Raw genomic sequence first — 260,553 nt, 5'->3', positions numbered from 1 at the left:
TATTCCCACTAGTTACCACCAAGTTGTTACCAGTGGTAACTACTGGGAATTTTTTTCCCACCTTTTACCACTGGTAACTACTGGGAAAAATAATTCCCAGTAGTTACCACCAACTCGGTTTGGTGGTAACTACTGGGAATTTTTATTCCCAGTAGTTACCACCAAAATTTTGTTAAGAGTTAAATACTAATAAAAACAGTATAAATAGTATAGTATAAATATAGAGTGATTTTGAATTACCTAATACAATCACTTGAAAAATAATCTAAATGGATAATTAAATTTTTCCTTACATATATTATAGTTTTTGTACTAGTACTGGTTAAACTGTTTCAATAGGTTAGGTCACTTTTAAGCCAGTTTACTAAAACTCGACTTATAATTATATATTAAATCACTCTTTATTTATACTATACTGTTTTTATTAGTATTTAACTCTAAAAAAATTTTGGTGGTAACTACTGGGAATAAAAATTCCCAGTAGTTACCACCAAGCCGAGTTGGTGGTAACTACTGGGAATTATTTTTCCCAGTAGTTACCAGTGGTAAAAGGTGGGAAAAAAATTCCCAGTAGTTACCACTGGTAACAACTTGGTGGTAACTAGTGGGAATAACCCGATTTAAGTGGGGCTCCCATACAACAAACGTGATTTTTGACCGAAGTTAAGCAACGTCGGGCGGGGTCAGTACTTGGATGGGTGACCGTTTTTTTGTCTTGTTTCGTTTTTTTGATGGTGCGGAACCCTCCGTGCGCGAGTCCGACTCGCACTTGGCCGATTTTTTTAATCGACTAACGGCAAAGAGAGAATATAAAGTGTGTCAAAGGACTGTCTTATTTCAAATATAGACAGAGAGAGTCATACTATCTTTGTCTTACACTAGTACTAGCACCAAACAAGCACCCAAAAGAAAAGGATGAGTATAGTTTTTTTTGTTCCTATTTACTGACAAATTGGTTTGACCATCTATAATTACTACGCGCCGGCAAATCCTTTTTTGTGATCCAGTTACAAGCCTTTAATAAAACGCGACTCTGGTAGCTAAAAGCCTATCTTAAATACCGGCAATGCACTTACAACCCTGGTGTTGCGGGTGTGCATAAACTACGGTAATCGCTTACCATCAGAAAGCCATCAGGTGATTCGTCTGCTGGTTTGCCTCTTATATTATGTAAAAGAAAGATGATGGATTGATGGATGAAGATGAACTTAAAGTAGCCTTGTGCGCTATATTACGGACCTTGATTTTCTAGCGGATCTTTAGCCAATCTCCTGTTGAGACATTCTACCAGAATCCATGTGCTTAGATGAAAACACCGTCTGTGTTTGCAATTTGCAATAAGCGGGATAAACTGTGGATGCAAAATGAAGATCTTTCTCTCTCTCTTTCGCCTTTCAACTCATTGAATCGGATGAGACGACTTCAAGAGAATCGTTATTTTCTCTATTTCCATTTTAATAGGTACGTAAAAAAAGTTAAATTACACTCTAAAATAAAATCCAATTCACATAAAATAAAATATACATGTAGTTACACGTACAGCTTAGCCTTTTTTTAACACAAACAGTTACGTTCTTTACAAAACTGTTCACTGGTAGAGAATGCTTTTGGCATTAAGTCCGCCTTTTGTACGATAAGCTTTTCTTTTGTGCAATAAAGATGAAATAAAAAACAAATAACAATTAATAATGGAAACAAGATTTATTGTCCAGCTGATTGGTTTGATATTCTGGAAAAGAGATTATCAGAGGATATTCTTTCAAGTGCATACCTTTGACTGTTGACTACCAATACGAAAAACATTAACACACTTGAGTAGGATAGCCACAATATCATATTTGTAACAGCAAAGTAGAGATAATATGAAATAGCGGCCATCGCACTGATCACTATAGCAAGACACAGGCTTGAAGCTAAATAAAGAATCATTAGGGAAACACAAATATAAAACAAGTTTTCACTCTCTTTCCATAACATGTACCACAAATATAAAAGCGCGTGACAAAAAAGGGCCAGCATCGCTAGCACAACATAGCATGAGCTCAGGAATTCAGAATCAGCCGCAGAAAAGCCATGCTTACTGAATAACGTCCTTCCAAGAGGTGATCCGAGACAAGCACATGCAAATGTTGGTAATATCCCAAGTAGTGCAATGATTCTTATATCTAGTCTTTCAGCTGGAATTTCGAGACATGATTCCAAAGCATTGCAATAATCTTTTTTTGCTGAGGTTCTTGTTTCCATTTTTTGTTTTTTATATTATTATTATTGCATCAAATTTCATATTATGCAGTATTTTTTTACTACCAATTTACGACACTGACGTTGTCATTGTATTACAGCAATCAAAGTCAAGTGGCTTAGGTCCATACATCTATGGTAGGATCCAAATTCCTAATCCTAAAATACTAGATTCATGCTTAGGTCCAAAGAATATCTACCCGCGGAAGCACTTATTAATTAGCCCACCGACCCTAGACTACCGCTCCTTCAGATTCTTGCACCGTGTGCAAGACTTATAAGCTATAGGTTAAAAAAATACAATTCAGAACGCGTCAAAACGAAATAAATGTAAAACTGGCAACTTTCAATGGAAGCGCTGTCATGAGTGTCATGTCACCTTGTCATCGAATATGTCCAGGGGCCTACCGCGAACCACATTCTACGTGTTACCTCCCTGTCACACTTACGTACGAATTTACAAGTGCGACAGAGAGACAACACGTAGAACGTGGTTCGCGGTAGGCGCTCGAATGATGTCAAGCGACAAGCGATCGAACAAGATTGAAAAATAATTTAATTTTTACTGAGTAACTTTATATTATTGTAAAAACAGATTAATTGCGTGATTTATTGTATATGTTATAAGTTACTGCTTTCGTCTAGACATTCCTTAAACCTTTTAGAAGTAACGTAAAGACAAACTAAGTAAGATGGTACGTATCCTTGTGTGACTGAGAATTTTAATTATTTTAAACATTTTCTGTACGTGTCCAACTATAAAATAGTTAACAGGATCTATGACTTGTTTATGAATGTTTTCAGATGCAATTTATGCTCTTATTTAGTCGGCAAGGTAAGTTACGTCTACAGAAATGGTACGTGGCCCACCCCGATAAACTGAAGAAGAAAATTACCCGTGAACTTATCACCACAGTGCTGGCGCGAAAGCCGAAAATGTGCTCCTTTCTCGAGTGGAAAGATGTCAAAGTAGTATATAAGAGGTAAGTGGATGCATGAGTGAAGAAAACTGGTATATTACTAAGTACTTGTATATTGTAATAGCTATTTACAAATGATTCTCGGCTTCGGGAAGATGAATAAAGACCGGTAAATTTATCCCAAGCCTAGTAACAACTTCCACCAAAGCTAGCACCTTGTATGTTATTTTGAATATTTCCGATGTAGAACATTAATAAACAATGAGATCCTTATCCTCAGATACGCATCCCTGTACTTCTGCTGCGCCATGGAGCAGGACGACAATGAACTGCTGACCCTGGAGCTCATCCACCGCTACGTCGAGCTTCTTGATAAATACTTTGGCAGTGTAAGCATTTTTTACATCAATTAACTTCATCCACATCCATTCTTTTTGTGACTGGACTTTTAATAGACTCTCTCTCTCTCTCTCTTTAGCCCTTTTCTACCCTTCAGGTGTAGGCCTCCTTCATTTTATGCCACTCGTCACGGTTCTGTGCAACCTGGAGCCACTTCATCCCTGCAGTTCTTTTGATGTCGTTGTTCCAACGCATATTAGGTCTAATTTGAGGATGTTCTTCCCCCCATGGTTGCCACTGAGTAGTCATTTACTTCGGTCTTTCGTACCATATGACCAGCCCATTCCCACTTCAAACTGGCTATGCGATTTACAACATTCGTGACCTTGCTCTGCTGTCTCAGCCGCTCATTCGTTTTACGGTCTCTCAATAGACTACAAAATATTAATAATCTCAACTGCTCGCTTCAGGTGTGCGAGCTGGACATAATCTTCAACTTCGAGAAAGCCTACTTCATCCTTGATGAGCTGGTGCTCGGCGGTGAGCTGCAGGAGACCAGCAAGAAGAACGTGCTGAAGGCCATCGCTGCGCAGGACCTGCTGCAGGAGGTTAGTAGCCAGGACAATGAGCTTGTGTGAAGGGATTCATTACAAATGATCGTATTTTAATAAGTTTAATAACAAAACTTAAGTGAGACACAGACATGTTACATATATTAAAACTGGTCACTCACATATTTTATTTCGGAATCGATTTTCGACTTAAAATGTGTGTGACCCGTTTTAATATATTTGGTGTAAATGATAGTATGTTGGAATAATACTTCCATTTTGAGCTACATCTCTCAAGTGGGTCAAAATTCTTATCGTTGTCCTGTTTTTGTCCACAAAATATGTGACGGAGTGGAGCTTTTTGTACGGGGTGAAATTTAGTTTTGAATTTTTCTCAAGAGAATTATAATCTACAGCTAGAAAGACATGCAATAGCACTCAACTTTTTTATTTATTTGATAAAAGACAAAAATAGAAATCTGACAGGGTCAGAAACAAGACCAAGAAAGAATTTTGGCCCAAGTGTCTTTGACAAGAGCCAATAGGCCAGGGGGGCAAGTTATTGCCAAAGGTCTAGCAGAGGAAAAGAGGGGCATATAACTTAGGTAATATTTGGTCTCCTCCCCCCTGGCAACTCCCTTGGTCTTTGATTATGTTTTTTCTAATCACTAGATAATTTTCAAATGATGAGAGTGATTTCAATGCTTTAGTGGGTTTGGGGCTTGATTTTTAAATGATATCACAATGGTGATATTTTAGAGAATATGGAAGCTCCAACAAACCAAAAGTACTTCTTGATTCGGAATGTGTTATTTTTGTGCCTACTATCATTTATTATTGCTATGACAAAGAAATTACTTCACTGCTCATATTGAATGGTAATAGCAGTATTTTTTCGTGATATTCTTAAGATATTTTCATTTGGAAATTACATAAAATAAAAATAGAATATCAGAAAAAATACTGACATTATTAACCACAAAACTCTATTAAGTTTGCTCATTTTTATTGCGATATTTAATTAAGGTTGATAATTAACTATTGACATATCTTTATATGACAAATTAAGTCATTGAATACACATCAATAGTGTTAAGTTTTGTAGGTTGCGGGACTAAAAATCTTAAGCAGACTATACATTGTATATCTTGCTGTATGTCCAAAAGGGATACATGTTAGAGTGAAACGAAACATATTTATATCAAGCTCTAACATATTATCATATTACAGTGTACCACTTTTAGACTAGGTTCGGTTTTTTTGCAATATTTGTATGGTTTATACACTAGTCCTAAATGATATTCCTATTAAACTATCATAACTAATCCACAAGAGTTGTATGACAGTTTATTTCATTTATTTGCAGCATTTTAATTCCCGTGTTTCAAGCTACGAGTTCCTAAATAACACTAAAATAAAATAAAACTACCAACATTCAAGACATACATGTTGTATCTGTTCAAAAGGATACCAATAATAATATTGTCTTATGGGAAAATGTTAATATGCCAAAGAAATAGTCGTTTTAACGTGACATTCGTATAAAACATTTAAAATTCTAGTGCATGTGGTTCAGGCAGCGGCCTGGACTGTCTTTATTAAATTAAATCAAATCTAAAACAATTAACTTTAAAAAAACTTTAAAAAGAGCCTTGCTGCTTTAAAGTTAGTAATATTTAACTGTCAAACAACTCTTGATATAGGTAGTCTCAATTTGCATCTAGTCTGTCTTGCTGAATAATGAATAGGTTTAAAGTTAAATGTTAAAGTTAGAATATAAAATGGACCAGTAATAGGACAGTGGCCTCAGTAGTGCCTTTCGTAGTTGTTAACTGTCACTTATATTTAGGTAGGAGCACTGCCTTTTCCTAGTACATATACTTATACAACACTCATTTAGTTCTTATACTAAAGTAAAGGACTTTTTCACCCCCACTCTCTTACTCTAATTGACAGAGAGAAATAGAGACAGGAAGACATTCCAATTTTGACTCAATTATTGCACACATATCAAATTACTACTAATACTGCTACATATCGAATATTCAAAATATAAAATTACATAAATTTTACTCAGCTCTAATCTAATATATTAAATATTGTCCAATAATAATAATCAACTTACAAAACGAATTGTCCTAAAACCAACACAATATTATATACAAATATATATAACAAAATCTTTGTAAAAGCTTATAGGAGCTACTTCCAAATTTTTAGACGATTCGTTAGTACTCCTCCTATACCGTTATGGCTATATATTTATTAAGATAATGCTTCTATAGTGCCTAATACATAAATTAATTAAATCGAACTTTTAAATAAAATAAGTTCTCAATATACACAAATAAATAGAGAAATACTAATGTGCTAATTATACAATTTTATTAAACTTTAAATAATTATGTAATATGCAGATAATTTATACATTTTTCTTTCTTTCTATACCTGTGAATAGGTACTATATATATTATTTGTAATGCTATAAAATCTTTTGTAGCCCGCGCAAGTCACTCACGCCAGAAATCTAATCCGTTCGGTACTAGTAATAAAGTTACCTACTTGGTAATTAAGAATAATTTTTAAATTTATTCTTATACACCAAGTGACTTATAAATTATTTCATTACCAAAACAGTGTGTCATGGCGGATTGACTTTCTGTTCCTCTTTGTCGGACCGACTAAAAACTAACTTAATTTTGTGAATCGATTTTTTTTTCGAAACGGAGGATGAAATTAGAATGCCTTTTTAACGATGTTTTACAAGTCCCGCAAAGAGGCAACCACGCGGCATTATCCACCACACATAACGTATGTTACGTCAGAAAACTAGTTCAATCATGTACCTTGCTGCACGTCAACAAGGTCTAAAGTTAAACGCCAAGCACGAAGAATATCGCACGGTCACGCTCCGTGATTGTTAAAGCCATTTGGGGTCCTAACTAAATTGGTTGATCAATACTTACGCTATGGAATCTCCAATTTAGCTAGAACCCTATGGCTCAATAATCACGGAGCGTGACGTACATTAACTCGCCTATTCCTATATCTATCGCAACCGCATGATCATATTGCTGTCCCGCTCGCACAGTGTCATTGAACGCCGCCATCATGGGCGGGACAGCAATATAATCACGCGCGTACGATATACAGGGTGATTCATGAGACGTGAGCAGGATTAAGCCTACACAATCAGTAAATGTATGATATAATTACGGCGGTGGCAGAATAACAGCGTCCGTTGCTGGAAGTCTTTAGGGCCGCTGTGCCCCGTAGTCTTTTGGCACAGACATTAGCTGAGCCACCTTCCCTTTCAATTAGTTTGTAAGCATTATTGTGTACTTTTATTATGTACCTATGTTCAAACTCTTTGAATAAACGTCTTTTATTATTATTATTTAAATGTAAAAGAATCGTTCGCCACAATATTTAAATAAAACAATCACGCTTTTTTGTGTTGTTATACTTTTTGGTAAGGACAAATTTCATTATCTATCATGGATACCCTACAACATTTAATTAACAAAGATAAAACTTTTTTAACAGTTATGACAGCACTTTGAGTATGAAGAATATAAAATGTCACACTTGAGTGAGATACGATTTTTCAAAAGTAACCAGACTCCCATGACATTCAATTTGGCACTTGTTATGGATAAAACGAAGAGGGTGATCATAAATGTCGTAAATAAATTTAAACTTTTTTTTAACAGAATAAAATAAATTAATCTCACAAATACTGGTACGAAACAGTTGTTTATAACTTACTGTATGCGTAGGCTTGATCCTGCTCACGTCTCCTGAATCACCCTTATAGGCTATTCCTATAAGGGTGATTCAGGAGACCCCTATGGGTGTAAATGTACGAAATTCTTCATGCCTCGCGTCCCTACTTCACAATGTAATGAATTTCTAATGTAACATACGGGTATGCCTGGTATTATACCCTGCACTCAACCCTGTTTGGTGTACGTACGCATGTCAGGACCTGAACGATGGACTGTTGCACTGACCCGCTGGACGCAAACCCCTCAGTCTGTATTCCGTAGACCCACCACGCTTGCATCGCTTCATTACGGTTATTTCCAGTTTTCTGACAGTCGAGATTGTTTGATATCATGGGTGGTTTCCACTTGTGTTACTAATTTTTTTTTTGAGTTTTTTACATAGAGCTTCATTGAGGTAACATTCTTTGAAAAGATGATATGTTTGTCTTATGACTGTTATCAGTATCGTATACGGACTCTTAAAGAAAATGCAATCTCTATTGTGATTTGTGCCATCATATATAGGGTAATTCGCCAGGAACTGGCCACCTGTTAGTAACTGGTAACTGGTAACTGGTGGTAAAAATGAACTCTATTCACCTATAAACAGAATTCATTTTAGTATAAGGTGGCTAGTTATTGAAGGCTGGCCAGTTACTGAAACCTTATACTAAAATGAATTCTGTTTATAAGTGAATATAATTCATTTTTAGTTTAGGGTGGCCAGTTATTGGCCGGTGGCTGTTACTGGCGAATTACTCTATATGTCTCATGACTCATTAGTGACAAGAATGTTTGACTGTCAGAAGAATTTATTTTTTGCATGCACATATTATTTATTTCAACTCTATAACATGTTGATTATTAATTATTAGGTATTTATTATATTTATTTCCTTTTTATTATTTATACGTTTACATTGAGTGGCATCATACACATACAAATATATTAGCGATACATATATCATACACAATATAGGTACCTACATAACTAAGTAGATGAATATGGAATTTAGATATTATTTATAGTGTAATAAATATTTATTTGTGAGTCCCAGAATACATGGAAAATGTGGTCTTATGATAGTTATGATCTAACATCGAATAGATATTAGAAACCAGTCTCATCTAATCTCATGTGTGATCTCACCTAAGACACATTTTTTCCAATTACCTAGTTACGTGCAACTTTTTAGAGAAATCTAATGATACTAATTAGTACTTTGTGCCATTTGCTCACATTAAAGCATTTTTTTAATCCAAAATGTTAAAATTTATACAATACGGGGAATCTTAAAGTGAGTTACGTGTTCCCTGTTGTCTTCTGGGCTTGTATTTTTAATAAATGTAACGAATTATTACATGTCAGTATGCTTTATATTTTTGTGTAGTATTGTTTAACTTATTATTAATGTATTCTAGTACACTGTTTTACTGGGATAAAATAACAATACGGGGTGGCCAAAAAGTAGCTATGTACCTAAGCTATATATATTTCAAATACATACTTTCATTTGTTGGGTTTGGTAGAAAAAGAGTAGGATTTTGTTTTAACGAAAAATAAAGTATAAAAAAGACGGCGTCTAAGATACGTGTTTAAATCTACAAATACATTTACATATATTTTTAAAGCATCTCAGTCATCTGTAATTTGAGTGTGATTTATCATTATCATTGCTTGTTCGTCTGTCTGTAAGTATCTCTCAGTAAAACAGTGTCATATATTCTCGCTGTTCATGCATTTGCTGTATTGGGATGTCGAAATACATTGGATTCAACTAAAACTCTGTTTTCTTGCATGCACCTAACCTCTGCCGTAGCATGAGTTGGTTACAATTGTTAGAAACAGGGAAAGCCAGACGTAACTTAAGTTTGCATTTTTCTCTAGTAAGTACCGTAAAACCGCGGAACTATAGTCCAGGGGCCCGTTTCTCAAAAGCTTGTAACTTGTAATACAAGCGGATGTCACTTTTTGACAGCTTTTGTTCCAAAGGGACTTCCACTTGTATTACAAGTTACAAGTTTTTGAGAAACGGGCCCCAGGGGCTACACATTCATAACGTAATTAAGTATCTTTTCCAATTCTTTTTCTGGTGTTGTCTGAGTTTTTTGTTCTATTCATGGAATTTTTTTACCCTAGAACTGCGACGCGACGTTTAAAAGAAATAATAGTCAAGTCATACCTGAACGCAGATATTCAAGTTAGTTTAGGATCATACTTGGGGCTTTGTAATATAGTTGGACCGTTTTACGGTAGGTGTAAATAAAGACTTACTGAATGGGGAGATATCTTCGTCTTTATCTCTTTTTTACTTGATTATACCTTCAAAACAATATGCAACTGATTTTGAATATTGTTTTGAAGGTTGTGTACTTAAGGAAATCTGCTCTAACACCAGTTACTCACCAGTTGCCCGATATTAGGTAGACTGAGTGACTTTGCTGCATAAACTAAACTCATGCTACGGACATTCCTGTCCTTAGGGGTTTACCACGAACATCGAAATTCGAATGACAGAGCTTGAAATATATGATTTTCCGTGTTCGGGGTGGACCCCCAGACCTGGTGGTGGTTAACAAGCGATCTGAACAGCTGCTTATATTAAAAGATCATTAGATGTCGTTAGATGTTTGTAACCCATTACTTAATATGTACGCGTATCCTCAAGCACAGCGGTGTCTTCATCGCATATACATACATCTCATTTGCACTTGTACAAGTATGCACATGTTAGAAAACGATGAACTTATAAAAAGTGTAAGGGAATAATCTAGTGACATCTACTCTTTTAATTTGCAGAAATTGTTATGTATTAAACAAGCATGTTCGTTGGTGAATGATATGATATAGGTAATATAAGTACCTTTGCATTCAAAAGTGGCTAAAACTTTGCATTTTCTAATTATGTATTTTACGTATTTAAGTATTACGTATTTTGTAATATTTATCCGTTTTCAATTGCTATTAAATACTCGATTTAAATGATGGTGGTGGTGTACAGTCACATGTTTTAATTTATGACCCATTTTCGTACCTTGACACAGTGATAATCAATATGAAAGTCGCTAGACACCTCATGCTATTGTCACTGTGACAAGGTACAAAAATGGGTCATAAATTAAAACATGTGACTGTTAGTGTCCGACCGAAACATGTTTTTTTGCCGAAACCGAAACCGAAACCGAATGTTCGGCTTTGGCTCTAGTTTCGGCCGAAACCGAAACCGAAACCGAAACTTTTGAAGACTTGTTAAAATCGTTGAAAAAATGTCATAAAACCGCTTTTAAACTCATATTAAGGAGCTGTCAACACCCAATGTCCTTGAAATTGATGTTACTTAAGGGGATCCGCCACGCTAATAACCTTCGTTCTGAATCCCTTAGTTTTCTTATGTTTTTTGTAGTTTATCATATTAACAGCAACGGCTTTAAGCAATATAGTATTCCATGTTTACTTCAAAGTTCATTGTCTTCGAGATATTTGGCATCAAAGTTGAACAATTTAAGGCCAAAAAACTGGTTTTCTGGCCATAACTTTTGTGTTAATTCGTTTAAAATTAAAACCCTAGTTTTACGTTTTACGACACGTCAAAGACGAACCCAAATATGTAGATTTCGTATAAGTAATATCCTTCACAGCAATCTAGATACGAAAAAGTTTTCTTTTAGACAATGTTTAAAAATATCATAAAATAGTATCAATTTCTTTCAAAATCCGGTAGACAATAATGGAGATAAATATTGAAGAAGCGATAGCCGTATGTCTTATAAAAGTTATAAAAATCTATCTGTAGTGCAAAAGTAGGAGATACGATTCAAAATTTGTCAAAAATCGTTGAAAACCGCAGGTAGCCCCTTTTAAGAAAAACTATTTGATTTAGTAAAGCAAAAAATATATTTATACCTATGTTAATATTTATTATATTTTAAGACCGTGGCCGCACTCGATACATGATTGAACGACATCGGCTCGATAAAAAATAATTGCAAAGATTGTTTTGAAATCACCATTAAACGGTTCTAATGTCTTTATTTCTTGACTTATGTGTCTGAAATTAAAATCAATCTGTTAAAACATTTACGTAAGTATACCTAAACCGCTAACGAGTAATATTACACAAATAATCCACATTTATTTTTATTTCAATAGTTTTCTTATTATTCCCTTGAGCGCTGGTACCCTAGCGGTAAGAGCGTGCGACTTTCAATCCAAAGGTCGCAGGTACAAACACTACAAACCCCGGCTTGTACCAATGAGTTTTTCGGAACTTATGTACGAAATATTATTTAGCCGGACTAGCCCGATAAAGTCTAGTTTACCCTCTGGATTGGAAAGTCAGTCTGATGGCAGTCGCTTTCGTAAAAACTAGTGCCGACGCCAATTCTTGGGATTAGTTGTCAAGTGGACCCCATGCTCCCATGAGCCGTGGCCAAAATGCTGGGATAACGCGAGGACGATGATGAGTTTTCTTATTATTCCCTTGCCCAGGCCCAGTAACATGCGACAGTGCTATCTCATTTACTACGTTACAATTAGACAGTGTGCGCGTTTTAGGTATTGACAGCCTCTTAAGACTGCGTCGACGGTTCAGTGGGCCCATTATTAGTGGAATTGTGTTTAATAATAAACCGATTAATTTCTGTATACATAAATCAGTATATGTATTAATATTGTTGTCCTACTTGTTCCACAACTTTTGGTCTTTGTCACATTAGTTTAGTTTCATAGAACGAATTAAGTACCATTGCGTATGTTTCGGCCCGGCCGAAAGGTTCGGCCGTTTTTTGGCCGAAACCGAAACTACGGCCGAAACATGATTTTTTGGCCGAAACTGGCCGAAACCGAAACCGAAACCGAACCTTCGGTCGGACACTAGTGACTGTACCATAAGTTTACCGACCGCATTTAATATTCTGTAACTTAATGCCATAATTTTTTCTATAATTACTTAAATTACTCGTATTTATTTTTCTACAAAAAATCGTGATGTCTGAATCTGAAAAAAGGAATAGAAGGCCAATGCACACAGTTACGACTTATTAGTAATTATTAAGCAAAGGCAAACTGTAGAAGACGTTCAGTCCGCAGTTAAAATCTAAGCATTCGAAAATATCTAGAAAACGAATATTTTATGGGCATTGGGTATTTTTGACAGCGCCTATTTATATTGTATTTGATTTCGTGGTCCGTTGGATTCGCTGCTTTATTCAGCTTGTGTTAGGACGAGACGGTGGACGCGGCGCTGCGCGAGGTGGGGCTGCTCTGAGGGCCTCCAGAAACTTCCAGATTCTTCCGTCACCATTGGATTGCCAAAGACTAAACTGTTTGCTGCACGCGACTTTCTTATTGGAAGGCGAAACGAGCAGTGGCGTAAACATACCAACTTAAGTTCGGGGTAAATTCATCGAATTCGGGCGTGGAGCTATGGTCGAAGTCTCCAGGGTTAAATTAGGGCCCCTGTAAGGCCAAGGCCCCGTGGCATTTACGAGTAGCTTACTTTGCCGTAGGTGTAATTACGCCACTGCTACGAGAATCTAATAAGGGTTATCAATTACTTTATTTAGAAAATTTTAATCGATCATTCTGTAACGTTATTTTTCATCTTTTTTATTCAGAGCTAAAACGATCGTTCAAGCGGATTGTGTTTTGCAACAAGTAATTACTAAAGCATTTGATGGCCCTTGCCTAACCAAAAGCTTTCTGCACATAATTGGCAAGATAATTGGGTTGTAATTTATGTTTCTTTCTAAATTGTGTCTGCTACAGAAAAACGGTTGTAATAATAGGTACTTGTAATGTATCTTGCCATATATGTAGAAATAATTTAATTTAGGCGTACGGCGGCGGAAAGCCAACTAATCGTCGAAGTTACCCTTTTCACCGCCGTGTCAATGTAGTAGGTAAATAAAGTGTCATCAACGTCAAGCCACACATCGCAGTTAACCACAACTTGATAACATATCAAGGTATATGTTATGCAGTTGTGGCGTGTGGCGCACGAAGTGTACTGTTTAAATTGTTGAATTTTTATATATTTTTGTTACTATTTTTTTATCTCCATACAATTTTCGATATTATTCTCCCAGTAATTGTATAAAAGCTTTTTGGAAGGTAATCAAAGCTATGTAATTTATATTTTGACATGCAACCACTTGACATGTGGTACAATTGAAAATATAAATGACTAATATTATTCAGATGTGGTTTTCTCTGCTGAAAAGCCCGTGTCACTAGTGAGATCGATAATCTCACTTATGATTGGTTGATCTCATTTGTGACATGGGTAACCTTGGCTGTCAGATTGACCAATCACGATTAAGTAGTTAAAGAAGAGTGAACATTGAGCGGCGGTGAGACTGATGAAAAGAGTTGAATATGTAATGAATGACTAAATGATCGGAATAAATATTAATTTTATTTCAAATTCGAGTATTTTCCCAGTGTATTTGCATATCAATCAATATCTTATTCGTTTCCTCGGGTTCGTGATTGATATACATAGTTATAATTGCATTAGTTAACTTTAAATATGAAAAAATAATTTTGTTTGGTATAGTATAATCAATAAAATTCAGATTTACCTAATTGGATTGGTTGACATCAAATATTACATAAGTAAGTAATTGATTGTAAAGCCTGAACAGTAGTATTATATGATCACGCGTCATGTTTTCGGTATTTCACTGGAACAATTTTTTTTTTATATTATACTGAACTGTCACCGCATAAATGAGAATAACAGCGCCCTCTTGACAATGCTCATATATTACTGGTCCGGCTTTAAAATAAAATTGAAATATGTAGTTAAAAGTAAAGTAATGGACCAATAGATTTAATTAATAATTTAAATTCTCGTTATTTCAATTTCATAATTATGTAGTAACGACTTTTAGTCACTTACCAAACCTGGTTTTTATATCATGTTATTTTTACGTTTTGTGTTTATATTTTTATTTAGACTAGGTATTAAAGATAATTATTTTTTGTTGTCATTATAGGTATACTTTTTGTGTACAAGTTTTTTGATTACTAGTTGTGCCACAAAGAAGAGTTAGGTAATAAAAGGTGTCTACTACTGTCTAGTGTCTACATAGATTTTAGAAAGCTAGGTTAGGTTTTGTTTAAAAAAACCCAGTGCTGAATTTCAAAACAATTATATAAATGTGACTGTCCAAATCAAAAACTAAAATCGAAGTACCTTGTTTCCTGTGAAATTTTCTTGAAATTTCCTAGAACTTTTCCATCCGTTTGGAAACTTACCGCAACTTGCACATCTGTACAGTCGAGTTCATAAATATATATACATTTTTTTCACCTTATTGCATTGAATTAAGGCTACGAAATGTATACATATTTATGAACTTGACTGTACACGCGCTTGGACAATGTTACGTCCTTAATCTTAAGTTCAATGTATCCATGAGATAAATATCTAAAATTCTAAACCCTAATGGTTTTTCCATTTACTTTTGATTTAGGTACACTCGAGACATCATGAAAACGCACAAACGTTTGTTATTTTTGTATTTTTATTCCCTTCCAATAAATATTTTACCTACACTAGGACTTTTATTGTTAATATTAAAAATGGTTACGCATAAAGGTAAGTTAATAATTGAGTAAGTAAGAAACGGGTAAAAAGTGTTTGATTCACCGAGTTCCTTGTCGTAAAGTTTGCAATATTGCGTAAAATTGCCACGTGCAAGATTTCTGGAACTTGTCACAGTTTCCTAAGGGGTATTTTTTTATTCTTTTCAAAATGGAAACTTCCTTTATTTCTTGTAACATTTTCTTAAATAGAACTTTAGCAACTTTTTGAAAACTTTCCGTACGTATATTTCTATAGCTTCTTTGCATTCAGAGTAATCCCAATTCCACACATTCGATATTTTGATATATCTAAATATTGTGTAAAGGTAATACTTGTTTACCAAATTTCAAAATAATCATCGGTTCGACGAAGGCAAGTCTATAATTAATTTATCGTGCACTCTCTTACTCCGTAGCCAATGGCTGGTATGTGGCAAAACAGGGAACCCTTTTTTCATCACGATCATCAGTGTCTGTCTGTCAGCCTTCATTACGCATGACCCGACACGCACCTGATCGATTTTCACTCACTTTCATAGTTTTAACGGACTTCAAAAGACTTTTCAGTAACTTAAACATGATTTCACTATTAGCGTAACTAGGGTTGTCCCAAACTTTTGAAGTCTGTAAATTGTGTACGCCGAAAAGCGATGGCTCGGTATAACACGGCCACGAGCGACCCTGGCTCAGTGATGACCCTTGTTGCAGGAGGAGACTCCTCAGGGCTTCTTCGAGGACCACGGGCTGGGCTAGAACTGCGTGAGCAGGACGGATGCTGCGTAGAACATCGCCGGGTAGTCAGTAATGGATTGGTTAGGTATCTATTGTTAATGGCATGTTAAACTTAAATACATAATCTGAAAGACCACAACTGTAAAAATGTATTGTGAAGATAGCTCGCTCCTGTTGTAATGCTCGATCTCTATTTCCAAGCGTTTTGGGACGACATCTATTGGTTCAGCTACTTTTTTTAGTTTCCAATAATATTAACACAATTTTAATGTTAAAAGAAAAATTCACCGCTTCGGGCAAGACACTCAAGCCTTCGGAACACCGGACCGATCGCTCTTAACAAACTGAGCTACCGCTACCGAAGCTTTAAACACACGCTCCAGAGCGTGTGAATCTTTCCATTCCTTTCTTTAATTTTACACGCCTTAGGGACGCATATCATCACTGCGAGTATCCTAAATACTATCAAACTATATTAGCCAAAAACAGAGTTACAAAATAATCTTGACATTTCTCGTCTACAAATATTAGTATTTTGCCTTGTCCTAAAACACAGATCATTCACTAATCTTATTAATCTTTGTCATAGGCCGGTGTCCTGTGCCCTGTTTATCAAAAGCTTGTAACTTGTAATACAAGCGGAAGTCCCTTTTTGACGGCTTTTGTTAGAAAGGGACTTCCACTTGTATTACAAGTTACAAGCTTTTGATAAACGGGGCACTGTTTTAACATCCAGTATGTTCTACGTGTATCCCCACCAGCAATTCAGGTGCCCTCTGTATTTGTAAAACTAATAACTTAATAATGATCAATGTTAATTGTCCATTAACCTTTCCGCCGCCATTGACTTGATATAAAGTCAGTACATTTCATGCCCCGCACGCCACGACTTGATATGTTATTGATTGTTAACGTGCAATTTTGTGGCTTGGCGTTGATGTCACTTTATTACTTCATTGACGTGGCGGCGAAAAGGTTAAAAAAATCTAGTTGGGATTCAGAGGTCACCTCAAATGCCTATTTTATTTAGTTTTAGCTATATTTGGCTTATACGTATTTAAGTTATGCGAGTTTGCATTTAAAGCACCTAGTTTAGTAATCAAGCAGCAATGTACTTAATTTTATTTTAAGATAGATATTTTAATTATGAAATGGCTATACGAGTATGCCTTAAAAATCAAGGCTTCATTAGTTTTATTTTATTTAACCTTTTGAATGCCGTGAAACTCAAGAACGTTATGCACACGCCAATATCTCTGGCATAAGCTAGCAAATATAAACCGTACTGGAAACGTTGAAGGCTACTTAGCTTTGTTACATACGCCATAGCACATACGCGTTGTTGGCGCCACAGGCACGACTTCTGGTTCTTGGCGTTCAAAGGGTAAATTCGGAAGGATATAGAGTTGACTGTTAGAATTTGTTGATATCGACTTTATATTTACCTAATTATTGTTTTAAGAAGCCTTCACACTTTACGACATATACCATAATATATATTGCAGCTATGTTGAATGCTTTAAGGGGCCCATTGATTAACAGTCCGCCGGACGATATCGGCCTGTCAGTTAAAGGTTAAAGGCGACAGTTTCGAACAACTGACAGGCCGATATTGTCCGGCGGACTGGTAATCAGTGGCTCCCTTTACGTAATATTGCGTTCAATATTATGACGATTGGTTTATTTTGATGCTGATGTTTTTAGATTTATAATTATATATTTTCCAGTTTATTTGAAGAAATAGTATTATTGGCTTACACATTTCCGCAGTTTCGTTTTAAATTGTTTAGCCGGGGTTCGTGCCAAAACAAATAGGTATTATATTTTCATAACGTTACTCTAATTGTGAATGCCCCAAAATGGATCTTTTGATGTTTACTGACGGCTCTAAGCATTTAGAATGAGGCTGACTAAATTATAGGTACTTTTCTGGCATTTTAACACACGATCTTAAATAAGGAACTTCTGAAGGGTAAATAAGTTAATTTTTCTTTACGAAATAGTGGTAAGTACCCCAAAAAACTGTTTATATTCAAAAGTTTCTCATTGATCGGACCACATTCCATATCAAGTCTCATATCTCTTTAACCCATGTAATCGAATCTTGGGCCTAAACCAATATAAGGACTGTATCCTAGATCCCTAGACTACAAATCTAGTGCTAACCAAGTATACTACAAAATAAAAAAGTTTATAAAATACAAATTGTTTTATTGTAAATACATTTTTCCAAATATTAAAAAGCATTACAATCCAATATCATTATCGAAACGCTAGGCGGTGTATAATTATAGCAATTTTAAATACAATTAAAATTATAAAATAGTGCTTTCCTTACAGCTAGAACAATGTGGATAAAGCCAGTATACCGACATTGTAGCATGTTAATAGTAATAAAAAGTTTAGTTGGACTTATTTTTGGAATGGTTTGTGGATTTGCCTTCAGGGGTGGACTTGACCTTGTTGGCGGTGGTGGGGGCAGTTTGGTGGGTCTCCGGGGGGGCTGCCGAGGTCTTGGGCTCTGCGGGGCTGCTCGGTTGTTCCTTGGCTACCTCTTTTTGGTGCAGCAGGTTGGTGACTGAAGCTAGATGGAGAGCGGCCAGCAAAGCTTTAAGGTAGCGAGTCACATCGAAGTCTATACCTGTAAACAATGAAATATTGTTATTGCCTATTGTTACAATGATAAGATTTCTTTTGAGAGAGACACCACGTTGATAGATTATTTATGACGAGCCTAACATTTAAACTCGTGGTAGCAGATATTAAGTGGGGAATTTTTATTATCAGTAGTTAATACCACTAAAATATCTTAATGTTCAATACTGAAAAAAATACCTACGTAAATATATTTATTTTTTCCGACAGCCAAAGCAGTTACTGCTCTAACATTTTTAAATAAATTTATCGGTACAAGTATGAAATAATTCTACACATAGCCACGAACAGCAAATGAAAGAGCTATTTTTAAACATATAGTTTACTAGATCACATGTCGATGTAAAAAATGAATACTTCATATATCTAGATTTTGTATCAGTTGTTAGATAAGGCACTGTGACACTGTGAGTTCAGCTCGCTAAGCAATGCGACGTGCGTGCCCGGAATCGGGATTTTCTAATGTTTAGTTATTGTGTAAAAAATATTAAAAAAAATTTATGGTGCGTTTTAGATAGGGTTCGTGATTTTTTTCTATCGAGCAACAGTTGTTTATTGAGGCTTCGAATCCTTGTAGTTACTAGAGAAAGGCCACAAGATTGCTATGAAATTTCTTGGAAACTTATTTATTGGGAACCTAAAAAAGCGTTACAATTCAAATACTGCTGGCTGAACCCACGGCCCCTTACTCGTAACTGGGCGTTTTTTTTTCTTGTCCCAAACACTTTTTTTTCAAATTTGGAATTTTTTATGTTATTTCTACTCAGAATCACGAGCTCTTTCTATCCTAATAGGAGAAAAAAAAGTGTCCCAAAATTTCCATACATTTTTCGATCTTTCCATTACGCGACCACCATACAAAGTCTATGAAAAATGGTGACGGAATGGAAATAAAAACCTTAGGACACTTTTTTTCTCCTATTAGGACAGAAAGAGCTCGTGATTCTGAGTAGAAATAATATAAAAAAAACCCAAATTTGAAAAAAAAAGTGTTTGGGACAACAAAAAAAAAGCGGCCAAGTGCGAGTCGGACAAGTGCGAGTCGGACTCGCCCATGAAGGGTTCCGTATTTAGGCGATTTATGACGTATAAAAAAAAAACTACTTACTAGATCTCGTTCAAACCAATTTTCGGTGGAAGTTTACATGGTAATGTACATCATATATTTTTTTTAGTATTATCATTCTCTTATTTTAGAAGTTACAGGGGGGGGGGGGGACACACATTTTACCACTTTGGAAGTGTCTCTCGCGCAAACTATTCAGTTTAGAAAACAATGATATTAGAAACCTCAATATCATTTTTGAAGACCTATCCCACACGTGTGGGTTTGATGAAAAAAAAATTTTTGAGTTTCAGTTCGAAGTATGGGGAACCCCAAAAATTTATTGTTTTTTTTCTATTTTTGTGTGAAAATTCTACAGGTAGGGTTCACAGAATACATCTACTTACCAAGTTTCAACAGTATAGTTCTTATAGTTTCGGAGAAAAGTGGCTGTGACATACGGACGGACAGACAGACAGACATGACGAATCTATAAGGGTTCCGTTTTTTGCCATTTGGCTACGGAACCCTAAAAACGCCCAACTCCGCTGACGATACGTCTAAGAACTGCAGGTACGTACCAGATTGCCTGAGCTCGTTGACCTTGTAGGCCAGGTTGGCCCACACCCGGCGCGCCGCGACGGCGCTGAGCCGGCCCACCGTCTGAACAGTGTGGAGCGCTGGGTCGTTCGTTGCTGCCACTATTTCAACTGAAACGAAAATACATCATCAATAAATAATAATAAATAATAAAATAAATATTATAGGACATTATTACACAAATTGACTAAGCCCCACGGTAAGCTCAAGAAAGCTTGTGTTGTGGGTACTCAGACAACGATATATATAATATACAAATACTTAAATACATAGAAAACAACCATGACTCAGGAACAAATATCTGTGCTCATCGCACAAATAAATGCCCTTACTGGGATTCGAACCCAGGACCGCGGCTTCACATGGTCCACGAGCCAGGCGCAAATTTCGTCAGTCATCGCCTCCCGGGTGAAAACTCGTATACTGGTTAACGGCCATATATGATGAACCCTCGTGGACGTCAGCTGCCGCTACGTTGGTGGGTTGAGGAATGGCAGCCACCGAAACACGTAAAAAAAAATTTTTTTTTCAGTCATCGCCTCCCGTTTGATACTTAGTCAGATGAAAGTTTAGGTGCTATTGTTAATAAAAACAATCGTCAGCCGGTTGTATCGCGGTGGAATCACCGTCAGCTGTACACATGAACATGTAAAAAAAATATTTTTTTTCAGTCATCGCCTCCCGCTTGATACTTTGTCAGATGATAGTTTAGGTGCTATTGTTAATAAAAAAACTCGTCAGCCGGTTGTATCGCGGTGAAATCACCGTCAGCTGATCACATGAACATGTAAAAAAAAATTTTTTTTTCAGTCATCGCCTCCCGGTTGATATTTTGTCAGATGATAGTTTAGGTGCTATTGTTAATAAAACAAATCGTCAGCCGGTTGTATCGCGGTGGAATCACCGTCAGCTGGTCACATGAACATGTAAAAAAAAAATATTTTTTCAGTCATCGCCTCCCGCTTGATACTTTGTCAGATGATAGTTTAGGTGATATTGTTAATAAAAAAAATCGTCAGCCGGTTGTATCGCGGTGGAATCACCGTCAGCTGGTCACATGAATTTATAAAGCAAATAAATAAATACAATCTAAAATTTAAATAATTGGTTTCAGTCATCGCCTCCCGTTTGATACTTTGCCAGATGATAGTTTAGGTGCTATTATTAATAAAAAGAATCGTCAGCCGGTTGTATCGCGGTGGAATCACCGTCAGCTGGTCACATGAACATGTAAAAAAAAATTTTTTTTTCAGTCATCGCCTCCCGCTTGATACTTTGTCAGATGATAGTTTAGGTGCTATTGTTAATAAAACAAATCGTCAGCCGGTTGTATCGCGGTGGAATCACCGTCAGCTGGTCACATGAACATGTAAAAAAAAAATATTTTTTCAGTCATCGCCTCCCGCTTGATACTTTGTCAGATGATAGTTTAGGTGCTATTATTAATAAAAAGAATCGTCAGCCGGTTGTATCGCGGTGGAATCACCGTCAGCTGGTCACATGAACATGTAAAAAAAATATATTTTTTCAGTCATCGCCTCCCGCTTGATACTTTGTCGGATGATAGTTTAGGTGCTATTGTTAATAAAAGAGATCGTCAGCCGGTTGTATCGCGGTGGAATCACCGTCAGCTGGTCACATGAACATGTAAAAAAAAAATATTTTTTCAGTCATCGCCTCCCGCTTGATACTTTGTCAGATGATAGTTTAGGTGCTATTGTTAATAAAAAACATCGTCAGCCGGTTGTATCGCGGTGGAATCACCGTCAGCTGGTCACATGAAGATATCAAGCAAATAAATAAATAAAATCTAATATATGTTCATATGACCAGCTGACGGTGATTCCACCGCGATACAACCGGCTGACGATGTTTTTTATTAACAATAGCACCTAAACTATCATCTGACAAAGTATCAAGCGGGAGGCGATGACTGAAAAAAAAATTTTTTTTTACATGTTCATGTGACCAGCTGACGGTGATTCCACCGCGATACAACCGGCTGACGATTATTTTTATTAACAATAGCACCTAAACTATCATCTGACAAAGTATCAAGCGGGAGGCGATGACTGAAAAAAAAAATTTTTTTTACATGTTCATGTGACCAGCTGACGGTGATTCCACCGCGATACAACCGGCTGACGATTTTTTTTATTAACAATAGCACCTAAACTATCATCTGACAAAGTATCAAGCGGGAGGCGATGACTGAAAAAAAAATTTTTTTTTACATGTTCATGTGACCAGCTGACGGTGATTCCACCGCGATACAACCGGCTGACGATGTTTTTTATTAACAATAGCACCTAAACTATCATCTGACAAAGTATCAAGCGGGAGGCGATGACTGAAAAAAAATTTTTTTTTTACATGATCATGTGACCAGCTGACGGTGTTTCCACCGCGATACAACCGGCTGACGATTTTTTTTATTAACAATAGCACCTAAACTATCATCTGGCAAAGTATCAAACGGGAGGCGATGACTGAAAATATTTTTTTTTTTTACGTGTTTCGGTGGCTGCCATTCCTCAACCCACCAACGGAGCGGCAGCTGACGTCCACGAGGATTCATCATACGTAGCCGTTAACCACTATAGGAGTTATCGCCTGGGAGGCGATTGGTCATGGAAACCGGTTCGTGGCTCGCGGTCTAACAGGCAGGGTCACTACCCACTAGGCCAGACCGGTCGTCTAAATCAATCAATCAATACATACATATTATGAAACAAAGTCTGCCCCTGCCGCGTCTGTCTGTCTGTCTGTATGTTCGCGATAAACTCAAAAACTACTGGACGGATTTTCATGCGGTTTTCACCTATCAATAGAGTGATCCTTGAGGAAGGTTTATGTGTATAATTTGTAAAGGTTTTGTGTAAATTGGTTGAACTACCCGTGCGAATCCGGGGCGGGTCGCTAGTTATTCATAAGCGTTTCCCAAATTAAACCTGTTTTGACGTTATCCATAAACTCGTTAACCCTCAATCAGCTTTTAAACGTGTCTTAAGCGGCCCACTGATTACCAGTCCGCCGGACGATGTCAGCCTGTCAGTTGGTCGGAGCTGTCACCTTTTGCGTTTAACTGACAGGCTGATATCGTCCGGCGAACCGGTAATCTGTCATTTGACTTATTTGTAAGAAAGGGAGGAATTATTTTAAGGGAGTTAGAACGTTTTAGTTATTGGATGGAAGATTCGTTATGTATCATTTGGCGACCAATATATTATTTAGGTACATATTTGGATACATTAAGCCAAAGCTTGCAAACGTGTTTTTTTTATATTTTATTTCCTGGTTACGAGACTATTAAGCCAAGTCTTTATTTTTATTACACTGCAGTCACTGCACTACTATTAATTGTTATTACGGTGATGCCAACCAATCGTACACCTAATTGAAACGAGATAAAGTACCATCCACTCTGTTAATTGATCATTCAAAAACCATATTTCAAAGACAAGTTCTACTATTAGTTAGTTTCTGTTCGCAGTGTGCTGTTACTATTGATCACTTAACGTCTTCCGGTTAGGTAATAAGTTATAAATGAACGTAACATTATCTTAATCGAGCCTGGTGAAGTCTCGGCCGATATTATCATTGATTGTGTATTTATGGCAGTTTTCTGTTATCAGGGCACTAACAGCAACAAAAGTAGAACTTATGGCCTTACAATAAGGTTTATTTTCAGTTAACAGAGTGCACGATGGTACTCTGGACGTCATGATATTGCTGCGTTGCTATCATGCCGTCGGATAACGGCTTTCAGATTGTGCAAATATTGATTAAAACTGTTTCTTGCCTAGTGTCTAACAACTAACAACTGCTTAGCGTAGGTGGCGCCACTGTCTACGCTTATGATCGTCTTCTGGCCGTTAGCTGTGTTGAGAAGAACGTTGGCTTTTGCCCAGGACTAAGGACAGTTTGAGTGACATAGAGTAGATCCTTGCAGTACTCACCAGATTCCTCCTGAGGTCCTACAGGGGGTAAGTAGTGGTCCAAGAGTTGCATAGCGTAGGTGGCGCCACTGTCTACGCTAATGAGCGCCTTCTGGCCGTAAGCTGTGTTGAGAAGGGCGTTGGCTTTGGCCCAGGAGAGCTCCTTGAGTGACTTCACGCGTTGCTCGGCGGCCACGCGGCAGCCTACAACCTGGTGACAAAAATAAACAAAAGTTAGACATAAAAAAGAGAAAATTGGTCTATATGTCTAACGCTATATTATCAATTCTTTATTTCGATTTTTTTTCCGGGGAGAATAAGAGAAACATAGTTTGTTTTGCTTGGAGTAAGTGAAACAGTATGAGGAAAGCCCTGCTTCGTAAATATTTTTAAATCAATTTTTTATCTTGCCCCTATTACATAACCATAGTGATTGGTTAAGTGGGCCAAGACTAGTCGATCTGTTTCTTTTCACAGTAAAATTTCCAAAACTAAAATGGCATAAGCCTTCCATGCGAAAAAATATTGCATTGTGAATTGTAAATAAAATACATATTAGGTAAAAACACTACCTACGTAAGCATTTCTCGAATAAAAGCGTGCCATGACGTCATTTAGAAAGGTATCGTCTGATGACGTCCACAGATAGAGTGTAGCTGTAGGCAACTAGGCACTTATGAAAGTTACGAACACTGAATTAAGTACCTAATCAAATGTATTTGTCCATGTTCAGCATTTGCCTAGTTTTTCGTGCTTACGCAGGTACGAGTATGTAGGTATTGAGGAAACATAATAAACAATTAATTATTGAAACACGCTGTTTGGCCTCTATTGTATGATAATTTATCACATTGCTAGAAAAAGTGATTAGTTAAAAATTTAGTCGCTAAATAATAGGTGTAGGTATACCTACTGGGGCTAACTGGCAGCGTCCAGAGTAGGGTTACCAGATGACAGGAATTTTCCTGACTTGTCAGGAATTTTGGCCTTTTGTCAGGAATGGGGACGGAACACGAAAATGTCAGGAATTTTTTGAATTGATAGACTTTTTTATAAAGTACCTTTTTATTTTTATTTACTTTAGATGTTTTTAGAAATCGAAATCATGTCTAAAGATAACAATACAATAAGAAGTATCCTCTGCCTCTGTGATTAAAATTAATGTAGGTAAAACTATAGTACATTACTGCAGACGCCGGGAAAGAAGGGCTTGCCGGGTGAGTAGGTATAGACGGCCGACCGTAGGGAGGCCGGATAGTGATACGAAGTCGGCAAGACCTTTTCACGGCTAGGCATGTATAGTGCTTTTCTCAAACATATGCAATGAAATAAAAAAAATCACCACTCAAAAAAACAAATTATAAATATCAACCACAAATAGCTACACGACAAAAGTTTTTTAATTTTCCTTCCAATCCTGCCATAATGACTTTTTTTTTTACGGAAGTCGTCCGTATTTCGCGTGTGTAGTGTTCGAATAGACCCTATTAGGGCCATTCTACACAACCTGATAATAAGAATCTCAATTTCAATAAATAAAATAAATGCAGAGGATTTTAAATATTGTCTATGGTCTCTGGTGATTTACGTATAGACAAGATTTTAAATTTATTCATCAACACATTGAATCATACAGATTCGTATTCTTAATATCAGTACGTTCGTGTATAACAGGCGTTAACACGGATATTTTGGTCCGATAACCATTCATTAACTAAAAATATAAAAAAAAAATATAATTCGGCTGTTTAGCCTGTTCATGGACACAGACCCCATGTTTACATTAGAATTTAAAAAAAATTACTTCCCGGCCTAGGCCTTCAATTTCGTATGAAATTCCTTTACAGTTCTCTGGAGTTGCTCCGCCCTAAACGTGATACTTCGAAGCCTGATATAACGCCCGGAGCGACGACATTTCATTGCATGTTTGAGAAAACTAAATTTAACTACTAACTCACCAAAATAATATAATTGCACTTTTACAATTAGGGCCGTGTACTGCGTTGATGCGGCTATCGGCTCAATCGGGTAGCCATCGCTAACGGCTAGACCCCCCCCCCCCCGTCGTGTCGTCAAAAAAAGGAATGTCAGGAAAAATATTCGGAAATCAGGAATTTTGTCAGGAAATTCTAAATTTGTATCTGGTAACCCTAGTCCAGAGTAACCCATTCCTAACGCCATGCCAAAATTATCAGATAACTGAGGGACACCATCATAGGTCATGAACTCATGTTAGGTTACCAAAAATATAAATAGCAGTCTTGTGGTATTTCTCTAGTAACTACAGTGACTCGAAACCTCAATAAACAACTGTTGTTCGATAGAAAAAAAATCACGAAAATAGGTCTAAAACCCCTCTGTATGCTGCCTGTCAAATTTGATCATTGAAAAAGTGACCTTGACATTTACAACAATAGATCAAAATTCCCACGCACGGATCCGTGTCTAAACATACGAGGGGTTACATTTTTTTAATAATTTTTGCACAACGTGCTAAGCAATGAGCGCCCGTATGTCCACTCATTGCTTAGCGAGCTGCCGAACTCCTGACATTTCAAAAATGACAATCGAATGTCAGTCTTAAGGGGCCCACTGATTAACAGTGCGCCGGACGATATCGGCCTGTCAGTTAGAACAAAGTTGACAATTCCGAACAACTGACAGGCTGATATCGTCCGGCGGACTGTTAATCAGTGGGCCCCCTTAGGCGCATCGGGCGTTAGGCGCAAAAAGATACCCTAGTAATAATTCTCACGCCTAGGTACATAAATTTTGTCAGCTTTTCTATTTAATATCTCTCTTTATTCTTTAAGGCAAACTAGTGAACCGATTTTGACAAAATCCATCCAATGGGACGGTGGGAGGGCAAATGCACAGCATTGACAGCCCGAATCCCTCGCGGGCATACGAGTAGCTAATAGGTAGGTAGGTATATGGTATATGGATAATCGTCTCGACTGTTCTACGTACTGTAATTTAACGGTAATACAGTAACCGACCGGTTATGTGCCTACTATGGAATAGTAATTTATTATTCCACATTTATCAAGGTAATCGAGGGCCGGGTGCATATCTATACCCGTAGGTTGGGGCGTACCCCAACTGGCAAGTCCAGTCCGCACTTCGATGACAGTTAATTAAAAACATAGTACGCACGACACGATCTTGCAAGAGCGAGAGGTAGCTATATGGTAGAGTGAGATGGTACTTAGGTAGTATGAAAGCTCCTGTTCGTATAGGTTTGCAAGGACCGTGCAGAGGTACTCGCGTAGGTATAGTCATAGAGAAATATAGTAAGACAAGAGTGCTCACTCCATACATCAGTTCAGACTATTAATTTCAGTGTCTACATCTAGCATCGAGTAGCGGAACTATCAGTACTGCTACTTGACAATAGATGTAGCACCAACCGGAAAGTCTTATCTCAACAGCATAAGACTTTCCGGTCGATGCTACATCTATTGTCAAGTTGCAGTACTGATAGTTCCGCTACTCGACGCTAGATGCTAATAGTCTTTTTGGTACTAAAACTGATGTATGAAGTGAGCACTCTATGTATTTTTTTCTCTATGGTATAGTATAACAACTGACAATTCAGTTCTTCTGCTTATTTTCGTGTGTACTTTGGAATTTATCATTCTTATACCGGTTTATACATCAAGTACATAATTTTATTACTCGTGGTCTGATGAGGTCATTTTAAAAGGCAAAGTTCAGTGCGTAGTGAAACTTCCTTCAAATAACCTTCGATACCTTTGCTCCTATTAACTACCTAGGGGCTATTCATAAATTACGTCATTTCAAATTAGGGGGGGTCTGGACATCGGATGATGGTAGCATGACGTAGGAGGAAACGGGGTCATTCGAAGCATGTTTTTTGGATGATTTTAGGGGGAGTGGGGGGGTCAAAAATCGTCAAAAATAGATGACGTAATTTATGAACAGCCCCCTACTACAGAAGCGACATTTAATTTGTGTGCCCTATCACTACATAATATAAAACAAAGTCGCTTCCCGCTGTCTGTCTATCTGTCTGTATGTATGCTTAGATCTTTAAAACTACGCAACGGATTTTGATGCGGTTTTTAGGGTTCCGTAGCCAAATGGCAAAAAACGGAACCCTTATAGATTCGTCATGTCTGTCTGTCTGTCCGTCTGTCCGTCTGTCCGTCCGTATGTCACAGCCACTTTTCTCCGAAACTATAAGAACTATACTGTTGAAACTTGGTAAGTAGATGTATTCTGTGAACCGCATTAAGATTTTCACACAAAAATAGAAAAAAACAATAAATTTTTGGGGTTCCCCATACTTAAACGGGAACGGGAACTGAAACTAAAAAAAAATTTTTTCATCAAACCCATACGTGTGGGGTATCTATGGATAGGTCTTCAAAAATGATATTGAGGTTTCTAATATCATTTTTTTCTAAACTGAATAGTTTGCGCGAGAGACACTTCCAAAGTGATAAAATGTGTGTCCCCCCCCCCTGTAACTTCTAAAATAAGAGAATGATAAAACTAAAAAAAATATATGATGTAAACTTCCACCGAAAATTGGTTTGAACGAGATCTAGTAAGTAGTTTTTTTTTTATACGTCATAAATCGCCTAAATACGGAACCCTTCATGGGCGAGTCCGACTCGCACTTGGCCGCTTTTTAATAGATAGAGTGATTCAAGAGGAAGGTTTATGTATAATTTGTTAACCTGTGCGAAGCCGGGGCGGGTCGCTAGTTGTGTAACAAAATTTTAATTAATTATAGACTATATTTTCTACTTAAAATAGCACACATCAAAATATTTTAATAAATTAGTATGATTTATTTCCTTCTTATCTTATAACGAGATATTCACCGGCTGAACTTTGGTAGCTCAGTTGTTACATTGGTATTACAGTTACAGAAATATTGTATTTATTCACTTATATTGGCAAAATGGTTACTATAAGCTGGTTTTCCCTTTCGTTTTATTTAATTACGCCGCAATAAAGGAATTGTTTTCGAGACTCATTAAATTATCTTGAAGATTATGATAGCAAATGACGTTCATTAGCCGTTGTAGGTACAGATAAATATTATCGAAATGTTGTTGCTAATCCGGTTTCAGTTCAATCTTATCGAGCATCATGCATGCATATCATTTTAAATACAATAATATGAAGATTATGAACTCCCTTTTGAAGCAGGCGTGGCTCACTCCGCGATTTCGCCGCGTCGCAACAAGTACCTACAAGTACATCCGTCCCGCACCAATTTTGGTGTCTAGCCATAGGCCGCGCAGCGCCACCTAGCGGTCATATCTGTCGTAATCGTAACAGACGCGTTTTGTTAGAGAGTGAATCTTCTGTACCTAGTACTATTATCTATTCTGCGGCTGAAGGTTGTTATTAAGGTTGTAGTCTGGCAACCACAACCGGTTGTTATGGTTAACAGGGCAGTTCGTACAGAGCGAGTTCTATATCCATATACTTGTATCCAGAAATTGAAACAGTAACAAAATTGTGAACGTGTATTTTAATTTAAGATATTACTGCGTTATATTGTATTGTATAAATCTTGGGTTTATGTCTTAGCAGTCGTCCTAAAGTATAGGTAGTATTGGTAGTAAAGTTTTTAAAGGGTCGGCGAGACCTTGGGAGTTGCAGGCCTCCATAGGCTACGGTGACCGCTTACTATCAGGCGGACCGCGTGCTTTGTTTACCACCAAAGGGTATAAAAAAAAAGAATGATCTTTACAATGAAGTACAGTCAGCAGCAGAAGTTTCTAAGCGGGCCAGGTGTTCAACATGATCTTGACGCGACTTTATTGTTAACCCTTAAATGCATGATTTTTTCTTTTTGCCCGAAATTAATATATGTATCAGTGTATGTATCATATAATTCATTGCTGGTTCTAGGAAAAATAGTAAAAAAAATATAACATCGATTTTCGCTGCGAAATCAGTGTTAGAAGTTGTATAGGCTAAATCATATTTATGTAAATATATAATTATTAGTAAGATATATAGGAAAAATCTTACTGCCATCAGAAAGGTACACTATTTGTGATATTCCTATGATAAAGTTTTTAAATATAAAATAATTACAAACCCCGGAAACTCGGCCCTAAATCACACACTAAAAATCATCAACTTCCGGTTTTTCCAAAGTTTTCCCACATTTCGTCTTTAAAACAAATGTAATTTTTATAAATTAAAATATTGCGTAAATTTAAGTAAAAATTCAGAAAATTGATTATAGATTAACTAATGAAATAATATACAGGAACAAATAGAATTTGTCTAATTATGCATAAATTTGATTTTTATGTTGTGCACGCTGCATCGTACACCATGCATTTAAGGGTTAAGAGAATAAGAGCGTGTCAAGGTAATTTTGAACACCTCGCCCGCTTATTCACTTCTGCTGCGGTCTGTACCAACACTATACTTCGTTTTTTTTAGCATTAGAAATTTGGTAAACAATCTTGATGTGTCTTTTAATTGAAAAACACATTTTAAAAATAAGTTACGGTAAATATGTAACAATTATGAATCTAATACGATCTTTTATAGTCTTCTGCTTTCATAAGTAATAGTTATTGATTTAAAAAAGTATTTTTCAATTAAAAGACATGTCAAAATCGCTTACCTTCTTTCAAGTTCTTTCTAATCTTAAAAAAAAACGAACTATACCAACTAGAAAAATATCCAATTTTAAATTGAAGTTGCCAAGTTATATCCAGTAGGCATATTGATGAGCCATTCAAATAACAACTCTAGAGTCTCAATTAGAAGGTTCAAATTCCAACATCAATTGTAACGTTAAATAATTATTGAACTATTACGCCACCTTGAATATAGGTTTGAATGTTATCTGTTATGAATGTGCCTCGGTTTCTGTCGGATCCGGATGTTGATATCAGTGGCCGTGGTCATTGTCCTCTAGACAATCAATGTAACCAGAGATATTGATTAAGGCTCATTTAGACGGTGCGAGAACTCGCATGCGAGTTTCATTACATTGCGTCATTTGAACTGATGTACCCTCAATGGTCCGCAATGTAACTGAAATCGTATACGAGTTCGCGCGCCGTCTAAATGAGCCCTTATTGTGTATGAAAGAAAATTGTATAGGTATCGGCGCCCGAGTTGAGGTCATGTACAGTATTGTACAGTCGACGTCAAAGATTATTTTAATATAAGGATAAAACGTACCTCGGAAATCAAGAAAGTCATTCTCGGATAGATGGCGCACACACCTTTGGCCTATGGTCGGCTAGGTGGCGTTGACGACACCGTTTGATATTTAACAATTTTAACATATAGGTATCAGTGAAAGAACATGAGTCAAAATGATATAAAAATAATAAAATCATTTATCCATATATATAGGTTGTTCTATTTTCATTTTTCCATGACAGCTCTCGTCATATACATATGCTCTTTTAAAGACTCATTTACGAAATGTGGTTTATGCTAAATTAAGAACTGATCTCAGATCTGCTATAAATATTACAAACATCTTGAGTACCTAAGTTGACTCACTCAAAAATGTATAGCAATGTCAGTACCTATACCATACAGTAGTGTTTACCTTATGTATAAGTACCCTAGACTAGCTTTTGGCCGCGACTTTGCTTGCGTAGAATTCGTAATTTGTGTGTAGCTTATTTTTTATTCAATCTGCTTTTTATTGATTCCCCATAACAATTTCCTTATTAGAGAGCCACTAAACATAAAGCCTAGATAAAAACGTTTTCACCCTTTTAAGGGATGATTTCCGGGATATCTTTATCCCGGAAATCTTATGCCTATCCTATCCTAATATCCTATGCCTATGTTCCTCCCTGGGAGTCAAACTATCTCTATCACATTTTAACTAAATCGGTTCAGCGGGTAAAGCGTGAAGAGGTATAAACAGACAGACAGACAGACACACTTTTGCATTTATAATATTAGTATGAATTACAGACGTGCCGTTGGACAGTTTCCAAAATTGCGAAATTTGTACAAGAGAATATGTCGGTCTTTTTAGTATTTGTAATACATAAAAAGCGGCCAAGTGCGAGTCGGACTCGCCCATGAAGGGTTCCGTATTTAGGCGATTTATGACGTATAAAAAAAAACTACTTACTAGATCTCGTTCAAACCAATTTTCGGTGGAAGTTTACATGGTAATTTACATCATATATTTTTTTTAGTTTTATCATTCTCTTATTTTAGAAGTTACAGGGGGGGGACACACATTTTACCACTTTGGAAGTGTCTCTCGCGCAAACTATTCAGTTTAGAAAAAAATGATATTAGAAACCTCAATATCATTTTTGAAGACCTATCCATAGATACCCCACACGTATGGGTTTGATGAAAAAAAAATTTTTGAGTTTCAGTTCGAAGTATGGGGAACCCCAAAAATTTATTGTTTTTTTTCTATTTTTGTGTGAAAATCTTAATGCGGTTCACAGAATACATCTACTTACCAAGTTTCAATAGTATAGTTCTTATAGTTTCGGAGAAAAGTGGCTGTGACATACGGACGGACAGACAGACGGACAGACGGACAGACGGACAGACAGACAGACAGACAGACAGACAGACATGACGAATCTATAAGGGTTCCGTTTTTTGCCATTTGGCTACGGAACCCTAAAAACCGGCCAAGTGCGAGTCGGACTCACGTTCCAAGGGTTCCGTACATTAAGTCCGACTCACGCTTGACTGCACATTTCTAATAGGTTTTCCTGTCATCTATAGGTAAAGAACTATTTTGTGTATATTTTTCAAAATGTTAGACCCAGTAGTTTCGGAGATAAAGGGGGGAGTGATCCTATAAGGGTTCCGTTTTTTCTTTTGAGGTACGGAACCCTTAAAAACACAAACATTAAATAAACGGGCCACAGTTTAGTTGTACAGTCAGCAGCAGAAGTTGCTAAGCGGGCGAGGTGTTCAAAATGATCTTGACGCGACTTTTTTGTTAAGATAATAAGAGCGTGTCAAGGTAATTTTGAACAGCTCGCCCGCTTAGCAACTTCTGCTGCTGACTGTACCAGGTAAGGTATTTTTTCACATTGACATGTCCTGTTCGGAAAAGGGCTTTTTCTTCCCTGCTGTGAGGGATCAAAGTGGCACTTTTTTTCCCTGCTAGGGGGACTGGTGACACTTTTTTTTTTCTAAAAACACTATTTTTTTATTATTTTGCATACTATTTTTTAGCCTGAATATTAGGTACTATTTTGAAACAATAATTTCCTATGTGATGTGAAAAGTAGCATGTTAGCAATATTATTTCCACCTTGGGCGTTAACACTTTTCCAGGCTCACTATGCTCAGGATTCTATTTTAGGGATTCAGTTCAGGATTCAATTTACACCTACACTCTAAATATGTAATTCTGTTCCCTTGTGACATAGTCTACTACTAAGTCACTGAGTCAAAGTAAATAAGTAATTACAAACCTTATTGACATGTGGTGAGATTTTTGTCAGCACAGCCTTCTTTGTAGTCTCCACAATGACCTGTGGCTGTTCATTGACTAGGGGTACTTTCTTCTCGAGGGCGTCAATGTATCCGGCAACTTTGGCGTCTCCAACGGCGAGGGGTGCTGACACGTATGGGGCTGCTGTGTGGGCCGCGAGGGTGACACCTGCCTCTGCTGTCGAGAGCGCCCATTCTAACAGGCTGTGTGCGTCTGGGGACAAAATAAACATTTTATTAATGTACAGTCAAGTGTCAAAATATGGGTGCATACAACTTACTCAATAATATGTCCCATAGTTCTTAATTTGCTGGAATTAGAGCTATGGGGCATATTTTTGAGTATGATGTGTGCACCCATATTTTTACACTAAGACAAGCAAAACAAAGATAATGAAATAGACTGTTCTTCTGCCTTATCTTGTTGGTGAGAATGAACTATGATTTTTTGCATCATACTGAATCAAACACATTAGAAAGGAGTTTTCAAAAATGTGTCATTAAATGATGGTGTCCAACTTCAATTTTGTATACCTACGAGTAGGTATACTAAGCCAAATAGCGCTCTCTCAAAAGAAAATACATTGCTAACTTATACTTTAAGTTTGTATAGCAGATAGTTCCGTTTTAAAAATCATTTGTTATTGAGATAGCGCTTAGGAGGGCAGTATATAAAGCAACACGCAAAACAAGATCTTTTGCATAAGTCTAGAATAGTCTAGATTAAAAAAATACATGTTTCAATTCAAGCCTCAGCGCCCCTAAGTCCTAAAAATTTTACATAAGAATAAAAAACCAAAAAAGATGATGCTATAGGTTGATAATTTTTGCCATAATTATGATATCAAAGTGTGCCCTATAAAGGGTTAAAGCTGGTTTATTTATTACAATATTATTTATGTGTGCTCTTACCCTTAACTCTGGTGTATAGCGCTCCAACCTGCCCAACGGCTGCCCCCACCGTGGGGATGGCCATGGCCTTCTGTACACTCTGTAGCTGCGGCAACGCCATCGGAGCTGTGCTCACTTCTGTAGCCATCTGAATGTGTACATCAAAAGGTATCAGTAAACAACATTCATTACATTTAAAGCCAGGTAACCTGAACATGAACATGTACCCCAATGTCTGGACATTTTTAATTGAACAGAACAGTTTTAAAGAATTAATATGTATAATATACTTAGAATACCTATCTAATGTAAAACTCTAACAAGGATTTTCCCTGAAAGTATACCTTGTTAGTTTTTGCATAAAGAAGGTAGATCTATTTCGTCTTCTAAAATTGAAAAATTGTTTCTCTAGTCTAGTTGTAACAATAAAAATCAAACATCTTATATGTTCTAAGTGTGGTAGAAAGGATGGAAGGGTCACATGAATTGATTTCACAACGCTACGTTCTAAATTGACCGTGTCGAGCGAGTAATTTGTAAACTAAAGTTGAGGGTAAACAGTACCTTAAAATTCCTTATTTTCCTCTTCTATAAAATTCACAATAAGAATAATGCGTAAACTTTTAAAAATACACGTTGTCTTCTGGTAAAAATCACTTGAAATATTTAAAATTACTACGAATAATATTAGCACAACTGTCTCTTCTCTTAGCACTTCACGGAATGAATGACGCTCTGCAGCCGGCGGTATTATAACCGAAGTACCTAATCCTCATTGGCCGATACCCCGCGATGGACTTTGGTCGACGGATGACTGTGTGCTACAAGCCACGTAGTTGGTCCGAACAAAACACGTAATAGACGTGAAATTAACAAAATTATTGGCCCAAGCCAACCCAAGCTTATTCAGATAATGGTGCAGACTTTACCGTTAGGTTAGGTACCTAACCTAAACATATTCATTGCATTTTGCAAGTTGCACAACAAAATGAACAAAAAACTACTCGGCCGTCGGCCTCTTTTGAAACCAAGCGAAGCGACGCATTTCTTAAATATTCCAATAAGAATTTATTTACAACCTCAAACATCTGCGATCAAATTGTCAACAAAATGAAAATAACTAATTACCTATCCAAAAAGTTTCCTCTGCCACTCTGCCTACAAATATTTTGGTTGGCCGCCAAACGTCACCTGCCAATGACGAACATCGATCGTATAATTTGTGGAACGAGGCCAACACAAACAAACATTGGATAAGCGAGTACGTGTGATTGGCTGCCGCCCCAGTCTTTCTCTTGGCGAGGGTTGGCGTGGACGCGTTTCATAGCACATTTTTTGTGACTTTTCATAGAATGTCGTGGTCAAACGATGTAGTTTTGGAATTTCTGGACCTTTATCGCAGAGAACAACTTCTTTGGGACCCAAAACACCCACATCATAGAAACAGAAGCGAAGTTTCCGATGCTTGGCTTCGAATACAGACGTCTTTGAGCATAAATTGTTCGGTCACTGACCTCAAGAAGAAGAAAGAATCGCTAATGACATCTTTCAGAATGCATTGGAACAAAAAAAAGAAGTCGCAAGATTCATACCATACGACATGGTTCGCATATCCTATGATGGAAAGTTTTCTCGGCGGGAAATATGAATGTGATAGTACTCAAATGGAACATGAGGTGAGAATTGAACATAATTTGTATTAAAATACATTCAGACACATTTTTATTACGTTTATGTAGTATTTTTTACATCCGTGCCCAAACCGATAGGATACTTCTCAAAACTTGGCATTGTATTGGCCAAATATGTGTCATCATTGGTTAATTTGGTCGCGTTGGGCACAAGTCTCGCACGACTTGGAATGACGGGCAAACATTTGACGAAGTTTCTGAATTCAAATGAGTTTCCGACAATAAAATGACTGAATCATTGGATACGGTTTATATACACACATTACTTACGCAATTGTAAATTTAATTGGATAGGACGGATAAGTAATACATACCTACTGTAGGCATTTGTCATTAGTTACAATATGATCTAGGTAGGTATCCACGTAGGTTATCAGCTTGGCCATGATGTCGCATCGGAAACGTTGGATTTATTTTCATCATCATCATCATCATATCAGCCTTTTATCGCCCAGTGCTGAGCATTGGCCTCTCTTCGAGTAGGTACCTACGCCACTTATCCCAGTCCTCCACCACTTATCCGGTCGGATTTATTTTATGCGCGATTAAGCCCCGAAGAGCCGGGGTCAAGTACATAATTGAAAGTTCCACTCAATAGGTCCCAGAAGGATATGTACTTATTCAATATTAAATCAATCTTTCTATAATAGTGCATAATAATATGTCGAAGGTTTTAGGCGCTTATCGTTATCAATCGGCCCGATATATCCGGTTCCTTCTCGATATCGCATGTACCTACTCGTTGTACGGATGTCAATGCTATGATTTATGATGTTAGATGAACTTTGAGACCGACCTGTACTGTGTACTATTGCGCCATCTGATTCATCCGTTTACGGAAAAAGTCGGTCTTGGGTATCAAAGTTATTGACATAGTTTACGATTTAGATAAATTTAAAAGTGACAACAACAGATAGAGGTATCTCAATTTAAATTTATTAATAGTATGTAGGAAGTTCGTCGACTGACAAATTTCCATTTTATTTTACAGTTCTTCGTAAATACGGCATACACGACCCCTCCGGCAATACCAGACCACACCGCTCCTCGCAACCATGGTCCAGTGGAAAGGACTCCCACCAACAGACCGACGAGACAGTCAGCTCCCAACCCCACAGACAAAACAACAGGATTTGACACAGCCACAGATATGTTCTACGCTAAAAAGCAAATGGACGAAGCCGTTACGTACTTAAAGAAAGCTACTACAGAGAAAAGAGACATGGATGAATACGATCTGTACGGTCAGCTATTAGCTAAAAAGCTGAGAAAACTAGATGAGCATCAGAGAGACGTGGCTATGCATGAAATAGACAATATAATGTTCCGCGCGAAGATGCAAAGCGGGCCTTCGCAGTCCAGAAGTTACTCCTCTTCCCCGTCTCCTGTGCCAAGGAAGATGAAGTCTCCAGTCTTTATCGTAACTCAGCAGAATCATGCGCAGTATGAAGACGAGAATATACAGTACCAGGACCATTTGTCAGGACAACCGCCGCCTTAAAATGTTGTCAATATTATGTGGGATTGTTTTAAGCTTTTTAAAAGCTGGAATTGGCTGAAGAAACGAACGGCCAACCTGACCAAACGATTGGTGATATTTTAAATTGGTGATTAAATACTTAATAGGGTTGGTCTGTTCTGGGTCGACCAAGTTATGAAATCCTTCCTAGGCAGAAAGTGATTTCCGCAATTAATATTTAATATGTATCTATTTTACATACCGATGCTTTTTTAATTACACCTTGATTACTCACTTGAATGATGTTTGTTTTATTTTTACTTAATCCATATTAAGCCCTTATTATGCCGCGTTTAGGTATGTGATGCTCGAGTCCTGAGGAAAAATGGATTTCTCTTCATTCGATTCGCGACACGCAAGCATGTGCGACTCTTGAGTGCTCTTGGTGGTCTACCGTAAACGTCTTTATCATTCTCTATATCGCACTTGCAGCATTTGGGGGAAAGAGATTTAGGCTGCGTTTATATCACGGCCCCAGTATGTTTGCCGTAAACACTCCATAAAATAAATATTTTTGCCAGTAGATTTATAGCAGAACAGAGGCAGAACATTTTCAGAGCTGGGCAATAAAGGTTTTAAGCAAACAATAATACTGTCTCCTCGATATAACTGGTCAAGCAAATCTTGGACGTAAAAACAGGCGCGAAATTCAAATTTTCTATGGGACGATATGCCTTCGCGCCTACATTTTTAAAATTTGCCGCCTTTTTCTACTGACAAGATCTGCTTGACCAGCTATAATATATATTGTTTACGTCGAAATAAATGTATTCATAACAATAATTAAATCACCTGGCAACAATTTAGGCTTAAAAGTCTCGTAACCAGGCCATAAAAAAAAAGAATTTGACGTTCCGTTTGACATTAGACAGCTTTGACAGCTAGTTAGTGACAGTACTGACAGATCTCAGCTGACGCTTCCGTTCCATCCATGGTGTGTTGTTGTGTTATTTGTAAATATTTAAGTAATGTGTTTTAGAAACAAAGAAGTGTTGTTTGTAATAAGATCCTGAGGAATTCCAATATAAAAAATGGCGACCATGATGAAGGAGAAGCCTCGTGCGGTATGTTTTAAACTCTTATCTTCTTTGTTGTCATTTCTTGCATTAAAAATTATATGCGTAGTTGTTTATTTGTGTAACATAACATGAACTTGCGTTTTCAGAAGAAGAAAAGCAAAGAGAAACGCGTTACAAGTACTGAGATGCCTGAAGCTGTGCCTTCTACAAGTAATGTGCCATTAGTTGAAAAGAGTATCGCTTCCGCTCAAGCCAATATTGTACAAGATAAAGTCGATATCCCTTTTCCTCTAGCTGTTACTGAACAAGATAACGTCGAAAATACAGATTTACCTAGTACATCTACTCATGAACAGACTGTGTTAAGTGTAAATGAATCCGCTCAAAAAGAATCTTTAATAGAAACAGATCAAAGCTCAATTCCAATTGCAGAAACCTCGAAAATTCAGAGTCAAATATCATCACAAGGTCAGTCTTTAGATCCAACACAAAGTGCCTATAAAGATGTGTGCCATAGTCTAGATATAGTCACTCTTAAAGATGTTCCAGTGTCCGATCTACCTATAGAAGAACTGGAAACGAAATTAAAAGAATCAGCATTAGCTGATATAAGTCAAGGTACTGACCATATCCAACCAGTTGAAGAAACAACTGAAAATGTATCAACTGGTGTGATAGAAAATGTAGCACCATCAGCTCCTATATTCGAAGAATCAATGATCTCGGAAACACCCCATGAACTTCAAACGCCAAATGAAGTTAGACTGGAAAAATTACAATGTATACCCCTAGAAGTGGCGATGCACATATTTGGTGGGAAAGAGATGGCGGAAGTGAGGGAGATGAGTGAGAGAGAGGAAGCTTTGGCAGAAGGTGGGAAGCAATTGAGGCCAGAACATCCTTTGGTGGACTTATTGTCTACATACAGGTACTTTTTTGAATAACAATAATATTTTAGCACCTGCCACAGTATTTTTGATACCAATGTCTGTCTGTCTGTGTGTCTCACTGCTCTCCAATGGATAGACCGATTTCAATGCGATTTTTTTGTGTGAAAGCGAGCTCCCTAAAGTCCTATGACTTTGTATTAAAACAAACACAAATTCTAGTGTCTATAGACTACCCTGCCTGCAGGTAACATATACACTCTTCTTATTGTAAGTTTTATGAAAAAAAAAACCGTATGTATGTTACTTTAATTGGTTTTACTCACTAGCACTACCTTACTATTTGTCATGGAAATCAGTTAAGAATAAATATCTGGCTGACCGAGCTTCGCTCGGAAAACATATAAAAACTCGAATATGCGCGTTTTCTCAAAGATAAGACCTAGCTAGATCGATTTTTCGCCCCCGAAAACCCCCGTATAGCAAATTTCATCGAAATCGTTAGAGCCGTTTCCGAGATCCCCGAAATATATATATATATATATATATATAAATAAATAAATAAACAAGAATTGCTCGTTTAAAGGTATTAGATAGATAAAATAAGCTAAATTTTCAGATGTTCAGCCATAGCATTAGAACAAGAAATGGAAAAGGTTGTCAAAGGATACCAGGATGAGGAAAAGAGTAGAGCAGCTCTATGGAAAGTTGAGAAGAAGACTGTGTCGGTCACACAGAAGTGTGGCCAGTGTGAGCGCAGCATCTCTTACACAGGTACTAATAGGATATGTACTGTTAGCTAATTGTGGAACTTCGAATGGCGACTCCGGGATACCAGTGCCGCCGCTCAACCAAGTAGCCATTAAACGTTTTTACGGATAAGTTTATAAGAAACCCTTTATTCAAGCCTTGCTGGCATTGAGAGAGATATAGTCCTGTATTATGTTTACATTATAGGTTGGTAATTTTGTCCATATATATTATTGTGCCCTAAGAAGTGTAATACTCCTATGGTAGATGTCGCTAGGCTCTCCCAAAATACAGAAGAAAACAACTTAAAAACTATAGAATGGTAGACGACAGGCTGTCTTATCTCTAAGACTCTCTCCCGATAACCTTCCACGCTTTTTGCATTTTTAAGGGACTTACGAGCACGCTACACTGCTAAAGGAAAAGCTCCCGGCCGCTCAACTTCGCTTGGAAGGCTTGCTGAAAGACGTTAACGAGTCCTATTGCACGTACCAACATCAAGCATTGTTGGCTTACTATCAGGTTAGTAGCTTAGCCCAAAATCCAACGGATTTTAGCAATAAATTCATTTCCCTATTGCCTATGTATCAAAGTATAAAGTACGAGTACGTATAGGCCGTGTACCTGTGTATTCAGTATCTGCCCGCGCGGGCGCCTACGGGATTCTTTAGTTATTTGCCAGTCTCTGTCAAATTGTTTGAAAAGTAAATCCAAAAGTTTTGTTAGCAGCCACGCCGAGTACGATTATCGCTTTTAACCCTTTGAACGCCACGCCTATCGTGCGTCATCTTGAACCTTATCGGAATGCACGAAGGTTGATATTGGCTGTAGTCGCGCGCGTTGATGTGTTTGGCGGTCAAAAGGTTAATTACCCCAACCCGCACTTCGCATGTAGCTGTAGCCATCTAGCTGCTCACAACTGCGGCTGCGTAGATTGATGATTTTCGTGATACAAACTATACTATGTCCTGATGTAACTCAGACTATCTGCGTTCTAAGTTTTATCTAAATCTGTTCAGCGGTTTAACACATTCAGTGCCGAAAACCCGGCTATCGGGTATTTTATGGTTTCGTTCCCAAGCCGGACGACCCAATAGTCGGGATCGTGGTACCTACTACACCTTTATATGAAGAAGATTTGAGGTCTGGCGCGGATGTCTTGTTTGGCTGGGTGGCAATAAATTTGTTAAACGTAAAGAGATATTAGTTAGAAAGACAGACTATACTTTGCTGCTTACTTTGTTCTGGGTATTTTATTTCACAGACTGTGCCTAAGGGTGGTATCCCACCTGTAGGTATTTGCGTCTCACATTTTGCTTAATGAGAGAGTGAGACGCAATGCACATTGAAGAAATTGGACAGGTGGAATACCATCCTAAGTTACAAAATATTTTTTTAGATAGAAGAATTCATCTCAGAAACCGTCCGAGGCAACGTAGGAGACATCAGAGAAGCCCTAACTCTAGTACTTCAGGAGTTGCGCGCGAGCAGCTCCATTACCTGTCTGAAGATGGACTACTTCACGGACTCCTTGAAACGCTGGGCTCGAGCTTTATGTGGAGCCTTACTTTCTAAGAGTGATGTGAGACAGCTACTATTCCTGCTTCACCAGCTATTTAGGTAATTTTTGACTATGTTTTACTTATTTAATCACAAAAAAATTACATAATATATGTATATCTATTACAGTTCATGCTATAAGACATTCTCTACCAGTCAACATTTGAGCAAAGCAGAAGTTCAACTTTTCTAGACTGTAAATTTCAAAATGTTATGACGATGATAATAATAAAATGCTTAAAATTCCAGACAAACTCATTCAGTACGATGGGCGGCACCTCTGATTAGACTCCCCATGTGCGATACCAGCGACGCGGCGCGGGCTCTGGCCATATTGGACCTTATGTTGTCTGCACCGGTCTTGGAAACGGCTAAGGAGTGTACTGAAGGTATGATGGTGTTGGCATGCATGTGGGTGGGTATATACCTAATAAAAACATATCATTAACCTCACAATGTATGGATAAAATAAAAAACGTTGAAAAATCACCCAATACAATAATGTTCTATGTATTTTATTTTATTTATTTATTTAGAAATTTAAATCAGGCAACGAGGCCCATATTACAAATACCTTGCAGACTAACATTATATTATTAATATCTGGAAGAAAGCTCGGAAAATATATAAAAACTCAAAAATGCGTGTTTTCCCAGAGATAAGACTAGCTGGATCGATTTTTCGCCCCCGAAAACCCCCATATAGTAAATTTCATCGAAATCGTTAGCACTGTATTTGCGGAAATGTACTGTGTTTGCGGCCAGCAATCTGCATTAGCTCTTCAATCGTCAACAGTCTCTGTCAACACACACAAACACACACACACACACACACACACACACACACAGCGACATCACATACAGGGCTGTGCATCATTTATCAACTAACGAGAACCGCCCCGATACGCCCTCCACCGTCAAAAATATTGCCGACACACACCACAAAGGTAAGGCTCCCATTCCAATAAATTTTTCCCGCTTTTTATGTTTGTGCCGTCCCCAATCTAGCTAAATGTATGGATCCTACCGTTTCCAGCAGAGAACGAGGAGATGTGGGAGGAGGTGGACCGGCACGGAGGCGCCGGGGCCGTCAGCGAGGGCGCCCTGAGGGAGCAGGACCTGCTCGCGCTGCTGAAGGCGCTCCCGCTGCGGGCGCTCGCGGCGCGGCTCGCGCTGCTGCAGCGGACTGTGAGTGGCTTTTGTTTCTAGAGTGAGGGAGGTGACAGGGAGAGCGAGATGTGGGAGGAGGTGGACCGGCACGGAGGCGCCGGGGCCGTCAGCGAGGGCGCCCTGAGGGAGCAGGACCTGCTCGCGCTGCTGAAGGCGTTCCCGCTGCGGGCGCTCGCGGCGCGGCTCGCGCTGCTGCAGCGGACTGTGAGTGGCTTTTGTTTCTAGAGTGAGGGAGGTGACAGGGAGAGCGAGATGTGGGAGGAGGTGGACCGGCACGGAGGCGCCGGGGCCGTCAGCGAGGGCGCCCTGAGGGAGCAGGACCTGCTCGCGCTGCTGAAGGCGTTCCCGCTGCGGGCGCTCGCGGCGCGGCTCGCGCTGCTGCAGCGGACTGTGAGTGGCTTTTGTTTCTAGAGTGAGGGAGGTGACAGGGAGAGCGAGATGTGGGAGGAGGTGGACCGGCACGGAGGCGCCGGGGCCGTCAGCGAGGGCGCCCTGAGGGAGCAGGACCTGCTCGCGCTGCTGAAGGCGCTCCCGCTGCGGGCGCTCGCGGCGCGGCTCGCGCTGCTGCAGCGGACTGTGAGTGGCTTTTGTTTCTAGAGTGAGGGAGGTGACAGGGAGAGCGAGATGTGGGAGGAGGTGGACCGGCACGGAGGCGCCGGGGCCGTCAGCGAGGGCGCCCTGAGGGAGCAGGACCTGCTCGCGCTGCTGAAGGCGTTCCCGCTGCGGGCGCTCGCGGCGCGGCTCGCGCTGCTGCAGCGGACTGTGAGTGGCTTTTGTTTCTAGAGTGAGGGAGGTGACAGGGAGAGCGAGATGTGGGAGGAGGTGGACCGGCACGGAGGCGCCGGGGCCGTCAGCGAGGGCGCCCTGAGGGAGCAGGACCTGCTCGCGCTGCTGAAGGCGTTCCCGCTGCGGGCGCTCGCGGCGCGGCTCGCGCTGCTGCAGCGGACTGTGAGTGGCTTTTGTTTCTAGAGTGAGGGAGGTGACAGGGAGAGCGAGATGTGGGAGGAGGTGGACCGGCACGGAGGCGCCGGGGCCGTCAGCGAGGGCGCCCTGAGGGAGCAGGACCTGCTCGCGCTGCTGAAGGCGCTCCCGCTGCGGGCGCTCGCGGCGCGGCTCGCGCTGCTGCAGCGGACTGTGAGTGGCTTTTGTTTCTAGAGTGAGGGAGGTGACAGGGAGAGCGAGATGTGGGAGGAGGTGGACCGGCACGGAGGCGCCGGGGCCGTCAGCGAGGGCGCCCTGAGGGAGCAGGACCTGCTCGCGCTGCTGAAGGCGTTCCCGCTGCGGGCGCTCGCGGCGCGGCTCGCGCTGCTGCAGCGGACTGTGAGTGGCTTTTGTTTCTAGAGTGAGGGAGGTGACAGGGAGAGCGAGATGTGGGAGGAGGTGGACCGGCACGGCGGCGCCGGGGCCGTCAGCGAGGGCGCCCTGAGGGAGCAGGACCTGCTCGCGCTGCTGAAGGCGTTCCCGCTGCGGGCGCTCGCGGCGCGGCTCGCGCTGCTGCAGCGGACTGTGAGTGGCTTTTGTTTCTAGAGTGAGGGAGGTGACAGGGAGAGCGAGATGTGGGAGGAGGTGGACCGGCACGGAGGCGCCGGGGCCGTCAGCGAGGGCGCCCTGAGGGAGCAGGACCTGCTCGCGCTGCTGAAGGCGTTCCCGCTGCGGGCGCTCGCGGCGCGGCTCGCGCTGCTGCAGCGGACTGTGAGTGGCTTTTGTTTCTAGAGTGAGGGAGGTGACAGGGAGAGCGAGATGTGGGAGGAGGTGGACCGGCACGGAGGCGCCGGGGCCGTCAGCGAGGGCGCCCTGAGGGAGCAGGACCTGCTCGCGCTGCTGAAGGCGTTCCCGCTGCGGGCGCTCGCGGCGCGGCTCGCGCTGCTGCAGCGGACTGTGAGTGGCTTTTGTTTCTAGAGTGAGGGAGGTGACAGGGAGAGCGAGATGTGGGAGGAGGTGGACCGGCACGGAGGCGCCGGGGCCGTCAGCGAGGGCGCCCTGAGGGAGCAGGACCTGCTCGCGCTGCTGAAGGCGTTCCCGCTGCGGGCGCTCGCGGCGCGGCTCGCGCTGCTGCAGCGGACTGTGAGTGGCTTTTGTTTCTAGAGTGAGGGAGGTGACAGGGAGAGCGAGATGTGGGAGGAGGTGGACCGACACGGAGGCGCCGGGGCCGTCAGCGAGGGCGCCCTGAGGGAGCAGGACCTGCTCGCGCTGCTGAAGGCGCTCCCGCTGCGGGCGCTCGCGGCGCGGCTCGCGCTGCTGCAGCGGACTGTGAGTGGCTTTTGTGAAAGAGTGAGGGAGGTGACAGGGAGAGCGAGATGTGGGAGGAGGTGGACCGGCACGGAGGCGCCGGGGCCGTCAGCGAGGGCGCCCTGAGGGAGCAGGACCTGCTCGCGCTGCTGAAGGCGCTCCCGCTGCGGGCGCTCGCGGCGCGGCTCGCGCTGCTGCAGCGGACTGTGAGTGGCTTTTGTGAAAGAGTGAAAGAGGCGACAGGGAGAACGAGATGGCGGTGTCGTTCTTTGATAGTAAGAAATTGTAGTGTACTGTCAGCAGCTAACCGGGCGAGGTGTTCAAAATTACCTTCACACGCTCTTATTTTCTGAACAATAAAGTTGCGTCAAGATCATTTTGAACACCTGACCCGCTTAGCAACTTCTGCTGCTGACTATACTAACAGAGGACCGTGAGTGGCTTTTATTTAAGTAGAGTAGGTTCCTACTATATTAGTAGTAAGTTCTTTGGTAGCGAGAATTCTTATTCATGCTGAAGGTGTTCATGTACCATCACCATCACGCTCCGCGATTGTTGCGCCATTTAGAGGCCGAGCTAAATTAGTTCTCCAATACTTACGCTATAGAATTTCCAATTTAGCTAGAACCCTAAATGGCATAACAATCCCGTGTGGTGACTGTACGCACAGCTATTTATCTTACAGAGGATCCTACCTCAACCTATCTTTCTAAGTAAGGTAAGGGTCGTTCCACCTAATTTCTTTGTCCAATGTTTATTTACGTCTCACATTTTGCTTAGTGAGAGAGTGAGACGCAATGCACATTGGCCCAAGAAATTGGACATGTTGAATACCAACCGTAGGTACATAGCTCTTTTGATATTGGCTAAACTTTCTAGGACAGCGGTTCTCAATCTTTTTTTTTGACGGAACCCTTTTGGAAAGCGAAATACTTGATGGAACCCTACAATAAAACAATAGTTTTTAGAAGTGTATTTTTTTATTAATAAGCATAATAATTATGCTTATTTTATTATTCTAAATTATTCTAAATTCTTGCGGAACCCCTGCAGGGGTGTCGCGGAACCCTAGGGTTTAGTTTAGGTAGGGTTTTTGAGAATGGCTGTTCTAGGACATAACCCAAACCCGTCCATACGAATGGGACCACGTAGCGCGGGACGTGGTCCGTGCGTGCTGCGGCGTGCGCACGCTGCTCGCCGTGATCACGCGCGCCGCGCGCACGCACGCTCCGTACCCGCGCCTGCGCGCGGAGTTGCGCGCGCTGGGACACCACGCTATGTGGGCCGTGGCTGACCTGCATAAACATAACAGGTAACTGACATCAGCTGGGGTTTATATACAAATTACATTTTGGGATATAAAAACAACAAATTTACTGAATGGGATTGGCCGGTCAAAGTATTTAGCAGATGGCGCCATCATTTGTTTATTTGTTTGTTTATTAATCAAATAAGTAACACAGCATTACAGTATAAAACCAAGGCACTGTGAAACTACAAAATATAAAGATACAAAGAAAAACAATATACATAAAAATGAAATTAACTAAATATTAGATTTGGGCGACGACGTAACAGCGTGGCTCCGTAGCGTCGTCTGACTCGGCGTCTGACTCGGATCATAGCTTGTCAATCATTAGAATTGTGTCAATTTTTTGTTTTTTTAATGTCCTGGATGCCAGGCCTTTAAGCCAAATCTCATAGAAAAAGGGGCAAGCTTTGATGGCGCCATTTATGCAAACCTTTGACAGTTGCCAACCCCATTGATTACAAATAAAGGACTTGAATTTTAATTCCACAATTTGACAATACATAATCTACTTTATAATGAATTATTTTTTTTCAAAGCTTTTCAAAATTTTATGATCAGCATACCTTAATTCAACAGAGAAACGTACCCCAAAGAGCTATCAATCCAAATCGAAGCCGAGCTGGAAGCCATATTCATCGCCGGCTGGTTACTCGAGACGACGGAGCCCTCGGGCTGCGAGGCTCCGCCCGCGGCGTTACTGCGGTCTGCTGTCCGCCAGGCCTATTGCGTGGCCCTGATGACCCACTTACACGGTTAGTAGCAAATCGAAGCCGAGCTGGAAGCCATATTCATTGCCGGCTGGCTACTCGAGAGCACGGAGCCCTCGGGCTGCGAGGCTCCGCCCGCGGCGTTACTACGGTCTGCTGTCCGCCAGGCCTATTGCGTGGCCCTGATGACCCACTTACACGGTTAGTAGCAAATAGAAGCCGAGCTGGAAGCCATATTGATCGCCGGCTGGCTACTCGAGAGCACGGAGCCCTCGGGCTGCGAGGCTCCGCCCGCGGCGTTACTGCGGTCTGCTGTCCGCCAGGCCTATTGCGTGGCCCTGATGACCCACTTACACGGTTAGTAGCAAATCGAAGCCGGGCTGGAAGCCATATTCATCGCCGGCTGGCTACTCGAGAGCACGGAGCCCTCGGGCTGCGGGTAGACATGCGCAAAACCGTTCACTGAGTTGAAAAGAGTGATTCATATCTATCGCTCGCGGTGATATATATCACTCATTTCGCTCAGTGGATCTGTAGACTATATTGTTCCCGAGTGAGTAGAGAGAGAAGTCAATCAATCAGATACATACAACCATAAGTGCGACCAAGATGGCGAATCACGCGATACGATCCCGCCATGTTTTTCCGTAACCCTCCGAATTCTTCCGAACCGCTCCGAAACCTATTCGCAATCTCACTCGCTCACTCGCTCGGCCTGCTCATTCGAATCATTAGTGGGAAAGAGCGAGCAAGGAACACTGAGATAGATGAGCGACTGAGCGAGTTAAACTTAAATCATCAGTGAGTTGAAGAGTGAGTGAGTTCAATCAAAAGATATAGCTGATTTAAATCACTCACTCGCGAACGACACATGTCTACTGACCAACGCCATAACCTCTATCTAGCCACTAAGCCACGTCGGCTTTCGTCCCAGTTTCTTGAGTATATGATACTCTAAGGGCCAGTAGTTTCTATCCGAATTAGGGGTTCTGGTATAGAGAAAGAAATGGCGCTGGTGCTGCTATCTATACGGTTCGATTCCGGCCTCGGCCACCGTAGGGCTTGGTCACTTTTTCTTTTGCATATGACATCTATTTCAGTTTGTAATTGAACTGATTGATATTATACCTACATAGTTATTTTTATATTATAGAGAAACAACCACTGGCGATAGACTGTCTATCGCTATCGCTCTCTCTTTCCTGCGGGCAGTGCGTACACGTCGCTTCACAAGTCGCAAGTTGCGAGGATAGCGCCGACATCCCAGCGATGGTTATCGATTTCCTTGTCCAGGTATACTATATAAATATAAGATTATATGTACAAACAAACAGCCACCAGTTATAGCGGTCATATCTGTCGTAATAGACGCGTTTTGTTAGAGAGTGGACCTTCTGTACCTAGTACTATTATTTATTCTGTGCCAATATAAAGCTTGAATTATTTTAATCTACAAAATTTCGCTTTTGGCAGGTGGCACTAAAACCCAAGAGACACTGCAACGGCGCGTGCTTGGACGCGGCCCGAGAATGCCTCCCCGAACTGCTGTCGCGACACGACTATCTATACACCAGGGCGGTGCATAGCATAGCTTACGTGCATCAGTGTAAGTGACTATAGCCGGTCAAACAAGTTTGTCAGTAGAAAAAGGCGCGAAATTCAAGTTTTTTATGGGACCATAACCCTTCGCGCCTACATTTTTTTAAATTTGCCGCTCTTTTCTACTGACGGAAATGGCGTGACAGAGTATATTTGTCCTTATTCTACCGAATAGACTTTATTAGCTTTTGCCTTTCGACGTAAATTTGACAGGTTGAGGAGGTACACAGGCACAGCCAACAGATAGATTAGTGGATGGTAGATGGTTTAGTGATAACTTATCACTGATAAGAGTTCCGTCTTGTGGCAGTGGTGGCACTCTATGGGCATGAGATGTATAAAGACGGTATAAAATCTATATAGTCTTCGACGAATCCTATTCGTAATTTACATTAATGATTTGTCTAAAATCTTAAGTACAAAGGCCGTGCTATACGCCGACGACATCTCCTTAATATTTGAATGCAACGATAGTGAGGACCTAAACAATAAACTACATTGTACTTTTAAATTAATATTAGATTGGCTGAATGATCATAATCTCCAATTGAATATTTCTAAAACTAAAATCATGCAGATAAAACCTTATCAGAAGCCAGCAATTGATATGAACCCTTGCTATAATAATGAATCATTGGCGGTTGTTGAGTCATGTTCTTTGCTAGGTGTCGAAATAGACTCCTGCATACATTGGAAGGCACATGTTGATAAAATCTCGATAAAATTATCCAAATTTACATATGCCCTCTCCATGTTGAAGAAATGTACAGACTTAAAAGCTGCAACTAATGCCTATTATGCCTATGCCCATTCTTGGTTATCGTATGGTATCATTTTATGGGGGAATAGCACGAACGTAGAGTCGTTGTTCTTGCTACAAAAAAGTGTATAAGAATACTAGCAAATATAAATGACATGGAGAGTTGCCTCCCTTATTTCAAAAAAATGAAAATATTAACGTTAACTTCACTGTACATTTTTGAATTGTGTAAATTAGTTAAAAAACAAAAACATTTATTTGAGCGAACAAGAGATAACTTTCCAAGGAATCAAAATCTGCGGAAAAGAAACAAATTAGCTAGCACTTTCACAAATCTAAAAATAGTGAATTCCGGTCCTTACCATATGGCAGTTACAGTATATAACAACATACCGTTAGAACTAAAACATATAGAGAAAGATTCAACATTCTTTAACAAACTAAAAAAGTTCTTGGTTGAAAACTCATTTTACAATATAAAGGAGTATCTTAATTATAAGTCTTAATAATGTTAATTGCTAGTGTGTGCTAGTTTTATAAGTATTAGTTTTTAAGTCTTTATGTATATTGCTGTGCCCCAACGGGGTTTATGCTGGAACATGTAAATACTATAAAATCTTGTAAAACCCATAAAAGCAATGAATAAATTATGAAATTATGAAAAAAAATTATGAAAGTATTTCTGGTATTGTTTGTTTTTACATTTTAAGGCCAGAGCACACCGACTGCGTGTGCGTAGACTTGCACGTGCGCGTGCGCTAAAAGGTGTCACGCAAGCGGTGTGCCGTCTCCCATAAGTATCTGAATATTACAACGTTCACGTGCACGTCTACGCACACGCACCCGGTGTGCACGGGCAGGCGTACCGCGATTTCGTCGCGTCGCTATAAGGACCTACAAATACATGCGGCCCACACCAATATTGGTGTCTAGCCATAGTAGTTGCCGCGAACCGCTACGGAATGGACGCTTGCTCGCACTTGCGCCACCTAGCGGTCATCTCTGTCATAAAAAGCGTTTTGTTAAAGAGTGAATCTTCTGTACCTAGTACTATTATTTATTCTGTGTCATTAAATATCGCGTAGATTTTTCATGTTTCTTTATCTCCCAGTGGAACCATTGCAACCAACGGCGGCCATTTTGAAACCCTTCTGCCTTCAAAGATGGCGGCCGTCGACGGGCGAGATACGCGCCGTGCTCGACGACTGGTCGCAACGCAGCGCGCAACTGTTGCCGTGTCTGTTACAAGAACTCAGTTACACACCTTACGAGTGAGTTTGTACAATATACCAATGGCGGCCATTTTGAAGTGTTCGTCAAATACTACGACATCCATATTTAGCCGTATTATTTAGTATGGAGACGGCCGCTATATGACGGCACCGCTATCCTAGGAAAACCGATCTTTACCGCTCGCACAGTGTTATTAAACTTATTAACCACCGCACCGGCATCAGGGGCGGGACAGCAATATTATTGGGTACTTTTCTACTAGTCAAATCAGCTTCTTTTTTAGAACTGTCAAAACAATTTGCTAATAATGGAATTTATATGAAAACGTGTTTAGTGACGTCACGGTCAACTCACCTACTTTTTATATTTCAATCCGTTTTATTAAATAGAAATGGTGTTTAAAAATAACTGCTATCCATGTTTTTGCACCTGCACAGTGTGAAAGTATTTATTTTAAGTAGAGGAAAGTACCCGATTACGCACGTACAACAGAGATGGGAAGAGGCGGGGGTACCGTCCTCACTTTATTACCGTTCTGTCTGCAATCTAAAGCTTTGGATTCCTCCGAAAACGGTGCCGTCATATTACGGCCGCTATATAGCGTTGACTGACGTCACTAGAACGTTGTCTATGTAAACAAGATGGCGCGGTTTCCTAGACAGCGTTACGTTACGTTGATTGTCAACGTAACGTAAGATGACGGCCGTCATGACGGTGTCGATAGTTTCGTGAACGTTTTATTAGATAGCGGTGACACCATTTTGAATAAATGACACGAGATTTGAATAAATGATTCCGTACTACGATTATTTTCCTCTTCTGATGATATTTCATCCTCCAAGTAAATTATAGATGATCAAGCAAATCTTGTCAGTAGGAAAAGGCGCGAAATTCAAATTTTCTATGGGACGTTATCCCATCGCGCCTACATTTTTCAAATTTGCCGCTTCGACCTTGGTGGATGACGGTGTGTTATGACGCCGTGGTACTTTCCACATGTCGCCACCGTAAAGACGGCCGTCTTTTGCGGCCGCTATATGACGGCACCGTTTTCGGAGGAATCCAAAGCTTAACGTGTGTTTTTCCTAGTGGTCTGTCATTGGAGTCGCAGCTGACGATTGGGTCGTGGCTGTGCGGGCTGCCGTCGCCCGCGCCGGACTGGGCGTGGAACGTGCTGGTGCGACTGCGCGTACATAGGTATAATCTAGATAAGTGGTTCATAACCTTTTCAACACTTTTACGTATTTGGTAAACTGATTTTTAATCCCGAATAATACAAACATGTGCCATTTTCAACCAAAAGGGTACATATTGTTGGTTGTCAATAAGGCGCTATTTCAATATAGGCTTAAATTGAAATCAACCTTATCGACAACCGACAATGTGGTACCTTTTAGTTGAAAATGTCACATATTCAATACTTTTGTGGTACCAAATAGCGGTAAATTAATATTGTATCAAACAGAAACGTCTGCGAACGATGCTATTAGTATTATAACAATGCTATTATTATGTCCAGTGGTCGTGAGTTCAAGTAGTAGTAGTAGTAGTAATCACTTTATTGTACACAACACAGGTTTACATAATGTTTACAGAAATAAAGATACAAAGGCGAACTTATCCCTGTAAAGGATCTCTTCCAGCTAACCTTCGAGTAGATGAGGGGAGAATTCAAATTAGATAGACAAACTTACGGAATGTACAGTAACACTTTAAAAGTTAACTAACCTAAATGTCCAAAAGTAAATAAAATACATAAATATTATTATAAAATAAAATACATGCTACATACATAAATACTAAACATATATTACATATAATATATTTATCCCACAACAAGTCCCACCCAAGACAGTGAATTTTTCCACTTTTAAATAAATTTATTTCCAAGTAGTGGTATATCTAAATAGTTAAACTTGTCCTGTACAGGTCTAGCTGGCGCCTGCCGCTGGACGCCCCTCCGCCTGAGTATACGCAAAATATATTTGCGGAAGCTTATGCGGTGCTGTCCAGTTCATGGGGACATTCGTTACCACTGGTGAGCTTCAGAACTAGATATATATATTTGTGCAAGTACTAATGACTCCTGGACGCTCCGCCGGAGCATACACAAGGCATACTCGGGGAGGCCTACGCGGTGTTATCCAGTCTCTGGGGATATTCCTGACTTCTCTAGCTTACACACTACTATCTTATTTTTTAAATGGGCGTCAGAAAAGGAGTGTATATCATAGTTTCGGACACGTACTCTCGGAGTATCCTGCTGTCGAATGTTCGTTGATTCGACTGTCGCTGGATCGAATGTTCGCTGGGTCGAAAAGCGTAGAAATAATCAATTGTAGAATCGAATTTGAGGTTTCGATTGTCATCCCATAGAAGATCTCGGGTACGAATGTTCGTTGATTCGACTGTCGCTGGATCGAATATTCGCTGGGTCGAAAAGCGTAGAAATAATAAATTGTAGAATCGAATCTGAGGTTTAGAAATGGGACCTTATGACTTATCTGACAAAAAATAAGCTGTCAAACACATGTTGGGCCATGCCAGACGAGACGATGAGCTTTACAACAATACATACATACAATTCTAGATTACGATTTTTCGATTATGCATAATTCGGCCACAAGTATTTCGACCCTGCGAACATTCGATCCAGCAACAATCGAATCAACGAACATTCGATACACAACAAATCGAACCCATACAATTCTAGATTACGATTTTTCGATTATGCATAATTCGGCCACAAGTATTTCGACCCTGCGAACATTCGATCCAGCAACAATCGAATCAACGAACATTCGATACACAACAAATCGAACCCATACAATTCTAGATTACGATTTTTCGATTATGCATAATTCGGCCACAAGTATTTCGACCCTGCGAACATTCGATCCAGCAACAATCGAATCAACGAACATTCGATACACAACAAATCGAACCCATACAATTCTAGATTACGATTTTTCGATTATGCATAATTCGGCCACAAGTATTTCGACCCTGCGAACATTCGATCCAGCAACAATCGAATCAACGAACATTCGATACACAACAAATCGAACCCATACAATTCTAGATTACGATTTTTCGATTATGCATAATTCGGCCACAAGTATTTCGACCCTGCGAACATTCGATCCAGCAACAATCGAATCAACGAACATTCGATACACAACAAATCGAACCCATACAATTCTAGATTACGATTTTTCGATTATGCATAATTCGGCCACAAGTATTTCGACCCTGCGAACATTCGATCCAGCAACAATCGAATCAACGAACATTCGATACACAACAAATCGAACCCATACAATTCTAGATTACGATTTTTCGATAGTATTTCGACCCAGCGAACATTCGATCCAGCAACATTCGAATCAACGAACATTCGACAGCAGGATACTCCGAGAGTACGTGTCCGAAACTATGATATACACTCCAGAAAAGGTAAGACTAGACAGGGGAATGTAAACTATAATGTGGTAATATCGCCGCCATGATTCATTTCGTTGAATTTTAAATATGATTTGGGTGAGAATAGGCTAATAGTTTAGTTTCTCATTGAAATAATATTGTTTTAAAGCAGTCATCAAATAAATTTTACGGAAGTATACTGAAAAATCAAACATGTTGTCCCGAATGTACCGATTACAGACGCTATTTTGATTAATTTATATGTTATAGATCTGCGAGTACGGCGCCCCCGCGCTGGTCCGCGTGGCGGCTGCGCGCGCGCCGGTCGCCGCGCACGCGCTGCCCCTCGTGATGGCCGCCATGATGCACTCGCCGGCGTCCGTCTCGCTCACACCACAGTGAGTATATACATAGGCCGTTTCGCTCTAAAGTTATGCCCCACATTTGTCACCAGAGACACCCATATTTATATAAATTAGTCTGTGACATCGACAACATACTCTTAACATTAAACTCTCGTTTTCACATTTTATGGTTTTGATAGATAGCTTACAATGTGTGTATACCAACATGGTAGGGTTTAGAGGATTAGATTATAAGCTACAAAATGCAAACTGTTATGTAACCTAAACTCAACACAAAATAAATATTTCATTACATGTCATTTACAAACTACACAGCCACCGCATTGTGAAGCGTTTACAAAGAGCACAAGGTCACCACACATAGGTGCTATTTTACATGTAAAATGCTACGATTTGAGCACCACAACCTAGTTGTATTTACACCAGTTCATACTATAATAACCCAGTTACACCCCCAAAGCGAAATTTTTGTTAATATTTTTAATTTGCACGAGTAATGTGGGCGCGACTGAAATAAGCGATCGGGCTCCCACACTTAATTAGTACGGGAGCGCTTCTTCTTCTTCTCGTGTCGATGGTTTCAGACTGTGCAGGACCAGAAGGTAGCCACACTTATCGCCCTGTCTGTCGCATCACGGAGGTCCCGCTCAGAGCAGGCATGCGGGCACGCTGGACAGGATATCATGTGCTCCATCGTTTGTGGGGCCGTCCTACATGGGCATTGGGTGTCAGAGCCGCTTAACCTCTCAGTTCCCAGTGGCTCCAATATGAGTCGGAATTGTATGGATTTGAGAGGTCCTGGGAAACGAGGGGTTAATGCGCCCCACTTCAGCATGTTCTCTTTGCTGCGGCCGACCCGGGAGCGCAATCTGTCCAAGGCTTTCCAGATCGGCCACGGCTGCCTATGCCCAGCGGGAAGCGTTTCAGCGGGGCGAACGTAGTCGTCAGGGGGGGCGCGGGTACTTTCCCATTGGGCTAGTCGATTCTGGGACGGCGGAATCCGGATGGCTGCAGTACACCGCATAAAGCTCCTACGGCTCTTCAGACGAGACGGTGGTAGCTTGTGGCCGTGGAGAGGATGCCTTGGGTCTTGTTCCTGCTTCATTTTTTCGACGCTACACGCCACTTCTCTGCGGGATTCCGGGGCGCAATTCCTGCCAGAGGGTACAGCTTATTAAGCGGAGTCGGTTTAAGGCATCCGGTGATTATGCGGCAGGTGTCATTAAGCGCCGAGGTAACTTGTCCTGCGTGGATAGAGCGGTGCCACACCGGGCACGCGTATTCGCCAGCTGAATAGCAAAGTGCCAGACCAGTAGTGCGAAGGGTGTGCGCAGACGGGAGCGCTTATGTGTGGTGACCTCGATTGTCTTATGTGCTACGTGTAGTAGTGTGTGTAGATTAGCTAGATGTGTCTATCGTTGCAGGTTCTCATCGTTGACTAGCACGCTACTAGCGCCGCCACAGTCACTAGTGCAATGGGCGCGCGGTGAGAAAGCAGCCACGCCCGATATCCTGCTGAGGAGGATGCTGGTTCATGTGGAAAATCAGCCGTAAGTGCCATTTTTTAATACTTATGCTTACAATAAGCAATGGAACCGAAGCTAACGTTTACGAGGCCTCGTAATTTGCTTGCTGAAGCATTTGTACTCTAGCTTCTGGACTCTTTTTTAACCTTTTGAACGCCACAGACGGCAATTGACGTCAACGCAAAATCGTGACAACGACGCCAAAGACGGCATTTGCCGTCGATCGTTTTTTGATGTAAATCTACTGAAAAACACCGCACTTTTAGGTTGGCATTATTTATTCACAAAACTAAATTTTACCCCCGTGGCGTCAGTGGCACGGCAAATGGATGCGCCGTTTGGCGTTCAAAAGTTTAAATAATTAACTTGTAGTTCCCCAGCGGACCGAGAGGCGGCGGTGTCGACGTGGCTACAAGCGCTGTGTCACACGGGGCTGACGGGCGCTCCGCTGGCGGCCGCTGATGCTCTGCTACTGACTACGCCCAACTATAACATACAGGTCGGTACTCCTATAAATACAATATTATTCATTAATTATGTTCTAACTATATAAATATACAATAAATGCTAGCATGACGACTGGTCTGGCCTGGTGGTTAGTGACCCTGCCTGTGAGGCCGCGGTCCTGGGTTCGAATCCCAGTAAGGGCATTTATTTGTGTGATGAGCAAAGATATTTGTTCCTGCGTCTTGGGTGTTTCCTATGTATTTGCATATTATATATGTCGGAGCGAGATACCAGAAAGACGTATTGCAGCATTACAGTTCATAGTTAGACGCCTGTATAAAGTCGATTAGCAATGTTTGGCTACGTATTATTTGCTTGTAACGAAATAATAAAGTTGCGTAGTGAATAACGCCACCATCTATTGGCGTATTGTTCAACTAAGATGACAGGTAGAAGGCTTTGAAACGTCAAGAGGTGTATCTTGAGTGAACGTAGGCACGAGTGGGCATTTTTGTCGTTATGTTGGTAGACTGGTCAGGCAGGTTTACCAACTTGAATTGGAGGCGGGAGCGGTTGGCTCCGCCGCTGGAACTGGCTTCCTTCTTCTTGATCGGACCACGCTAGAGATCGGACGTTAGCCAAGCTCGTGCCTAATTCGCTACGTTTCTGAAGGCTTATACCTGAAGGATTATTCTGAAAGCTTATAGATTCTCACGTTCTTTAACCGTGTAGCTAAGTGTTTTATTCCAAGTGTTATTTTGATTTCTTATGTGCCATTAGAAGCTTACTTTTGTAAAATAAAGAGACTATGTGTTGTTTTGAAAAGATGTATCCCGCCGAGTTTGTTGCCGGGTTAAATCTTCTCGGGTCAGAGGTGTAGGGTTGGAGCCGGTGTAGTTTAACTTAAATAAAGATTTGAACGATTTCATATGATCTTTTTATTTTAATTGAATCCGATTCCATCGTAAGATCCGTTTAGTTATTTTGATTATTTAGTACTGAAATATAGTAGGCACTAGTATGGTTAATGAGTCCGAATGTTTATTTCATGCGTTTGTAGCATACCTACTATTTTGGCTGTGAAGTAATACATCGAGGTACCATGCCCATCACCCGCTATAAATAGCCCCACACATTTAGCCCCTCTCCCTCTTCGACATATATATCGTTGTTTGAGTATCCGCAGCACAAGCCTTCTTGAGCTTACTGTGGGACTTAGTCAATCTGTGTAAGAATGTCCTATAATAAAATAAAAAACGTCCATAGGCTAAGTAACCGACTGCCATCATGCGGCCTGTGTGCTTATCTTTCAATGAAATAGTCTAAAGAAGATTATATTTTCAGGAGGCACTGAAGCCCGAAGTTATCTCTCATTTGGTCTACAATGCCGCTCACGCGTCGCTGACGTGCGCAAGCGCGTTACTTGCAGCGCACGCGCAGAATGAACTGCCCATTCTGTACCCTCGACTGCTGCAACTACTCGCGGAACAACGCGCGCATGGACAGAAGATACACGTCGACAATGCTCTGAAGGTCGGTATACCGGGTGCCGCTTGTGTGACACACGGGGTAGAAATAAGCAGAAGTAATCTCCCATTTGGTCTACAATGCCGCTCACGCGTCGCTGACGTGCGCAAGCGCGTTACTTGCAGCGCACGCGCAGAATGAACTGCCCATTCTGTACCCTCGACTGCTGCAACTACTCGCGGAACAACGCGCGCATGGACAGAAGATACACGTCGACAATGCTCTGAAGGTGGGTGATAGGGGTCTGGGGTCCGCTTGACAATTAACTAATCTCAAGAATGGGTATTTGACTGTATTTAATAGTATTTTATGCAACCGTTGTTTAAGAGGGGTCAAAAAAGGCGAGTGGCGTGAGTAACAATTTGAGGCGAAGCCGAAAATTGTTAATAAAGACGCCACGAGTCACGTTTTGACTCAGTTAAACAACGTTGCATACAATACTTTTTCTACGACCAAGCACTTACTTTGAAATAAAATTGTAAATTTAACAAATATTTTTAATTCAAGAAGTAGCAAAAATGGAGGGTACGGGCGGGAAAAGAATGAATGAATGAATGAATGACATTTAAAATAAGGTTGGCAACACTGTATTTCATTCAAAAATTTTTAAGTGGTCATTACACGAAGTATTGTAAAATCGCCAAAAACATACTGCGTGTATGCACACATTCTTTTTTGGGGCATAGACTAAAGACTTGTCTTGACAACTATAAGGTAGGGTTTTAAAGGTGTGTACACGACCCTTTAAATGACAAATAAAAGTACGGGAGTAGAAAAAATAAATTGTTTTACACCATGCATCAAATAAAGCACCAGAAGATTAATAGAGAAACTAAAGTCTTCTTAAAACTTTAGTCTTCTTAAAGACAATTTCTATTTTAAAACCCGTATAAAACTATAATGAGTAGGTAATTTGATCGTGACGTCACATGTCAGTGTTTCATATAAATTCCAATATCTGGGAGACCGAGCTTTGCTCGGAAAACGTATAAAAACTCAAAAATGCGCGTTTTCCCAGTGATAAAACCTAGCTAGATCGATTTTTCGCCCCCGAAAACCCTCATATAGCAAATTTCATCGAAATCGTTAAAGCCGTTCCAGAGATCCCCGAAATATATATACATATAAATAAATAAATATACAAGAATTGCTCGTAGGGTACAGGTATAAGATAGTAGCAAAATTTGACAGTTTGAAAAAAGAAACTGATTTGACTAGTAGTCAAATACCCTATTGACGTAGGCACTAGTTTTAACGAAAGCGACTGCCATCTGTCCTTCCAAGTCTTCCAAGCTTCCAACCCAGAGGGGAACTAGGCGTTATTAGGATTAGTCCGGTTTCCTCACGATGTTTTCCTTCACCGAAAAGCGACTGGTAAATATCAAATGATATTTCGTACATACAGTCCGAAAAACTCATTGGTGCGAGCCGGGGTTCGAACCCGCGACCTCCGGATTGAAAGTCGCACGCTCTTACCGCTAGGCCACCAGCACTAAGCTTATATCATTTGATTACAGCAAATAGGATGCGGTGTAACCTCGGACGAGTTGGTAATACATCAGACTGCCGCGGCTCTGCTCGCGCCGGCGGGGTATCCATCTCTGCCTCTTTGGCGGCTGCTGATGTATTTATATCTGCACTCCTCCAATATTTCGTAAGTACCTTGTACGCTGTAAGCTGTTTGTAAGCTTCTCATAAATATCTGAACGGGGACAGGCAATTTAACGTCTCGATAATAACCAAAATTGAAAATTTAATAAACCCCCCGACTATATAAGATTATAAGAGCTGATGATCTTCAAACAGATTTTCATGAAACATGGCTAAGAACACTCGGGATAAAATTATCTATGACACAAAAAAAAACTAAACGTAAATCATCCGTTTGGGAGCTACGATACCACAGACAGATACACAGAAAGACACGTTAAACTTATAACACCCTTCTCTTGGGGTTAAAAATTGTACTAGCAAAAATTGTAACTGACCAATAGTAAAAGTCGCCGTTATCAACATCTAGCACTGACTTAATATAAAAGAAATAGACACACAAAGCAGAACAAAAACGTCAAGAAATGTGGATCCCAATGACGTTTCGCACCATTTGCATTGATGATAAAAACGCTTACGTAAATTTTGAGCCAAGATAAATGTTTCGTACAGAAAAGAGCTTAATGTCGTAAGCATTAAGTGTCAAATTTGCAAACATAAGTACCAACACTGTTAAAAAATTTAGTCCAATGGCACTAAACGTAACGTATTTACGTCAAACAACGTCAAACGAGAATAATGAACGAATGGAGTCACTTTGGTACACTTTAATATGTATTACTGTACAGGAAAACCAATTGAAGTAATAAATAAAACAAATTTAATTCAATCGAGAGCTCAAATAAAATTAATTCGTGGTTCAAATTCAAACAAATTAAATTTTTAATTCGTAAGTATACGTCTTTAAATACTAATTTCCTTGAAATAAATTCTACTTATTAAATAACTGTGTATTTAAGATCTACATTTACTCATAGCACGGGTGCACGGGGACATTTAGATACTGATTGGATTTTTTTTATAAAGTCTACCTATACTTTATAAAAAAAATCCTGTGGTTGTCACTGTGTTCCGACAGGTTTAGCATTTACAGTTAGTCGATATAAGCCCTTATTGGTGGTGTATATGTCGGAAACAGAGAAATGGGCCGAACACACAAGTGCCGTTTTGCCTTGTTTAAAACTGCATCACCCCTATCTCTTGCTATAATTAAATAGCAGTCCACTTTGCACGTCGCATAGGTTTTCTTGGAAATCTTGAATTTAAACATAATATTATTTCTTATGAATTCCATATAAAAATATAAAAAAATATTGACCTCACATCGACTCATTAGAGTTTTGTTCCTTGACATCCCTTCTTTGGTACTAACAAATTAATTTATTCAAAACCATAAAATTACCACCAGATTACATAAATTATGTAATGCTATCCAAAGAACTAACCGAAAGAAATACATTCCATCCTTTTTCCTTGTTTTATCATTGTTATTTTTACATATTTTAACGGCACATTTCGTAATTGTTGACAACTTCACATTTGAGCGTTTCAAACAAGACTAAACGAAAAAGTAATGCATGATCTGTTTTGACATCACTTTTGTGGGGCCATTTTTGGCGGCTGATTGGGTATCCAGTTCTTTATACTATATCAATGACATCTAGCAATATTTTAGGTACTTAAAAAAACCGGCCAAGTTTGAGTCGGACTCAGCGCACGAAGGGTTCCGTACCATTACGCAAATAACGGCAAAATAATCCCTTAAATATATTCTGTTTTTAGTATTTGTTGTTATAGCGGCGACAGAAATACATCATCATCTGTGAAAATTTTAACTGTCTAGCTATCACGGTTCATGAGATACAGCCTGGTGACAGACAGACGGGCAAACAGACGGACAGTAGAGTCTTAGCCGTTTTTACCCTTAAAACGGGTTTTTGCGGGTAAATCAACAAAAACGTTAAAAAAATCCACTCTATATTTTCTTGACGAACTGGAAGATTTAAGTAAGTAATAGGTATTAATAGTGTTATAAGTATATTTCACTTTGTTTACAGCTCAGACCCAGCCCCAATCGGACCCCTATTCTTTTCCGGTCTCGTCAAATCCCGGACCTTGGCTCAACTGAAGAAACGTCTCCACGAAACCATTCTGTACCACCACAATCAATACCAAACCTTCAAGGGCTTACTTAACAGACCTAAACCTAAATCTAAGTCTAGCTCGCCTGAAACTTTACCGGCGACGTCTATTGGTGATTTGACGGGTAGTGAGAGTGAGACGGATAGTGAGATAGACGATGTGTCGGAAAATGAGGAGAGGCGGAGAGTCAATGTGAATATGTTGGCGTATCATGAGGGGGCTGAAAAGTAAGTGTGGATAGACTTTAGACTAGCGAGTCGCCCTGCTTCGCACGGGTTAACAAATCTATATATATAAACGTGAAAGACCTGACTGACTGACTTAAATCAACGCGCAGGCCAAAACGCTGGGACTAGAAAGTCCAAAATTGGCAAGTAGGTTCCTTATAAGGTCTAGGGGTCCACTAAGAAAGGATTTTTCAAAATTCATCCCCTAAAGGGGTGAAATTTAAAAAAACTCTCCTGCGCGTGCGAAGCTGCGGGCAAAAGCTAGTTATATATAAATCTTCCTCTTGAATCACTCTATCTATTAAAACCGCATCAAAATCCGTTGCGTAGTTTTAAAGATCTAAGCATACATACAGACAGACAGCGGGAAGCGACTTTGTTTTATACTATGTAGTGATTACTTCAGTCACACTGAAAATTTATTTTATAAAGTTTAATGTAAACTTGCATTACCACTAAACCTGACCTATAACCTACTACATATTTTTATTTTTAAACATAAATTTATCTAACAATTAAGCGTTCATACAATCATATCGAGTACCCTATGAACGGTACACGGCGGGAAGAAGTTGATAACTCGAGATATTTTATTGAGGAAATTTGAACTTAAAATTAAATTGCATAAGGTTCAAATTTCTTCCATTTTTTCCCGCGAGTTATCAACTTCTTCCCACCGTGTACGGAATGTTCTAAATTCATTGCTAAAACTGCATCCAAGCCAAGGCATCTCGGGGCTCGTACATAATGACATATTTTGCATATAATATATAGAAATAGAATCTGGGGGCACGGTAGTGCCCCCGCCAAGACCGCCTTCCCAGACTCTACACCTTAGTCAAAATATGTGGCTTGGCCGTTTCATTATTACAAGAACTATTTTATAATAAAAAAATAATGAATAGTGAATACATATTTCACCTTACGCCCATGTGACGAAGCGGCCAAGCCACATATTTTGACTAAGGTGTAGAGTCTGTGAAGGTAGGGCCTGTAGATTTAGAAGCTTGGCTCTACAAGATATCTGATAACTTTTTGTCAGTGCGAGCCTTATGGTTTCGTCTTGGCAACATTTTACATGAAAATGTTTTTGGTGGGATGTATTATTTCCTAATAAAATTTATTTCCCAGGATGCTACGTGAATACAGTTGCTGGCTGGAGGCGGGCGATAGATTACGCGCCACGCCGCACCACGCTGATATTGCACGCTTCATACCGGCCGCTGTAAGTATGGAAACAACAGTAAGCTGCAGATACAGCGCAGAGATAACTGACCCCCTGCAAACAAGTTTTTATGCAGGAGGGGGGAGAGGCAGTTATCTCTGCAGCTTACTGTACCTTTCGGAGCATATAGATATACGTAAAATCAATGCGTTAAAGTTCTAAACTTACTTTTTAACAAGCTTTTATTGGTCGACCTGTATGTAACTATGTAATGGAATCTTGCAAGTTAAATTTGATCCACTTCCCGGTTTCCGACTGAGCTGTAATTTTGCATACACATGTAAGTCGGGTGACAATGCAATATTATGGTACCATCGAGCTGATCTGATGATGGAGACAGGAGGTGGTCATAGGAACTCTGTGATGAAACAACGCAACCTAATTGTGTTAGGGGTTTTTAGAATTGTCTCGATGAGTATTAGTTGTCTGTCGTAAGAAAAGTACAGTCAGCGATAAAAGCTTGTACCAAAAATGAAATTTTTGCCAAAAACTTATTATTCTTATATTAAATGTCAATTAAAATGAATACATTGAAACACCCATACCATTGCTAGTAGTAGTTTTTCTTTATTTTAATAGTTACAATAATTTTATACTTTAGTTTACTCATTGTCACAATAAATTGTGAACTTGGGAGGTTGTAGCGAAATATATAGTATCACAGTTAAAAATAACCGGCTATACTAATCAACTTTTCTATATGAAATTTTTTATTTCTATATTTTTATGAAATCGCCTCATAAGAGTTTGTTTAAATCATGATTTAAAAAATCAGTAACTGTTTCTTCTTGCAGGCCTTGAACACAGCGTGGGCGGAGCATCTAAACTCTATCCGTCCCGCTCGGTCCAATGAGGATGACGATTTGCGAGCCCCGAGACGACCGTCTTCGCCCGAGCCTCCTCTAACACCACTTCAGAGCGCCGTGCAGAGGATTTTTAAGATCAAAGATCGCTCTGAAAAGAGGTTAGTATTTTCTGTTTAGAAGTTTAAACAACATGGGCGAAGCATCTAAAATCTATCCGTCCCGCTCGCTCCAATGACGATGACGATTTGCGAGCCCTGAGACGACCGTCTAACACTACTTCAGAGCGCCGTGCAGCGGATTTTTAGGATCAAAGACCGATCTGAAAAGAGGTTAGTATTTTCTGTTTAGAAGTCTAAACAACATGGGCGAAGCATCTAAAATCTATCCGTCCCGCTCGCTCCAATGACGATGACGATTTGCGAGCCCTGAGACGACCGTCTAACACCACTTCAGAGCGCCGTGCAGCGGATTTTTAGGATCAAAGACCGATCTGAAAAGAGGTTAGTATTTTCTGTGTAGAAATTACTCTTTAAACTATTCGTCCCGCTCGCTCCAATGAGAATGAAAAGGTTGCGCTCCTCTAACACTGCGACGGAGCGCCGTGCATCGGATTTTTAGGATTTAAATTTGCCGGCCAAAAATCGACTTTGCTGATTAGAATTAAGGTCGAATGTCGTGTAATGAAATATATGTTTGCAGGGCGCAGATACTTGAAATCACGTCGCCAGTGGGTGACGTTGACTTCGACCACCCGCGTCAGCTTTATATGCTAGTCGACAAACATCTGGCCGACGTAGAAACCTTTGCCAGGTAAATAATTACTAATACCTATTCTCATTTCTCTAACTTTCAAAAGATGGTCCCGTACGGAAGTAACCATGAAACTGGGCATGTAATATTATTTTATTTATTTATTGTTTTTGTCATGTTTTTGTATCTTATAAATGAATATTTTGACTGATATTATAACGTTTAAAAAGCATAATAGAACAGAACTGGAAACAAAAGTTCAAGTCTGTGTTTCCCTTTTCTACTTTAGTGTCCCAATTTGCAGTTTTTCAGGTTACAACAAAACTACCAATAAACAAAACATTGTCCATTGTTCGCTATATAACGAGCGAGGAGCTTCAACGGGAGCACGTGTTGCTCAGTCCGCCAACGCGTGCTCCCGTTGAAGCTCCTCGTTATGGGGCGAAACATAATTCATTTATTTAATAACCTATTCAGTTCGATGTAATTAAAACCATGTTTAATTGGAACAGAGTCGCTTTCGCTTTGTTTCGTTCAATTTTCAAACAACGCAAAATCAACTCTATTTCCCACAGTTTAGGTTCAAATTTCAGTGGTAAATTTTGGATGCTTAGAGGCCTTAGGAGGTTAATATTTAGCCCTTGTCTGTTGTTTGTTTGCATCAGACAGTGGTCGTCAGACGTGAATCGCGTCGCAACGTTAGACACCAAGCTATGGCCACTGGTCTCAAGCCTGCGTTACCGGAAAACACTACCTTCCGTGCGCAAGACCTGCCCCAACAATTGCGGAGTCATCGTGCTAGATCTACAGGTGAGAAATCTGTCCGTCTGTCAGTCAACATTGAAAAGATCAACCTCCTAAGTTGTGTAGTTATAGATATTATTTTTTGAAAATAATGTTGTAAAATTAGCAACACGATAGAGACGTTTTAAGTTTAGCCGCCTAAAAAGCTATGTTCCTGAAGTAAGTTTCATAGTTGACTACAAATAATAATACCTTAGACTCCTGAGATTAAAAAAATGTTTTGTCTTGTCCTGTACTACAAATAGTTTGTGTGTGTTCCCGTGGCCTACAGAGTTTGTTAGCGGAATAGAAAAGCAATAGATGAAAGTAATTTCTAAGTGTAAGGCCTGAGTGGACGCTCGAAGCGGCGCGTTCGGCGGGGCGTGCAGCGTGGCTGTGGGCTCACGCGTGATGTGAGCAGCGTGCACTAAGGCCGCTCCTATACGTGCGCATTTGTTTAACATGCACGCCGCACGCCCCGCCCCGCTGCACGCCCAACTCGAGCGTCCACTCAGGCCTTACACTAGGGCAGCGGTCGGCAACCTTTTAGCAGCCAAGGGCCACATAGTAGCTAACGAACTTGACGCGGGCCGCACTTTGTTAATATTTATGACTTTATCAGACATTGTCGTTTGTCAGTATTACATACAAAATAGCCAGAGAGGCTCGCGGGCCGCAAGTGAAAGGTTCGCGGGCCGCCGGTTGCCGACCGCTGCACTAGGGCATTACACTTCATTTGTTTCAGGGAAGTTGTGAGTGGCCCATTTCAGAAAACGCCACTCGAGGACTGGCCGAAAACAGGTAACCTATTTCATGCCTGAATCGGCATATGGGGATATTAATACATATTAAAAAACTTACTATGGGACTTACCAAGATCGCGAAATAAAATTGTCTATATTTATTATTTTTTATTTCGGCGGAGGTCTTAACGCAAAATAAAATTATTCGTATCAAAAGTCTATTTAAGATTCAGACTCGCTAACATTCGGGCTGTTGTATATTATACAAACTGAGGCTTTCTGCTAATTTAACACTCGTCGAAAAACAGTTATGCCAAATAGGTTATGCCAAATAGGTTATGCCAGATGCGTTTCGGGTCACGGAAGTTATGCCAAATAGACGGAACCCGGTCTCGTAGTAGATATGTAGTTAAACGCCGAAAAAGCACACAGTTTAATTATGTATTGTAGTTCTACACTACAATATTTTAAGGGGGCAGTATAAAATGAACCTTATTTATATAGCATTATGATACAGGTCGAGTGCAAAAACGGCACTGCGTGACTTGCTGCGCGCACGCCCCAATGAAGCCAAGACTGTTGCCGCTTTGAACACTATTGCCAGGTACAGTACCATTCATTTTATTATATTCCTATAGTTCGTTTTTTTTTACATTAGAAATAAAGTAAACAATCTTGATGTGTCTTTTAATTGAAAAACACATTTAAAAAATATGTTACGGCTAATATGTAACAATTATGAATCTATTACGATCATTTATATTCTTCTGCTTTCATAAGTAATAGTTTTTGATTTTTAAAAAGCGTTTTTCAATTAAAAGACATGTCAGGGTCGCTTACCTTCTTGCAAGTTCTTTCTAATGCTAAAAAAAACGAACTATAGAACGTGTCCAGGCTTTTTGATACGCCTCACTAACGGTGCCTGGGGCTCTTTCTTTTTCTATATTTAGAGCCTATCTCGGTCACTACCTATTTACCACGATTTCGTCGCGTCGCTACAAGTACATGTGACCCACACCAATTTTGGTGTCTACCCACTAGTTGCCGCGCACCGCTACTGAAAGGACGCCTGCTCGCGCTTGCGCCACCTAGCGACCATAGCTGTCGTAATAAACGCATTTTGTTAGAGAGTGAACCTTCTGTAGCTGGTACTATTATTTATTCTGTGCCTTCCTCTATTCAGACGCATCAACAGCCGTGAAACGGCCGTGAACGTGGCGCAGCGCGTGTGGGCCTGCGCGGGCGCAGTCGCCGACTGCTGCGCGGCGCACGCGGCTCTCACGGGCGTGCTGGAACTCCTGGCCGATGTAAATCTGTTTCCTACTTTAACCTTTTCAACGCTTTTCGTCCCATGCTAAAATGTGGCTTATACGCCAAATGGTGGCAATATGAAGAGCGAAAATAAACCTTATCTGTCAGCAGGAAAATTGCTTTGACAGCGTCCGTCATAGCCTTTTTAGTGGCTGTTGGCGTCATGGGCACGACAGCTCTCGACCACTTTAGTGGCTCTTGGCGATGAAAAGGTTAATATTCTCATTGCGTCCAATACTTTGTAGTTATTCCGAAATATACATGTCCTTTTGCCGTCCAGCGGCGGTAGAACGATCGCATTTTTATCGTTTGTCACCATGCCCGTCACGTTCTAACAAGTATGTAAGTGCGAAAGTAGTGACAGGCGATAAAATGGAACCATGCGGCGCCCGCAGAGGCCTATAAAAAGGTCTCCCATTCCATTCTGTTTTGAATTTTTACTTTTGCAAATCAAAATTGTGCTGTTTTGGTATAGAGAAATATAGTAAGACAAGAGTGCTCACTCCATACATCAGTTTTGGTACCAAAAAGGCTATTAATTTCATAGTCGACATCTAGCATTGAGTAGCGGAAGTATCAGTACTGCTACATCTATTGTCAAGTAGCAGTACTGATAATTCCGCTACTCGATGCTAGATGTCGACTATTTTTGGTACCAAAAGTGATGTATGGAGTGAGCAATCTATGTATTTTTTTCTCTATGGTCTTGGTAAGTTTTGATTTGAGGAGCTAGATGATATTTTATTTTTCGTTAATTTCTTAACTCTCAGCACTTTGAAACGTCTTAACACTTATAAACTTCTGTGTCGGGTGTTTATCATAATTTTTTTATGAATACGTATGACTCGAATTCGCGATTGGGAGAGTTAAACGCGACATTTGCAAATTCGAAAATAATAACGGCCAATATCCAATAACCAGTAAAGTGTCATTCTATGGAACTCGCTAACTACGTAAACAAACGGCCATATCGAAATCGTCTCGAATGATGAATTTACTAGTGACTTTTGTTTAGATAGCGAGTTCCATAGAATGACACTTTAGTTCCGAGCGATCTTTGCTCAGTTTTCACAGTCAAATGTTGTTATTCCAGAGATGGATCTGTTCGGACAACGCTTCACTAACAGCGCTGGTCCCGCAGTGGTGCGCGCACGCATCGTCGCCGGCGCAGCGGGCGCTGTGCCGCGCGCTGCTCGGCCGCTCACACGCCGGTGCGCACGCGCTGTACGCGGCGCTGCTGCGGGCGCTGTGCGGCGCAAGGCCCCTCGAACCGCAGCGGGCGTTCAGCTACCTGTCCAAGGTACACCCCTACAATCATTTATCGTGTCATTCCGCTCCCTATACAAATACAAATACAAATAATTTATTGAGAAAAGTATAGTACAGTGGTTGCTCTTAAAGACTAAGAATTTATAAAGACAAGTGATTTACAAATGCCTGAACTAGGATTCCCTGTGTTTCAGGCAGCGAAGGACAATATTAACTATTTATTAATTATTCACTTAATTATAAATTATAAATAGTACACAATATAAGTCTTATTACCTAAACAAAAAAGTAGGTTCTTAAGTATTAAATATCAGAATACAGTAGGCAGTAGGTAATCATTTTACGACTATAAGTAAATTCTCTGTATCATCGTACGTCATTTTTTGAAAGACGCGGCGTAGAGTATTCTTACAACAAGCATAGCTAAGTGGGTATAAGTCTAGTGTTGCATTTAACCTGTTGTACAAAAATGGGCCCAAAAAGACAAAGAATCTAGATGAAAATACGTATTTTACACGCCTCACTACGCTTACGCATGCATATAATATCTTTGCGCCTTTTATTTCTATAATCAGTGTTGAAAGGAGTTCTGGCGTGCTGCTTTAGTACTGTGCTTAATATATATAATTGACGAACAGTTAGATTCTATATTATGAAAGAGAAATGTTAATAGTGATCGGGCTGCAAATGAACTTCAGAAACCGAAACTAGTTTTGCTACTGACGACTCTTTTAAGAAAACACAATTGAAACGAATGATAATCGACAGAATCACATAGGTACACGGGTAAAAATATGGAGATTGACATTCTTAAATTCGAATAGCGTTGACTATTTCATGCGTTTTTACGACGTACTGTTGAATATGTAGCCTCTCTTCTCATTACGGTAAACCCATAATAATGTAATTTTTTTATTTACATACTTTCATTTAGTTTCACTGCGTGCTCGCATATATGTGCGTCAAATCTTGTAACTCCAATTTGTTCCACATCCCGATGTCTGATTGAGCTTTAATTTGGCATATATCATTATATCCGATGACGAGTACGGTCGGCAATAAAATTGTGTATCAAAATAATATTGTTGACGGTAACTTGTTTACAGTTCGACTTGACACGATCGGTAGACGACGCAGCACGCGGCGAGATGTTAGAAGCGGTGATGGGTGCCGCGCAGCGCTGGGGCCGCGACCCCGATCCTGACTTACACGTACTTCTAGAGGTTAGTTATACAAGCGTTTTATTTAATTTTAGTTTCCCTGGCACCTGAAGACTACTGAGCAGCTCAAAGACATCGATACAGCAAAAAAAGTCAGATTTTAATTGGTGCCGTGACCAGGATTTTATGAGAATATATTGATTAATTAGTTTACACGTTATAGTAGTCCTTTGTGAGGTAATGCCCAATACTTGACACCCTTTTGTCACCTAAATTACAGGTACTCGGTAATGAATGATATAAGTTTAAGAGTAAACCACTGTTAGGGGTCATCCATTAATTACGTCACACGTTTAGGGGGAGGGAGGGGGTCAAGAAAATGTGACATGTTGTGACATGGGGGAGGGGGGAGTCACAAACATTGTGATGTCACTTTAACTTCATCAGTAACCGAAAATTAATTTATATTTTTTTATTCGCTGTACAGTTAAATAGTGAGATGAACAGAAAAACTTTCGTTGTGTTATAAAATTACTAATAATTATATATCAAAAATATTTTTTTATTAAAAAAATAATGCCGAGTTAATATTGTCGATTTCGTTGAAAACAAAATTGCCTAAAATGTGACGTCACACCAGGGGGGGGAGGTTTGCAAAATGTGACCAAGTGTGACAAGGAGAGGTGGAGGGCTAAAAAGCGGCCAAGTGCGAGTCGGACTCGCCCATGAAGGGTTCCGTATTTAGGCGATTTATGACGTATTAAAAAAAAACTACTTATTAGATCTCGTTCAAACCAATTTTCGGTGGAAGTTTACACGGTAATGTACATCATATATTTTTTTTAGTTTTATCATTCTGTTATTTTAGAAATTACAGGGGGGGACACACATTTTACCACTTTGGAAGTGTCTCTCGCGCAAACTATTCAGTTTAGAAAAAAATGATATTAGAAACCTCAATATCATTTTTGAAGACCTATCCATAGATACCCCACACGTATAGGTTTGTTGAAAAAAAAAATTTTGAGTTTCAGTTCTAAGTATAGGGAACCCCAAAAATTTATTGTTTTTTTTTCTATTTTTGTGTGAAAATCTTAATGCGGTTCACAGAATACATCTACTTACCAAGTTTCAACAGTATAGTTCTTATAGTTTCGGAGAAAAGTGACTGTGACATACACGGACAGACGGACAGACAGACAGACAGACATGACGAATCTATAAGGGTTCCGTTTTTTGCCATTTGGCTACGGAACCCTAAAAACCTAGAAATTCGTGTGACGTAATTAATGGATGATCCCTTATTTATATTTCAGTTGCTCGGCGTCCACATCGTAAACCTCACAACGGCAGTACAGCTCCCTACAGTGGCCCTAAATGCTGCACGCGCGGCCGCAGCGGGTCATTTGCCACCTATGAGCTTAGGGCACGTAGCGCGCACCGCCGCCGTGGCCAAACACGTGCCCTTTGATCAGGTACGCGTCTTTCATTACCCACCATACAAATACAATGTTACTTTTCATGCGATTAAAGTACAAACTTTTTTTTCTATATAGTTGGGTCACCTTCTACGTGAGCTGGGCGTGCTTTGGTGGCGCGCGCGCGCCGATCTCCAAACCTCAAGCGCAACGTACCACGAGTCGTACGCCGAGCACGTTGCGGCGTTGCAGCACGCGTTGCAGCGCGCGTTCGTCGCACAAGGTGTTGCGCTCAGCTACGCACCCGAGAGAGGTGGGTACTACAAAACTTGTCTGGTAAACCGATTTATCAGTAGATAAACTGTATCCGACAGTTCGCACGTGCTCTTTTGCACGTTGAAATGTGCGCCATCTTATGGCCTATATTGCAAACTTTGACTTGCACCAATAAACAGGGAGCTGCCCGTGCCCCCCAATACATTTTTCGTCTATTACTTATTGTGTTTGTGTTATTAATCGTGACTATTTGTTTTACCATATTTTGACTCCCTCTTCCTTCGAAACAGGAACTCGTACTATAAGTATGTATGTAAAATCGTGTTTAAATACGGAAATATTCCATAGAAAGATCCAATTATTGGTATATTTTTGATGTTAACAACAAATATAAAAACATGCTTACGTACTAAAAACAAAAGGCCTTTTAATCCTTATTTAGGTGAAAGTGGGATAGATGCCCCACTTTTTAAAATTACTGTATATCTTTTAGTACAAAAGGCAAGATTCTTTATTTGTAAAACGGGTAGGTACTTTGGTTTATTATCTTCAAATTTATGAAAGGAATAAACATTCTCTTTGATATTTCCAGAGTATTGGGGATTTTAGCGGACCTCTACATTTTGGGACTACTATCCCATATAGGGGATAGTTGCCTAATCCATGTAAATTACGTTTAGGATAGATGCCCCGTCGAGAAAGAGGACATTTATCCCCCAAACCTTTGATCGCACCTAGCCTTCCCATGCAATTGCACAGAGACATACGAGGGCTGTTTGATAAGTACCCGTTTATGAAAAAAATAATCAGTTGTTTTTGTTTATATGCATTTATTTTTCTTCATAGTCTCCTTTTAACTCTATACACTTGTTCCACCTATATTCAAGCTTCAATAAACCATCCAAAAAGTATGATTTCGGAAAGTCATTAAAATAGGCCTCTGTGGCGGCAATGACTTCGTCATTTGATCCAAATCACTTACCACCGAGCCATTTTTTCAGGTTGGGAAACAAAAATAAATCGCATGGGGTCAAATCTGGAGAATACGTGGGGTAAGGCAATAGGGCGTAGCGTAATTGTGTTAATTTAGCCATCACAACTCTAGACGAATGAGCTGGTGCGTTGTCGTGATGAGACAGTACTTTTTTATTTTTTAAATGGGGTCGTTTGTCCTTCAACCCAGCGTCAAATTCATCCAATAAATTGGCATAGTACTGCCCTGTTATCGTTTTCCCCTTTTCTAAGAACTCAATATGTATAATACCCTGCGAATCCCAAAAAACGGTCGCCATGACCTTTCCAGCCGATGGAACGATTTTTGCTATCTTTCGCGCAGGTTCACCCGGTAAAATCCACTGCTTCGACTGCCCTTTCATTTCCGGGGGGTAGTGGTGACCCACGTTTCGTCTACGGTCACGAAACGACGCAGAAACTCCTTCGGGTTACGTTTGAACACGGCCAAACACTGCTCCGAAGTAGTCAGTCGGTTCCGTTTTTGCTCCTCCGTGAGTAAACGCGGCACCCACCTCGCCGATACTGTCTTCATACCCAATTTTTCTTCTAATATGTTTTGTACCCGCTCGATTGGAACATTTACAGCATCAACGATTTCTCGAAGTTCAATTCGGCGGTCGGCTAAAACGATATTTTCAATTTTCTTAACCATATCGTCTGTAGTCACCTCAATTGGGCGGCCTGGGCGATCCTCATCAAAGACGGTTGTTCTCCCCCGCTTAAACTCGTTAAACCAGTATCTGACGGTTGTCATAGAAGGAGCACATTCATGGTAAACCGCTTGCATTCTTACTTTTATTTCATCACATGTTTTTCCTTCCAAAAACAAGAATCTAATTACAGACCGATACTGCTCTTTCTCCATTTTCACAATTTTAAGTTCACGCTTTCACTGAATCGCTGTCAAATGAGAAAAAAACAAAAGAATGCTGTTTTTTTTTTAAATTTTCCCACCTCTGAAAAATGGCTTAAAACGATTGTATACATATTTTCGGCCCGTGATATTAATACATTTGGAAAACGGGTACTTATCAAACAGCCCTCGTACTTAGTTGTAGTTGCAGTCTCTCGATGGATAAATAAAATAACGTGTGTTTCATTCGTGAAACTAGAGTAATTGCAATCAAGGTAACTATACCCCCGCGGCATCTATCCTAGTTTTACCCTATGTATTGTCCAACAGTGGCCGCCTACGCGTGGTCAGCCCTACAAGAGTCGTGGTCGGCGTGGGTGTCCCCGCACCCGTCCCTGCCGCCGCTGCTCCCCGCCGAGCCTCACGCCACGATGCTCAAACAGTTCCTCGACAACATACATCAATGCATGTTGGACTGCCCAGGTCTGTACTGCACTAATGGCCACTCGCTGCAACCGCATTTAACTGACTGATCAATATATTTAACTAGCTTTTGCCCGCGGCTTCGCACGCGCAGGAGAGTTTTTTTTTTAAATTTTCGACCCCCATTTCATGAATTTTGAAAAATCCTTTCTTAGTGGACCCGTAGACCTTATAAGGAACCTACTTGCCAAATTTGGACTTTCTAGTCCCAGCGGTTTGGGCTGTGCGTTGATTTAAGTCAGTCGGCTGACTGACTAAAACAAAACAATGAAACAATGAAACAGTTTCATTGTTTTTACCATAAATTCCAACGTTTCAGCTGAGATGCACCAGCTGGACGGAAATATGTGTAATTAAATATGTGTACAAAACGCGAGAGTTTAAAGTGTTATGACTGACCAACGTTACTCAGCAGTCAACTATGAAACTTCCGATACCATAAAATTTAGCGAACGCTTTAACCATGGCAGGAAGATTGGTGCAACCCACCCAAAGGGTTGGTTACACCAAACTGTCTGTTACCGTTAAAGCTTTCGCTAAATTTTATTGTAGTTTTATAGTTGACTGCTGAATGACGTTGATCAGTCCACTGAATGTAATTGGTGCAACTGGCCCCTACAATTATACGTTCATTCTTCATGATCAGGTTATAAGATTCTCCAGCTCAATGAACGCTCTAGTTTTAGGACCTCGATACGGCAGAAAAACCTAGATTATAGATGGTGCCGTGACCAGGATTTTATATAAAGATATGTGAAAGTATGTATTTTTTGTTTTGATACACTTTTTGGCATCATACTAAAACAGTTCGTCGGCAACATACGTACATCTGTACGTACTGGTCTTCCTATGTTTGTCTCTAAGATTGGTATTCCACCTGTCCAATTTTTTGGTCCAATCTGTATTTGCGTCTCACATTTTGCATAATGAGAGATTGAGAAGAAATGCAAATTGGACAAAGAAACTGTCAGTCTTAAAATAGTCGAGACGAGGGCGAATTTAGAGAATGTAGATTAAAATTTGTTCCACATTCAAGTTACTGTAAGAACGATCATTAAGAGATACTCGTACTTAGTTATTCCCGTATTTTGTTTTGACATGAATTGATAAAATTGTTGACGGAAGATTGATTATTTTTAAGACATTTTTATAATTTGTATCTAATAAATAATATCATGTTAATGTTAATGACGATCATAACATAAATTCATGTAGATTAGTTTAGCATAATTTATAATGTAATTTCATATTATGAGAAAAAAAAAAAAATTTCATTCTCAACCCAGGTTGCGAAGAGCACCTCCTAAGTCAAGTGTGGGAGTGGACGATCCAGGTCTACCTGAATGTGACCAGTGCCCTAACCGCTGCCAGAGACAGCAGAGTCCAGGTCAGTTTCAACACATCGTCAACTCAAATCAAATTAACCGCCGATTGTAATTGGTGCAATCGACCAACTGATTCACTTAACGGTCTAACTTTTAATTAATAAAAATTAATTGCTACCCAGAATCACACGTTCCCTTTCTGGCTCTTTAGAGTGTGTTTCGTGTGTTGTGTGTGCTCAAAGCAGTTGGCGTGCCGAGCAAATCCGCATTGGTTTCGGCATTTTTGAGGATAACGTTTTAGAAAAGCTAATAATACGTTTTAAACATGTCGCGCGAGTGACTAAAAAATACGCGAGTTAAACCGTATTATTAGCTTAAGTGCTAGTTGCACCATCCGCACTTGACAGAATGATCAACGTCACCCGGCGCGCCGCGGCGGTTTACTATGTACAATACAATAAAAAATACAATACAATACAATACAATATAAAATTTAACGAACTCTTTAACGATGACAAACAGTTTGGTGCAACCGACCCTAAGTATGACTCACGACAGTTTAAATTCGATTAAAAGCGTATTACGTTTTCAGAAATTACACATGCCGTTTGTAAACCTTATTGCAACGAGATAGGGTCTACCAATGGTCAGTTAGGTGTTGTTGGTACAGTGTTTGTGTTGCAGTTGTCGGAACTACTGGCGGAGCTGGGCAAGTTGCCCTGGAGTGAACACCAGTGGCCTGGCGCTAACTGTCTTCCCGCTGCGCTGCAGGTTAGTATAATATAGTTGGTCAAACCAATTTGTCAGTAAATAAGAACAAAAAAAAAGCGCCCAAGTGCGAGTCGGACTCGCCCATGAAGGGTTCCGTATTTAGGCGATTTATGACGTATAAAAAAAAAACTACTTACTAGATCTCGTTCAAACCAATTTTCGGTGGAAGTTTGCATGGTAATGTACATCATATATTTTTTTTAGTTTTATCATTCTCTTATTTTAGAAGTTACAGGGGGGGGACACACACATTTTACCACTTTGGAAGTGTCTCTCGCGCAAACTATTCAGTTTAGAAAAAAATGATATTAGAAACCTCAATATCATTTTTGAAGACCTATCCATAGATACCCCACACGTATGGGTTTGATGAAAAAAAAAATTTTGTGTTTCAGTTCGAAGTATGGGGAACCCCAAAAATTTATTGTTTTTTTTCTATTTTTGTGTGAAAATCTTAATGCGGTTCACAGAATACATCTACTTACCAAGTTTCAACAGTATAGTTCTTATAGTTTCGGAGAAAAGTGGCTGTGACATACGGACGGACAGACAGACGGACAGACAGACAGACAGACAGACATGACGAATCTATAAGGGTTCCGTTTTTTGCCATTTGGCTACGGAACCCTAAAAACTATACTCATCCTTTTCTTTTTGGTGCTAGTACTAGTGTAAGAAAAAGATATGATTCTCTCTTTCTATGTTTGAAATGAGACAGTCCTTTGACAAACTATAGTACTAGCTTGGTTATATTTAAGTGAGTTGTCTGTCAGTACGTATCTATCTATATAAAGCTCTCGTGATTTTTCGCCGGGCGATTGTCACAGCTGAAATCAAGATGGGTCTTAAAAATGAATCGCCATGTTGAAACTTTGGTAGATAGGTCATTTGTAACAAATAAGGCACATTTTATCCCGGATATAATCCCCTAAGAAGGTATATGAGTATATAGGATGAAATTGTTTTGGACATTTACAGACGAAATCGCTGGAAAAGATTAATGGGATGTGGTTTATCCACGGGAGTTTTTTGGCTAGCAAAGCTATAAATTTTAGTTGAAGGTTTCAAACGCCCGAAAATAATCAAGTCAACAATCCACAGATAAGTACAAGCATCGACTTGGAGATCCAAACTTGGCTCGCGGACACTCTTCGGGGCGTGGAAGCCAGCACCTGGTTACGCGGCGCTCAAGACTGCGACATCGCTCCGCGTCTAGCCGCGTTGCTGCAACTGTTCGCCGGACCGTTGCGGCTACGGACTGAGGTATGTTCAGGATAGCTTGATATACTTCGTAGGTTGGAATTGGAAACCAGTACCCGATGGTTACGCGGCGCTCAAGACTGCGACATCGCTCCGCGTCTAGCCGCGTTGCTGCAACTGTTCGCCGGACCGTTGCGGCTACGGACTGAGGTATGTTCAGGATAGCTTGATATACTTCGTAGGTTGGAATTGGAAACCAGTACCCGATGGTTACGCGGCGCTCAAGACTGCGACATCGCTCCGCGTCTAGCCGCGTTGCTGCAACTGTTCGCCGGACCGTTGCGGCTACGGACTGAGGTATGTTCAGGATAGCTTGATATACTTCGTAGGTTGGAATTGGAAACCAGTACCCGATGGTTACGCGGCGCTCAAGACTGCGACATCGCTCCGCGTCTAGCCGCGTTGCTGCAACTGTTCGCCGGACCGTTGCGGCTACGGACTGAGGTATGTTCAGGATAGCTTGATATACTTCGTAGGTTGGAATTGGAAACCAGTACCCGATGGTTACGCGGCGCTCAAGACTGCGACATCGCTCCGCGTCTAGCCGCGTTGCTGCAACTGTTCGCCGGACCGTTGCGGCTACGGACTGAGGTGTGTTCAGGATAGCTTGATATACTTCGTAGGTTGGAATTGGAAACCAGTACCTGATGGTTACGCGGCGCTCAAGACTGCGACATCGCTCCGCGTCTAGCCGCGTTGCTGCAACTGTTCGCCGGACCGTTGCGGCTACGGACTGAGGTATGTTCAGGATAGCTTGATATACTTCGTAGGTTGGAATTGGAAACCAGTACCTGATGGTTACCCGGCGCTCAAGACTGCGACATCGCTCCGCGTCTAGCCGCGTTGCTGCAACTGTTCGCCGGACCGTTGCGGCTACGGACTGAGGTGTGTTCAGAATAGTTTGATACACTTGGTAGGTTGGAAGCCAGCACCTGGTTACGCGGCGCTCAAGACTGCGACATCGCTCCGCGTCTGGCCGCGTTGCTGCAACTGTTCGCCGGACCGTTGTATGTTCAGAATAGTTTGATACACTTGGTAGGTTGGAAGCCAGCACCTGGTTACGCGGCGCTCAAGACTGCGACATCGCTCCGCGTCTGGCCGCGTTGCTGCAACTGTTCGCCGGACCGTTGCGGCTACGGACTGAAGTATGTTCAGAATAGTTTGATACACTTGGTAGGTTGGAAGCCAGCACCTGGTTACGCGGCGCTCAAGACTGCGACATCGCTCCGCGTCTAGCCGCGTTGCTGCAACTGTTCGCCGGACCGTTGCGGCTACGGACTGAGGTATGCTGGGTATGCCATCAAAACATTTTAGCTAATTTTTTAAGTCATAGAATACTGAAATTTGATTTGTCAAATGGAACTTGCGTTAGTTAGGGCAAGGCAAAAATTAAAAAAACCTGCGACTTTTTCCTTCCAATCTCGTTGAAAATTTGTGAGTTATCTTAAGCGGGCCACTCACACACCTGCCGCAGGGGCAATATTGGAATTGGACCCTTAATTGCCTCCTTAATTGTGATGTGTGTAGAGAAGCAGGGGCAATTTGTAGGAGTATTGTGTATGTAACAATAACTGTCGTTACCATCGTCATGGTCCTTCGAACCGGATTTTTGTCTATCCAATATACAACTGTTAGCGCCACTTGCACCAGTCCACTAACCCGGGGTTAACCGGTTAAACCGTTAACCCAGTGTCTAGTTGTACTGGTAACCATGGTAACTCCAGGTTTGTCCAGTTAACCCCGGGTTAGTGAATGATGCAAGTGGCCCTTAGAGATACGCCCTTTCCTACCAATTACCACGGGCAAACTTTACTATTCGCAGACCTTAGAACAGGCAGTACACCTGCCGTGGCAGCGGCTACCAGAAATGGCGTTGGACCAGGCGCTACAGCGGTTCTTCGTTGATCACCACAACCCCCAGCATCCGTACCACGACACGCCACAGTTTAGGTAACCAATATACCTATCAAATGTGGTTATACAGGGTGCTTCCTGTAACAGGAGCAATAAATTAAACTAAAGGCTGTATTCCTCAAACTGACCAACATTTGCTCAGCGACTTTTAAAAATTACGAATCCTTTAGATTAGACTTCCTCTTTTTCATACAAAATAAATATTGCCTTCAATGTATGCTGACATCAGTGTGTTTGACGTTGCTTGTCACGCTTTAAATATCAAAATTTGCAATACATTGCGTCTTAGAATAAACTTTAAAGTGTAATAAAAATCAAAACATGAGTTATTTTCAAATTTGCTGAACAAATGTTGGTCAGTTTGAGGAGTACAGCCTACAGTTTAATTTATTGCTCCTGTTACAGGAAGCACCCTGTATTTTTTACCCCTTAACCACGCCGCGTCATCGTGAACTTTTTTTGGAATGCACGAAGGTGGATATTGTTCTTAAGACGCGCGCGTCAGTTGACGACTGTGGCGGTCAACGGATTAATGATAATGTTCTGTTTTTTTATTCATTACGCTTGTTGCCAGCGATAAAGGGACCGTGCATGGACTACAGTTTAGGAAGGGGGTACCAGGAAACACATTTTTATTTCTAAAAAGTTTAAGTCAGGTGTAAGGTTCCTTTTGACATATAGTCAGCAAAAATGAGTACAGTAGGTGTAATTCATTGTGCACAATTATACGTTTCCATTTGTAAGCATTTTTTGAAGTGAAAACTTCTTTAGCGGCGCTGTGCACTTTTTGAGGTGGGAAAAAAATGTTAAACTCGCGACAGGTCTCGCGCTAGATGGCGGTAACCTCAATTATACATAGTGCTGCAGACATTTTGCACTAGTCATTGAGTTTTCACTTCTGCCGGCACTCCCGGAGTGCAACCGGTTTTTTTTTCTCAGCAGCGGTATACTTGTTAGGCTATACGTTAGTAAGTACAAAATAGATATAGTTTTGAATCCGTCATTGTGACATTTGTGATTGTTAAAAAGGGACCATATTAAACAGTTTTGTGGAAAATTGGTAATTTTTTTGACAGGGTAATATTAGCGGCTAGCGGCCTGGAGCCGGCCTGCGCGTACGCACGGGCGCGGCGCGCGTGCGCCGTGTCGCAGTGGACGCGCGCCGCGAGCGCGCCCGCGCTCGGCGGCCATGTTGGATCACAGGCGCGGGAGCTGTTACTGTTGCTCGCTGCACAAGGTATAGTTTGTAGCTTTCTAATAGACCCCGAAGGCTAATCCTATTGTCTATTGTTCAGTAAAACCGCACGTGCTACTTACCTGCAAAAAAGGGTCCTAATTATTCTATTTGACACCTGAGCGCGGTCTAGTCCAACGCTCAAAAAACCAGTGTAGGTGCGCTCTCCGATAACGCGCCTTTGTTACGCATCTCGATGACACATTTTAGACTGGTTCTGTAGCGTTCGACTCGCCGGCACTCAGTAACCGAAGTACCGATTTTTTATGCAGGTGGTTGTGGCACGTGGCACGAGCGGTTTTTCTTAACAATAGACAATAGGATTAGCCTTCGGGGTCTATTAGAAAGCTACAAACTATACAGAACACTCCATGGACGTAATACTACAGATGTTATGCATAATTAATTATTATTCTCCGTCGTATTTTCACGGAAACCTACGAACGTGACTTGCTAGTTGCTATTTCAGTCAATCTCGGTACAAAAAGTAGAGAGAGAGAGAGAGATATTATTTGTGAAAACGCAGGTACAATGATTGATCTTACATAGGTTTCGTAGTCTTACCATGCTCTGCCAATAGTGGCGTACAAATACTGTACAATAAACATAAAACATGCATTATTTCAAATTTCAAATCAAGTTTGTTTGAAGATGACGAGTAATCACAATCGCGAGTAATAAAAACGGGTGTTTGTATTATGGATAAAGTGACCTGTTTTTATTATTCTTCAAAATTAACTAAGGAATTTAAAAACACTTTCCTAATATTTTTGACTGGTTAACTTACAGGGGAACCGATTTCCGGCCGTCATTTCTTCCTTGTCGTTTTATATTTTTTTACGTGCAGTCACCACACGGGATTGTTACGCCATTTAGGGTCCTAGCTAAATTGGTTGTTACATACTTACGCTATGGAATGTCCAGTTTAGCTAGAACCCTAAATGGCGTAACAATCACGGAGCGTGACTACATACCTATATATATTATATAACATCTCTTTTCTGTCGTTTAGAACCGTATGTGGAGGAAAGTAGTGACGAGTTAGAAGAACTTTTGTCCCGTGCCGTGGTCATCATGTGCATGGAGCCTGCCGCTGCGGAGGCTCTGCCGGTAAACATGTACTTTTTACTAGAGATGCACCGGATATCCGGTTACTATCCGGTATCCGGCCTATCCAGCCGTTATTTTAGTATCCGGCCGGATACCGGATAGTGACCTACTATCCGGCCGGATACCGGATAGTAACATTAACACATTTTGGGGTTAAAAATGGAATCTAAAAAACAGTCACGGTCATAATGCTAACGACACAGTAGATAGAAATGAATACGTAACCAATGTCACACAATACACTTATTTGTTTACACAAAAATACGCGCGCGCACTTGTAACTATAAACGAACTTACTACGTAATGACATGATAAAACTCGTTACGATCCTAGAAATGTGTCCGCGCGAACGATCACTACGAAACAGGTCGAAACGCGCACGAAGCGCACCTGCAAAACTCAAAATATAGGTATAGTTCCGCCGGCCGAATATCCGGTATCCGGTATCCGGCTAAACAACTATCCGTTGCATCTCTACTTTTTACACGACTGCCCAAAAAAAAATGTATTGTTTTCCTTTAATCCTACGCTTCGATATTGTAACTAATTTTATTTTTTATATTTTTTTCCTTTTTTTTTTCTTGTTATGGACTTGAGGGCGGTGTTGCCCGTAGCCAACGTCAAGTAAATTGTTATTTGTTCTTCATTTTTATGGCTTTCAAAATTATGGCTTCAGTCCAGTAGGACTATTTCGCCAGTATCAACTTGGTATCAAGGTATTAAACAGTCAGTGTACGGTGATTTTAGCTCTTGTAAAGCGATGGCCGGTCTTTACAAGCACCACGTGGACTACCGGCCGTTGACTCCAAATTGGTGGTTAAACGCTTTTCAAGCTTAATTCTCCATTCACTGCACACTACCACATTAGTTTACTGCCTAAAAAGCTATCGATATTACACTTTAATAGTAGTTTATGCAACAGTGATATAATAACCAATTATGAGCTGTTGCATACATTACTTTTTCTATGACAGCTGCAGCAAAATTATTAAAAAAAAAAGAGTTATTATTAAAAAAAAAAGAGTTATTATTAAAAAACAAGAGTTATTATTTAAAAAAAATTGAGTTATTATTTAAAAAAAAAAGAGTTATTATTAAAAAAAAAAAGAGTTATTATTGTAAATGAAAACATACCTCTTTCAATCAAGATGATCGGAACTTGTATCTTTAAAAAAAATAAAGCAGTTGTATTATACTCATAAGATGACTGCTAGCAGGCATCTTATGAGCCTATAGACAAATCATTCAAATGACATTGCTTTAGATATCACTGTCAGTCATTTAATTGACACATTTAAGTGCTGGAGTAGAAAAACAATGTTAATGAGCAAAAAACAAATGAATTAATCAAGGCGTGACTATCAAGATTGCGCTCGAACCGGAAGTCTTTTTTTTTTCCTTGGATTGAAAATTTATCATTGCACGTAGGTGTGGGTAAAATGGATCGGTGGCGCCACGCCGCGGATGCTCAGAGCAATGTTGTCGGCGGCGCGAGCTCTCACCACCTTGGATTACTTCGGGTCCATCGCCGACGCCGCCGCTGCGGCTTTCATGAATGGTTCGTTCTTTTATCATGCTTAATATGGCGAGGGCAGATGTCATCCTATGATAGTATTATGTAACTGGCCTTTAATTAAGATAATAAAATAACCTACCTATGTTTTTGAATATTTTTGCGGGTAGCACGTTATGGTCAGGCCAAAAATAGATTTGGTATTGTTCGATTTCATGATAGCTTATAACAACTAAATTGTCTATTAGGAAACTAATAGCCCATTATTTAATGTCATATTTATGTGTGTAAAAAAATCGCTAGCGGATATTTTGTTCATACAAATTTCTAAACCATCACTACATAGTATAAAACAAAGTCGCTTCCCGCTATCTGTCTGACCTTATCTATGCTTAGATCTTTAAAACTGCGCAACGGGTTTTTGATGCGGTTTTTTTTTAATAGATAGAGTGATTCAAGAGGTAGGTTTATGTATAATTTGTTAACCTGTGCGAAACCGGGGCGGGTCGCTAGTAGACTATATAAAACGTGTGTTCTTATCTAAGTGTTCTATTGTAGCGGGTGGAACGTGGGGTGAGATAGCAGCGCGCTGGCGCGGCTGCGCGTGCGCAGAGCCCGGCCCGCTCCTGCAGCGCGGGCGCCTACACGCTGCCTACGCGCTTGCGCAGACACAGCCCTTCAGTGCGATCGACCTGACCTCTGTCGCTAATTTGTAAGTACTTTTCGGAATGTTTACTACCTCTACTCTTCAATCAGACGATACGAGGTTTTAGAGTTAGATAGAGGTGCACTTTTATGTTTAAAATGTTAGTTTATTCATAATTATAGGTAAATACTGAAATTTGTAGGGATGTACCAAACTATTTTTGATAAATACAATTTTTAAAGTCGAATATTGTGTGAATTAACCAACTGTGCATGCAAGTATTGTATCAAGAGATACCTGTTTGGGGCGAATTCATTAGCACTAGTATTTCCTTTAAAAAATGTATTATCATTGGACCAACAATATTCATGACATCGAAAAGGTAACGAACATTTGGAACATATAGATAGACATCCCTAAATTCCTCCTTGATCATAAGATCTCGCTGCGCGTAGAAAAATAATGTCTTCATTATTTTAACTTCATTTATACGAGTCCTTGTCGCTGTTCGATTTGTTTTTACTTTTTCCTTCGCGTTTTTAACGGTGAACCTTTTTCAGCGCCACCAAAGAGCTGATAATATCAGTATGGATGTGCGCACTATGCCGCTCGGCGCTGAGCTCCGGCGCTGACACGGAAGCGGCGCGCGCGCAGCTCTCGCGGTGGGCCGAGCCGCCGCGCATGGCTCTCCTGCGGGTGTTGTCTAACGCCGACGAACCTACCAACAAGTTAGTCTAACTATACATAATATCAGTATGGATGTGCGCACTATGCCGCTCGGCGCTGAGCTCCGGCGCTGACACGGAAGGACACGCGCAGCTCTCGCGGTGGGCCTGTCTAACGCCGACGAACCTACCAACAAGTTAGTCTAACTATCACCTTAGTTGTATTTAACATCGCTTATTTAATTTACTTTTCATGACTTTATTGCAAAAAAAAAACACTCGCCTATTAGTGCGAAGTGTAGCCAGTGTAGGAAATTCAAAGTGATGACAACGCGCGGCGTACGACAAATGTTAATTTTAATTTATTTTAATTTTATTTGATTTAAAAATATGGATTATTAATTGTCTGAAATAAATTTATTTTATTTTATTTATTTTTTAAATGTTCATTTTCATGCAGCACCCGTTAGATAACTGCCGTTCTCAGGGCGGTGCCACAGTCAGAGTGAACAAACCTATTTTGATTTGATAAATAAACTTTTTTTACACAAGAACATTCCGTGTTGCGGCATTCCACTAAAATGTCGCTTACGTAACGCCATTATTCTAATTATTCTGATAATGCTAAGAAACGGATATCGCCTCTATTTATGACAGCAGTATATTTAGGATTTGATTGAGGTAGCTGCACTACAAGACAAAAGCGTTACGAAGCGACATTTTCGTGGATTGCCCCTGTTATCGCACATTATAAATAAATATTATAGGACATTTTTACACAAATTGACTAAGCCCCACAGTAAGCTCAAGGAGGCTCGTGTTGTGGGTACTCAGACAACGATAGATATAATATACAAATACTTAAATACATAGAAAACAACCATGACTCGGGAACAAATATCTGTGCTCATCACACAAATAAATGCCCTTATTGGGATTCGAACCCAGGACCGCGGCTTCACAGGCAGGGTCACTACCCACTAGGCCAGACCGGTCGTATTATAAAACCACACCAGGAGGGTGTCACTCCGCAGTTTAGGTACATTTGGCCGGCGCGCCCATCGGACAGGCGTATAGCAGTGGGCTGCCGCTCGGCGTGCACGATAGTCGTGTCACGTGACGCTCGCGCAAAATTGAAAATACACAATGGTTTCGAAACTTACTTCCGCGAGAATCAGAGGGCCTACCGCGAACCACGTTCGACGTGTTGCCTCTCTGTCGCACTTGTAAATTCGTACGTAAGTGTGACAGGGAGGCAACACGTCGAACGTGGTTCGCGGTAGGCCCTCAGACATGCTATCTTCGGATAAAAAAATGTATGTTTACATAATCAACGTTTGTAATTCCTACATATTTATCTTAAAAACAATAAATCAGTGGGTACAGGTATAAAAACTTGTCAAGTGATAACCCCGTGCCGACACTCACAGCTCGGTCATAAAACTGCGGCGCGCAAAGGAGATTCACGGTTCGTGCGCGGTTATAAGTTTCAATTTTGCTTGCAGGCAGCGATATAGGTGTAATTTTTATACCTAAACCTGACTTTTGTGAAGGAGTGAATTTTCTGTACGGTAGTACTATTAGTTATCTGTGACCACACCTTACTTCCAGACACCGGCTCCTCTGCCGGCTAGCGCTCTGCCTCACCACCCCCCCCCCGGACCCCGCGAGCCTCCTCCGCGCCCAGGAAGCCTGCCCCGCCGTCTCTCAAGCAGACCTGGTGTCCTGGGCCAAGTCGCCCAGCGTCAAACACTTGGCCAAGTGTGCTGCGGCGCTGTTCCCAGCGTCCGATCATTATTTTGCTGAAGAATTGAGACTGGCTGGCGATTAACATATCCGTAAATTTAAGGGCCACCCCACATCTAGCGTCGACGTCGGTCAGCGCTATGGAAAATGACGTCGCTGCGCAGTTGCGTCGACGTTGCGTCGAGCAGGGCCATAGAGTTGTAGACGCCGACGCTCGAAAGACGCTAGATGTGGGGTGGCCCTAAATAGAAATCTCTAGGGTATTGTAAATATTTACTCGTGTAACTGCTTGATAGTCAAGAAGATTTTAAACGAGATTTTTAACCGTCTTTTTATCATACTGTATTGTTTCATTAGGCACTGCGCACAGATTCGTTGCGCGAAGTAACTTGGTCCTGTGTGTCAAATCATAGAGAAAAAAATACATAGAGAGCTCACACCATACATCAGTTTTAGTACCAAAAAGACTATTAGCATCTAGCATCGAGTAGCGGAACTATCAGTACTGCTACTTGACAATAGATGTAGCACCGACCGGAAAGTCTTATGCTGTTGAGATAAGGCTTTCCGGTCGGTGCTACATCTATTGTCAAGTAGCAGTACTGATAGTTCCGCTACTCGATGCTAGATGTAGACACTGAAATTAATAGTCTGAACTGATGTACGGAGTGAGCACTCTTGTCTTACTATATTTCTCTATGGTCAAATGCACGCGCAGCCTCAATGGTTCGGGTGAAGCAGATCCACACAAACCGAGCTACTTCGAGCTATTTCCTCGCAAGGCAACTCGTTCTGTGTGGACCCGCCTATTCAGAGATCTTTGAATGTAAATCACATTTAGCGAAAGTGTTAATAAAGTTTATCTTCAGCACAAATACATGACTGCAATTGTAACATTGAAATGGAAACGGTTACAAGCTTATTTGTAAACCTATTTCAGTGAAATTAATGCCTCTAGAGATTTCGTAATTGATTCCGTAGTCTTAGCTATTTTTGTATTTTTATAGTGTAGTACATTACATATGTATTCTATATGTTGACATTGTAACATTGTACTGTAATTTTGATATATATTATTAAGTCAAAAGCTTTATTATTATTTTGTATCTTTAATATTGCTTAATGCAACTGACCACAGCTAATTGTAATAGATTGCTGCTTAGTATAAAGCCCATGACAATTTGTGTACAACAACGTAAAATGAAAGTCCTAAATGTGCATGTTACCTACTAACAGCAACTTTTTTAATAGCAGGCTTAGCACTCCGTGACAGTATTTCTACACACAGATAAGATAGTATCTCTACGCGACTGTATTTTATAACTCTATTAATTTGAGAGTTCGAGAGGGATAGGCTACGCTCTCACGCGGGCGAGATATTGTCGCGGCGCTCATGTGCTAAGCCTATAGAAAATAACTGGCTCTTATGGCTTTGCAATAAGGTGCATATGACGTAATATCTTCTATGTACCTACCTAGTTTTAGGTACAGGTAAAAGTAAATAAATTCATTCTTTTTGAAGAATCTCACATCACATCTGACCGTATTAACTTGACATGCTTTAAATATTGTCCATCTCTATCTAGTGAGAATTATATGAGAGAGATGACGATAGCGAGTCAAATTATCAACAGGGTTAAAGCGGCCTGAGTATATAACGCGTATATTTAGATTTTTGTAGCCAAAGTTTAGTTAAAAACTTTTTATTAGAATGTAATGTGATTTAGATCTCTTTAAATTTAATTTTCGGACAAAGGCTACATGTGTTATGAAAATAAAAGATTATGTTACTGCTATTACTTATTTTATTTTAACTTAAATTAAGTCAATTAGTTTATTAGGTACATGACATTTACTAAACCGATTACAAATACCTGACATAAATAATAATATGGAGACACCTGAAACTATTCATTTTTGTCGTTATTTACTTTGAATTGGTTTCGTACGACTAAATACATCCACATACCCTAGCAAAAATGTACAAACGTTTTTTATAAACAAACGGCCCTCTGGTAGGTTAGTAGGTACTAACGACAACACTTAACTGACCACAGGTGGAGTCCCTATTTCTTATAAATAAGATCAATATCGAACGACGGTACAGTTAAAAACAATTTTTTTAATAAAATTTCTTGTAAATGCTATCGCGATGCGAGTCTCTTCCCATGATAATGCGCGACCAATCCCAGCACAGCCGAAGCCGTAGCTATACCGCTCCCATGCTCCAATGACAGCCGCCCGCCCCACAGCCAGCCAATGGGAAGCCAGGACCCGAAATGGACTACATCAAGGAACAATTTTGTGGACAGTAGCGAGGCTTGGGTGAAGCGAGCCGGCGCGCATTTGCGGGGGTGAGGGGATTTCAGCTCTTTTGCGGCGATGTGCAGCGCTTTTATAGACCTGAAAGGTAAGGTAAGGTTATAATTAGGTAATAGTGACTGTTAAAAATGTGCTTCGTAAACGCAAAAATATTTGATAGTGACTGTAGCGAGCCACGTAAACGCACATTGAATGTAGGTTTGAATTAGTTATTTTCGATACAAGTGCGAAAAAGAGGAAATTCGAAACGAGTGGCGATAAATTAAAACACGACCGAAGGGAGTGTTTTAAATCGACACGAGTTGCGAATTACCTATTCGCACGTGTATCGAACAACGTTTTACAGTACATATGGCACTTTAAAGTTCCGACATACGCACGAAAAGTGCTATTTTACGCACTAGTGCGGAAAAGTAGCCCATATGTACTGTAAAATATATTACGAACAGCTTTTATTTCCGTGCAGATTTTGTCGCACTCTCGAAATATATTTAAGTTTCCTTTTACGACCTAAAACCATTAGGTTATGGGCCCAGCCATTTAAAACGGGTTGGTTAGTACGGAGACTTAGAAAATTAACGACCAATTTTCATCGCTCTTGAGTACATGAAAAAAAATAATGAAGCTCGTGATTGTGTTCATATCGTATATCGCTTTTGACAAATAGCTTCACTCCATCTAATTATTCAGTGAAAATGATTATTTTCCTAACAACGAAGTCTTCATTCGATGCTGGACTGAGGGTACACAGACAACTAGACTGGATCTGGATGTAATGGATTATATCTAACCATTCGTTTGGCAGATGAGTTCTTTAAAAAAAAATACTTGGTACGTCTCCCTTCAATCATCTGTGACAGTTGATTCTCCAGCGGTGGCAGCATGGTTCCATTTTAATCGCCTGTCACTATGCCCGTCGCTTTCACACTTACATACTTTTTAGAACGTGACAGGCATAGTGGCAGGCGATAAAAATGCGACCGTGCTACCGCCGCAGGAAGTCCTCTTACCTGATAAACCCGACTGCATAGGTAAGGAACCATAGCGTCTTGTGCGCCGTCCGCAGCTTGTAGTCCAGGTCTTGGGATAAGGTGAGGAGTCCTGTATCAAGCAGCCAGACTAATTTCTCGGCCTGGAGGAAAGCCAGGCTGACCGCGCTGCTGGCCACGCCTAGGGAGCCCCATAATGGTCCTTCCTGGATAAAAAACAAATTATGAAAAAGTATTTTTGATAAAATCAAAAGAGTTATTCATTCAAGCCATTGCTTCAAGTTTTGTTAAAACTTGAAGCAATGGCGCAGGCGCGAGGGTTACACAAACTTTGCTCCTGAGTGAAACTTAAAAAAAAAAATACCACACCAACGCGAGATGTTAATTCCTTTGTTTTGTTTTTTGCGATTTTTTAATTACATAAAGTGTGCTGGACTGTCAAGCGATTACTGCAAGATCTTGCATCTAGTTTATTTTCAATTTCATACACTTTTAGTCACCCTAAAGATATCCCTATAAACTTTTTAGCACTAGATCTCACCTGCTTTCCCAAACCATAGTTAATTGCAACACGCAATGCAGCGGCGTCATCAAACAGGCGTAGAGTTGCGCGTGCGCCGGCCAGCCGAGCGCTGGCTCCAAGTAGAGGGTTGCTCTGCGTTCGGGCGCCCCATAGTTTGAGCGCATAGCTTGCTAGGCATACTACCTGAAAAAGTAATTAAGACAACTACGTAAATAACGTGATGCGTGGGTTTCAAGGCAAACTTTACTACTTAGTGAAATACAAAATTGTTTACCACACAATTAATACCTAACATCACAATTAAATCATTTAAAATCATGACTTAAAAGTAAATTCTGGCAGCGAACATGAGGAAACAACTCAAAAAGTGCACATTGGAAATCATACAAAAATAAGCCCTTTTGAAAAGACACTCCTCAAATGTAAGTCAAAGAATTTACCTTTGTCAGAGTGACAATCAGAATGAAAGTCGCTAGGGACCTCATACTATTGTCACTGTGACAAGGTACGTACGAAATCTTACTGAAATTTAATTCCTTGTCTGTACTTTTTTCATCTCTTTTTTTAGAACAGAAAGGCTTTGCGAGCTTATGTAGTGAATTAACTTACCTTATCCCGATTAGCGTACACCTGTAACAGTTCACAAAACTCGTCCACCACATCGCGCATCTTACCCAAATTGTACTATCAGGAAATAAAATAGCTGTCTCTATATCTGTGACGTTTATCATCTCTGATAAGATGCCCTTAGCTATTACTACTGTTCGAGATTAGGATTATCGGCTGATAATGATGTAGGTAATGGTATTTGCAAATCTTGTGAACTAGGAATGTGAAATTGTAGTTGATTGGAAAGGCTAGTTCCAAGGTCGTATATATACTCGTATTACCTAATAGTACATTACGATACAAGTGCGAAAAGTAGGAAATTCGAAACGAGTGGCGATAAATTGAAACACGACCGACGAGTTGCGAATTACCTTTTCGCACGTGTATTGTACAACGTTTTACAGTACATATGGCCCTTTAGATTTTCGACATAGGCAGGGATTGTGCTATTACCGCACTAGGGCGGTAAAATAGCACCATATTTACTATAAATAAAAATTATATTCTCACCCAAAATACAAATGTAATTAACTGTCAATTTTTTTTAACAATATATCAAAATAATACAAATTGTTAAACAGTTTAATCATTATTAGTAATCTTTAGTAACACTCCAAAGACGTCAACTGCACGCGCGGCTACAGGCCAATATCAACCTTCGTGCATTCCGATAAGGTTCGCGATAGGCGTGGCTTCAAAGGGTTAAACATTATTTATTAAATAACATAAGCTAACAGTTGAACTTATGGGTTCCTCGCGCGCAAATTGCGTATGTATGTAGGTATTGTAGGTATATGAATAATAAATGGTTGGTAGTGAGTGATATTACCTAATACATGTAAATTATAATAAAACAATAAGATTTAAAATTACACAGCATTTATTGCTCTTTCAAGTATCAGGTACTACATAATTATGATTTTGCATTTTCATACGTGAGGTATTATTAGAACATAGAACTTACTATTCCTATATGTACAATAAAAAAATGTTTTAAAATTTGTTAGCTCATTATTTGTATGTAAAAAAAAAACTTAAAAGGTAGGTACGTAAATACGCCACGCAAGAACACAAATAGGAATTTCGAATTAATACAACACTTGGTAAAAAAAAACTTATCTTTAGGATATTTTTATTTATCATCGATCTACCGATCATAAACTAGTGCCTAGGCCAATTCTTGGGATAAGTTACCAAGCGGACCTCAGTCCTATAAGCCGCGGCAAAAGCTTGGAAATGGATATATTTTAACAAAAAAATTAAAAACAATTTACAAATTAATGTTTCCAATTTCCCACCCCGAATGACGATGAATTTTTTACCTTCCTTAGGCCAAGCGCGCACCACGATTTTAATTTTTGCGACACGATTTTAGAATCGCGCTGTAATATATCGCAGAAAATTTACTGCGCGCACTGCGATTAAAAAGTCGTCATGAACATCATTAACAACATGGATTTCGTACCAGTCGCTTGTCGTGAAACGTGTCTTCAATATGCGATCGCTGTATGACTTTGAGTATTTATACCACAAAGGTGATCTCCTTTTATTTCCATAATTAAATGGTCAACATCTAGCGTCTCATCTTGTGACTCCATTGGGGAAGAACATGTTGACGCTTGAAGAGCGAAATGCCGACTGAGGTCCGGGGTGCGATTTTATTATCGCAGTGCGCGCGGGGCCATACAACTCCGTATGCTGCAATTCACTTTGCGACAATCGCGTCGCGAGTAGTCGCGCAAAAATGTGACAAATCACAATTTTAAAATCGCTGCGATTTTTTTGTCGCATATGCGCGCACTGGCATATAAACACATACGTTGCATTTCTGCGACAAAATAATCGCGCGACAAAAAATCGTGGTGCGCGCTTGGCCTTATAGTGAATATACTGAAAAACTCTTTGAGTCACCATTTTAAACACCTTTTAGACACCGGATTCCCGTTAAATTATACATATGTAGTTTGTAGCGTCTGTGCGAAAAGAGATGAGTCGTGAAATGTAGGGGATCCAATACATTCTACGACTCTTCTCTTTCCGCACAGACTCTAGGTAATAAAGTTACACATTATTTTCTAGAGTCGGACCAAGAAAAGTCTGCAGCGGATTTGATAGCCCACGCAGTGCAAGTGTCATTTATGCGTCATAATTTCATAAAAGTTTGACGTTTAAAATAACACGTGCACTGCGTGGGCTATCAAATCCGCTGCAGACTTTTCATGGACTGACTCTATTAAGGCAATTTCATATAAAATTTCATACAAGCAGTCCATAAGGCAGAACAACTTTCGTTTGAAAATCTGTGACTATCCTCCTAAGATCCTGCGTACAAATTTTCCAAAAAATATTTTGAACTTTCATTGAGTAACTAAGGGTTCCAAATTTAAAAACATAACAAATGCTTCTGGGCCTCAGGAGGCTATACCATAGTATTAACCAGACTATCTGGCTCTCTCGTCCAACCTTCACTTCAAGAGTCTTTTCCTGGCAAAGTACATGGCGATGCCGATGACGGAGCTGGTTGTGGCGATGGCGGCGACCTTGGTGCTGGCGATGCGCTCGCCCCACAGCCAGCCTTCTGGCAGGCAGCTCACGGCGTGCGTTATGTCTAGAAGGAGTTTTCCTGTAACATACGCAAAACACATATAGGTAATAAATAAATAAATAAATAAATAAATATTGGGGGACATCTTACACAGATCAACCTAGCCCCAAACTAAGCAAAGCTTGTACTATGGGTGCTAGACGACGATATACATTCGTATATAGATAAATACATACTTATATACATAGAAAACATCCATGACTCCGGAACAAATATTAGTGTTTATCACACAAATAAATGCCCTTACCGGGATTCGAACCCAGGACCATCGGCTTAGCAGGCAGGGTCACTACCCACTAGGCCAGACCGGTCGTCAATGGTAATGTACCTACTTTACGTCACCCTAGGCCCGTAAGTGGGATTTTCTCCCCGCTACGCGAGGAGAAAATCTCACTTCCTGGCCAAGGCAAGACGTAAAACTTTAGACAAACTACGGGCAGTTATACGTAAAGCCCCAGATCGCATACTTATACAAACACCTGCGGAACATTCACGAATTCACCTCCCTAGGTATGTAATGTACTATAACATATCCTCTATGCATGATAATTGACAAGGATCTTATTAGGGTCTCCCCAGATATATCGACGTTCGCGGTCGAAAAGCGGTCGTTCGGCTCGGCTCGCTTCGCAGGCGCCTGCTGACGCGTCAACCGCTTTTTCCCTCTTATTGCGCAGACATAAAGCTTTTTCCTATCGGCTTTTGCCGCTTCTGCGTCGATATATCTGGAAAGACCCTTAGTCATCTTTTTGCATTTTTGTCAAGTACAGTGGCAGTGTATCGCCTGGGGTGATATATTGGCAAGCTGGGCTTTATTTACAGTCATTTAGGGTTCTAGCTAAATTGGACATTCATAGCGTAAGTATGGAACAACCAATTAAGCTAGGACCCTAAATGGCGTAACATCCCGTGTGGTGACTGTACCTACGAAACTGTACAATAATCGAAATTCTGAAACGGCATATAAGCATACAATACATTTAAAAGTGGAAAAATTACTGTCTTGGTTGAGACTTGAACTCACGGCCTCTGTATCGATACTCCAGCGCTCTGCCATCTGAGCCACCAAGACCTCATCCATAGCCAGCAAATCTTATAAATCTTATCTTATAAGCAGCTGACAGAGTGGTAACTTACCTGCAGTGACTGCTTGTAACGTGAGCCGCACGTCGAGGTTGCGGCGCGCCTCGGAGCCCCCGCCTTCACAGGAGTGCCGCAAACAGTCGCGACTCCACCACAGCTGGCGGATGGCGCGGACCGTTCTGAAAGCGTATATGAATAGTGTTAGTTCGTGAGAAGGCAATGTACCATCGCTCACACTGTTAACTGACAGTTCGTAAACCTTATTACAAAAGGCATAAGGTCCACTGATGGACAGTTAAGACTGTTGCTGTTTGTACGGTCAAGGTAGGTATTAAATGTTGACACGGACAAAGTGCCAAAAATGTGTATACACTATTAGGTACCTGGGCATTAAGGCCTTGCATATATATTTTTGGTACTTTGATGTGCGTGTCGATGTTTACCATAACTGTAAGTATAAGAAACTCATATAGGACCTCATTAGTATAAATGAAATGTATGGGTCACGTGACTTGTCTATTATCCTGATACATTTTTTATTATATTATACGATACGATAATCATCTTGGCTACGGCCCATTAGGTTCACGACAAGTTCAAGTCTTTGACACACCAAGGTCACTTCGGAAAGCCTGCTTGGCCTCTAGTCGGCATAATATAGGTACGTTCTACGCACAATTCGTTGCTCTCCTGATAGCCTGGAAAGAGTAAAAATGACGGGCAAAGTTGAAGGCTCGAGACCTCAGGCCCCTCCCCCTACTAGATGGTGTTCTCAAATTACGGCACCTATGCAATTAAAACTGCACGAGGCCATGCGCTTGGCGGGGAACAGAACCCTATGGAGGAACCTGGTCTTCAACAGAAGGACATGATGTCACGATCCTCAGTATTGAGGGACCGACTGAAGGAGACGCACAATTGGCCAAAATTTTACAGGCTACCTACGGAAACCGGAGCCTTATAAAACAATGCTTAGTTAAGTCTTTGTAAGCTAGAGGGAATATATTTCCCACCTGATTTTGAACTGTATTTCAAAGTGATTGAGTTCAATTTTGCATAATTCCTGACACCCTTATGCCTTATAAAGGGTAAATTGTATCGTCGTTTTTGCGCTTGGTACCTACTCGTAAAAATGCTATAAAGATTTAAAAACAGGAATTAAAAACTTATTATGAATTGTAAACAAATATAATGAGATAATGAGTAGGTATTTTTTAAGTGAATGATTTTTGACATTATCTTGCATAGTTGTGCAAATTGTTGGTATTTAAATGTTATTAAGAGCTGATTAACTAATGGTAGATATGATATGAGAACAAAATAGGTAAATAACAAGTACCTGCACTTGCATAACACAATTAATTACGCTATCGATTTTTACATATTAGCTGTCGCGCAGTTTACTTATATTTATTATGAGTAAAATGTAACTAAAATTCAAGTAAGCACTCGTGTAAGCTATTTACTTTCATTTTTAGCATTAGAAATAACTCCGCAAATAGCTAGAGGATATTTATCAGGTACTTAATTTACGTGGTAGTAATGTAACAATCCCAAGTATAATTATAGTACAAGTGTGGAAAGTAGGAAAACTGCAACGAGTGGCGATAAATTAAAATACGACCGAAGGGATTATTTTAAATCACACTTATATAGTTGCAGTTGTCATCGACAAACTCTTTGTTATAATTGTTGCTTATTTCTTTTTTAACCTTGAAAAGATCTTTGTAAACAAGTCTTTGTACTAACTGTACATTGGTGGACCTTATTACAAAAGGCATATGGTCCACCAATGTACAGTTAACAGTGTGGGCGATGGTACGACTTTATTTTATTACGTAGTTAAAGTTAGATTTAACAGCTAAGATACTCGTATAAATTGGATTTTAAAATACTGACGAGGTAGGTAAAACCTAATCTACAACTCCAGTACGGATATGATGGTCGTTCTTGTCTACGTGACAGCGTGATAAAACGGTGTCCGTCACTTTCTTCCCCACGGTGTTAAACAGTGACAGTTATTTTATCACGTGGATAAAGATGGATAAAGCTATCCATAATAGGCTGGCAGGATAGCACGGGCCTGTTTCTCGAAAGCTTGTAACTTGTAATACAAATGTCACTTTTTGACAGCTTTTGTTAGAAAGGGACCTCCACTTGTATTACAAGTTACAAGCTTTTGAGAAACGGGCCCCTGGTATACTTACTGTAGCAAGGATATGTAAAGACTTGCAGCCCACAGCGCGGTACTGAAGATATCTAGTCGCTCCGCCGTTTTTTCAGACAACTTCAAGACGCCTACATCTTGCAGCCAGCAGGCCTTTTCCACAGGCAGGAAGGCTTGGTCCACCATGTTGGCGAGAACGCCAAGCGCCGCGGCCATTGTTGACGACTCCTGGAGATTAAAGAGCTAATAAGGGCAAGGGGTCAAATAGCAATTATTATAATAGCATTTTCCAGAGGTCGACAAACCGCGGCTCGTAAGCCGCATGTGGCTCTTTTAAGATTTATTACGGCTCTTTAAGATACCTAACACTGGTGATTTCTACTACAAATTGACTCTCCTCAATAGTTAGCCCTGATCTATTGAATTGGAATTAAAATGGGTCCCTCCCTACTAACAAACAAAATTTAATCCTTCTGAGACTTTGTTATATTTATTTACTTTATTGATATATAGCGCAAAAGTTTCTACATAAAAAAACCTACTCCAGTGTATTGAAATAGGTTAGGTAGGTCGTAAACTACTCACATGGCGGCCCAGCCCGTAGCTATAGGTGTGTCGTATCATGGGTATATCGTCGAAGAGCCGCAGCATCATGCGCGCGTTGGACAGCCGCGAGCCTGCCGTCTGCCATGGCTTCTCGCCTTTTATACAGCCGTACAGCTTAAGTGTGTAGCAGGCTAGCCTGACCACCTGTGGATGGAATAAAAACTCATCATTTTTTACACTCTGTATATAAGTTAAGGTTAGACTCCAGCTCTATATGGCCTAGAATATGAGCATGTAAGAGTGTCTTGACTTTTTGCAATAAACTACCTACAATTTTTCAGTACTTCTCCTCCATATCTTATACCTAGTTAGTTTTTAGGGTTCCGTAGCCAAATGGCAAAAAACGGAACCCTTATGGATTCGTCATGTCTGCCTGTCTGTCTGTCTGTCCGTCTGTATGTCACAGCCACTTTTTTCCGAAACTATAAGAACTATACTGTTGAAACTTGGTAAGTAGATGTATTCTGTGAACCGCATTAAGATTTTCACACAAAAATAGAAAGAAAAACAATAAATTTTGGGGGTTTCCCATACTTAGAACTGAAACTCAAAGAATGTTTTTTCATCAAACCCATACGTGTGGGGTGTCTATGGATAGGTCTTCAAAAATGAGATTGAGGTTTCTAATATATTTTTTTTCTAAACTGAATAGTTTGCGCGAGAGACACTTCCAAAGTGGTAAAACGTGTGCCCCCCCCCCCCCCCCCCGTAAATTCTAAATGATATAACGAATGATATAACTAAAAAAAATATATGATGTACATTACCATGCAAACTTCCACCGAAAATTGGTTTGAACGAGATATAGTAAGTAGTTTTTTTTAATACGTCATAAATCCCCTAAATACGGAACCCTTCATGGGCGAGTCCGACTCGCACTTGGCCGCTTTTTTTATTAGTATTATAAAGAACTCAGCAGAGTAAATATGAGGTTCCTTATAAGACAATAAAAATGTTGCCGTGCTTTAGTGACATTTCGCAAATTTATAATTGATCAGGTTATTGACTGACCGACCGGTTGAGCAAATATCAAGGTCTAACCAATTCCGCATTCTTTAACTAATTGTCCACCACCCGCCGCCGTAATTAAAAGGTGCAAATGCAAATATCAAATTTTCGTAATGTACTCCTAGATTATCGTGGCTGATTAGTGGTGTTTTATGCTCAAAAATGATCTCAAAAAGTGGATCTTACCTTGTCCCGTCCATTATAACTGTCTAAAAGTTCACAAATATCTTCAACAACAGAAGACATTGTGGCACACGCGATACATTTAATATTTTCTAAGTCTAACACGAAGCGAAAGTCTCGGGCGACGTGTTATCGAATAAACTCGGGGAGCCGATCGCCGCGCTGCCGATAGCGCAGATTTATCGTGATAACTGGAATCATTTCTCCATTCACCGACTGCTTAGGCCTTGATTTCGAAAGGTTACGATACAGCTGATTTTGACTTTTGTAGACGACAACACACGTTGACATTGACGTCACCAATAGAGTTATGCAGTCGCGAAACGAAGCGTTATGCTAAAACTAGCTTTATTACAAGGCATTAATGATTCAGGTTCTAGTTTTTGTCGTTCGGTACTGCATGAGTAATATTGTAAAGTAGAATTTTCTCTGCGTTCTGTTTTTGCATGTGTACATTTTTCTAAAATATACAACAAATTCTATTTAATTAAATTAATTAGAAGAACACTCAAATTTAACTCTTTTACAATACAAATGATATACTTAAAATAAGTTTTATTGTATGATTATGATTAACTTATTTTTAACTTTTTGGACTTAACTTATTCTTATTAGTTCTCTTTGGCTAAATAATGCATATTTGCATATTGCAAAACGTTTCTGTCTTGCCGTGGTCTTGCCTTGCCTTATCTTATCTGTATCTGTGTCATTTGACGTATTTTGTAAACATTTCACTCGCGTTTGCAGTTTTTCGAAAAAAAAGCGATATTTACATGATCTGGCCAAAATGAAGAACTTTTCGCTAGCAGATATACCGGAGTTCTCTAAAAAAGAGCGCATAGTGGTAATTGGGATAATAGGCAAGTCCCCTTATCGTTACCCAAATAAAACAACACCGCTTTTTCCTTCATCGGCCACTGAACAGGTAATATTAGATACTTTAAACTCTCAAGCTTTTTTATTGGCTTTAAGTTATGAGTATGAATGGATTACGAATTAATTTCGTTACTGATGTTCGCAACCATTTCGCAACTTAACCTATATAGTCCACAATCCACAACATTCAATCTGTGACAAGTGAAAATGAACTCTTTGAAAAACTTTTATTGCATTACACTATTTTGTTGCCTTTATTCTTTCTTCTTAAATCTTCTTTCTTTTAAGCATGCTATTCTGAAAACAGAATTGAGAGTATTTGCAATGGTTACTTAACAACTTAATTGTTATAGAATGGCATAGAATGCCACTGGGATGAGCGCCACAATACACTATTCCTCCACGCCATCACACACCTGGACACGAAGCAGCTGGCCACTCTCGCAGCCGGCCTCAATGAGAACTCCAACGCATCGGAGAAGGATGCCGACGCTTCCCACTGGCTTGTGGCGGCTGGAGAGCTGGCAGCGGAGGCCTGCAAAGCTATGGCGCTGATGTTCCATCTGTGCCACATTGTGGTGCTGTCGTCACCTACTCCGGTGTTTGATCTTGGATATCTGCAGTTGTTTAAAGCTATTGATGCTTATAGGTAAGTTAAATATAAAAATTTCAGGTGTTTAATTAATGTAGTTGGTCAAAACAAATTGTCAGTAAATAAGAACAAAGAAAACTATACTCATCCTGTTCTTTTGGGTGCTAGCTAGTACTAGTGTAAGACAAAGATAGTATGATTCTGTCTATGTTTGAAATGAGACAGTCCTTTGACAAACTATATTTGGTTATTAAAAAAGCCCAAATGTTCATTTTATTGTTGTCTCAACAAATTGTTAAAAGATTGTTTGTTAATTATTTTACATTAACCAATTAGTTAAATCTTCAAAATGACATATATTTATGCCACATTCAGTTATTTTTTAACAATTTTAACATACAAAAAAACAGGATTATAGAATAGAATAGAATTTCTTTATTTGCCAGAATACGTATGGTACAAGATGACAACAGTTTTACAAGTAAGTATCAGTATTCAGTCGAGACATGACATGCAAATAATTGACAATTAATAATTTTAACATAAAATAAAAGCACAATATTGAAAAAACTTAGATACAAAAATAAAAACTTAGATACAAAAATAAAAGATTCTTTAGTTGTTTTACTTACTTGTTTTACTAACAATTGTTTGGACAATCCCAACTAACTTGACTGGCTGCTTTCAATAAAATTATCCCATTGAACAAAGCAAACAAAGTGCTTTCACAATGAGATTTTTTATACCTATATTAACATATCAAATACGTACACTATTTAAAAAAAAAAAACATATCATTTATTATCAGGCAACTAAGGCCCATAGATACATACCTTACAAACTAACATACAATAATAAAAATCTTACAGGCTAAAAATTATTTCCATCATCCCATGATCATGAATAATATTACGTAACCATGTACATCAAGGCAATAACACAAAATCTACTCAACTAGGACCGAGCTGGCCCCTCGCACCTCAGCTGCCGTATCTTCCCTCGGCGGCGCTTGGGAGGCGCACGGGCGCTCCTGCTGCCCGCGCCTCCTCTTCCACTTCCGCAGGGCTCCACGGGCCTTAGCAAGGAACCCTGCCGGCTTGAAGCGGCTTGAACATGCGGTGGAAGACCAGTTGTATTTCATACTGAGGAAAGCGCGCATCATCACCAACGTCTGGTGAGTGGATCCAGGAAGTATTCTATTTATTGATAAGTAACTTCTGCCTGCGACATTGTCATCGTCTTTCCCCAGAACTCAATACTACACCTCATCTTGTTGTTCAATATGAACTGTACACCTCGCAAAGTATGGTTAAACATCTATAGTAGATTATTAACCAAGTGGTGAAAGGCACTCATTTCTGCCGAGGTAGTTTGGTGCGCGAACGTTGTGAGAGCGTCAATAGTCCGAGGCTGAAATGATGCCTTCCACCCGAGTTAAACACTCAACTTTTAATTTCGAATACAAGGAAAGTAAAATGCATGTGATTTTCAAAAACATGGCTGAGTATAATTTTTTATACTGTTTCTCGAGGGTACTTCCAATTAACAATTTAGGTAAAAGAATCGTTATTTATGGAATGTGGAGTTAAATATCAGAAAGTGAATTGTATAACTTCAATTGTTTTTCTTAGAAAAGTGAAAAAAATCGTACTTGGAAAGTTAAATGCTCTAGTGCAGAAACGTATCACTTTCTTCACACCTTTTAGAACCACAATGACCCTCTTTCAGAGCATGAGAAATGAAAAAAAAAACTTCTTATAATTGCCATAACCTCTTCCGTCCACAGTGCCAAATCCCTCTTCGCCATCCCGAAGAACGAAGAGTTCGTCTACATGAGCGCGGACGAAGCCCACTGCGCGCGCGACGTCAGCGCGCTCGTGCGCGGTCTCGTGCGGCGCTGCGCCGGCGTCGAACCTGTAGACAACCGGCCTGAGAGAGGGGGGCTTAGGCAGTTTATACAGGGACATGTGGACTTGGCGTTCGGAGAGGGATTTGATGATAATGTTGGGAAATATGCCATGAGTACGTCATTCTTTGAGGTGAGTTGAGTTTGTTATGTTATGTTCTTATGTGTGGCGTTGATGAGTCTATTGATAACCAACTTGAGAGAGGGGGGCTTAGGCAGTTTATACAGGGACATGTGGACTTGGCGTTCGGAGAGGGATTTGATGATAATGTTGGGAAATATGCCATGAGTACGTCATTCTTTGAGGTGAGTTGAGTTTGTTATGTTATGTTCTTATGTGTGGCGTTGATGAGTCTATTGATAACCAACTTGAGAGAGGGGGGCTTAGGCAGTTTATACAGGGACATGTGGACTTGGCGTTCGGAGAGGGATTTGACGATAATGTTGGAAAATATGCCATGAGTACGTCATTCTTTGAGGTGAGTTGAGTTTGTTTTGTTATGTTCTTATGTGTGGCGTTGATGAGTCTATTGATAACCAACTTGAGAGAGGGGGGCTTAGGCAGTTTATACAGGGACATGTGGTGTCGCCACTTGTAATATAATATGTATATGATTATTATGATTACACATAATATATTGTCATATTTCATGTTTCCTCATTTTCCTAGTTTACATATAAGCGACAAGAAGTCGAGTGACGTACGTTGAGGGGTTGATAGCTTTCCAGAGCTTACTAATTACAATCGGTGAGAGTTGTAGATGGCACCATGAGTCTGATCGAGAGCCACGCTCCGTGGTAAATTTCTCTCTATAGTGATCAGACCCATTGCCACCACAATTTCTCTACTCTCACCTTATTCTGTGGGACCCGCAGGTCCCTGGAGGTCCTACCACCTTCCCCAATAGACCTTCCCGTTCCACCATATCTAGTGTTCTTAGTTTTACATAACCTCTCAACGTATTTCTCTCGTCATAATGAAATATAAACACTCACCAGGGGGCGATCTTCTGGTTAAACTCTTACACACTCTCTAACAGCCATTACAGGTTCTTAATCATCGATATATTATTAAAAGCAGCTTAGAACGCGTTCCTCGCTAACTCTGTAAATTATAATGTCAAGTATTTTCTCTCTCCCGCCAACTTTGTCTATTTAGTGTTACCAACGTCAAAAATATCATGCTAAAGGTTGTCACTCACCTTTTACTAGGAATCGCGTAAATTCGCGACACTCCTAATAACGAGGCTTGTTTATAGAATAGCGAAAAGTTGACGAGTCCACTCTGCGATCTTTTCTCTTGCTCGTATCGCTGCGGCTCGTCTCACTACCTCCTCTCGTGGTTGACTTTCATCTTGCACGACTATCTCGGTCTCATGGGTTACATCTTCAACTGGGTGAGAAATCTCATCAGTTTCTCCTTGTAATGTTTTTAAGGGTGTTGTGGATACTCTTTCATTAAGACAATCATCATTAATCCCTCTCTCTTCTTCTATAGATTGGATAGGTATTACCTCTGAACTTCCTTGACTCTCCTTTACAATCTCAATTTGCTCATTTGCCTCTGGTATTTCAATCGTTTGACTTGTGTCGGACTCACTTGGTATACATCTTTGAACTCTGTCTTGAGGTTCTCTTGACTCAACAGTTTCAACATGTCCCTGTGCCGAAGGTGAATGTTCCAATTCTAAAGGATATAGGTGTCCAATCGACCGTTTGAAGATACTGTCTCCTACTTTAACTTGTGCTACTCTACAGTATCCATCAGAACTTCTTATCAATTGGACAATCTTGCCAACCTTCCAGTTGTTTCTGTTGCTAGTTTCGCCTTTAATCTGAACTAGATCACCAACATTTGGCTCCTTGTGTGATTTTACTCTTGGTTGCTTGTGACTGTGTTGATACCTTTCTCTTAGGCTCATCAAATATTGGTTTATAAACATGTTCTTGAAATGGTTCAACATGTTCTGACTTCTCTTCCAACTGTCTAAGACGTTCTGTTTCACTTGAGTGTCAGCTTGGTCAGGTTTATAATTCTCTGAGATCTCCAAATTTAGACACCGTCCTAGAGATAAAAAGTCACATGGTCTAAGAACTATATCCATGTCAGGGCCTACTCGTGTCAAAGGCCGACTGTTAACAACAGCCTCAATTTCTTTAATGACAGTAAGAATTTGTGTGTCATTAAGTAACAGTTTCTCCAAGGTTCTCTTCATACAATGCTTCACTAACCCCACTAGTCTTTCATAAAATGCACCATGCCATGGCGCTAGTTGGGGAATAAACTTCCATTTGATATTATTCTTGACGCAGTGTTCACTCTTAAGGATTTCAGAGCTCAATTTAAAGTACAGTGCATTGTCGGAAACTATTGCTACTGGTACACCTCTTGTAGCCATAAACCTCCTCAGAGCCATAAGACACTCATCTGTAGTTAAGTTCTTAACGACTTCCATGTGTATGGCTCTCACTGCTAAGCATGTCATAAGACATATCCATCTCTTTTGCTGTCCATTCTCGGTATCTACATAGACAGGTCCAAAATAATCAATTCCAGTATAAGTGAACGGTGTGCTATAATTGGCACGTTCTGCTGGTAAGGCCGGTGTTGGAGGCAGTGGGTACGGGCCACCACCATGCTTGACACATTGAGTACATTTTCTTAGTATTTTCTCCACTACCGGTCTTCCTTTTGGAATCCAGAATTGTTGACGAACTAGGTCGAGAGTATGAGGTGCTCCTACATGGTAATTCTTCTCATGTATTTCTTGTACCACTTTCTTTGTGAATTCGCAGTCTCATGTCGTATGACCAATTAGCATGCATCATTCTTCCCTTGAATCTCAATAGTCCGTCAACATCTGTAAATAGTCCAAGACTTCTACTAAGGTTCGTCATTTTGCCTTTTATTTCATCGGGAAAGAATCTTTGTTGCAGGTTTTTTATCTCCTGAACCTGAGATCTTACTTCACACTGGTCGGGCCTTGGATCATCATCATTAACAGGTTCCACAGGTATGTAATTCTGTGAAAGTTCCACCTGTATGTCATTATCTGAAGGTTCTACAGGCATGTCAATATCTGAAGGTTCTACAGGTACATCATTATTTGAAGACTGTTCCTTCAGACCCTCCACTACAGCAGGAAAGGAAGCTAGGTTTTGGTGGCTAGCGAGGTGGATATCTTTTGGCCATTCATCCTTTCTTTTAGCTAAGAAAGATGGTCCTTCTAGCCATACATTTTTCTTCTGCATCCAGAGCTCAGGTCGGGTTGCAATATCAGCTGGATTCTCTTTCGTATTCACATAGCATGTCTCTAGTCCAACATTTCTCTTTATCTCTTCTATTCTGTTGGCTATGAAAGGTGGTAGAAGCTTATTCGAGTGAATCCAGTTGAGAACCACTAAGCTGTCTGTCCATAAGTATTGTCTATCAATGGGTAACTCTATGGTCTCTTTCAGGTATGTCAATAAACGGTTTCCGATTACACATCCGAGTAATTCCAGTTGTGGAATAGTGAGTTTTCTTTCATTCTTCTTCCCATTTTTATTTTTCTTTTCCAATGGTGCAACTCTACTTTTCGATAATAAAAAGGATGTCTTTACTTCGGAACCATTGCTTGATCTTAAATATACTACTGCTGCGTAAGAGTCTTTAGCAGCGTCTGCAAAGCAATGTAATTCATTTTCAGATCCTTCACTGACATTGGCTTCAACATATCGTGGTATTTTAACCTCTTTTATATCCCCTAGGTTACTTTCAATTTTCTTCCACTTTTGTAATAGTTCCTGTGACAGTGGCGAGTCCCATTTATAGTCATTTCTCCATAATTCCTGTAGAAACAGTTTGATTGGCACGAGTAATGGAGAGACTATGCCACATGGATCATATACTGATGCCAATATTCTTAGGACTTCCCTTTTTGTCACTTCTTCTGAGGGTCCATCGGTAAAAACTTCTTTATTTATGTTCAATGTAAGCACATCTTCTTTTTTATTCCACAGCAGGCCTAGAACTTTTATTTCGTTTGTCTCTTTTGCTCTATATTGTTCAGGTACAGTCTGAGTAAAAGATTCATCATTTGATGTCCAATCTCTTAGGTTCATTGAGAATTCTTCAAATGTTTTTCTGGTTTCATCATATAATTGGACAGCCTCTTCTGAAGTGTTAGTGCCAGTCACAACATTATCAACATAACACTTGTTCGCTATCTTTTTTAGCAACTCGCTATCTTTCTGTGAAATGTGGTAACGTATGGTAGCCGTCAGTAAGAAAGGACTTGAAATAATACCAAAAGGCATTCTGCAAAATCTTAGGTGTAGTATGTTTTCATCGGACAATGGTTTGTTAATATCCTACAGCCATAAGAACCTTGTCACATCTCGGTCTTCTTCCTGTAGGCCTATTTGCAAGAAAGCCTTCTGACGTCTGCTATAATACCTATTTTATAAACTCTAAAGTTCAAGAGCAGAGCCGTCAGATCTTGAAGCATGCAAGGTCCTCTATATAAGCATTCATTAAGGCTTTGCTAATCTTTTAATCTTGCTGAACCATCATACACTATGCGCCCACGCTTGGCACTCTGCTTGATAATGTGATGCGGAAGGTAGTTAACTGGAGGCACAGTCTGGCATTGCACATTTGAGTCTACTTGAACAACTTCTATTATCTCAGCCTTAAGTTGTTCCATCAGTATCTCGTTATATTCTTGTAGTGTAGGCTTATCCAGTCGTTGCACTAATCCCTTGAGCCTGCCATATGCTAGGCCATAGTTAGTAGGCACATCTGGTGGATATGTTGTCCATGGCCATTTCACATAATAACGACCTCCTTGATACACAACAGTGTCATTAAAGTGTTGAACTGCACTTTCCTCTCTGGTGGCCTTTACCGAATCAGTTATTCCAATATTCTCCAAACTCCAAAGGAATTTCACATCGGACTGTCTTAAAGGTAGATCAGGTTCTGTAAAACACTTACAGCCTCTATTGCTTTGATGGTAGGTTACAACTGTCAAAGTATTGTCGTCTTCTTGATTATCAGTACTGAGGCGACCAGATATCACCCATCCGAAGTCTGTGTCTACTAGGTATAGATCACTATCAATTTGGATAATACTATTCCTAATGAAGGAAAAGTAATAATCATTACCAATGAGCACATTTATTACTTCACTTCCTTGTGAGCCACTGTCTGCCATTATATCAACTAGGTTTGTCTCAGGAATGTTTTGTATGGGTATCTTATTAGTAATACGAGGGACAATGTTAACATGGATATTTCTTTCTATTCCTCGTTTTGTGTTAATTACAATATCCGTGCAAGGGCTCAAGGTCTCAGTAGGTTTCTCTGCTCCAAAGGTAAAGATTAGTAAGGAGTCCACATTATTTGAAGTCAAATCCAGGTTTTTTGCCAATCCGGTAGTAATATAGCTTCTTTGACTTCCACAGTCAAGAAGCAGTCTACATGTTAGTCTTTTGTTTTTGTGAGTCACCTGCACTGTTGCAGTCTGCAGGTTCTCGCTTTGGGCATAGGGCACGATTATGCTTGCCTTTACAGTGGAAACACTGCTTGTGTCTCTTACATTCGGGTGCCCGATGCCCTTTCTTTAAGCAACCGTAACATCGGTTCACTAAGTTCTTTTTCCTGTCTTCTATTGTCTTTACCGAGGTGCACTCGTCATTGAAGTGTGGTCCAGTGCAAAAAATACAACTTAATTTAGGTTTCTTCGCACCTTTATCAGTCACAGGGTTAGCATTTCTTCTCTTGTTGTAGTTTCGCGGCTGAGACGACAGTTTATTATGTGGTGTGAAGCCTGATATCCTCTTCCCTCTGTGATATTTAGGTCTACTATCAATTGAGATGAATGCATCCGTAGTAGCAGCAGGTGTTTCTTTTTGAACGGGTTCCTTTACCTTGGACTTTTCTAATGCTACCACAATGGCATCCAAAGTACTTCTTATACTCATTATGGTCTGATCGTTGGCTGAGAGCAAGTTCAATTCATATATTACCTTTTCCGGGAATTTATCGATAATGAGGCTTCTTAAGAAATTACTTTCAATATTCTCGCCTAAAGATGACAGTACTCTTAAATGGGTTTCAATACTATTCAAAGTTTTTCTGCAATCTTCTGAGGTATATTCACAGCGATTGATTTAATAAATCAAGTTCAATTAATTGGTCTTCGGCTTTAACTTGTTGCTTGAGACATATACGCAGCACTTCTGTGTCCTCCGAGTTTGTTTTGATGTAATTGTCCACATCATTTTGGATGTTACTTAAGGATTGTTTTAGCTTTAGTCGTAGTCTCGTAACATCTTGTTCTGAGATCGCGTTACCTGTTTTAAATAACGATATTAACTCTTCCGAGCTTTTTACATCTTCTAGCTTTTCTCGTCTTAATGTTAATCTTTCTCGCAAAAATTGCTCCATTTTACTAAATTTCTTCGCCTAACATCCATTCATCATTATTTATTGTTGCATTAACCTGTAAATAACGCAAAGAAAAAATGGCGGTATCAAGTATGTACCTACAGTGAGGTGTACGCTTTAAAGTTTGCATTCTTTATTTAAAAGTTACTATTTCATATCTCGTGTATTTTGTGCCCGAGACTTGACTGACAATATTAAGACTGACACGGAAGTAGTAAAATACTTCTTCTCAAGTTCTAATTACAACTTCTAACATCATAATCAACAAACTTTTCGCTACGTACCTTCGTGAGGTTTCTTAACGGCAATATTTACAACAAATGGCAATGTGTCGGCTTCCGACCTTTGTATTATTGTCGTATTCCACTTCCTTATTGCAGATTCCTCTTCCACGAACTTTTAACACAGTTTTACTCACATAAACTCGCTCAAAACTTATAGAACGTTACCGGTAATGGCGGTAAAGGCATATTTTTTCTTTTACTTTGCAAAACAAACAAACAGGTAGTCGCAAGAGTTCGTTTGCTATTACATTCTGGGTATTCCGATAGAACTCAAAGTAGATAACATCCACTAAGAAAATTCTTCGTTCATTTTAACCAATGAGAGAAGCGGTCTTAGTTTGACATTTTAGAAACTGTACATAGACAACAATCCTTCTAGTGTTGCCACTACAAACTTCATTATCGATTAGTGAATCGATTTAATCGATTATTGAATTTTCAGTGTTGCCTTACTTACAAGGTAACGGCGCTATAATAATCAATCGATTATCGACTATCGATTGATAGTCAATCGATAGATACTTAAAAGTACTTAAAACGAAATAAAACACAAGTATACCGTTTTTATTTATGCTTCTATACCTTAATAAATCTGGACACACAAATTCTACCAGGTAAACTTCCGGAAGAAGAATTACAATACAATTTTTGGCTGAAAATATTGGAGTACCCATGTCTGAGAGAGAGAGAGATATATAACCATACACTTATCTTTATTGGTTAAAACCTTTAGCTGATTGACGTTTTGCTCGATTCAAAGCTGGGAGTACTTGACATTTTAATCTCATTTTGTTACATACATTTGGTTGCAACATCTAAAGAATTAATATTTTAATAAATCTATTTTTATACCCTTTACTAGGACTTGTTCATGCTAATATTTTTGCGGTACCTAATACAAGGTTCTTATTCAACACCATGCCTTCTGCTCTACGAAGGCTCATAATAATTAATTAGTACCTTTAAAGGTTCATTTTCTATAGTATGACCTCTATTCTCTGAGGACTCATAAATGCTGTTAACTCAGCAGTACCTACTACAAGGTTCTTTTTCAATAGTATGCCCTCTACTCTTCGAGGACTCATAATACCTCAACAGTTCCTATTACAAGGTTCTTTCACAATAGTATGACCTCTACTCTTTGAGGTCTCAAAACACTTCAACAGTACCTATTACAAGGTTCTTTCACAATAGTATGACCTCTACTCTTTGAGGACTCAAAACACTTCAACAGTACCTATTACAAGGTTCTTTCACAATAGTATGACCTCTACTCTTTGAGGACTCAAAACACTTCAACAGTACCTATTACAAGGTTCTTTCACAATAGTATGACCTCTACTCTTTGAGGACTCAAAACACTTCAACAGTACCTATTACAAGGTTCTTTTCTAATACTTGTCCTCTACTCTATGAAGACTCATCAATGTTACTATGCCTATTACAAGGTTCTTAATTGCAAATACATTAGCATGCCCACCAGCGGGACTCTTCTCTAATACATCAAAGGTACCTAATACAAGGCTCTTAATAATTGCACATACTTTGGCATACACTCTTTATCTAAATCATCAGTTCTTTTCTATGCCTAATACAAGGCTCTTAGTTATAGATTAATACTTTAGTATAGGTATCCTCTACAAGGACACAATGTTACTACTGAAATTCTGAGTTCTTAGATTGGTAAATCAGATTCCAATTTCATATACTTTACTCTATACGTAATTGCAAAACAATATCCCAGCATTCTACACCATTTTGTCGCCACTTGTAATATAATATGTATATGATTATTATGATTACACATAATATATTGTCATATTTCATGTTTCCTCATTTTCCTAGTTTACATATAAGCGACAAGAAGTCGAGTGACGTACGTTGAGGGGTTGATAGCTTTCCAGAGCTTACTAATTACAATCGGTGAGAGTTGTAGATGGCACCATGAGTCTGATCGAGAGCCACGCTCCGTGGTAAATTTCTCTCTATAGTGATCAGACCCATTGCCACCACAATTTCTCTACTCTCACCTTATTCTGTGGGACCCGCAGGTCCCTGGAGGTCCTACCACCTTCCCCAATAGACCTTCCCGTTCCACCATATCTAGTGTTCTTAGTTTTACATAACCTCTCAACGTATTTCTCTCGTCATAATGAAATATAAACACTCACCAGGGGGCGATCTTCTGGTTAAACTCTTACACACTCTCTAACAGCCATTACAGGTTCTTAATCATCGATATATTATTAAAAGCAGCTTAGAACGCGTTCCTCGCTAACTCTGTAAATTATAATGTCAAGTATTTTCTCTCTCCCGCCAACTTTGTCTATTTAGTGTTACCAACGTCAAAAATATCATGCTAAAGGTTGTCACTCACCTTTTACTAGGAATCGCGTAAATTCGCGACATGTGGACTTGGCGTTCGGAGAGGGATTTGATGATAATGTTGGAAAATACGCCATGAGTACGTCATTCTTTGAGGTGAGTTGAGTTTGTTATGTTATGTTCTTATGTGTGGCGTTGATGAGTCTATTGATAACCAACTTGAGAGAGGGGGGCTTAGGCAGTTTATACAGGGACATGTGGACTTGGCGTTCGGAGAGGGATTTGACGATAATGTTGGGAAATATGCCATGAGTACGTCATTCTTTGAGGTGAGTTGAATTTGTTATGTTATGTTCTTATGTGTGGCGTTGATGAGTCTATTGATAACCAACTTGAGAGAGGGGGGCTTAGGCAGTTTATACAGGGACATGTGGACTTGGCGTTTGGAGAGGGATTTGATGATAATGTTGGGAAATATGCCATGAGTACGTCATTCTTTGAGGTGAGTTGAGTTTGTTATGTTATGTTCTTATGTGTGGCGTTGATGAGTCTATTGACAACCAACTTGAGAGAGGGGGGCTTAGGCAGTTTATACAGGGACATGTGGACTTGGCGTTCGGAGAGGGATTTGACGATAATGTTGGGAAATATGCCATGAGTACGTCATTTTTTGAGGTGAGTTGAGTTTGTTATGTTATGTTCTTATGTGTGGCGTTGATGAGTCTATTGATAACCAACTTGAGAGAGGGGAGCTTAGGCAGTTTATACAGGGACATGTGGACTTGGCGTTCGGAGAGGGATTTGATGATAATGTTGGGAAATATGCCATGAGTACGTCATTCTTTGAGGTGAGTTGAGTTTGTTATGTTATGTTCTTATGTGTGGCGTTGATGAGTCTATTGATAACCAACTTGAGAGAGTTGGGCTTAGGCAGTTTATACAGGGACATGTGGACTTGGCGTTCGGAGAGGGATTTGACGATAATGTTGGGAAATATGCCATGAGTACGTCATTCTTTGAGGTAAGTTGAGTTATGTGTTGCAAGCCGAAACACCCTCTGCGCGCGACGTCAGCGCGCAGGTTTGCGGCCTCGTGCGGCGCTGCGCCGGTGTCTAACCCGTGGAGAACTGAGAGTTTATACGAGGACATGTGGATACGATGATGATGTCGGGAAATATGAACCATAGACAACAGGGCAGCGTGTGCAGAGGATTTTGATGACAACATTTTCACGGTAATGGCAGTTTCTCTAGGGAGTCTAGGGATATGTGGATCTGGTGTTTGGGCAAATATGAAATAAGCAATTCTTCAGTCTTTATTTGAGCTAAATCTGTAAAAAATAATTTAAACTTTAAATTCCTAATATCCTTAATCTCATCTTTAAGATGTAATGTTTTTATTATTATATTTAATTTTGTGGATTAAAATGTGAAATCCTAACTGTTTATGTTGATTTAGTCAAGACCCATATTATTAGGTACAAAGTAAATAATAATAAATATACTATAGCTGGTCAACCAAATCTTGTCAGTAAAAAAAGGCGCGAAATTCAAATTTTCTATGAAACGATATCCCTTCGCGCCTACATTTTTAGGGTTCCGTAGCCAAATGGCAAATAACGGAACCCTTATAGATTCGTCATGTCTGTCTGTCTGTCCGTCTGTCCGTCTGTCTGTCCGTCCGTATGTCACAGCCACTTTTCTCCAAAACTATAAGAACTATACCGTTGAAACTTGGTAAGTAGATGTATTCTGTGAACCGCATTAAGATTTTCACACAAAAATAGAAAAAAAACAATAAATTTTTGGGGTTCCCCATACTTCGAACTGAAACTCAAAAATTTTTTTTTCATCAAACCCATACGTGTGGGGTATCTATGGATAGGTCTTCAAAAATGATATTGAGGTTTCTAATATCATTTTTTTCTAAACTGAATAGTTTGCGCGAGAGACACTTCCAAAGTGGTAAAATGTGTGTCCCCCCCCCCGTAACTTCTAAAATAAGACAATGATAAAACTAAAAAAAATATATGATGTACATTACCATGTAAACTTCCACCGAAAATTGGTTTGAACGAGATCTAGTAAGTAGTTTTTTTTTATACGTCATAAATCGCCTAAATACGGAACCCTTCATGGGCGAGTCCGACTCGCACTTGGCCGCTTTTTCAAATTTCCGCCTTTTTTTACTGTCAAGATCTGGTTGACCAAGTATATATGCTCAGCTGCCGGCAGCATCGGCGTGGCGCTCCGCGGCGCAGGCGTTAGCGCCGCTGTACCTGGAGCCCCCGGCTGCCGAGGGCGGAGCCCTACACGACTCCCTCGCTACAGACGTTCGGTTCTCGCATGCCCGATGTGCTAAGGTCAGTAAACTATACACTATACGCCAAACAATCCAAAAGAAATGCGCTTATATCGAAAATTGACTGTAAATTTAATGAATGACATCTCGTATCTGACAGCTTCGATAGACAGAATTGATGTCCTATAAAGAACAAAATATCTGGGAATATAAAAACTTAAAAATGGGCGTTTTCCAAGAGATAAGACCTAGCTAGATCGATTTTTCATCCCTGAAACCCACATATAGCAAATTTCATCGAAATCGTTAAGCCGTTTCCGAGATCCCCGAAATATATATACAAGAATTGCTTGTTTAAGGTAAAGGTATAAGATATCTTGTTACACGACTCGCTGACCTGTCATTCGTTTCGATCCATTATAAGGATCCTACTTGGAGAAATTGTCTCTTTCTCTTTTTTATTTTTCACACAGACAATACACAAAAATAACATAGTGAAAAAAAAAGAACATAGTAAAAATTGCCGCGCGAAGCAGCTCGGTTAAAGACGTGCCCCGCCCGAGGCAAAGTCACGCACCGCCGTAATACCTCGAGGCGAAGCACGTGTTCAATGTCAATGCTTTGCGCGGCATTTTCCTCGCGAGGCAACGTGGCATCTGCGACTAACTATAGCTGTATGATTTTTATTATTATAATTATTATTTCTCCATTTTGGATTTCACGGTCTTATAAATCCCGGTCTTTCGATAGGCTTGCGTGGGGATATAGATCCAACACGTAGAGCCCCTTTTGGAGAGGTTTAATGTCATGTATTAATATTATGAACCCATATTGTCCCACTGCTGGGCAAAGGCCTCTCTCTTATTTCTCCACGTATCCATATCCCCTGAAGTCTCCCACCAGTCTCTGTCAAAGGCGTCAAGCTCGTCCTGCCATATTCAATGAATTATATGTATAGATTATATGATTTTATTAAATCAATCAATCAATCAAATATACTTTATCCATGTAGGCCTAGCAACAAGCACTTATGAATAGTATATAATTATATTATCACAGCAATTTTTTGATGAAAATATTATTCATAATAGGTATTAGGTTTTATGAAATGTTAACTAGTTACTGTGTTAGGTGTTACCCATCGCGCAAGCGTCATACGCCGAGGGTCTGCCGGCGCACTACTCCAGCCAACATCACGCACATAAGGCAAGTTACCTTTTAATATTGTTATTGTTATTTCTTCTGTTTTGATATATTCAGTATGTATAGTCAGTATTAAAAGTAGCGGATCAGACTATGCGTCTAAAGTACCATTAACTCATAACATCATATATAATTATAGCTTATGCTAAAAATATTTTTAAAGGTACTAAATACTGATATATATGACAATTAAGGAGTACATAAGCTTGACTAATTATAAAGCATCGCAGTGATAGCTTAACATAACAAAAAGGTACATGTCTCTACATATATGTAAAATGACTAGATTGTAGCAAATAATTTTAGACCAGAACTGTAGAGATGTATTTTGGAAAACTATTCCAGGGTCGTTTCATCCGCTACTATTTATGGTTACTTGCCATGTTTGCGCAAAACTAAATTAGAACCACTACCCAACACTTAAACATGGTAGGTATATTTATAAAAGAACGTTGGCAATGCAATATTATGATTTGTACTTGTATTTATTTATTGGTTCAACAAACGTTTTGAGTAATTATGCTAAGCGTAACAATTACTTATAGGTAAACACCACTTGCATTACATCATGCTAATGATTAAAGAAAGCCAAGGTGGTCATATAATCTAGGTCGTAATAAAATAGAAAAAAGGACAGCCAGCGATAAAGAAAACGACAAATAATACGTATTTTCAAACAGCAAACCCAACTTGTAATAGTACATTATTGTCGAGGTTCGGAAGTAGCTACTTGCAGGCTGAGGATTCGTTTTAAACGGACGACCTTGGGAGTCCGTTTAATTGAATCCGAAGCCAGCAAGTAGCCTTCCAGCCGAGTCATATATAGTGCTTTTCTCAAAAATGGTGCAAGAAATAGAAATATTTTACAGAACTTACAGAAGCAACGTTCTAATTTTCCATTAATTTTCACAGAAAAAAATACAACCATTAAAAAAATTAGCTTGCCGCCTTTAAAAAAAAAAAGAAGTGTATTTTCTGCTGAAAATACGCCAACCTATTTGAGACACCTAAATAGTCGCGGTACCAACATTAAGCCTGTAACAGACTATCGCAACGCACCGCGACCTTGGAGCGTCGCACCCATAAGTGAGAGCGAGAAACAGATACCTCTCTCTTATGGGAGCGACGCTCCAAGGTCGCGGTGCGGTGCGATAGTCTGTTATAGGCTTTATAATAATAAGTGCTGATCATCTGTTTGGCTGTTTAAGGGACCTATGCCTTCATTTGATATGGCCATTTGAAGTTTTAAAAAGTTTGGAACTCGTTAAATAATGGAATTTGTATGCGACATTGCAGTCCCGAAATCGAGACTGCAATGTTTTTAACTTTTTAATTTTTTGAATGACCATAAACTACGCCCTTCGCGACCTATTTTTTAACCGGCAACGTCGACTTTGCCGTCCATTTTTGAGAAAAAGCATTTTTTTGGCGTAAATATTAAAATAAACATTTCTCTACATTTGATGCTTGTATGCATTAGTTTGGGTCTAGATTCAAGTATTGTTTGCACAGGTGGGTGTGGCGTTAGGCGTGCTACACACTATGGCCCGCGGTCCCGTAGCGGGGGCCGCGGAGGCGCGGCTGCGGGCCGCGTGCACGGCCGCCTGGCGCTCGCGGTCGCTGTGCGAGGCGCCCTCGCTCACCGCGCACCCCTGCATACACCCCGAGCAGTGAGTACATGCCACTAGTCTCTAATATAATCATATATCAACATATATGGCTTTGTATACGTACTGTAGTTTAACTATTTCATAAATATTGACGGCGTTATTCATAAACGTCTGCTAAGTTACTCAGCTGATGATCGTCGTTTGTCCCTCTCTATGGCATAACGACAGATAGGGACAAATGTCGATCATTTAATCTGAACCTTGTTGCATAGTGGATTAGGGTGACTTTCGTTTGTTGTAGAAAACAATGAAACAAAAGAAATGCTACCTTATGTAGTTTTTGAAAGGTTCGAATTAGATTGGAACAGAGGGTACATTGTTATGCACAATTGGCCTCACGAGGTTATGATTTTTGAGATTAGACCTTAAAAGAAAAATATACTTAACAATATTTTTTGTGATATTTAGTGTAGTCCTACATTTTAGATTTTTTTTTACAGTGACAACACAAAAGAGCACTCATCAGGCGTCCGCTATATCAGCGCGTGCAACTGCGGCCGCAGCAAGTGCTCGCGCGACGACCCCTACACAGTGAAGGCGGCCAACTGCACGTTCTACACCACCGCTGCTGCTGAGTGCGGAGTCTGTAGCACTCTGACGTCTGTGGCGTTCCCCGTGTTCACCCCCTCCACGCCCACCTACAGGTACAGTTGCAGCAAGTGTGAGTGTGACCCGTATACAGTGTAGCCAACTGCACGTTCTACACCACCGCGGCCGCCGAGTGCGGAGTCTGTAGCACTCTGACGTCTGTGGCGTTCCCCGTGTTCACCCCCTCCACGCCCACCTACAGGTACAGTTGCAGCAAGTGTGAGTGTGACCCGTACACAGTGTAGCCAACTGCACGTTCTACACCACCGCTGCTGCTGAGTGCGGAGTCTGTAGCACTCTGACGTCTGTGGCGTTCCCCGTGTTCACCCCCTCCACGCCCACCTACAGGTACAGTTGCAGCAAGTGTGAGCGTGACCCGTACACAGTGTAGCCAACTGCACGTTCTGCACCACCGCCGCTGCCGAGTGCGGAGTCTGTAGCACTCTGACGTCTGTGGCGTTCCCCGTGTTCACCCCCTCCACGCCCACCTACAGGTACAGTTGCAGCAAGTGTGAGTGTGACCCGTACACAGTGTAGCCAACAGCACGTTCTACACCACCGCGGCCGAGTATGCTCAACCCGCACGCTTCTTTATATAGTTTGTAGCTTTCTAATAGACCCCGAAGGCTAATCCTATTGTCTATTGTTAAGAAAAACCGCTCGTGCCACGTGCCACAACCACCTGCATAAAAAATCGGTACTTCGGTTACTGAGTGCCGGCGAGTCGAACGCTACAGAACCAGTCTAAAATGTGTCATCGAGATGCGTAACAAAGGCGCGTTATCGGAGAGCGCACCTACACTGGTTTTTTGAGCGTTGGACTAGCCCGCGCTCAGGTGCCAAATAGAATCATTAGGACCCTTTTTTGCAGGTAAGTAGCACGTGCTGTTTTACTGAACAATAGACAATAGGATAAGCCTTAGGGGTCTACTAGAAAGCTACAAACTATACCGTTGTTTATGCGTGACATTTAAAAAAAAAATCTCATTCTGAAAGCGGGTTATTGTTGTTCTAAAAGGTGTGCAGAAAGTGATACGTTTCTGCACAAGAGCATTTAACTTTCCCAGTGCGTTTTTTTCCCATTTTTATAAGATAAACAATTGAAATTTGGTTTTAAATGGATTTGTTATACAATTCCATAAATAATGATTCTTTTACTTAAATCGTTAATTGAAAGTACCCTCAAGAAACAGTATAAAAATATACACACAGTCATGTTTTTTTTTAATCACATGTATTTTACTTTCCTTGTATTCGAAATGAAAAGTAGAGTGTATAGTTTGTAGCTTTCTAATAGACCCCGAAGGCTAATCCTATTGTCTATTGTTCAGTAAAACCGCACGTGCTACTTACCTGCAAAAAAGGGTCCTAATTATTCTATTTGGCACTTGAGCGCGGGCTAGTCCAACACTCAAAAAACCAGTGTAGGTGTGCTCTCCGATAACGCGCCTTTGTTACGCATCTCGATGACACATTTTAGACTGGTTCTGTAGCGTTCGACTCGCCGGCACTCAGTAACCGAAGTACCGATTTTTTATGCAGGTGGTTGTGGCACGTGGCACGAGCGGTTTTTCTTAACAATAGACAATAGGATTAGCCTTCGGGGTCTATTAGAAAGCTACAAACCAACAAAAGCTACAAGCTACTCGTGTGAAAGGCATCATTTCAGCCTCGGACTATTGGACCCCTTGGTTAACAATCTATTTCAGGGCTGCGACAGTGAAAGCGGGTTCCCAAGAGGCGGAGCCCGAGCCCCGGGCTTCGGACGGCAACTCGGGGTGCTCCGGCTGGTCGGCGGGCGACGCGCTCTCGCCCGGCTCCGGGGAAGAAGAGCCCGGCCCGCAGTACCTGCTGCCCGCGCGGGACAACGGTGAGACGACTGCCGGATATATTTTTGAGATGATTTGTGCACCCATATTTTTACACTTGACTGTACCAATCAGGAAAGGTGTATGTACTGTAAGTGCTTGGTCGAAACACGTGGAACCATCCCTCCTGGCCACTATTTCACCAAGGTGACAGGTGCGAGAATTGTCGACATCACTGTTACTGACGTTACAGGCCTCCATAGACTACGGTAACAGCTTACCATCGGGCGGGCGGTGTGCTTGTTTGCCACCAACATATTCATTAAAACAAAATTCCATTATATCGCCAATAAATAAGTACTTATTTTGCGAAGCTAATGACAATTGTCACAAGAAACACGACAATTGTCACGAAATTCCGACACAGAACTCATTATCTGTCAAGAATTACCGAAAGTTCTATTAAATCGTGTGACAATTGTCATCATCATCATAAACTTCGAAAGAGAAATACCTGTTTTTTTCCGATATAATAAAGTTTTTTTAAATAATACAATGATGGTGGCAAACAGGAATACGGCCCGCCCAATGGTAAGCGGTAACCGTAGCCCATGGATGCCTGTGACGTCAGCAACAGTGACATTTGTCGAATTGTCGCACCTGTCGCCATGGTGAAATAGGGGCCAGGAGGGATGGTTCAAGCGAATAATAAAACCTGTTGGCACGAGAGGGCTGCCAGGCGGGAGATGGTTCAAGCGAATCATAAAACCTGTGATGACCTGGGGCCCATTTCTCAAACGGTATCAGACTAATATTATTAGTTCACGAACTGTCAAATCGTACGGGTTACCATGGCAACACACTAATAATATTAGACTAATATCGTTCGAGAAATAGGCCCCTGTTGTAAACTAATCAGTGTACAGTTATATAGGAGCGGCCAAGGCGCTCACAATTGTCGATTTAGACCTTGACTTAATGGAGCTGAACACTTTTAGGGTTCCGTACCCAAAAGGTAAAAACGGAACCCTATTACTAAGACTCCTGTGTCCGTCTGTCTGTTTGTCTGCGTCTCATGAACCGTGATAGCTAGACAGTTGAAATTTTCACAGATGTATTTCTGTTGCCGCTATAACAACAAATACTAAAAAGTACGGAACCCTCGGTGGGCGAGTCCGACTTGCACTTAAACTTTTTTAAATACTATTTCCGTTTACAGAAAAAGTGATAACCCGCCAGCCGTCAACCACGGAGTACCTCCCCGGGATGTTGCACACGGCCTCCCCCCCAGGCCTGCTGCCGGCCTTCTCCTCCTGGTCCCTGGCCTGCCTCGGCGCCTCCTCGCTGTACTCGCACAGCCTGGGCCTGCCCGAGCACCTGCAGCCGGGGCTGCTCCCGCACACCAACTACCTGCTGCCGTGGGACGCCAGAGTGCGGTCAGTCGTCATACAGTCCACTAGGCCTGCTGCCAGCCTTCTCCTCCTGGTCCCTGGCCTGCCTCGGCGCCTCCTCGCTGTACTCGCACAGCCTGGGCCTGCCCGAGCACCTGCAGCCGGGGCTGCTCCCGCACACCAACTACCTGCTGCCGTGGGACGCCAGAGTGCGGTCAGTCGTCATACAGTCCACTAGGCCTGCTGCCAGCCTTCTCCTCCTGGTCCCTGGCCTGCCTCGGCGCCTCCTCGCTGTACTCGCACAGCCTGGGCCTGCCCGAGCACCTGCAGCCGGGGCTGCTCCCGCACACCAACTACCTGCTGCCGTGGGACGCCAGAGTGCGGTCAGTCGTCATACAGTCCACTAGGCCTGCTGCCAGCCTTCTCCTCCTGGTCCCTGGCCTGCCTCGGCGCCTCCTCGCTGTACTCGCACAGCCTGGGCCTGCCCGAGCACCTGCAGCCGGGGCTGCTCCCGCACACCAACTACCTGCTGCCGTGGGACGCCAGAGTGCGGTCAGTCGTCATACAGTCCACTAGGCCTGCTGCCAGCCTTCTCCTCCTGGTCCCTGGCCTGCCTCGGCGCCTCCTCGCTGTACTCGCACAGCCTGGGCCTGCCCGAGCACCTGCAGCCGGGGCTGCTCCCGCACACCAACTACCTGCTGCCGTGGGACGCCAGAGTGCGGTCAGTCGTCATACAGTCCACTAGGCCTGCTGCCAGCCTTCTCCTCCTGGTCCCTGGCCTGCCTCGGCGCCTCCTCGCTGTACTCGCACAGCCTGGGCCTGCCCGAGCACCTGCAGCCGGGGCTGCTCCCGCACACCAACTACCTGCTGCCGTGGGACGCCAGAGTGCGGTCAGTCGTCATACAGTCCACTAGGCCTGCTGCCAGCCTTCTCCTCCTGGTCCCTGGCCTGCCTCGGCGCCTCCTCGCTGTACTCGCACAGCCTGGGCCTGCCCGAGCACCTGCAGCCGGGGCTGCTCCCGCACACCAACTACCTGCTGCCGTGGGACGCCAGAGTGCGGTCAGTCGTCATACAGTCCACTAGGCCTGCTGCCAGCCTTCTCCTCCTGGTCCCTGGCCTGCCTCGGCGCCTCCTCGCTGTACTCGCACAGCCTGGGCCTGCCCGAGCACCTGCAGCCGGGGCTGCTCCCGCACACCAACTACCTGCTGCCGTGGGACGCCAGAGTGCGGTCAGTCGTCATACAGTCCACTAGGCCTGCTGCCAGCCTTCTCCTCCTGGTCCCTGGCCTGCCTCGGCGCCTCCTCGCTGTACTCGCACAGCCTGGGCCTGCCCGAGCACCTGCAGCCGGGGCTGCTCCCGCACACCAACTACCTGCTGCCGTGGGACGCCAGAGTGCGGTCAGTCGTCATACAGTCCACTAGGCCTGCTGCCAGCCTTCTCCTCCTGGTCCCTGGCCTGCCTCGGCGCCTCCTCGCTGTACTCGCACAGCCTGGGCCTGCCCGAGCACCTGCAGCCGGGGCTGCTCCCGCACACCAACTACCTGCTGCCGTGGGACGCCAGAGTGCGGTCAGTCGTCATACAGTCCACTAGGCCTGCTGCCAGCCTTCTCCTCCTGGTCCCTGGCCTGCCTCGGCGCCTCCTCGCTGTACTCGCACAGCCTGGGCCTGCCCGAGCACCTGCAGCCGGGGCTGCTCCCGCACACCAACTACCTGCTGCCGTGGGACGCCAGAGTGCGGTCAGTCGTCATACAGTCCACTAGGCCTGCTGCCAGCCTTCTCCTCCTGGTCCCTGGCCTGCCTCGGCGCCTCCTCGCTGTACTCGCACAGCCTGGGCCTGCCCGAGCACCTGCAGCCGGGGCTGCTCCCGCACACCAACTACCTGCTGCCGTGGGACGCCAGAGTGCGGTCAGTCGTCATACAGTCCACTAGGCCTGCTGCCAGCCTTCTCCTCCTGGTCCCTGGCCTGCCTCGGCGCCTCCTCGCTGTACTCGCACAGCCTGGGCCTGCCCGAGCACCTGCAGCCGGGGCTGCTCCCGCACACCAACTACCTGCTGCCGTGGGACGCCAGAGTGCGGTCAGTCGTCATACAGTCCACTAGGCCTGCTGCCAGCCTTCTCCTCCTGGTCCCTGGCCTGCCTCGGCGCCTCCTCGCTGTACTCGCACAGCCTGGGCCTGCCCGAGCACCTGCAGCCGGGGCTGCTCCCGCACACCAACTACCTGCTGCCGTGGGACGCCAGAGTGCGGTCAGTCGTCATACAGTCCACTAGGCCTGCTGCCAGCCTTCTCCTCCTGGTCCCTGGCCTGCCTCGGCGCCTCCTCGCTGTACTCGCACAGCCTGGGCCTGCCCGAGCACCTGCAGCCGGGGCTGCTCCCGCACACCAACTACCTGCTGCCGTGGGACGCCAGAGTGCGGTCAGTCGTCATACAGTCCACTAGGCCTGCTGCCAGCCTTCTCCTCCTGGTCCCTGGCCTGCCTCGGCGCCTCCTCGCTGTACTCGCACAGCCTGGGCCTGCCCGAGCACCTGCAGCCGGGGCTGCTCCCGCACACCAACTACCTGCTGCCGTGGGACGCCAGAGTGCGGTCAGTCGTCATACAGTCCACTAGGCCTGCTGCCAGCCTTCTCCTCCTGGTCCCTGGCCTGCCTCGGCGCCTCCTCGCTGTACTCGCACAGCCTGGGCCTGCCCGAGCACCTGCAGCCGGGGCTGCTCCCGCACACCAACTACCTGCTGCCGTGGGACGCCAGAGTGCGGTCAGTCGTCATACAGTCCACTAGGCCTGCTGCCAGCCTTCTCCTCCTGGTCCCTGGCCTGCCTCGGCGCCTCCTCGCTGTACTCGCACAGCCTGGGCCTGCCCGAGCACCTGCAGCCGGGGCTGCTCCCGCACACCAACTACCTGCTGCCGTGGGACGCCAGAGTGCGGTCAGTCGTCATACAGTCCACTAGGCCTGCTGCCAGCCTTCTCCTCCTGGTCCCTGGCCTGCCTCGGCGCCTCCTCGCTGTACTCGCACAGCCTGGGCCTGCCCGAGCACCTGCAGCCGGGGCTGCTCCCGCACACCAACTACCTGCTGCCGTGGGACGCCAGAGTGCGGTCAGTCGTCATACAGTCCACTAGGCCTGCTGCCAGCCTTCTCCTCCTGGTCCCTGGCCTGCCTCGGCGCCTCCTCGCTGTACTCGCACAGCCTGGGCCTGCCCGAGCACCTGCAGCCGGGGCTGCTCCCGCACACCAACTACCTGCTGCCGTGGGACGCCAGAGTGCGGTCAGTCGTCATACAGTCCACTAGGCCTGCTGCCAGCCTTCTCCTCCTGGTCCCTGGCCTGCCTCGGCGCCTCCTCGCTGTACTCGCACAGCCTGGGCCTGCCCGAGCACCTGCAGCCGGGGCTGCTCCCGCACACCAACTACCTGCTGCCGTGGGACGCCAGAGTGCGGTCAGTCGTCATACAGTCCACTAGGCCTGCTGCCAGCCTTCTCCTCCTGGTCCCTGGCCTGCCTCGGCGCCTCCTCGCTGTACTCGCACAGCCTGGGCCTGCCCGAGCACCTGCAGCCGGGGCTGCTCCCGCACACCAACTACCTGCTGCCGTGGGACGCCAGAGTGCGGTCAGTCGTCATACAGTCCACTAGGCCTGCTGCCAGCCTTCTCCTCCTGGTCCCTGGCCTGCCTCGGCGCCTCCTCGCTGTACTCGCACAGCCTGGGCCTGCCCGAGCACCTGCAGCCGGGGCTGCTCCCGCACACCAACTACCTGCTGCCGTGGGACGCCAGAGTGCGGTCAGTCGTCATACAGTCCACTAGGCCTGCTGCCAGCCTTCTCCTCCTGGTCCCTGGCCTGCCTCGGCGCCTCCTCGCTGTACTCGCACAGCCTGGGCCTGCCCGAGCACCTGCAGCCGGGGCTGCTCCCGCACACCAACTACCTGCTGCCGTGGGACGCCAGAGTGCGGTCAGTCGTCATACAGTCCACTAGGCCTGCTGCCAGCCTTCTCCTCCTGGTCCCTGGCCTGCCTCGGCGCCTCCTCGCTGTACTCGCACAGCCTGGGCCTGCCCGAGCACCTGCAGCCGGGGCTGCTCCCGCACACCAACTACCTGCTGCCGTGGGACGCCAGAGTGCGGTCAGTCGTCATACAGTCCACTAGGCCTGCTGCCAGCCTTCTCCTCCTGGTCCCTGGCCTGCCTCGGCGCCTCCTCGCTGTACTCGCACAGCCTGGGCCTGCCCGAGCACCTGCAGCCGGGGCTGCTCCCGCACACCAACTACCTGCTGCCGTGGGACGCCAGAGTGCGGTCAGTCGTCATACAGTCCACTAGGCCTGCTGCCAGCCTTCTCCTCCTGGTCCCTGGCCTGCCTCGGCGCCTCCTCGCTGTACTCGCACAGCCTGGGCCTGCCCGAGCACCTGCAGCCGGGGCTGCTCCCGCACACCAACTACCTGCTGCCGTGGGACGCCAGAGTGCGGTCAGTCGTCATACAGTCCACTAGGCCTGCTGCCAGCCTTCTCCTCCTGGTCCCTGGCCTGCCTCGGCGCCTCCTCGCTGTACTCGCACAGCCTGGGCCTGCCCGAGCACCTGCAGCCGGGGCTGCTCCCGCACACCAACTACCTGCTGCCGTGGGACGCCAGAGTGCGGTCAGTCGTCATACAGTCCACTAGGCCTGCTGCCAGCCTTCTCCTCCTGGTCCCTGGCCTGCCTCGGCGCCTCCTCGCTGTACTCGCACAGCCTGGGCCTGCCCGAGCACCTGCAGCCGGGGCTGCTCCCGCACACCAACTACCTGCTGCCGTGGGACGCCAGAGTGCGGTCAGTCGTCATACAGTCCACTAGGCCTGCTGCCAGCCTTCTCCTCCTGGTCCCTGGCCTGCCTCGGCGCCTCCTCGCTGTACTCGCACAGCCTGGGCCTGCCCGAGCACCTGCAGCCGGGGCTGCTCCCGCACACCAACTACCTGCTGCCGTGGGACGCCAGAGTGCGGTCAGTCGTCATACAGTCCACTAGGCCTGCTGCCAGCCTTCTCCTCCTGGTCCCTGGCCTGCCTCGGCGCCTCCTCGCTGTACTCGCACAGCCTGGGCCTGCCCGAGCACCTGCAGCCGGGGCTGCTCCCGCACACCAACTACCTGCTGCCGTGGGACGCCAGAGTGCGGTCAGTCGTCATACAGTCCACTAGGCCTGCTGCCAGCCTTCTCCTCCTGGTCCCTGGCCTGCCTCGGCGCCTCCTCGCTGTACTCGCACAGCCTGGGCCTGCCCGAGCACCTGCAGCCGGGGCTGCTCCCGCACACCAACTACCTGCTGCCGTGGGACGCCAGAGTGCGGTCAGTCGTCATACAGTCCACTAGGCCTGCTGCCAGCCTTCTCCTCCTGGTCCCTGGCCTGCCTCGGCGCCTCCTCGCTGTACTCGCACAGCCTGGGCCTGCCCGAGCACCTGCAGCCGGGGCTGCTCCCGCACACCAACTACCTGCTGCCGTGGGACGCCAGAGTGCGGTCAGTCGTCATACAGTCCACTAGGCCTGCTGCCAGCCTTCTCCTCCTGGTCCCTGGCCTGCCTCGGCGCCTCCTCGCTGTACTCGCACAGCCTGGGCCTGCCCGAGCACCTGCAGCCGGGGCTGCTCCCGCACACCAACTACCTGCTGCCGTGGGACGCCAGAGTGCGGTCAGTCGTCATACAGTCCACTAGGCCTGCTGCCAGCCTTCTCCTCCTGGTCCCTGGCCTGCCTCGGCGCCTCCTCGCTGTACTCGCACAGCCTGGGCCTGCCCGAGCACCTGCAGCCGGGGCTGCTCCCGCACACCAACTACCTGCTGCCGTGGGACGCCAGAGTGCGGTCAGTCGTCATACAGTCCACTAGGCCTGCTGCCAGCCTTCTCCTCCTGGTCCCTGGCCTGCCTCGGCGCCTCCTCGCTGTACTCGCACAGCCTGGGCCTGCCCGAGCACCTGCAGCCGGGGCTGCTCCCGCACACCAACTACCTGCTGCCGTGGGACGCCAGAGTGCGGTCAGTCGTCATACAGTCCACTAGGCCTGCTGCCAGCCTTCTCCTCCTGGTCCCTGGCCTGCCTCGGCGCCTCCTCGCTGTACTCGCACAGCCTGGGCCTGCCCGAGCACCTGCAGCCGGGGCTGCTCCCGCACACCAACTACCTGCTGCCGTGGGACGCCAGAGTGCGGTCAGTCGTCATACAGTCCACTAGGCCTGCTGCCAGCCTTCTCCTCCTGGTCCCTGGCCTGCCTCGGCGCCTCCTCGCTGTACTCGCACAGCCTGGGCCTGCCCGAGCACCTGCAGCCGGGGCTGCTCCCGCACACCAACTACCTGCTGCCGTGGGACGCCAGAGTGCGGTCAGTCGTCATACAGTCCACTAGGCCTGCTGCCAGCCTTCTCCTCCTGGTCCCTGGCCTGCCTCGGCGCCTCCTCGCTGTACTCGCACAGCCTGGGCCTGCCCGAGCACCTGCAGCCGGGGCTGCTCCCGCACACCAACTACCTGCTGCCGTGGGACGCCAGAGTGCGGTCAGTCGTCATACAGTCCACTAGGCCTGCTGCCAGCCTTCTCCTCCTGGTCCCTGGCCTGCCTCGGCGCCTCCTCGCTGTACTCGCACAGCCTGGGCCTGCCCGAGCACCTGCAGCCGGGGCTGCTCCCGCACACCAACTACCTGCTGCCGTGGGACGCCAGAGTGCGGTCAGTCGTCATACAGTCCACTAGGCCTGCTGCCAGCCTTCTCCTCCTGGTCCCTGGCCTGCCTCGGCGCCTCCTCGCTGTACTCGCACAGCCTGGGCCTGCCCGAGCACCTGCAGCCGGGGCTGCTCCCGCACACCAACTACCTGCTGCCGTGGGACGCCAGAGTGCGGTCAGTCGTCATACAGTCCACTAGGCCTGCTGCCAGCCTTCTCCTCCTGGTCCCTGGCCTGCCTCGGCGCCTCCTCGCTGTACTCGCACAGCCTGGGCCTGCCCGAGCACCTGCAGCCGGGGCTGCTCCCGCACACCAACTACCTGCTGCCGTGGGACGCCAGAGTGCGGTCAGTCGTCATACAGTCCACTAGGCCTGCTGCCAGCCTTCTCCTCCTGGTCCCTGGCCTGCCTCGGCGCCTCCTCGCTGTACTCGCACAGCCTGGGCCTGCCCGAGCACCTGCAGCCGGGGCTGCTCCCGCACACCAACTACCTGCTGCCGTGGGACGCCAGAGTGCGGTCAGTCGTCATACAGTCCACTAGGCCTGCTGCCAGCCTTCTCCTCCTGGTCCCTGGCCTGCCTCGGCGCCTCCTCGCTGTACTCGCACAGCCTGGGCCTGCCCGAGCACCTGCAGCCGGGGCTGCTCCCGCACACCAACTACCTGCTGCCGTGGGACGCCAGAGTGCGGTCAGTCGTCATACAGTCCACTAGGCCTGCTGCCAGCCTTCTCCTCCTGGTCCCTGGCCTGCCTCGGCGCCTCCTCGCTGTACTCGCACAGCCTGGGCCTGCCCGAGCACCTGCAGCCGGGGCTGCTCCCGCACACCAACTACCTGCTGCCGTGGGACGCCAGAGTGCGGTCAGTCGTCATACAGTCCACTAGGCCTGCTGCCAGCCTTCTCCTCCTGGTCCCTGGCCTGCCTCGGCGCCTCCTCGCTGTACTCGCACAGCCTGGGCCTGCCCGAGCACCTGCAGCCGGGGCTGCTCCCGCACACCAACTACCTGCTGCCGTGGGACGCCAGAGTGCGGTCAGTCGTCATACAGTCCACTAGGCCTGCTGCCAGCCTTCTCCTCCTGGTCCCTGGCCTGCCTCGGCGCCTCCTCGCTGTACTCGCACAGCCTGGGCCTGCCCGAGCACCTGCAGCCGGGGCTGCTCCCGCACACCAACTACCTGCTGCCGTGGGACGCCAGAGTGCGGTCAGTCGTCATACAGTCCACTAGGCCTGCTGCCAGCCTTCTCCTCCTGGTCCCTGGCCTGCCTCGGCGCCTCCTCGCTGTACTCGCACAGCCTGGGCCTGCCCGAGCACCTGCAGCCGGGGCTGCTCCCGCACACCAACTACCTGCTGCCGTGGGACGCCAGAGTGCGGTCAGTCGTCATACAGTCCACTAGGCCTGCTGCCAGCCTTCTCCTCCTGGTCCCTGGCCTGCCTCGGCGCCTCCTCGCTGTACTCGCACAGCCTGGGCCTGCCCGAGCACCTGCAGCCGGGGCTGCTCCCGCACACCAACTACCTGCTGCCGTGGGACGCCAGAGTGCGGTCAGTCGTCATACAGTCCACTAGGCCTGCTGCCAGCCTTCTCCTCCTGGTCCCTGGCCTGCCTCGGCGCCTCCTCGCTGTACTCGCACAGCCTGGGCCTGCCCGAGCACCTGCAGCCGGGGCTGCTCCCGCACACCAACTACCTGCTGCCGTGGGACGCCAGAGTGCGGTCAGTCGTCATACAGTCCACTAGGCCTGCTGCCAGCCTTCTCCTCCTGGTCCCTGGCCTGCCTCGGCGCCTCCTCGCTGTACTCGCACAGCCTGGGCCTGCCCGAGCACCTGCAGCCGGGGCTGCTCCCGCACACCAACTACCTGCTGCCGTGGGACGCCAGAGTGCGGTCAGTCGTCATACAGTCCACTAGGCCTGCTGCCAGCCTTCTCCTCCTGGTCCCTGGCCTGCCTCGGCGCCTCCTCGCTGTACTCGCACAGCCTGGGCCTGCCCGAGCACCTGCAGCCGGGGCTGCTCCCGCACACCAACTACCTGCTGCCGTGGGACGCCAGAGTGCGGTCAGTCGTCATACAGTCCACTAGGCCTGCTGCCAGCCTTCTCCTCCTGGTCCCTGGCCTGCCTCGGCGCCTCCTCGCTGTACTCGCACAGCCTGGGCCTGCCCGAGCACCTGCAGCCGGGGCTGCTCCCGCACACCAACTACCTGCTGCCGTGGGACGCCAGAGTGCGGTCAGTCGTCATACAGTCCACTAGGCCTGCTGCCAGCCTTCTCCTCCTGGTCCCTGGCCTGCCTCGGCGCCTCCTCGCTGTACTCGCACAGCCTGGGCCTGCCCGAGCACCTGCAGCCGGGGCTGCTCCCGCACACCAACTACCTGCTGCCGTGGGACGCCAGAGTGCGGTCAGTCGTCATACAGTCCACTAGGCCTGCTGCCAGCCTTCTCCTCCTGGTCCCTGGCCTGCCTCGGCGCCTCCTCGCTGTACTCGCACAGCCTGGGCCTGCCCGAGCACCTGCAGCCGGGGCTGCTCCCGCACACCAACTACCTGCTGCCGTGGGACGCCAGAGTGCGGTCAGTCGTCATACAGTCCACTAGGCCTGCTGCCAGCCTTCTCCTCCTGGTCCCTGGCCTGCCTCGGCGCCTCCTCGCTGTACTCGCACAGCCTGGGCCTGCCCGAGCACCTGCAGCCGGGGCTGCTCCCGCACACCAACTACCTGCTGCCGTGGGACGCCAGAGTGCGGTCAGTCGTCATACAGTCCACTAGGCCTGCTGCCAGCCTTCTCCTCCTGGTCCCTGGCCTGCCTCGGCGCCTCCTCGCTGTACTCGCACAGCCTGGGCCTGCCCGAGCACCTGCAGCCGGGGCTGCTCCCGCACACCAACTACCTGCTGCCGTGGGACGCCAGAGTGCGGTCAGTCGTCATACAGTCCACTAGGCCTGCTGCCAGCCTTCTCCTCCTGGTCCCTGGCCTGCCTCGGCGCCTCCTCGCTGTACTCGCACAGCCTGGGCCTGCCCGAGCACCTGCAGCCGGGGCTGCTCCCGCACACCAACTACCTGCTGCCGTGGGACGCCAGAGTGCGGTCAGTCGTCATACAGTCCACTAGGCCTGCTGCCAGCCTTCTCCTCCTGGTCCCTGGCCTGCCTCGGCGCCTCCTCGCTGTACTCGCACAGCCTGGGCCTGCCCGAGCACCTGCAGCCGGGGCTGCTCCCGCACACCAACTACCTGCTGCCGTGGGACGCCAGAGTGCGGTCAGTCGTCATACAGTCCACTAGGCCTGCTGCCAGCCTTCTCCTCCTGGTCCCTGGCCTGCCTCGGCGCCTCCTCGCTGTACTCGCACAGCCTGGGCCTGCCCGAGCACCTGCAGCCGGGGCTGCTCCCGCACACCAACTACCTGCTGCCGTGGGACGCCAGAGTGCGGTCAGTCGTCATACAGTCCACTAGGCCTGCTGCCAGCCTTCTCCTTGCCGCTGGTGTTATTGCTTTAATTAAACTACATGAGTATGGTTCTATCGTTAAACGGGCCCTTACAGGACGAGCCACCTCGCAAGGAAATTACCAGCCGGGCTAGCACATGATTGGCGCGACAGTATCTCGCGGCGAGATAGACTATCCGTCTCTTTTCAGCTCAACAGCTCATTTGTGAAGACATACTCGTATCTCGATTAAGTTATATGCACCCGTGGCCACAATGCCTCTGGCGAGGCACTCTATGCGTTCACGAGGCGTCTCATACAGTGTGGACGTCTTACATTGCGTACAGCGATAAAGTAGGTAGAGGTGTCACCATAAACGTCAAATGACTATGAAAATATGATTCGACACTTCTACGCTTCATCAAAGCAAAGATAATTTGAAACAGAGGCGGACTGTCAAAGCCACAGTAAATTCACTGCCATCTTTCGACAAGATTAAAATTGTTACAACGCCATTTGACTTTGATCCTTATTCTTTCACTGATATGTGTCAGAGTTAAGTATCTTGGGTGAACAATTTCGTTTAGAATCAACTCTGTATGTTTGTATGTTCCAGTATGGAGCAAGTAAGCGCCTGGCGAGCTGCGCAAGCGTCTGCGCGCGGGCGCGGGAAAAGCACCGCGCCGCATCACCTCACCGTCAAGATATTCCTGGGTTTTGAATACGAGTGCCCCCGCGGGCACAGGTAAGTGTTTGTTCTTAATATAATTAATCGGAATAACAGAAAACAAAACCGGCCAAGTGCGAATCGGACTCGCGCGCGAAGGGTTTCGTACCATTACGCAAAAAACGGCAAAAAAATCACGTTTGTTGTATGGGAAGCCCCACTTAAATATTTATTTTATTTTAATATTTGTTGTTATAGCGGCAATAGAAATACATCATCTGCGGAAATTTCAACTGTCTATCACGGTTCATGAGTTACAGCCTGGTTACAGACAGATGGACGGACGGACAGCGGAGTCTTAGTAATATGTCCCGTTTTTTAGGGTTCCGTACCCAAAGGGTAAAAAACGGGACCCTATTACTAAGACTTCGCTGTCCGTCCGTCCGTCCGTCTGTTACCAGGCTGTATCTCACGAACCGTGATAGCTAGACAGTTGAAATTTTCACAGATGATGTATTTCTGTTGCCGCTATAACAACAAATACTAAAAACAGAATAAAATAAAGATTTAAGTGGGGCTCCCATACAACAAACGTGATTTTTGACCGAAGTTAAGCAACGTCGGGCGGGGTCAGTACTTGGATGGGTGACCGTTTTTTTGCTTGTCTTGCTCTATTTTTTAGCTCATCGCTACGCCTTCGATCCTATGCCTAATATTGACTGAAGTCCGAATTATGCTGCTCTGAAGCCGGCCTTTGGCTTCGCACCGAAGTCAATTTTGTAACAATTTTAGAGTTTTTTATTTTAAATTGCAAATGACCTATCTATCTTGAATCAGTATGGTCTTCTGACGTCGTCCTGCAAGTGGCATCGTAAGGACCCCAGGATTGCGATTGTTCAAAAACTATTCAGACTTTATAACCTTCTGAACGCCACGCCTATCGTGCGCGGCACGTCATCGTGAACCTTGTCAGAATGCACGAAGGTTGATATTGGGTTGTAGCCGTGCGCGTCAGTTGACGTCTTTGGCGGTCAAAGGGTTAAAAATTACCATTAATGTAGATGCACTGGATGAAATATATTTGAATTCGGATATCAATCGGATTTCTCTATGCTATTGCCTAATAAGAATTGTTAAATATATGTAAACTCCAACATTTCAGGTTCATGATGTCCTCGCCCGACACCGTAGTAAACGGTGGTGGCGGCGCGTGCGGCCGCGACGCTGGCGCCGCGGGCGCGCGGCTAGCCGCCTCCGATATGCCGCTCTACACGCCGTGTCTATGCCGAGGAACTAACGCTATGCTGGCACAACTTATGAGAGTACACGTGGTTACACCGAAGGCACCGGTTCATGTGACTTTAGACCCTAAGGTTAGCGGTTTTAGGTTGGTTTTAAATTAGTAGCTAGTGCAAATACTAAGGCGAAGATCCATTTCGCACGAATTGTCATCAGTACATGTCACTTTAGACCCTAAGGTTAGTTGTTAAGGTTCATTTTACATTGGTAGTTAGCAACAAACATTGTAGGGAAACAAAACGCCCAGCCAACTCTGACATGCCGCTGTACACGCCGTGTCTATGCCGAGGAACTAACACTATGCTGGCCCAACTTATGAGAGTACATGTTGTTACTCCGAAGGCACCCGTTCATGTGACTTTAGACCCTAAGGTTAGCGGTTTTAGGTTGGTTTTAAATTAGTAGCTAGTGCAAATACTAAGGTGAAGATATTTGGCATCGGTGCACGTGAGTTTAGACCCTAAGGTTAGTGTGTTAAGGTTCATTTTAGATTGGTAGTTAGCTACAAACATTGTAGGGAAATAAAACGCCTAACCGCCTCCGATATGCCGCTCTATGCGCCGTGTCTATGCCGAGGAACTAACAGTATGCTGGCACAACTTATGAGAGTACACGTGGTTACACCGAAGGCACCGGTTCATGTGACTTTAGACCCTAAGGTTAGTGGGTTAAGGTTGGTTTTAAATTAGTAGTTAGTGCAAATGGATGAAGACATATTTCACAAAAACTGGCATCGATGCACGTGACTTTAGACTCTAAGGTTAGTGAGTTAAAGTTAATTTTACATTGGTAGTTAACAACAAACATTGTAGGGAAACAAAACGCCCAGCCAACTCTGACATGCCGCTCTACGCGCCGTGTCTATGCCGAGGAACTAACGCTATGCTGGCACAACTTATGAGAGTACACGTGGTTACACCGAAGGCACCGGTTCATGTGACTTTAGACCCTAAGGTTAGCGGTTTTAGGTTGGTTTTAAATTAGTAGCTAGTGCAAATACTAAGGCGAAGATCCATTTCGCACGAATTGTCATCAGTACATGTCACTTTAGACCCTAAGGTTAGTTGTTAAGGTTCATTTTACATTGGTAGTTAGCAACAAACATTGTAGGGAAACAAAACGCCCAGCCAACTCTGACATGCCGCTGTACACGCCGTGTCTATGCCGAGGAACTAACACTATGCTGGCCCAACTTATGAGAGTACATGTTGTTACTCCGAAGGCACCCGTTCATGTGACTTTAGACCCTAAGGTTAGCGGTTTTAGGTTGGTTTTAAATTAGTAGCTAGTGCAAATACTAAGGTGAAGATATTTGGCATCGGTGCACGTGAGTTTAGACCCTAAGGTTAGTGTGTTAAGGTTCATTTTAGATTGGTAGTTAGCTACAAACATTGTAGGGAAATAAAACGCCTAGTCACCTCCGATATGCCGCTGTACGCGCCGTGTCTATGCCGAGGAACTAACACTATGCTGGCCCAACTTATGAGAGTACACGTTGTTACACCGAAGGCACCCGTTCATGTGACTTTAGACCCTAAGGTTAGTGGGTTAAGGTTGGTTTTAAATTAGTAGTTAGTGCAAATGGATGAAGACATATTTCACAAAAACTGGCATCGATGCACGTGACTTTAGACCCTAAGGTTAGTGTGTTAAGGTTCATTTTACATTGGTAGTTAGCAACAAACATCATAGGGAAATAAAACGCCTAGTCACCTCCGATATGCCGCTGTACGCTCCGTGTCTATACCGAGGAACTAACACTATGCTGGCCCAACTAATGAGAGTACACGTTGTTACACCGAAGGCACCCGTTCATGTAACTTTAGACCCTAAGGTTAGTGGGTTAAGGTTGGTTTTAAATTAGTAGCTAGTGCAAATACTAAGGTGAAGATATATTTACGATTCGGTATCGGTGCACGTGATTTTCGACCTTAAGGTTAATGAGTTAAGGTTTATTTTAAATTTGTAGTTATTAACAAACATTGTAGGGAAATAAAACGCCTATTCACCTCCGATATGCTGTTATATTCGCCGTGTCTATGCCGAAGCACTAATACTATGCTAGCTCAGTTGACGACATTTTGTCACTCTGAAGGTTCATTTCTCATTTCTTTATTTGCATTCAATATACTATACATTATATAAAGTACATGAAACCCCTTGGGGTGTGGAAAAAGATAAAATTAAATTAATATTTACAAGTAGTCATGTTAATAATTATATCAGTTAAAAATAAAAATAAAATAGTTACAGAGAAATAGTACATTAATCAGAAAATTATAAACATGTTTACTATTAAGAGATGAGGGAAAAAAAAATACAATATCAAATTATGTAATAGGTATCAAATGAATGTCAAACTAATATATAGAAATATGGTTCAAAAATATGTCATCATTATTATAATGTGACTTTAGACCCTAAAGTTAGTGGGTTAAGGTTCAGTTTACTTCGGTAGCTAGCGAAAATCAGGAAATTTTAACACTTATTTTTGCCCAGGTCCAACCAGTAACAGGCGGACCAATCTTCGTCCCCGAACCTTCCGGTTCGGAGCCCATAGAGCTCTCGGGCTCCGCCTACTGGGTGCTCCGCCTCCCCTACATATACGCCGACGAGCGCGGGCCTCTGCCTCGGCCTCGGCAGGCCTCGGGGCTGCTGCTGGCGCCGCTGCTCGGCCTGAGGGAGTAGACAAGGTGACAACATGCTGGGTGCTCTAAAATAAGATAAAAGATGCTTATTCTTGACGATCACAAAACATGTACGGACATGTACAGACAACAACAACAGTAAGAAAAGAAGAAATTAATAAGTGTGCATCACGAAATTGACCCAACTCAGCATAATACTAGCTATAAAGCCACGTGGTGCCACGACAGATAACATATAAAGCAACATATTAAAACACTACAAAGGTACACAGAAGGAATAATTAAGAAAATAGAGAATACAAAAAAATAAACAAGAAGAATAATTAAGTAAACAAACTAAACAAAAAAAAGAAAAACATAAAAATAGACAAAAATTTATAGTAACATGTTATTATGAACGCGACCATACCATGCGTCAAAAATTATTCTTATGCTGTAGACCAGCGGTCGGCAACCTTTTAGCAGCCAAGGGCCACATAGTAGTTAACGAAGTTGACGCGGGCCGCACTGTGTTAATATATATGCCTTTATCAGACATTGTCGTTTGTCAATACTACATACAAAATAGCCAGGGAGGCTCGCGGGCTGCAAGTGACAGGTTCACGGGCCGCATGCGGCCCGCGGGCCGCGGGTTGCCGACCGCTGCTGTAGACATTAAGGTACATGTGGGGTAAAAACAACAAACAGCGACTGTGAAAATTGATCACAGCTTACAACTAGCGACAACCCTAAAAGTAATAATTGTTAAAAGAAAGCATTCTCTCCTTTTACGTACAGTCGATGTCAATATGTTTAGACTTTTGCACCTTACTTCTTTGTAATAAGGCTAAAAATGTAAACATACCTTTGACGTCAACTGTACATACGTTATATACGGTTGCCTCTTTAGCTTTGAGTATATCTTATATCTAAATTTTTTAATATCTCCCAGTCAACGCGTCACAAATATTTATAAAATAAAATGTCATCTTATGTCTTGGTTATACCTATATATTTATTGTAGTTTCTTTTTCAGGATCGAGAAGTCGGAAAAAAGAAATAATCCAGCGAAGCAGACGTTTCTACCTATTATGGATCCAGGCGGTACCGGCAGTCTAAGGAGAGTAGGCACCGTCTATGCTGTCATTATCATAAGACCATATCACCATATACGCCTACAGTCACGTAGAGTTCAATCATGGATAAGAAACCACGGTTGTGTGATTTGTTATTATTATGGCAGTTAAGCTTAGAAACAACTTAAAATTATTGACCGAAGCGTAGCGAAGGTCTACGTTTTGACTCGGGCATTTTGCTTTTGTATGTCCGGATGTTCTCCTCTACAGGTCACAATTCTCAACCGATTCTTGTGAAATTTTGTGACCAGATTCTATGAGTAAATATTTTTTTTTGTCGATCCCGTTTTTGGAAATTTTCAAAAATGGAGGAGTTGTGATACCTCGCGCTTAAACAAATAGTTGTATCGATATCATAAGAGTATTTTCTTTTTGAGACATATTTACATTGTAAATGGCAAAAAATGCAGAAAAATTGTATTGCTGGTTTAGGCGGTATTTAGATATTTAGTTTGTTCTCGAGAATGAGTAGCCGAATTTCGTCAGCTTAGCTAAGAACTATCATGGCGCATTTTGTAAACAATGGTTTTTTTTGTTTGCACACAGAAAGTCTGGGTTCGATCCCCAGTAAGACATAACTTTTTGTAATCTTTGTATTGTATTGTTGATTGATCAAACCGCTGTGTGGCGCTGTCATCGTGCACGGTCCCAATAAGCTATGCTCGCGAGGTCTACAGCTCACAGAGCCACTAGTTATTATTTGTCTATCTTTCCATATCTCGGGACCAGGGGGTCCCGGACCTTTGGGAGGCGTGCGTGGGGCCGAAGCCAACAGCGCAGAGTCCCTTTAAGACAATTTAATCTAAAAGCAAGGGATACACATCATACACACGGCGGATACCATCCCCGAACGCACAAATATGATACATCCGGAGATGGTCCCCGCCAGGTGCAAATACTATTGCAGTGCAGCACTTTCGTGCTGCGATGGGAACTAAGGTCATAAGGCTATGATTTTAATGTTGGATGGACTGGATATAGGGTTATAGGAGGAGACTAGCGGACACCTGTCATGACAATCAGTTTCAAAATTGTAAATGACAGATGGTGACTCGCCAACTCATTGAATGGGCCCCGCAATGGCCGCACGCACAGTGCGACAACAGGGCAACACTTTGGAGTGGCTGTGACAAGGCCCCAACGTGTCTGTACTCTTTGACGGCGCAGGAACTAGTATCACTTCTCTCTCCTCCCTCTTGTGAAAATGCCACTTGTCAAAAAAGGACAACTATACTGTTGACAAGACGAACTTCAAATCCAGTTGTTGCCGTTTTGGTGGTTACAAAGCTGTGTATGTGTGCGTAAAAACGTCTATGTGTGCATTTTAGGAACGTGAAAAGTCGATTTTAATCATGTTGTATATCAATAAACGCTACACAGCGGAACGGAAAAGCGATTAATTAAAGCTTCAATTTCTTCGTTAAAAATAAACAAAATTGAAATGCTAATGGATTATGAATATATTATAATTTAATAAAATGATTCAATTATTGCGGAACACATATTTTAGTACGTATTTATGTATTGTAATTAAAAATCTGAACTTTCCCTTCGTTACCTGCTGTGGCGTGACGATAAAATCGTGATCTGATAACCACCATAAAGAGTAAAAGCGTTTTTTGATTTTAGGTATCGCTAAACTTTTCAAGTAAAATTCAAATTGCAAGAAATGTCGATAGTTTATCGCTATGACTTTATCGACATGGCCACAGCAAGGTGGTTACATATTGTTAATCGTACATAAAAACAAAGTGGCAACAGTGACAGCTCGCTTAGGGTCCATCTTTACAAATATTATATCTATGGGCTGTGAGGTTGTTGAGAGGTGAGTCTGCGGTAGCTAGATCCCGGTGATCCGTTCAGCAGGCCGCCGGCGTTATGACATTTTACACTTCCAACCTGGAGCATAGGTACCGCTCTTGCGAATTTTTTTTTGAGGCATTTACTATACGAAATTAGACCTTACATGGTTATATTATACCTAATAGCAATGTTAGAGGGCAACACAGGGAGATATATTAACTGGTCGATAAGAGAGAAGAAGTTATTATGTTAAATTAGATTATAATGTAGTTCACGTGGTGAAATTACTGTAGCCTTCTAGCGTAAGCTCAGCAATAAATATAGTCTACAACAAGAAGTGGTTGTCATTTAAATCGACGTGCACCGCCACCCCAAAGGAGTTTGAACTAACGTTTCGTAAAATGCAGGAACTGTACCTATGGTGTACCTTACACCTAATAATACAAATGTATTAATATGTATAAAATTTGAAATAAAACAATAGGTATGCTGTTCATTTGTAGTTTTATTGTCCTTATTTTTATTGTTTCGGCAACGCGATAAGTTACTCATGAAATAAAACTATGGCAACGCATTATATCGCGTATAATTCATTTAAAATAGGTACTTCCCGACGTTTCCAACCCTTTACATAGTTACATTAGAGGCGATATAATCCGTTTACATAATTATACTCGGTCAAGCAAATCTTGTCAGTAAAAAAAGGCGCGAAATTCAAATTTTCTATGGGACGATATCCCTTCGCGCCTACATTTTTCAAATTAGCCGCCTTTTTCTATTGACACGATCTGCTTGACCAAGTATAGTTTTATTTCTTTTACAATTGTCAGTTACCAGTGCCTTGAGTTCCAAGCTGTCGGTACGTAAAAAATGGCATTCAAAATTCAATTCTAATGTTTAAGCCTCTTGGTTGGAATTAACCACTTGAGTCCCTGGGAATTTGCCAGTCAATAAACAGCCAAGAGGTCTTGGATTTAGAATTGAATTTTGTTTACCTAGTCGATTTTACTTGGCGTCGCTCACTTGGCGCATTTCTAAACAATGTAGTGTAGTGCACTTACTAATATGTAATTTTGAAGCTTTTAAACACTAACTGAAACAATCTTACTAAATACAATGACTGGGCTATCCGTGAAAGTCGAAGTTCGCAAATTGCGAGCATCTTTCTCTGTCACTATAATTACACCTTCATTGGAGTAAATGAGAAAAATCCCCGGAATTTGCGAATTTCGGTTTTCGTGGTAGCCCCTCTGCAATTTTTACACAATGAAGACTCAGCTTTTTATTTGATAAAATGTTTAAATTCAATAACAATAATTATGATTTAAATAATAACTGTTCATAAAAGTAATATTTCCGCTATTAAAAATAAACAAAAGAAATTAGAAAACAGCGGTAAAAAGTTTTCAAATTGACTTTTCTACTGCGCATGCGCCATCTATCGGAAACCGCGCTGTTCGCTGATTGGTTGCCGCCATCTTGCGCGGGAAATTGAATTGCAGATTTAGATTTCTAAATTCCTGTTTCTGTTAATAAACGTGTCAATCTTTATTTAAATATGTTAAAACGTGTTCTAAAATGATAATTTTAATTACTAAATGGAGATTTAAGCGTTTGTTTGGTTATTTTTGATAAAAAGTGTTTTTATTTTTGCTCGTCATCCCTTTTTTCTAGGGGTGGGGTGGGGTAATGGTGGGGGACAGTGACTACCTGGTTCGCGGCGAGTCTGCCCCCCGTCAGTCGTGATTGCGCCGCCGCCGCGCGAGTATCCTAGCAGGTCACGCTGCTCGAATCACGATATAATTTACGTCTTTGAACTTTTCTGCAACTTTTGGCGGCAATGCCGCTGTTACATCAGGTGAGTTTTATAACTTTAATATAGTGATTCATAAAAGCCAACGTTTATCCGTAATTGTTCTGTAGAGGTCCGCGCGAAGTTTAAAACAAAAATTCAACTGTAGTTTCTACCCTCTGAATATTTTTTTTTCCTTCCGAGCCATTTGATAGATCTTACATTGAAATTAGGCCATATTAACTGATACCTATTACCAGTTGCCAAAATTGACATTCTTTCGTAAGACGAATGTTGAAGAACTGTTCTCTCAAATTGACGTGGATGAATCTTTTTCCTAAGGTAGCCATCTGAAATTTGCACGTGGTTTTAGTTTGAGAAATTTTATTGTAGGTAGTTTGGAGCACGAATTCGTATTTTACAAAGAATTACTATAATCTTTGAATTATAGAACGGATATTTCTTTCAAATATAAATGTATTGAGTAAACAAAGACATTTACTTTCCAATGGCATCGATGCAATGCGCAGTGTTTCTAAGACTACGAAATGTAAGCTTAATGAAGCATTGCTATTATGCCCTGTTAAATGTGAATAAAAGAGGCCCATAAGATGCAGCTAATTCGACCAAGCAGCTCTTTTCTCGAGCGTGCTTCTATATAAAGTTTTTTTGTAGTCTAACCGAAAAGTTTTATTCCAGGACAATACCCGCGGAGGCGGGGGCCCGTCAGAGAACCGGCGCTCGCTCGCAGAGATCCTGGAGCTGAACACCACGCATCTCTCCGAACCCGTCTCTGCACCCGCTAATAGGACCCGGAGCGTAAGTACCTACTCGAAACTAGCAACCGAGAGCTTTTAGGACACCCCTTGGAACATATGAACAGGGTCTCTGAAACACCAGTAGGGAATTATCGTGCCACGTGGTCCAGAAGTTGAATACCACACATTTCTTTGAGCCGTTTTTGCGTCCCAGAGGAGGGTCTCTAGTGGAAAGTTATTGTGCCACGTAGTCCTGTACCTGAACACTACGCATCTCTGAACCTGTCTCTGCGCCCGCTAGGAACCGGAGTGTAAGTACCTACTCTTAAACTCCGCGAATTATTGAGCCACGTGGTCCTGTAGGTGAACACGCCGCATCTCTGGACCCGTCTCTTGCATTCACTAGGACCCAGAAAGCAAATTCTTACTCCAAATAGGTCTCTGAAGCACGAGTTATCGAGCCACGTGGAACTAGAACTTCTCTTCTCTGGCCTGCGCCTGCTAGAACCCGGCCGGAGCGTAAGTACTAACAGATTTTTTAACCAGCGGCCTGATTAACCCGGAGATCTTGTGCTTCAAATAAAGCACCCGTGTGAACTTGTCCCTGGAACCAGGGATCGGAACCGGTTTTTTCCAAAAACTTAAAATTAACCATATTTTTCGAATTATTTTATACTCAAAATGTAGGACTCGGTTGTTTTTAGGTTACGACTTCGTATTATTAGATTGCCCAATTAGAAATGAAGTAATTAGCAAAGAACGAAAAAATACCGTTTCCGTTCCCATAGGTTCCACTCCATAGATCCACTCTAAACGCTGCGGAGCTGGATCTGTCGCACCCGCTTTTAAAAAACATCTCGCGCCTGCTTGGATTAATTTTACCGTAAGTAAGCTGCCGGTGGTATCATTTATGCTGTAAATAGTCTAGTCTCTTTTTTTTCTACGTACTTCGGTGTGATATTACTTGCAGAAAATTTAAACCCCAATTTACACCTGATTAGCATCCTAAATAAAAAAATACACGTATTCTATTTAAAAAATGCTTCGTTGCTGTTAAAAAATTTATTCATAATTCAAATAAGATAATTAAAAACTCGTAATATCGTTTCTACGCGGGCCCACGTTTGGGCGCCAATTTATTTCATAAAAGGTTTAAATTTTGATCACGATTTCAATTTACTAGATCAGATTCAATTAGTAATTGACTAGAAACTAGTTTTGTATGTATTTACATTGTTGAATCCTATTTAACTATAATTTTAACTTTCAACTATTTCGAATACGTAATTTTTAAACATGTAAAATTGTAAATATTGATGTTGTGAATCATATTTTATTACCGTTTTATCCATTAGAAATGTAACTATATAACATTTATATAATGAAATATATTTATCCATCATCTTCCCAGCAATAATACCAACATTATATTGCCAAGAGCGTATAAAATCCGCGCGGCCCCACGTTTGGGCGCCAATTTTTTCCCTTAAGATTTATACTGCTTCATCCTAAGCCAAAACCCACTCGAAGGCTTTATTGTCCGTTCATAATGTTCCATACGACATCCGCTCTGATGTCAGTTAATGGCAGTGCAAGTTTGTGCCAAGTGGCCTCTAGTAATGGGTAGACTGTGCCAAATAATGCAACTGCGTTCGCCCTATACAGTTAACTTTGGATTGGATGTTATGCAATTTAATATCGGCTTTCACTTTAAAATGTGATGCATGAATTTTCAGTCTGGTTGGTTTTATTAGGTTTCTTTACATTTTTACGCGATGGTTTTGCATTTTTATGACTTGCCTACTATTCTATTGAGAATAAAGGGGAGGGTATTGTTATAGTGTACGTGTGTATAGGATTGGTTGATTTTAATTTGATTACCTATTTCGTCTAATTCAATAAAATACAATTTAGCCTAAAAATACCAGTATTTGCCATTTAAAATTGTACTTATCATTCCATGTAGCCGCCGTGCAGGTCAGGAGCTCGACGACTCAAATAAAAAGCTTCAATTCTTATAGTGAACTGATATAATTTTCCAAGTACTGGTTTACAAGGGTTCTTGCCAAAACGGTTAAATGTAGAAGTGGTGGATATTGTATGAAGGCTGATGAGAGAGTGATTTGCATAATTTCAATAGTACAAAAAGTGGTTTAAATTTAGGTGCCTCTAATTGGCCGCGATACAAAGTATGTGGAGCGCTCTTATTGGTGCTTAAGAAAAAGCTGCCGAATACTAGCCGAGCCCGACGGCCGCGTTTAGCTACTGCATTAGGAATATAGGTATTGAGATTTTATACAAATAAAGGTTGCGTTCGCAACATTCCACTACCCTTTAAAAATCTTTCTTCAGTTTCCTTAAACCGTGTATTTTAAACTACTTTATTTCATGTTCTACATATACTTTACCGTACGTATCTTCGAACTTAATCAAAATTCTAGCGACGAAAGTTCGACTTTGCTTTCGTAACTTGGGAATTTCCTTATTGAATTGGATATAAATCCCATTGCAACGTTAGTTTTGATTTAAAATGATCGCCTTCAATATTTTTTCTTTAGGTATAGGTAAATATTTTTTTAGGCCATTTTTCATCAAAATGTAGACACCAGGGATTGGATACCGGTAATTTTTGTATGGTAACGAAAACGGTATTTTTTCGTTCTTTGCTTGTACAAGTAATTTGCATCATATTGTCCATTAGCCCCATTAGCATTTTGTTTATATAAAGTTTTCGTAATTAGTCAATAAGTACCTATTCAATCACAATATATATATTCACGTTCGCTATTCTATAAGTGTGCACATCTATCAAGTTATAATAAATCGGTTTTATCTCAAAAAATCGTCTTTATTGTTCCAAATTACTATCAAGATATTTATCAAATGTTAGTTAGCAAGTACTCTAACATTGCTAATTATTTCATTTCTAATTGGGCAATCTAATAATACTTAGTCGTTACCTAAACACACAACAGAGTCCTACATTTCGAGTATAAAATGATTTCAAAAATATGGTTATTTTGAAGTTTTTGCAAAAAACCGGTTCCGATCCCTTGTTCTCGGCTATGTTTAAATTTTGTCGCTATTTTTAATGCACTTTACGGCGGTAACGGAATGGATAGTGCAAAAACTACAGCTATGGTTTTTTTTCAAAGAGAATTAAATCACTACGTTTAAGTTTTTTTCTTCTATTATAACTAAAGTGCTCCAGTTTCTGAGTAGAATAGTTATTTGTACAACAAGTGATCAAAGTTTGATATTTCTTCGAGTGCTTATTTTGAGTCCCGTGCAAGCGAAAGATTCTATAATAGATTCACGAGCGTAGCGAGTGAATCTAATTTAGAATCTTGAGCGTAGTAAGGGACTCAAAAGCGCACGAGATGTAAATAACTTTGATCTCGTGTAGTACACAACATTTTTCATCTCAGCGCAGTGAGAACATACCTATTAGACAACTTGAAAAATGTAATCCTTCTTCATCACTTAATACCTGCACTCATGTTTTCTTAAGATATACAAACAATTAAGTTTAATTACCGCAATGGAACACAAAAACAAAACGTAATAATAAATTCCAGTAAAATTATATAGAAATAACAAACATTAACTGACACTTCAATCGCCAACTTTGACAACAAAAAAAATCTTTGTAAGATACGGTCCGAATTGCGGATACGTACTATTTGTCAACTATGGTAAAAATTCTTAAAAGTAAAATAATTAATTTTGCGTGATGATCTGTGTATTTTTTGAGTTCGTTATTTTAATTGTACAATAAAATACCTAAAATATAGTATTTTATCAGTTTTTATGAAATCTTAAACTTTATTTTTATTTATTAATTATTAAGAATTCATACTCGTACGTGGTTTGGAACGATGCGGTCTGAAGTTTTTCGGGGGTCTATTATAAACCGTGAATATACTGTTGAATGTCGTTTTAACTTTTTTTTGTCTGTTTCTTTTTGCTAACAGTGTGAAAGGGACAGAGATAATAGAACCCAAGTATTTCGAACTTTTATTAGACCCCGCATGTTGAAATGACATTTGACTATAAAGGTCACTTGAATGTCATTTTGTCTCACTCAGTGAGCAAAATCGCATTTTGCTCACTGTTTTTAAGAATCAAAGTACCCTTGTTCGAGCTGCTGAGGTGAAAATAATATTAAACTACTTTTGGTTAGTTAGTGCTAAAACTCGTCTTAAATGACCCATGGTTCAATTTCGATTATCAACTTGCATTAATTAATAAACCATTTCATTTTTTTCTTACAATTGCGTTAAAATCAAGAGATTAAACAATGTCACAGACACGACGGAGATACAAATCTGTACAATCCTTAACTATATCACAGGGCATGCAATCGCCTGTTGGCAGCGCTATTGGCATGGCACTGGCAATTTAATATTATTTGTGCAGGCCTGCCAAGGGGCGCGTAATCGGTCGACTTCCTATCTCCACTCTAGTTTTTACAATGTCCAGTATTTCCTGACCTGTAGACCCGTAACAAATTGTGCAAATATATACACTGGTCGCCAGTATTGAGGTTCCAGTTCTGTCTATTGGAACCTGATTTCTGGGTGCTCGGCCCGCCGCTTATCCGATACAACTTTTGAGATTTGCGTTTGATATTGAGATTATAGCTGGTTTAGACATCATAGTGCATGAAATGGGGTAGCCGCTTTACTTGTGTTGGTATGTATATTCAATGTTTAAAAAGCTCTTTGGGTGTAATTTTTTACGAGATACTGTTACGCCCGATATGTTGGCAAATAGTTCAAGTAGACACAAAACACTATAACAGAAAATGTAGGCAGAAATTTTCAGAACTTTAACTGCCTTTGTACACTTGGTCATAGTGGGAACAAATTTCATGGCGAATTTTTGCCCCTTTAATTACGTCCCTTCGACCTGACGAGAAAGGATTGAAGATAAGTTTTCTGACCAATGTAACTTTTACATAGAAACTAAATAAATAAATTGGCTTCAGTGAAATAATGAAATGTTGTTCAGTTTGTGCAGGACTGCGACAACGAGTGGCGCTGGGAGGAGCCCGGGAGCCCCGAGGTGGCGCAGACCCCGCGGGCCCTCGTGCCGCCCGGGTGCTTCCCGCCGCGACACTCCGCCAGCTTCGGCAGCTACAGGCAAGTGTATACACTGTATATACTACTACTGTACACTACACTACACACACTATACACTTGTATATACTGTGTGTATAGTTCGTTTTTTTAGCATTAGAAAGAAGGTAAACAATCTTGATGTCTTTTTATTAAAATATATTGAAAAACGCTTTAAAAAATTAGTTTATATTACTTATGAAAGCAAAGAAATGTAAAAGATCGTATATGATTAATAATTTAAACATATTTGCTGTGAGTTATTGTTCAATGGTGATTTTTAATAAAAATGTGTCAAGATAGCTACCTTCTTTCTAATGCTAAAAAACGAACTACATATAGTGTAAAGGTAGACGTCCACAGGGCCGCATCGCACGCATAAGTGCGTCCACTGATCCACTGTGCGTATCAGATCAGGTTCCATTCCCGCGGTGACAGGCCAGCTTCGATAATAGCTGCGATCTAATCAAAGCCTAGTAAAAAAACGCGAATGCAAATGTTTCAAATTTAATACTTGAGGTCATTCGTCCTTTTTGATTAATCTAATCAATCTTCATTTTTTTCCAAAAATAGGTCAGCATTACGATGCTGTTATTTTTTTGCACTTAGTCCCGATTTCATAGTGTGAGGGGTCCTTTACGAAAGTCCCATTATACCTTTCCCAGCTAACACAATTTATTTTATAATGCCGTTCTAATGTACTAATTGCTTCCATTGCAGCGAGCGCGCCCGGCCCGGAGGCTGGGATGACGGGCAGGGCATTACGGACCTTGTGGCTTCTTTAGTAAGTGCAGTTTTTGCTTGCTAGGTCTTTTAAATTTAGGTGGGATCTTGAGTCTCCTTTTACCTAGGATTTTGGGACAAGCTTAGTTACATTTTTTTTAATTGTCCTAATTACAACATGGCCATAAAACTAGTGTAATTTCATTTATTTATTTGTAATTCCTTCCAAGTTCGCCTCGTAAAAAACTAGAATACTTAACCCTTAAGGCTGCTTACAGACGAGCGACAGTACGCGACACACTGTCGGCGACGGTCTTTGACGACCGCCTGCGACGGCTATCGGCGACGGTCGGCGACGGTCGGTGATAGCTGTCGCGGCGTCGCTCTTGTGTCACAGCACGCAGTTGTCGATGTGTAGTTCAAGAGATACCACGTATTTTCTTTAAACAATAATGCATCAGCATCAAAATCGTCATTACTCATTTTGAAAAAGAAAATACGTGCTCTTTCTTGAACTACACATCGAAGACTGCGTGCTATGACACAAGAGCGACGCCGCGACAGCTATCACCGACCGTCGCCAACAGTCACCAACCGTCGCCGATAGCCGTCGCAGGCAGTCGTCAGCGACCGTCGCCGACAGTGTCGCATACTGTCGCTCGTCTGTAAGCAGCCTAACTGCTATGTTTCTTCAGTTTTCAGTAAATTTTAAAATCAATTCTAATTCCAACTTTGTATACTTTGATTGATTTAAGGGTAGTCTTTTAACATTTTCGGTAACATGCTGTCCAAAAACATGTAAGATGAACTCTCCTAGCAGATTCTGTTATCTTATCATCAGCATCAAATACACTACTTAAAATGTCAGCTTATCCTTTCTAATTCTGGAGACGAGTTTAGTAGTGGCGTTATTATACCGAGACCCGCGACATATTTTACAAATTCACCGAATGTTAGCCCACAGGACACGCCTGTGCCTGTCTTCCGGGTCAGGGGCCTGTGGCTTTTCGCCTGTTTCATGTGGCAGGTAGTGTAGTGTCGATTGTTTCAGAAGGCCCTGGCTGTCCCGGCGAGCTCACGCGGCCACACCTCGCTACAGCCGCGCCTATCTTACGACGGCATCGAAAAAATGGTAAGTGAAATCTGCGTTGTATTTCCAGAATTAACCTTTTGACCGCCAAAAACGTCCAACGCGCGGGTACAGCCCAATATCAACCTTCATGCATTCCGACAAGGCTCACAATGACATGCCGTACACGACAGGCGTGGCGTTTAAAGGGTTAATTTTCTCTGAAAAACATCTTATAGTTGTCAAGACAAGTCTTTAGTCTATTCCCCAAAAAAGAATTTGTGCATTACACGCAGTATCTTTTTGGCGATTTTACGATACTTCGTGTAATGACCACTTAAAAAACATTGAATGAAATACAGTGTTGCCAACCTTATTTTAAATGTCATCTCTGACAAATAAGTGAACCATAGACATGTTTTTTTTTAATTTCATTCATTCATTCTTTTCCCGCCCGTACCCTCCATTTTTGCTACTTCTTAAATTAAAAATATTTGTTAAATTTCAATTTTATTTCAAAGTGCTTGGTCGTAGAAAAAGTATTGTATGCAACGTTGTTTAACCGAGTCAAAAAATACTCGTGGCGTCTTTATTAACAATTTTCGGCTTCGCCTCAAGTTGTTACTCACGCCACTCGCCTTTTTTGACCTCTCTTAAACAACGGTTGCATAAAATACTATTTCCTATTCTATTTTTAAGCATATTTGTTCACGCTGGTGTTGCAGGTGGAGCCCCCGTGGCCGCCAGAGCAGCCCCGCGAGGCGCCGTCGAGGGCAGACTTCAGTCTGCTGCCGCGCCGGGCTTCATTTTGTAAGTAAAAAAAAACTTTTCATAATTTGACTCGTTTAAATGAGATTTAACTCCCATTTAATCTTGAACAATACATACAAATAAATTTTAAGTACGAACTCTGTTATCCCCATGGAATAGCTGTTTTACCTCAATGGAGACAATTGCTTTTGGTTTGGAGCCGATGTTCTATTCTACATATAATCACGCCTATTTTCCGGGAGGGTAGAGACCACGGATTTCCATTTGCTACGATCCTGACATACTCGTACCTCTTTCGCTTCCGTGCTTTCATAACATTCCTCATACACGCTCGCCGGTTTAGAATGCTCTTGACCTGGCTTTTCTTCAAGATTTTCCCGATCTGATCAGAGAAAGTCCGCTGAGGTATGCCCCTTCAAACTCCCTCTTCTACTTCTCCCTTATACTCTCTTTTGTTCTATTCTATCTCCCTAATTCTAAAGATCGGTTTTCCTAGGATAGCGGTGCCGTCATATAGCGGCCGTCTCCATACTAAATAATACGGCTAAATATGGATGTCGTAGTATTTGTATGGAGACCGCCGCTATATGACGGCGCCGCTTTCGGAGGAAACCAAAGCTTAACACTATCAAATTGGTCCTTCGAGCCGGATGTACATATCATTTCCCAGGTGGCGTAGTGGAGCCCCACGGCGTGGTGTCGGGCGACAGCGACTCGCTGTGCTGGAGCGGCACGCTGCCGCCGCGCTCGGCCGACCCGCCTGGCGGGTGGTCGCCCAAGGTGTTCGTGGGCGGGCTGCCGTGGGACATCACGGAGCACGCGCTGCTGCAGGCGCTCCGCCCCTTCGCTCCTCTGCGGTGAGTACCGGAACTAGTAATGGACCCGACTCGCGGGTCCTGTTTATTAAGTGTGGGGTGTGAAGAAATGTAACCCCTGGAAGTGAGGGTATTATTTTGGCAGACAAAAAAACTACATAGAGGTTTTAAATTATAAATTAAATTTGATTGCCATTTCCTACGCTACGATTTTCTAGCCTATCAAATGAATATTATTTCTTTATTCAAAATAATTTTAAAGTATACACATTCTTCAGCATCATGGTAATTGATTGGCAGGCTTAATTAAACTTTAAACATAAGTACTTTTACTTGGAACATTCTATTTCCGAATGTCAAAAATGGTCTCTCAATTTTGATTGTTTCTATAATTCATGGATTTACTTTGAAACTGTACATGTACAACATGTACTAACATAATTAAAAGTAAAGTTTCGTAAGCGATACCTTCTTGTAAATCTCCTAAAGCAGTGCATTAACACATGCATTACCACCCAGCCAAACAAGACATCCGCGCCAGGCTTCAAAAATTTCGTCATATAAAGCTGTAGTACCACGATCCCGACTATCGGGTCGTCCGGCCTGGGAGCGAAATCATAAAATACCCGATAGTCGGGTTTTCAGCACTGAACTGTTTTCTCCCACAGTGTGGAGTGGCCGGGTCGCGAGGCGGGGGCCCCGCTGCGCGGGTTCGGCTACGTGACGTTTGAGTCCGAGCGCCGCGTGCGGGCGCTACTAGCGGCGAGCCGCCGCGACCGCAACGACTGGTACTTCCGCATCGCCTGCCGCAAGCGGACTACTAAGGACGTACGTAGCTTTAATAGTAGTTTATGTGACTGTACATAATGAAGGGCATTAAACACGAGTGTGGGTTTAAGAAACGAACGAAGTGAGTTTCTTAAAAGGATCACACGAGTGTTTTAATGCCTAATTATGTACAGTTACATACACTACTTTATCTACCCACATATCATAAGCCTTCATGATGCATTCAGGAGCCGCATATTATGACCGGCATCGCGGTGTTGTTCAGGGCCACTAACAATAGTGACCCTGCCTGTGAAGCCGCGGTCCTGGGTTCGAATCCCAGTAAGGGCATTTATTTGTGTGATGAGCACAGATATTTGTTCCTGAGTCATGGTTGTTTTCTATGTATTTAAGTATTTGTATATTATATCTATCGTTGTCTGAGTACCCACAACACAAACCTTCTTGAGCTTACCGTGGGGCTTAGTTAATTTGTGTAAAAATGTCCATTAATATTTATTTATTTATTTATTATTTATTCGACCATTTTTGATACTTTTGTTTACATCTATTTTGTCTGAAGTAAATTATCGCTAAAGATCGATTTTCCTAGGATAGCGGTGCCGTCATATAGCGGCCGTCTCCATACTAAATAATACGGCTAAATATGGATGTCGTAGTATTTGTATGGAGACGGCCGCTATATGACGGCACCGCTACTGGAGGAAACCAAAGCTTAAGCGGGAGGTTCGGTTTTAAAGTATGTTTTCCTGTTGAAATCATTAATAAATAATATTGTGAAATTTTTATTTCGGTCATTCAAGACTGTTTGTCACTTACAGATTCTAGATAACACTGATTTAAACTTTCATGATTTTTATTAATTAATTATGATCTATTGAAACGGGATTAAATCGCGTAAAATTTAGTTTTACATTCACTTCAGACGTTTCGAGGACGGCGTTGTCCCCGTGGTTTCTATGAAGGCTGGCTAAAGTCGACGTCAACATCTACCATCGTATCTTCGCAATTAAGTCCCGGTTTAGTAAATAATAGTAAGTTTCTAACGTTTCGAGGACGGCGTAGTCCCCGTGGCCTCGCAGAAGACTTCGCAATTAAATCCCGTTTTAGTAAATAATAAAATTCTAGATGATCAAAACGGGCTACTCCCTTGTCCCATAAATCGTGTAGTTCCGATTCCTTGTGAGGTGTGTGTGTGTGTGTGTTGAGTTGTGGTTCCTGTCCACAGGCGCAAGTGATCCCCTGGGCGGTGGCGGACTCGTCTTGGGTGGCGGGCGGCGCGGCGCGGCTGGAGCAGTCCCGCACCGTGTTCGTGGGCGCGCTGCACGGCATGCTCAGCGCCAGGGCCCTCGCCACCATCATGAACGACCTGTTCTCCGGCGTGGTGTATGCAGGTACAGTGTTCACACTAGGGTATGCCTGGGCGCGGCTGGAGCAGTCCCGCACCGTGTTCGTGGGCGCGCTGCACGGCATGCTCAGCGCCAGGGCCCTCGCCACCATCATGAACGACCTGTTCTCCGGCGTGGTGTATGCAGGTACAGTGTTCACACTAGGGTATGCCTGGGCGCGGCTGGAGCAGTCCCGCACCGTGTTCGTGGGCGCGCTGCACGGCATGCTCAGCGCCAGGGCCCTCGCCACCATCATGAACGACCTGTTCTCCGGCGTGGTGTATGCAGGTACAGTGTTCACACTAGGGTATGCCTGGGCGCGGCTGGAGCAGTCCCGCACCGTGTTCGTGGGCGCGCTGCACGGCATGCTCAGCGCCAGGGCCCTCGCCACCATCATGAACGACCTGTTCTCCGGCGTGGTGTATGCAGGTACAGTGTTCACACTAGGGTATGCCTGGGCGCGGCTGGAGCAGTCCCGCACCGTGTTCGTGGGCGCGCTGCACGGCATGCTCAGCGCCAGGGCCCTCGCCACCATCATGAACGACCTGTTCTCCGGCGTGGTGTATGCAGGTACAGTGTTCACACTAGGGTATGCCTGGGCGCGGCTGGAGCAGTCCCGCACCGTGTTCGTGGGCGCGCTGCACGGCATGCTCAGCGCCAGGGCCCTCGCCACCATCATGAACGACCTGTTCTCCGGCGTGGTGTATGCAGGTACAGTGTTCACACTAGGGTATGCCTGGGCGCGGCTGGAGCAGTCCCGCACCGTGTTCGTGGGCGCGCTGCACGGCATGCTCAGCGCCAGGGCCCTCGCCACCATCATGAACGACCTGTTCTCCGGCGTGGTGTATGCAGGTACAGTGTTCACACTAGGGTATGCCTGGGCGCGGCTGGAGCAGTCCCGCACCGTGTTCGTGGGCGCGCTGCACGGCATGCTCAGCGCCAGGGCCCTCGCCACCATCATGAACGACCTGTTCTCCGGCGTGGTGTATGCAGGTACAGTGTTCACACTAGGGTATGCCTGGGCGCGGCTGGAGCAGTCCCGCACCGTGTTCGTGGGCGCGCTGCACGGCATGCTCAGCGCCAGGGCCCTCGCCACCATCATGAACGACCTGTTCTCCGGCGTGGTGTATGCAGGTACAGTGTTCACACTAGGGTATGCCTGGGCGCGGCTGGAGCAGTCCCGCACCGTGTTCGTGGGCGCGCTGCACGGCATGCTCAGCGCCAGGGCCCTCGCCACCATCATGAACGACCTGTTCTCCGGCGTGGTGTATGCAGGTACAGTGTTCACACTAGGGTATGCCTGGGCGCGGCTGGAGCAGTCCCGCACCGTGTTCGTGGGCGCGCTGCACGGCATGCTCAGCGCCAGGGCCCTCGCCACCATCATGAACGACCTGTTCTCCGGCGTGGTGTATGCAGGTACAGTGTTCACACTAGGGTATGCCTGGGCGCGGCTGGAGCAGTCCCGCACCGTGTTCGTGGGCGCGCTGCACGGCATGCTCAGCGCCAGGGCCCTCGCCACCATCATGAACGACCTGTTCTCCGGCGTGGTGTATGCAGGTACAGTGTTCACACTAGGGTATGCCTGGGCGCGGCTGGAGCAGTCCCGCACCGTGTTCGTGGGCGCGCTGCACGGCATGCTCAGCGCCAGGGCCCTCGCCACCATCATGAACGACCTGTTCTCCGGCGTGGTGTATGCAGGTACAGTGTTCACACTAGGGTATGCCTGGGCGCGGCTGGAGCAGTCCCGCACCGTGTTCGTGGGCGCGCTGCACGGCATGCTCAGCGCCAGGGCCCTCGCCACCATCATGAACGACCTGTTCTCCGGCGTGGTGTATGCAGGTACAGTGTTCACACTAGGGTATGCCTGGGCGCGGCTGGAGCAGTCCCGCACCGTGTTCGTGGGCGCGCTGAACGGCATGCTCAGCGCCAGGGCCCTCGCCACCATCATGAACGACCTGTTCTCCGGCGTGGTGTATGCAGGTACAGTGTTCACACTAGGGTATGCCTGGGCGCGGCTGGAGCAGTCCCGCACCGTGTTCGTGGGCGCGCTGCACGGCATGCTCAGCGCCAGGGCCCTCGCCACCATCATGAACGACCTGTTCTCCGGCGTGGTGTATGCAGGTACAGTGTTCACACTAGGGTATGCCTGGGCGCGGCTGGAGCAGTCCCGCACCGTGTTCGTGGGCGCGCTGCACGGCATGCTCAGCGCCAGGGCCCTCGCCACCATCATGAACGACCTGTTCTCCGGCGTGGTGTATGCAGGTACAGTGTTCACACTAGGGTATGCCTGGGCGCGGCTGGAGCAGTCCCGCACCGTGTTCGTGGGCGCGCTGCACGGCATGCTCAGCGCCAGGGCCCTCGCCACCATCATGAACGACCTGTTCTCCGGCGTGGTGTATGCAGGTACAGTGTTCACACTAGGGTATGCCTGGGCGCGGCTGGAGCAGTCCCGCACCGTGTTCGTGGGCGCGCTGCACGGCATGCTCAGCGCCAGGGCCCTCGCCACCATCATGAACGACCTGTTCTCCGGCGTGGTGTATGCAGGTACAGTGTTCACACTAGGGTATGCCTGGGCGCGGCTGGAGCAGTCCCGCACCGTGTTCGTGGGCGCGCTGCACGGCATGCTCAGCGCCAGGGCCCTCGCCACCATCATGAACGACCTGTTCTCCGGCGTGGTGTATGCAGGTACAGTGTTCACACTAGGGTATGCCTGGGCGCGGCTGGAGCAGTCCCGCACCGTGTTCGTGGGCGCGCTGCACGGCATGCTCAGCGCCAGGGCCCTCGCCACCATCATGAACGACCTGTTCTCCGGCGTGGTGTATGCAGGTACAGTGTTCACACTAGGGTATGCCTGGGCGCGGCTGGAGCAGTCCCGCACCGTGTTCGTGGGCGCGCTGCACGGCATGCTCAGCGCCAGGGCCCTCGCCACCATCATGAACGACCTGTTCTCCGGCGTGGTGTATGCAGGTACAGTGTTCACACTAGGGTATGCCTGGGCGCGGCTGGAGCAGTCCCGCACCGTGTTCGTGGGCGCGCTGCACGGCATGCTCAGCGCCAGGGCCCTCGCCACCATCATGAACGACCTGTTCTCCGGCGTGGTGTATGCAGGTACAGTGTTCACACTAGGGTATGCCTGGGCGCGGCTGGAGCAGTCCCGCACCGTGTTCGTGGGCGCGCTGCACGGCATGCTCAGCGCCAGGGCCCTCGCCACCATCATGAACGACCTGTTCTCCGGCGTGGTGTATGCAGGTACAGTGTTCACACTAGGGTATGCCTGGGCGCGGCTGGAGCAGTCCCGCACCGTGTTCGTGGGCGCGCTGAACGGCATGCTCAGCGCCAGGGCCCTCGCCACCATCATGAACGACCTGTTCTCCGGCGTGGTGTATGCAGGTACAGTGTTCACACTAGGGTATGCCTGGGCGCGGCTGGAGCAGTCCCGCACCGTGTTCGTGGGCGCGCTGCACGGCATGCTCAGCGCCAGGGCCCTCGCCACCATCATGAACGACCTGTTCTCCGGCGTGGTGTATGCAGGTACAGTGTTCACACTAGGGTATGCCTGGGCGCGGCTGGAGCAGTCCCGCACCGTGTTCGTGGGCGCGCTGCACGGCATGCTCAGCGCCAGGGCCCTCGCCACCATCATGAACGACCTGTTCTCCGGCGTGGTGTACGCAGGTACAGTGTTCACACTAGGGTATGCCTGGGCGCGGCTGGAGCAGTCCCGCACCGTGTTCGTGGGCGCGCTGCACGGCATGCTCAGCGCCAGGGCCCTCGCCACCATCATGAACGACCTGTTCTCCGGCGTGGTGTATGCAGGTACAGTGTTCACACTAGGGTATGCCTGGGCGCGGCTGGAGCAGTCCCGCACCGTGTTCGTGGGCGCGCTGCACGGCATGCTCAGCGCCAGGGCCCTCGCCACCATCATGAACGACCTGTTCTCCGGCGTGGTGTATGCAGGTACAGTGTTCACACTAGGGTATGCCTGGGCGCGGCTGGAGCAGTCCCGCACCGTGTTCGTGGGCGCGCTGCACGGCATGCTCAGCGCCAGGGCCCTCGCCACCATCATGAACGACCTGTTCTCCGGCGTGGTGTATGCAGGTAGTGTCCTTGCCACTAGTAACCGACACTTGTAAGACTAAACCTGCCATTCCATTGAGGCAGAAAAGAGATGACTTGCGAGAGTCGACCTGCTGACTTTCCTAATCGAAATCTTCTTATAGACGGTAAAGCCCGAAAATTAAAAACTATTATGGCAAAAGAAGCTCAAAGTACCTGGTACCAAAAATATTAAATAAAATTAGCTTACTGAGGCAAAGTCCTAAATTAAGTAAATCCATGTTAAAAAGTAGATTAAAAGAATATCTTCTCAATTGAACAATATAAAAATTGTAAAGTGAACATAATTAGAAAATGGAAAAATAATGTAAACAAACCAATTTATACAAACAATACATTTATGTGTGGCCTATGAAACTGTTAGTAATTATATAATTACTTAAATAGGTTAAGTGTGTAAAACTGAGCGCATCTCGCCATCAAACGTAAGTTTGGCGAGAATATAAATGTTTAGTAATTAAGATGTAAATTTAAATATATAAAAAAAAGCAGATCTTGTCAGTAAAAAAAGGCGCGAAATTCAAATTTTCTATGGGACGATATCCCTTCGCGCCTACATTTTTCAAATTTGCCGCCTTTTTCTGACAAGATCTGGTTGACCATCTATACATTTTATTCTAATTTTTTTTTTAATTTGGCAGGCATAGACACGGACAAGAACAAGTACCCGATCGGGTCGGGGCGCGTGTCGTTCGGCAACGCGCGCTCGTACGTGCGGGCCATCGCCGCCGCTTACGTCACCATACGCACGCCCAAGTTCTCAAAGAAGGTACGTTAGCCTACTGTAGTGTCTACTATATACTATATTGGCCTACATGCAGGCCATAGACACAAGTACCGGATCCGTTCAGGCCGCGGGTCGTTCAGTAATGCACGCTCCTAAGTGCGCACCATCGCTATACTGGCTATTATGTATATAGTGTACTGTACTGTCCCCTAGAAGGTCCGTGTACTGTACTGTCCCCTAGAAGGTCCGCTGGTCTACTGTAGTGTCCTATTGCTTGATATTGACAAGCAACCCATACTTCGTACAATAAAGCACCGGCATTTTGAACTTTTCGTCATTGGGGAAACCCATTTGAAATTAACCCATTTTATTTGAAAAAATCAGAACTAAAATTCTGTCAATAAGAGATCTTCTGCCGAGAGTAATCCCATTTGGGGTGGGTGGAGCGTGTCCGTACTGTATAAATATGGTGCCTGCAATACGACCACTTGGGCACCAAATTTTTTAAAGGACACTTATCATTATTATTTTTATTTGAGATTTAATCTCCAATAATCATACATTTTCATGTGGACGTGTCGCAGACAGCATACGAAATTTCATATTCGCTAGAATTTCTTAAAATGATCTTGTACATTTCAGGTGCAGGTGGACCCGTACTTGGAAGACTCGATGTGTTCGATGTGCAATCTGCAGCAGGGGCCCTACTTTTGCAAGGAACCAGTTTGCTTCCGGTAACTATTGTTTCTATACTTTGTTTCTCTAGTTATAAGGTTTACAACATTCTCTAGTCTCCATTAAAGATGACCAATCATACTTTCGCGGAACGTTTGTCTCGTTTCATTTGTCCTAGAGTTTTCAATAATTGTCACATCTTCAAAAGTTGTGACAAATACAACCTAAGGAATTAGAGTAGGCATTAGACTTCTACACGATACTTCTTACCTAATGCACTTATGTCAAATGATCAGACAGAAAATCTTCAGAACAGCGAAAGGTTAGGGCTGATTTAGATGGCGCGTGAACACGCATGCGATTTCAGTTACATTGCGGACTTTTGGTTGCGTTCAATTCAACCGACCGATCAAACCCCGCAATGTAATGAAACTCGCATGCGAGTTCGCGCGCCGTCTAAGAGAGCCTTTACTCTTCACAATTTTTGAACTGTAGCAACTCTAAATTCTCTCTCTCGATAGCTGAAATACATTTAACCATGGTCTAATAAAACGGTCTTCTCTTCCCAGTGTCACTTGCCTACGTCACAATAACATTGCCATTTTATTTCAACATAACATGTTACATGGGTACATTATATCTATGGTTAATAAGTTAAAATATTTCTTTATAATTTTATAATTTTCATTTATATGTATTTTATCTTAAATTTTACAATAACACGTCATTTTTAATTATTCGTTAGCAATATCTTCCGATTCACGAAAGAAATTTCAGACGTTCGGGTAATTCTGTTTACACTACTGGCAACACAGGATAGCGCTGTCACATATGACAATCCGCCATTTTGTCCCTTACCGTCATCCTTGTCGAACGCGTGTTAATTGTTATTTCCTTCTCGCTCAGTGTCAGCAGTCGCAGTGTTTTCCAAACTTTTCACGTCGTAAGCTTGGTAATTAATGTTTTGTTACGAAAATGGTTGGCTGTTCTATTCGGAACTGTAAGAGTAGGAGTGAAAAGGGCAGTATAGATTTGTTTTATTTTACTATGTTTCTACATGAATAACTTAAAAATAATGGCGTTAAAATAATTTTCACCGTTGGTTAAAATTCTCCCACATTTTAAAGTTTGAGAACCTGTAAACAGCATGATGACGTAGGCAAGTGACAGGTCATTCGCGAATCTCGGAAGAGAGTACCAGGCGGAGTATATTATTATACCATGCATTTAACTTTATTTTAAGTTGTGTCTATGTTCCAGGTATTTCTGCCGCTCGTGCTGGGCGTGGCAGCACGCCGGCGAGGAGCACCGCCCGCTCATGCGCAGCTCCGCCCACAAGGCGCCGCGCGACGACTTCATGTACAGTGAGTACCATGTTATACTCTTAGTACCATGTTATACTCTTAGTACCATGTTATACTCTTCGTACCATGTTATACTCTTAGTACCATGTTATACTCTTAGTACCATGTTATACTCTTAGTACCATGTTATACTCTTAGTACCATGTTATACTCTTAGTACCATGTTATACTCTTAGTACCATGTTATACTCTTAAAACTGGCCACGATTTAAGTCTTGTTTTTTTTTTAATTCATTGCTCGACATGTTTCGATCTACAATAAGTTACGCGCGTTGGCTGATCGACGAGGCGTGCGGGAGTCTTAACATATCCTCTTATTAGATTAGCACAAAAGTTAGTCTACCTATTTTATTATTTCTTGTTCTTTAACTTCCTTTTTAGGGTTCCGTACCCAAAGGGTAAAAACGGGACCCTATTACTAAGACTCCGCTGTCCGTCCGTCCGTCCGTCTTGTTCTTTAACTTCCTTTTTAGGGTTCCGTACCCAAAGGGTAAAAACGGGACCCTATTACTAAGACTCCGCTGTCCGTCCGTCCGTCCGTCTGTCACCAGGCTGTATCTCACGAACCGTGATAGCTAGTTGAAATTTTCACAGATGATGTATTTCTGTTGCCGCTATAAGAACAAATACTAAAAACAGAATAAAATAAAGATTTAAGTGGGGCTCCCATACAACAAACGTGATTTTTGACCGAAGTTAAGCAACGTCGGGCGGGGTCAGTACTTGGATGGATGACCGTTTTTTTGCTTGTTTTTCTCTTTTTTGTTGATGGTGCGAAACCCTCCGTGCGCGAGTCCGACTCGCACTTGGCCGGTTTTTTTTAATTCATTGCTCGACATGTTTCGATCTACAATGTTACGCGCGTTGCGTTGGCTGATCGACGAGGCGTGTGGAAGTCTTAACATATCCTCCTCTTATTAGATTAGCACAGTCTCTGTATTTTATTATTTCTTGTTCTTGGACTTTAACTTCCTTTTTCTTGTTCTTGGACTTTAACTTCCTTTTTCTTGTTCTTGGACTTTAACTTCCTTTTTCTTGTTCTTGGACTTTAACTTCCTTTTTCTAGATACACAAGTAAACTAATAGCATATTTTTGTTAGCTGCCGGCACGCCTTCGCCGGCGACGTCTGGCACGTCGGGCTCCGGCGCGTCGGCCGGCGACGAGCCCGCGCTGCCAGACGACTACCGCCGCCGCCGCGACTAGTCGCCACCGCTAGTCGCCGCCGTCGCGACTAGTCGCCACCGCTAGTCGCCGCCGTCGCGACTAGTCGCCACCGCTAGTCGCGCAACCGCACGACCAACGCCGTTCCGAACACTGCTACATGCACTCCACACGTTTACGGATAAGGATAGGACCTACGTGTTTGTAGCCCAGGTATAAAAATGACTGTTCGAATGACCAATATAGTAATTGTACAAAATTTTGTATTAAAATGACAGATTGAAATACCTGTGAGCAAAGAAACGGTCATGTATCTGGGATATGAGCGCTCGTTTTGCTCTGTATCATAAGGCGGGTCTACATAGAATGAGTTGCCTCGCGAGGAAACTGCCGCGCGAAGCAGCACGATGGGTTGAGGCGTGCCTCGCCCGATGCGGTCGAGGCACGTCTACATAGACTGAGCTACTTCGCGCGGCAATTCCTGACGAGGCAACTCTCGTTAGTATCTTAATTTTATCCCTTTGTCTTAACTGTTAGTGCCATAAATCCCCTTATATATTCACGTTAAGAACAAGACCCAAGCATGCACCTAACTTGTCTGACTACTGTGTAACTACTAGTATGAAAACTGAATCCTTACGATAGTTGACGAATTTTACATGCTGCTGAAACATCAAGTTTAGAATATTGTCAAATAAAATCACTGTCGTTTTCATTCTAGTTGGGCGGAATGGTTGTATAAAAGTGCATAAACTATGCAGATATGGTAAGGTTGACGAAATATAAAGTGGGCCCACAAGTTGGAACAAGATCGCCTCGCTTTATATTTCGTCAACTTCACCTACATTACACATGTGCCCTAAATGAAAAATGGGATCCACAGCCCTACAATTTTTCTCGAATAATTCAGTTTTAAAATTTTATTTGTACCATAATACCTTCGTAATCTTCACGAATACGAAACCTATTACAGTATTTCGTAAATTTTAAACTGTTCAATAGATTTTAAAGTTCTTTTTGGTTATATTTTGATTATAGGATAGATGTAAAGTCTTAAGAAAAATGCCCTGAGTTTTACAGCAGAAGTAGATGGCGCTCTACGCCGCCATGTTTTTCTAGTAACTGGTTTAGTTACCAGAATTACCTTGTAATGTACAGCGCTATTCACATGTCAAACTAGACCACTGCAGTTTCTTAAGCTTTATAGCTATTTTATTATTGATGCTTTAGCGGTATCTTACAAAATTGCCTGCTAAGTTTGTCTTAAATTTTAACGTTTTAAAGTTTTTACCGTATTTGAGAGGGAGTGTGGGGCGTGTGGAGGTTGCGCGGGCGCACTGTTGTCGACGCTATTAAGTTAGGCGCTTCGCCATCATTAACTGTTGATTTATTTGATTCTTAATTATAATTACTTTGAAATGTAGCCGATAGGAGTAAAAAATTATCCGCATTTCTTATTAACTGTCTACTTTTTGATGTTTGATGGAAATACGGATATGCAGTCGGGGCAGTAATTGAAACCGAAAGCACTTAATGCGTTATTTAGTTATATGAAGGGATCATTTACTTCACGTCGCAATTTGCGTCCAAGAAATCGGCTACGTTTCTTTTTGGCTGAAGTTTCAACCGTTTATTTCTTGGTCAAATCGTTGAAAGTCCAGCCACACAGAAGTTGCATAATATGTATCATTTATTTACTGTTGATTATTTTGTTAGATTTTTCTATGTAATCATATGCCAATACGCCTTTCGCGTAGGAACGTTCCTTAGACAATTTTACATACAGTGCCTAAATAGACGTAGGATTTTACGGTTTTTAATGTGCCTGTAGCCCAGTTTTAAAGTTTTTAAAGGGCCTTAAAATATTCGGTCGAATTTGGAATTTTTATAGTGTTTTAGATCGTCGAATCATGAAATGTTGATTTTAACTTTGCTTATTTGATTTTTAAAAGTATACAATTAAACTGTTATTGCAAATAAACTATTTAAATAATTATTTTGATTTTAATTTACCATCTTTATTACCCCATGATGTCACGTAAGGCCTGAGTGGACGCTCGAGTTGGGCGTGCAGCAGGGCGGGGCGTGTGGCGTGCATGTTAAACAAATGCAAACGTATTGGCAAGGTGCGAAGTTGGTGGAGGGGGAAGTGGCGCTGATCGTCACAAACACAGGTAATCTTATGGAATGTCCGCCATTAGTACTAGCGGCAGCCGCTTGAACTAATTTTACTCAATAAGATTAAACGTAGAAAGTCCGCTAAAATGAGGGCAGCATCAGTCGTGCACCTAGCGAATAGTAGCGGCCTTAGTGCACGCTGCTCAAATCCCTTGGGAGCCCGACGCCACGCTGCACGCCCCGCCGAACGCTCCGCTTTGAGCGTCCACTCGGGCCTTACACTTATCCAGAAGAAGCAGGTCCACACTGAAAGAGCCGCCTCGCGAGGAAATTGCCGCGCGAAGCAGCTCTGTTTGTGTAGACTTGCCTCGGTCGCATTGCCTCTGGCGAGGCAAGGCACGTTTCTACCGACCGAGCTAATCGTGTACAATGATTACTAGGTTGAAAATCAAATATATAAAACGATCAATTAAGACTGACTTGGCTTATAGTACTCACTGTCGTGCTAGGCTAGGAGGAACCATGAGGAACCTAGTTTTAAGAGAATCTAATAAAGGTAGGTATAGGGATGACACATGTTGAATTTTATAACAAAATCTAGTAAATAAAATAGATGGCGAACGATCAATTTATCACAATGTGGATATTAAAATAACATTGAAATATTACAAAAATACAGGACAAATACAGGTTTCAAAATTTAAGTTTTTTTTTTACTTCCAAAAACGATAAAAGTAAGGGTACCATTCGATTCCTTGCATTTCATCCAAAAAAATATTGTATAGCAACTATATACATAAACGCAATATTTCACGGACAAAAACGCAATTTTCTTGTTTTGTCCATACTACAAGATGGGCTCCCAGAGACCTTGACGTCACGTTCCCTTCTCGTTTTGTTTAGGGCGTTTCGCGAGCGAAGTGTCGGCCTTTGACTATAATTTCTAACTTTTGTGTTACTTTAATTTAATGCAATGGGTCCCATATAGACATTTGATCCTAAAAACAAACCCGACCGATTGATCAGGGATCGGAACCGGTTTTTTGCAAAAATGTCGAAATAACCATATTTTTCGAATTATTTTATACTCGACATGTAGGACTCAGTTGTGTTTAAGTAACGACTTCGTATTATTAGATTGCCCAATTAGAAATGAAGTAATTAGCAAAGAACGAAAAAATACCGTTTCCGTTCCCATACAAAAAATACCGGTATCCGATCCCTGCGATTGATACCATAAATGAAAATTAGTCATGTAGCCTATTGCCATCTCATTCTAGCAGCAGTAACTATGCGTGTGAGGGTGTAAATGATCTGGACTAGCTTCTTCCCTTTATAATATAGGTAGTTCAAAATAATCTGAACATAAGTTTCAGATCATTTTGGACACCTATACAATGTATGCCGATGTTAATATACAAACGCCAAGTTATGTTTTACAAGCTTTATTTTCTTGTAGGTATACTTATAGGTATGTATTATTAAAAAAATATTTACATATAGTACAGTCGCATGTTTTAATTTATGACCCATTTTTGTACCTTGTCATAGTGACAATAGCATGAGGTCTCTAGCGACTTTCACTGTGACAAGGTACTAAAATGGGTCACAAATTAAAACATGCGAGTGTACGTCCGATAAGAATCCGTTATGGTGCATTTTTTATTTAATCAAATCGTTTAAGTACATGTATCAACGACGTGATTTAAAATATTAACCTTTTTATTGTTTAGTTTACATTGAGTGCCTTTTTATTACAAAAATAAAAACTAATACAATTTAATTCGTGGCTCTGGCTTAGGCATATACGTGAAAATAATGGGGTCCCTTTGTTTCCCATAAAGTTTTAGGTCATAATGTATTGTTTGTCATATTATCATTAGTCATAAAACTGAAACCTTTAACTTTTCAGGATTATCGTCAGGTTATCCTATAGATGGTTTAGGTTAGGTTAGGTTTGTTTTATGGCAATCCTGAAAAGTGACGCGTTTCTCAACCAAATGAATTATGACTAACGAAAATGCGGGCAAACAATACATTATGACTAAAAACTATTTGGGAAACAATAGAGACCCGAAAATAATACATGTATTCTTATCTCTTGCAGAAAGTTAATATATCGTCTACTGAAATGTCAAAGCTCGGTTACCACCTCAAAGTCGGCCATACTGGTAACAAAACAAGGTTGAATATGGTTTAATTATTTTTAAGCAGTTAGTGAGTTGTCTGGCGATATCGGAGCTTCATTGTTGGAGTATGTTCAGTCGTTCATGCTGAGCTCGAAGCTCATGCTCATGTCGGAGTGGTCGGTGCCGCCGCCCGGCGTGGCCGGCGTGGCCGGCGTGGCCAGCGTGGCTGGCGTGGCCGGCGTGGCTGGCGTGACCGGCGTGGGCGGCACCGAGATCTCCACGGGGCCGAATGGAAAGGCTGGGATTTCTTCCTCTGGAATTATATAAGATATTTGCATTTCATTTTGTAATCGGTTTTGTCTGCCGGTAAAGTTAAATAGCGGGAGATTGAATTAAATAACTGCTTGTTTTTTGTAATGGCAATAAATAGACCTTTTGGTTTTCTTGGCGTTTGAGGAAACTTAATTTATTACTGCATGTAACAAAAAATACTTGTTTAAATTTGAACTTTAGTAGCTGTCAATAGAGTCGAATACGGATCTCTTTGTTTGACATAATTATTGAAAGTCATAGTGTAACGATTGTCAGATTATCATTAGTCATAATTCTGAAACCGTTAACGTTTCAGGATTTTCGTAAGGTTAATACTATAGTTTGTTTTATGGCAATTTCGAAAAGTTACGGTTTTCTGAGAAAAATCAAATTATAACTAACGAAAATACGGATAAACAATACATTATGACTTATAACTTTATAGGAAACAAAAGAGACCCGTTGAATATTACATCCGTCACGTGTGGGGTCGTATGTGGTTAAAGGGATTTCAAAATATTACGTCGAGAATGCGACGCAGATAGTACGGGAGGTATTTTACCTCCCCGCTTATTTATATACTGGGTAGATCTAAGGTATGTAGATCTATTGTGTTCGTCTACTATACGGGTAGGTTTATTTTGAGTGATAAATATACATCGGGGTTTTCGGGGCGGGAACGATATTGTGTATCAATACCTTTGTTTATTGTTAAATAATTACCAAACTGTGAATTAAACGTAGTGAGGTCCAAATGTGCTCAGAAATGTTAAATTAGTATTGTTTTTTACAGTTTTTACCTGTTATTTGGCTAGCGTAATACATTCCCGCACCGAAATCCCCGATGTATGGTGGTAAACAACCGGTGTTAAATGTTAATGAGTATTCTCCGAGGCATAAGACACACACACACACACTCCTATTGTAAACATTAAAATATATATATATATATATATACATTATTTTTATATAAATACCTATATAAAAAATAAAATTAAAAGGTATGTAATGTACCTATAAATAAGTAACTACGGTTGTGGAAGAGCGGGACGTCTCAACACAGGCATTGTAAGCCTAAAGAGAGGCCCCAGCAAATTGATATTATAATGTCTGTAAATAGATAATAAAGATATTTTTCATTTCATTTTCATTTTTCATAAGCAGGGGTCGGACAAAAAGTGCGGATGACGTCAAACCACTTATAGGATGATTTCAAATAGTATTTTTGATTTTCATAAACAATTATCACTTATCATTTATCAACCTCTTTATTAAACGATATCGCCACTTGAAATGAGTAAGTACGTTTTTGACTGACACATTGTCAATCAGATGAACAATAAATTGACTTCGTTATTGTTTAGCTATTGTATCTTCACGATTATATTTAGCTAAAATGTATATTTACTAATGTATAAGAAAACGCTCTAAAATGTCATCTGTACTCGAATATTGTGGCAATTTTCCGTTTTTGGAGGTACGTGACAAACACGTATACTGCTCTTGCTGTAATCAAGATATACCAACGAAGAAATTTATTTTATTCACTACATCACCCTACCACCTGTATTATTAATTCCATGGATTTATTTACGATTATTTTGTTACTTCATTAATACTACTTTGTTACTACATGTCACACGGAAGTTTAAATACAAACTCAAACATCATCCTGTGTGCAAGATTACGTCATTTTTACGTCATCGGCACTTTTTGTCCGACCCCTGTTCATAAGACACCTACCCGTGAGCGCGGCGTCCAGCCGGTCCACTATGGCGTCGAGCAGCGCCAGCGACACCACATCGTCGGGATCTTTAGCCAGCGCGGCGTGCAGCGCGTCGGCCGCGTCCCGCTCCCGGCCTAACAAGGCGAGGCACAGGCCGCGCGCGGCGCTCGTGGCGGCGCGCGCGGGGCGGAGCGCTAGCGCCCGCTCGTGCCACGCGAGCGCCTCCCCCAGCTGCCCCAGCTTGCGGCACGAGTGCCCCAGCGCGTCCAGCGTCGCCGCCCAGCGAGGGTGCAGGTTCGAGCTCTGACGCGACACCAATAATAGGGACGATGACACGTGTTGAATTTTAATAACAAAACTTCCGTGAGACAAAGACATAGTAATAGTAACGGGTCACTCACGTATTTTAAGTCGAAAAACGCTCATGTTTCACTTCGTACCGGGAAACAACAAAAACGAAAAGGAAAAGAAAGGTACGAAGTGAAACATGTCGAGCGTTTTTCGACTTAAAATACATGTTGAATTTTATAACAAAATCTAGTAAAATAGATAGCGAACGAGCAATTTATCACAATAATGTGGATATTAAAATAAAATTTTGAAAAATTACAAAAATACATGACCTGAAAGTTTCAAAATTTAAGTTTTTTTTAACTTCCAAAAACGATAAAAGTAAGGGTACCGTTCGATTCCTTACATTTCATCCAAAAAAATATTGTATAGCAACTATATACATAAACGCAATATTTCACCGACAAAAACGCAATTTTCTTGTTTTGTCCATACTACAACGTGGGCGATGACGTCACGGCCTCTGGCCGTTTTGTATAGGGCGTTTCGCGAGTGAAGTGCGACTGTCGGACTTTGACTACAATTTCTGACTTTTGTGTTACTTTAATGCAATGGGTCCCATATAGACATTTGATCCTAAAAACAAACCCGATCGATTGATACCATAAAAAAAAAATTAGTCATGTAGCCTATTACATAACTACCTACCTATTCCGACACCTACGTAGCTAGAAACATTAAAATATTACAACTCTCGAACCGTTTCGTAGGTATGTATCTCTCTCGATCGCTTAAAGATTATATGAAAGATCCCTTCTAAAAATAAATTCGTCTTTATACGCGTTCACTGTATTCTCTCTTTATTACTTATTTTATACGACAGAATGTTTCCTGCCCCCGTGGAAATATATCCTTTCTACATCCTAGTCCCACCTCCCTCACCCGCGACTTTGCTTATAGTGAAAGCGGCAGCCTCCGCCTGAACTACCTTTCCTACGGGAACTATAGAATAGAATCTCATTTAATCGAGTAGGATTTTACAATCTCTTTTGCATCGTCAGATTACATTATAAATAAATTAAAATTAAATTAAAAAATAAATAACAACTTACAAAATACAAAATTCAACAAATATTACAAATACATTTCATAATAATTAATTCATTTATTAATAGACGGCCATGCATCTCTATCGTTAATATAATCTTCGACTGTGTAATATGCCTTATGCAGTAGACTAGATTTGACATATTTTTTAAGTGCAGGAAATGGTAAATCCAGTGCCTATAATCTCTTACACCTCTCTGCCCCGGTCTTACCTCGCCTCTTACCTCGGAGACGGCCTGTAACGCCGCGAGCCACAGCTCTTTAGCCGCTCGAGGTTGTCCCGCCTCGTGAGCTACATGAGGCTCCTCACACGAGTTTCATTGTCCCACACCTCTCTGTCCCAATCTCACCTCGCCTCTTACCTCGGGCGCGGCCTATAACGCCGCCAGCCACAGCTCTTTAGCCGCTCGAGGTTGTCCCGCGGCGACACCCGCCTCGTGAGCTACATGAGGCTTCTCACATGAGTTACATTGTCCCACACCTCTTTGTCCCGGTCTTACCTCGCCTCTTACCTCGGGCGCGGCCTATAACGCAGCCAGCCACAGCTCTTTAGCCGCTCGAGGTTGTCCCGCGGCGACACCCGCCTCGTGAGCTACATGAGGCTTCTCACACGAGTTACATTGTCCCACACCTCTCTGTCCCGGTCTTACCTCAGGCGCGGCCTGTAACGCCGCCAGCCACAGCTCTTTAGCGGCTCGAGGTTGTCCCGCAGCTAAGGCGGCGGCCCCCGCCTCGTGAGCTACATGAGGCTACTCACATGAGTTATATTGTCCCACACCTATTTGTCCCAGTCTTACCTCGCCCCTTCAAGCGCGGCTAATAACACCGCTAGTCACAACTCTTTAACCGCTCGAGGTTATCCCGCGGCAAAAGCGGCGGCCCCCGCCTCGTGAGCTACATGAGACTACTCACACAAGTTATATTGTCCCACACCTCTTTGTCCCAGTCTTACCTCGCCTCTTACCTCAGGCGCAGCTTGTAACGCAGCCAGCCACAGCTCTTTAGCCGCTCGAGGTTGTCCCGCGGCGAAAGCGGCGGCCCCCGCCTCGTGAGCTACATGAGGTTCTTTGACAATACGAGCTATGGTGTCCCAGCCTTCTTCCTCGCCCGTCTGAAAAACATACAAGAGATTGTAAAACAAGTCTGTCTACTCGTCAACTCTGACTCTTAGGTTTTGGAACGGGACTCGGAACCACGGGGACAATATCGTACTCGGAATGTCGGAGGTAATTTCAAAGCTAGTATACGCGGTTAAATCCCGTTCAAGTATCAATGAACGACAATTGTGAGTTTCAATCAGTATAAGGAGGAATAACTATAACAGTCCCTAAATGGTCAGTTACGCGCTGGCCACGCATAGACTAGGAATCCTCTAGACTGAGTTTAGAGCAATTATTTCATGAAACCGATGCTGCCAAAAATACGGAGGTGCGGGGGGACGAGGTGAGCGAATCCCGTGCCGTGATTGGTCCGTTCAAAGACACGGACCAATCACGGCACGGGAATGACTCGAAGATGGAGTAAAACTACCGTATGAGTGGCAGAGGGGGTAGCGTTACTATGCTCAGTCTAGAGGATGTCTTGTCTGTGTGGCCACGACATTGCACGACTGGCTTAGGCTAAGGCGACAACCATAGATTGGGGCGAGACACAGCGATCGGACATTTCGTTTCCACCTATGGTTTTCGCCTGAGCCGAAGCCAGTCGCGCAATGTCGTGGCCATGCCGTTGAGTATTGCTGTAGTATGCCCTACCTCTGTACAAGAGTGCAGCGTAGCGGCGCGTAACAGAAACCGCTCGCACATAGTAAAGTTGTTCAACAGAGCGCACTCCACGCCCACATACAGCGGCGGCAGATGGCTACCTGCCATTAGTTGACTAGCCTGAAACATTGTACATCTCAAGAATTACTTTTCTTCCAAAATTGCGACCAATTCACCTTAAAAAAAACCGGCCAAGTGCGAGTCGGACTCGCTTTTCAAGGGTTCCGTACATTAATCTGTCAGCTCCCAGTGGCTCATATATGAGCCAGAACGCTTATGGGTGACGTCATATCGTGGGATTCGACAGGTTAAGTCCGACTCACGCTTGACTGCACAGTTCTAATAGGTTTTCCTGTCATCTATTGGCAAGGTGCGCAGTCGGTGGAGGGGGAAGTGGCGCTGATCGTCACAAACACAGGTAATCTTATGGAATGTCTGACGTTAGTACTAGCGGCAGCCACTTGAACTAATTTTACTCCATAAGATTTAACGTAGAAAGTCTGCCAAAATGAGGGCAGCACCAGTCGTGCACCTAGCGAATAGGTAAAAAGAACTCGATATTAAACTTTCGTGAGACATATTTTATACTATTCAGACGACAACGGTTTCACTCACTTCGAGTGCACGAGTCGCAGTCGCCGCGAGCACTCAGCCTGAGGAAGGACCCCCGAAGGGCCCGAAACATGTCGCCAATAGCGACTAAAATTCAAGTGAGTGAAACCGTTGTCGTCTAAATAGGTAAAGAAATATTTGGTGTATTTTTCAAAATTTTAGACCCAGTAGTTTCGTAGATAAAGGGGTACTGTGTGCTATACCTTACCCACACATATACAGTGTTAGAGTATATAAGGCTACACATGTATCATTTGACGCGCATTATACCAATATCATAGCAAGCAGTTGTTTGTCCTAATCCCCATCTCACAGGGGGGGAATGGTCGGACAGACAGACAGACGGACGAGTGATCCTATAAGGGTTCCGTTTTTTCCTTTTGAGGTACGGAACCCTAAAATGACTAGAATACTCGACTTTGTGGTTTATGTGTCGTGTCCCGTCGTGTTGGCACATCTGGCATACGTGGCGTTTTAAGCGATTGCAACGCCATCTGCGTTAAGTTAAATACCTTGAAGTACGCGGCCATGGCTTGGTCGTGCTCGTTGTCGGCCGCGAAGCTGTGTCCCTGCGCCAGCCAGGCGCAGCCCGCGCCGGGTTCTAAGCTCTTCGCTTTGCTCAGGTATCGCCGCGCTAACTCGTTTTTGCCTATAATTAAAAATAAAACAAATATTTTTTAAACAAGTAATGTTAGCAACATTAAAAATAAACTCAATGAACTATAAAAGTTCTATATTTAAAATCAATGACATGATTGTTTTCTGTTGCCATAACGACTCTCTTCAATCTTACCTTTGAAACAATGTATCTGTGTTCTAATAGGGTGTCATTCTGAATCCCTAACAACGTTTGTCCTAAAGTCACTTGCCCTAACTGGTTTGTCCTAATGGGCACATGCCCTAACGATCAGTTGTCATAACGATTATCTTCCATAATGTAAGGTTCTGAAAAATGGTTAGGCTTTAGAACTTGCTGCCACAAAAGTAGGTTAGGTTAGGGTTAGAACTGCGACCCTCGCTTAAAAGAAAATATGCTTAATAAGATTAGGATAAGTAATCAATAATTAGGGAAACCAAAATTAGGGTTTTTAGTGTTAGGTTAGGTTAGGTTAACTGTTGTTAACTGATCATTATGACAAACAATATTAGGGAATGCAAAGATAGGAGAAAAGACTTTAGGGATTCAGATATAGATCCGTTCTAATAAATTCGTATATTCGTGGTTTCTAATAAATTGTATGTCGTGTTTTCTAATAAATTCTAATTTTTCCCATAAAACATCTTTTAAAATATATACAGTCTACTCCACTCCACCTGACTATGGCCAAGGCCCTTCCAAGTTTACATACGTTTAGGATACGAGTACGACAAATCCAACTACATAGTCTATTCTCCAAACATCTTAAATCTAGTGTGGTGCGAATTGTATTTGGTTAATCTAAAAGGTTAACAGTTTATATTTTAGGTCTTCAATCGTACCTATCATCCTATTTTATACCTTTAAGAACATCGAAAGAGTTCACATAGGTATCTGTAGTTGGTATCGGTGCAAAAACGTACCTATCAAGTAATAGTAGCATCCCACAGCGAACCATGACGTCCAAGAATTCGGATACGCATCCACCAATGTATGCGCAAACGCAAATAACTCCGCACTTTTCTTAAGTTCCACTAAGCAAGCTGCTCTCACAGGGGCGGCGCACCACGGGTCCACTCCGTCGAGGGCCTTTAGGGCCCCGGCCCAGTCGCAGCAGGCGGCGAGGCGCCGCGCGTGCGACGCGGCCGCCTCGGCTGTACGCGCGCGGACCACCTCTGTTGACGATGATACCTGCTGGATCATAGAGAAAAAAATACATAGAGTGCTCACTCCATACATCAGTTTTAGTAACAAAAAGACTATTAGCATCTAGCATCGAGTAGCGGAACTATCAGTACTGCTACTTGACAATAGATGTAGCACCGACCGGAAAGTCTTATGCTGTTGAGATAAGACTTTCCGGTCGGTGCTACATCTATTGTCAAGTAGCAGTAGGTACTGATAGTTCCGCTACTCGATGCTAGATGTAGACACTGAAATTAATAGTCTGAACTGATGTATGGAGTGAGCACTCTTGTCTTTATTTCTCTGTGCTGGATGGAAGGATTATTTCGTTTTTGAATTCGCGTTACGACCAGATTATCTATTGGAGGTATATTATAGTATTTTTTTTACTCCCGTACTTTTATTTGTCATTTAAAGAGTCGCGCATACACCTTAAAAACCCTACCTTATAGTTGTCAAGACAAGTCTTTAGTCTATTCCCCAAAAAAGAATTTGTGCATACACGGAGTATCTTTTTGGCGATTTTACGATACTTCGTGTAATGAGCACTTAAAAAATATTGAATGAAATACATGTCGCCAACCATATTTTAATTGTCATCTGTGACAGATGAGTGAACCATAGCCATGTTTTTTTTATTTCATTCATTATTTTCCCGCCCGTACCCTTCATTCTTAGCTACTTCTTGAATGAAAAATATTTGTTAAATTTACAATTTTATTTCAAAGTAAGTGCTTGGTCGTAGAAAAAGTATTGTATGCAACGTTGTTTAACTGGGTCAAAAAATACTCGTGGCGTCTTTATTAACAATTTTCGGCTTCGCCTCAAATTGTTACTCACGCCACTCGCCTTTTTTGACCTCTCTTAAACAACGGTTGCATAATACTATTACCGGATCATTTGTATCCTGCGGGGGCGTAGAATGCCGGTACACCCGATCCCGATACGCGGCCCGCAGCAGCGCACCCTCTGCCGCACCTAACTGGCTACTGATGGGTAGAGAGTCCAGCAACTCTATCTCTGTAAAAAATAAAAAAAAACATACAACCGAATTGATAACCTCCTCCTTTTAGATTTGGAAGTCGGTTAATAAAATACAACTTCACTCTTCACAATTCAATTTTTTTATGATAGGTATAGGAGGCACACTAGGAGACGAATCGCCTGATAGTAAGCAATCACCACTGCCCATGGACACTTGCAACACCAAAGGGGTTGCAAGCGCGTTGCCGGATTTAAGATGGTCTACAATCAGTCTTTGGAAAACACGTTCAATTATTTACGGTATTTGATGAAGCAGAAGGTGTGTTTGTATTTTTAAATTCGTTTTTTGTTATTTGACAGGCAGTCAATCTTGGTCGGTGTGGTCTCACCCTGCTTGTGTGTGAGCGGTGTCTGCCGGTGCAACAGCGCGAGGGCCTCCACGCACGCGCAGTCGGCTCGGAGCGAGACACTACACTAGCTATCTGTCTCACCCTGCTTGTGTGTGAGCGGTGTCTGCCGGTGCAACAGCGCGAGGGCCTCCACGCACGCGCAGTCGGCTCGGAGCGAGACACTACACTAGCTATCTGTCTCACCCTGCTTGTGTGTGAGCGGTGTCTGCCGGTGCAACAGCGCGAGGGCCTCCACGCACGCGCAGTCGGCTCGGAGCGAGACACTACACTAGCTATCTGTCTCACCCTGCTTGTGTGTGAGCGGTGTCTGCCGGTGCAACAGCGCGAGGGCCTCCACGCACGCGCAGTCGGCTCGGAGCGAGACACTACACTAGCTATCTGTCTCACCCTGCTTGTGTGTGAGCGGTGTCTGCCGGTGCAACAGCGCGAGGGCCTCCACGCACGCGCAGTCGGCTCGGAGCGAGACACTACACTAGCTATCTGTCTCACCCTGCTTGTGTGTGAGCGGTGTCTGCCGGTGCAACAGCGCGAGGGCCTCCACGCACGCGCAGTCGGCTCGGAGCGAGACACTACACTAGCTATCTGTCTCACCCTGCTTGTGTGTGAGCGGTGTCTGCCGGTGCAACAGCGCGAGGGCCCCCACGCACGCGCAGTCGGCTCGGAGCGAGACACTACACTAGCTATCTGTCTCACCCTGCTTGTGTGTGAGCGGTGTCTGCCGGTGCAACAGCGCGAGGGCCTCCACGCACGCGCAGTCGGCTCGGAGCGAGACACTACACTAGCTATCTGTCTCACCCTGCTTGTGTGTGAGCGGTGTCTGCCGGTGCAACAGCGCGAGGGCCTCCACGCACGCGCAGTCGGCTCGGAGCGAGACACTACACTAGCTATCTGTCTCACCCTGCTTGTGTGTGAGCGGTGTCTGCCGGTGCAACAGCGCGAGGGCCCCCACGCACGCGCAGTCGGCTCGGAGCGAGACACTACACTAGCTATCTGTCTCACCCTGCTTGTGTGTGAGCGGTGTCTGCCGGTGCAACAGCGCGAGGGCCTCCACGCACGCGCAGTCGGCTCGGAGCGAGACACTACACTAGCTATCTGTCTCACCCTGCTTGTGTGTGAGCGGTGTCTGCCGGTGCAACAGCGCGAGGGCCTCCACGCACGCGCAGTCGGCTCGGAGCGAGACACTACACTAGCTATCTGTCTCACCCTGCTTGTGTGTGAGCGGTGTCTGCCGGTGCAACAGCGCGAGGGCCCCCACGCACGCGCAGTCGGCTCGGAGCGAGACACTACACTAGCTATCTGTCTCACCCTGCTTGTGTGTGAGCGGTGTCTGCCGGTGCAACAGCGCGAGGGCCTCCACGCACGCGCAGTCGGCTCGGAGCGAGACACTACACTAGCTATCTGTCTCACCCTGCTTGTGTGTGAGCGGTGTCTGCCGGTGCAACAGCGCGAGGGCCTCCACGCACGCGCAGTCGGCTCGGAGCGAGACACTACACTAGCTATCTGTCTCACCCTGCTTGTGTGTGAGCGGTGTCTGCCGGTGCAACAGCGCGAGGGCCTCCACGCACGCGCAGTCGGCTCGGAGCGAGACACTACACTAGCTATCTGTCTCACCCTGCTTGTGTGTGAGCGGTGTCTGCCGGTGCAACAGCGCGAGGGCCTCCACGCACGCGCAGTCGGCTCGGAGCGAGACACTACACTAGCTATCTGTCTCACCCTGCTTGTGTGTGAGCGGTGTCTGCCGGTGCAACAGCGCGAGGGCCTCCACGCACGCGCAGTCGGCTCGGAGCGAGACACTACACTAGCTATCTGTCTCACCCTGCTTGTGTGTGAGCGGTGTCTGCCGGTGCAACAGCGCGAGGGCCTCCACGCACGCGCAGTCGGCTCGGAGCGAGACACTACACTAGCTATCTGTCTCACCCTGCTTGTGTGTGAGCGGTGTCTGCCGGTGCAACAGCGCGAGGGCCTCCACGCACGCGCAGTCGGCTCGGAGCGAGACACTACACTAGCTATCTGTCTCACCCTGCTTGTGTGTGAGCGGTGTCTGCCGGTGCAACAGCGCGAGGGCCTCCACGCACGCGCAGTCGGCTCGGAGCGAGACACTACACTAGCTATCTGTCTCACCCTGCTTGTGTGTGAGCGGTGTCTGCCGGTGCAACAGCGCGAGGGCCCCCACGCACGCGCAGTCGGCTCGGAGCGAGACACTACACTAGCTATCTGTCTCACCCTGCTTGTGTGTGAGCGGTGTCTGCCGGTGCAACAGCGCGAGGGCCTCCACGCTCGCGCAGTCGGCTCGGAGCGAGACACTACACTAGCTATCTGTCTCACCCTGCTTGTGTGTGAGCGGTGTCTGCCGGTGCAACAGCGCGAGGGCCTCCACGCACGCGCAGTCGGCTCGGAGCGAGACACTACACTAGCTATCTGTCTCACCCTGCTTGTGTGTGAGCGGTGTCTGCCGGTGCAACAGCGCGAGGGCCTCCACGCACGCGCAGTCGGCTCGGAGCGAGACACTACACTAGCTATCTGTCTCACCCTGCTTGTGTGTGAGCGGTGTCTGCCGGTGCAACAGCGCGAGGGCCCCCACGCACGCGCAGTCGGCTCGGAGCGAGACACTACACTAGCTATCTGTCTCACCCTGCTTGTGTGTGAGCGGTGTCTGCCGGTGCAACAGCGCGAGGGCCTCCACGCACGCGCAGTCGGCTCGGAGCGAGACACTACACTAGCTATCTGTCTCACCCTGCTTGTGTGTGAGCGGTGTCTGCCGGTGCAACAGCGCGAGGGCCCCCACGCACGCGCAGTCGGCTCGGAGCGAGACACTACACTAGCTATCTGTCTCACCCTGCTTGTGTGTGAGCGGTGTCTGCCGGTGCAACAGCGCGAGGGCCTCCACGCACGCGCAGTCGGCTCGGAGCGCGCTGCATAGAGCGGCGGAAGCTGCGTCTCGCCGCTCGAGCGAGGAGAGAGCTCGTGCTTGGGACACCAGCACGCCGGCTAGCGCACGCTGTGGAAGAAAAAAGTAATATAAAGGTTTCGTCACACAGGCGCGTGTTCCGGGCGGGGCGTGAGCGTTTAATACGTAAAAGCGGCGCGCCCCGCCTGGAAAACGCGCCTGTGTGACGGAACCTTTATTCGAGCTCTGTTGGTCTGTGTACAGTCATCATGGGCTTCATTTAAAAGTTACTGTGACTTAGAAATTATGAAAGAGTTAAGTTCAAATATCTTATCTATAAGTTCACATACTGGGACACAAATCAACTTACTAAGTTGAACTTAGTTACAACATTGCCTCATTGAGCTTATCATAGCTCAATGAGGCTTATACAGTGGGTATTAGACTAAGTTGTAGATAAAAAATATACAGACATTAAAAATATCCAAAGCTCAGGAACAAATATTTGCGCTAAGCACAGTTTAGGTTTTTAATGTTTTATCTTGTAAAACAGTTATTAATGCACACAAATAAATAAATATCCTAAGGAAAACCTGTGAAAAAACCGTCATCTTCATAGACAGGGTCACTACCAACTAGCCTGAGAAGTTGTAAAACAGTTTAAAATGAGCTTACATTGTGTGTCTGGTCAGTCCGGGGCTCCAAAAGCGCGGGATCACTCTCTTCGAAGAGCGCCAGCGCCGTGGCGGCCTCCTGTGCCGCTAGGTGAGCGCGCATTGCTACGCCCAGGCATAGTAAATGTTGTCTGCCATAGAAAAAACGACATTATTAACCGAATAAATATTTTTCCTGCAAGCTAAGGGCAAGTAAGGGTCTTGGAAGGGTCTACATAAGCAAAGCTGCTTAGTACTTAAACATTGTATTAACAGCAAAAAATTACTTTGCAAAAAAACTTTTATAAAATGGATAAAAAATATTTTTGACATGTAAAGTTTGTAATTTTATAAAGGAATATGAATATGTGTTGTGCTTGAATACCAAATAGGTTTCAATATACCTATGTATTTTATACTCTATGGTCTGTAGCTATTTGAATTCTTGTGTTCCAATAGAAATATATGCCAGTCGTGGCTCATGATCCGTGTGTTTCCTTTCTATCACAATATGCATAAATCCTTTGAATATTGCGCATCTGAGACATGGCTTATAACAAATTGCGCAAAAACTTTTAACCACAAACTATCAGGATACTCAATTTGGAAACATTCACACAGATTCTTTTGGTGAATTGTTTCATACTCTACTATTTATGCAGACTATACATAAACAAGAGATAGCTATGTTTATTGAACCATTACTTACTTGTGCAAGCCTCTAGATGTGACAGCATAAGCGGCCCGGTGGTACTCCCCCCGGGCCAACATGGCACTAGCAAGCAGCCACACATCATCTCCACTCGCTGTGCCCATCCCGCTGCCGGCAGCCGCCGCTGCATCCGCCCAGAACAGCGCACTAGTCCATAGACCCTAAAAATTGGTTATTTAGCTAAAGCGGTTTTATTTTCCACAATTGCAAGCAGCAAAAAACTTGCTAAACATGTCATTACGGACAAACCTTTAACATAATGTGTAAAATGAGTTGAACGTGTGGATTAGTCAATAATTTCAAACTAATAAAATAACATAATTTTGTCATGTTGCGATGACGAAAATAGATGCAAATATTTATAATGTTTAACTATGTTCTCATGTCAGTGATCTTTATAAGATTCCTTTAAACCTTAATTGATTTATAAAAGTTGTGGTTAGCAAAATAACTGTTTAGACACACCTTACTTGCAATAAAAACATGATGGCCCATGGCCTAATACATTTAAACTATTTAAAGTAGAAAACATTGAGGTTTCCAAATAATTATGATATGTTTCGGTGTAGATAAAGGGAAGAGCAGAACAAACATTCAATTGAAAAGTAATTGTTATTGCTAACATAACCTCCTAGTGTTACTTTAAGCTTTGGTTCAATATTACGAGTGCGTAATGTAAAAAAATGTATATTTACCAGTTCAGAGTATTGTTTGACTAGTGAACGCATAAAATCTACGTTCAGGCCATCGGTGCCGCCTCGAGAAGTAGATTCCGCTTTCGACATTTCATAAGACAAATTAATGCTTAACAATAACTTAAAGTAACAATTATTGAGCTTTGATCAGTAGAGATTCCTATTTTCTTCAATCTGTGAGAAACTTAGAGACAGATCAAGTATATTTAGGCTTAAATTGTGAAAAAAACACAATGTTTTCGTGTTGTCCCGCCGACATCTTTCAAATTGTTGACAGTTGACGTTATGTTTTTTTTTCTCCAGATACACACAGGATATTGCGCACATACAGCCAACAATTCGTGTATTGTTTACATATAGCTGGTCAACCAAATCTTGTCAGTAAAAAAAGGCGCGAAATTCAAATTTTCTATGGGACGATATCCCTTCGCGCCTACATTTTTCAAATTTGCCACCTTTTTCTACTGACAAGATCTGCTTGACCAAGTATACTTATATCGATATCGTCTAATAGAAAATCTGAATTTCGCGCCTTTTTACTGACAAGATTTGATTGACCAGCTATAGGTAATTTATGTAAATTAAAGAATCAATAATCCTTATAAATATAAATTATATCAATTTAGACATTATTCTAACTAAGCCGTAAGCTCTAATTTTATTTAAACCGTGCAAATTTTTGTTTATATTCCCCAATCGATTCTTTTTTGAGTACCTAACTATTAAAGCCGTAACAGATATTTTTTTCTCGCTCTCACTTATAGGTCCCAGGTCGCGGTGCGGTGCGGTAGTCTGTTATGGTTTTTATAAGAGTCCCAAATAAAAGAAAAACAAAACAGCTGTTTCTGGGTCTCAGGAGGTTAAAAAGAGCTTGGTATGAACACCTTTCGAAATTTAGTAACTGACGAGTGTCGTGTATAGGTCATAGACTCGACTCCGGCGTATTTTTAATGCCTACGTGCGTCAAGACATTAACACATACATCACTGTCAATTCATGATTTAATGCTGATGCATGATGTCTAAAACAAAGGCACAAACATAATTGTCACACCTAAGTATTCGGGCAAAAACAAAAATAGAAACAATTATCTACTTACCTACTAATCACAGCTTTATATATTTACAGTCCGATGTGGGGGTATTTTCTGCACTGTAGGTACTGCCGCCAGAGTGCAGCACTAGCACAAACTGTAAAACTTAGAGTAACTTATACATATCCATACCCATACCTACTAATATGCCTTATAATCAGTCTTTTGATTATTTATTTACTTATATGACCATTGGCAACTTGGTGGCAATCAGCTCAAACATAAAACACAACAGTTATTTACGATACAAGTGCGGAAAGTAGGAAATTCGCAACGGGTGGCGATAAATAATATTGATACATGACCGAAGGAAGTGTTTTACAAAGGTATACATACAGTACGAGGGGCGTTCAAAATATTCTCGGTATTGATATCTTACGACCTCTTCTAAAATTTCTTTCGTTACTGGCCGCTAAGGTTTATTCATTGACATTAAAAAAAAGTATAATTCGAACCGAGATAGTCTTTTGTTTTTCTGCAATTGCTGAACAAACATGAACATCATGTGCGAATTGACAATGTTAACTAAATTAGAACATCGATGCGTGATAAAATTCTTGACAAAACAGGGTAAAAATCAAAAAACCATAAAAGAGGAAATGGATTGTGTTTACCGTGAGTCTGCTCCTTCTTTATCTACCATTCAAAAGTGGTCAAGCGAGTTTAAACGCGGAAGGGAGAGTATTGAAGATGACCCTAGACCTGGCCGGCCTGTAGTAGCTACTTCACAAGAAAATATAGCACAAGTAACCAATCTCTCTATTGGTACCGTACATGATATTATACATGACCATCTTAATATGTCAAAAGTAAGTGCAAGATGGGTTCCGCGAATGCTGACTCGGCTTCAAAAAGACATGCGTGTAGCTTGTTGTTCCGATTTTATTGACCTGTGCGGTGAAAATCCTGATGAGGTGCTGCAAAGAATAGTTACTGGAGATGAAACCTGGGTTCATCATTATGACCCAGAGAGTAAACAAGAGTCCATGCAGTGGCACATTAAGGGTTCAGCTCATCCCAAGAAGTTGAAGGTCATCCCTTCAGCTGGCAAGGTCATGGCCACGATATTTTGGGATTGTGAAGGAGTATTACTAATCGATTATAAAGAAAAAGGTGTAAATATCACAGGACAGTACTACGCTAACATTCTACGTCAATTAAAGGATGTAATTAAAGAAAAGAGGCGAGGAAAGTTAACCAAAGGTATTCTGCTTCTGCATGACAACGCCCCCGTCCATACTGCTCATATTGCCAAGGCAGCTATTGTTGAACGTGGGTTTAAAACTGTTACTCACCCACCGTATAGTCCGGACTTAGCCCCCAGCGACTTCTTTTTGCTCCCCAATCTTAAAAAGGATCTGCGTGGAAATAAATTTTCTGACGATGAAGCATTGAAGGCGGCAGTGGAGGAGCATTTTTACACGAAAGATAAAAAATATTTTTACGAGGGATTAAAAAAAATAATTGATCGATCTTTTAAGTGTATGAACATAGGGGGGGAGTATATTGAAAAATAAAAATATCAAACTTTTCGTACTTGTTTGTTTTCATTCTCATACCGAGAATATTTTGAATACCCCTCGTACATACAGGGTGTTGCCTGTTGGTAAGTACATTATGAGGAGTATAGCCTACTGTTTAATTTATTGCTCCTGTTTCAGGAAACACCTTGTATATGGCCCTTTAAAGTTTCGGCATAGGCACGGAAAGTGCTCATTCCCGCACTAGTGCGGGAAAGTAGCACCATATGTAGGTACCTACTGTAAAACATAATTTCAATCGTGACCGTGTGTGTGTGTGTGTGTGTGTACCTACTGCGTGTGTGATGTTTCAATGTGTGAAATCTGTAGCTTTGTCTTTAGATAAATAAAAATATAAATTAGGTATTTCGCGATTCTGATTTAGACAAAGGAACACTGTGCTACTTTGCAATAAGAAGTAAAGAGGTAAACATCAGATTGACGTAGGTATTTTTATATAAGCAAAGGCGCGAATTAAGCAGAAATGCACAAGAAATATTCCATGACCCGATGAACAGCGGAGGATTCGCGTGGTTTTAGCACATTTTTGCTAATTATTCGTTGTTTCCTGGTCTGGTGATAATAACCGAGGTATTTTAGATTGCTTAAGTACTTATTAGGTAGCCGGCGTGACGTCGTCTGCAGTCCTCTGCAGATCCTTTTGTCGCTTTTTAGGGTTCCGTACCCAAAGGGTAAAAAACGGGACCCTATTACTAAGACTTCGCTGTCCGTGCGTCTGTCCGTCCGTCCGTCCGTCTGTCACCAGGCTGTATCTAATGAACCGAGCTAGCCAGTAGTAGTAGTAGATGTAGCTATCGAGCTAGACAGTTGAAATTTTCACAAATGATGTATCTCTGTTGCCGCTATAACAACAAATACTAAAAATAAAATAAAATAAATATTTAAGGGGGGCTCCCATACAACAAACACGACTTTTTTGCTCTATTTTTTGTTGATGGTGCGGAACCCTCCGTGCGCGAGTCCGACTCGCACTTGGCCGGTTTTTTAGGTTTTTGTAGGCCACGGCCACACTTGTGTTCACACTTGCAGGTAGCATTCACAATGTCTCGTACCGCCGTGCCGTTCCTCATTCAGCAATTCCTTGTCGCAGCCACTACTTTGACCGCCTGAAAAAGGCATCAGTAGGAACGAGCAGGATAGGAGTATGTGCGGAAAGGCTTTTTCTCAAACGTACCTATTACGCGGAAATAATTCTGCCAAATATCATCAGGCTTAATTAAAAAGCAACTACCATTTAATGCTTTAATGAAACGCTCCGCCAATGGATTTTCATACAAAGTTATCAGTCTGGGCGGCACAGCAGCCCCTCGGCGTACGTCGCGTGCGCCGGAGTCTGGTCACAGAATAAGTATTAGTATTATGTCTGGTAGCACGTGCGCGGCGCTGGTGACAATGACATAACGCTACTCGCCCGCTAGTTAGGACGGTTTCAAACCTGCGGGCTCAGCACGGTTCCATTTTTATCCACTATCACTATGCCCGTCACTTTCGCACTTACATACTTCTTAGAACGTGACAGGCATGGTGATAAACGATAAAAATGCGACCGTGCTACTAGGGCTGCGTAAGTATTTTACTGCCGCCCTTAAGTATCTCGTCCGGGAGATACAACTTAACAAGCATGTGCTCTGAGGCTTTCTTATTTACTGGTGTATTATTGTGAACCAAGACGAGACAAAGGGCAAAAGGCAATGCCTATCTTTTCTTGGCACGTTTCGTCGTATTTTCGAACACTCGAAGTTTCGTTTTGAATAACGCTAGAGAGCTGAAAGTTTTAGGGTTACTATTTCAACTCAACGCGGAGCCGGAAAGCGGCAACTTCGCGAGCAGAGCTGAAAGTTGCAGTCTTTTACGTTACCTAGTCGGATTAGCAGATTTTTTAAATACCTATATACGCAGCTGTTAAAATATTATATTAAAAGTGTATGTTATCCTGTTATTTACTACCTATTGCAGTACCTACAACAAAAACAATATTGCGAACTCTGACTATGTTAATTAATCATACATATAAGATATGTATTGTTTAGGTACCTACGACTCTCTGTTATTTCACTAAGAAGTAGTTAAATGTAAACACTACGTCATAAAATATGCGCAAATTTAGAAGCATAAAACCATGATAGGTAAGGTACTTAGGGTAAGGCCAAGTCGAAAGATTAAAAATTTTACTTGGGTATATACCTACTTAATAATTGAACCATAATTTACTTTTCTGTACATAGTGTTCGTTTGTCTGTCATTTTCATTTCTCTACTCTCAATTGCTCAAAGGTTGACTGGAAGGGATCTCCCTTATAGGGATAAGTTCGCCTTTGTACATTGTATACTTTATTTTAATTGTATCTTAACCTGTCTTATGTACAATAAAGTGTTTACATACATACTTATTAACTTTATCGGAAGTACTGGAACCGATTCACCCTGTGATCCGATACGCATCGGTCTCCCCTATGTCTTATTTAATAAACTTAACACATTCGGCCACAATCACATCGCAGCCATTATGGCAGGGATCGGAACCGGTTTTTTGCAAAAACTTAGAAATAACCATATTTTTCGAATTATTTTATACTTGAAATGTAGGACTCCGTTGTGTTTGTAGGTTACGACTTCGTATTATTAGATTGCTTAATTAGAAATGAAGTAATTAGCAAAGAACGAAAAAATACCGTTTCCGTTCCCATACAAAAAATACCGGTATCCGATCCCTGCATTATGATATTTAAATTATTTGGATTGAGTAATCGTAGTTATTCAATGTTTGCCATAACATAACCTTTAGAAGGTATTGGTATGTGCAAATGTGCATTGTGCAGCCAACAGCAGAAGTAAGTAATTAGCGAAGCGGTTTAAGTGTTCAAAATTATATTCAAACGACTAATAGGGTCTAGGGTTCAGGGTCTAGGGTCTGGAGTCCAGGGTCTAGGGTCCAGGGTTTAGGTCTATGGCTAGAGTGACTAGAGTCTATTAAATTTATAATAAAAAAAAACTCTCCGATTTCAATGGACGAGCAGAGGGCTGCACTATAGTTGGTAAAACCAATTTGTCATTAAATTGAACAAAAAAACTATACTCATCCTTATTTTTTGAGTGCTAGTACTAGAGTTAGACAAAGATAGTATGATTCTCTCTGTCTATGTGTGAAATGAGACAGTCGTTTGACAAACTATAAGTTACTTATTATTTATGATTTTAATTTTCAATGTCATCCGATAGTTGCGAGAAATCTGTAATTGTTTTGGGTCGCTTCAGGAAGTTGTACAGCCATTACTAACAAAATTGTGTAAATATTTATATTATGTACAAACCATGATTTAACATTACCACATATCAAACAAGTAATGAGTGCTCCCTCACGACCCGACCGCAGTTTTCTTATTACTATTCTGACTCAATTCGGTGACTCGTTGAATAAATGTAGATTTTAACAAGCTATTGTCAAATAATTAGGCAGGCAAATGCAATAAGGAATTTAGAAAAATCAAATCAAATATTTAATACTACTTCAGTGATTCCCCGTTTAAACCCATAAGTGTTCCGTGAACAAAGTTTTGTACGGAACACGTAACATAGAGAAATGAGTATAATAGTTGTGTAATAGTAGTGCTCATGCACTCCGTACATTTTCCATTTTCATTACCTACTTATAATACCTACTTAATAATAACAATTTGTATGGGAAGTACCTACGGTAAAACGTAGGTATTATACTCACATAATACTTTTATTAAGCTTACCAAAATTTTATTACAAATAAGTTTTCGCAAAGCTTGCTGAATACTAGTTATCCCATCAAAAACATTACATGTAAAAAGGTACCAGTTTCGCACCGCACTTACTACAAAAAAGTTTTGAGATGTAATGTGAAACCAAGTCGGTTATTTTAATCAGTGCCAGGGGGTGTTAAAACCGTATCGATAAGATATATTTAATTTGTAATACGTATAATGACTTGGCCATCGCACGGCTGCATAATGACATAAGGATCAGATCATCGACACAATTAAAAATAATTCTAATTGAACATAACGCTAGCGCTAATTGCAGTTTGAGCATTACACATATTTACAAGTACGGTAAGTACGAGTAAAGCATTATGTGCGATTGCCAAGTCATTATATGTATTACAAATTAAAGATATCTTATTGATACGGTTTAAACACCCCCTGGCGCTGATTAAAATAACCGACTTGGTTTCAAATTACATCTCAAAACTTTTTTGTAGTAAAAGCGGTGCGAGACTGGCACCTTTTTATTACATGTAATGTTTTTGATGGGATCTCATCTCTTTTTGTAGACAGTCTTCGTCTTCTTTTCGGGTACTCACACCCATACTATGTATATATACACATATCATATTTAATCACATCTTCATTCATACTCACATCGTACATCGTAGTGTACCTTTACTTTACCTACTATTCGTAGGAACTGCAAGAGTAACTTTGTAATAGCATATATTTATATGGGATTACAAACTTACTTATGCAGTTCTTAGATCTTTAAAACGTGACTGAGATTGCAATATTTTTAGGTTTTCTATAGCTTGATAAGCTAAAAACTACTTATGTTTAAAATTTGAAACTTGTGGGTATGCTAGAAGTATGAGATCGAGAATGATGATCGGTGAGTGAGTGCATGAGTGAGTGTGTCAGTGTCGAAACTAAGGAACTTTGACGTACAATAATTCTTAAACCACAAGTTCAGGTTTAATGTTTTTGAGAATGTATCTTAAGCATGTTAAGCCCTATATGTCACTGAAAATTCAGGGTTCTAGCTTCAGCCAGCACAAGATTACAGGACGTCGAAAATGGCCTGAATCGCTTCGAGAAAAGGATGGTACGGCCGTGCCTCTTTGTTTTGCTCGACTTGGCGCCCCCAGATAGATGAGTTTTGTCTATGTGTGGATGGAGTGCAATGAGCACTCTAATCTTAGGTATCTACTTATTTGTCTCTTTTCCATACCACTGGTTACAGATAGGTACTATGAAAGGCCTACGTTTCTATGTAGGTCCCTCACCGCGAAAGCAGATTAGTAAACGTAACGACACTGTATATTATTGTATTTAAGCTCTTCTTTAAGGCAGAGGTACTCTAAATCCCCATGTTGGACTGTTTAAAGTAAGATCGCGCCTGATGGAAATTATTAGCAATCCTCTAAAATAAACCTTAGCACGACTACCTACTCCAATAAATATAGCGATGTGATGAGACTATAAAATACCTATATTGTAAATGACATGGATGTATGACCTTTCGCAGTCATAAATGGAAGCATCACCAGGCGTGGCTCACTCCGCGAATTCGTCGCATTGCAACAGGAACAGGTAGCTACAAGTACATCCGTTCCACACCAATTTTGGTGGCTAGCCATAAGCCGCGCGTGGCGCTGTCGCCACCTAGCGGCCATATCTGTCCTGATCGTAACAGACGCGTTTTGTTAGAGAGTGAGGGCCCGATTCGGATTTTGTAATAGATATCTACAGTAAGACCAAAGAAAGTCTGCAGCGCTAGATTAAAAGTAGTTTTTAAAAATCAGTATACGACAACACCACAGAAAATGGATTAAATAGTCTTGATACTTGTGAAATTTCTACCATATTTACCGTCTATGAAAAAATTTTGCTGTATGCACAGCTTAATTTTTATGGTAAAATAAATTTCATTCCAACAATAAAGTGTCATTCAATAGAACTTGCTATGCAAACAAAAGTTACTAGTAAATTAACATTCACTGTCAATTTTAGTATGGCGGTTTGTTTACATAGTTAGCAAGTTCTATAGAATGACACTTTAGATGTAACTATTAATATGTAGACTAGGGTTGCCAACTATTTTTTGGTGGAATATAGTATTTTCCAGAATAAGGCATCAAAAATATAGTACATTTCAAAAAAATATAGGTAGTACTTTTAGATAAAATACTAAACATAAGTGTAATATACGTTTAATCGGAAATATAGTATTTTAGCGTATTTTTCCAAAAGTATATAGTACAGAGAGCCAAAATATAGTACAATACTATATAATATAGTACGGTTGGCAACCCTAATGTAGACATATACTAATATTGATAAATAATATTGGGAGAATGTGACATTTGGCTTCATCAAAATTAATAAGCTTTTGTAATATCCGCGACGGCGGTAAATAGGTACAGAGGGCCTACCGCGAACACCGAAGTTCTCAATATGCGAGCATCTTTCTCTTTTACTCCCATTAAGGCGTAATTAGATTGACAGAGAAATTGCCCGCAATTTGCGAACTAAAGTTTTCGGAAAAACGAAATAAACCATTAAAACAATACCTAAACATATATTAAAAATAAATTTTAGCTTTAACTAGTAGGTACCCATGCCGTGAGCATAAGCATGGAGGTTGTGGGTTCGAGCTCAAAACCCGGCTAGTACCAACGAGTTTCTCGAAATGTTAGAGGAAGTTCATAAGTATGCCTATACCTATTAGGTGTGTTCAATTCAATTTGCTGTGAAACCTTAGTCTAAACCAATATTATATTATCTAAGTAGGTACATATGGTGAAGTATTAAGATGTTTCATTCCACTTACCCGTCATCAACTCCAAATTTTGTAAACATTGTCGTTTTTCAGCTTGAATCGCCTCGTGCTGACTTTTTACAAGTGTAAAATTATTCGTCATGCGGCAAAGTAACTCCCGCACGCCGGTTTTGTAAGGTTTCACCATGTTTATTCCGTTCATCACAAAACACAACGAATATTTAAACGATTTTGACAAACACATACCATAGTGCATGACGTTTACTGACTGCTAAAAAACATTGCCATATGTAGTTTTTTAATTCGATGTCAAATTATTGCGCTGCAGACTTTCTTTGGTTTGACTCTATTAGATATCTTTTAGACATCGCCAAGATACGATAACGATATGTTTAAGATCTAACCTGTCAAATTTGACATTTCGGCGATTCTGGAGATACTCTTGCACGATTTCCACAAGATATTACTTAGAGATCTAATTCACATCTAATAGATATCTTACACGATCTATCGTAAAAGTGACATTGGTTGCCCGAATTGCGCTGCAAAAGAGAACTAGTTGAAATCTAAACTATAACGTATCTAGAATGGATCTAGTACGTGTCGTCTCTTGTGAATATCTTGAAGTTCGAATACGGCAGTGAGTCTTCTGTACCTACTAGGTACTATTATTTATTTTGTGGCATCACTCCTCGGCATGATTTTCTTTTAAATATCGATAGACACAGAAGGCGTGGAAGTACGTAGACAGTTTGGGTATAATATTCAAAAGTAATGAAAAATGCGCAAAATATAATAACAAAATGCTAATTTATAATATATTGTTACTAAGTTTGCGAAAACTACGTCAATGGGAAATACCAAAGATTATGTTTTATGAGTTTTATGACTTTAGCGGTGTCACCCGATATGAACATTAGCATACTAGACAAAGAGATTTTTTTATCACAAGATGAAAGAAAACGTTTGAAACCGTTTTGTGCTCCATAATACCTTTTCACACCTTTTAAAAATCCATCAAGTCGTTTAGGGTTTGTACTTAGTATAGCCTGACCAGTAATATAAGTATGATGATTGTCAAGAGGGCGCTGTTATTCTCATGTATAGGGTGACAATTCAGTGTAGTATGAAAAAATTAGTTCCAGTGAAATTCCGCAATATGGCGCACCCTCAATAGATCCTGGTTCACCTATATATTGTGTCAAATACTAAAATAAAAGAATTCGATTTCTGACCCTCTTCGTATCTTATCGTGTACCCATATCTTGTATCTCGACAGAATGAGTGTCTTTCAAACCCTTAGTAGGTAATTCGATTCTAAAACATACACATTGGCCCCGAAACAGCATGGCGTAGTGTCGCCTCGACACAAACAAGCATAAAGCTTTTTTCTTTGGTCTTTTACCGATTCTGCGTCGATATATGTGGAAAATACCCTTAAACTAGGTATACTAATCATATGGATTACTCCAATGGCATGTACTCTTAAATAAATAATGATAATGCTAAATCAATTAGTTCTGTCATAAATCCCACTTAATTTGCAACTTATTGTGTTTACCTATTACTTGCTAATTTATTAGTCGAAAGACGTCAATCACACTACATAAAAGTATATTGTAGCTTATTTAATAAAGTCGTAGTACAGTCGTCCTAGTCATAGTAATGCGTACACGAAATTTAATAAACAAAATAAGTTTATGGCAAAAAATCAATTTTTGATACAAGCTTTTATTGCTGACTGTACTTTTCTTTCCACAGGCAACTAATACCAGGCGTGTCTCACTCCGCGATTTCGTCGCTTTGCTACAGGTAGCTAAAAGTACATCCGTTCGGCCCCAATTTTGGGGAAAGCCATAAGCCGCGCGTGGCGCTGTCGCCACCTAGCGGCCATATCTGTGCTGATCGTAAAAGATGCGTTTTGTTAGAGTGTGAGTCTTCTGTACTTAGTACTATTATTTATTCTGTGCTAATACTCATCGAGCCAATTCTAAAAACCCCAAACACAATTATATAGGTTGCGTTGTTTTATCACAGAGTTCCTATGGCCACCTCCTGTGTCCATCATCTGATCAGCTCGATGGCACCATAATATTGCATTGTCACCCGACTTACATTTGCATGAAAATTTTCAGCTTCATCGGAAACCGGGAAGTGGATCAAATTTTGTAAAAAATTACAGCTGTCATCAATTCATTTTTGATGACATGATGACTCATCTGACGTGTCAACAATCATCACTTGCAAACCTTTGGTATGCTGTCAATATAAACAACATGGCCAACATTTTACAAGCTAATTCATTATTTATTATCTTCTTAGGTTAGCGTTTTTTTTACAATATGCGTATAAAATTAAAATATAAAAACACTTATTTGTTTATTTGTTTATTTATTATGATCACCAACAGAAGATACAATTTGTTACATACGAGTATAAGTTACAAACTAAGAAGGCACATTGATTATTGATCCCCCACTTAAAGGCAATCACAACATGCATTAAGTATTATAATGTTTAATTTAAACTGTAAGTTAACTCTCAGAAAAAGACTAACTAAGCATAAATTACAATAATTTAGAAAAAGTACCTATAAAATACTAATTAACAACTTAACATTACTCGTAACATTAACAATAAATTTTCCACACAACGCAACTAAGGTGAGTTAGACGAGCTAGCTGAGGTTGCCAACAGATAATAATTTGTTTTTAAATAAGGCTTCACTGTCGTGAAACACATCCAATGAGGGGACATTGTTAGCATGCTTGTTGTATAGGCGAGCCAGGCGAGGCAAAGGGGAATGAGCTAATAGGTTAGTTCGACTACGACGCACATAGAGTAAGGCACAAGGGTAACGTGGCAAACGAGACGGCACTTTCAGCCCTATCTGACTAACCATATACATGCAATCAATCCTGCCGTTCAGAAGCTTGTGCAAGAACATTAGGTCCAGCATAATACGCCTACTACTAAGAGATATTAATTTAAATTGTTTTAGTCTTGTATTATATTATATCCTTGGCAGCCCATTCCAAAACGATACGCAAGAAGTCTAGTAAACCGTTTTTGCAATCGTTCAATCCTTTCAATTTGTACTTTATAACTAGGATTCCAGATAATGCTACAGTATTCTAGTTTACTTCTTACAAAACAGTTAAAAAGAGTCACCATTGTTGAACATTCTTTAAACTCCCTAGCACATCTTAACACAAACCCTAGAGATTTAAAGGCAGCATTTATTGTTGTGGTATATGTACTTGGGGGTAGACGCAACTAGGTATGTAAATGTTAGGTGGGTAGATAATCCAAAAATCAGTTCTGTAATAAACGCCGTATGAACGACACCGTGTTCCGTTACTTCATCCCCTAAACAACCCCCGTATACCATATTGGCGACGAGGATGGGATACGAACCCACGCGTGCAAAGCACCACGCCACGCCACGTCGGTCACTTATTTAGGATATGTAGTGGATAAAGAGGGCATCCATACAAATCCGGACAAAATAAAAGCTATCGAGCAGGTACCTACTCCTACTGGCGCAACAGAGTTGCGAGCGTTTTTAGGTATGGTCATGTATTATGCGAAATTCGTTAAAAATATAAGTTCCACGTTGGCACCTCTGTATGCGTTACTAAGAAAGGGAGTAAAATTTGAGTGGTCCGAACAATGCAGGGACGCATTTTGCGAGGTAAAAAAATTATTGGCAAGTAGTACCGTATTAGTGCACTATTCCCCGGGGTTACCGGTGGTACTGACCACGGATGCGAGTAGCGTGGGGGTAGCCGGGGTCATTTCCCATTTGATGCCGGACGGAAGTGAAAGACCGATTGCTTACGCTTCGCGGGTACTTAACGCGGCAGAACGCGGATATTCCCAAATAGATCGAGAAGCTTTAGCTATAATTTTTAGTGTGAAGAAATTCCATCATTATTTGTATGGCCGCAAGTTCCTCCTTAAGACAGATCATAAGCCTCTCGTTGCTATTTTTGGCCCAAAGTCGGGTATACCCGTGATGGCGGCTTCGAGAATGCAAAGGTGGGCGGTGATACTTTCGGGTTATGACTATGATATACAGTACGTTAATACCAGTCAAAATGGCGCCGATGCATTGTCGAGGTTGCCGCACAAGGGGGACGTTGGGGAGAAACAACCGGAGTGCACTTACCTTAATTTTGTTAATGATTTTTTTACCTATCACTCACAAACAGGTTTGTGAGGAGGTAAAGAAAGATATATTATTGAGTAAAATCATTTTATACTTACAGTCAGGGTGGCCCTCCCACAACTCAAACGCCGATTTGCAACCCTATTTCATAAGAAAGAACGAGTTATACTTAGACTCTGGTTGCGTTATGTGGGGTTATAGGATTATTATTCCACCGGTGCTTAGGGAACAAATCCTTCAGGAACTACATGTAGGACACTTAGGGATAGTAAAAATGAAGGCCGTGGCCCGAAGCTACGTGTGGTGGCCCGGTATTGATGCCGACATTGAGGCGTGCTGCGCGGGTTGTCACACGTGCGCAGCGGAGGCACCGGCGCCGCCGCGCGCGCCGGTTATGCCGTGGGAGTACCCCGGGGAGGTATGCACGCGGGTGCACGTCGATTTTTTGGGTCCGTGGCATGGTAAAACTTTTTTGATTTTAATAGATGCGTCTTCTAAGTGGATAGAGGCTTTCTTAATGACAACCACTACAGGAGCGGCAGTACTAAAAGTGCTAAGGGAGATATTTGCACGTTTTGGCGTTCCTAAACAGGTAGTTTCGGACAACGGGCCTCCATTTACTAGCAGGGAGGTGGATACCTTCATGCGATATTATGGTATTACTCATACTTTTACACCCGCATACCACCCGGCATCAAATGGGACCGCCGAAACAGCTGTTAAGTTGTGCAAAAGGGCGCTAAAAAAGGCAGTTAGAGATCAAGTAGATGTGGAAGAGGCTCTTCAGGAATATTTGATGGCATATAGGAATACTCCCCACAGCACAACGGGACAAACACCGGCCATGCTTCTCCAAAAGCGGGCATTGCGTTGCCGTCTGGACATGTTACGGCCTGGTCGCGGGCTCGAGCAGCGTGTGGAGGCGGCACAAGAAAGGCAGGTGCAGCAGGCGGGGGGTACCGATAGGGCGTTCCGGATAGGAGATCTTGTGTGGTTTAGGGATTACAGCTCGGGGGAGAAATGGCTTAAAGGGAAGGTGGATAGCTTGATAGGTTCTAGGACTGTGTTAGTGGTAAAGGAAAACGATTTATCAACTAGGTTTAAGAGGCATGTAGATCAAGTTAGAGCGCGATCACCAGTTTCCGCGTTGGCGTGGCCTGGTCCGATGGACCATCCTGGAATCACCCAACCACCGATACCACCCGTGCCGCCGTCAGTGCAGAGGCCTCGTCGGAATTTACCACCGGTCGATCATTACGGTGATCCTCTTTTATATTAGTGGACTGCCACTATTTATTTTTATATTCTTACTTATCGATTGTATTAAATAAGTTAAATAAGTGTTAATAACCCCTTACGGCATGTAAAAAAAAAATATCCATTTAAATTAGAACTTTAATAGCCTTAATTAATTAAAATTACAATCTAAATAATTAAATATCGTATCCGCCATATACCTATGGCTTAGTATGCGGTAAAGGGTTAAATAAGTTAAGTCTTTAGGTATAACATAATTTAAGTGTAAGGGTGTGGTATATGTACTTGGGGGTAGACGCAACTAGGTATGTAAATGTTAGGTGGGTAGATAATCCAAAAATCAGTTCTGTAATAAACGCCGTATGAACGACACCGTGTTCCGTTACTTCATCCCCTAAACAACCCCCGTATACCATAATTGTCTTATCTACATGACTCACAAAACGTAGTTTGCTGTCCATTGTGACACCCAAGTCTCTTATTTCATTGACTTCCTGCAAAGCTTTGTTAAGAATGATGTACTCTGATGGAATAGGATTTTGTTTCCGATTAAATTGTATGTGGTAACATTTACTGGGGTTAAGTACCATTTTGTTAGTCCTACACCACTTTACCAATACGTCTACGTCCTCTTGTAACAGATGGACGTCCAATATATTTTTTATTACTCGTACCAATTTTAGATCATCCGCAAACAGCGATACGGCCGAATTATTGAATATACAGGTAATGTCGTTAATAAATATGTTAAAAAATAATGGCCCCAAATTAGACCCCTGTGGTACACCGGAGAGTGCAATGTAACAGTCAGTGTAACTTACAAAACAATATAAAAAATATATAAACACATTATAAAAACCTAACCTAGGGTGCCGCCAGCAGCGGGGCAAGGCCCAAGCTGCCGGTGGTCAGGGCTGCAGAGAGAGGAACCGGCGGACTATCCGCGCATTGTCTGCATCTGGCCCTTGATCCAAGCACCTAGCGAGTCTCTCAAGATGTTGGTCGAGACTCTTCGCTATTAGACCGTTCGCTGAAGCTACCCGCTGAAGCTAGCCGTTTGTTATGTGTACGTGTATGTTATTTTGTTAGTGTGGGTCAAATCTTGGAAGCTAAGACCCACTTCCCGACTTCCGATTGAGCTGAAGTTTTTCATACAAGTAAATCGGATAACAATGCAATATATTATGATGACATGGAGCTAATCTGAGACAGGGGGTGGCGGCAACTCTGTGATAAAACAAAGCAAACTGATTGTGTTTGGCGTTGTTAAAATTGTCTCGGTGAGTATTAGTTGCCTGTGGAAAGAAATGTACAGTCAGCGATAAAAGCTTGTACCAAAAATGATTCTTTTGCCAAAAACATATAAATTTTTTCGTCCAAAATGAACTTTAATAGGTAAAATCGAGTTGCTTGAGGATTTCGGCGTCGGCAAATGTAAGTTTGACTCCAGTTGACGTACTGACGTGCCTTATGACCTCGATATGAACGAGGATCGACGTCACTGACGACTGACAAGTTATAACCACGTAAACCACGGGCCACGCCCATTTTATTCGGGCAGCACACCTGAGGGGTCTAGCCAAGATGACAATCATTTATATTTCTTCAACCGAAAACGTCAGCCAAGGCTCTGAAAAACGCCCGTTATTTTGATAACATTACGCTGTTCCGTACAACACAAACTTCATAGTTGACATTGGATATGCCGCAATAACATCCGTAGACCGTAAACGAAAACTTTCGACTCGTAAATGGATCCGAAATTATGATTTGTTTTCAAAATGACGGGCGTTTTTCCGAGCCTTGCATTTAACACAAATAATATGTATTCCGGAAAGCACAAAATTTTATACATACGAATTACGAATTGTAAATTAATTCACCTAAAGGTGAAGTACCTCGTGGTCTGTGTATGGCACCATGTTTTTCGCGAAAACTTCAGTACAGTCATGCAATTTGAAAGAACGATGTTCACGATCATTGAAAACCTACAATACAACATTTCCTGGATCTCTAACAACCACGGTAATGGCGGGAGTAATAGTAGTCATAATAATGATTTTTTTCGTGCCAAAGTGTGTAACGCATGACAGTCTTAACTTGCTGCACCAAAATGTTTGTGGTATTTCAAATAAAATTGATGAAATAGAGATCTACCTTGAGGAGCAAAATCGACCATTACATTATATATGTTTAAGTGAACATTTTCTGAACAAAAATTCCGTCACTTCACTGAATTTACAAAATTATGAAATAGCTTGTCACAACACACGGCTGACAAAAAAAAGAGGTGGCACTTTAATTTTGGCTTTGAATAACAGAGAAACAGAAGGACTAGCGTTTTGTGACAAACTATATTCTGCCGAAGGGTTTGAAATTTGTGGTGTAAGAGATATGCACACGAATCTTCACATCTGTTGTTGCTATAGAGCACCATACTTAAATAATTTTGATGTTTTCTTGGAAAAATTTGAATTACTGCTAGAGCAACTTTTCAATAAAAAAGCTATTATTGGTGGTGACTTCAATGTTAATTTGATGACTGATAATAAACAACGTAATGATTTTCTAAATCTCTTAAAATGTTATAATTTTAGGCATCTTATCGATGACGTCACATTTAGAAGAAATGATTCTCAGTCTTGCATCGATAACTTCATTACTAATTTACCCTGCGACTCCATTTTGACCACTAACATTGATCACAACGGTCTAGCTGACGGACATGCTGCTATTTTTTGCGAATTAGTTACTGAGATCAATCAGAACAATGATCTTAAACAAAGCTTTGTGGTAAGGGACAAAAGATTTGTAAATGATAAGAAAAATCTTCAGTCATTTAGAAGTAGGTTGAAAGCTACTTACTGGTATAATTTAAGCATTAATGAATTTCTTGAAAAGATCTTAGAATTTTACCGAGATAGTTTTAAGAAGACTAAGAAAAAAATAAAATTAATAAATAATTCCAATATTAAGTGGATCACAAAGGGCATTAAAATAGCGAGCAAAATGAAGCGTGTTTTGACTAACTTAAATAAGGAAACTGATAAATCTGTACTAGATTACAGACAAAAATATATAAATATCTTTAGAAGAGTCGTCAGATATGCAAAACGGACAGCAGTCCAATCAAAAATAAGTAATGCCAAAGGATCGGCAAAAGTAATATGGAATGTTGTCAACAAATATCGTAACAAATCTCACAAACCTCAACTTGGTAAAATTATGCTGAAGGTAGAGAATAAGGTTCTTGATAATCCTCAAGAGGTGGCTAACTTATTTTCAAATGGTTTCGACCACAGTAATAACCCAAATACGGGTGATTTGCGTTCTGCTGTACATATCCTTGAACAATCTAATAATAGGAAATTCAATGACATATCCTTTAATTCAGTAACTTCAATTGAAATAACGAAAATGGTTCAAAGTATGGATAACAAAAAGTCTTGCGGTTTCGATGAAATGCCGATTTCGGTGATCAAAGATTGTATAGACTTGCTGGCGGAACCATTGGCTTTTCTCTTTAATAAATGCTTCGATTTTGCAGTATTTCCTGATCAGTTAAAAGTGGCTAAGATCCTACCCATTTATAAAAAAGGATCACAAACTGACCTTAAAAATTATCGGCCGATATCGCTACTTCCAGTCCTATCTAAAATTTTTGAGAAACTGATCAAATCACGCCTTTTAGACCATTTCATAGTGTATGATATCATCAGCCCTCAGCAATTTGGATTCCAAAAAAACATAGGGACCACTGACGCCATTGACTCTCTTGTAAATGATATTGTGAAAGAGCTTAACAAAGGAAAAAGAGTGGCGAGTCTTTTTATTGACCTAAGTTCCGCTTTTGATTTAGTCGATCATGCGATTCTTATGAAAAAGCTCGATTTCTATGGAATCAGAGGCAATGCATACCGGCTCCTGTTAAATTATCTTGAGAATAGAAAACAATTTGTAGAAATAAAGAACGTTCAGAACTATCACGAAAAATGTATTACTTCTAACGTAGTGGATGTTAAACGAGGTGTCCCTCAGGGGTCCATTCTCGGTCCTTTACTATTTCTCGTGTTTACTAACGACCTCATAAACCATATTAATAGTACAGTTAAAAATTGTAAGTTGACGGTTTATGCAGACGATACAAATGCAACTGTTTGTGCTGATAGTATTGATGAGCTAAATAAAATTACGAATGATGCTATCTTAACCTTTAGTGACTGGTTTTCCAAAAATAATTTACGTGTAAACCCTGATAAGACTAAATTAATATTATTTAAATATAACTCGAAAAAGACAGACAAACTTGAAGTATCAATGAATGGAGCTGTCATAGATGTAGTAGACCAGATAAAATGTCTCGGTGTACGCATTGACTCCCATCTAAATTGGAAACCTGAGCTGGAGGTTGTCGAGAGCTCTATTGCATCAGCATGTTATGCCTTACGGTGTCTTAGGGAAGTCATGGGAATAGATCAGCTCAAGACAGTCTATTACGCTTTGATAGAATCTAAGCTAAGATATAGCATTAAACTCTGGGGAAACAGCTACCAGTATAATATTAACAGGGCTCTTATAATACAAAAGAGAGCAATTCGTACAATGGTTCGCATACCTCCATGGGTTTCATGTAGGCATTTTTTCAAAGACTTAGGAATTCTCACGGTACCCAGTTTGTATGTCTTGGTGCTGCTCACAAAGCTTCTTAAGAACGAGTCTTATGAAGAGCAATATGAACGCTTACTGACGCGCACCAAAAATATGAAAGTTAAGTTTTGTCCTAGACTCGAGGTTGCGGCGCATTCCGCTAGTCATCAAGCCATAACCCTTTATAACAGATTGCCTACTGAACTGAAAATCATTACAGATCACTCGCTGTTTCATAGGGAATTGAAAAGATTTTTATTGAGAGGTTGCTTTTACACCGTAGATGAAATGTTTGATAATCTTTAAGATTTAGGAAAATTATAGCCTACCTAATATTAGATATTACCTACATATTATTAAGTTTTTAATAATTTTAGTTTTAAGGCATGTATGTATTTCAAACACAATACCTGTATTGTTTTATTGAATAAATATATGACTATGACTATGACTATGACTACGAAACCTATTTTTGGAACTGTTTTGGGTCTGTCTTTCTACGTATGATTAACAATATGAAAAACAGGGTTTTTATGTTTGTTTTGAAGAACTTTAGCGATTTGATTTAACAGATGTAAAAATGGATACCCACTTTAACAAATTATTATTGTTATTATTGTAATTATAGAGACGAGCAGCTATTTAGCTGATGAGCCTATGTCACACTGAAATGTTCCTAATTAATAAATAAATTAGATATGCAATTTTGCTGCTTGCTGTACCTACTCGATATATAAGTTCATGACTTTATGAGTAATAGCAAATACATTTTATTTAACTCCGTATAAAATGAATACGACTTCTAACGTGCCTCGGAAATCAAGAAAAGTCATTCTCGGATAGATGGCGCACACACCTTTGGCCTATGCTCGGCTAGATGGCGTTGACACCGTTTGATTTTTAACAATTTTAACACATAGGTATCAGTGAAAGAACATGGGTCATAATGATATAAAAATAATGAAATCATTTATTCATATATATACATTTTTTTGATAGTTTTATACATTTTCATTTTGAGTTTAATCGTGTGTCGATAGATGGCAGTAAATTAACAGCGACTACAAAATTTACTATGACAGGACCCCCTCTAGGTCTGTAATAGTTTGAAGTTTTAAAACATATGTTTCTATCGGCACGGCAGGTACCTCCACACATAGGTACATGAGTGTGGCGTGTTTAAAATAAATATAATTAGCCCGTTTAAAGACCTCTGTATTGCCGTGATAAGGAATCGATAAACGAGCATTGAGCCAATAATACAAGTAATTTGTCGTGATTGATCGTGTTAAGGCGGGATTACACCAGTGTGCGGCAGTATAATATAACTAGCGACCCGCCCCGGCTTCGAACGAGTTAACAAATTATACATAAACCTTCCTCTTGGCACACTCTATCTATTAAAAAATCCGCATCAAAATCCGTTGCGTAATTTTAAACATCTAAGCAGTCATACAGACAGACAGACAGGGAAGCGACTTTGTTTTATACTATGTAGTGATAGTGAAGTTATATTCAGTACAAAAGCGGCCAAGTGCGAGTCGGACTCGCCCATGAAGGGTTCCGTATTTAGGAGATTTTGACGTATTAAAAAAAAACTACTTACTAGACCTCGTTCAAACCAATTTTCGGTGGAAGTTTACATGGTAATGTACATCATATATTTTTTTTAGTTTTATCATTCTCTTATTTTAGAAGTTACAGGGGGGGGGGGGGGACACACATTTTACCACTTTGGAAGTGTCTCTCGCGCAAACTATTCAGTTTAAAAAATGATATTAGAAACCTCAATATCATTTTTGAAGACCTATCCATAGATACCCCACACGTATGGGTTTGATGAAAAAAAAATTTTTGAGTTTCAGTTCTAAGTATGGGGAACCCCCAAAATTAATTGTTTTTTTTCTATTTTAGTGTGAAAATCTTAATGCGGTTCACAGAATACATCTACTGACCAAGTTTCAACATTATAGTTCTTATAGTTTCGGAAAAAAGTGGCTGTGACATACGGACGGACAGACAGACGGACAGACGTAGACGGACGGACAGACAGACAGACAGACAGACATGACGAATCCATAAGGGTTCCGTTTTTTGCCATTTGGCTACGGAACCCTAAAAATGAGTGCCGCACAGTACCGCACACTGGTGGAATCCCGCCTTCGTTCGGTAATATCATCATCACTACATACCTAGTATAAAACAAAGTCGCTTCCTGTTGTCTGTCTGTCTGTCTGTCTGTATGTATGCTTAGATCTTTAAAACTACGCAACGGATTTTGATGCAGTTTTTTTTTAAATAGATAGAGTGATTCAAGAGGAAGGTTTAAGTATATTTTGTTAACCCGTGCGAAGCCGGGGCGGATCGCTAGTGTTTAAATATTATAACGGGATTCTAGGCAACATTTATAACATAATATTTAAAACTTTCGCGTTTTGAACACATATTAACTCACATTTACAGACGGGTCTATCGCGAAATTTATTTTATTACCTTTATTTACCGACGTTTCGACACAGGTTTCACTGGTCGTGGTCGCGGCTAACTAACGTAGGTAAATAAAGGTGGTAATAACATAAATTTCGCGATAGACTCGTCTAAGATAAATGTGGGTTAACATTGTATAGATTTTTGCAAACCATATTTTGAGCAGTGAATAAGTATATCATACTGAGCAATTTTTCCTATAGGACTTCGCTCGAAATTGCGTAAATTCAAATTCAAAATTATTTATTTCATGTGATTTGCACACATAGCTATATACAACAATAAACATACAAGAATTACACATATACACATTAGAACTGACACATAGATATAAGTAATACAGTGGTAGCCAAACTCTCAATTTTTGCTACCACCGTATCACACTTGTAGGGGAATGTAGTCCCTCATAGTGGAGTATTATGGGACAGTCTGGTTTCTCCGCTATCATTCTCAAGATGGTGTTGGGACTGTCCCTCACCCGGCGCATCAGGGATGCTGCGCGCCCACGCAAGGTCGCCTGGAAACAATCGACGTCGACGTTAAAAAAAATCTGATTACAGCTTGGCAAAAAAGAGTAGAAATTAAAAAGTGACAACACTGTATAAATTGGTTTGAAAGGGACGACACTACAATGTTGCCACTTTTTAATTTCTACTCTTTTTTGCCAAGCTGTAGATGTCGATGGAAGAACCCATTTTTTTTTGCCATTTCGGAGTGAGTCTCTCCCATAGAGAGTAAAAAACAATGAGCTAAAATTTAGTTAAAGATTGTAAAAATAGCCTGTATCTAGATAGAAGTGATAGATTATGAAGAAATGACAGAAAAATAATGTTAAATCCCGACAACTGAAAGATTTCTCAGTTTTCAAATCTGGGATTCCGTAGCATTTGCGCAAGCCTTAACAGGGAAGCCGATGTGACGTTAAAAGTGAGTTTGATAGTGTTTATCGCATGAAGAGGAGAGAATATTATACTTGTACATATATTTTTTTTACTTTTAAGATGTATTTTAAGTTCAAATTATATAACATTGATAGTTAGTCCCTGTTAGTACCTACCTATCTGTCTTGGAGACAGGTCACATGTTAAAACTCCTTTTCCGTAATCATTCATAAATTGAAATAGTTAAATATATATACGTCACTGTCGTAAAAAAAATGAAATTATATAAACTCTAGTTTGACACACGTTGATAAAAACGTGTTGTTTGTAAAAACATGACGTTTTGATAAAATGACGAACGTAGCGTTCTTGAAGTTCCCGAAGTTCAACATCAATGTCACTATTCATCACTACTTACTAGCAAATTAAGTAAAATAACTATTACACACTGTGTTTATATTTAGTCGTATGGCATGTTTTTCAAAATAGGCAATTACATATTTATTTATTTATTTATTTATTTAAACTTTATTGCACAAAATACAAATAAAATGTACAAATAGGGCTAAACAGAGATGTAATAAAAATGGTGCGAGAAGAAAAGTAAGAGAATTTAATTAGGAACTATTGCAAACAACTGAAAAACATAATAAACTACATATTATTATACAATACACAGATAAAAATAATAAAATATATACAATGAATGTACTACTACATAATACAATATAATACAATTATCGCTAAACCATAAAACTTATCCAAAATAATACGTACAATTTTATTATAGGTGAACATTTAAACAGTTGAGTCACGCTGCTGCCAGCCACTGTGTGTTGGACCAGCTACACACTTTGTTTCTCAATCGTATGTTTCTACAGAAATGGTATGAATTGACGTAGGTTTATTTTAAAAATTGTTCTTGAAAAACCCTATACGTAGGTACTTAGTACAATAATAGTTCGAGCATTGACCGCTAGGTACCTCATTTGATACTAAGACAAGCCTCATGGCATGGCACATGCTCATAAAAGTGATGAAGAATTTTCGAAAAATCGAGGGCAAAACTTTAATCTTAATATCAAAAGATGTATCGGATCTTGAGGCCGCCGCTCGTATTATTGTAAAAAGTAGCCACATTGCTTAATTTCGTTATTTTTATTGGATAACAATTACGATTTGGTTTACATTTACACCTTTTCCCCATTTTGATAATGTACATAATAATTTACTATAATTGTATTAATTGTACTAACACTAGCTCTAAGTAAACTTTTGTTACTAACAACTTTACTATGGACATATTTGTTTCGAAATAAATTATTTGAATTGAATAATTTAGGTAAACTGGAGCGTTTTTAGGTTAGGTTAGATTCTTTTAAGTTTACATTTGCGGCAGTAATGCACTCGGCAGTTTTTCGTTTTCATTACAAATTAAAATTATTTCGCTACTTTATACGTTTTTTGCGGTATAAACGGCCGTAAGTATCTTTTTAGGATTCCGTAGCCAAATGGCAAAAAACGGAACCCTTATAGATTCGTCATGTCCGTCTGTCTGTCTGTCTGTCTGTCTGTCTGTCCGTCCGTATGTCACAGCCACTTTTCTCCGAAACTATAAGAACTATACTCTTGAAACTTGGTAAGTATGTATGTATGTATGTATAAACTCTTTATTGTACAAACACAAAACACAAATTTATGGCACAGGATAGGCAGTACAAAGGCGAACTTATCCCTTTAAGGGATTTCTTCCAGTTAACCTTTGAGTAGATGAGAATTAAGAGATAATTGAGAATTGAGAGTAAGTAGATGTATTCTGTGAACCGCATTAAGATTTTCACACAAAAATAGAAAAAAAACTTTTTTTTGGGGGTTCCCCATACTTAGAACTGAAACTCAAAATTTTTTTTTTCATCAAGCCCATACGTGTGGGGTATCTATGGATAGGTCTTCAAAAATGATATTGAGGTTTCTAATATCATTTTTTTCTAAACTGAATAGTTTGCGCGAGAGACACTTTCAAAGTGGTAAAATGTGTCCCCCCCCCTGTAACTTCTAAAATAAGAGAATGATAAAACTAAAAAAAATATATGATGTACATTACCATGCAAACTTCCACCGAAAATTGGTTTGAACGAGATCTAATAAGTAGTTTTTTTTAATACGTCATAAATCCCCTAAATACGGAACCCTTCATGGGCGAGTCCGACTCGCACTTGGCCGCTTTTTTAAGTTAACTTAGAAGTTAGATTTTTTCTCACAATCAGCTTCAAGGGACTGTAAATGTGCGTATATGGTTTTCATTTCAACTCGATATCCACGCGTTCCCGAGATAATGGGTCTTGACAGACAGACGGACAGTCTGATTAACAAAGTGAACCTATAAGGGTTCCGTTTTTTTCTTTTTGAGGTACGGAACCCTGGCTACTGTAGGAGAAAAAAACTTAATGAACACATTTTGTTAGAGCTCAAATTAAAATATAATATCTAATTAATTATTCGTTGTCAAGTTTATCAGATACACCAAATACCAACGACAATTATGTCATACTGTCATCTGGATAAATGGGGTGATAAATAATGGTGTTTGAGAATTGTTTAATTATTCAAATATGGGGCTGGTGGACTGGTTGTTGTTGTGGCTGGCGTAGATTACCTCGTAGGTGGCTAGATAGAGCATAATAATGTGCGTTCCCATCAGTAACAATGAAATTACACCCTGGGTGCCTATGGCGTTTTACTTTCCAAGTATACAGTTTTTTTAAATAAATAGGTAGCAATGAAAATTCAGTTCTGAATCAAACTCCAAAAAAATCGAAAAAATCTTTATTTAATTCTAAACCGTTACATATTTAACAATGGCTGGTGTCTCCCAAATGGATTTGTTCTTCTGATATTTAATTGCCAATACCATAAATAATGATCCTTTTATCTAAATTGTCAAGTAAATCCTCAAAGAATAATATATACAAAATAAGTATTTAAAATTCACGTTTTGTAAACTACACATGTACCTATTTTACTTGCCTTGTATTCGAAATTAAAAGTAAAGTATTCTTGGATTAAAGGCACCAATCTGACCGTGAGGCACCGTCAGAAATGGGTGTCAATCAACCCTTGGTTAAAAATCTACTATAAAAGCATTTGTAATTTTCACTGTTATAGTCTAGTCGGCAATGTATTAAGTAGATGTTTAATAACAATCAACAATCATCGTCATATCAGCTGAAAGACATAACGCTGGACAAAGTTACAAGGAAAGCTGACCTCACCGTTTTTCCGAATCTTGAGTAAATCATTTAATGCGGAATCTAGTAGCAGGGTCATCTCTGGGTGTGACAGAATGTGTGTCGTTATAATACCCGTTAGTACGTCAGTCGAATTTATTATTTTCTTTTCTTTATGATGCTGATCTCTATCTCTTACCTACTAGTTCCTTATCCTTTTCGGTACGGAACCCTACAAACTAAACCAATAAAAACACACGTGACCTCGAATATGGTAGGTTTTAGCTTAGCACAAAAAAATATTGAAATCCTGATTTAAACTTTCACGATTTTTACACATTATTAAATTAAGTTTAAGATTAAGTCCCGTTGTATAATTTAATAATATTGAAATCCGTTGATATAAGTCAATGGTCGTACAAAATCATTAGGTATGATGTTGATGACAAAATGACAACCACAATTTTTAACAACAAACAGTTACATACTATTGAGATGAGAACAATGGGGTTGGCCGGTCGAAGCAGAGTGCGCCAGCATAGTTTGCCCTGTCTATCCCTAGAATTGTGTCAAATTTTTGTTTTTTTACTGGAATATTATGCCATGCCACTTAGTATATTTAGTAACAACTATCCCGGATTCCATTTAGCTCAGTACATTACTATGTACGTATGTGGAATGGTCGTTGTTCAGAAAACAAAATCTAAAATTTACATATTGGCTCTCGGTCGACCTCAGCAGCATATTTTTTTGCGTTTTTGAAGTGAAAACTTCTTTAGCGGCGGCACTTTTTGAGGTGGGAAAAAATGTTAAACTCGAGACAGCGTAAGACGATCACATGACCGTAAGATTTAGATGGCCACTCATTTAGATGGCATTTAAATCAATAAAGAAAAACTCAATGACATTACATGAAAAACTGTTACATGTAATGTCATTGAGTTTTTCTTTATTGATTTAAATGCCATCTAGTGTTTCGCTCTAACTGGTATTAATATAACTCGAGTACTAACAGTGATGTGCTTAGGGGTTTCAAGTAATTAACGCTAACGCTAGATTGCGTTAACCTCAATTATACATAGTGCATTTTGCACTAGTCATTGAGTTTTCACTTCTGCCGGCACTCCCTGAGTGCAACCCGTTGTTTTTTTTTGCATTTTTATTAGGCGTTGACACTGTTGACAGTTGTGAACTTCAATTGATTTGTCACCGTCGTAATATATTACGATACTTATAAGTATTTTGTTTATAACCAAAACAAACATATTCTCGAAAATGGATACATAGCAGAATGTGCAAGTCGCAAAATGAGCACTAGTGCAAATCGCAGAAGGTGCAGGTAGTAAAACGTGCAGATCGTAAAACGAGCAGGTCGCGAAATGTGCAAATCGTACAAAGTGCAGGTCGCGAAATGTGCAAATCGTAAAAAGTGCAGGCCGCATAATGTGCAAATCATAAAAAGCGCAGGTCGCCAAATGTGCAAATCGTAAAAAGTGCAGGTCGCGAAAGGTGCATATCGTAATGTCGTTTGCTTTGTGTGTCGTCCCTAGTTTAACTGCATGGTACAAAGTCCAACGGGCATATTTCAAAGCACTGCCTCATAAATTATTTGCTCATAAAACAAGGTCACGATAAGGTATCAAAATAATAAAAAAGACAGCAGGTTTGTTTCAAAATATTTTAGCATTCGGTAATCAACAGAAGCCTTATTGGCAACGATTACGCTTTTTGGACCTGTAGAATCTGAGCTCTATTTCAGAATCTACACATTTTACGACCTGCCCATTATGCGATCTGCTTGCACATTTTGCGATCTGCTCATTATGAGATCTGCACATTTTGCGATCTGCTCATTATGAGATCTGCACATTTTGCGATCTGCTCATTATGAGATCTGTACATTTTGCGATCTTCTCATTATGAGATTTGCACATTTTGCTATTTGCTCATTTTACGTAGCCTGCACATTTTGCGACTTGGACATTCTGCTATGTATCCTGTCTCGCGTGTCTGGTATGGAATATTGGTGGCAACAAAGGGCAAAGCCCGCCTAGTGGTAAGAGTAAATTTACAAAATACGATTCCTACTTCTGTTTTAGTCTTTAGGTAAGTATAGGACAATTTTTATATAATACACTATTTATCTCAAGAATTAGTTTATTAATTTCGGTAAAAAAAACGAGTTACCTACCATTGCATTGCGTTTATTCAATAATGATGCAAAATTTTGTGTCAATGTAGAGTTAGACCAAGATAAGTCTGCAACGATTTTGATAGCACACGCAGTGCAAGTGTTATTTTAATTGACAAACTTCTATGAAATTATAACGCATAACCTATATAACACTTGCACTGCGATTGCTATCAAAATCGTTGCAGAATTTTCTTGGTATAACTCTGTCCAAGTGGTTTAATTCTCTTTGACTCTGTCTATGTGGACATTAAAATGACACTTATCTAGAAATAGATTATACATATATAACACCATAGAGAAAAAAATACATAGAGTGCTCACTCCATACATCAGTTTTAGTACCAAAAAGACTATTAGCATCTAGCATCGAGTAGCGGAACTATCAGTACTGCTACTTGACAATAGATGTAGCCACCGACCGGAAAGTCTTATGCTGTTGAGATAAGACTTTCCGGTCGGTGCTACATCTATTGTCAAGTAGCAGTACTGATAGTTCCGCTACTCGATGCTAGATGTAGAAACTGAAATTAATAGTCTGAACTGATGTATAGAGTGAGCACTCTATGTATTTTTTTCTCTATGATAACACTTAAATTTGTATCAAAAATAAGAACATAATAAGTTGAAATATTACAATAACTTATTATTGCGTAACTTGCGTTCTGTCACTAATAAGAGTCATAAGCATCATAGGTACAAGATGCTGTTTTACTTTATAAGCACTCATAGTCTGAGTTCTCAAATAATCTGAAAAACAAATATCTTGAAAACTTCCTCAGGCTAAAATGTACTTTAACTCTAGGACTTAAAAAAATCCTCAAGGAATACGTAAATTTAAAAGTCTCCCTGTATATCTCTGACGTCAAACCTTGTCGTAGTTCCGAAGGTGGCTTACGTCACACAGAACACGCTGTAGATGAGATCGATACCGTAGGCGCCACCATGGCTGCTGCAGCTGTTTCTTGGGGACACCAGGCCGGCTGTTGAATCAAACGATTATAAATACCTTCTTCCTTGGGTATAACGCACTCTGTGATGGTAAATATATCGTTGTTATTCTATTATGACTTATGACGCAGTTCAGATTCAAGGTCCCGTTAGTTTTCTTCGCCTCCTTAGATAGGTACTTAGGGGAGATTGATAAAGATAAAAATAAAAGATAGTTTATTCAAGTAGGCATATTAAGTACAATGCGCTTATGAACGCCAAATAAAGCTACACCGGCTCCAACCCTACACCTCTGCCTCGAAAAGTTTTAAATCCCCCTCAATTGCAGGAGGGTATCCCAATATGGGACCGGCAACCGTACCGGCAACAAAAGACAACACCGAGGTGAGTTAAACAGAGGTAGATCGGCGAGCAGATCAGGATCTCGATGACTCAAATAGAACTTCGATTTGTAGTGAACTGATATATGTAAATTATATAATCTTACAAAAGGTACTGGTTTACAAGGGATTGCCAAAACGGCCAAGTGCAGGGTGTGGTTGATGGTAAAGGATGACTCACGTTAGACTGGGCCATGACTAGGGCTTCCAATACCGGGATCCCGGGATCCCGTCTTTTTAAACGCATTTTTCAATACCGGTATTTTTAAAGGCAATACCGGTATTTAAAAAAATGAGGGAAATGCGTAGTATAAACCCTTTAAATCCATTATATTCGGCTGTATCAAAAAGCTTACTAAACGTCAGACGCATCTAAAGTTAGACCAAGAAAAGTCTGCAACGATTTTGATAGCACGCGCAGTGCAAGTGTTATTTTAAACGTCAAAGTTCTATGAAATTATGCTATCAAAATCGTTACAGACTTTACTTGGTCTAACTCTAACTGGTCTCTAGCCCTCATCTTATTATTGAAACAAGATCGTTGTCTATGCGTCAGATAAATATTTGGTGGTTGGTGGTGGATGAATCCTGAAGTTATGTGGGTGATGTATATGATGATAGTGACATTAACATTACATAATTCGTTCTTATAATTTTATCAAAAAATAAAACGAAAGAGCAAGGATAACTGTAATAATGGCAAACTAATTGTGACGCAAATTTGAAAAAATGTTGTCTGGTTGGTTAAGTTGGACTACAAATGAGACTGGTGAGGTGAAGTCAACAAATTGGATATAATTATTGCCAACCTGGAGTGTGAAATAAAATTATTGCAGATGGCGGCATTGATTGTTTATTGTTGTAATAGCTTTTAGGACATATCTGGTATTCCAGTGAGCCTTTCTAATTCCTCTTTTTAATAAAACTATATATTTTTAAGCGATTCATATCCAATACCGGGATCCCGGGATCCCGGTATTGATGAAGACAGTTTCGGTATTAATACCGGTATTGTGAGAAGTCCGGTATTTGGAAGCCCTAGCCATGACTGGGCTTTCCATAGAAAACGAAGCGCCGGAAGCTTCGGCCCGGACACGGCCCGGTCTAACGTGAGTCATCCTTAAGGAGGTTGAAGAAAGAGTGATTTGAACAAGTAAATAAGTCAACTATCTCTGCAGCTGACTGTACAAAAGCGTCCGTCATATTTGTCTGGCAAATATCTCTGGTGAACCTGTCAATGGCGGGAAAAACAGTCTCAAAGTGTTGTTTGCCTTTCTGAGGGTTGACCGTTGGCGCCTTTTAAAATAGACGCCGCGGCGTCCCACGGCTAGTGATACGCTGATAACGCGGCGGCACCGACGCCTCTAACGCACTAGTTCCCGTGTGTGATCGTGAAGAGTGTCTTGTTTGGATTTTTGTCGCCTAGGTGAGTTCAGCTCGCGATTTTGGTGAGACAATTTTGAGTATTTGTTTTTTTGTGCAAATATATCATAACAATCTATTTTTAATTATTATATTCCCTGACTGTGTCATTATAATTATTTATTTATTTACATCCCATGATATTTTGATTTATTTACAAACCATGGTTTGTAAATTCATGAAAAAAACTTGAATGAAAACTAATATTCAATTCAAAATAAAATAATTCTTCAATTGAAAACAAATTTATTGTGTTAAGAATTTAATCAATTTTATAAATATTATTATTTTACAACTCATAAGAGCAAATGTTTATTTAACAAACATGAAAATGCTTAAATATTATTGTATCAATTATAATTCCGTAAATGTAGGTAGTGCGATTTTTTGTCGGGCATAACATGGAGATTGCAAACACATTCATATAGGAAGAATTTAGTCTAGTTAATAGTAAAAAATCATAAATTCTATTTTTTTTAATAATTTGAACGGAGCTATTTATATTTTGTTTCTTATTAATAAACATGGAGATGAATAAATAAAGAAATATACAACGTACAGGATACAATTTTACTAATACATGAATAAACATTATATTAATAGAGTACAATCACCATTCATTACAATTAAATACATATTACAACAATACAAAACCATCTCTAAAAAATTTATTCAAGTTAAAAAAAATTGATAAAATAAAATTAACCCAAAATCTTATTAAAAGTTATATAATATTCAACAAATGTGACAATATTACGTATATCCAAATAGCAAGATTGATAAAAGTTATTAATTTTAATTATGTGAATTACTGTGTGGAAATTGTCATTATATCAGTACACTGCGGTAATATTTATAATAATTAATAATATATGAATAAAGGTTTTGTTTATTTATATCTTACTTAATTTGTGAATTTATTTGGTGTTACTTGCTAATGTGTTTTTGTCGTCTTAGCTCTAAGGCAATTAGTTATTTTTTATATGTATTACTGAACTAAAAAACGAATTTAAACAGAAATGTTATTTATTTAATAATTACTGTTTTATTTATAGGGTAGTTAAGTTTAAGCGAAGACCTTGCATTTTAGGAATTAGTCGGTTCGGGGACATTTTTCACATTATATTACTGTTACGTAATATATTCGTTGTATTAATTAGTTATTTGACTGTTAAGGTCGTTTCCTCTTAAACTAGCAAATGAAACACATAAATTAGTAAACTAATCATTTATTTATTTTTATTTTACCTAGTTATAAGTTTGTAAATTTCTGTAACTAAAAGTGTTCCAGAATAAATGATTTCAAAATCATTTATTTTAATTTATTTCTAATTTTATTATCAATAGTGATTTTTTGTAATAAAGATGTATATTCTCGTAATAAGATATTTTTGGAACAATACAATTTTCTTCGGTAATAATTTTAATACTTATAGTTATTTTTAGTTTTTAATTATAATTTATTGTCACTACTAAAGAAAATAATACATCTTCATATTTAATTTATGCACGAAAAGAATGCAGTTACCATCTCTTTATTCACAAAACTAAGTACGTATACTTTATATTTTATATACCAAAAATACGGTTCAAAATTGCATAGACGTGCATTGTCTCAGATAATTGCCTAAAATGCATTCAAAATTTCCAGGTTGTTCAGCCATTGCTAAATTTTACAAAAAACAATGTCTTATGAATAAAAGGTGAAGGTACGGGGTTCTTCGAAATGTTAAACGGACAGGGGTCAAATGTCATTATTAAACATTATTATACAGGTGTATTTTTGACCAAATCTGCCTCAATAGAACTTTGTCTCAGTAGCATTCATATTAATATTCTGTCATAGGTATTCATATTTTATTGATAAAACTAATTACACGTCAAGAGTACATAAAATAAAACTATATTTCATTAAATGTACATAAAGTATAAGTAAAGCAAAGCGGAAATACATATGTCATGTCAATCAACTCACTGAAAGGGATAAGTTCGCCTTTGTACAAATGATGTGTGTTTTTTCATGTTTTATGTTTCTTTTTCTTATACAATAAAGTGTTGTACTACTACTACATAATTATAAATTAAAACCACCACAAACCACAATACACTAGCTTTTTAATAATTTTAAGTAAATTCGATTGTAATTTGAACACAAAACTAAAATGAAACTTTATATGTAGGTATATATAATATTGTTTTTCGTGTTGCCGTTTTCAACTCTCGGGTCTTTCGAGTCCGGATATTTAGGTAATCGCGACCGTGCGTTAGACTAGCAACAATTTGTATGTAATTTTCATGACATTGTGGTATCAGCGGGCTCAGCACGGTTCCATTTTTATCGACTATCACTAAGCCCGTCACTTTCGCACTTACATACTTGTTAGAACGTGACAGGCATGGTGATAAATGATAAAAATGCGACCGTGCTACTAGGGCCGATCAAACTTTTGAATGCAAATTTACCTTAGTAGTCGGCAATGCAAGTTCTTGCTTACTTAGGGTCGGTTGCACCAAACTGTTCGTATCGTTAAAGAGTTCGCTAAATTTTTATGTAAGTATGGAAAGTTTCATAGTAAAGCACCGGGGCGCGCAGGCTGACGTTGATCAGTCTGTCAAATGTGGTTGGTGCAACTGGCCCTTAGTCTAACCTTCAAGCCTCGCTTAAAAATTAACGTATGCAATTAAGTTTGCAGACGGTCTAGCCCTAAACATTGACCTTACACATCGGTAACTCGTGGCATTTAGGTAGCACTTAAAAGATTAGTGATGAGCACACATCGGTAACTCGTGGCACTTAGGTAGCACTTGACAGTTCCTAACAGACTAGTGATGTGACAATGTTCTTCCTATACGAGTCGAGAAAAAGAAACCACAAAAAAAAGGAATTAATAAACTAATCTTTTAAGTGCTACCTAAATGCCACGAGTTACCGATGTGTTAAGGATAACGGTTAGTTTCAAATTAGCCACAACATTACATAACGAAAGCATTGACCCTGACCACGGCCGGGCCGGTACCTTGGTTCGATTCTGTTGGTGCCTTAATCGCTTATGCAAGCGATTCTTTCCTTGTTTAGACGGAAACTAATGTTTATGAATGTGTTTTTGTCAAAATATGAGTTATGCGCCTGTTGGGCCTTGTGTTAAGGCCAAATGTGAAAATATTTAGACATTCCATAATAGTTTGTCTAACTATTATGGAATGTTTAGGGTCTTACTCGCGCCTTTAGTTTCACTGTGGTTTCACGCATAATTTTACTTCATTTGTAATACCTAGTACTTTTGATTGTATGAATTCATGTTTTTTTAATTTTTATTAATTATAAAATAATATTAATTTATTATTATTAGAGTTCTATGTATATGATTATTAAAAATTAAATAAATATTTTATTGTGATCAATGATAATACACATAATAGATCGACATAGCCTTTCAAAATCTAAGTGTATGCAATATAATAGCAGTCAATAAACAAATGAAAATAGACGGAAAACCATTAATTTAGATCAATCATATTGGAAAGTTTTTTATAATCTTCGGCATACTTAAATCAGAAGAAACTTAGCATATTCATTCTATCAATGCTATGAGTTACAAATGTTACAACCGTATGCTTAAAACACACACTTAGTACAAATATAATAATCAAGAGACACAGAGACAATCATAATATCTTTGTCTTACGCTAGAGTACTGGCACCCAAAAGAAAAGGATGAGTATAGTTTTTGTTGTTCTTATTTACTGACAAATTGGTTTGACCAACTATAGGCAATAATAAAAGCACACAATAGACCAGGAAGGTTCAGGGTGCAAATATACTTTTTAAAATAAATACGTCATTTCGTGTTTGTCACGCCATAAGTTTTATGACGTCTTTTAAACATAAGTATACAAATATCCGTTAGTTTTCGCGGTAACTCGCTAATTTGCACTATGATAAACAAAAATTACAATAATTAGTTTCGTTATTTAGTACACCTATGTATTTCACATATTAGCACAATTCTATCAGGTGAATTAAATTGAATAGAAAAGTCACGCTAACACCAACATCACTAAACATTAGCGTATTAAAGTAAGTACCTAATTAAAATAGTGTAATATTAAAAACAATAATGCAAAGATTATCGTACAATGTAGGTAATGTAATGTTATGAAATTATTATTTTTTAATAGAGAAATAACTACTAACTTATTTTTTTTACTTGCAAATATCTAAGTATAAAACCAGAGGCATTTTTTAATTTAGCAACACTTACGCTGATGCAATTTTTACCAAGGCACAATAAAATTGTTTACTGTTGCTGGTATATTTGTCGTTTTCAAAATTACCCCGCTATCGAATATATCCCAATGTAGGTAACTTATATCAATGAAAATAACAAGATATAAGATTTAAAAACTTCATCACTCCTTGTGAATCTATGTTAATGATTTTCAAGATAATTTTATTATTATTATTCATTATTCGGAACAATAAATAAATAATAAATAAAATAGTATCCTCAAACCATAACCTGTTAACGAAGGGCCCTGCTGACGTGACGGACTATGCAAGCGATGCACGTCTTCTGAAGTGCATCAGTGTAGCAGTGCCCTTTGCACGTCTCAGAGTAGCAGGATGCATGCGAAACATATTGGAAACAGATACTTAATAAAAGTTCAAATTTCTGTTCCATGAAATAATTAAAAAAACGTCTTGAATTTCTTGATATAAAACATAAAAACTCAAAAATGCGCGTTTTCCCAGAGATAAGACAACTAGATCGATTTATCGCCCCCGAAAACCCCCATATAGCAAATTTCATCGAAATCATTAGAGCCGTTTCCGAGATCCCCGAAATATATATATAAATAAATGAACATATAAATAAATAAACAAGAATGGCTCGTTTAAAGGTATTAGATTAGATAGATAGGTAAATAGATAGATTATCATAGTACATGCAGTGATTGTAGAAATAGAAATACATAAGTAATTATTAAAGGAATGTTATAGAAAATATTGACATATATAACATAAATTTATACATTTTAACGTAGCATAATTTATGCACTAATTTATTATAATGAAATCAACATACATAATATTTAAGTAGCTTTGCTTAAAATATAAACATAATTAACAACTCAGTGCATGTTCACACTTTTTTATGAAGTATTTCGTAATGATTTTCCCAAAACGAATTTATTATGCTTCTACTGTTATTCAGGTATTCAGATAGGTACAACAACACAATGTATGTATAATTTAGGTGCCAAAGTAATTTGTCTGTCATCGGGTGACTTACTGTCATTTAAAATACCTAAATTTTGTTTTTATCTCACAGAAGTTGTGTTATAAAAATTGCTAATCTCCACGGGAACATAGGTAAACCCTGATCAGGAATATATCACGCGCCATGTTGCGGAATTTCACTGGAACTATTTTTTTCATTCTATACTGAACTGTCACCCTACCTGAGAATAACAGCGCCCTCTTGACAATGATCATATATTACTGGTCATATATATATTGCTCGACTTGGCGGGGGCATTACCGTGCCCCCATGCATTGCATTGTTTTGTATGTTTTGTTACTTTATTTGCGTGTACCTAGTACACAACTTATTTGTAAAAGGCTGTTTGTTTTCTAAATAAATTAAACATACGAGTATATATGACAAGACATAACATAGACTGGGAGATACGCATTGCAGAAATGTAGGCAACTAAGCGCCAACTGGGTCAAACGAATCCGTATTTTTTTCGATAACCATATTAGGTTAAAGTAGAACTTTCTAATAATAGCTGATAATATAATGTTTTGTTAGTCTGATTATTAATTAGGTTTACCAATAAAAACACTTAACAATGGACTTTATGCCTATGTTATAAGTAGGTACATCGTAAATCATGTGCAAGAGTTTTTTAAAGACATAATTATGGACTTTATTTGTTTTAAGACCGTTTTAGCAAGATAGAAAAGGCCTAGTTTTATATTAAACAGCATTAGGCAACAAAGTTTTTCAATTTAAATGCCTATGGCCAGAAATTCTGTTAACCCTTTACCGCATACGAAGTCATGGCGGATATGATATTTATTAACTCTATTTACAACTATTAAAGTTCAAATTTCAATAAATAGGGTCAATCAACTATTTCTTGTTGTTAGTCTGTCCCATCAGCGAGGAGACAATAGTGGCATAGATTATTAGAAGAACTGTTGTACCATGTTCTACTAACATGCTCAGTAGATGTCCCATTATGGAAAGGTCTTATGACTAGGTACCATAAAATGCAAGTTTGGTTCATTTAAATACGAAAAACCTAGAATTTTAAGAGTGACTCAGGAGACCGTAACCATAGCAACGTGTGATAAGAAAAAGTTGATTAACCCAAATATTTTTATTGCATGCAGCAAGGTACTCTTGCTACAGTAGAACTAGAGTAGGTCTACCTACCGTAAGTAGTTTGTATTTGATTAGCTATATAATATATATACCTCCTTTATTGCAAAACACTTTGCTTGCCATGAACTGTTTTAAATGCTAGGTGTTTACTGCTAAAATACCTATATTGATACCAGAACCTCCAACCAAGACAAAGCGGTCGACCTCAAATGAACTAAAATTGTTTCCTTTTTTTTTGTAATTGTACAAGGCTGTAATACTTACTGTATTAGGTTTCAAGTAAATAAATAAAGATTATTATTGAAAAAATATTAAAAAACACTATTTAGCGAATAGATAATTATTAATTTAATATAAGTAGGTAATTGTTATTTTCTTAGTTTAGGCACTCGCTAATGTATTATTTTGACAGTAATGAGCGTTGTGTCTTTATATAAAGTGGATAGTAATAATATAATATCTTTTTAAAAAAAAGGGAACCGCCTTCAAAAAACCAACCCACTGAAAAGTACAAAATAATTTTTATATGGCACCCCTTTTCGTGTCCAGTCCCTATCCCGTCGTAAAGCAAATTTTTGCCAAAAAGTAATTAATACCTAATAATAAGAAAATTAATAACCATTCGGGTAATTACTTAGTTTTTGAAGGCGGTGCCAAACCAACAAAAACAGTATTTACTACCAATCAGAAAAAAAATACGAGTACGTAGTACCTACAAGAACTAAATTAATGAGTAAACTAAGTATGTCTTTATAATGCAAGTAAGTGCAGCGTTCTTTGTTGTCTAAAATATAGGTTCTCAAAAATTTTGGTTTGCACTGACTTCAAAAACTAAGTAATTACCCGAATGGTTATTAATTTTCTTATTATTAGGTATTAATTACTTTTTGGCAAAAATTTGCTTTACGACGGGATAGGGACTGGACACGAAAAGGGGTGCCATATTTAAAATTATTATGTACTTTTCAGTGGGTTGGTTTTTTGAAGGCGGTTCCCTTTTTTTAAAAAAGATATTATATTAAGTTATTTTATTTTGGTTTTATTTTTGTTTATCTTTAATTTTTTAATTATTTTTATTTATTTTATTTTATTTTTTACTTTTTAGTGATTTAGTGATACTTCATTTATTTTAGGTTTTAGGCTAAAATACTAGTTTGTTAGGCTCTCCATTTAGTTTTGGGCTAGTAACTACCTACCAATGTTGGTGATGGCCTAACTCGATGATAATCGCGACACAACATAATATGACGTTTTGGTGCTAAACGATTTGTAAGTATATTGCTCCCACTCCCAACCCCATTCCCGGTCCCAGTCCGAGTCCGACTCCCACTCCCACTATTTTATCTAAATCGGATTCAGCAACATAAATTATAGCATGGCCACCTATCGGGTCCAATTGGTTTTTCAAACCATCCATGTACCTACTGTACACTAAAACCTTCTCCAGAATGTAACAAACACTTCTCTGAAAACCGAATCAAAATCGGTTCAGCCAAACGCGAGATAATCACGAACAAACATACACACATACATACGGGTCAAACTGAGAACGTCCTTTTTTTAAAGGCAGTTAGAAAAAAGTTCATAGACCCACCTAGTGGAACTCTGCAACATAGGCACACGACGACAAGTCGGTTAACTAAAACAAAGTGTGCCGATGTTGCACCAAACCTGAGTTCCACTAGGTACAGCAAGGGTTCAGCATCAGCTCTATCTTGGGTACTGCTCTCCCAAGTGCTCATCAAGATGTGACGGATGACCAAAATAGCGTTGGCCTATGTTGCACCAAACCTGAGTTCCACTAGGTACAGCAAGGGTTCAGCATCAGCTCTATCTTGGGAACTGCTCTCCCAAGTGCTCATCAAGATGTGACGGATGACGAAAATAGCGTTGGCCTATGTTGCACCAAACCTGAGTTCCACTAGGTACAGCAAGGGTTCAGCATCAGCTCTATCTTGGGTACTGCTCTCCCAAGTGCTCATCAAGATGTGACGGATGACCAAAATAGCGTTGGCCTACGTTGCACCAAACCTGAGTTCCACTAGTTACATCAAGGGTTCAGCATCAGCTCTATCTTGGGTACTGCTCTCCCAAGTGCTGATCATGATGTGATGGATGACCAAAATAGCGTGGGCCTATGTTGCACCAAACCTGAGTTCCACTAGGTACATCCCGAGTTCCACTAGGTACATCCAGGGTTCAGCATCAGCTCTATCTTGGTTTCTGCTCTCCCAAGTGCTCATCAAGGCGTGTCGGATGACCAAAACAGCGTGAGCCTATGTTGCACCAAACCTGAGTTCCACTAGGTACAACCAGGGTTCAGCATCAGCTCAGATCTATGTATACTAAAACCTTCTCCAGAATGTAAGAAACAGTTTTCTGAAAACCGCATCAAAATCGGTTCAGCCAAACGCGAGATAATCGCGAACAAATATACATACATACATACATACATACGGGTCAAACTGAGAACCTCCTTTTTTTTTGAAGGCGGTTAAAAAGTACAAAATTAAGTTTATATATATAAAATCTAATAGTAATTTTATAAATACCTAAGGTTATAGGTAGGTACGAACTTTACTTCAATTGGTTGATTTATTTTTATTAAATATTTTAAAAACGTATTGTTTACAATAAAAATCTGTGTGGGCTATGCCTGTTGAGATTTTCAGTAAGTTTTTTGAACAAACGCTTATTATTATGAAGAAAAAAAAAACATTACTGAAGAAATAGGCATGTATGAATAATTTAATATCGAATATTGAAAAGTTAGATACATCCACTTATTCTAAGGTACGAAAGCGAGTAATAACTGTAATAAGTACATAAGGTCAATACGAGTAAGGTGGCTGGCCTTCACAATTTTCATATTGAAGCAAGCCACACTTATCCCGTAGTCACACTTACGCATATTGAGTATATTGACCTTAGTTATTTTTTAGGGTTCCGTACCCAAAGGGTAAAAAACGGGACCCTATTACTAAGACTTCGCTGTCCGTCCGTCCGTCCGTCCGTCCGTCCGTCCGTCTGTCACCAGGCTGTATCTCTTGAACCGCGATAGCTAGACAGTTGAAATTTTCACAAATGACGTATCTCTGTTGCCGCTATAACAACAAATACTAAAAACAGAATAAAATAAAGATTTAAGTGGGGCTCCCATACAGCAAACGTGATTTTTGACCGAAGTTAAGCAACGTCGGGCGGGGTCAGTACTTGGATGGGTGACCGTTTTTTTGCTTGTTTTGCTCTATTATTTGTTGATGGTGCGGAACCCTCCGTGCGCGAGTCCGACTCGCACTTGGCCGGTTTTTTATACATACACTGTTATATTAGTTTACTAACAAGTTTTTATTGTTTTTCAATATTTTAGTGAAATACCTACCCTTTTTAGGGTTCCGTAGCCAAATGGCAAAAAACGGAACCCTTATAGATTCGTCATGTCTGTCTGTCTGTCCGTCTGTCTGTCCGTCCGTATGTCACAGCCACTTTTCTCCGAAACTATAAGAACTATACTGTTGAAACTTGGTAAGTAGATGTATTCTGTGAACCGCATTAAGATTTTCACACAAAAATAGAAAAAAAAACAATAAATTTTTGGGGTTCCCCATACTACGAACTGAAACTCAAAATTTTTTTTTCATCAAACCCATACGTGTGGGGTATCTATGGATAGGTCTTCAAAAATGATATTGAGGTTTCTAATATCATTTTTTTCTAAACTGAATAGTTTGCGCGAGAGAGACTTCCAAAGTGGTAAAATGTGTGTCCCCCCCCCCTAACTTCTAAAATAAGAGAATGATAAAACTAAAAAAAATATATGATGTACATTACCATGTAAACTTCCACCGAAAATTGGTTAGAACGAGATCTAGCAAGTAGTTTTTTTTTAATACGTCATAAATCGCCTAAATACGGAACCCTTCATGGGCGAGTCCGACTCGCACTTGGCCACTTTTTTAAGTTGATTTAAAAATATGATCTAGTGGCTGTCTGATCGAGCTGCTAAATACGTCACCAGAATCCAGTTTAGTGACCTAATCTGTGTTTGATTATATCTAAAATATGCAATTTAAATTTTATAGCTTGTAGATGTAGATTTAGCAGTACAATAAAATTCAGGTGCCATTTGCCATTTATAGTCAATGATATTATATAACCACTAGCTGTTGCCCGCGACTTCGTACGCGTGGATTTGTATATTGGTGGTTATATATTCTACATTAGCTTAGAACAATATGCAGCAAAATATTGCAGTAGGACGGTTAATCATTTGTTAATTATTCATATTATACAACGCATGAGACTTGTCTTTCACAACCTACGAAGTTTCTAGCCCCTAAATAAATAAAATTGTTCTCGACATAATCCCTCTAAACCCCCTTTAGAAGATATTCATGTCATCTATTTAATAAAACCTACTACCTAACTACCTATTTACGAAGTTTGAAGTAAATAAAATTTGAACCCTATATAAACTTTCAACCCCTTTTTAACCATTTTAGGGGATGGATTTTTAAAAACGCTGAAATTACTTTTCTTGTATTCTAATAATATGCCTCTGTACAAAGATTCAAGCCCCGTTCTCACAAAAATGTTTGAACTCCATACAAACTTTCAACCCCTTTTTTCACCACCTTGAGATAAAAAAAAAATTTTCCATTTTAAAATAATACCGTTTTATGAAGTTTCAAGTTCCTAGCTTAAAATAAAATTCGAACCCCGTACAAAACTTCAACCCCTTTTTAAACCTGTTGGGGGATGAATTTTACAAAACGCTGAAATTACTTGTATTGTCGTCTAATAATATCCCCAAATACAAAGATTCAAGTCCCGCGCTCGAAAAAATGTTTGATATCCATAAAAACTTTTTTCACCACCTTAGGGGATGAATTTTCATAAACGCAGAAATTAGTTTTCTTGTATTTAAATTTAATATCTATTTGCAAAGTTTCAAGTTCCTAGCTTAAAATAAAATTTGCACCCCAAGACGAACTTTCATCCCCTTTTTAACCCCATTAGGGGTTGAATTTCCAAAAACGTCGCAATTACTTTATTTTGTGATCGGCTATTATGCCTTTCAAAGAAGTTTCAAAGCATTTGTAATGGATTCAAACTTTCAACCCCTTTTTAACCCTGTTAGGGGATGAATTTTCAAAAACGCTGAAATTACTTTTCCTGTCTTTTAATAATATCCTCAAATACAAAGATTCAAGTCCCGCGCTCGAAAAAATGTTTGATATCCATACAAACTTTCAACCCTTTTTTCACCACCTTAGGGGATGAATTTTCAAAAACGCTGAAATTAGTTTTCTTGTATTTAAATTTAATATCTATTTGCAAAGTTTCAAGTTCCTAGCTTAAAATGAAATTTGCACCCCAAGACGAACTTTCATCCCCTTTTTTAACCCCCTTAGGGGTTGAATTTCCAAAAACGTCGCAATCACTTTATTTTGTGATCGGCTATTATGCCTTTCAAAGAAGTTTCAAAGCATTTGTAATGGATTCAAACTTTCAACCCCTTTTTAACCCTGTTAGGGGATGAATTTTCAAAAACGCTGAATGTACTTTTCCTGTCTTTTAATAATATCCCCAAATACAAAGATTCAAGTCCCGCGCTCGAAAAAATGTTTGATATCCATACAAACTTTCAACCCTTTTTTCACCACCTTAGGGGATGAATTTTTAAAAACTCTGAAATTAGTTTTCTTGTATTTAAATTTAATATCTATTTCCAAAGTTTCAAGTTCCTATCTTAAAATGAAATTTGCACCCCAAGACGAACGTTCATCCCCTTTTTAACCCCCTTAGGGGTTGAATTTCCAAAAACGTCACAATCACTTTATTTTGTGATCGGCTATTATGCCTTTCAAAGAAGTTTCAAAGCATTTGTAATGGATTCAAACTTTCAACCCCTTTTTAACCCTGTTAGGGGATGAATTTTCAAAAACGCTGAAATTACTTTTCCTGTCTTATAATAATATCCCCATATACAAAGTTTCAAGTTCCACACTCACAAAAATATTTGATCTCCATACAAATTTTCAACCCGTTTTTCACCACCTTTGGGGATGAATTTTCAAAAACGCTGAAATTAGTTTTCTTGTTTTTTAATATAATACATTTTTAGAAAGTTTCAAATTCCTAGCTTAAAATAAAACTTGTACCCCATACAACCTTTCATCCCCTTTTTAACCCCCTTAGGGGTTGAATTTTTCAAATTCGCTTCTTATCTCTTGTACACTTTATAAATGCAACCTAGTGTGCAAATTTCAACTTTCTAGCTTTTGTAGTTTCGGCTCTGCGTTGATGAATCAGTCAGTCAGTCAGTCAGTCAGTCAGTCAGGACACTTGCATTTATATATATAGATAGGTTATCCTCATACTTGAGGAGCACAAAAAATACTTCCATATTTATTTCTGTGCCTACGAAGAAATCTGTTATTTTTGATTAATTTTCTCATTCCATCCATCTTTGTCACACTCGTTGTTAAACATAAGGTCGTCTCTTTCTCTCTCGGTGTGCCGGAGCTCGTTAGCACGTGCACATTTCTCGCTTGTCCAGCCGCGACTAAAGGCAACTTGTCCAATTTGTCACAAGTTACGCGCTTCAATTTTGGAACGCCTATAACCTATTTTGAGTTTATAAATAATTGTTTATAGTGACATGTGAGCGTACGTCATATTTTTTAAATTTAATTAATAGTATCCGAAGAGAGGAAACGAGTTTATAGACCAATTGACTGAAATTATGATTCCGTAGGTTGAGTAGGTATGATTCTTTGGACACGTTACCCTAAGACTCCTAGATTTCCTAGAATGACTTAAGATGGAGTTAAGTGAAATTAATGACACAATTTAAAGATAATCCATTACTTTCGAAGGATTAATAGCGGCTATTACACTCTTCATGGGCAAATGCGATGAAATTTGCAGGTAAACTGAAATAAAATTTCAGGTAAAAAAGTGACAAAACCCTCCAGTGGCGGAGGTCGGATTCGAACCGGCGTCTTCAGCTTACGCGGCTACCACGTACTGCTTGCCACACTACTATAGTGTATGTGGGTACTGTGTGTGGTGTGTGACCACCTAGGCACTTAAGAAACACAAATCTAAATATTTAATAAAATAATTTGGTTTGTTCCCAAAGTTTGTATTTTTGGAGTTACTACTTTGTTGTGTCGTGTAACGTATGTATACAGATATAGGTAACTCTGAAATCCCAGCTAAGGTTACAGTGACAAGAAATTCAATCTCATTGAACCACGTGAACATTTCCTGACTTAAAAGATATATTTAGAAAAATAAAATTCGGTAATTGTAAGTACCTAGTGTTGAATGTGCAAAAATATTATGTTTGTTTAGAACAATGGGTTGTACCTACCGTTTGGTAAATCTTGTTAACACGATTTGTTATATGTTTTATAGTTTGGAAAAATACGTCAAATGGACTTTTAACTGCGTAAACGTAAAGTACCCTGATGTAGGTACTACCTAATAATAATATTATTGATTTACCTACTATAAATATGTTAACGTATATTTCAAAATACGTATATACAATACAAATAATTTATTGAAAAAACTGTTATACAGTGGTTGAAGCTTTATTAGAGAAGATTGGTTTACAAATGCCTGAACTAGGATTACCTGTGTTTCAGACAGAAACGGGACAATATTATTTAGCTAAGTAAAACTCATGAAAATTCTACATGATGTCTAAATTACCTATATGTATAAGTAGAAATAAGTCATTATTACACATCGGTAACTCGTGGCATTTAGGTAGGTAGCACTTAAAAGATTAGTTTAATTAATTCCTTTTTTTAGTGGTTTCTTTTTCTCGACTCGTATAGGAAGAACATTGTCACATCACTAGTCTGTTAGAAACTGTCAAGTGCTACCTAAGTGCCACGATTTACCGATGTGTGCTCATCACTAATCTTTTAAGTGCTACCTAAATGCCATGAGTTACCGATGTGTAGTTATTATGAGCAGTTATTATGTTTTCTCCGTAGGTTATCAGTTAACCTGTACTACAATAAAAGCGTTCTCTTTCCGTTTATCGCGTTGCGAATTGAACGTTTATGAATGAGTTACGATGTTTATTATTGTGACTATCAACTTCCTTTTCTTTTAGTTACCACACAGTAATAAGGTTAACATACTTTTGCTACATTAGACCAGCGGTTCTCAATCTTTTTTTTTTGATGGAACCCTTTTGCAAAGCGAAATACTTGATGGAACCCTACAATACGGTGGCGGCATAGTAAAAATGGCATTTATTTGTGTGATGACTGTGATGAGCACGGATATTTGTTCCTGAGTCATAGGTATTTTTAAGTATTTACCTATATATTATATATGACTCGTTGAGCTTACTGTAGGACTTGTCAATTTGTGTAATAATGTCATATAATATTTATTTATTTATATACCAGACGCTTTAGGTACTTATTTGTTGTCTCTAAAACACTAGGCAACTGTTAAAATCCGTCCCAAAACAAATAAAAATACATTCTAAAAACATGGGGCCCGATTCGGATTTTGAAATAGACATCTATAAGATATCTTTTAGTCATCACCAAGATACGATAACGATATGTTTAAGATCTAACCTGTCAAATTTGACATTTGCGCAATTCTGGAGATACTCTTGAACGATTTCCACAAGATATGGCTTAGAGATCTAATTCACATCTATTAGATATCTAACTCTATCTAACGTAAAAGTGACATTGGTTGCCCGAATTGCGCTGCAAAAGAGAACTAGTTGAAATCTAAACTATAACGTATCTAGAATAGATCTAGTACGTGTTGTCTCTTGTGAATATCTTGAAGTTCAGCAGATGTTCTTTTCATCACTAATAATATCTATACAGAATATTCTAGAATATGAAGAAGATCGACGATATTTGTCATTATCTCCGTCATTCACAATTACGTATACTGATATTATTGACGGCCGTTGTGATATTAATGGGTCATTTCTGATAAATATTTAGGGCAGGGCCCCTTGTATTTACATAATATGTGTGATATCAAGTCAGTGTAAATCTGAAATTAATTTGACATCTGTCTCAGTGGAGGTGACATCAAATCGAGATCATATTTTTGGTCGAATGTTAATTCTCGGTCTAATAAATAAATAAGGGCAACACGTTGATAGAGTCTACAATGGGCTTTTTCTAAAATAAATATCGAAAACCCGATTCTTTCAAATCTGGACGTTCTTGGGCTCATTCTACTCAGAATCGACAGCACTCTCCATCCTACCATTAAAAAAAGATGTCCCAAAATTTTGTATGAAAATTGTACATTCCACTACGTCACGTTACATACAAGTGAAAATTTTTCTCATACTAAAAACGTGACGTAATGGAATGGACATTTTGGGACATCTTTTTTTAATGGTAGGGTGGAGAGTGCTGTCGATCCTGAGTAGAATGAGCCCAAGAACGTCCAGATTTGAAAGAATCGGGTTTTCGATATTTATTTTAGAAAAAGCCCCTGTGCGGAAAGAGAAGAGTCGTTGAATGTATTGGGGCTGGGCCCCGTACATATTGTATTGTATATATTGTCATGCCATGTATTGTCTTCTCTTTCCGCACAGAGTCTACAGATCGATATTGCGCAGATATGTTGTAATAGTACATTACGATACAAGTGCGAAAAATAAGAAATTCTAAACGAGTGGCGATAAATTAAAACACGACCGAAGGGGTGTTAATTAAATCGACATGATGAGTTGCGTATTACCTATTCGCACGTGTATCGTACCTACAACGTTTTACAGTACATAAGTATGGCCCTTTAAATTTTCGTCATAGTCACGTAATGTGCTAATTATCGCACTAGTGCAGTAAAGTAGCACCATATGTACTGTAAACAAAATTATGCTATGTTATGTAGGTAATAAAAATAGAATTTGATTATATCGACCTCCAGTAGAAGAAATAATGAATCTTTGTCATATAATATGAACTGAAAATAAAAACACCTGTTCTAAAAACATTTTGAACATCCATGTAGTTAATTGAATTTGTTTTTTATAAGGTCAATTGGCTAATTTCGTCATAGGGGCTATTCCGTCCATTAGCGTTTTTCTCGAACAATGAACAAAATTTGATACATTCATCGACAAAGCAGCGATTGCTTTAAGTTTCAGCAATCAAAAGCAAATGGTTTTTTTTCCTACGATTGAAAATCAAAGAAATACCTATACGCTCGTGGACGAAATAGTCCCTATGACGGAATTAGCCACATTGACCTTACCTGTTAATAAATGAGTTAATACAAATATGTATATATTTTTTATTGTTTCAGATATCACAAGCAAAAATGACGATTCAACATGTGCCAAGTAAAGGGAGGATATCTATAATTAAATTCCAGAATTTCACGATACAAAAAAGACGTAAGTATTTACATGTATTACAAATTTAAATTAATTTGAAACACACATACATTTTCCATATTATATAGCTAAATAAAATGTAACCGAATGTAGTCGCAGGTTAGGTTAGACGCTTGACCAGAGGGCGGGGTCATATCTAGCACAGCGGATCAGCATTGCCATACAACATGGCAATGCTGCCAGCCTTCTGGCAGACCTCGGACACTGGCGATCAAATGTATGAAACAAACGCGTTCCTACGCACACAGCCTAAGCTTGTGTAGGTGAACGCGTACCATGCTTGTGTGAGTGAGATAAGACATTGTAAGGTAACTGTGAGGTAACCGAGAGCGGGTCTCAGCGGGTGGGCGGTACTTTCAACGGGAGGCAGGGAGTGTCCATACTGTACGCTAGTACTCTTTATTATACTGTACGTGCTTCCGGGAACGCTGCCAATAGACGGCGATTTGGGGCAAATTTTCTATCTATAGTTTATCTTTAAGCTTAGTTTTTAATTTTAGTTAGCTAAATAAAAGTGTGTAATACATTGAATTGTTTTGTTTCAGAGCCTGTAATACGATTAGTCTATGGTTTCCTACTAGTCCTCATAGCGATAATTATGGTGATTATAGACCCTGTACAAATGATCACAGAATGGGTAAGTTAACTTATATTTTATATTATATTATATCGACTAAAGGCCTTATAGAACAGCTGATCTGATGGGTTACAAGATTAAGCAAAAATACCCTTATCAAGATTCAAGAAAGCTCTTGATTAAAACTTGTAAAAATTTCATTGCGTTAGCGGGATGGATCTTAAAACCACAAAACCGTGCTGAATTGACAGGCTGTCGCTCATCTCACGTTGACGTAGACGTTTTCCAATTTCCAAATATCATTAGTAACGCTCCTGATCATAAATACACCTTAAGTCTTTGTAACAAGGTTTACATTGACATTTAACATTGTACTCGTAGTGAAGACCGTACCCTTGACTTCGCCAATCCACGTAACGTAACCAATCCAGTTTTGCCAAATGTCGTCAAAATCATACACTAAACGGTCGTCCCCTAACACCGGTTATGGTGTGACGTCATTTTGACAGTCTTTTTTACAAGTTTTTGCCATATTCATGACGACGTGAAGCTTGGGGTAAAATATTTGCAAGAATAGGTACAGTTTGACGTGTTTGGTCTTCTTGGAAATAGTTTGTTAGTGATATGACTGATGACTGATATGACTTTTTACTGTTTTGCTCACTGAAAAATGTTCTTTATAGTGAAAGAGATATCATACACAAAATAAAAAGTGACCAAGCCCTCTTTCGTTTCCGCGGAAAAGCCCTAGCTGACTTCTAGGCCACGGCGGTACCCGTCCCAAACTCTCGTGTATAAAAAAAAACTGATCCAAATCAGTTAGTTGAGAGGATTTTTTTAAATGTTGGTCACTACTATTTCAGAACTTAATTGTAGGTTTATATTTTATTCGGGTGTCCTATCCTATGCAAATATCCTGTAGGTTTCTTGTTGAATCAATGTCATCTTTGACACGAAGAGATCATGTTCATAAATCATAACAAATCCATAATCAAATTCATAATCCGTTATTACAATCAATATTAGCAGTGCTGAACGAAGGTCTCTAAATTTATGAAACTAGAGTCTATTCGGAAAGAAAAGAGTCGTGGAATGTATCAGGCCCCATACATTCCACGACTCATTCCGCACAGGTTCCATACTTATCACACACAACCTCATTTAAGTGTTACAAGATGATAGTAGGTCTACCTCACTGACCATCCAGCCTCTAGACATAGCATAGTCGCGCTACCCCCTCTGCCACACATACGGTAGCGTTACTCCATCTTCGAGTCACGCCTACACCGCTTACTTCAGTCGGCGGACCGGGCTCGGTCTAGAAACTTCGGTAGCTCGAAGAAGTTTTTGCTATCAAAAATGCATTATTGTTGTGTCAAATTGTGTGGCAAGAACACTAAAAACTCTGGTGTACAAAAAAATGGCATTTCATTTCACAGGTAAGCCGATTTTTTAGAGATTTGGATAAAAAATATTTTAATTTAAGCGTCTCATCAAATTTGACAGCGCTTGAAACTCGATGACGTCTTTTAAGAAAGTCTCTTTCTATCGCGCTGCATCCGTATACATCCTTTCTTGTCTTTTATTACGTGACATTCCTAAGCCCAAACTAGTGATGTCCATATCCATAGAATGTGATTGTTTACTATTGACAAGGTAATTCAATTCAAATCGCATAGGTATTTGCGAAAAATTCACTGCACTACATAGGTACTCGTATTACTTTTAGCGATTATAAAAACATTGCAAATTTAAATTAATCACAAGACCAATTTTATACAAAAACACACGGTTGCAATTTAAAATGCATTATTTTGATTCCATTTTTGTTGAGAATAGTGGGCGTCGGTTTAACTTTTTAATTTTTGCTTTTTTTCTGTGTACGACTGCTAACATGGCAATGATACTTGAACATTCGGCCAAATAATTTAAACTTCATTTAGTTAGATTGTGTTAAATACCATTTCATTTACATAATAACAAATAAATATTTGATTTAAACCATGTAATATCTCTTAATAGAATTATACAGGGTGTTTTTAATGGGTGGGTATAGTAGGATACCGCGAATACAGGGTGGATTTTCTTTTTGGCTCAGTGAGGGCAGCTACCAGATCCCGTACTGCTACGAGAAAACGGTCTTAAGAGACCTTCCCTCGATTTCAAATTAATGAAGATTGGCATTTACAGATTTTGGAAAAAACATACAGGATACGAGAAAAAGGTCATTTTTGACAAACTTTTTTTTATGCCAATCGATCCCATTCCTATTGAGAATCAAAAGCTTGTATGGAAGCAAAAAAAAATTTCCGGCTAGAAAAGCCACAAATCGAGGAAAACTTTTCCTATAATATTTGGCCAATCAGTCCTGTCCTGTTACATTTAAGAACCATAACACTGTATGAAGACATTGCTGTACGAATGATGGGCGAGGTAGAAAATTGTGAATAAAATTTCACATTTTCTCCATAGTAAATGTATGGAAAAAGTTTTTATTAATTTGTGGCTTTTTAGTACATTACCGTAAGTCGACCCCTAGGAAACTATTGATACTGGATAGGAATGGAATCGATTGGCATACAAAAGTAGCATGTGAAAAATAAAAGTTTTCATTTTCATTCAAATATTATGGGAAAAGTTTTCCTCGATTTGTGGCTTTTCTAGCCGGAATTTTTTTTTGCTTCCATACAAGCTTTTGATCCTCAATAGGAATGGGATCTAATTTGAAATCGAGGGAAGGTCTCCTAAGACCGTTTTCTCGTAGCAGTACGGAATCTGGTAGCTGCCCTCACTGAGCCAAAAAGAAAATCCACCCTGTATATAAAGCAGCAACCCGACTGATTAATTGACATAATTGCTCTCCCAGAAGGGGGTTCCTGGGGTATTTGACTTTGATACGGTCGTATAGAGGGGGTGGTTTGGCGACTTCCAGAAAAATCCGACTTTTGGTCTACCGGATTATCCGACTTTTGGTCACTAAACGGTGACAGATACGTGGGAGATGCTCGACCAAATGTCATAGAGGGACGCTGACAGTTTCTGAAGCCGCCATTATTTTTTCAAAATGGCGGATTCAAAATGGCGATCATTTTTCAAAATGCTCCCAGCGCGCTAAAATTTTGGTCACGAAAACTCGGGGTCACCTAGCTGTATTCCTATGGATTTTTTTTAATAAAACCAATATGGCGGTAAAAATGGCCACTTATTTTTTATGAAAAGCTTCAAAGGTGAGAGATAGGTGGGGGGTGCTCGACCAAATGCCATAGAGGGCCCGAGACAACACAAATTGCATTTAAAAAGTTTCAAAATGTACTAACTAACATAAGAACACCTTGTAATACCATGGTTGCAATAAAGAATTATGATTATGATTATGATATGATTTTTTTTTTCAAGTTGGTCTGAGCGCGTTGAGATTTGGCATGCGGCGAGCTTGGGGGCCCAAGATTAGTATGTGAATTATTTTTTATTAACACTCAAAATGGCGGCGGACACGGGCAAAGGAAAATTTCCAAGTAGGTTAAGCGAACCCGAAGGGCGAATATCAGGCTGGGAGGCCGAAGGCTGACCCGCCGAAGGCCCGAAGCCTTCACCCCGACTCCCAAGCGTGCAACCCTCAGTAATTTAAAGCGAGGCCGAAGGGCGAGCTGCGTGAATGAAGTGCTTCCAAGCAGGGATGTTGCGAATATCCGCATCCGCATCTCGTCTCGTCTCGCGCTTCTCTAAATCCCATAACTTTTTACCAATAGTTTATTTTTAAATTAATTATATAAAGCAGATACACCTGCTAACGAAACCACAACGTTATGGGTTAATGTTTTCGAACGAACGAATCAACATAGCATTCAAAACATGCTTGCATATTATTACTGTTATTACATTATTGACCGTGATTGACAATGTTATTATTCAACGTGTCACATCACTAGCGCCCGGCAGATATTTCTGTCTGACGCCCACGTGTGTTTGAACGGACCAATCACGGCACGGGACTCGCTCACCTCGTCCCCCGCACCCCTGTATTTTTGGCAGCATCGGTTTCATGAAAGAATTGGCCTAAGTTGAGTCTAGAGGCTGGATGGTCAGTGGTCTACCTACTGTAATCGGCATATATCCACATAATTAACAAAATATGAACTTTAAATTGAATTTCGGATTTTTTGACAGGAGCACATTAGGCATATTTTACTGTAGGTAAACAATTTATTTTTATTAATAAAAGTTGTTATTTACCTTTTCGCGTAAGTATAAGGAAAAGACCTAAGTACAAATAGTTTCTATTTTTTTAATTCAGAAATGTACCTAAGCTCAAACAAGTCCTAATTTATAGAGTTTATTATATATTAAAATCCTTCATAAGGCAGTAGGGCTATATTACCCAACTGATTTTGAACTTTATTTCCAAGTGATAGGTTCAATTTTTCACACCTGACACCCTTATGCCTTATAAAGGGTTAAAAAAACATATTCTTTTTTTCTGGTTGGTGAGATATTTTTCTTATTTGCAACTTGCAGTTTTTTATCGTTCTATATATTTACCGAATATTATACCTTTATTCGAGCAATTCTTGTAATTTACAAGTATATTTTTATTCATATAAGAAAAAAAAAGACGAAAGAAGTTCTGTGTAAGAAAGTCCTATAATATTTATATTTTATTTATATATTTCGGGGACCTCGGAAACGGCTCTAACAATTTCGTAGAAATTTGCTAGGTATATGGGGATTTCCGGGGCGAAAAATCGATCCGTCTAGATCTTATCTTTGAGGAAACGCGCATTTTTATATGTTTTCTAAACAAAGCTCGGTCTTCCAGATATTTTATAATTAAAGTAATAAACAATACTACTATTTTTTTTAAAGCTGCAATTTTAGTCTATAATTATCATTTTAGATATGAGTGTAGTCCTGTTTTGTATCGTAACTTACTGTAGTTTAAAGAAGACTTTATTCTCGTATGAGCGTTAACTCAACTATTTAGGTGCTAACTTTAAATATGGCGGTCTAGCATGTGTTGCGTTCTCGCGCGCGAGAACGCAAGTCATGCTAGACCGTCTGTTTGTTTCTCTGTCTACTGTATCACCATCCAAAATAGTTTCCTTGTTATCAATCTATCCAAGTCAAACAAATCAAGGTCTGCAAACAGAATGCATCGACTGTTTGGTTACAATGTATAATCTATTGTGTTAATGTAGGTACTTATGCGTGTTAGCTAAATGTTAATTTTTGACATGTAACAAATTGACACATATTATCAGTGAAAGAATAAGGCCCAAGTCAAATGGCGTTCTAACTGTTTTAATCTTCTGTCGAAAGATGGCAGTAAATTTACTATACATAATTTACTTTAACAATCCGCCTCTATTTCAAATTCTCTTTGGAACGGGTACGACGCACGGTCCCTGACCCTGCGCGGTGCCGCATTGAAAACCTGCGCACGCGTCACATAGCGCTCACGAGCCGTTTAATGCCACTTTCCTTGATCCATCATAGCATCCACGAGACCTTCAGATTGACAGAATAATAAGGAAAATTCTGGCTTCTTTTTCTTTTATATCCTGTTTATTTAGATGTATTCCAGAATCCTTGTATGTCTGTAACACCAACACGTATTTATTTATTTTCCTGTGTGACGGAATTAAAAGATGGGAGGTCTCTTCACTTTCACTAAAAGTCATTATGGTACCCTTTTCAAGCTTTGAGCACCGAAATATAGAGTCTTCAGCGGTTTAAGCGTGAAGATGTAACAGACAGAGAGACATACAGAGCTATCTACTTTTGCATTTATTTACTTATTAGGTAGGGATTACCTTTGTTATATTGTCTTTTAGGTACATATTAGCGTATCAAATATTGATTGATAGAAGGAAGACTGTAAGGTTACAGCCTCGCTTCTGGCCTTCGTTGTATCTTAGGTCGAATACAGAACCAGATTCGCAAAGTTATGTCACGAAAACATGTGAATTGGTAAAACACCAATGTCAGTTACGTATTTTAACTGTCACTAGTTGTCTTAAGGTTTTTAGTTATGTTATGAACATTTGCAATTTTGAGTTCTCACTATTCAGTCGGATTTTTCAGGATCTAGGTTTTCGCACCTTTCTATAATAGTGGCTCTGGACACGATTCGGATTTTTTAATAGACATCGATTAGATATCTTTTAGACATCGCCAAGATACGATAACGATATGTTTAAGATCTAATCTAACCTGTCAAATTTGACATTCCCGCGATTCTGAACTCTACTCGTACGATTTACTCTTGAACGATTTCCACAAGATATTACTTAGAGATCTAATTCACATCTAATAGATATCTAACACGATCTATAGTAAAAGTGACATTGGTTGCCCGAATTGCGCTGCAAAAGAGAACTAGTTGAAATCTAAACTATAACGTATGTATCTAGAATGAAGGGATCTGTCTTCAATTTAAATGTTAAAAACCCAAAGAGCTAAAGAGGCCAGATCACCATAGAATGGATCTAGTAGGTACGTGTCGTCTCTTGTAAAATATCTTGAAGTTCGAATACGGCAGTGTGTGAGCTGTTAGACCTCACGATACGCTTAAATCTGTAAAAAAAATACTTTCTTGGTTGAATCATTATCACAGCGAACACACAATAGTCTTAAGACGAAAGTGGAGGACCCGCGCGAAATCGCCTTTTCAACAAACGTCCTCATTTTCCTCTCTGTATAATTAACACCATTGAAAATATTTTGACACAATTTACGGATTTTGATGTCTCCGGTTTCGCAAAAAAAGTTTTCCAAATGAACGACAGCAATGAAAAGTCCCTTTTTGCAAGTTTAAATTTTCTTTAGTACAATAATAGGTTTGCATAAACATAATATTACCTCTTCTTCATACTTTACATATAAAGCTTGACAAGGAAAAGCTCTCATATGCGGCCTTTGCCCTTGTCACTGTAGATTGAAGATAACGAAACCTGTGTCCTCTTTGTCTTAGCTCTTTGGGTTAGCGGTATTTCCCCTGTTTGAGGACATCTGCAAACAACAAATACATTTTTAAGAATAAAACTGGCCAAGTGCGAGACGGACGCGCGTTCCATACATTAAGTCAGTAAGTACATTAAGTCCGACTCACGCTTGACTGCAGATTTCTAATAGGTTTTCCTGTCATCTATAGGTAAAGAACTATTTTCTGTATTTTTTTTTCAAAATTTTAGACTCAATAGTTTTGGAGGGGTTCCGTTTTTTGAGGTACGGAACCCTAATAATAGTGGCTCTGTGAGCTATATACCTCGCGATAAGCTTAAAAATGTAAAAATAGTAAAAAATACTTAGTTGAATCATTATCTTAAGGGCCATAGGCAATTAGGCAGGCACTTAAGTCCTTCAATAATGTATCGAAAAACTTCTCAGTAGTAAAAATCTAACTAGCAGTTTTTTTTTGTCTATTTATGTCGATATTTTGGGTTTAATTAAAGAACCTAAAAGTGATAAATAATGATATAGTTACCTACTTATATTTTCGCCACCTACTAGAAAAAGTCATAGATTTTTTCAGTAAACTAGTATCAATGAAAAGCTTTTTTATATATTGTATTAACCGGCAAGAATGCAAATCTTAAATGTATACCTAACTAGCTGTTGCCAGCGACTTCGTCCGCGTGGATTTGTATGTTGGTGGTAATATATTCTACATGAGCAGAGAGCATTAATGCGGCAAAATATAGTAGTCTTCTTCTTTAATTGCCATGCCCTAACGGATGTTGGCGACCACCTAAAAAAGATAGCAGTAGGGACTGTTAATAATTTGTTAATAATTATACAAAGCATGAGATTTGTCTGTCACAAACTACTCATGAAGTTTCAAGCCCCTAACTGAAAAAAAAAGTTCTCGATATAATCCCTCTTGCGTCGCTCTTAGAAGATTTTCATGTCCACTATTTAAAAAAAATCGCGCCCGATGCATACTTTCAACCCTTTTTCACCACCTTGAAGGATGAATTTTCAAAAACGCTGAAATGAGTTTTCTTCTCTTTTAATAAAATATTTTTTTACAAAGTTTCAAGTTCCTGGCTAAAAATAAAATTTAAACTAGAACTTTGCCTCTTTGTAAAAAATAATGACGGCTATTTTAGAAAAATGTCCTCGCAGAGAGATAATCTTAGAGAGCAGTACAGATTTAATCTTGTATGTCCAAAATCAAACAACTCAATGTTTTACAGAAGTACATTAAATACTGCAATACGAGTTTTTAACGCCCTGCCAGTTGAAATAAAAATGTTGGAGGGGAATCGCTTTAAATTAAAATTAAAAAATTGGTTAATTGAAAATGTATTTTACAACCTAAATGAGTTTTTTCTGGAATCACCAGTTTGTTAAGTATAAGTTAGTCAGTAAGCTAGTATAGTTAGTAGTTTTAAGATCATATTGTATGCTCGAAATGGGCAACTGTTGATTCGATATCTCATGTTTATGACATCTTATGTACACAGTTTACAATTAATAAATACTTTACTTTACTTTACTTTACTTTACTTTAAACCCCATACAAACTTTCAACTCCTTTTTAACCCTTTTAACGCTGGAATTACTTTACTTGTATTCTAATAATATGCTTTCGTACAAAGACTCATGACCCGCACTCACAAAAATGTTTGATGTCCATACAAACTTTCAACCCCTTTTTCACCACCTTGAGAGATGAATTTTCAAAAACGCTGAAATTAATTTTCTTCTCTTTTAATTAAATATCTTTATACGAAGTTTCAAGTTCCTAGCTTAAAATAAAATTGAAACCCCATACAAACTTTCAACCCCTTTTTAACCCTTTAATAGGATTATTTTTATAAAACGCTGAAACCACTTTTCTTATATTCTAATAATATGCTTTTTTACAAAGATTCAAGCCCCGCACTCACAAAAATGTTTGTTCTCCATACAAAGTTTCAACCCCTTTTTCACCACCTTGAGAGATGAATTTTCAAAAACCCTGAAATTACTTTTCTTCTAATCTAATAATATGCCTTTATACAAAGATTCAAGTCCCGCACTCAAAAAAATATTTGATGAACATACAAACTTTCAACCCCTTTTTCACCACCTTCGTGGATGAATTTTCAAAAACGCTGAAATTAGTTTTCTTCTCTTTTAATATAATACCTTTTTACAACGTTTCAACTTCCTGGCTTAAAATAAAATTTGAACCCCTAAGTCAAACTTTCATCCCCTTTTTAACCCCCATAGGGGTTGATTTTCCAAAAACGTCTTAATTACTTTTTTGTAATCGGCTATTAAGCCTTTCTAAGAAGTTTCAAAGCTTTTGTAATGGATTCAAACTTTCAACCCCTTTTTATCCCTTTTAGGGGACGAATTTTTGAAAACGCAGAAATTACTTTTCTTGTATTCTAATAATATGCCCTTATACAAAGATACAACTACCACACTCAAAAAAATATTTGGTCTCCATACAAAATTTCAACCCCTTTTTTACTACCTTGGGGGATGAATTTTCAAAAACGCTGAAATTAGTTTTCTTGTTTTTTAATAGTATACCTTTTTACGAAGTTTCAAATTCCTAGCTCAAAATAAAACTTGTACCCCATACAACATTTCATCCCCTTTTTAACCCCCTTAGGGGTTGAATTTTTCAAAATCGTTTCTTATCTCTTGTACACTTTATAAATGCAACCTAGTGTGCAAATTTCAACTTTATGGCTTTTGTAGTTTCGGCTCTGCGTTGATGAATCAGTCAGTCAGTCAGTCAGTCAGGACACTTGCATTTATATATATAGATAACATATAGCCACAGATTATATAATAGATAGCTACCTACGAAGTTAATTCATTTACAGAATACATTTATAATTAAGTTAGGCCTATTAAACGTCCAAATCAAATACGAGGCTATAAATTAATAATGAATTGGGTGATTAAAGCCCAATGTCACGTTATTTAAACAAATTAATTCACAAAACTGACTGATCTGACATCATGAGACAAACTCGTGGATCCTTTGTGAAATTAAAAAGTTGTCCGAGCACATTTTTAGTTTTTACCCCATTAAATTTACGCTAAATCATGAAATTCACTATTACACGGGAAGTTTGCAGATTTTAGCACTTTTTGATTGAGCACTTGTATTTTACGTACTTGCTATTTAATCACAGACGGATAAAGTACCTATACCTAGTTTATTCATAATTTGAAAAAAGTGTTTCCAAGTGCAATGTAAAAATCTAATTCATTATTTTCTCATATTCACTTCACAGTTTTACTTGCAGAAGTATTTTAATTTTTTGCCCATCGAATCTAATCCAAAACTATAACATTTAATTGATAAAAATATTTCGAACATAAATAAATAAATAAATAAATATTAATGGACATTTTTCAAGAAGGCTTGTGTTGTGGGTACTCAGACAACGATAGATATAATATACAAATACTTAAATACATAGAAAACAACCATGACTCAGGAACAAATATCTGTGCTCATCACACAAGTAAATGCCTTTACTGGGATTCGAACCCAGGACCGCGGCTTCACAGGCAGGGTCACTACCCATTAGGCCAGACCGGTCGGCAAACATACATTTTCAAATAGTTTTCCCGGTTACGGGGTTGTTGTTGAGATGATCTATACCTACATAACTAATTATATTCTTTCAGACTATGGCTAAGGGCTAAAAACACGCTCAATGTATCGCTCCATGACCCTAAAAACTTCAAATACTGTGGAATGGGGTTACTTTGATCAATTTCAAAATTAATATTTATTTATCTCCCCGAATATGGAATCTAAAAATAAATTTAAAAAATTACAATATCGGTTTTTGCTCCTCTATTGATTTGACCAATAATATTTTTTTAAATACTAATGTGTCCTTTGAAAAAAAAAATCTAAAGTGGTGATCAACTTTAAAACTTGTATCGGTCCATGACCCTTCAAATACTTAGATACCTACTTCAAATAGGTAGATAATTAAGGTGTCTTGAAAAACATCGTCCATAACGAGTAGCAAGATTAACTCGAAACACGACCTTCTTTTAGTTTAGTCTGTCAAAATTATTAATATTAAGATCTACTAGCTAGACTAGTTACAATCTAGAATTCCCGATGACCCTCACAATTGATAAACAAAATCTAAACCGGAAGTGCAATATATCTGTCAATGTCAATTTGTCAGGTGGATCTACTTTTCGCAAAGATTATGTGTAATCAAAATTAGTGAGCTAGTTGCCACTTGCCAGTCCTCCTTGACTTGACTTGTTATATAATGTTCAACTTGTTATATATTATCTATATATATAAATGCACGTGTCCTGACTGATTGACTGACTGACTGACTGACTGACTCATCAACGCAGAGCCGAAACTACAAACGCTAGAAAGTTGAAATTTGGACACTAGGTTGCATTTATAAAATGTATAAGAGATAAGAAGCGATTTTGAGAAATTCAACCCCTAAGGGGGTTAAAAAGGGGATGAAAGTTTGTATGGGGTTCAAGTTTTATTTTGAGCTAGGAAATTGAAACTTCGTAAAAAGATATATTATTAAAATACACGAAAACTAATTTCAGCGTTTTTGAAAATTCATCCCCTAAGGTGGTGAAAAGGGGGTTGAAAGTTTGTATGGATATCAAACATTTTTTTGAGCGCGGGACTTTAATCTTTGTACAAAGCCATATTATTAGAAAATAAGAAAAGTAATTTTAGCGTTTTTAAAAATTCATCCCCTTACAGGGTTAAAAAGGGGTTGAAAGATGGAATCCATTACAAATTCTTTAAAACTTCTTATAAAGGCATAACATAAGATAGCAATATAACATTATTTGAACGTTATTAAAATTTCAACCCCTAGGGGGGTTAAAAAGGGGATGAAAATTTGTCTTGGGGTGCACATTTTATTTTAAGCTAGGACCTTGAAACTTTGTGAAAAGGTATTAAATTTTAAATTATAAAACAAGAAAACTAATTTCAGCATTTTTTAAAATTCGCCCCCTAAGGTGGTGAAAAAGGGGTTGAAAGTTTGTGTGGAGATCAAATATTTTTGAGAGTGCGGACTTGAATCTTTGTATAAAGCCATATTATTAGAACGCAACAAAAGTTATTTCAGCGTTTTTTAAAATTCGTCCCTTAAAAGGGTTAAAAAGGGGTTGAAAGATTGTAAAGGGTTTAAATTTTATTTTAAGCTACGAATTTGTAACTTCTCAAAAAGATATTTCATTAAAAGAGAAAAAACCAATTTCAGCGTTTTTCAAAATTCATCCTTTACGGTGGTGAAAAAGGGGTTGAAAATTTGTATGGAAGTCAAACATTTTTTTAAGTGCGGGACTTGAATCTTTGTATAATGACATATTTTTAGAATACGAGAAAAGTGTTTTCAGCGTTTTTAAAAACGAATCCCCTAAAAGGGCCCAAAAGGGGATGAATGGGTTTGTATAGGGTTCAAATTTGATTTAAAGCTAGGAACTTGAAACTTCGTGAAAAGTTATTTCATTAAAAGAGAAGAAAACTACTTTTAAGCGTTTTTCAAAATTCATCCTTTACGGTGGTGAAAAAGGGGTTGAAAATTTGTATGGAGGTCAAACATTTTTTTAAGTGCGGGACTTGAATCTTTGTATAATGACATATTTTTAGAATACGAGAAAAGTGTTTTCAGCGTTTTTAAAAACGAATCCCCTAAAAGGGCCCAAAAGGGGATGAAAGTTTGTATAGGGTTCAAATTTGATTTAAAGCTAGGAACTTGAAACTTCGTGAAAAGTTATTTCATTAAAAGAGAAGAAAACTACTTTTAAGCGTTTTTTAAAATTCATCTCCTGAGGCGGTGAAAAGGGGGTTGAAAGTTTGTATGGAAATCAAATATTTTTGAGAGTGCGGGACTTGAGTCTTTGTACAAAGCCATATTATTAGAACACAAGAAAAGTAATTTCAGCGTTTATAAAGATTCATCCCTTAAAACTGTTATAAAACGGTTGAAGGTTTGTATAGGGTTCAAATTTTATTTAAAACTAGGAACTTGAAACTTCGTAAAAAGGTATTTTATAAAAAGAAAAGAAAACTAATTTCAGAATTTTTGATAATTCATCCCCCAAAGTGGTGAACAAGGGGTTGAAATTTTGTTTGGAGGTCAAACATTTATTTGAGTGCGGGACTTGAATCGTTGTATAAAGGCATATTATTAGAATACAAGAAAAGTGATTTTAGTGTTTTTAAAAAATCATCCCCTAAAAGGTTTAAAAAAGGCGTTGTAAGGTTGGTAGAGGTTTCAAATTTTATTTAAACCTAGGAATTTCTAGCTTCGTAAATAGGTAGTTACGTAGTAGGTTTTATTAAATAGTGGACTTGAAAATCTCCTGGGGGTTGAGAGGGATTATATCGAGAACAATTTTATTCAGTTTGGGGCTTGAAACTTCGTAGCCAGGTTGTGAAAGACAAATCTAATAATTAAGTTGTATAATACTTAACAAATGATTAACCGTCCCTACTGCTATCTTTTGCTGCATAATGTTCTAAGCTAATGTACAAATCCACGCGTACGAAGTCGCGGGCAACAGCTAGTATTAGTATATTTATATTATGTCGTTGTCGGCTCTGCAGTTGTACATAAGTACGTGTCCAAAAGGTTTTTAAACCTTTCGTGGTGTGTGTGTGTAACAGTCTAAAATCGCGGGTTCTACCCTTATTGTAAACTATGTACTTAAACAAAAGTCACTAGTAAATTGACATTCAGAGTCAATAGGGAATATTATACGCGAAAGTCTGCGTAGGGGGCGCCACTCCCACGATAAGTCACAATCTAAGGGTCTACCGCAAACGAGAGAGTCGAAATTTTGTTATCAAACCTCTCTATCACTTTTCCATATTCGAGCGATAAAGAGGCAGATAGCGGAGTTTCGTTTTCGCGTTTCCCGGTAGGCCCTTTGGGGAGGGTATCCCAATATATCCATATTGGAATACCCTCCTCCAATTGAGGGGGGATTTAAATCTTCTCGGGGCAGAGGTGTAGGGTTGGAGCCGGTCTACCTAGCTTTATTTGACGTTCATAAGCGCATTGTAATTATGCCTACTTTAATAAACTATCTTTAATCTTATCTTTATCTTAAACCGCCTTGATGTATCAATGACATATTTGTTTGCATGTATAAGTTACTCTACGGTATACTTAAGTCACTAGTGCTGCACTCTGGCGGCAAAACATTGCAGTAATACTCCCTATTTTAATATGGAGTTTTTTTTACATAGCAAGTTCCATAGAATGACAATTTATATACCGCACCCGGAGAGTAAATCCTCCGCTGACGTGACGTAAACTTGTGACGTCAGTAGTGCATCAGTACCCTTGACAAATGCCACGGCGGCCTCTACGTTTCAAGTTTGTCCACCCGTCGATATAAATCAACTAAAGCACTGGCACACAAGTTCAATAACGTGGTCTTGAAGTTTATAAGCAGGTTTTTTAATAATTTTGTTTTCGTGTTGTATTTTTCACGTTAGCACATAAATTAGTCTAGATTAATAATTATCAAGCTCTATTGCTAAATTGGTTCGATTTGGTTTATATAGATAATAGAGTACATAGATAACTGACGGACTTTAATGGAAGTATGTATCTACCGCATTACGATTTAGTACTTTTTACGACGGTGTATAATACTTACTTACCTACTCATACATAGGAAACATTCATATCGTCGGTTTTTTTTTGTGACAAACACTCAAAAAATGCCCTTACCAGGATTAGAATCTGGGACCTCCTTCCTCGTAGATAGGATCACTGCCGAATAGGCTAGGAGACCGTTTTATCACTAAATATCACTTTACTTATAGCCACTATTGATCTAAAACTGAATCGACTTATTTCAAAGTTATAAAAAAAGTCACTCGCTAGTTTATTATTGAAATAAATTAATTTGTTGTTTTGTCAACAGAAAACTCAGATAAAGAACGACTCGTACGTGATGAAAATGCTGCAGAACCCAACTTACGAGCTTTACGCGGACATCTGGGTGTTCAACTATACCAACGTACCGGAGTATCTGTCCGGCAAGGAGAAGACCATGCGGGTGGAAGAGGTGGGGCCCTTCCACTACCAGTGAGTAATCCAACTATTTATCAAGTGGCAGAACCCCACGTACGAGCTGTACGCGGACATCTGGGTGTTCAACTACACCAACGTACCGGAGTGCCTGTTAGGCAAAGAGAAGACCATGCGTTATGAAGGGCTTGTTAGACCATGCATTTAGAGAGTTTTCATATTATTAGAACATGTTTTTATATAAGGCCAGGGGGCGCCATAAGCACTTAGGAAATAGCCAAGGTATACTTGGAAAATTCGATCCATGCCACCGTGGCCCGGGTGGCTGAGGAGCTAAAGGCACTTGCCGCGATAGCAGATGACGCTGGTTCGATTCCATTCCAGGCATTCCAGCCCTGGACACCTTCCAGCACTGGAGGCCTTGGTCACTTTTTCTTCGTACATGGCATTTATTTATAGATTTTCATACTCGTGTCTTGTCAGATTTTCAAATACGCCGTTGGGAACAAAAACGAGACAAAACACGTGACCTCTCGGGCACAACACATAAAATTAATCAACCCAGTTGATAATGTTGATATACCAGTTTACCGTATAAGAACGGATGGTCCGCTTTATGGTGCAATTCAAATAAATTAACAAATTCTTTAGAACGTGAGGTATCCTATTAATAAACAATAAGGATACTGCACGGTCACCTAGTGACAAAAGTGTGTTCTTTTTGTCACTGAAACGACTAAAATTGTCGGTATCATAATGTGATAACGTGACTGCATCATCGGACTAATTGACCATGGATATTATGACACCTAGCCTTTCTGACAATTGGACATAATTATGCCCCTAAAGCTCTGTTGTCCTAGGATAGCGATGCCGTCATATAGCGTCTCCATACAAAATTATACGGCTAGATATGGATGTAGTAGTATTTTGTATGGAGACGGTCGCTATATGACGGCACCGCTATCCTAGGAAACCAGAGTTTAAAGGGTTGAATATAGTCGCGTATATTATTATATATAGTCGCGTATACATATTTTGTTTTTTATTTTTTTATTTATTTTTTTTGTTTTTTTTTTAGGGATCCGTACCCAAAGGGTAAAAATGGGACCCTATTACTAAGACTCCGCTCTCCGTCCGTCCGTCCGTCCGTTCGTCCGTCCGTCTGTCACCAGGCTGTATCTCACGAACCGTGATAGCTAGAAAGTTGAAATTTTCACAGATGATGTATTTCCGTTGCCGCTATAACAACAAATACTAAAAACAGAATAAAATAAAGATTTAAGTGGGACTCCCATACAACAAACGTGATTTTTGACCGAAGTTAAGCAACGTCGGGCGGGGTCAGTACTTGGATGGGTGACCGTTTTTTTGCTTGTTTGATTTTGCTTGTGTTGCTCTATTTTTTGTTGATGGTGCGGAACCCTCCGTGCGCGAGTCCGATTCGCACTTGGCCGGTTTTTTTGTTTTGTTGTTGTTGTATTTCTCTGTAGTGTCTAACTAAACTAAACTGAGGAACAAAGAGTTTCCCTCAGGTTTTTAGTCCTTTTTACCAAATTCCTGCCCTACTTTAAACAACTGTAGTAAAATTATAAAAGCACTAGCATAACATCATAGAGCATGTAAAATAACTTTGTATGTATGGTAACTGAAGAGTAATGGTATTTTCACGTTATTCTTTAAAGGCAAGTAAACTTTGTTTTGCAAAACTACCTGCGTGGGTTGTATTGTTCAATTTGATTTTTTCTATTTTAACATTTTGTACATACGATTGAATTTATCTGTACTGACGTCACCATGTTTTTTGTTTTAAACTATTAAATGAGGCTTTGACGCACGGGTTTGAGTTCACAGGGGTCGCCATTTTACAAGCGTACGAGTAGATACATTTTCGCAGTCGTGTAGAAGAATATGTTTGTTTTTCACGTTTTCACCAAATTGAAAGCACTACTATTACTTAGGTACCTGTCATTACCTATTTTCGAAGTTATTCATGCGTCGATTGGTTTCAAAAATTGAAAAGCATTATTCATTTACTTATTTTGTTCAGTGTCAATGTTTTACAATTTTAGCACTGTCAATGTAACATTAGGCATTGCATTGAAAATGAAAATCACCAACTTTGGAATAACATACTACAATTTTATGATGTAAAATAAAACATCACGTGTTCGTGAACGTAAGTTACTTATTACACGCATATTGCTAGTGTTTTTCAAGATTTTTCAAGACTTGACCGCTAAAGAAAAAAAAGTTTGATTCCGTATTCTCCGATGTTTATACTTAACCAGAAATTCTATCGTCTATTATTGTGGTCGTAGTGGTCACAGGAGTGAATAAGTAGAGTAAGGCATGGTCTAGCATAAGTTCCATTCTCGCGCGCGAGTCCACACTTGAAGTCGCGCTAGATGTAGGTATGGAGTCGTGCGCGAGAACCGCCTGCCAGCATGTGTTGCTGGCAGGCCGTATTGAGCCTATGTAAAGGGTGATAAAGGTCTTATTTCTAGTGTCCGACCGAAGGTTCGGTTTCGGTTTCGGTTTCGGCCAGTTTCGGCCAAAACATCATGTTTCGGCTGTAGTTTCGGTTTCGGCCAAAAAACGGCCGAACCTTTCGGCCGGGCCGAAACTTACGAAATGGTACTTCGGACAAAGACCAAAAGTTGGGGAATAAGTAGGACAACAATATTAATACCTACATATACTGATTCATGTATAATTAGGTACAGACATTAATTGGTTTATTATAAAACACATTTCCACTAATGAGGGCGCCACTGGACGGTTGACGCAGTCTTAAGAGGCTGTCAATACATAAGTGAATGAGATAGCACTGTCGCATGTTACTGGTCCCTGGGCAAGATAATAATAAGAAAACTAGCCTCACTTTTTACCTCAATTTACCATTGGTTTGTGTTCCACATGTCCTCTACTTCAGCTTAGCCTTTGGCCTCGCTGCGCCATGCTCGGCCTGCGGTCTCGCTTTTGAATCCAATGGACATTGGTTGGAGTCTGTGCTCAACTACTTATTCTGAAGCCTTAAGCACGGCTAGGGCTTTGACTTCGCATGAAAGTTCGCCTCAATGGGGCACTTCGGACTTTTCGGCCCAGGTGAAGATCGGTACCCGGCCTTGCGATATTGTTAACAAAAAATTTCGCGCTCGCTGCGCTCGCGTTTTTGATTGACCCTGTGTCTACATGTTAGCTTGACTGGTGAATGAATAGAGTTAGACCAAGAAAATTCTGCAATGATTTTGATAGCATACGCAGTGCAACTAGTGCAAATGTTATTTATACGTCATAATTTCATAGAAGTTTTGACGTTTAAAATAACACTTGCACTGCGTGTGGTATCAACTTATCAAAATCGTTGCAGAATTATCTTGGTCTAACTCTAGTAATTTTCATAAAAAACTGCTTAAGTAACATCAATTTCAAGGACATTGGGTGTTGACAGCCCCATAATATGTGTGTAAAAGCGGTTTTATGACACACTGGTTTTACTCTACGACGCGCCTTTCAAAAAATGACGTACGATGATACAGAGAACTTACTAATAGTCGTAAAATGATTACCTACTGCCTACTGTATTCTGATATTTAATACTTAAGAACCTACTTTTTTGTTTAGGTAATAAGACTTATATTGTGTACTACTTATAGTTTATAATTAAGTGAATAATTAATAAATAGTTAATATTGTCCTTCGCTGCCTGAAACACAGGGAATCCTAGTTCAGGCATTTGTAAATCACTTGTCTTTATAAATTCTTAGTCTTTAAGAGCAACCACTGTACTATACTTTTCTCAATAAATTATTTGTATTTGTATTTTTTCAACGATTTTAACAAGTCTACAAAAGTTTCGGTTTCGGTTTCGGTTTCGGCCGAAACTAGAGCCAAAGCCGAACATTCGGTTTCGGTTTCGGTTTCGGCAAAAAATCATGTTTCGGTCGGACACTACTTATTTCATTGCACTTTGAATCTTTATTTCAACACGCTCAAAAATTCACTTGACTTAGGCACTTTTGATTTGTGGGCGGTTAGAATTTATAAAGACCGTATAATTTTTTCAATAGGCATCTTTGAAGAGGTCACGAGCCATACGTTTAAAAAACTTAAATACATTTTTGAAAATTTGTAATTCAGATTTCGAAACACGTGACTAAAGGCGTGATCGAAGTAACGTTTCTGGTACGGTTTCACGAACACGGCCAAACGTCGTGTTTGGAATTTCACGTTTGTATTAGCATTTTTATTTCTCATTAAGTTAACATTTATTAGAATGTTACACGGAAATCTTGGAGCTGGTGACCATGCAATGCTGAAATGGCAGATTGGAATTATGTGGTATACTAAATGGTACAATATAAGTATACCAACCTAACAATGATCGACAAATCCTCCAAGCTATATTAAGGCAGTAGCGCGAACTTTCTTACAAAAATACTTACGCGGCAATGATTGATACTTTCAGTAGGTACCACTCATTGGTATTGGGGCGTTTTTTTTTGTTGTCCCAAACACTTTTTTTTCAAATTTGGGATTTTTTATGTTATTTCTACTCAGAATCACGAGCTCTTTCTATCCTAATAGGAGAAAAAAGTGTTCTAAGGTTTTTTTTTCCATTCCGTCACCATTTTTCATAGACATTGTATGGCGGTCGCGTAATGGAAAGATCGAAAAATGTATGGAAATTTTGGGACACTTTTTTTCTCCTATTAGGCTAGAAAGAGCTCGTGATTCTGAGTAGAAATAACATAAAAAAATCCCACATTTGAAAAAAAAAGTGTTTGGGACAACAAAAAAAACGCCCATTGTCCTTCATGTTGCGCCTGATCGTATTAGCCTTCTAGCCCAGCCATACAAATGAAAAACCCAAAATTTACCTCTGAAATTAGAACCTATAGTGCAGGGAATGCAGTTGATTTTTGTTTGTTTTAAAATTTAAGGAAACAAAAGAAATGCAACTCAGTTCCAATTGAATATGGTTTATCGAACTGAAGAAGTACTATAGGTAGGACCTTGGGCCTTAGGAGGCTATAGCAAGTTATAATGTCATGAAGCTCAGCGTATCAAATTCGCCTACTGGTAAAAAGTGTAATAGTAGCAATATCTCTACTATTTTTTTCTACAGAGTTACCTACTTTAAAATAGTGACAAGATATATTATGTTGATAACAAATAGGTTACTTCCGAGGAAGTTGAATGAATAATTTATTACTGTTTAAATTATTAAGATGTTTTTCCTCCGATTATCACATATGTTTGCTAAATCATCGGGAAATTTATTGATTATTTAAATTGATTTAAATCAAATTGCGAATCGTGACAAATTACAGTTTAATTTGCCATACAGAAGCACAATTATTAATCTAATTGTGTCGGTACATGTTATTAATGAATGAATAATAATCTTAATGATACTAATAAAGCAATAAATAACTTATGTCATTCTAGTTATAAAAGACATATAGTTATCGCTGCCAAACTATTCGTTAATAAATCTTATCACCAAAATAACTAAAACTACTTTTTAGCATCTCGATTAATGATAAATCATAAAATGTTGTTCATACATAACTAAACTAAGTCATTGCAATTGTATTTAAAGCTAAGGGAATAATGTTCAATGGTTTAAAACCCGTTGCACGTCGTCTCCTCAGTCGTTAGTGAAGTAATAGGTAAATTTTAATCACATCGTCTATTAAGGTGTTTCTGTCACTCGTTCTTACCTAATATGTATTTTTACAGAGAGCTGCGGACAAACGAGAACATCACCGTGAACGACAAGGAAGGAACCGTCACCATAATGCCCAAGATCGTGCTGAAGTTCCTTCCAGAAGAATCCATCGACGACACCAAGAATGTCAACTTGTTCATACCTAACATCGCTTTAATTGTAAGTAGTTTTTTTTTTATAGTTCTACCCATTGACTTATAAAGAAGGGCCTTACGGGCACTAAAATGCTGCTAGTTCAGCAGTGTCACTCACGAATTCGAGCCAATCGTGCAGTAAACGCAACTAGTTGCGACCAATCGCGCGCGTGATGCGAACTTATCAACCAATCGCGTTGTCCATTAGACTGCACGATTGGCTCGAATTCGTGTGCATGACACCGCTGTACTGGCACCATTATTAGCCACATTATTGGGCCACTAGTTGCCTGAAATAAACGATTTCATTCATTCATTCATTCATTATTAGTGCCCGTAAGGCCCGTCTTTATGAAGTAATATATAAGTCAATGGTTCTACCTAATAGCATAGCCATTTGTTAGTTCTAGAAGAGGTGTAAAGTTTAAGATAAAATCGTGATGCCGCCTTTGACATCTGAATCAGATGGTTAAATCCAATATGACACCTTATTTTATGGTAACTGAATTGTCAAATGTTCACTTTTTACAACCAGATTTACCGCATAATGTATAGGCGACATCTATTTCGATTCGTTTTTTTAGGGTTCCGTACCCAAAGGGTAAAAAGGGGACCCTATTACTAAGACTCCGCTGTCCGTCCGTCCGTCCGTCCGTCCGTCCGTCTGTCACCAGGCTGTATCTCACGAACCGTGATAGTGTATTTCTGTTGCCGCTATAACAACAAATACTAAAAACAGAATAAAATAAAGATTAAAGTGGGGCTCCCATACAACAAACGTGATTTTTGACCGAAGTTAAGCAACGTCGGGCGGGGTCAGTACTTGGATGGGTGACCGTTTTTTTGCTTGTTTTGCTCTATTTTTTGTTGATGGTGCGGAACCCTCCGTGCACGAGTCCGACTCGCACTTGGCCGGTTTTTTTCTTAGACCTTTGGGACGTCAAATGTGAGTTACCGAATTTCTAAAAACTTGGACTGTCTTTTATTGGAGAACTTCATACATAATCAATTCTGTGTAAGTTATTCAAAATACTCGTATTATTAGCCCCGTAACCGTAGACATTCGGTCCGGAATTTAGTCGTGCTTGTGTGCCTGTGGTGAATTTTATGGTAATTTTCAAGGTAAAATACGGCCATTTTGTTTTGTAGTATCTGCCCAGACAGAAAGTGCCGTGTTATTGGCAATTTGGCCATGACTTCTTGATATCTCTTCTTGGGTTAATTACCTCTTTGACGTCTGTTGTTATATGCCATAGCTGTAACTGCGTCTAGATAGCATATATTATGCATGTACCTACTAGCGACCCGCCCGGCACCTAAACCTTCCTCAAGAATCACTCTTTGATATACCTAGCTGAAAACTGCATGAAAATCCGTTCAGAAGTAGTATTGACTTTATCGTGAACTTACATACAGACAGACGCGGCGGGGGACTTTGTTTTATAATTGATGAAGATTTTTTGCATATGTCGATTGAACTGGGTTATAGTTAGTAGTTAATTAAGTAAGCGTTGCTCTTTCTGTTTTTCGTTAATCCCCGCTGCGTGCAACTGTGCCAGCTAGCGGACGCTTTTCATATTATCAATTTTCTTTTATTATTGTTTATTTATTGATTTTCATTTAGTTTACATTGATAAAGAAAGGCAGAATATTTGTTTCCGTTACGATCGCTCTATATGACTGATTTATTTGTGTCATTTTTTAACTGCTAATTAAATAAGTTATAAAAACGAGACGAAAGTCTTGACCTTTTAGATAATTCCTCGTCTTAAAATATTCTTTATCGGTCATTGGCTTTGGAAATAACTGGATTTCTGGTGAATTGACACTTGTAACTTGTAAGACAATTACACAATATTCATTAAAATTAAAATCATGTTCTATATTGTCCACTCTGGTCCCTGTAATATTTACTTTTAAATGTTTAATTGAAATAATCATTTTAAGATAGCGAGGATAAATACAAAATCGAATTAGTGGAATATAATTATACGGCTTAATTAATTACTTAATTATACCCCACTTAGTTGGTAAGTTAAAAATAAACACCTTGGTTATTAGGGAATACTAAAAAAATGATATGGCATATATATAAATCCTTCTGGACTGAAAAAAAATAGTTTTATAAGCTTTGTCTCGTAAATACTTTAGGTTAGACTTATATCGACCGGGATACGAACCGTGATTACCTTTTGTTTTATATGTCTAGTGAAACTAACCGTGAATCATTCAAAACTGTTATTAAGTACCTATCTTATTTTTGTTTGTTTACATTAAAGCTTCTAGTCAACCTTCATAATTAAGATAAATATCTCAGTAACGACCTAGGCAAGTTAATCACAATAAATTTAAAGTGAACGGTTAACCAAACCCTTGATTTGCCAAATCGGGCGACTGATGTAATTAGATGTACTCACGTAACATAGGTAATAGTTGGTAATAGTGCAAGGAGAGCGGGTTAGAAGGGCCGGCCGTGAAGGACTAGGTTTGGTAACAGAATATTTTAGTCTAGGTTTGGTCTAGATTCTAGCGCATTTAAAGGAAGTTATGTTACATACCTACACATTTAAGAACGAGTGAGAGATGAGTTTTATTAAACTTGTAACAAATATCAACTTGTTACTGAGGATCAAAACTAAAATACCTTACACACCACGAACGTACCAATCGTCCTCACAGGGAAAGACATAGTGACGGCCACGAAAACCAGCCAATGTGTCATTATAACCGGACATTATTTCATGGAAATAGGATTTTTAGGTTGACGACTGGTCTGGCCTAGTGGGTAGTGACCCTGCCTGTGAAGCCGCGGTCCTGGGTTCGAATCCCAGTAAGGGCATTTATTTGTGTGATGAGCACAGATATTTGTTCCTGAGTCTTGGGTGTTTTCTATGTATTTATGTATTTGTATATTATATATATCGTTGCTAAGTACCCACAACACAAGCCTTCTTGAACTTACTGTGGGACTTAGTCAATCTGTGTAAGAATATCCTATAATATTTATTTATTTATTTATTTATTTATAGTAAGCGATTTGTCACTATAAGCGAAGTCATCTTATCCGAATTTGTCACAAATAATTTTCTATGAAAATCAAACTTCGCACAGTAATTACGCCATAGTAAGCGGTTGGTCAGTATAAGCGGAGTCATTATAAACGGATTCTACTGTATGTGGTATGGGTATTCTGGCTATGATCGCTTCATAACTATGATTTAAAAATCAGGGTTGACAAAAGTATATACCTACCGTAAGGAACCCTCTTAACCATTGTTGTCCAACTTCGCTCAAGTAAAATAATATGTTTACCAAAAAATATATACGCCTTCCTCCTCACAATAAAATGAGCTGTGTATTTTATTCCATTGGATTGTTGGATCGCGTAAGTTTATCTTCCTGTTTCATTGTCATTTTAACGCAACTAAACATTTTAAACATGTATTATGAATATACAACAATAAAAAAAAATAGCCTTAATCACTTTAATTTTGTCTCCAGGCCATCAGCACGGTAGCAGCGGACCATTTGCCCTACCTGGTGAACAGTGGCCTGTACATGTCCGCCAAGACCATGGGCTCCAAGCTCTTCACCACCATGAATGTCCACGAGTTCTTCTGGGGCTTCAAGGATCCCGTGGTCACCATTGCGCACAATCTGTTCCCGGGCTGGATTAATTTTGACTCCATTGGATTGTTGGATCGCGTAAGTTTATCTTCCTTTTTCATTGTCATTTTGATAAAGGGGTGGGATAAGTAACAAGTGACAAATAAATCGTGCAGTGGAGGCATTCCGGCAGGGTACGTGACGATAGTTTTGATAGATAGTTTAAAAAGGTAACTTCTGTGGACAATACTAAAAACAAAGTTAACGACTCTGGTATTAGGTACATATTTATCCGGTACGTCCGTACGGTATCTTGTACGTTTCTCTTTGAGGCTCAAGTACTAAACAGTTTAAGATATGTCTCACGAAAGTTTAATTTCAATTATGAATTAGTTGGCGTTTCTTCAGTAAATCTAATGGAATTTTATTACAGTTCTACGCCGAAACCCCAACGAAAGTGGTGCTTGAACTGAGAGACGAGGCCACACGTTACTCCATCAATTCTTGGGGCGGCTCAGGAGGCATCCCACAGCAGGGCTACACGGACTTGAACACTAGGTAATTTGATATTAGGTGTATTCGAGTAATACGGAAAATTTCAGAGCGTTGGCAATTCTAAAAAGTATTTTGCAGACCATGATTCCATATGATATTTTGCCATACAGATGAAAAATCCAAAAATTGCCACTGAAATTTTAAATAGAGTTGATGATATTTGAAAATTGAACGAAACAAAGCAAAAGCGACTCTGTTCCAATTGAATATGATTTAAATTTCATTGAACTGAAGAAGTATTATAGGTAGGACCTTGGGCCTTAGGAGGTTATGGATGATTTTCAGAAGTAGCCGACATTTTTAAATAGTCTTAGTTACCGGAATAGGTACACTTAGGTACTTACTACTTACCTACTTAAGTGTCTCAGGACTCTCTGCAATGTGTACAAAAATGTAACACAGTGGAAACTTCGGTAACTCGAAACTCGATATGGCCAAGTTTTTGTTTACACCATGTAACCTACGATTCCGTTCACGATGAATCGGTACCTACGTATTTTACCTTCATAACTTAAATAATTAATGTTGACCTCTAGATTTCAAAGTCATTCACCAACAATCCTTTGTAATTCGTAGAAAATAATACAACTGTTTTAAATGAACTGAAAGAAGGAGAACTGAAATCTTTAAATAATAAAAATAATCTACGAGTACTTAGGTATAAAAAAAGCGGCCAAGTGCGAGTCGGACTCGCCCATGAAGGGTTCCGTATTTAGGCGATTTATGACGTATAAAAAAAAACTACTTACTAGATCTCGTTCAAACCAATTTTCGGTGGAAGTTTACATGGTAATGTACATCATATATTTTTTTTAGTTTTATCATTCTCTTATTTTAGAAGTTACAGGGGGGGGGGGACACATTTTACCACTTTGGAAGTGTCTCTCGCGCAAACTATTCAGTTTAGAAAAAAATGATATTAGAAACCTCAATATCATTTTTGAAGACCTATCCATAGATACCCCACACGTATGGGTTTGATGAAAAAAAATGTTTTGAGTTTCAGTTCGAAGTATGGGGAACCCCAAAAATTTGTGTGAAAATCTTAATGCGGTTCACAGAATACATCTACTTACCAAGTTTCAACAGTATAGTTCTTATAGTTTCGGAGAAAAGTGGCTGTGACATACGGACGGACAGACAGACGGACAGACGGACAGACAGACAGACAGACAGACATGACGAATCTATAAGGGTTCCGTTTTTTGCCATTTGGCTACGGAACCCTAAAAAGAAGTAAAAACTCGTTAACTTTTAGCATTTATTTTTGCCAATGCGTTTAAAATTGATAAGGTTATGGGATGGAAGGAAAACATTTGGGCAAGAGGAATTTGCAGGGAATCCTCATATAAATTAATTTGTCTCGAGAAATATAATATGTTTCTCTCACCCCATCTTAATGAAAACAATGACAATCTTAACCCTTGAAATTTATAATAAACGTTTTGGAATTGAGTGTGTAAATTAAAAAATATATTATTTATTTTCAGCACTAATTGCAACCGTATAAAGGGATCGTACGAGGGTATGATGATCTCGCCCCACATGACGAGAGACAAGGTCATCCCGCTGTACAGACGGCAAGCCTGCAGGATCTTCCCTCTCACTTACGTCAAGGACATGAAAGGATACGACGGACTCGATTATTTTAGGTAAACACTTGATGACACATTTAGGCCTACTCGAACGTACACTGATATCAGAATGATATTTGAATCATATTATTTAGTTATCGTGCGGCATTCAACCTGGAGCACCAATCACTATGTACTCGTAATGTGTGAAATACATAAGTAGTTGTTATTGTTAATACATGGTAAAACTGAAGTGGCTGCTTTCGGCTTTCGGATATTTAATGCAAACACGAAAAGTAAAAGTGGGCCTAGAATACCTCCTTGAGGAAGAACTGGAAGAAGTGTTTTTCTGTCTGAAACATTGTTTACCTTGTAAAACGCCTTTTTAAGATCAGACTTGTTTTTGACAGGTTCAAGTAATAGAAATAATAGAAATTTTAAATCCGTATTAAATTAATAATATGTAATAGAAGTTAGCTCCTTATATAAAGCCGACAATGCGAATATGATGGTTGAAATTGTATCGTCTATAGTCTATAGTGTCATGCATCACTCTTGCACTTACATTAGAAAGCGTTAACAATTACAGATGATAAAAACGTCACTATCTTAGACTTTTGGTTAAAAATATTGACAAAACTTTTTTTTTGCAGATATGAGGTATCTAAAAATGCTTTCAGTCAAAGCTCGGCTTTCGCCTGCAACTGCACTTCAAGATGCTTGCCTGAAGGTTTCGTGGACATCGGCGGCTGCTACTATGGTATGTTCTTGCTGTTTATTATTCTTTATCATTTTGGACGAGTTGTATTCTACCGATTTTTTTTTGTCTTATTTGGATAAAATGATGCTGGTTTGAAGGGCTCCTATTCTGGGCGGAATAAATACGAAATCACAATTTGTCGCGATCGCGATGACGGTCATACCATGTAATTGCTCTTGTATTGTATTCACTAAATTTAATCGAAATCTGACGAAAAAAATTCGACACCAAAATAAAAATCGGTCCATTTATTATTTATCTTCAAACTAAAAATTCAACCTGTTTTATTTTTCGAACCTGTAGGTAGTCGTAATCTTTTATTATTTTCTTGTATGAACTTATTGCAGACGCTTGAACCTAAATGTACCTATAATAGGTATATTGTAAAGCCTGACCAGGAATATATGATCATGCGCCATATTGCGGAATTTCATTGGAACTATTTTTTTCATACTACATATGTGAAATTCTGCGCAAATTGACTTTTTTACTTTTTATATGGGTTATAAAATACTAAACTCATTATAATATTAATTATACGCATTTACTTAAATAAAAAAGAGATAATAAACTATGTATTACAGTCTCAAAAGCTAGTTCTAGACGAACAACTCGACCGCGTACGTCATTCGTTAGAATTAGAATATAATAATGGCTGGTGTTATAAATTTTTGGCCGCGGCCAAAACAGGCACTCGCGCGCATGGCGACTGGCGACCCGGCCAATTGTCGCGTAGTCAAGTTGAGGCCGTTATTAGTATGGAGTTTGCATAGTAAGGAACATGGTAAGCCTATAGGCAGGTAATTAAAACTGGCCAAGTGCGTGTTGGGATACGCATCATAACATTTATAATGGAGGGTTCCGTATCTTCATAGGTACGAAATAAAAAACCATATTAGTAGGAGGGCGTATCTTCCCAGCATTTGTCAGAAAAAGTCATTAACCGATCATGTTTTTGAACAATTTTCGTGGAAAGTATGTACAGGCGACGTCAAATATATGTTTACACTTTTGCACCTTACGCCTTTGTAATAAGGCGAAAAATATAGATATAGCATTGACGTCGACTGTACATATTAAGTTATATTTTCTTCATCTGTCACACGTTGATATTCACTGTTTTATTACTTTTTCACATACACTTACATGTAGGTTTTGCCTTTTTTGCCACGGAACCCTAAAAGGTGTGGGTTTTTTTCTAAATGTAGGTATCTTATGCGGCAAAATGTTTTTCAAGAGTTCGTGTCGTCGTTGCTTACAAGGAATGACGTGCTTACAAGTTGTTTTCAGAATTGAACTTTGGAGGCTATAGTAGGTAATTAAAAACCGGCCAAGTGCGAGTCGGACTCGCGCACGGATGGTTCCGCACCATCAACAAAAAGTAGAGCAAAACAAGCAAAAAAAAACAAGCAAAAAAACGGTCACCCATCCAAGTACTGACCCGACGTTGCTTAACTTCGGTCAAAAATCACGTTTGTTGTATAGGAGCCTCACTTAAATCTTTATTTTATTCTGTTTTTAGTATTTGTTGTTCTAGCGGCAACAGAAATACATCATCTGTGAAAATTTCAACTGTCTAGCTATCACGGTTCGTGAGATACAGCCTGGTGACAGACGGACGGAGGGACGGACGGACGGACAGCGGAGTCTTAGTAATAGGGTCCCGTTTTTACCCTTTGGGTACGGAACCCTAAAAAATGTTTTGCATATATGACATGGTGCTAATCGACGTGAATCTAGTAAAATAAAAATTAAAAAATCGTAGAAATTTATGGGCGTGTTTAAAATTAATTACAAGTAAATGCCGAAATACCTGTTGTTTGAATAATTTTTGCGTACCTTGACGTCATGAAAGCCGGGTCCTTGTCTACTTCCCACCGCTTAATTTAATCTTAAGAGATTTGATAAACAAATACATAAATAAATAGATAAAATCAGTGGTAGGTATTTATCATTTTTATGGTAATTACGTAATATCATGCGATTTATCATTTGATGATCTGTATCAATAAATCTCCCAAACTGGACTTGTAGCTTTTTATTACAGAAGATTAAGTAAAATGATACCACAACTTTTATTGACTAAATCAAACTGCTATGTAAATGTGTGTTTTCTGTTGTGACAATGAAAAAAAACCTTGGATTTTTTGTATGAAGTGATACGTAATTTAAATTTACAATTGGATTTTGGCGAATTTCTTCTATCGTTTTTCTATTTCCCGAATTCTTCACCTATCCCCATCTTATGGAGTACATCTTAAAGTTTACTGTCTGATAATTAGGATGATACACTCATCAGTTTTAAGAAGATATTTCTTTTCCGTGACCGAAATTCCTAAATTAACCACAAATATTATTTTTGTTGCAGGGTTCCCGATAGCGTTATCCAAGCCCCACTTCATGGACGTAGACCCGGTGCAAGCCAGCTACTACACTGGCATGCACCCAGATCCTGAGAAACACACCACCAAAATTGATGTCGAACCTGTAAGTATCGTTTTAATAAGCTAAAGTCAGGCCAAGCTAACTCTACAGCGATTTTGATCGTGGCTTTAAACCTCAGTTATACTAAAGAGCAGATGGAAAAAAAGCTCGAAAATAATTTAAAAAGATACACAAACAATAGATTAGTTATTTAGATATAATAGATTAGTTACCTACTTTGTGAAAATTTGCTCGTATGAATAATTAACAGTTCTTCATGGCATGAAAGGTGCCGCCATATTTAGGTTCTTCCCCAAATAGATAATCTCAAATAATAATACAAAATCTTTCTAGAATAGATCAAAGCTAGAGGAAAAATTAAGTAGGTTAGGTAGCTAAAAATCGAAGAATAATATAAGTTTTTTTTGCATTTTTGGTGATTGAGGTTTCTTCTAGGTACTGAACTTTTCCAGTATTTTCACTGCTTTTTTTTATTACAGATCCTGGGCGTCCCTCTATCCTTCTACTCAAAGATTCAAGTGAACATGGCGGTCCGAACTTCGCCTGCGAACCCTCTCACCAGCCCGCTCAAAGACAAGGTTCTACCCTTGGTATGGCTGCAATTGGTAAGATTTACACGTTTTATATTGGCAGAAAGGGAAAATTCACCGCTTCTGGCAAAAATATTCCTTGCGACCTTTCAAAACGCCAGTCCAATGGCTCTTAACCAACTTTGCTGAGCTAGGGAAGCTTAAGAGAAGCGAGCGAATCTTTCCATTTGTATAGACGCCACGCCTTAGTGAAGCGTTTAGCCACATCTAAAAAATGTTCCATCTTAACGGCACCGGAGTCCAAAGTTATACCTATTAAGAATTCACCAGTAATCAAGTCTTAACACATGCTAAACTATTGTTTTTCAAGCAGATACGTCTGCGAGCGACACTAAAAACTTTTATATTAAAGGAAAAATTGAAAATGAAAATTGGTTAAGAATATCATGGTTTCCATATTCCATCACTACATAATACAAAACAAAGTAGTAGTAGTAGTATATAGTAGTAAACTTTTTATTGTACAAAAAGACATATTAAAAATAACATACAAGTAGTGAGAAGTACAAAGGCGAACTTATCCCTATGAGGGATCTAAAGTCGCTTCCCGCTGTCTGTCCCTATGTATGCTTAGATCTTTAAAACTACGCAACGGATATTGATTTTTTAATAGATAGAGTGATTCAAGAGGAAGGTTTATGTATAATTTGTTAACCCGTGCGTAGGCGGGGTGGGTCGCTAGTTTCTTATATAAAGTAATCGTTTCTGGTAGAGGTGTAAAAATCTATGATCTGTAAATATGTACTTTTGATATACTTCTCTATAAACAAAATCCTTACCCCAACTATCTTTCGCAGTACTGCAAGGAACCCCCCGCAGAAGTCATCCAGCTACTCCGCCTGCGTCTGATCATCGCTCCTCCTTTGGTCATCACCATCGAGGTCCTTCTCTTCCTGATCGGCTTCTTCCTCGGCGTCCAAGGCGCCTACCGCCTCATCAGGCCCAAGTATAAGCTTAAGGCAGTCAAACAGGCCAAGGTCATCAGGAGAAGCAGCATCAGGAGGACTAGTCTTATAATTAATATTGCTGAGAACAAATGCTTCAGGGAGGATGAGACGGAGGCAGTATCGCTGCTTGGGGATCCTCAGGAGCTCCAGGAGTTTATAAGTCGTCAGTGAAGATTTAGAAGGTCCAAATGAGGGTGTAGACAAAATGAGCCTGATTAATATATAGCATTCAAGTGAGTTTCAACATCTATTATGGGTCTAGTTCTTGGGCGCAAGAAGGTTTTTACTATACCTAGTCCTGACGCTTGGCCAAATCTTTTCGAAGATCACTGCAACTGGTATTTCCTACAATAAGTTTAGATAAACTTATCCGTACGAGCCAGGGTTGCCCCTCTCCAGTTTGAAAAAGCCATGCCAGTGCTTTTAGGTACCTAATCTTTGAGTATACCTAATCAAATGTTTAGGTACTTTAGTGCTATATCAGCCTTACAGATGTGCAAATTGCGGAAGAATTCCAAAAAGTTGGAAAATTTCACAAGAAGAAAATGAATGTTTGATTTTAAAAATGGAAAATTCCTTCGAAATTATTTCAAGGGTAAGTTTGCAATTTTGGAAAATTTTCGTTGGCACATTAGTAGGTGTAAGCCTTGAGTGCTGTATTAATATGGGCCTAAATTCACATTCCCTTAGTTATAAAATAACTACTCCAACTATTGAGTCTGTTGTAAGTCATATTAAGCATATCACTGGTTGAATTGCAAACGTAATAATTTTAGATCCATCATAGATTTTAATGAATTAATGTCACAGTATGCGTGCGCGTGCTATGCCAAGAGAGCCTATAGTCTGTAAAAATTAATCGAAAGTATCGAAACGGGATTTCCGGTTGAACTTCAAAATGGTGAAGCCGTTTCGTGTTTTTTTGTTTTTTGCTCATTTATGTTGTTTAAAGTGTAATATTGATAGCTGCAGTGAGCTGACTTGGAAGTGTGTAATTAATGTAGAATAAGTCATGAAACGTGCTAAACCATTCTTTAGTCTACACTCGGCAATCCATCGTGGCTATTTGTAAAGTCCAGCTATCACTTTAGCTTTAATTTAGCTACTAGTACCGAACAACGTCTCGCTATATGAGCACACTTTTGACATTGGAGAAATCAACATAATTTTACTGAAGCCATTATTTAAAAGCAAAAAAAGTCTTCATGGCGTAGCATCGCAGAGTAGCAAACTGTTTATCGTCTACGACGAAAAGGATTTATATCACATTCACACGTAGGTAGTTAAAAAGAGACAAATTCTTTGTAGACGACAAACAGAGTATTGATAGTAGTTACCGTTGAGGTATTTGTAAATAGAACGGTTAATTTCCTTGTTAATGTAATTAATATTAATTAAGTGAATAAATGAACCTTATGTTAGGTTGTGAAGTTAGTATGGTGATCGGGTATTGGGTGAAACCATTTTGTAATTTTATTTATCTTATTTATATATGAAATTATGAACTGATATTGAAATAAGATTAAATGATTGATAAAATTGATATTGCATTGTTTTAAATATATAGGATATAAATTGGCGAAATAGATGTTAAGTCTAATAGTAGTTTTTGTTACAAGGGATCAAAATGATATATTTCCGTCAAGGGCGTACATTGAATCCTTAATGAAGCGATGGATTCTAAAGTAGAATCCTGAACGTAATGAGGGATTCAAGTGTTAACGCCCAAGACGAAATAATTTTGATACCGTGTGACACATATTGCTTTTCACATCAACTATGAGGAAAATAAAAAAATCTTAGTGTTGACACAATCTGATGCTTAAACAGATTATTTAAGCTAAATAAAATATGTGCAAAAAAATTTAAAATTAGTGTGCTAGAACAGAAAAGTGTTACTTTGATCCCTCCTAGCAGGGAGGAAAAGTGCCACTTTGATCCCTCCTAGCAGGGAAGAAAAAGCTCTTTTCCGAATAGGTGGTGTGAAAATAATTTTAATGAATAGGGAGGCAGTGGCACTTAGAAAAAAAAATGATGATAAAAAATCAGTTTCTAAGTATTCTCTTGGCAACTAAGTACACCAAAATATGAATTTATTGTAAGGCCAAGGAATTTCATTTCAGTACCACCTAATTTGTCACAGTGACAATAGCGTGAAGTCCGGTACCGACTTTCATATATGTAGATTGTGACAAGGTACGAAATGGTACTCAAATTAAATTCTTTGACTGTAGCTGTTTTATTTTTATGATTTTTATTTTGTGTCAATTTTTTTGCTTCGAAACATTACAACACGTTAGATACATACCAACATTTTTGTTACGCTGTGTATTCTGTCAGTATACTGGTCCACTATGCACTAGTAGTGTAGGGCTAAATTGGACTGGAAAAAATACAGAAGGTGACTTGACAGCTCTTATCTAATTGCTAAAGCTGCATGTTAAATTGGAAAATGAGTCATCCCTTATATATAACAAAAGCAGCAATATGGTAGCTTCATAGTAATCATTCGATAACCATGATATACTTGGTCAACCAGATCTTGACAGTAGAAAAAGGCGGCAAATTTGTAAAATATAGGCGCGAAGGGATATCGTCCCATAGAAAATTTGAATTTAGCGCCTTTTTTTACTGACAAGATTTGGTTAACCAGCTATATATATACCTTCTATTATTTAAAGTAAAATTGGGTCTCAAGTTGTAAGTGAGACACCCAAGAAAAGTAGTATCTCTATAAGGGGATTGCAATATTGATTAGGTATTTTAAATCAGGTTAATTAAACTAAGTCCTTACCTTAAATTTAAGTTGGTAGGTGGTGAGTTAAATGAAATATCGATAGATACCTGAAAGATTTGCTCAATTGCTCTCTGTCTACATATTTAGGTTATTTATTTATGTTTAATATTACTTTAAATATATATAAATATATGGAAATGGCAATAATTAATGCGTTTAAAAGATTCGGGACTCTACACGGGAAAACAAAGAATGTAAGCAGTACAGAACTTTAACTCCCAAGCCCTAACTAAAAATGTCCACGATGGAAAAAATTATATATAAAAAATAGGGTAGAATAGTTAACGCTTGCATAAACATTAAAATTTAATGCCTTTATTTGCCAGTTTTCACAATTTAAATAAATGTTTTTTTTTTTTACTAATACAGATTCTTTGTTATGGCATTATAGATCAAATATAAAAAGATCAGAGACATCAGAAAACAGCTAGCTGGACCCAATGATATTAAATAACCATAGATAGGTTATACTCATACTTGAGGAGCACAAAACATACTTCCATATTTATTTCTGTGCCTACGAAGAAATCTGTTATTTTATTTTTGATTAATTTTCTCATTCCATCCATCTTTGTCACACTTGTTGTTAAACATAAGCTCGTCTCTTTCTCTTTCGGTGTGCGGGAGCTCGTTAGCATGTGCACATTTCTCGCTTGTCCAGCCGCGAATAAAGGCAACTTGTCCAATTTCTCACAAGGTAAGCGCTTCAATTTTGGGACGCCTATAACCTATCTTGAGTTATAAATCATTGGCTGGACCTGGCTTAATATTATATGTAATTTTATATAATATTCTCGTTGATTATTTTGCGTGTGATTATTTAACAGTTTTTATGTAATATTGTTTTAAGACCCTTGCCTTTTATTTGTAAGATTGTTTTTAAGTGAATAACAATGAAAAATCTGGAAGAAATTCCGTATAGAATAGAATACAATATTTAAATAAGCACATTTTGAAACAACTTGAACACAGTTTGTAGTAGAATCTCTAAAATGTATATTTAATTTAAATTCTAACTCTTGTATTTTTTTATTATATAATTTACATTTCTCACAAAATGTATGTACCTAATTAAAAAAAAACATCTTAAGGTGTGTGGCAA

At 40.6% G+C, this 260,553-nt stretch overlaps 11 protein-coding genes across 13 annotated transcripts; 7 read left to right on the top strand and 4 right to left on the bottom strand.

Annotated features, from left to right (window-relative positions):
* The first annotated feature begins 2,815 nt into the window (after positions 1 to 2,815).
* LOC134662055 (AP-1 complex subunit sigma-2) lies at positions 2,816 to 16,255 on the top strand. 3 transcript variants are annotated; one of them, XM_063518328.1, is made up of 5 exons: positions 2,816 to 2,936; positions 3,046 to 3,224; positions 3,442 to 3,550; positions 3,971 to 4,108; positions 8,037 to 8,228. In XM_063518328.1, exons 1-5 carry the CDS (start codon positions 2,934 to 2,936, stop codon positions 8,061 to 8,063), a joined length of 456 nt encoding a protein of 151 aa, XP_063374398.1. In that variant the 5' UTR covers positions 2,816 to 2,933; the 3' UTR covers positions 8,064 to 8,228. The 3 variants fall into 3 exon arrangements, with proteins under 3 accessions (XP_063374398.1, XP_063374396.1, XP_063374397.1); XM_063518326.1 differs by lacking the exon at positions 8,037 to 8,228 and adding an exon at positions 16,117 to 16,255 and having other exon boundaries at positions 2,818 to 2,936; XM_063518327.1 differs by lacking the exon at positions 8,037 to 8,228 and adding an exon at positions 13,040 to 13,173 and having other exon boundaries at positions 2,818 to 2,936.
* Positions 16,256 to 18,330: 2,075 nt separating this feature from the next.
* On the bottom strand, positions 18,331 to 35,460 carry LOC134662036 (lipid storage droplets surface-binding protein 2). Its single transcript, XM_063518296.1, has 6 exons — positions 35,287 to 35,460; positions 34,744 to 34,870; positions 33,813 to 34,045; positions 24,400 to 24,589; positions 20,422 to 20,550; positions 18,331 to 18,781 (listed from the first exon to the last, which is right to left on the bottom strand). The coding sequence occupies exons 2-6, from the start codon at positions 34,868 to 34,870 to the stop codon at positions 18,543 to 18,545; spliced, it is 918 nt and encodes a 305-aa protein (XP_063374366.1). The 5' UTR covers positions 35,287 to 35,460; the 3' UTR covers positions 18,331 to 18,542.
* A 437-nt stretch (positions 35,461 to 35,897) lies between these two features.
* On the top strand, positions 35,898 to 38,023 carry LOC134656843 (uncharacterized). Its single transcript, XM_063512372.1, has 2 exons — positions 35,898 to 36,398; positions 37,405 to 38,023. Exons 1-2 carry the CDS (start codon positions 36,075 to 36,077, stop codon positions 37,912 to 37,914), a joined length of 834 nt encoding a protein of 277 aa, XP_063368442.1. The 5' UTR covers positions 35,898 to 36,074; the 3' UTR covers positions 37,915 to 38,023.
* Positions 38,024 to 38,863: 840 nt separating this feature from the next.
* Positions 38,864 to 84,299, top strand: LOC134655879 (uncharacterized). Its single transcript, XM_063511375.1, has 56 exons — positions 38,864 to 38,996; positions 39,098 to 39,879; positions 40,458 to 40,612; positions 40,980 to 41,110; positions 41,988 to 42,208; positions 42,398 to 42,537; positions 43,187 to 43,335; positions 43,378 to 43,521; positions 43,564 to 43,707; positions 43,750 to 43,893; positions 43,936 to 44,079; positions 44,122 to 44,265; positions 44,308 to 44,451; positions 44,494 to 44,637; positions 44,680 to 44,823; positions 44,866 to 45,009; positions 45,052 to 45,195; positions 45,238 to 45,381; positions 45,424 to 45,567; positions 45,609 to 45,752; positions 46,659 to 46,858; positions 47,435 to 47,567; positions 47,775 to 47,922; positions 48,719 to 48,858; positions 49,039 to 49,171; positions 51,036 to 51,195; positions 52,247 to 52,354; positions 53,087 to 53,195; positions 54,851 to 54,978; positions 56,370 to 56,495; positions 56,844 to 56,970; positions 58,263 to 58,455; positions 58,502 to 58,674; positions 59,963 to 60,099; positions 62,054 to 62,365; positions 63,497 to 63,590; positions 64,385 to 64,554; positions 65,096 to 65,206; positions 65,812 to 65,956; positions 66,675 to 66,730; positions 67,190 to 67,276; positions 67,856 to 67,979; positions 69,077 to 69,283; positions 70,359 to 70,475; positions 71,729 to 71,887; positions 71,969 to 72,143; positions 74,304 to 74,456; positions 75,743 to 75,843; positions 76,466 to 76,552; positions 77,654 to 77,815; positions 78,973 to 79,095; positions 79,635 to 79,762; positions 80,803 to 80,963; positions 81,973 to 82,070; positions 83,499 to 83,628; positions 84,142 to 84,299. The coding sequence occupies exons 1-56, from the start codon at positions 38,964 to 38,966 to the stop codon at positions 84,297 to 84,299; spliced, it is 8,556 nt and encodes a 2,851-aa protein (XP_063367445.1). The 5' UTR covers positions 38,864 to 38,963.
* A 466-nt stretch (positions 84,300 to 84,765) lies between these two features.
* On the top strand, positions 84,766 to 86,725 carry LOC134655871 (uncharacterized). The gene is made up of 2 exons (XM_063511364.1): positions 84,766 to 84,957; positions 86,506 to 86,725. The coding sequence occupies exons 1-2, from the start codon at positions 84,821 to 84,823 to the stop codon at positions 86,723 to 86,725; spliced, it is 357 nt and encodes a 118-aa protein (XP_063367434.1). The 5' UTR covers positions 84,766 to 84,820.
* A 2,059-nt stretch (positions 86,726 to 88,784) lies between these two features.
* Positions 88,785 to 91,143, bottom strand: LOC134655861 (peroxisomal membrane protein 11C-like). Its single transcript, XM_063511354.1, has 4 exons — positions 91,084 to 91,143; positions 90,493 to 90,657; positions 89,973 to 90,157; positions 88,785 to 89,043 (listed from the first exon to the last, which is right to left on the bottom strand). Exons 1-4 carry the CDS (start codon positions 91,141 to 91,143, stop codon positions 88,785 to 88,787), a joined length of 669 nt encoding a protein of 222 aa, XP_063367424.1.
* Positions 91,144 to 93,541: 2,398 nt separating this feature from the next.
* Positions 93,542 to 98,998, bottom strand: LOC134662047 (peroxisomal membrane protein 11C-like). The gene is made up of 5 exons (XM_063518313.1): positions 98,739 to 98,998; positions 97,524 to 97,688; positions 96,979 to 97,166; positions 94,826 to 94,950; positions 93,542 to 93,706 (listed from the first exon to the last, which is right to left on the bottom strand). Exons 1-5 carry the CDS (start codon positions 98,796 to 98,798, stop codon positions 93,549 to 93,551), a joined length of 696 nt encoding a protein of 231 aa, XP_063374383.1. The 5' UTR covers positions 98,799 to 98,998; the 3' UTR covers positions 93,542 to 93,548.
* A 470-nt stretch (positions 98,999 to 99,468) lies between these two features.
* Positions 99,469 to 134,803, top strand: LOC134655851 (nonsense-mediated mRNA decay factor SMG8). The gene is made up of 14 exons (XM_063511345.1): positions 99,469 to 99,660; positions 99,965 to 100,260; positions 101,162 to 101,377; positions 101,990 to 102,242; positions 113,376 to 113,513; positions 114,584 to 114,658; positions 116,168 to 116,325; positions 116,766 to 116,986; positions 117,293 to 117,407; positions 118,623 to 118,783; positions 119,941 to 120,157; positions 130,741 to 130,869; positions 131,954 to 132,164; positions 134,590 to 134,803. Exons 1-14 carry the CDS (start codon positions 99,523 to 99,525, stop codon positions 134,776 to 134,778), a joined length of 2,517 nt encoding a protein of 838 aa, XP_063367415.1. The 5' UTR covers positions 99,469 to 99,522; the 3' UTR covers positions 134,779 to 134,803.
* A 4,349-nt stretch (positions 134,804 to 139,152) lies between these two features.
* LOC134655840 (cytoplasmic polyadenylation element-binding protein 1) lies at positions 139,153 to 158,964 on the top strand. Its single transcript, XM_063511334.1, has 14 exons — positions 139,153 to 139,514; positions 140,148 to 140,267; positions 140,473 to 140,517; positions 145,220 to 145,354; positions 146,051 to 146,110; positions 147,101 to 147,181; positions 147,844 to 147,928; positions 148,560 to 148,746; positions 149,373 to 149,532; positions 150,722 to 150,887; positions 155,636 to 155,763; positions 156,364 to 156,455; positions 157,657 to 157,760; positions 158,861 to 158,964. The coding sequence occupies exons 1-14, from the start codon at positions 139,497 to 139,499 to the stop codon at positions 158,962 to 158,964; spliced, it is 1,485 nt and encodes a 494-aa protein (XP_063367404.1). The 5' UTR covers positions 139,153 to 139,496.
* A 4,336-nt stretch (positions 158,965 to 163,300) lies between these two features.
* LOC134655830 (cell division cycle protein 16 homolog) lies at positions 163,301 to 177,392 on the bottom strand. Its single transcript, XM_063511322.1, has 11 exons — positions 177,144 to 177,392; positions 176,446 to 176,609; positions 175,759 to 175,888; positions 175,032 to 175,194; positions 171,695 to 171,822; positions 170,541 to 170,808; positions 169,493 to 169,629; positions 168,360 to 168,488; positions 167,570 to 167,716; positions 165,225 to 165,510; positions 163,301 to 163,482 (listed from the first exon to the last, which is right to left on the bottom strand). The coding sequence occupies exons 1-11, from the start codon at positions 177,231 to 177,233 to the stop codon at positions 163,301 to 163,303; spliced, it is 1,824 nt and encodes a 607-aa protein (XP_063367392.1). The 5' UTR covers positions 177,234 to 177,392.
* A 13,348-nt stretch (positions 177,393 to 190,740) lies between these two features.
* LOC134655822 (scavenger receptor class B member 1-like) lies at positions 190,741 to 256,837 on the top strand. The gene is made up of 14 exons (XM_063511309.1): positions 190,741 to 190,884; positions 191,059 to 191,678; positions 194,321 to 194,516; positions 224,628 to 224,718; positions 225,264 to 225,355; positions 240,200 to 240,363; positions 246,055 to 246,202; positions 249,679 to 249,882; positions 250,217 to 250,341; positions 251,829 to 251,990; positions 252,566 to 252,672; positions 255,041 to 255,159; positions 255,597 to 255,722; positions 256,505 to 256,837. Exons 1-14 carry the CDS (start codon positions 190,741 to 190,743, stop codon positions 256,823 to 256,825), a joined length of 2,619 nt encoding a protein of 872 aa, XP_063367379.1. The 3' UTR covers positions 256,826 to 256,837.
* Positions 256,838 to 260,553: the final 3,716 nt, after the last annotated feature.

This window comes from Cydia amplana, chromosome 2, assembly GCF_948474715.1.
Source record: "Cydia amplana chromosome 2, ilCydAmpl1.1, whole genome shotgun sequence".
Taxonomy (NCBI): domain Eukaryota; kingdom Metazoa; phylum Arthropoda; class Insecta; order Lepidoptera; family Tortricidae; genus Cydia; species Cydia amplana.
Note: the sequence above shows the minus strand (reverse complement) of the source record. Positions and strands in the feature narration are given on the sequence as shown.

Excerpts from the sequence above, each read along its gene's own strand:
- LOC134662055 (XM_063518326.1), top strand. Across the intron at positions 3,551-3,970 it reads TTGATAAATACTTTGGCAGT|GTGTGCGAGCTGGACATAAT; the intron begins GTAAGCATTTTT and ends TGCTCGCTTCAG. Across the intron at positions 4,109-16,116 it reads CGCAGGACCTGCTGCAGGAG|GAGGAGACTCCTCAGGGCTT; the intron begins GTTAGTAGCCAG and ends CCCTTGTTGCAG.
- LOC134662036 (XM_063518296.1), bottom strand. The coding sequence starts at position 34,870 with ATGGCTACAGAAGTGAGCACAGCTCCGATGGCGTTGCCGCAGCTACAG. Across the intron at positions 34,046-34,743 it reads GCTATACACCAGAGTTAAGG|ACGCACACAGCCTGTTAGAA; the intron begins GTAAGAGCACAC and ends TTTTGTCCCCAG. Across the intron at positions 24,590-33,812 it reads TCTCACCACATGTCAATAAG|GTTGTAGGCTGCCGCGTGGC; the intron begins GTTTGTAATTAC and ends TTTTGTCACCAG.
- LOC134656843 (XM_063512372.1), top strand. The coding sequence starts at position 36,075 with ATGTCGTGGTCAAACGATGTAGTTTTGGAATTTCTGGACCTTTATCGC. Across the intron at positions 36,399-37,404 it reads GTACTCAAATGGAACATGAG|TTCTTCGTAAATACGGCATA; the intron begins GTGAGAATTGAA and ends TTTATTTTACAG.
- LOC134655879 (XM_063511375.1), top strand. The coding sequence starts at position 38,964 with ATGGCGACCATGATGAAGGAGAAGCCTCGTGCG. Across the intron at positions 38,997-39,097 it reads TGAAGGAGAAGCCTCGTGCG|AAGAAGAAAAGCAAAGAGAA; the intron begins GTATGTTTTAAA and ends TTGCGTTTTCAG. Across the intron at positions 75,844-76,465 it reads CCAGAGACAGCAGAGTCCAG|TTGTCGGAACTACTGGCGGA; the intron begins GTCAGTTTCAAC and ends TTTGTGTTGCAG.
- LOC134655871 (XM_063511364.1), top strand. The coding sequence starts at position 84,821 with ATGTGCGCACTATGCCGCTCGGCGCTGAGCTCCGGCGCTGACACGGAA. Across the intron at positions 84,958-86,505 it reads GCCGACGAACCTACCAACAA|ACACCGGCTCCTCTGCCGGC; the intron begins GTTAGTCTAACT and ends CCTTACTTCCAG.
- LOC134655861 (XM_063511354.1), bottom strand. The coding sequence starts at position 91,143 with ATGCGCGATGTGGTGGACGAGTTTTGTGAACTGTTACAGGTGTACGCT. Across the intron at positions 90,158-90,492 it reads ACTATGGTTTGGGAAAGCAG|GAAGGACCATTATGGGGCTC; the intron begins GTGAGATCTAGT and ends TTTTTTATCCAG. Across the intron at positions 89,044-89,972 it reads TATGCAGTCGGGTTTATCAG|GTCTATAAAAGCGCTGCACA; the intron begins GTAAGAGGACTT and ends CTTACCTTTCAG.
- LOC134662047 (XM_063518313.1), bottom strand. The coding sequence starts at position 98,798 with ATGTCTTCTGTTGTTGAAGATATTTGTGAACTTTTAGACAGTTATAAT. Across the intron at positions 97,167-97,523 it reads GCTACGGGCTGGGCCGCCAT|GAGTCGTCAACAATGGCCGC; the intron begins GTGAGTAGTTTA and ends TTTAATCTCCAG. Across the intron at positions 94,951-96,978 it reads CTTTACATATCCTTGCTACA|AACGGTCCGCGCCATCCGCC; the intron begins GTAAGTATACCA and ends ATACGCTTTCAG.
- LOC134655851 (XM_063511345.1), top strand. The coding sequence starts at position 99,523 with ATGAAGAACTTTTCGCTAGCAGATATACCGGAGTTCTCTAAAAAAGAG. Across the intron at positions 120,158-130,740 it reads CCGTGGGACGCCAGAGTGCG|TATGGAGCAAGTAAGCGCCT; the intron begins GTCAGTCGTCAT and ends TGTATGTTCCAG. Across the intron at positions 132,165-134,589 it reads ATGTGACTTTAGACCCTAAG|GTCCAACCAGTAACAGGCGG; the intron begins GTTAGCGGTTTT and ends ATTTTTGCCCAG.
- LOC134655840 (XM_063511334.1), top strand. Across the intron at positions 148,747-149,372 it reads CGCCCCTTCGCTCCTCTGCG|TGTGGAGTGGCCGGGTCGCG; the intron begins GTGAGTACCGGA and ends TTTCTCCCACAG. Across the intron at positions 149,533-150,721 it reads GCAAGCGGACTACTAAGGAC|GCGCAAGTGATCCCCTGGGC; the intron begins GTACGTAGCTTT and ends TCCTGTCCACAG.
- LOC134655830 (XM_063511322.1), bottom strand. The coding sequence starts at position 177,233 with ATGTCGAAAGCGGAATCTACTTCTCGAGGCGGCACCGATGGCCTGAAC. Across the intron at positions 175,889-176,445 it reads ACATCTAGAGGCTTGCACAA|ACAACATTTACTATGCCTGG; the intron begins GTAAGTAATGGT and ends TTTCTATGGCAG. Across the intron at positions 163,483-165,224 it reads GCTGGACGCCGCGCTCACGG|AGGAAGAAATCCCAGCCTTT; the intron begins GTAGGTGTCTTA and ends ATATAATTCCAG.
- LOC134655822 (XM_063511309.1), top strand. The coding sequence starts at position 190,741 with ATGAAGGCCGTGGCCCGAAGCTACGTGTGGTGGCCCGGTATTGATGCC. Across the intron at positions 224,719-225,263 it reads TTTCACGATACAAAAAAGAC|AGCCTGTAATACGATTAGTC; the intron begins GTAAGTATTTAC and ends GTTTTGTTTCAG. Across the intron at positions 252,673-255,040 it reads CATCGGCGGCTGCTACTATG|GGTTCCCGATAGCGTTATCC; the intron begins GTATGTTCTTGC and ends TTTTTGTTGCAG.